The 262,923-nt window shown below is 51.0% G+C and overlaps 5 protein-coding genes and 1 pseudogene across 6 annotated transcripts; 3 read left to right on the forward strand and 3 right to left on the reverse strand.

Moving 5' to 3' along the window:
• Positions 1–20,616: 20,616 nt before the first annotated feature.
• On the forward strand, positions 20,617–23,693 carry Islr (immunoglobulin superfamily containing leucine rich repeat). The gene is made up of 2 exons (XM_071607338.1): positions 20,617–20,880; positions 21,692–23,693. Exon 2 carries the CDS (start codon positions 21,700–21,702, stop codon positions 22,984–22,986), a length of 1,287 nt encoding a protein of 428 aa, XP_071463439.1. The 5' UTR covers positions 20,617–20,880; positions 21,692–21,699; the 3' UTR covers positions 22,987–23,693.
• Positions 23,694–26,029: 2,336 nt separating this feature from the next.
• Positions 26,030–47,244, reverse strand: Stra6 (signaling receptor and transporter of retinol STRA6). 2 transcript variants are annotated; one of them, XM_027923472.2, is made up of 18 exons: positions 47,221–47,244; positions 46,972–47,099; positions 43,338–43,404; positions 42,945–43,030; positions 41,685–41,845; positions 41,010–41,173; positions 39,683–39,805; positions 37,823–37,890; positions 37,579–37,658; positions 37,254–37,315; positions 36,181–36,343; positions 31,580–31,655; positions 30,269–30,402; positions 29,025–29,142; positions 28,839–28,940; positions 28,027–28,190; positions 27,546–27,701; positions 26,030–26,949 (listed from the first exon to the last, which is right to left on the reverse strand). In XM_027923472.2, exons 2-18 carry the CDS (start codon positions 47,082–47,084, stop codon positions 26,780–26,782), a joined length of 2,007 nt encoding a protein of 668 aa, XP_027779273.2. In that variant the 5' UTR covers positions 47,085–47,099; positions 47,221–47,244; the 3' UTR covers positions 26,030–26,779. The 2 variants fall into 2 exon arrangements, with proteins under 2 accessions (XP_027779273.2, XP_071463440.1); XM_071607339.1 differs by lacking the exon at positions 47,221–47,244 and having other exon boundaries at positions 46,972–47,084.
• A 14,610-nt stretch (positions 47,245–61,854) lies between these two features.
• Positions 61,855–170,747, forward strand: Ccdc33 (coiled-coil domain containing 33). The gene is made up of 20 exons (XM_027923464.2): positions 61,855–62,164; positions 63,036–63,364; positions 87,196–87,350; positions 102,201–102,334; positions 106,201–106,310; positions 108,393–108,509; positions 115,692–115,783; positions 117,165–117,285; positions 123,134–123,263; positions 123,921–124,054; positions 124,929–125,000; positions 137,017–137,211; positions 166,270–166,432; positions 166,715–166,806; positions 166,994–167,125; positions 167,214–167,307; positions 167,964–168,130; positions 169,112–169,198; positions 169,556–169,669; positions 170,622–170,747. Exons 1-20 carry the CDS (start codon positions 61,855–61,857, stop codon positions 170,745–170,747), a joined length of 2,874 nt encoding a protein of 957 aa, XP_027779265.2.
• A 1,022-nt stretch (positions 170,748–171,769) lies between these two features.
• Cyp11a1 (cytochrome P450 family 11 subfamily A member 1) lies at positions 171,770–184,716 on the reverse strand. The gene is made up of 9 exons (XM_027923462.2): positions 184,451–184,716; positions 181,292–181,447; positions 178,314–178,513; positions 177,510–177,713; positions 176,622–176,779; positions 173,507–173,673; positions 173,081–173,159; positions 172,343–172,540; positions 171,770–171,901 (listed from the first exon to the last, which is right to left on the reverse strand). Exons 1-9 carry the CDS (start codon positions 184,714–184,716, stop codon positions 171,770–171,772), a joined length of 1,560 nt encoding a protein of 519 aa, XP_027779263.1.
• Positions 184,717–195,248: 10,532 nt separating this feature from the next.
• On the forward strand, positions 195,249–205,295 carry LOC114081989 (high mobility group nucleosome-binding domain-containing protein 3 pseudogene; annotated as a pseudogene).
• Positions 205,296–232,902: 27,607 nt separating this feature from the next.
• Sema7a (semaphorin 7A (JohnMiltonHagen blood group)) lies at positions 232,903–255,958 on the reverse strand. The gene is made up of 14 exons (XM_027926162.2): positions 255,761–255,958; positions 242,039–242,190; positions 241,533–241,574; positions 240,760–240,852; positions 240,466–240,550; positions 240,208–240,318; positions 239,530–239,669; positions 238,809–238,993; positions 237,876–237,984; positions 237,587–237,785; positions 234,852–234,979; positions 234,514–234,668; positions 234,256–234,317; positions 232,903–233,940 (listed from the first exon to the last, which is right to left on the reverse strand). The coding sequence occupies exons 1-14, from the start codon at positions 255,930–255,932 to the stop codon at positions 233,579–233,581; spliced, it is 1,995 nt and encodes a 664-aa protein (XP_027781963.1). The 5' UTR covers positions 255,933–255,958; the 3' UTR covers positions 232,903–233,578.
• Positions 255,959–262,923: the final 6,965 nt, after the last annotated feature.

The raw sequence follows: 262,923 nt of genomic DNA on the forward strand, positions 1-262,923 counted from the left end.
TAATTTTATTGATTGATTGATTGGTACTAGGGATTGAACCCAGAAGTGCTTAACCAAAACACAAAAGTGCTAACCACTAAGCAACATCTACAGCTCTTTTTTATTTTTTATTTTCAGAGAGGGCCTTGCTAAGTTGCTGAGGCTGGCTTTGAACTTGCGATTCTTCAGCCTCAGCCTCCAGAGCTGCTGGGATTACAGGTACATGCTCCCATGCCCAGCTCGCTTTGTTTATTTTTTAGGTCATGTCTGAAGGTGTATGCATCTTTTGTGAAGTGCAACACACAGAAAAATATTTCAAAAAGAGAAAACAACCATATAACCTGCACCTAGTTCAACAAAAAAAGAAAACCACCAGCACCCAAGCTGCCTCTCCATGTTTCCTGAGTTGCCTCTCCCTAACCATCCTGACTTCTAACATGATGTGTTAGTTTGCCTGTATTTGAACTTCATATAGTGGAATTACACAGTGTGTTCTCTTTGAGTCTAGCTTCTGTTCAACCTCATGTTTGTTTGAGATTAATCTATGTGATTAGAGAAATCATCCATTCTTGCTTTTGTGCCATTCCATTGTAGGAAGGTACCACACTTCCTGTGCTTATCCTATTGTTGATGGACATTTGTGCTGTTTCCAGTTTGGAGCTGTTACAATAATGCCATTGTAAATATTCCCCTATAGGTCTTTTGGGGATTGTTCGCATTTCTGTAGGCTTGTGCTCAGTGTATTTATGCTCAGGTTTGGTAAATACCGCCAAAGAATTCTTCAATATACACTAGTTTACACCTGCACAGTTGTGAGAGTCTCACCAACCCTTAGGGTCTTGATAAATTGCTGAGGCTGGCTCTGAGCACACAATCCTCCTGCTTCAGCCTCCCAAGCAGCTAGGATTACAGGCGTGTGCCATGGCACCAAGCTTTATTCATGGATTTTGGTCAAGGCTGTCTCAGAGGTATGAATGAATGCCTGTCATGCCTTCCGGGTGGACAGTACTGTCCATTCATACAGCACAGCCTCCTTGTTCTTCATGCATTTTGCCTTGAATTTTTTTTTCTGATGTTAACATTGCAACTCCTGCCTAATTTTTTTAGTATGTGACTAATATACCTTTTTTCTATTATTAAAACTTATTAAAAATCAAATAACTCTCTAAGATTTATAATTAAAAAAAAATACAGTCCTGTGCTTCACCTATTTCCAGTTCTCTAGGGCAACCCCTTCCAACTTTGTTTCTTCTGCTATTTCTCTCTCTCTCTCCATATATATATATATATATATATATATATATATATATATATATATATGTTTTCCTGTTATTTTTTTTTCAATTTTCTATATGATTTACTGACTTCCTATAGAGATTGAAGAATTAGCGCTCTCTCTCTCTCTCTCTCTCTCTCTCTCTCACACACACACACACACACACACATCTTCCTTCCATCCTTTCAGTATGGTTAAATTGCAATTTTTGCTTAAGTTGGTGTTCAATGTTTTTATTATGATAATTATACAAACACTATTCACAGCTGGTTCATGTAATGAATTATGCTCATATGTCTTTTCTTGTACAACCTTTTGTTCTCACTGGAGTTGATAATTACCTTGTTTTTCTCATTTGCTTATTTTCTTTATTTCCATTGCTGCAGCCCAAAACTTGCGGCAGAAAAACAAATTTCTTCACAATATATTTACATAATTAGATATTAGATTGGTTTCTTTTCTTCCTGTTGGGACACCTGGAGCACTGGGTCTCTCCTCCCACCAGGGCTGCTCGCTCTCTAGGCTGCATGGCTTTCAACCTGGGACTTCCCTGGCCAACACCCCTGTCTCCTGCAACCTTTATCTTCCTCTTCTTGATTTATTTCCTCTTTGAGATGAAGCACCATTTCTAGAGAAGCAGATGATGATCCCAATTTTGTGGGCCCTAAAATGCACACAGTTATAAGAAAATCATGAATGGAAAATTATGCATCCTGGAACATATTTCTTTAACATGAAAAAAAGAAATGACAACAAATTGCCGTTTTGGAAAATGGTGAAAATAAGCACACACCACAAATTCAAGGGAATTAACATTAAATTGCATTGCATACTTTATAATAATTTTCTCCTGAACTTTTTAGTTAGTGTTAGCCAAGGTTCAGCCAGAAGAAGATGCCACTAGAAGGACATATTTCTACTTTTCTCTCCAATCTATTTATCTATCTATCTATCTATCTATCTATCTATCTATCTATCATCTCTCTATGCCTTTGTTTCAGGGCTCTGACCTCACCTATCCAGCTGTGGAAGCCAGTAAAGGTGTCATGCTTTGTATAGCATTTCCTTTGCTGTCCACAGGGCAGGCCTGATGGAAAGAAAGATGTGTATTAAAAAGGAAGTGACCAAGGCTGGGGCTGGGGCTCAGTGGCAGAGTACTTGCCTCATATGTGTGAGGCACTGGGTTCATTTCTCAGCAGTGCATATAAATTAAAAAAAAATAGGGCTGGGGTTGTGGCTCAGTGGTACAGTCAGTGCTCACCTAGCATGCATGAGGCAGTGGGTTTGATCCTCAGCACCACATAAAAATAAAAGTAAAGTTTTTTGTGTCCACCTACAACTAATATATATATATATATATATATATATATATATATATATATATATATATATATATATAAAATAAATAAAGGTCCATTAACAACTAAAGGAAAAAAAAAAGACAGTGACCATGAACAAGCTGGAAACAAGAACATGAACTGATGGCCCATGAGGAGAGATCAGAACGCTCTCTGCCTTGATCATGTAGGTGTCCTTCAAGAGAAGTTGGTGCCTCCCTCAAAGAGCTAACTCTACACATGACCCAGTTTTCAGAGAAGTTGAAGGGGAAGGTGGAGTATTCATAGACCTGCAGATGTTCCACACCTCAGAGGTGAACAGCAGGTAATCAATGAATGGCTGCTGTTTTTCTTCCACCCTCCATGCTGTCTTCTAAAACATCTCTTGTGGTCTCTCCAACTGAAATTATTCCAGAAAGGGAGTTCTGAGAAACAGTTCAGCTTAGCCAAGTTAACATATTATGAAGCCACTGGGCTTTTCTTAGTGATAATGATTTCACAATATTTTCCTCAGAGAAAATAAAAAGATAATTCAGGCTTTTCTTTAGCATTTTTGATCAAAAAAAATTTTTTTTCCAGTGCTGAGAATCAAACTCAGGTCTTTGCACATGCTAGGCAAGCACTCTTCCACTGACTACATCCCAGCCCCCTAAATTTGTTTTTATTATTGTTAGTTGAGATTCATAAAACACCTGAATTCCCTTGGGTAGATTGAACTTCCTAATGCAGTTGCATTTTTTGTATTCTACCAACAGAGATTCTGATAAATTCTACTTCATGTGATTCCCACTCAAAAAGAAAGAAGAAGCCAATTGTGGCATACACCTGAATTCCTATGACATGGGAGTCTGAGGCAGGAGGATCCCACGTTCAAGGCTAGCCTTAGCAACTTAGCAAGATCCTGTTCCAAAATGAAAAATAAAAAAAGCGTTTTTTGTTTTGTTTTGTTTTATTTGGATACAGAGGATTGAATCCAGGGATGCTTTCCTACTCAGCTTCATCTCTAGCCCTATTTATTTTTTATTTTGAGACAGGGTCTTGCTAAGTTGTCCAGATTGATCTTCCTGCCTTGGTCTCCTGCGTACCTGAGATTACAGGTGTATGCCACTGCTCCTGGCTTCCCTTAATATTTTGAAGGTATACATCTATTTTGCAATACAGAATATATTCTTGACAGAGAGACTCTTGGCTTTGACTAAGCCTTAATAAGGACTGAATATTCTCCTTATAAATTTGTACATCTAATGATGGGAAGAATTTTCTTCAGACATGTTTTGCCTCTATATTTTTTTCCTTTCCTACCCACATACATCATTGCCAGATGCTGTAGAACAAATTCATATTATGATATAACATTTGGCCCTGTCCCTTCAAGTCACAGTGCTGGTGAGTGGGCCCAGTAGGTGGTAGGACTATTCCCAAATATCTTTTTTTTAATATTTATTTTTTTAGTTATAGGTGAACACAATATCTTTATTTTATTTTTATGTGGTACTGAGGATTGAACCCAGTGCCTCAAGCATGGTAGGCAAGCGCTCTGCCACTGAGCCACAACCCCAGCCCCCAAACATCTTTTTTTACAGTAAGATAACCACTAGCATATAAAGACAGCTGAGGTGCCCAGCCAATAGCAATTATCAACTGCCAGACATGTATGGAGGACATCTGGAACCCCCAGCCCTGCTTGAGTGGTCAGTTGACAGCAGCCACATCAGTAACCTCAGCAAGACCAAAAGAACTGCCTAAATCAGGATGAGTGTACACACTCTGAGAGGCTGGGAGTAGAGGCATGAACCCAAGTCATTGGGATTGCAAGTTTGAGGTCAGCTGCAGGAATTTAGCAAGACCCTGTCACAAAATAAAAATTACAAGGGGCTGGAGATGTGGCTCAGTGGTAAAGCACCCCTGAGTTCAGTCTCTAATACCAGGAAAAAAAAAAGAATAAAAAGGAAAGAAAAGAAAAGAAAAAAGAAAGACCTGCCCAGATCACTAACCACAGGATTGTGAGAAATGATGATAAATCATTTTTGTCTAAAACCACTAAGTTTTGGAGTGTTTGTTATGTAGCAATAGATAACAAAACACCAGAAGAAATACCTTTCTTTTAATGGGTGACAACTGATTCGCAATTTATTATATATACTTAATGATACATTTTGTCTTGGTTGGAAACATCTTATTTTGAGTTTTCTGTCCTCATGCTCCCCTCCCCTCCCCCATTACATTGTGTTTCATTAGCTAGGTCACATTTTGTTTATTGTATTTTTCCTCCCATTGTCTGGACATTACAAATCCTATTTGGATTCTTCTGGCCTTTCTTATTCAAGAAACAAAGGAATCTATCTAAACCCATTTCCTCATTTTTCCCTTAGCTATTGGGTGTGCTTCAGGTTTAATTAGGTTGAATTTTACCCATCAGAAGGGAGTTACAGTGAGTGGCCTAGAAAACTATGAAATACAGAGTAAAGCAATCAAAATCACCACAGGAAGGGAGTCCTGTGGGTCTGTCTGTATGGGACGTGTGAATGGATGCTTCTCAGAAAATGGTGGAGGAATGCAACCCATCACAGAAGCCTTTACTTACCAGCTACCCATCTGACAGCATCAGTTCCAGAGATTGACCAAGTGTCTGCTGTGGCTTGTTTCTTACCCTCTGCTTTGCCTTGATCAAGATTCTCTTTCCTAGAGACCTCTGAGCTCTGCATTGCTAGCACAAGGAAAAAAAAAAAAGTGGAACGTGACCCCCATATCAGCCTGTCCTGGGAGTTGCCTGATTGCAGCCAGCACTTCCTGTCAGACCCTACAGGGGATTTCCCCTTGCAGGTTCAGCTTTCCCTGGGAAGATTTTGCTTATTTCTGCTCACCGGTCCTTCACCCTAAAAAAGAAAACCATTTTTTGTTTGTTTGATTTTGAGATGCTTAACAGATTCCAGAGATGAGATTCTCCATATTGGAATCATGTTTGTTTGTTTCTTTTAAATATTTTTAATTGTAGATGGACACAATACCTTTATTTTATTTATTTATTTTTATGTGGTGCTGAGGATCCAACCCAGTGCTTCCCACGTGCTAGGGAAGTGCTGTGCCACTGAGCCCTAGCCCCAGCCCCAGCCCCAGCCCTTGTGTTTCTTTCTAATTAAAGACTCTCCCTATGGAAGTGTGGATTTTTTTAATTTGACAAATGATACATAGTCACCATTTCATGAGAACGAAAATGTGCATAACGTCAGAAACCTGCAGGGCCTACTCCTTACAGTTAGAAATACTGTTCACACAGGCTTCTTTCCTGGGACTTAGACAGTGCTTGGGGTTTGGTAGGTGCATTAATGTGTGTTTTACCAATGAAGGAATGAACAAATAGTTGCTAAACACAAGAGACAGAAAATGACCTGTTGTCTGGCCCCACCTTTGCCTAGGAGCTACATTCTCCTCATTCACAGCTGTAGCTGTCAGGATTTATGGAAACACATCTTGCTGCTATGGAAATGAAAGCAGTCACACGGAGGGTGGGGGGTGGGGGTGGCAGCAAACCGAAGTTACTTTTCTGAGAGAGTTAAGCCTCTTAGGAGCAAATCTCTAAAAAGTCTTGGCTTTTGCAAGAGTTGGTGACTGGGTGACAGTAATCAACTTCACATGGTTCATTGTGACAGTGTTACATGAAGCTAAAAGAACTGGTTGGAGACACAAAAATTATTGCCAGTTACTTGAGATCCCCACCAACCTTCGCCTTGCCTTGCCCATGTCTACCTTCTCTGGCTTCTTGCAACCAGATGTATACAAGCGTCCCAGCCACTGCCTGGCCCACCCTAGGCAGGAAGTCAATCTCTGAGCCTCAGCTGCTTTTAAGAAAGCTGAGTCAACTAAAATCTGTTCACTCTTCTCTCTGAATCTGCTGCTCAGGCTGCTCCCCACCCTCTGGCGGCTTTGCCAGGTCTTGTCATCACGCTCCACCGTCTCTGGACTATTTCTGGATCCATATCTGCCCTCTGACACACCCGGCGTCTTTGCCAGCTTCCTGATGTCTGTAACTCTAAGGAGCATGGAAAAATGACACTGTCCAACAGAACCAGTGTCCACTGTGCCAAAAAAACAGAATCACCAGAAATAATGTGGGCACATATGAATGTCCCTAGTAATGGAACACTCCCAGTCCCTGCTTTTCTCCATCTGGGTAATTTATTTTCCAAGGAAAAGTTTTGCAAACATTTATGCATCTTGAGACATTTTTATGATATGATTTTATAATTTTGATGGATTTTTTTCCCCCTTAGTTAAGAAATCATTAAAATCCGTTTTGGGCTGATTATTCCTCCTCTGTTTGTAACAGCAACAAGCTAAGACTGACTGAATTATCCAGTCATAAAAGGTACTTCCCCACCGCCCTGTGTGCTCTTTGGGGTTTGGGCTGAGAGCTACTGATCTCCTCCCGCTGGCCTTGTGGCTAACCTGTGGCTTGGTGGCCCAGCCCTCTCTTTTCCCAGAAATCTTTTTCAAAAAGCTGATCTCTGCTTGGCCCTTCCCAACCTGAAAGAGAGCCATCTTGTTCAGGGTGGGAAGAAGGGCTAATGGAACACAGTCCCACCCACGAATAACTGCTGACAAAACTGCATCCAATCCATGTCCCTATCCTGCTCACTGTTCCATGAAGGAGGCTGCATCTGCCCACCTCCTCCACCCCCTGCCCACCCACTTTCATGTTCCTGAAAGCCTCAGGTCACCCCCACTGCCCAACACTCCCCTCTTCTCTCAGTCACATGGAAGGCCCAGGAGCAGGCAGGATGATTACAGTGTCACCTCCCACCTTCCCAGCTACATGGTTGAATAGCTCAGCACATCAGTCTAGAAAAGTCACCCTAAAAAACAGTTCTAGTTTGGGGAGGTGATACATTCTTGCTTTATCTCACTGCTGTCATTGCAATGAGGGAAGTGTGTGTCCTGGGCTGAGTGCAGGAGGAAGCTGAGTCTCAGCAGTCTGGGATGAGACATGTACTTCAAAATCAATCAATCATTCAATATCAATCAATCAAGATTTTTCCACTTTCAAAAAAACACTAATGGCCAGTTGAAAATAGCAGCCACTGAATTAGCTTGGGTTTATCACACCAATAACTTGCATTATCACATTGCTTCTTTATTTTGTTAAAAAAAATTAAGTAAAGTTATGTTTCATGATTTGGAGGTTGCAACTAAAATATCCTGTGAGGGAATAAAAGGAGAAATTTTGATAAAAGATAGGACCCCCCTTTACAGTGTAGAGCTGATTCTGTGAGTTATTCCAACAAGCATGCTTTCTATATTATATCAAGCAAATATTGACAACAAAAACCTATTCTCCCTGTCTCTTGGGTATTTTGATTTGAAAAACAGAGTTTCAAGTTGTTTTCCTGATTTCTATAAAGATCGCAGTGATTTCTATAAAGATCTATAATGGTCTTAATGAAATTGCAGAAAATATAAAACCAAAGATTTTTGATATTTTGCCTAAATTCAAAGTAGACTTTGCTCATCTAGCTGCACTTCTGGCAAATGGAGTAAATGTAAATTTTGGAAAATTCCAGTTTATAAACTTTGTATCAAAGAAAATTTTTAAAACTTATCTCACTAAATGTCCTGAGCACCTTTTATATAACCATGCTAAAAAGATATGTGATTTGCTTCCCTGCCATATTGATGATTTCATAATGAAATTTGTGATCCCCTTTTCAGTTCCCTCAAAACATGCAGAAGCAAGCACTTTGTGAGCTTTCTGACTTATGGAAATGGAAGGAGATAGATTTCTTAGACATATGCCTACAAGACGTTGTGTAGAAAAGATGTTAAAATATAGGCCTATCATAAAATCACATTTTCAAAGTGTGAGATGAGAAAAAAAAATGTCCTTTCTGTAGTTGAAAATATACTGAGGATGAGAACAGAGAAGGTTATTGTAGATGGGAACATGTCTGCCATGTTCTTCAAAACTGCTTCAGGATCTTGAGGAGGCAGAGAAAAGGATGAACTTTTTACCTGACTTCTTCCATTTATATGTGGGTTGTGACAAAAAACTCATCTGGTGGAAAATGACTCATTTCTTAGTATAAGACTCTTTTGGAACTTGAAAAAAAAAATTGTTAGAAAAGGACAGCCAAGTTAAACAGGACTTTCTCAATGTCTTGCTAAAACTGTAACTTATTTAGAATCCAAATTCAATTTCACAAGTTTGAATTGCCTCTGCGCTTTACATCCATTTTCCAGAGAAAAGTGGCTTACCTTAGATGACATCCAATGTCCTTTGAAGTGTTTTAGGATGATGGAGTTTAGACATGGTTAGCTTGTCTGATGAATTTATGGATGCAAATACCTGACTGACATTTGTCTACTGAACAAGGCAGGTCTATAACCAGCCTTTAGCTACAAAAGGTAGACATTAATTCCTACAAGTCTAAAAATCTGCAGTTGCTAGTAAGTAAAACCTACATATTCCATGCCTAGACACTTTGTAGAAAGGATATTTAGCTTCATGTCATCACATCAATCTGACACAAGGAATTAGTGTACTGTGGGCTTGGGAAGAGCAGAGCTGGAGTAAATTTTACATTTGCCTCTAACTGATTTTACCACTACATAAGAGAAAAGATGGCTGGTCTGAATGCCACAGGCAATCATAGAAATATTATTAGAAAATTAACTTGGACGAGTAAAAAAATCTCCTGGGACAGAAGGAAATGTTTCATTGCTATCTTTTATTAAATATATGTAATATTTGTCTGGTTAATCCTATTGCATTTATGTTTTCCTTTTTGGAAGTCTTACATTTGTGTATCTTAAGAATACACTATAATTAATCTATAAATTTAAATATTCTATAAGGAAATTTAAAAAGTTGAATTGCTGTATCAGAGGATAGAAAAAGGAGCAAAATATATATTTCTCACACATTTTATTTAGTTAGTCCTATTAGTTACTGCTAATCACCACTATATAGTCCTATTATTTTGTTTGAAAAGAGCATATGTAAAAAAACAATACAGAATGATATTGTAAATAATACAGAATAATAATTCCAAATCACTACCTGTTTTTCATATTATATATAGTAATGCTTTAAAAAATAGTAGCATATATGTGTATAATTATTTATTATTACTATGGCTTTCTGGCGTGGCATGGCTGTGTCCTGAGCTGTCTTTCTAAGGGTTGGTGATCCTATCCATCACTCAGCACCATGCTTCTGAGATACCCCATGCTGTCATGCATGTCACTAGTTCAATTCTCTTTGTTACTAAGTAGTGTTCCTTCATATGACATACCTCTGGTGGGGTTTTTGTTTTGTTTTGTTTTTGAGATGGGCCTGCTACTCAGGCCAGCTTTAAACTTGCAATCCTCCTGCCTCAGTCCCCGGAGCATCTGGGATTACGGATATACACCACCTTGCCCAGTTTACCCCTGTTTTTTTCTGTTTTGTTTTACCTACTCACTAGCTGGTGAACATTTGTGTTGTTTCCAGTTTGGGGTGATCATGAATATACTATTATAAATATATGCATGCAGGCTTTTGTATGAACATGTTTTTGTTTCTCTTCGGTAATACCCAATGGCAGAATTCATGGATTGTATGGTAGTTGTATATTTTGCTTTGCAAGAAACCCTCAAATGCTTTTCCAAAATAGCTATACCATTTTGCATTCCTACCAGCAATGTATGAGCTGCTTTGCATTCTAGCTAGTACTTAGTAATTTCAGTGTTTAGATTTTTTTCCCTTCTTTAGTCATTCTAGTAGGTGTATTTCATTATCTTAAAATTTCACACCAGGCATTTTGATGGACATTCACAACTGCCTCCCATGGAACTGAGACAAAAAGAAAACAGAAAGAAAGAAAATTCCTCCTTGAAACTAAAGAATAGGAACAGGTGTGGCAAGGGTCTGGGAAATGTGCGAGACACAGACCATATCCTGGGTAAAGAATTAGCTTTGGCTGAGCTATGTGGGGGTGGTCAGCCAGACTCTCCCTCCCCTCAGGAGCTCCCTCCAGAGCTCTGATGTTCCCCTGTTTGCTGCTTCAAGAGGAAAGGAGTGGGGGAGGGGAGTAGAGCGCTCTTGCTCAGACCGCTCATTCATGTCACTGGCTGTGAGCTCCATGAAGGTAGCTGGCCATCACTTTGTGCCCTGCTTTGCCCTAGAACCTGGTTCATTGCCAGCCTCATAATAGGAGCCCTGGAGGTACTTGTGGGATAAATGAAGTGAGTAAGTATCTCTGGTCTGTTTGGCGAACCTCCCCTGCCCCCTTTTTACTGAACATCACCTGGAAGCAGTGCTCTCTCTGCCACTCTGAGAAAAGCCCCCTTTGCTCAGCTGACCCAATTCATGGCCCATCTAGTCATTTCTTACCCCTTCCACTGACTGTCCCTCTTCCTCCCCCTGCATCTCTGTGCCATTGACACAGCCTCCTTGCCACCCTCCCTGCCTGCAACAATTCCCTTGTCTCCCCCATTTTATGTTTGTTTACCTGTAGTAGATGCCTTAAAAAAAAACTCAGGGGTGCTTAACCAGAGACTCACATTTCAGCCTTTTTAAAATATTTTTAAATTTAGAGACAGGGTCTCACTGAGTTGGTCAGGGCCTCACTAAATTGTTGAGGTTGGCTTTGAACTCATGATCCTCCTACCTCAGCCTCCTGAGCCCCTGGGATTACAGGCATGTGCCACCACACCCAGCTAGATGCCAAATTTATAAATCCTAGTTCTTATTCTGAACTTCTCATATCCAAGCACCTATTCTAGCTCTCAGGTGCATGCAAGAGAAAAGCCATCAGAACACCTGGCCATGGCTCCTTCCCACATTCCAGCTCTCACTGGCCTCCCTGGAAGGCTCAGAACTTTGGTCACATCTTTAATCCTACCCTTATCCAAGACCAGACAAGATAGGGGCTTTCAGGGTGGTATGACCGTAGACAATGATGCCCTTTCCTGCTGAATCCCATCTTGTCCAGTCTATATGACCCCCCATCGGAATGGAGGAACCAGAGCTTAAGAATCGGAACCATGGGTTTGGACTCTGGTCATCTATTTCCTAACCAAGGAGATAACAACAATTCTTTAATGTCAATCTCAGTGTTCTTTTCTTGGGTCAACCGAAGTTTCTGTCTTATAGTGTGGTCGTAAGGAGTTGTTATATAAGAAGGGCCTTACTGGCATGTAATAAAGAGTAATAGATATGATTTTTGGTAATTCCTGCCTTAAATAATAATTTAAAAAGCTAAAAAGAGGGGTACAATTAATAAAATTTATCTAAACCTTTTCTGTCCAAAAAACAGAGAACACTTTCCTAAGGATGTTGATGGAACTGCCTGGGTGAAAATAGGGTTTTAAGCGTGGTGCTGCTGCCCCTGCCTAGTGAGCAGCACACCCTAAAGAGAATCTGGTCAATCAGGATGCTGCCCCCTACTCCTTTCTACCTTGGGCCACAGGCCTTATGGGTTAAGACCCAAGTGCACAGCAAGAGTGGAAGAACAGTCCATGAAGGAGAATGCTTCCACTCCCAACCACAGACATTGGGGACCACCCCGGGAGCAAGCATCATGAAGGAAAAAGAAAAAGACAAAAAAAACTGAAGGCAGCTCCCTGGCTCGGGGCTCTCTGAGAACACAGCCAAGTACCTAAGGATGGTTTGTATTGTGGTATCCTTTCCAAAGTTCATGTTGAAAATTAATTTCTAATACAACAGTATCAAGGGGTGTGGCCTTTAGGAGGTCATTCTTTTCCTTCCCGAATGAGATTAGGAAAGGGTTTGAAGGAGGGAATTCTCCCCTTCCATCCCTTCTGCCATGGGAGGACACCCTGTTCCTTCCCTCCAGAAGACATAGCAATAAGGTGCCATCTTGGAAGCAGTCCTCCTCAACCACCTGCTGGTGCCTTAATCTTAGATTTTTCAATCTCCAGAACTATAAGAAAATAAATTTCCTTTCTTTATAAATTCTCTAGTTCCAGGTATTTTGTTACAGTAGCACAAATGGTCTAAGACAAAGTTGTTCTAAGAAGAGGACACTGAAAACTTTTCCAAAGTGGATGGACCTTCTTGGAGTGAAAAGTTTCCCAGCATTGATAGGATTCTAGAAGGGACATGATAATCACATATCAGGGAAGAGAGTAAAGCTTCACATGGACTCTTTAATTAGATGCCTTCTGAAGTCCAGTCTCATTTTAGAGGTTACATTCTAGAAGACTTTGGGATCTCCAAGGGCTTCCAGCTGCTTGAAAATAAAAAATAAGTAGAAGCAGCTTGTACGTCAATGAGGCAAGTAATTAAGGAAAGTAGGTACTTTTAAAACCAAGGTAACATCAGCACAAGGAGATGTGCACAAAGCTGAGTTATTTTTAGTATTTGGTGAAGGCATATTATTCTTCTGACAATGAGCATAAAGAAAGCAATTAGAAACTTCAGAAAAACCAAAATCTGTACAAAAAAAAAAAAAATGCCAAAGTCCATCTATAAATCAAATGAAATGTGGTGTGCCTTTGAGCCACTGATGAAGCATAAGAAAATTGGATACATTCGACCTTGATGCTAAGAACCCCTTCTGAGTGGCCTGGGCATCATGACATTGAATCAGGAGGGAAGGAAATGTAATCCTTAGATATTCCTTGGCTCAGCAGTGGCAGTGAACTGCCCTCATATGGGCATGAGAATGTGATATTGGTTTATTGATCTTTTTCAACTTTTAGAATCAATCCATGGGCAAAATGCAACCAATGCAATTATGATTTCAGAACAATATCTAAATATTATCATATTTAAAATGTAAAAATAAGATGATGAAAGACGTAAAACCGAGAGGGAAAGGAGTAGAAGGGGAAGAGGAGAGGGAAGGAGCCATGTCTCTCATTTTATGTAGTGGGATATTATTAGATTTTATCTCCACTCTGTGAAGTAGAAAGTAAGGTGTATTATTTAAAGCTCCAATGTCACCAATAAAAGAACCAAGAATATTTTAACTAGCAAAATCCAAAAGAGTAGGGAGAGATGATGGGCCATCTAAGTGAACTGAAACCTTAGTTTTCATAGAACATATTTGTTTTCTGCGGCCGCCATGTTATGAACCAAAAGCTGGGTAACTTGGACAATAAAATTTCTCACCTCCCAGTTCCAGACACCAGGAGTGTGAAGTCAAGATGGTGACAGGGCTGGTTCCTTCTGAGGTCTTTGAGCAGCAATCTGTTCCCTGCCTCTCCCTGGGAATTTGCCCCTTTGCTAGCAACCTTTGGTATTTCTTGGTTTGTGGATGTGCCACTCCAAAAGCCTCCTTCTTCTCTATTTGGCATCCTCATTGTGACTTCACATTGTCTTTTTTCTTTGTCCGAATGTCCACTTTTTATAAGGACACAAAGAATTCTAAACTCCAACTTGGATTTCTTTTTTGAGGTAACTTTTATTTCAATCAATAACATATGTATGTATGTATGTATGTATGTATGTATGTATGTCCTGGATCAGGTGATAAATGTATTTCTTTAAATTTTTTTTTAAATTTTGATATAGTCTCATATTTTGAGAAAATTTACAAAAATACACAAAGAACCCTATGTAGCCCAGATGTTGGACTTGGCTTTCCAGATGGTCATGAAGGTATATTTGTCAAGGTGGGAGAATAGGACACACTAAACAACTTGTAGGATGTACACCTTTTAAATATTTAGACAGAGGCTGGGGTTGTGACTTAGTGGTAGAGCGCTTGCCTAGCACCATATGTGAGGCCCTGGGTTCAATCCTCAGCACCACATAAAAACAAATAAATTAAATAAAAGTATATATATATATATATATATATATATATATATATATATACACACACACACATTTTATATATATAATATATATTTATATACATTATATATAATATATATTTATATAATATATAAATATATATGTATATATTTATATATATTAAATATATATATTTAGAAATATGGTGTGTGAGCCTCTCACTGTACCTGTGTCCTGGACCCTGAAAATATTCCGGGCAGGCCTGAGGTGCATGACCACAACAGAAGTAAACACAGAAATCATCAGAAGCTGTCGCCTCTGGGCAGCAGCAAGGGGGGAAAGGAAGATAGGAGAAAGAGGATTGTAGAGTTTTGTTGTAAACTTCTCTATCAATTTGATTTTCTGTTTGACCATTTTCATGCTTTAATTTGGTGAAACTTAGGAAAATTATTCAAGTTCCCCCTTGCTCCCTGGAGTCTTCCTGATCCCCATCTCTCACCTCCCTCCTTTGACCTTCTATAACCTTCAGTGGCTCCATACCATGCTCTCCTTCCCCGGGCTGCCCTCCTAAAGGCTCTGCAATCAATGCCACCTCTGTAGGCCACCTACCTTCCCGCTAAGGTGTTTCTCTTGGATGAAGTCAGTGTGAGCTCTTTGCCCTGCCCTTCCTGTGGCCAGCAGCCTCAGCCAAAGTCTGTCCCCTCCCTCAGTGTCCAGCCAGAGCTACCACCTCCTGGTAGGCCCCATGGGTTGGGAGAAGCCGGGCCCTTTCTGCAGCCCGTGTCTAGGGGTTGGTGTTGGAGCAGCATCGCTTGGAAACAGCACCGCAGCCTGACCCGTTAATGAGAAGCAGGTGCCTGTAGCACCACATGGCTCTCTGCTGTCAGCAAGAGGCTGGCCTCCCTCCTGGCTGTGCTGGGCCTTTCTCACCACCATTCTCTTGTTTCTGTTTCCCCTCCCCTTTGCATTTGCTCCTCTCTCCCTGGTTTTCCTTGTTCTCTCTTGTACTTGATTCTTTCCCCATGGAGCAAATGGCCTGTTGCTACTCTCCTGTTCCAGACCCATTTTCACCCACAAAACTTGCATCCATACCTTTCACCCCTGACCCCTAACAAGACCCTTGGCCCATTCCTAGGCCCCTGCAACTTCATAGAGGGGCAGGATCCTAACCCTGGAACTCTGGACCCAGTCTGGAATCTTGATCTAAATCCTCTCATTCATATTCCTAAGAGCCTTTGGGAGTGGCGAAAAACTGGACATCTGCCCAGGGTGTGGCCAGGGGCAGCATTCCTGGAGACTGTAGGACCAGCTTGGAGGAGAACAAAAAGGATTCCTATGAAGTACACCCCAGTGAGCCCTGCTGCTGAGAAGTCCCCTGCCCCTGAGGACTGAGGGGAACTCAGGAGGGGGCAGTGAGAGGGAGGGCAGTGACACTCAGGGAACAGGACTCAGGAGCCTCTGGACACAGAGGAGGGCTGGCAAAGGCTTCCTGCTAGAGGCCGGAGGTCATTCTTCATTCAGTCACTCGACAACTATTTATTGAGCACCGCCCAAGTGGCAGACCCTTCACCAAGACCTGGGGGACAGCAATGAGCAGAAAGTCCCCCCCAATGTGGGCCTCACATTCATATTGAGGAGACAGACAAGAAACACTAAAAGATGTGTTGAATGACAAAGTCTGTCTGCATAAGGTGGCCCAGGAAGGCCTTTCTGAGGAGTGGCGTCTGAATGAATCTTAAATGACCCCAAGAAGTGAGGCCTGCAAATATGAGGACACTGTCCAAATTAAGTAAGGAGTAAGAACAATGGCCTCAAGGTGAGAGCAGGTGACATGTGGGACTGAACATAGTGAGCAAGGACAGAGACAGGGGGGTGATTCCAGAGAAGTAGCAGGGTGTTGATTGTCCACGAGGCTAGTCCTGGATTCCAAGGTCCTGGGAAAAGGAGAGAGTTCCCAAGAGGTAGAAGTGGTGTATGGAGAGTGGGGAGGAGACGGGAGTGCAGTTACCCCAAGTAAGGTCAAGGGCCTGGAATAGAGTCACCTGGGCACAGCAGGAGAGAAGGTGGGGCCTGAACCATTTCCCCACCCATGGCCCCAGGTGCACACACCAGCAAGCACAGGTGGAGAGGAAGCATAGGCTTGCCTTTCCCGTCCGCGCACAGAGAAACAAGGACACATGAACACGTGCACAGAACTCCTTATGTAAATGCAGACATTCATGAGAAATCCTAGCATGGCAAAATATCAAGGCTGGAGGACTTTAGAACAACTCCTACATATAACAGAGAAACTGAGGCCCAGAGAATGGAAACCTCATTTGGTGGTCTAGGCAGATCTCCATCTGTCCCCTCCATGTGTGCACAGGTACGCAGTACTCACACATACCAGCCCAGGGTTCCTTCTATAGTCCCATCTTCTCAAGGTTCCAGGCCAGCCAGTCCCTAGAGACCCACAGGCTTAATCAAGTCCCACCAGAAGTGAGCTGAGTTTCCTCTCAATTATGCCAACAAACTGTCAAGCATGTGGGCTAGGGACTGAGGCCAATGTGCCCCTCTGTCAGGATGACTCTAGTCCCACAACCATGGCTGAGCTCAAGGTACAGCAGCACCCCTCCATCTGTTCCAGGGTCTGTGGCCCTTTGTCTGTTTCTGGGCCTTGCCTCCTTTAAATCTTCCCTTCTCTGACCTGGATCTACCCTGACTGGCTGTGACTCCATCCCCTCCCACCCCCTTCCTTCCTCCAGGTCTCTTTCCCACTACTCCGTCTGTCTCTCTCCAGTTCTCTCTCTTTCTGCTGGGCTCCATCCCTCTCTCTCCATTTTCTTTCAGGATTTTTTTTTTTTTTTTTTTTTTTTTGCCATCTAGGAAAAGTTGACATGGTGCTATGCCACGGCAGCCCAGGGCCTCTCTGCGGTAGGAGTGTCCAGGCTAAGCAGTTGCTGCTGGGGTGGGACTGGCCACCTTGTTTGGAGATAGCAGGACCCAAGGGGAGAGGATGTGGGAGGAGCCAGAGAGAGGGCTGAGTCTCTGCAAAGCAGGAGAGGGAGGGAGTGGTGGAAAAAACATGGAGGAAGTCCCTGTGACAGTGACCAATTGTCTTGGTTTGCCTGAGAATGTCCAGATGTTAGCTCTGCAAATTGTGTGTCCCAGGAAACCCATCAGTTCCAGGAAAGTCAGAGCAGTTGGTTGGTCACTCTACACACTGTCTAAGAATCCCTGGAGCTGAGGCCTGGACTGGCAGTGAGGGCTCCCAAATCTGGGCCCTTGCTTCCCTCTTCAGGGACCTCAATTCTCTTTTTCTCTGCTGTAGGGTTGCTGAGACTCAGGATGGCCGAAGGATTTGAGAGGGTCTGAGAAGAGCTCTCCAGTCCTGAGCCTGGAATAAGGTCAGCTGGGTTGCCATCAGTGATCTGGGGACAGTCAAGGTGCCACATACCCACTGAGGGCCCCCCTACCTCCAGGCTTGAACCGTGGTGGCCCAGGTACATGCAGGGAGCTCCAGGCTGGGAAGCGGATGGGGAGCTGGGCTCCTGGCTGGCCTCCTAGTGCACTGTTATATCTTGTGGGGTGGGTTTTGCAGGAAGAACTTCAGCTTGGGACAGCAAGGAGGAGAGGGACAGCTCAGGAGGTTATAAGTACCCGATGAAAGGGCATACAATGGCTCCTTGAGCTCTGCCCAGGGTGGGCCTACATGTCCCATTGTGAAACACTGTGGAGAGTCAGATAGTCCTTAGGTAAAATCCGCTCAGCCCTGGTGGCCCTTGTCTGACTGTCTCCTTCCTTATGGTGGTGGGACAGACTGCACCCTGCTGGCAGCATTAGGACCTGGGTAGACCACTGACTGACACACACATTCTCACTTCTGCCTAAGTGGGCTGGTTCCTCTTGCTTTGGCCCTCAACCCCCCAGGGGGTTGTTCTGATGTGGGATTCTGAGAACAGCCTGGTGTTTGGCTACTGTCAAAGGCTTCAGTGATGGAGAGTTAGAGGGTCCAGAGTTCCCAGACCCCAGGAATGCTGATGACTCACTCACCCACCCAACTGACTATGGGTCTTCTATGCCATATACAATCTTCTCTGCATGATTTTAGGCACATCCTTTCCCTGGGTCTAGGCCTGGAGTCCCCATCTATGCCAGATGGAGGATGCACGAATGGATGAGCCCTAAAGCGCTTTCCTTTCTGGCATCCAATCATCTGACTCCCCCAATCTATTGAATCAAAAAATGTTAATTGAGCCTCTTCTCTGCACCAGGGATCGATAGCAACTGGGAAGACAAGGCATCTGCCCTCAAGAGACCCCCCCCCCAGCAGAGGGGTCACACTTTAAACATATACAAATAAGTTATTGCAATTTAGTGCATAAAGAAAAAGGGGAGGTTGTGAGAGCAATTAACAGAGACCTCCTTCAGACTAGGAGGACTCAGAAGGCTGCTCTGATAAGGTGGTGTTTAATGCATGTGCCAGAAGGAACTAGCCACACTGGGGGGACTAGGGCTTGGCAGATTGTGATGGTGGGGTTTCAGTCTAACCCTGATGTTTTAGAGGAGGGGAAAGACAAGGGGACTACAAGCTTCTTAGAGTCCCTGGATATGAGGATGGTGGCAAGTCCTTTGTGTAAGTGAGAGTGCAGAAGCCAGTGAAGCCCCCTCTAACAGGAAATCCTCCCTGACTGACACTGCGGTCCCTGGTTTTCCCCCTGCTTTATTGACCCCTGGATGTGTATGCTTCCTCTGCTTGACTCACCAATTCAGGACTTCCTCAGAAACTCTCCAGCACAGTAAGGATGGTGCAAGAGGGGGCTTCATCTGTGGGGGGTGGGGGATCTAAATTAGACCACAATCATATTCTCAGCGCCAGAATCTAGTGTTTGCAGGCAGCACACTGTGGACTTCTGCAGCCTTGCTTGGTGAGAGAGGGATGTGATGAGCTGGAATCGGGCTCCTCAGATGCTTCCAGCCAAAGATGGTTCCTGTTCGTCCCTGGTCCTGCCAAGAGGGTAAGTTCAGCCACAAGCAGAATTCAGCAAGTTAACAGACAAAAGAAACAGGCAGCTTGATCTAGTCTAGAAAGTTCTTTTCGGGCCTCCCTCATCTTTTGGTTTCTCCTCCAGCAACGTTGTTTTAGGCCTCTTTATGTCTCCATTTCTATTCCCCTGAGCCCTCCTGTTTGAGAAAAAAATGTCCAAGGTGTGTGTATACCCCTTCACACAGTTTGGGGACCGCGGGGCCCAGAGGGGACAAGCTGAGTGTATGGAGGTCCGGCACTGACAGTGGATTTCAAGCACTTTGAGGCCACAGAGAGAATCTGCCAGGAGTGAGACCCTCCACCTCAGGCCTGTGTGCCAGTGGGCCGTACTGGATGGAACCTCTCTAAGAGTCTGGGTGTCCCCGAATCCCAGCCAGGGACACTGATGCCCAACTGGTTCCTGTCCCCAGCTTTCTGTTACCAAGTTCTGAGCCAGGCTTTCTGTCGTCCCACCCCCCGCCTCCTGTCCCTCCCCACTCAGCTCGGGTGGGGCTGGGATTGGAGCCTTGGGAGCTCCCTGGGCACCACCCGTGGACGCTGCCTCGGCCAGCAGGATGTTTTCCTAAAAACACGCCTAACATTCTGGCCTCTTGCTGAGGGTTGGGACCTGGCAGCTGCTTCACACACTGTGACCTTCTCAGTTTCTCACTGCGACCCCCCCGGCCCCCCCGCCACATACACATCAGTACACACTCACTTCCACACACAAACTCACACACCAAGATAGACCCAGGGTGTCACACCCACAACGACACAGAGTCCCAGCACACAAAGACACAGCCGCTCCCCCCAAACCTTCCCAAACACAAATTCACACACACACAGAGTTTCACACTGGAATCTCCACTAACACCTACAAATCCATCTACATTCAGTAATACACAATCTCAACCCCCTAAATTTGTGCAGGCTCACACGTGCAAACACACACAAACACCCGGACAGCCGACTGGGAGAAAGGAGCCGCTCCTTTTTTTTTCCTGTTTGAAGTGAGGTTAGAAGTTTCCCACTTTCCATGATATCCAATTTCTCACCCTCCCCCCCACCCCATAAAAACTCTTCTGGCCTCATCTTGTCTTGGGTCCAGTCCAGACAGTGCTGTGTCTTTAAGGAAGTTGAAACTGCTAAAAGTGAGAGAGGAAAAGAGAGGGAGAGAGAGAAAACACAACCCAAAAAAATTTGGCCTCTTTCCCCCTCCCGTTTCTGGTGTCACTTATGAAACACGGGTCCCTGTTGTTGCAGCGCGGCAGTTGTTTTTCGGGAAGGAGGCAGCAAGTGGCTGCCCTGGCTCCTCCCTGCAGCCTCATCCCAGTGCACGGTTCCCAGGCACCCCATCCCGGCAGGGTGGCCACAGGCGTGCAAATTGAAGGTGGTGTGGGACCAGGCAGCCCCTTCCTCCAGCGTCCTCGTCCTCCCCTGGGCGCCCTGGCCTTGCTAACTCTCCGTGCTAACTTGGTCTTTTGTTGCTTTTTGGTTCCATCTTGGAAGAAGCTCTGCTGGACTAAGGAAGAGTAGTTTGAAGGTAAGTCAGGGAGTTGAAGGGTTCTCAGGGCCTGTGGGTGGAGGTGGGGGCCGGTTGGACCCAGGAGCTTGTTCCCTCTTGGCACATCCCTGTTGGATCCGGTGCTGGGGACAATCCTGTGCTTGGAGCCATCCAGGGAGCATCTTGCTCCTTCAACAACCAAGACCCCAGAAACCCCAGCCGTGTTTGGCTGGAGCCACAGGCCTTGCCCAAGTCAGCTGAGAGGTCCTGGCAGGGGTTTTCTTAGGCAGCTGCCTGGCGTAGTTTGAGCAGAACAGGCCATGGGTGTGATTCTGCAGAAAGGGCCTGGTGTCTGCTGTGGTCATGGTCAGAGCAGCAGGAGGGAGAGAGTGGGGTAAGGGGGTGGGTGCCCTGCACAAGGAGCCTTGTCTAGGCCAGGGCAAAGCTTACCTATGGGGGGGGCTCCAGTGGGAGGGACTGCAACCAGGATGTGGGAGGGCAGGAGGGCGGTTCTGTAAAGTGCTGGGGGAGGGGGCGGCTGGAAAACAGATTTCGAGTCATAAAGTCAGCTAGGGACAGGCCGAGGCAGGGAGAGCTCTCTGTTTGAAGAAGAAGCTGGGGTCCTCTTTTGTCCTATCTTCACCCTGCCTGGCTGCGTGACCTCGGGCAAGTCCCTGCCTTTCTCTGGGCCTCAGTTTCCCCCTCTGAAGAATGGGGGGCGGCGGGTTTTAGCTGGGTTATGTGGGGGTAGGGCCTTGGGATGGAGGTGAGTTTGGGCTGGGGTCCTGGGAGGGACGAGTCACTTGGGCAGGTCCTCGGGATCACCTGGGTGATGTGTCCTTTTCCGCAGGAGTTACCATGCAGGAGCTGCGCCTGCTCTGCTGGGCAGTTCTCCTGGGCCTGGTGCAGTCCTGTCCTGAGCCCTGTGATTGTGGGGAGAAGTACGGCTTCCAGATTGCCGACTGCGCCTACCGCGATCTGGAGGCTGTGCCACCTGGCTTCCCAGCCAATGTGACCACACTGAGCCTGTCAGCTAACCGGCTGCCGGGCTTGCCAGAGGGGGCCTTCAGGGAGGTGCCCCTGCTGCAGTCACTGTGGCTGGCGCACAATGAGATCCGCACAGTGGCTGCCGGTGCCCTGTCCCCGCTGGGACACCTTAAGAGCCTGGACCTCAGTCACAACCTCATCTCTGACTTTGCCTGGAGTGACCTGCACAACCTCAGTGCCCTCCAGTTGCTCAAGATGGACAGCAATGAGCTGACCTCCATCCCCCGCGATGCCTTCCGCAGCCTCAGTGCGCTGCGCTCGCTGCAGCTCAACCACAACCGCCTACACACGGTGGCTGAGGGCACCTTCACACCTCTCACAGCACTGTCCCACCTGCAGATCAACGACAACCCCTTTGACTGTACCTGTGGCATTGTGTGGCTCAAGACATGGGCCCTGGCCACGGCTGTGTCCATCCCGGAGCAGGACAACATTGCCTGCACTTCGCCCCACGTGCTCAAGGGCACTCCACTCAGCCGCCTGCCACCACTGCCTTGCTCCGCTCCCTCAGTGCAGCTCAGCTACCAGCCAAGCCAGGATGGTGCCGAGCTTCGGCCTGGCTTCGTGCTGGCACTCCACTGTGACGTGGACGGGCAGCCGGCCCCCCAGCTTCACTGGCACATCCAGACACCGGGCGGCACTGTGGAGATTGCCAGCCCCAACGTGGGCACTGATGGGCGTGCCCTGCCAGGCACCCCAGCAGCCAGCAGCCGGCCGCGCTTCCAGGCCTTTGCCAATGGCAGCCTGCTCATCCCCGACTTTGGCAAGCTGGAGGAGGGTACCTACAGCTGCCTGGCCACCAACGAACTGGGCAGCGCTGAGAGCTCAGTGAATGTGGCACTGGCCACACCGGGCGAAGGCGGGGAGGATGCACTGGGGCGCAGGTTCCATGGCAAAGCCGTGGAAGGCAAGGGCTGCTATACGGTTGACAACGAGGTGCAGCCATCTGGGCCTGAGGACAACGTGGTCATCATCTACCTCAGCCGCGCTGGGAGCCCTGAGACTGCAGCAGCAGGGGAAGGGGCCACTGGGCAGCAGCTCCCAGGCCTGTTCCTGCTGGGCCAGAGCCTCCTCATCTTCTTCCTTGCTTCCTTCTAGCCATGCCCTGACCCAGGCAGGGCTGGGACAACCCAGAGGCCTCCCTAACTTCTGTACCCAAGCTGCCCTTCTTCCTTATAAGTGCCGAGAGGTCTGGAGATGGGCAGCTTGAGGCCTGCTTGGGCAACTCCACATTTTCCTACCTCCCCTCCTAATATCTCTGGAACACCTACCACCCCAACTTCTAGACCTGCTCAGAGCTAGTGACAAGGAGGGACTCGATCCCAGCACTCACCGTCTGTGGTGCTAAATGCTGCTAATAGCATCGTCGAGCCTCCCTATCAGGGGTGGCAAGCTAGAGGCGCGATGCCCTAACCAGACTGGGAATTCCAGGCACTGTGACTGACAAGCTAGTGGGGGCTACCCGGGAGGTGGGGTGGGCATGGGGGTGTGGCTGAGAGGTGTCCTGGGGCAGGCAGCACAGGAGAGGGTGAAGGATGTGGGCGGTGGCCAGAGGCTCTGTGCCCTGCTGCAGCTCCTTCTGCCCCCAGGTGTTCTCTGACCTTGTGTGTGCGTGTGGGGGCGGGATATCAAGAGTATTTCTGCTCTCACTGCAACAGGATGGGGGATACAGGCTGGGCCTCCCTGTCCTCTCACCCTTCCTCTCAGCCTGAGCCCTCTGCCCAGACACCCACCCTTGTTTTTCCTCCAAGTACGCATCTATAGCCTGCCCCTCCTAAGAGGCCAGCCAGCCTGGGGGTGGCAGAGAAATAAATAGCATTTCTGATGCTCCCCTGTGTCTGCCTGGAGTTTTGTCTGGATCTAAGAGTCCCTCCTGGGGGTTAGGATCAGGAGTCACAGACTCAGGATAGCCACATTGATGTGCCCACATAGGACATGGGTCTATGGGACATAACATGAACTGCGTGGCAGGCAGCATGGTTAGGGGTGGCCCAGCGGTGAGAGGGGGCAGGGCCTTGGCTTGAGCTGGGTGCAGATGTTCCTTGTCTACAAACTAGCCCACAGGACAAATCAGGGTGGGAGCCTGACAATCATTAGAGAGACTTTCCTGGGGTCACTAATGACCCTGAGCAGTGCTTTACACCAGAAGTGAACTGAGGCATTTTGGAAAGAAACTAGACAATGGGAGGGCCTGGGTTGTGGCTCCACTTCCCTGTCCTGCTTTCTGGAAGAAAAATTAGAAGCAAAGTGGAAAGGGGGGACATGAGGGGCAAGAAGGAGGAGAGACAAGAAGGGAGGAGGCAGAGGACAAGAGGACAAGAGAGAGAGAAAACCCTAGAGAGACTGAGAACAGAACAGACTGGAAAGGGAGCCAGAGAAAATGAATGGGGCTTGCCTTCCCCCTTTCCAGGAAGAGGAGATAGCGTTCCCAGAGGTCTCTGTAGGAAATTCTCCCCTCCGAGTCGATGTGTCAGTAACTGACCTAGGGTGGGATGGGGGTGGGGACTAGTTACAACTGGTGGGGTCTCAGAATGGGGAAATGTGGGTGTGGACCCTGGACACTCAGCAGAACCTCATATCTGCACCAGGTCAGAGATGTCTCCCTATGGTCTCCATTCTGTCACTTTCAAGAATGAGGACACTGTGCACAGGGACAATGACCCAGAGGGGGAGGCTCTGCAGCCTCTGCTCAGAGCTCCCAGGACTGCTGAGCTCAGCAAAGTGGAGGAGGCCGAGGGGTCTGGGGTAGCAGCTGTAAGCCCTGGCAGTTGGCCAGCCCCTCCCCTGCCTCCTGGTCTACATTCGGGGCCACCCCCTCTTCCCTTGTCCTCCATTAGCTTGCAGCTCTGACTGAGCTGACGTCTCCAGCAGGCAGCCATGTCTGGTGGAAAGCAGCAGGATGGAGCCAGATCCGATGTGCAGTGCCACCTTGGGTAAGTCATTGCCCATCTCTGGGCTTCAGTTGCCTCAGAAATCAAATGACAGGTAGAACTGAAAGGGTAAAGCAGATACTGCTTCTGGGCTCAATGGACTAGTTATCTAAGGCTTGACCATCCTAACTGCACTTGGACCCTGCCATCTCTGATTCCTTTCATAGCTGAGTGGGCTTGGCTTCTTGAAACAGGAGGTGGATGTACATCCTGAGTCAGGGAAGCCTGGGAACAATTGTGCCAAGTGCTACTCCCCTGCTTTAAAGTCTTCCATGGCTCCCACTACCCTGGAGGAAGCCTGAATTACCAGCCTCTGCACCTTTACTTGTACTGTCGCCAGCCTGTGCACTGTTTCCCTGTTCTTCATTTGGCTAAGCCATACTTTAGGATGCAGCTTGGGCACCTCCAGGAAGCCTGCCAGGATGCCTCCTGTCCCCAGTGTGCAGTAGCCCCCTTCTTTGCTCACAGCCCCGGCTGATCACAGTCCATTGTGACTCTGTCTCCTCATTAAGAGCAAAGGCTAAATTTGAGTCCTTATCTCTGTGACTCTGTCCATGGCGAACAGAGGACCAGGAAGGCATTTTCCAGGGATCAGCACGTGCCCTCTTTGGCCTCTCTGGGCAGCCTGGAAAGTGGTTTGGAGCTCCCCAGCCCCACCTCAGCTTTGTGAGTTTGAAGCATGGTGGGGGCAGGAACAGGTGTGGGGTGGGAGGTTGCCAGTCTAATTGCACAGACCACAGACACTTGTTGAGGCCTGATGCCCCAGGTCTGTGCAGTGGCCATACTATCCCTGTAGCCCCCAGCCCATGGTGGACCACACCCAGGGCATCTCCCTTATTCAAGCATCCTCCATCTCACCAAGCCCCGGCAGGGAAGGGTCCCCAGTTGGTCTCGATACCCTTCTGCTCTGCATGCTTGGTCTACCCATCACCCCACAGCACGGCACCCCTGTCCCACCCCCATGCCCTTGTTCATCCTGCTTCTCCATCATTCTTGAAGCCCTTCCTGCCCCACAAACCCTCCCCATCCTTTAAGACTCAGAAGTTCAACATGTACTTGCTTGGGAGTGGCATCATAGGGTCCAGTCTTCATCCCCCAAAGGGATGAAGCTATGGGGTCTCTCTACCCCCACCCCCAGCCCAACCCTGCACATAGCCAGATACCTCAACTCATTAAAACCCCATAGACACACAGTGTGGATTGACTGACAATGTGGGCAGGGTTCCCCTGCGTCCCCTCTCCCATAAGGAGGGCTGTTTCTCAGGGACAAGTTTATTACCAGGAACACACTAACCTCTTTCATAATAGCTAAAGGCATAAAAACTACAAAAATATCTGGCTCTCAGGAGTGGGCAGCTCAGGGTGGGGCCAGAGCTGTGACTTCACCGCCAGTCAGGAGCCCTCATGGGCTTCCTTGCAGGCCCCACAGCTGGGGAACCTTCTAGTCACTCCCGGAGGAGAGGAGAGGGGGGAGCTGGGAGAGAGGGAGCGCTCTGGCAACCAGGGAGGGGTGAGGTGGGGCTGAGCTGGAATGCAGGGCTTTCCTGGCCCTGAATCACGGAGCCTGTTCAGAAGAGGCCTCAGTGAGGCCCTGCAAGGTTGGTGGCAGAGCCAGGGTGGGGAGGGGCTTGGATGTGGTCACCCTGCTCCACTGGCTCCTGGACCAACCCTAACCCTCACCCCCACCCCAGTTGCTTTCTCCAGAGTCCTCTCTGCAATTCCCAAGACCAAAGGGGCAGATGACAGTCCTTCCAAGGCTCATAGGAGGAACAAACCTTCATTCAACCTCAGTGACCCCAGGCCTCAGCTAGTCACTGGGACCTTGATCCCAAGAACCTGCTGGCTAAGCTGCTGCTAAGGGGAGGGGCTGCCATGGTTGGGGTGGTGTGCAGAGAACGGGGGAGGAGGGTAGATGGGCACGTGCCTCAACACACAGGGCAAGCGGGCTGCCTTCCTTGACCTCAGGCCTGAGCACCATTGGCCTGGGCACCTGAGAGAGCTGTCTTCCGGAAGGCCTGCAGGGCTGGGTTGTTCAGTAGCGTGTAGGCCAGACCCCAGCGGGCCCTGTTCCGGCTGGTTCTAGGCCCCGTTTCCTTGGCCATAGGGTCCTTTGTCTGGAGCAACTGCAACCCTGAGAGGGAGAGAAACCTTCTGTGAATAACTCCCTCAGCCAAGTGTCCCCAGGCCCCAGACTGCATATCCCAGAGAGTCTGCAAATCCTGTGTATAGTAAGGTGTTGAGCCTGGGGTTCCAGCTGCCAGCTCAGAGAGGGAAATCAGAAGAAGCTGGGCTTGGGGGAGGGTGAAGGTTCAGGATGTGCCTCCGCAGGTGGAGCTGAGGTCAGTGGAGGGACCAGAGGCAAGGCCAACACAAGGGCACAGAGCTGGCTTAGTGTTCCCTCCTATTACACACTTCCTGGGCAGTAGGGAAGGAAAGGCCTCACACTTTGGGGAGAGATAGGAGGTAATGGGGTGGGGCACAACAGAGTCCCTTAGCAAGGCAGCCATTTCCTTCTCTGTGTGCACAGAGAAGGGGTGTGTGTGTGTGTGTGTGTGTGTGTGTGTACATTTGTATCATGGGAAAAAATTATCATGAGACTGGACCAGGATGGGGGATCTCAGGCAGCCAAAAGAGAGGGGAGGTGACAATTTTCCTGGTGCTCACTATGCTGGCAGGGACATGCTGAGCTGGGCAGGCTGGGCTCCCATCCCCAGTGGGAGAGCGCACCTTCTTCTTCCTCCCCAGTTCTGAGATTTCCCTTGGGGTCCACTGGAGCCTGGAGGCGGGGACTTCGAGCTGCAAGGAGCAGTGCGCAGAAGGCCGTAGCAGCAGGATGCGACTGGCTGGCCTCCAGCTTCAGGAAGTTTCTGTATGTGCAATAGCCTGGGGTGGGGAGGGGGATGGCAGTGCTTGGCAGGAGGGGCCAGTGGCAGACTAGAGGCACCTAGACTCCCCTGACACACACAAGGACACACATGCGTCCAAGCCTGCAGACACACAGGGCCATGGCACATACGCTGCACACGGACACGTGTGGACCCATGGAACATGCCACAGGCGCTGCATACCCTCAGAGCCCCAGCAGTACACAGAATGCATGATGCTCATGGTCATGATCATCCTCCATGAACATATCTGCTGGAGGGAAGTGGGGGGCAAACCCCCTCCTGAACTGTGTAGGCCCCCAGCCCCTGCCCAACGATCTCACCAGGGTCCAGAGTGGCAGCTCGTGATGACAGCAGACTGAGGTCCATCTGACTGAGGTGGACGGTGTTATAGAGGGCGGAGAGGGACATTCGCCAGGTGGCCACCACCCCACCCATCAGCGTGTTGATGGGAAAGAGGAGAAAGGTGGCTGCGTAGAGTGCTCGCCTGGGGCAGGGAGGAGAAAGGCTGAGGCAGGCTTCCCAGAGCCCCCTCCCAGGACCAGTGTCACACCTAGAGGCCCAGAGCAGCTGTGTTTATTGAGCGCCTACTGTTTGTTAAGTATGCCTTCTGAGTGACATGTTCTATGCTGGGCCTTTCCTCTCAACCCACCACCCTAGAAGACAGGTGGTATCACCCTCTTCTTCAGGAGGGAAACTGAGGCCCAGAGAACCTGGTGACTTATTCAAGTCTATCTAGTTACTCGTTGGGCGGGCTGGGATTTTAGTCCATGTCTATCTGGGTCTTTCCATGAACCCAGTGCCTTCTGGTCTCCTCCTCTGATTCTCCTATCCACTAATTCAAATTCCCTTGTGGGGTCAAGGTTTCCCCACAACTCTGCCATTTGACACAGAACCTCTTTCCTGCAAAGTGAGAAGATGTAGGGTTTGCTGGGCAACGAGGATCCAGGGAGGAGTGTAGATCCCACAGACAAAAAGGGATCCTGGGGCTAATTTATGCCTCACGTGATATAGAGAAAGATATCTTGGAATGTCTCTGTAGGTAAGGCAAGTTCTTTCTTTTACCTACTGGGTAGGAGACACTGAAGAAGAGGCTGAGGGCCCTAGGGAACCACAAGCTCAGAGACCACCTTACCGGTTAGTCAGCTCTGGGTATCCATGGTGAGTCTTCAGGAAGACCCAGTGGGCTGCTATGTTCTGCAGGGTCACAGCTAGGATCAAAGTCAGCCAGAAGGGCCTGCAGGTGGATTAGGGAGGGTGGTTGCTGTTAACAGCCCTCTACAAAAGGGTTCCAGAGCCCTCCACTCCTTGCCTCACTCACCATGAGGACCCCAGGGATCGTAGGAACAAGAGGTTCCTGCCGTGCAACACAGGCACAAACACCAGGAAGGCAAGGACTGTAGTCCCCAGGAAGAAGACGATCTGCTGTACCAGGAGCCCTGCAGGGATCGGGAACAACAAGAGGACCGATACCAAGTTATCTGGGAACTGGCGCACCTCTGCTTCCTCGGGAATCCAAGAGCTTTGGATTCAAGGGCTGACCTGGTTTCAATCCCTGCTCTTCTACTGCCTAGCTGTGTTGCCCTGAGCAAGTTACATTACGTCTCTGAGCTGTGGTTTCTTCCTCTGCAAAATGGTGATCTTGGTCCCTACCTCAGAGGGCCATTGTGTGATCCAAAGAGACTGAATCAGTGGCAATTCTTTGAAACCAACGTGCTTTGCAAGCATCATTTTCCCCTACTTGCTCCTAAGTTCCTGGGGACAAGACCCCTCTGTAAATCAGGGGTTGCATTCCTACCAGCCAGAGCCTGGTGTATCGTAGGTACCCAAGAGTTGTCTGTGGAAACAACCAGACCAAGTGATCACATGATATAATGCATACAAAAGGGTTTGGCAAGCCAGGCATGGTGGCACTTGCCTGTAACCCCAGCTGCTCCAAAGGCTGAGGCAGGAGGGTCACAAGTTCAAGGCCAACCTGGACAACTTGCCTCAACTGTCTCAAAATAAAAAATAAAATAAAATAAAAAGAACTGTGATGTCTCTCAGTAGTAGAGCACCCTGGGGTTCAATCTTCAGTTGGAAAAAGGAAAAAAAAAAAAAGACTTGGCAGAAATCATGACTTTTCGTCCCAGTAATTCCTCTCCATTATCAACGTCTTTCTCCTCCCCCAAGGGTGGGGAGAACCAATGTAACCTTGGATTTACAGCTTTGGTCCCAGCCCCATAATTTCAGGATGCTTTACCAGCTGCAGGAACCCCTTTGCCATCCCCAACAGTATCCATGGAATCCTGCTTTCATCCTTGTGGTGACAGGCTCCCCTTACCTTCCAAGGCAGCCCAGTGCAGCACAACCCTCCCTTACAGGAGCCGCAATGTGCCACCTTGAACTTGCCACCTCCAGACCTGGGTATACACCTGCATGTAAACACCTGGTGGCACCCAGGGTTAGTCTTCATGCGAAGGGTACCCTTCTCCCAGTGCTCCTTGATGCCCTTACTCTGGAGCATGCTTCCCTTCACCACCACAGGGACCAAGGTCTGGGCTGGGGGAGGGGAAGGGGGCTCACCGAAGCAGGTAAAGGCAGTGTGGTAGGCGCTGAAGCTCATCCAACAGAATATGGCCTCGTGGGATGGTCGAGTGCTCTGGAGTGGGGGGCCCAGGTCCAAGGCAGCCCCTCTGTGCAAAGCTTGAAGGTTGGCCCTGGGGTGTGAGCAAGGGGGGCAGCACCCTCAGGGAGGAAGACACTCCCAGGTGCCCCTGGGCACTCTCTGGCCAAACCCCTAGCCTAATTAAAACCCTCAGCAAGGACCCTCAGAGCCCTGAGGCCACTAACTCAAGCTGGCAGGTCTTCCTGGAAGAGGTGACATCCTGGGAGCCTTACAGGGTGACTAAGGAGACAAAACCAGGCAGAGGTTCAACCTGAGCCATGTCGGGATAGTGGGAACCAACTTTGAGAATGGAGGTGACACGCAACTTGGCCACCAGGGCAGCATGCGGGCAAGCATTCTTGTGGAACCTTGAAAGCCAGGGTCAGAGGGGCCAATCCTGTGGGAAAGAGCCCTGGACAGGGTCTCTGAGGGCTGTCAAGTGCACAGAGCACGGGGGCCAGTTCTCTGCCATGGTGAGCTCCTGCCTCCCCTTCCCACAAGGCCTGTTCCCACCCAGAACTCAGAATGCCTCAAGCTCTTCAGCGCTCACCGCAAAAGGGCAAGCTAGGCAGCTTGGCATTCAAATTCCAGAACAATCCCTCCAGGCCCCTACCCGTGCCAGGCCACCCTTCATGCTGTCAGGTGCACCCACTTCTCTATTTACTTGGGGTGTGGGTACCAGAGATTGAACTCAGGGGCACTCGAGCACTGAGCCTATCCCCAGCCCTATTTTGTACTTTCTTTAGAGTCAGGGTCTCACTGAGTTAACTTAGCGCTCCCTGCTGCTGAGGCTGGCTTTGAACTTGTGATCCTCCTGCCTCAGCCTCCCCAAGCAGCTGGGATTGCAGGCATGCCCCACCATGCCCAGCTCTCATGCTCTCATGAGGTTCCTCTGGCCTGTAGCACTCTCTGTCCCTTGCCACCTACCTCTTCTTCCACTCTTAGGTAGAATGCCAGATGCCCAGATGGCCTCCCTATTGAATTCAGCTCTCCGGGGTGGCCCCTTCTCAGAGGTACCCCCTCCTTTCAGTCATGCCCCATTTCCCTTGTAGGTATTTCCCCAACCAGACAGTCGCTCAAGAAGGCAGTCCCAGGGCCCACCTCTCCACTCACTACCATGCAGTCTCCAGGGTCTTCCCTCCCTGCAGCCCCAGGGCTTCCACACACACCTGCTTGGGTCTCTGGCCCTTTCCCACTTCTGCACAGGGTTAGTCAGAGCTGCCACCAACCTGTGAGTTGTCAGCGAGCGGATCAGGAGCAGGAAGGTGAGTGTGCAAGATAGGACCAAGGCCGAGATGTAGCAAGCTGGAGGGGGAGAGGGGGCACAGTGGGAGGTTGGGTCCTGGGGGATCATTGGGGAGCCTCCGACCTCTGCCAGGATGGGACCCTGGCCCCCATCCCCCTCTGAATGGAGTCTTCTTGGTCCTGTCCCTATCTTTCAAGGGATTCCACCCAACCGGGCTCCTGCCTCCAGCCCCACCACTTCTTGGCTGTGGGAACTTCAGGGGGGTACCTCACCCTTGATCCTTGCTTTGCTCATTCGTGTGCACCTCCCAGGCACGCTGTTACTCCCGGGATAACTCAATGACCACAATCCCCGCCCCTGCCTGACCAATGGCTTTTGTTCAGGGCACAGAGGATGTGAGTCCATGGCAGTATGCCAAGTCTATAAGGACAAGGAAGGTGGCCCTGCCACCCATCTTGGGGGTGTGGCCCCACCTCTCAGCTCCTTCACCCCAACCCTGGCCATGCTCACAGGTAACGAGATTGCTGGAAAAAGAGCTGGGAAAGAGTGGAGGGTGTGTCGTGAACAAATACTGAAGACTATCAGGGTGCAGTCCTCCCACCCTCCATCCACAGACATCCTCACCCTGGATCCCCGAAGCAACCCCAGGAGGTCAGACACAGGAATTGTTCCCAGGAGGCCAAAGAGGAAAAAGGTCAGAGAGGGGGCTAAACACAGCCAACCCCACCGCCAGGTATGGTAAGTGCAGCCCTCCACTAGATCCAGAAGGACCCCAGTTGCCTGCACTCTGAGCTTGTAAGTCAGCCCAGAGAAGTGTCCCCAGTTCCTGTGTTTCCACCTGGAAAGGTGACAGCAAACACATGAGTAAGGCAAGCACCCGATCCATGTAGCCAGAGATGCGGGGGCAGTGGGTCTCAGCACTGGTAGCACATTGGGGTAACCTGGAGCTGCCCGAACTCCCCACTGCCTGGGCTGTCTCCAGACCAGTTAAATCAGAGTTTCTGTGGGGCAGACCCAGCGTTGGTGCTGGGAAAGCAACCAGGATTCCAGTGTGCAGCCAGGCCGAGCAGCACTGGTCTGCAGGTAGAGCCTTCAGGAGTTACTTCTGAGACAGGAAGGGAGATCTCCCTCAGGCAGATAGGATAAGGCCTTGGGAGAAGGACAGGAGGGGAGAGGGAAGGGTTACCCACCATGCCTTCTTCTGTGGTAGAATACTTGTCTCTGTCCCTCACAGCTATCACCACAACAGCCCTTCCTTAGTGACCCTTGCCCTTATCCCTAGCTATGACTGACCACGAGCAGACCCTACCCGAAATGCTTCCCCTTTCTAAAAGATGTGTCAGAATCACCGGTGAGACCTGTCTTCTTTAATAATGTAAATAAGGGATTGATTGGCTTATTAAACTCAGGGTTTAGAGAGTTTGATTGGTCCATGCTGCACCCCTGACCCCACCAATCACCTGTGCCGGGCCATTAGATATGCCTTTAAAAACCCCGAGACAACACACCCATTGGCATCCCTCTCTTGGGGACCCTCCCCTCTGGAAGCTCTGCTTTTTTCCTATTATTCTCCCTCCTCCTCCTCCTCCTCCTCCTCCTCCTCCTCCTCCTCCTCCTCCGGAATTGAACCCAGGGGCACTTAACCACTGAGCCACACCCCCAGCCCTTTTTGTATTTTATTTAGAGACAGGGCCTCACTTAGCTGCTTAAGGCCTTGCTAAATTCCTGAGGCTGGCTTTGAACTCGTGATCCTCCTGCCTCAGCCTCCGGAGTCACTGGGATTACAGGCATGTGCCACCACTCCTGGCCCTCTTTCTATTACTCTAATAAATCCTGTTACTTTACTCTCACCCTGGTGTCTGTGGATTTCATTCCTCAAATTCATGAGACATAGAACTCAACTGCTTGGATCCAGTGTGACACTTCCAGCAGCAATGAATTGGAACCAATCAACCAAGCAATACTTAATGGTGCCTTCTATGGTGGTTCTCAAACTTTTGCTTGTGTTAGAATTATTGGGCGGGGTGAATCATAGATGTTGGGCCCAACCTTCAGAGTCTCCAATTCAGTAGATCTGGGGTGGTGACTTCAAATCTGGGAAACTTTTTTTTTTACATTTATTTTGTTTATTTATTTTTATGTGGTGCTGAAGATCGAACCCAAGGCTTCATACGTGCTAGGCGAGCACTCTACCGCTGAGCCACAACCCCAGCCCCAAATCTGGGAAACTTTTTAAAAAGTTATCAAATATTCTCATATACAGCTAGGACTGAGAACAACTGTTACAAAAACAGGAGCCTCTTTGTCTGTCCCTGGCTTCCCCCTGTAATACCCTCAGGGATACTTTTCTGCAAAGTATGATTGAGAGATAATGCTGGGCATGCACAGCTCCAGCCTGCTGCATTGCCCCTTTTGGAGCCAACTGAGCACCAGGCAAGGGGCATCCTGGACCACTTGCTGCCAAGAGGAAGGAACCTGCCAGCCGAGCCTCATCAAGTGAATGAACAGGCTAACGGAGGGGAAGGGTTGGCAAAGCTGGGGTGGCCATTTATCTCCATCTGTCCACCTGCTGTTTCTCTCTCTCTCCCTCCAATGGCTCCAGACTTGGGGTTGCTCCAAACCCTGGCACCCAGAAAATCTTCCTTCTTTTTGCAGCTGCTGGGATCCTGCACCTGCCCCCTCTAGACATTCCTTGTGGACAGATCCATCTTTTTCAACCAATCAAGGGTCTCCTGGACAGGGGTGCCCTTTTAACCTCAGCATCCATATTGCAGGTAGGGAAGTCAAAGCCAGGAGAGGTGAAGCAGCTTGTCCAAGGTCCTACAGTTTGTAATCGATGGAACTGAGAGTATAATCTGGCCTGCCTGACCCAGGGTCTAAGCTTTCTGTCAACAATGCCAGAGTTATGGCCCAGGCACCAATGGGCAGCCCCAACACAAGAGCTCAGAAGACATTAGCTTCTTAGCTTAAGAACAGACCAAAGGATGCTGGGTGCAGTGGCATAAGCATGTAATCCCAGTGGATCAGGAGGCTGAGGCAGGAGGATCATGGGTTCAAAGCCAGCCTCAGCAACTTAGTGAGGCCCTGTCTCTAAATATAAAAAAGAGCTGGGGATGTGGCTCAGTGGTCGAGTGCACCTGGGTTCAATCCCTGGTACAAAAGAAAAACAGACCAAAGGCTCCAAGCCCAGCTCTAACCTCAGTTCCACAACTAGATTGCTAAATGGCTTTGGGCATATCTCTAATCCCTCCTGGGCCTCGGTTTTCCTTATCCTTAAACTAGGAGAGTAAATGCTGCTTTGTTTGGCCCCCACTTCCAAAAAGATCCAAAGTGAATATTTGAGCTTAGAAACTGGAACATACAACTGTAAATGCAAGGTGTGGTAAGAAGACTCACTGCCCTGGGCACTTTACTTCTTACCCGAGAGCCTCAGTTTCCTGTTCTATGAACCAGGATCACTCATGCGATCCAACAGGGCCACTGCAAGTAAAGATCAGAGCTTGGATGTGGGCATAGCTAGGCCATATCTGTACCTCCCTGTGACCCAGGTCACAGCCCTCTTCAAACCTGTCACCTGTCCAGCTTGTGGGCCTCGGCAGCAGTTCCCAGGCAGCCTCCAGTGTGGGAGCTGAGGCCTTTAAGCACGCGGTGGGAAGGGTGGGCAGGGAAGGAGGAGGTCACTGGGCACACCTCTGCCTCTTCCCCACTCTACGCCCCACTTCCTGCCATTTGGCATTGCCAGCTTGCCTTGGTCTGTGGGACAGGATGATGTTCATGGTCGGGAAAGCTGCAGAGCAGCCTACAATGCTGGCAGCCTCTGCTCCAACTACCACGGGTTACTCCCCAGAAGCAGGGTGCCCATTATTGGGGGCCCTCAAATGAGCCAAGGGTGTAGGCCCTAGGACTCTTGATCTCCAGACTTATCTCATGGTGATGGAAAGAGCCCCTGGGCTCCAGGCGACCTGCATTGCTCCCTGGCTCCACTCTGCCCCGCCGCACAGCCGTAGGCCAGCCTTTCTTCATGTGCCCAGTGGAGACTGTGTGGGGAAGCCTGGGAGGTGTGGGGAGGGCCTGGGAGGTGGGGTGGGGAGGTAACTGCAGGAATAGGACTCCAGGTGGCATCTACCATTCCCTGGCTTGGGGTCTCATTTCAGGGGAGGCAAGGAGAGGAGATGGCCTGAGCAGACAGGGACTGGGAGAGAAAACGGGTACCCTGCCCAACCCCATCCCCTGGCATGGGTTATCCCAGAAATCCTGGCCCACTGCCCCACATCACTGCCTCCTTTCCTCCCTCCCCTCCCTCAGCTCATACTTGCCACCCTTCTCTGTCACCACATCTGCAGAATGGGTCAAAGACCCAGGAGCTGGGGGCAGGGGCAGGGGGCTGCTGAGACAGGTCTCTTTAAGTATCAGAAACTTGGCACTGGAAACTTCAACTGCCCCCACTTGGAGACAAGGCAGTGGAGGCCCAGAGAGGGGAAGGAAGGTGACCAAGGACCCCCAGGATATCTGTGGCAGGCTGGGACCCTATTCTGGCTCCTGGCCCCTCTGTGGCTTCGGGGCTCCTGAGGAGGGGAGACTCACCTTCCAGAGCCCACAGATGGTGCTTCACTAGCTCCACCACCTCCTGCCTGTCCTCGGAGAGCACGATCCCAAAGCCGGCCAGCAAGTAGGAGACATCCGTGGTGATACCTGCCCTCACCTTCTGCATGGTAGGAACCACGCTCACCAGCAACAGCAGGGCCACCTGGGAAGGCCCCACAGTGAGGATGCCAAGGCCTGGCTGTGCCACACCAGGTATCCCACCCAGAAAGTGTTTCCTGTGCAAGCAAGGGGACTTCAGAGGGGACCGTGGCAGCAGACTAGCTACAGCACAGGCCTGGAGACCATCGGAGTATCCTATCCACACCTTAGAGCAGGGACTGCACCCCTCTACACAGTATGTTACGGACACCTCAGTGGCCTGGCAGGTCCCCCAGGAAGCATAATGCATCCCTACACCTCTGCCTGTCTATTACCTATCAATCTAGGGCCTTTATATTCTAAACTTTAGAATATAAAATTTCTAATTTTTCATGTTGGGCAAAGCAATGAGCATTGACATTTAATCTAGAAATACCCAGATTCAGATTTTAGCAACTCTAAGATAAATTACTTGTAGGAATTTGACCGAGTCAAAGTCTCTGAGCCTCAACTTCCCCTATCTACAAAATGGAGAGAAATCATACCTACCTTCCAGGATTTTGTTTTGGGTTTTTTTGGGGGGTGAGTGGGGCTGGTGGTGGTGGTAGTGAGGATTCATCAAATATATGGTCTCACTGAATTTTCTCAACTAACCAAAGAGAAAAATGATTCTATTTCTTCCATTTTATAGATGAAGTAACAGGCTCAGAGAGGTTGAATGGCTTGTTCAAGGTCACACAGGAAGCAAATAATGGAGGTAGGATTTAAATCCATTTTTATGTGACTCCAAAACTCATGCTCTGAGTTGCTATACGAGCCCAGCAAGGGCTGACACCCTGCCCTTCTGGGCCAGCATTACCAAGATGGCCAGAAGCAGCTGGACAGGACCATGGGTGGGCATTTGGAGAGCTGAGTTGGGCCTGAGCTATTCCAGGATTGGGGATTCAAGGGTCACTACAGGATGTAGGACATACCTGGTAAATGGCTGTCCCTGTCAAGGTGGCTGAGATCACTAACTTCAAGGGGAGGCGGAATCCTGCAGAATCCAAAAGAAGGGGTATGGTGAACAGCACCACTAAGGCTCCAGGGCCCCATCCCTCCCAAGGGGCCCAGGAAAAGGGACGGAGCTCATAAGACCCTGGGCCATCAAGGCCAGGCCAGGATCTTCCCCTTGTCCCAAGCTGGCAGTTGTCTTCTCCTGGTGACAAGGGAGCAGGGGAGCAGGAGCCAGCCCTCCACTGCTGCTTCTGGGCAAAGAGAAGTGAGGACACCTGTCACTCAGCGTCAGATGCTCGGTACCTGGCTGTGGAGTGTAGGTGTAGCGTTGGCAGCAGCTCCAGGCCCGGGACAGGAAGCCATGCTTGGAGGTAGGACAGGAGCTGCAAAGACCCAGGCAGGCAGGGGAGGCCCCAGGTAAAGCCCCAGCCCCAAGACCAAGCTGCAGAGCCTGGTCACTCCTCACCTCTGTCCCCACTGTGCACCAGCCTCCCAAACACGGCTGCCCAGCAGCCCTGCCCGCCATTCCGCTTGCCTGGGACCTCACCGGCTTTCCTGCTTCTTTTGGCAAAGAAGACTCCTCAGATACTCCTCAGAGCGGCTGCTCTGCAGCCCCTGTGGAGACAGGGAAGTGGGGAGCAGATGAGACCTGCCTTGAGCCATCCCGGGGGCCCTGGCTTAGGGCACCAGAGTGGACACCAAGTAGGTCCCCATAAATACCTGGCTGTGGTGGTGATAGTGGAGTGTGGAGACAGTGACCTGTGACCTTGGGGAATAAGGTCCATGACCTGCAAAAGTGTCCTCTTCCTGGCAAGGAATTCTCCCCTCAATGCTGTTCTTCCTACAATCTAACTCCAACTCTCTCCTGCTTTACTCACTGCTTCCCTTCCCCCACCCCAGCAACTGGGGTAAAGGAAAGCCTGTGTCCCTTGGGCCCATCTCTGCCCAGAACTCAGGATGAGGCCATTCCAGGGCAGATCCCTCAGGCTTCTCCTCCCACTCAAGGGACATCACAAGGGTGATCAGATTTGCCTAAGCCACATTCCAGGACTTAAGCTGCCTGCAAAGTGGCAGAAGCCCATGGGAGCATGAGGTTAGCCACTGCCCTGGATCACTGGGAGAAAACAGGCCACGGTCACCTGTTGCTATAGCAACCCCAGGACCTAGGGCTGCAGTGGGTCAGCTCAAAGCTTGACTGGGTCCTTTGTGGCTTAAATCTCTTTGACCAAAGTCCAAAGAGGATTTTATTTCTTTCAAGCTTTGGCAGAGAGGTTTCCATGGAGGGAGAGGAGAGAAGGGGCTCCCAACGGAGAGATGTTCCCCTGACATGCAGAAGCCCAACCAAGAGGCTGGGGCCATTGGGACCAGAGGGCTGCCCTGGCAAGCGGACCCACCTGGCCTCTCCTCACTCCCCATTCCTCCTCAGCCTTTCTATAATCTGCCTCTGCCCCTTTGAGGGCCTCTGGAGTGTTCGTTCCTTCTCCCATATATAAGCCACTTGACCCCGCCTGTGCCTGTGTTCCAACGGCAGCTGGAGGAGCCCCGTGCACATTTCACCCACACTGCACCCATCTCCCCCCATAGGGAGGCTCCTGGAGGCCCAGCAAGGATCAGTCAGCTCGGAGGCCCTAGCACTTAGCCCAAGGCCTGACATATAGAAGGTGTTTCTTAAGAAGATTGCAATAGCTTTCAAGAATTCTCTCTCACAAGATGTATCTATCCATCCATCCAAAAATTAAAAAATGTTAGCTGAGTATCTATTATGTGCTACAACCTGTTCCGTGCTTCCAGGGTAGACACAAACAAAATAGACACACACCCCTCAGTGCCCTTACTCATGCTCCTTCTCATGCCTGCTGTGCCCGCTCCTTAGTCTCCCCACTCCACACCCTCCTTGTCCTTCAGGCCTCTTGCTAAAATCCACCCCCTTCAAGAAGCCCTCCCAGACCTCTTCTGCATCTCACATCATCCAACAGTATCCAACATAGCATTGATCTGTAATGCAGTTCTGCTCTGGATACTTTGTGAGTCATTTCAGCATCCCAGAAGGCTCAAGTCTCCTGGCCCATCTCAGTTGAGGTGGGATCTGCCCTGGAATGGCCTCATCCTGAGTTCTGGGCAGAGATGGGCCCAGTTTCAAAGATGAAGCCAGAACTTCCTGTTTTCTGACCCAGTTATCCTTTGTTGAATTCCTGCTGTGCACACAGCCCAGTGCCCCAGGTACCCTGGGTGCTGATCAAAGGTGCAGCCACTAAGCAGTCACCCAGTGACTCAGAAAACATTTTCTGAGCACTTATTACATGCCTCATACCAAGCATGGCTATGTATGGGGGGACCACAGACATGGGAGAGACTGATGTATTGGGTGCTAAGTAGGAACCAGCCCAGCCCTGCCCTGTCCCTTCACCTTGGAGCCTGCTCCCGTCCTGTGGGTGAAGCTTCGCACCAGTTGCACCGGGTACCACAGGCTCAGGAATCCAAGGCCCAGCAGAAGAGGCAGGGAGGCCAGCAGCGAGTAGTATTTATAAATCTGGGCAGATACACAGACACTCAGATAGACCTACTTCTGCTTTCTTCCCCCACCAAGAACTAGAATCCGTTTCCCTCTCCGATGCTCTGGAGGGCCATGAGAAGGCTTCCGGTTCTATGGGCCCCCAACTTGGGCCACCCTTCACCAACATGCCCACTTCACCCTTTCAGGCCCTGTAAAGATGCTCCTGGGAGGAGCATCTGGCCTGGGAGGAGCCAAAGGGAGGTTAATGGCCCCTGGTCCATCCCCAGGGGCAGTGAGCCCTGAATGGAGGATACCCACTCTCTAGATTCCCATGTTCCAGGCATGTCAGGAAACAGGCCCCTGAAAACAGGACAAAGGCCTAATTTCTTCAGTATGTAGTTGGCCACCTGGGCATCAAGAAGCCCATGCTCTGCCTCCAGGGGCTGAGGCCTTTCTGGGTTGGGCTCCTCATGTATTCATTCATTTGTTGGTTAATTCAATGTCTTTTTATTGAGAACTTAGTGTGTGCCAGGCTCTAGGTAGTGAAAAAGACCCACCAAGTCCCTCCTCTCAAAGAAACCTCCTAATCTTCACCTATCCAAAGGATTGTGCTATCAACTCCATTTACAGGTGGGGAAACTGAGTCTCAGAGAGGTAACAGTTTCCTCAAGTCACCTGCTTATCTATTTATTGTGTCTCCTTCTAGAACAACAGCTCTTTGGAGTCCAGGGACTTGGCTTGTCTTGTTCATAGCTGTTCCAGTGCCTGGAGATGCCCCTGTCCAGAGTACGTGCTTCAGATATGTTTGTTGAATGAGGAAGACTGGGCAGCTTCACAGTCCTGACCAGCAGCCAGGGAACCAGTTTCTGAGGTTCTGGAATTCTCTCTAGCCCCTGAAACCATCCCCTGACTGGGCACTTGCCATCCTCCATCTCTCTTCACTTCTGTTCCCACTCCAGCCCAACCTAGGGATTGATGGGGCGTGGCTGGCTTTCTCTTCTTCCTCTGCCCCCTCCTGTCCTGGAAGCTGCTGAGGGCAGGGCCCTGCTGCCTTGTCCCCTGTCCCACCCCTGGAAAAGCCAGTCTGGCACAGGCACATGTTGAAAGGTCCAGAATCCCGTGCATAACAGAAGGAGGCAGAGAAGCCCAGTGTGTAAGCAGAGATGAAAGGAGCCTCGCAGGTCGAAGTAGGCTCCTCCCGTGTATCCCCTGCCCCAGGCAGTGGTGAGTCAGTGGTTACCTTGGGCTTCTGGGGACACTCTGCCCTCTGCCAGACCTGGATGCTAAAGTGAGCCCAGGACAGTGCGCTGCCAAGCAGGTATGCAACTCTGGGCCCGGCCACGGCACAGGCAGCCAAAGGGTAGTAGAGAACGGGATAATAGAGCAGGGCCAGAATCTTCCAGGACTCTGGAAGGTGAAAGAGGTGGAGAGACACGTGATGGGGGCAGACATGGGGCCTGAGTGGTGCCCACCCAGACCTTTCTCCCATCTCCATCTTCCAAGCCCTCAGCTGCTTCAGTGGGCAAGAGCTCGGAGCTCAAACCCAGGCTCTGACTAGGCATCAGCTGTGATCTGGGGCAAGTTACCTCTTGGAGTCTTGGCTTCCCCTCTGTGGAAAGAATCACAGTCTAGCAACAAAAAGGAGAAGATCTGTGCACAGTGCTTAGCCCAGCACCTGAGTAAGTTCTTGAGGAATTAAGGTTGAACTTTGTTGTTGCTTCTTTCTCTCACTCTCAGTTCCCTCCACTGCAAAATGGGGCTCATGTCCACACTTCGTGGGGTCTGCTGATCTAAAGAGGTCACGCCAAGGAGCAAAGGCTCCTCCCAATGACAACTGCTCTGGTTACCATCACCTCCTGAGCCAAGCTTAATACCCCTGGACCCCACCCTGCCCCATCCCATCAAGCCAGCCTCAGGCCACGGCTGCGCTGGGTACCTGAGTTGGGCAGTGAGGCAAGGGTCAGGAAGGGCAGCGGGTCCTCGTCAGAGAGCAGCAAACACAGGGAGCTGAAGAGGACCATGAAGACAGCAGCAGGCACTGTCTGGGGTCTGTCCCCAGCCAAGAAATCCACAGGGCTGACACAAAGACAGGGAAGAACAGGAGGGCTTGCTCAGCCCCTATACCCCCATTGCCTCCAACTGTGTTCCATAAATAATGTGGTAGAGTCAGTCCCATTTCCCAGACCGGAAAACTGAGGAATGAGGCTTGTTTATTATTCATTCATTCTATAAATGTCTATGAGTACCTCCTATCTACCAGTTCTGGGTGCTATGGCAGAGGGACGTACACCCAGTGGGAGCAAGCACCAAATACCTCCACATTAACTGATGTCTGCTGATGTCTGCTGGGAGGGCAGATCTTTGGAGAACACGGTGAATCACTGCATCCTTGTGGAACAGCCCCCACCCTGGCTGGGTGTGTCCCAGGGTACAGGGCAGACAGCAGGCCCAGATGTCCTAATTGTCAACCCTGTGGGCTCAGGGCAGGCCACCCAGACCTTCTGCTTCTCTATTCCACCTTGCCCTCATGAGGCTCATCCTCTCTGAGCCCTCTCCCAGACCAGGCAAGCTCTGTCCTGGGTCAGCCAGAGACCTTAAGTGGCTCACCACAAAGCCAGCACAGCAGTACCCATCTCGATGTGCAACCCAGGTCTAGGGTACAAAGCTGTCTACATCCGGGTTCCACCCGCCACTCCCCCAACGCGTTGGTGTCTCCTACACCAGTCTGCCCAGTCCCATCTCCTCAGTGTCATGCCTGACCCAGGCTCTGGGTTGCAGGGCTGAATGAGAAAGTTCCAGCTGGAGGCCAGACCCTCAGCAATGACCTCCAGCTCGAGGCCAGACTCTCAGGAGAAATGATGGTCAAGATAGCATTAGGTGGCTGTGACCAGTCCAGACCCTGGGGCCTATGTGAGAGGACTTGTGTTCCCTGGAGACTTTTACCCCAATTTTGGCACAGCAGAAGCAAAGGGAGCTGAATGAGTCCCTCCCCTCCCTCTGGGGTTCCTGATTAACCTAGGAGACCTGGGTGGGGGTGGAGAAAGCCCAGACAGAGAAGTGGGGGTATCTCTGAAGTCAGAGTTGGCTTTTAGATACCCAACCAGTCACCTCCTCACCCAGAGGGCCCTGTCAGTCAGGCCCCCTGAGTGGAGGGATCCAGGCCCCAGGAACCAACCTGGGCAGTCTGGGCCTGCCATGCCCACAGCCAGGCCAGAGGCAGTGGCGCCTCACCAGCACAGCCAGCAGCAGCAGCACGAGGATCTGAAAGGAGAGTTCAGAAGATGCTTGGGGTGCCCAGGCTGTCCCCAAGGGTCTGAGTCTGAGTTCAGTTAGTCCCAGAACACCTCCCACTTACCCAGTACACCCTCATGTAGCATCTTGGGGAGTGGCCAAGAGGTGACAGAAGTCTGACAGGTTGGACATGGCCTGAATCCTGGTTTGGACCCCTACCTGGGCGAAACTCCCAGACCCTTCCCATGACTCCCAGATCCCCCTGCATCTTCCCTAACAAGAGATACAAGTCCCTCTGCCAAGACTGGCAGCAGACTGCAAGCCAGATTGGACTCACCGACAGCGAGGCCAGGCAGGCATGGAACAGGCCAGGTGGCACACTGGGGTCACAGGAAGGCACAGCCCTACAGAGCAAAGGAAGGTGGGCTCAGGCCTGGCAAGACTCCATCAGTGTGCAGCTGGGCCTGGGGTTGGAGGCTGTCTACACTGAGGCTCCACCTAGAACTTTCCTCCACCTTCTGCTCCCCCCATGGTATGCTGGCCGGGTGCTAAGCTCTGGAGTGACAGAGCAAGAGTCAGGAGTCTCCCGGGAGGAAACAGCGGGCACCAGTTCAGCCAGAGCATCTTTCTTGCTCACCGGGATGCTTCCAATCCTTCAAGTCCCGCTTCCTCCCTCCTCCTCCAGGAAGACTCCATGACTGTTCCTGGCCCCACAGACCTCTTCTCAGAACAGAGATTGGGCCTGCTACGTGGATCAGACACTTCATCGTTATGATTTGCTCTCTACTTGGTAGTACCTCCAATTGACTGGAAGGATCTTTCCTGGTAACCCACTTTTCCTGTCAGCTGGCAGGTTGCTTGCTGCACAAGGTTGCTCAGCCACAGAATTGTGACAGGAAATCCAGGCCACACTGCCCCCCACTCCCTGAACCTACAGAGCTGAATACAGCTAAATGGGGGCCATTTATCTAACCATCACAAAGGCTCCCTCTGGTTTGGCAGAGGTCTTGCTCTCAGGGTAGCTGTGCACAGAGGGAAGCCTGTGGTGACAATAAAGAGATCAGTGAAGTCAGCAGAGAAAGCAGGTAGGGCAAGAGCTCTGAGCTAGAGTTGGAGCTGGAGCTGGATCCCTGGGTCAAGGTGGCCTCCAGGTAGCCCAGCTGGAGCCTGGGAGCCTGAGGGAGGACACCTGAGTGGATGCTCTAGGAGGACTGGTTACAAGGGCTGTCCCTGTTCAGAAAGCTCAGGTACCCTCCTGCTGCACAGAAAAGAGGATCAAGGCCTCCTCATCTCCTGGGGTGAGTGCAGAGCCCTGGGACCCTCTGAGGGGTGCCTTCTCTCTCCAGCTTGCTTTCTTTCAGGAAATTCCAGAGGGTAAGCAGTGGAAAAGAAACTGGTCCTTGGGCTTGTCCTTGGGGTGTGGGGACTGAAGAAGTCTGTTCTTTGCCACTTCTTGCCTAGGGCAGAGGTGGCATCTTCCCCAAACACGGGTTGAGGTGGGCCAGGTAGGGAATCAGGTTCTCATCACTGAGCTGGGCTTTGACCTCTCCTCTCCCACCTCTTCCTTGGCACACTCAGGTGTGGGGGTGGGCTTGGGCTCAGAGCTCAGGACTACCACTCAGCCCTTCTGTCTGCACTACCCCCCACCAGGTGGCCCGCTCCTGCCACACCCTGTTCTCCGAGGTCCAGCCAGGACAGAGACCGGGCACACTGTCCAGGAGCAGCATTGCCATTTTCCAGCAAACCCCGCCCCCAAATGAGAAGCCACCTCCGCCCTGGGAATCCCCTTCAGGGCACTGTCTGGGAGAACATCTGGCCCTTTCTCTGTCCTCTGTGGTCCCCCTGACCCCTCATTCAAATTCCAAGTGCCACACATGTGACAGGCAGCAGTCCCCATCACCTTAGCACACATTTGGGTGATGGCTCGAGGACTTGTGTTTTGTGTCATGGGAAGGCAGGATGACACAGACATCACACAGGAGTCACATGGGAGGTGGGAAGCTCCATGCATAGAGAGGCCACAGAAATGGGGTTGGATTTGAGTTTGAAATCTGGTTAACAGCTTTTTAGGCAAAGAAGGGAAAAGGAAGCTCTGTTGAAAGGACAACCTGAGGAAGCAGTGACAGGCAGAGAGGGTGTGACTGGCCCCAGGCTAGTCTTTCAGTTTGTTGGCAGCCCAGAAGGTGAGACCAGGTTAGAGCAGGCACAGGAGGCCCTGGGAAGCCATTGAGGGTGTCTGGAGCTTAGGATATTTCTGAGGCTGAGTCCATCTGGGCCACTGTCACCAGTGCCCACCAACCCCAACTCCAGCCTGTTGTGCTGGTCACAGTGAGGGCACAGGGGAGCTGCCATCAGAGCTCCTCATGGCTTTTGTGCACCATTTCCCTGGGGTGTGACTCACGCATGGAGAGGTGAATCCAAGTTCATCTCCATGGGTTTCCCCTGTGCCCAGCTTCCTGCTCCCAGCTTTCAGGGAAGGGGGATGGGGGTGGGGAAGGGAGATGGAAAATATCTAGACTTGCTTTTACTGCATAAGTAGATTCAAATACTCTTCTTTATTCTTATAGGTTCCATGTTTGACCATGGGAGAAGGGAGCTACAAATCCCAAGTGCCAAACATGTGACAGGCAGCAGTCGCCATCACCCAGTCCCTACCATGCCGGGACTTTATTCTGAGACTGTATCTAAATATGCCAAGCACCGTACTGGTTGCAGGCGCCTGGCCCTTCGCCAATGCCCAGGCCCTGGTGCTCCCAAGGAGGCAATGTCCTAGCATTCCTCTGATTAGTACCTAACCCCAGGCTCGATCTGAGTCCTCAAGGGTTTCCTAGCCCCTCCCCCAGCCCATGCATAAGAGCCCTGCACTCTCAATGGCAGTCAGGGAAGATGAGTGGGGCATACCCTTGCCCAGATCAGGGCTGTTTTCCAGGTGTCAGAACCCCGCTGGAGTCCTTCAAAGCATGGCTCCTTCCCCCAGGCCCAGGTGGGGACTCTGTCCCTGCTGAGTGACCCAAGCCTGGTCAGGGCACGGCCTCAGCCCCCCAGGGGAGGCACAAGAGCATGTTTCCTTCTCTAGTTTCAAATTTTAATGGAGAACAGATGTGCACACATCTGGTTCAGCACCCCACTCCCTTCACCTTTCCAGTTCCTGAAACCCTCAGACAGAGGAGGGAGGCAGGGGAAGGGCCAGGGCCAGGAACAACAAGGGCAGGGGGGCTGAGCTGGGGTCCCACAGAGGCAGCAGTTGGGGTCACAGAGAGGCCCAATTCCTCTGCCAGAGTGGGCAGACTAAACAAAGATAGAAAGGGTCTGGGCCAAGAGTCCTTGGGCCACCCCGGGGTGGGCTGGCTGCTCCCTCCCTCTGTTCGCACCCTCCCTGGCTTGGCTGGAGCACTCTTGCTACAGAAAACAGAGCCTCCTCATCCTCCCTCCTTAGACTAAGCCATCTAAGACAATGGGCCACAGGGTCCCTCCCTCAGTGACTTTCCCCTAGACTTTGGTTCCAGTTATCTGCCTCCCCCACTTCTCCCAGCCTGCTCCAAGAACCTGAGGCTTATAAACACCACACCCCAAGTCCTCACCACAGAGACCAGTAACCCCTCAATTGCTTCCCCATCCCAGATACAGGCCAGATCACCCAGGGAGCAGCCCAGACCTGCTAGAGCTGAACCTGCAAGGATGGGCGGGGAATCTGTCTTTTTAACACATCACACAGTGCTTTTCAGATTGACCAGGTCCTCCGACTTCAAGTATCTTAACAGCAGGCCAAGGGCTAGTGTTCTCAAGTATCAGATACAGAAACAAGCCCAGAGAGGCTATGACTTGCCTAAGGGTCACACAGTGAATGAGTGGCTGAACCAGTTCTTAGCAGCTCCTGCCCAGGTTCTGTCCCCCCACCACACACACACCAGTTGGTAACCTCTGCCACACCCAACTCTGATGGCTGACAGAGCCAGGGGTGGCACACTCACCCCTCTGGCTGGAGGTCCTTGTCCCCCTGGGGCTCATCGATGTACCAGCTGTTGTAGTAGTCATCTGTTGCCCCCAAGAATGAGGTCTGGTTCCCTGCCGCCTGGGACGACATTCTTGGGCCCTTCTCCTTTGACCCCCAGACAAGAGAAAAAAAAATCCTCTACAAATGTGAAAAGAAGCTTAAAGGGAAAAAAAGAAAATCCTAACAAAGAAACATTTCTTTTTAATCCTAAAGGTTACTTTCTTGCTTTTAGCTCTCTGGGAAAAGCCCTGGGACTGCAGGCTAGGAAGGCTGGCCCAGGAGGAGGGGAAGGGCCTCTCGTGTCCCCTCCTGTCCATTCCCGCCCCATCTTGCCCCACCCTGTAGTTATCTTAGTGTACCCCCTCAGGGTCCATGGGCTCTCACTGGAGGACCTATCTGGCTGCTGAACGGCCATCAGCTGACCTCAGCTCAAAGGACCGTTCTCAGAGATTTTCCCATTCAGCCCAAGCTGCCCATGGAGACCCCTTTCCTTCTCCTCCCAGCCCACCTAGACGGACCCACAGACAAGCAGAAGGGAGGACCAGGAGAAAGGAGTGCAGAGATGAAAGGCTGGGCGGGCTGCAGGAGGCTCCATTGGGTCAGGCCCTCCCAGCTGGGTTCCCACCCCTTCTGCTCTAGGGGTCCAGCCCAAGCCTCCCTCACTTTGCCCAGGCTCTCTGGAGACCATCCCCCAGCCCCAGCTTGGCCCTCTCTCACCACTTGTGCCTCAGTAATGGGGGTACACAGAATCCAGACAAAGCCCCCTCCTGGGAGGAGGTCCCAGCACCGTGGTCCCCTTGCCCTGGAGGGGTGCAGCCTGGAGGGCGGCACCTGGTTGTGCATGCACACGTACCTGCCTTCAGCGCCTGCCCCGGAGCCCCCACATTTTTGCCTGCCACATTCGCAGAGCCCAGCACTGTGGCAACCCACAGATGGGGCTGGCCAGCAGATTCAGGGAGAGGGCCCCGTCCATGCCTGCTGCTGGGATTTCCAATGAAGAAGGCCTCATGTGTTTCACTGATAAAACCTTTTTGTTCCTACAACTTGATTTCACAAGAAGATAACTCACCCGCATAGGCGGAAATGAGTCCTTTAAACACGAACCAGATCCAGGGACAGGCAAGGAGCGCCCCGCCTGCCTGCTGCTTCTCCAGGGCCCAGGGTGAGGGTTCCTCTGGTCCTCCTCCCCTGAGAAGCTGGACCTCTTGCTGCCTCCCCTCCTCTCCCTGGCCCAGCCCGCAAGGAGGGGCGAATTGCAGACAGGCAGAGAACTGTGCTCAGCCACTGCTCCTGGGTGGGGTTCGGGGCCCTGAAACTTAGAGGGTCCCTGTCTTTCCAAGGGGCTCAGGCCTTGCCTACCCAGCTAGGTATTCAGTAAAGAAGCTTAAAAAAAAAAAAAAAAAGACATTCATTTGTTGCAGGGCATGGTGCCATAAGCCTGTAATCTGTTGGCAACTAGGGAGGCTGAGGCAGAAGAGTCACAGGTTCAAGGCCAGCCTCAGCAATGTAGGGAGAACCCACCTCAAAATAAAATAAAAAGGGCTGGAGGTATAGTTCAATGGTAAAGTGCCCCTGAGTTTACTACCAGTAGACTCCCCCCCTCAAAAAAAGTGTGTTTATTCTTTCAATGTGCCAGCACTGTTCCCTGGGAACAGTATTTTGGGGGTAGAGGGCCCAGACCAGTATAAAATAGCCCTAGGCTAGGCACTGTGCTTGTAATCCCAGGGCTTGGCCCAGGAGGCTGAAACAGGAGAATTGTGAGTTCAAAGCCAGCCTCAGGAATGGTGAGGCACTAAGCAACTTAGTGAGACCCTGTCTCTAAATAAAATACAAAATAGGGCTGGGGATGTGGCTCAGTGGTTGAGTACCCCTGAGTTCAATCCCCTGAACCAAAAAAAAAAAAAATAGCCTTAGGAGCAGAGGGTTGCAGAGGGAAGGCACAGGTGCCCTGGTTATATCCTGGGAAAACCAATTTGGTTGGGGAATTGGGGGTGGGAAGGATTCCTGAAGAAAATCCTTTGGGTGAAGATCAGGAGTTAGGAAAGCCAGCTGGGCTGAGGAAGGGGTGGGGCAGTCAAAAGTGTGGTCCCTACGTGGGGAACAGCCTGAGTGAATCTCAGAGTAGAAGGCCTTGAAGTCCTCAGCGTCCTCACCCCCCCATGTTCCTGAGCCAGGCCCACAAGGCAGGATTAGGGCCTGAGCTCTGGTAGACTCATTCCTCCGCCTCCTTCCCAAACAGCCACTCTTCCAGGAAAGGGGCTCTGACCTCCCTTCCGTCCCACAGAGAGATCAGCTGACTTAGAACTGAACCTGAGCTTAATGCAGTACAGGAGCCATGATGGCCCTTGGCCCTCAGATCCCAGGTTCTCAGGTGAATCATGCCTCTTCAGCCTGGGAGTGGGCTCCCAGAGGGCAGAATCCCTGCCTCTTCTTCCCTTCCTGATGCACAATGCCTGGCTGTGGGGCTCAAGGGGCTTTAGAAATTGAGATTCGTGAAGCCATTGCTTGTTCTAGTGACCAACATTCAACCGTGGGCCTGTCCTGTTGTGCCCTGGGGTTCACCTGCTGGGCTTTCCAGAGGCCTCTGCTCAATATCAAAGCCCGACATGCCCTTCACCACTCAAAGATCTGAGCTTAGGGAGCAATCAGCTGCTGTCTGAATTTTTTTTTTTTTTTTGGTACCCAGGATCGAACTCAGGGACACTCAACTACTGAGCCACATCCAGCCCTATTTTGTATTTTGTTTAGAAACAGGGTCTCACTGAGTTGCTAAGCAGCTCACCATTGCTGAGGCTGGCTTTGAACTCGTGATCCTCCTGACTCAGCCTCCTGATCTGCTGGGATTATAGGTGTGCGCCATTGCGCCCAGTTCCTATCTGATCTTTAATCCCCCTCTTGATACCTCCAACAATTGGAGGTTAATTCCAGAGAGGGAACGCCCTCCCTGCCTGAGGCAGAGACGTGCAGTTGGCCAGAACCTTGTCCTGCCCTGGAGGGAGCCAGACTCTGTCTTCCAGGCTCATTTGTTCACTCAACAAATATGTGCCAGGTTGTATCCTTGGGGCTAATGATACAGCACAGGGCAAGTCCTGCCCCTCAAGGAACTTAACATATAATGGCAGGGGCAGGGGTGTGCTGAGAGGGAAAATAAGTCAGGGAAAGAGAAGAGAGGCAGAGAGAGAGGAGCTGGCTGTTCTGGATCAGGTGGTCAGGGAAGGCTTCACTGAGGAGATGGTATTTAGCTTGTACCTGAAGGGATGCAGGGACCCCATCAGGCTACCTGAAGGAGCCTCTGCTGAGCCTCTATCAGCATCAGGGGTGCACCAGGTTTGCCCCAGGAGAGCCCAGGCACTGTCCCTCTCCCACTTCCCTGGATCAAACCTGTTCCCCCTAAAGGACTACTGTGGACACTGCCCTTCCCTGTTCCACCTCCACAGCCCAGGTTCTATGATACCACCTTCGTCTTCACTGGGGAGACACAGAAGTCACCTTCAGGGAAGCCCTATGCAGAGGTGAGGAAAAGATGAGCTTTATCCTTCTGCCCTGATATGGGCCCAGCTGGCAGAGGACATCTTCATTGGTAGTATGGTACAACTACCATGGGCCAGGCTGAGCTGGAAATGGGAAGGAGCGTGGGAAGGTAGGTGGGGTAGGAAATGCCAGTTGGTAAGGTAGCCTACCTGAGTTTGAACCCTGGAGCTGGCCCTGAGGCTTTGAGTGAGTCCCTTCCCTTCTCAGGTCATGGCCCCACCTCTGTCTGCTCCAGCCTACAGACTCTTCTGTTGTGGGTTCTCCTCCCCAAGGCCCCCACCCCCTGCCCTCAGTGACTTCACGGCCCAAGAATGTGTATCCAGCACATCAGATACTGGTTATAGCAAGCAGATCAAAGCCACAGAGGCTGGCTGTGACTTCATAGCCTTTCGACCCACCTGGCCTCCAGCTCCCACACCCACTCTGGCAGGGGCATGGGATAGATCATGGGTACTGGGTGGCTACACAGCTTCAGCTTGATAAAGACCCCATTTCTTGAGCCCAAAGTAATTCTTCAGCCTGGGGGCAGAACAGCTTGGAGCTCGGGAATGCTTGGAGCTGCAAAGGAGAGGGCTGGCTGGCTCTGAGATGTTTGGAAAGAGGTCATCTGGCCAGACTACAGGAGAAGCACTGGGGACAGGAAAAGGGTAAGATGCACCACTGAAGGATTTCTCCAAAGGCCCGGGGAGCAGGCCTGCCCTCAGGGGTGGGTTGCACACGAACATTGATACCCAGGAGAATCCTAGGCCAGCCTTGCCATCAGGAGAGGAGAGGCTGCAGAGCAGAGGAACTCGGAAACAGAACTGTAGAGGCCCAGAGAGGGAGGAAGAGGGAGGAAGGTGACAGCCTACATGATCTTGGGGGCTTCCTGGAGGAAGGGCGTGGAGCAAAACCCTGAGGCCAGAGAGGGCCAGAAATGGTAGCAAGAATGAAGTCTGTCTTAGGAGAGCCAGAAGAGGCAGAGGAGAGGCCTGGAGAGAGCCCTTCAGAGGCAAGGGGAGGGCTGGCCTCCTGCTGAGACCAGCAATGGGCCCCTGTGGGCATACTCAGATGGAGCTGATGTCAATGTCCCAGGAGCAGCTGGGGCCAGCAGGACTCAGGGTGGACTTGGATGGGGGTGGTTAAGCCCTGCCCACTGTGGGAGGAAGTCCAAACTTCTGGACTATGAGCCCATGAAGGTCATCTGCCACCTTGGCCTGGCACAGAGCTGCCCTGCCCTTTGGGCTGGAGTTGGCCTGTGAAGGCCTTGGGACCGGGCTTCCTTCCTCTCCATGTTTTTGTTCAAGTTGATTAAACCTGAGGAATGTTTGTGTCAAGGAACAGAGGCCTGCGTGCCTGCCTTCAGCTGGCTGTGGTTATCAAAATCTTCAAAGGGCAAAATGCTAAGATTAGAAGGAGCTAAGAGTTGTGTGGAAGGAATAGAGAAGGCCAGTAGCATCCCCACAACCTCAGAAACACCCCCCCCCCCAAGAGCCCCAGGTCTCCAGGACACCTCCAGAATCTCATCAACATTCCCTGAATTTCAATAATGTCACCAGAACCCCAGAACCTTAATATTGCACCCAAGAGCTCTCAGAAGTCCCTAAACACAACAGAATACCTTAGGAACTCAAGCACACTCCAAGGACCTTCAGACACTGGCAAAGCAAGTGCAGGTTGATGTGAAATGGCCCAAACCACAGTAAGCAGCTGCAGGAAACAAGAGACCTCCCCCTATCCCTTGGCTCTGAGTCCAACAGCATACCCTAAAGTCCTATGACACCCAAGCCCCAGCAACATCCCAATCCCACAGCACAGCAGAGAGGGCCCAAAGGGTGCTTCAACCTAATAGGGGGGCATGGCCTGGGCCCGTCTGGGCAGCCTGGTGCCCTGAGGGCCCATGGGTGAACACTCAAGGCTGAGTCAAGCTCAGGAACTCAGGGACCTCAGAGCCACACTCTTATATGCATGCGCGTGTGTGCGCGTGTGCGCACGCACACACACACACAAAAAGGTATCCAGCACACATAGGGACTTAGCTAGCTTGGGATTTCCAGCAGTGGGCTGGAAAGCAGTGTTATTGACTGTCAAGCTCAAGAGAGGAAGAGTGCTGGGTGCCTGTGATCCCAGAGACTCGGATGGCTGAGGCAGGAAGACTGCAAGTTTGAGGCCAGCCTCAGCCACTTAGCAAGATCCTGTCTCTAAATAGATAAATAAATAAATAAATAGATAGATAGATAGATAAATAAAATGATTGGGGGTGTAGCTCAGTGGTAGAGCACCTGGGATCATTTCACACACACACACACACACACACACACACGTGTGTGTGTGTGTGTGTGTGTGTGTATGTGAGAGAGAGAGAGAGAGAAAGAAAGAGAGAGAGAGACAGGGAGGGAGGGAGGGAGAAGAGTGTGAGTGGCTCTGGACCTCCTCCCTCTCCTCTGCCATGCAAGAGAGGCAGAGCATCATGTGGTACATAAGCCCTTCCTGGGACTCCTGTTGCCCTCACCAGTCGCATCACCCTAACATGAGGGACTTAGGCCAGGCTTCTGTGGTGGGAGTGTAGACCTGGTGAGCACGGGGAAGAGGCAGCTGCTATTCTGGGGAGCAGCCCATTCTTCCCCTCCCAGAGGGCTGGGCTAGAACTAACTTGGAGGAGGGAATGCAGGGAGGCAGGTTTCAGCTCAGTTCAAACGTGGTTTTCTTACCCTCACAGAGTAGTGAGCCTCCCTTCAGGTCCTATGACCTGAAGCAATCACAGAAGCAATGGAGAAAAGGCTGAGCTGGGTGCAGGTGGTGTTCGCCTATAGGCCCAGCTGAGGCAGGAGCATCACCTAAGCCCAGGAGTTCAAGCCTGGACAACATAGCAAGACCCTGTCTCAAAACAACAATAACAACAACAACAAAGCGGCTGGCAACACCCAGGAGCTACAGAGGGTTTTCTGCCTTCAGAGGTAGACAGGCCAAAGGCCCTGAAGATTTCCCAGCTGTAAGAGGCCCAGATTCTCCTTTCCAGCATACCTTCCCTAGGGGGGGACCACCATGGTCTGGCCTTGAGGAGCAGGCTTCCTGTTGGACACTGCCCTCAGGGCGGGGCTCTCCATAAACCTCCTGCCCACAAGCAGTCAGGCTCTACTCAGATGTGACTTGTGCTATCCCCCTGCCCTATGGAGCCCCTACTGATTCCCCAGTGGTGCCTGAGGACAGCCATCCCCTGAGCCCTTAGAATGCCAGCCCTCCTGATCCTGCCCCTCCAGCCTTCAAGCCTCAGTTCATGCTCCATCCCAATGCCACCCCTTCTCCCTGCTCCCCCACCTGTCCCCATCCTACCTGGCCTTCCAGGCCTGCTCCAGCCCCACCTCTTCCAGTTGTGTCTTGACCTCTCCCTTCCGTTTCTCTTCTTCTTTTGCTGATCACTCTGGGGAGACTCCAGGGTGCTCCCTCAACAACTGGTACCTCCTCTGAGACCCTCTGGGACCCTGAGAGGATGGCTGGTTGTGTGGGCTCAGCAGTTGGCCCTGAGCAGGGTCCCCAGCACCTGCTTTAAAAGATGCTTGATCTCCTCCTCCCCCACCCGGAAGGCAGCCCCCTCCTTCCCAACATTGGCCCTGCCCCTCCTCCTGCCCCCCAGACCTCCAGCCTGCCATTCCAGGATCACAGAAGCCCACCCCACCCCCTTCTTTGGCTGCGAAGGGGCCCCACACAGCACACAGGGCAGCTTGTCTCCTGCAGTGGAGCCTCTCCGCCCCTCAACCATTTGCCCGAAACTTGATCTCTTTGGCCCTCAGAGTCACCTCAGTGGAGAAGCCTGCACAGAGCTTTGAAGGCTGAGTTTCCCCAGCTGTGGTGGATGGGCTCAGGAACCCCCTGCCTCCCCTCATTTGTCACCATCCATCACTCCCAGGGGGCCATCACCTGATGAATTGCACTGAGCCCAGCCACCAACTCAGCTTTTAATAACCGATCAGCATCCTGCTGATCCCCAGCTGGGCCAAGGGCCCTGACCAGAGTTGGGAGGGGGGCTGGGGGTGGTGGCATCACACTTTTAGGTGGCCTGGGGTTGGAATTCAGGTCTGATCCATCCCAGGGGGAAGCCAAAAAGGCCCCTCAGAGAGTTCTCTCCTCCAATCCTCATAGAGAGGCTCCAGCTCTGGAGTCCTGCTCATCATCCCCAGCACATTTCTGCAAACTCCAAAGTTGCGGGGACAGCCAAGCCTGACCCCTCAGCACATGAGCAGGATTCACAATGCTCCTCCCTCTTCCTCCTAGAGAGGGTGCCCGGCAGGGATGGCAAACAAGACTGGAAAAGGAAAACAGGAGCTCAAAGGGTATCAAAACCTGTGCTGTGGCAGGCGGGAGAGGAGGGATGGATAAAGGCCAGGACAAGAAGGGGGTTCTAAATTCTCAAGAGAAGGGAACTGGGGATCTCTTCCTCTTTGAGGATAAAGGCAATGCAGTCAATAAAAGTGTTGGGCAGTCCAGAGGCTCAGGCCTTGGGATGTGAGCCTGGCTTCCAATGCTGGTGAAGACCCAGGATGTGAGGGCACAGGGGCAAGAATGGTGCCAGGATGGGCAGCTGGCAGCAGGAGAGAGAGGCAGGGAGGAAAAGCACCCTCCCTGCAGCCCAAGCTAAGTTAGAGAAGTGGTGAGCCAGCTCTGGCCTGCCCTCCATCTTCCTCATGCTGAATTGCCATAGGAAGAAAGGATAAGACCCATGCAGAGAGCCAGGCATGATAGTGCACACTTGTAATTCCAGCAGCCCTTGGAGGCTGCGGCAGAAGGATATCGAGTTTGAGGCCAGCCTCAGCAACTTAGCGAGACCCTGTCTCAAAATTTAAATTTTTTTAAAAAGGACTGGAGATGTATGTAGCTCAGTGGTAAAGCACTCCTGGGTTTCATGCCTAGTGACACCCCTCTCCACCCAAAAATAAAGAACTGAAAAAGAAAGAAAGAAAAGACCCACACAAAGAGAGAAGTAACCTCTGGCTCGCTTTTAGGAATCCATTCCCAAGAACAGCTTACATAGATAGGCAATCAAGATGCTCAAGGCTAAATGTAATAGGAAAAAAAAAAATGACAATAAACCCATATTATTAATCAATAAAGCTTTTAAAGTTTTTTTGTTGTCATTGTTTTGTTTTGTTTGTTTGGTGTTTGAGCATGCTAGGCAAACACACATGCTCCTAGGCCCCATCCATCAGCTTAGATAAAGCTATATAGTGAAGAACTATTTCTTTGGGTTTTTGTTGTTGTTTGTTTATTGGTACCAGGGATTGATGCAGAGGTGCTTAACCATTGAGGCACATTCCCAGCTCTTTCTTTCTTTCTTTCTTTTTAATATTTTTTTTGGTTGTTAATGTGGACCTTTATTTTAATCATTTATTTATATGCAGTGCTGAGAATTGAACCCAGTGCCTCACACATGCAAGGGAAGTGCTCTACCATTGAGCCACAACCCCAGCCCCACCCCCACCCCCGACTCTTTTTTAAATTTTGAGACAGTCTTGCTAAATTGCTAAAGTTGTTTGTTGTTTTTGTTTTGATACCAGGATTAAACTCAGGGGCACTTAACCACTGAGCCACATCCTCAGTCCTTTTTTTTTTTTTTTAATTTTGAGACAGAATCTCACTAAATTGCTGAGGCTGGCTTTGAACCTACGATCCTCCTATCTTAGCTTCCTGAGTTGCTGGGGTTACAGGCATGAGCCACTGCGCCCAGTGTAAGGCTGGTTTTGAACTTTTGATCCTTCTGCTTTGGCCTCCTAAACTGCTAGGATTACAGGCCTGCACCACCAGCCAGCATGGAGTACTATTTCACTATTTAAAAAGAACAAGGTATTTCCTGATGGTGGAACTTCCAAGATATACTGCCAAGTAACAGTAACTAAGAAAGCTAGTTGTTGAACAATACATGAGTCGCAATCTCATTTTATGTTTCCACTGGGTAGACATTTGCGTGTGCATGTGTGTGTGAGTGTGTGTGTGTCTGTGTGTAGATATAAAAAGTGAATCTGGCAGACATGCAGCAAACTGTTGGCAGTGGTCACACTTGAGGGAGGGGTGAGTTTGACAGAGAGAAGGGGAGTTTCACTTGTTTGGAATGTGTATTTTAGAACATGCATTGCACATGTAATTTTTTTTTTAAATAAGTAAAAGGAAACTGTAAGTCTCTGTTGAAGGTTGATGTGAGGACAGATCTGTGAAAGCATCACTGAGCTGTGTAAATGGATTCCATCCCTAGCCTCCCTCAAAGTTAGATTCCACCCTAAGATACAGACTAAGCACTGGCCAATGGGATGGGAAAAGAAGTTTTAACCAGGCATGGTGTCATGCCTGTAATCCTAGCAGCTTGGGAGGCTGAGGCAGGAGGATCGTAGGTTCAAAGCCAGCCGTAGCAATTTAGTGAGACTCCAAGCAACCTAGTGAGACCCTGTCTCAAAATTAAGCAAAAAAAAAAAAAAAGGACTGGGGTTGTGGCTCAGTGGTTAAGTGCCCCTGGGTTTAATCCCTGGTATAAAAAAAAAAAAAAAAAAAGAAAGAAGGAAGGAAGGAAAGAAAAAGTTTTGAGCTTAATTCTTGGGATGTGTTCTTTAAAAGAGAGGTGCTTTCTTTACCCCTTCCTCCTTCAGGCTGGCTGAAATGTTGTTGCGATGGCTAGATCTCGAGAAGCCATATTGGACTATGATGCAAAGGTCCTAAGTTCAGTAGGATGGACAGTAAGTTAGCTGCAAAGACAGAGCCTGAGCTAAGGTCACATCATAAGGCCGCAGGAGACCTCAGAGTCTCCTACTGCACACAATATTCCATCACAGCCAAAGGAAACTTAAGCCCAGAGAGATCACATGATGTGCCAGGTCAGCGACTGAGCTAGAAGTTTTTCCAGAGATTGTCACCCCTACACCACCCCTACCCCACTCCCTTCACCCCTCGCTACTCTTTCCCCAGAAACCTCGCTTCCTAGAACTTGGACTATGTTCTGCTCTCTGGAAGCCCCCCGCCTCAGTTGGTTAATCTAAATGCAAGGCCTGGTGCACCTGTCAGCAGAACCTCACCCAGGGCACTCACTGTGGGTCTCTATGTCTATCTTTCCTATTTGGCTTCTTTTTGTCTCATTGTCCTTCTGTCTGCCTATCTGTCCCTGTCCATCAATCTTACTTTACATCCCTATTATTGTCACTCTGTCTCACCCTCTCTAACTCAGTCTGTCTCCTATCTTTCTGTCTCTCCTTCTCTCTTTGCCTCATTCTTTCCTAACTATGTCTCTCTCTCCCTAGCCCCCCCACCCTCACCCCTGTGGCTATAAAGTTTGTCTCTTTCCTCTAAAAGGTTTCAGGCAGTGCCTTTCCTAAGCGAGCTTCCGCCCTGCCTAAGTCTGAGCTTTTGCCTGACCAGGGCTGACCCTGCTGAGTCCTGCTCTATCTACCTCTTACCTGCTTTGTCTGTCCCGGGCACTATGGTGATCACGAGGGAGGACTGGTGTCTGTCTCCAGCCCCCAGAGGCTGCAGGACCCAGGCCAGTGGAACACCACCGTCTGGGGGTGAGTCCTGGGAGCCTGCTGTAGGAGGCGGACAGCTGGGCAAGCAGAGGCAAAGGCCAGTCCTGCTGGAGCTGCCAATGAGGCCACCCCCACCTCCTGCCACCCCTGGAACTTCAGGTGCTCTGAGGCAAGGCTGGCCAAGGGTGGGAGGTGTCGGGGCAAGCCCAGGGGTCACCCAGGGGGCCCTTGCTCCCCTCCTCCAGTTTCTGCTCAGCTAAAGCCAGGGCAGAGGGCTTTGGGGAGGCCTGGGCTGCTCCACAGAGCCTGTCGTAGAACACCAGGAGGGAGGGGCAGGGTGTGCAGCCTGAGTGGGCCTGAGGCATAGGGACAGGACCACAAATGCCATTTATGGGGGACAGTTTATAGGCCCTCTGTGGAGGGAGGAGACAAGGCTTCTAATTTTGTCTTTACCATTTACAATCTAAACGACAACCACAGTCGTTCCCTGCTCTGGATCTCAGTTTCCCCATCTGTGCAGTAGAGAGAGAAGGCTGCCATGCTCCACTATGCCAGCCTGAGTCTGTGATTCTGTCACCCCCACAAGCTTGGGTGCTTGGATCTGAAGGGAGTGGGACAGGACCTGCAAGGCGGGGGAGCTGCAGGAGCAGCCCGGGGGCTGCAGGCCCGCGTTCCACTGTGTGGAGCAGCGGTGACCGCCTCAGCCCATGGGCCTGAAGACCTGAGTCCACCCATCACCACCCACCTGTTCTCTCAAGACTCTCTTCTTCTGTGGCAGGGGATGATGGTCGCAGCCCCAAGTCCTGGTAGGATCCAGAGGACTCACAGATGTCCCTGCTTTACCGGGAAGACTCAGCTCTGAGCAGAGGCAGGGTGGGTGGGCAAGGACGGAGCTGGAGGTGGATGCTTGAGGATGGGTGTCCAAGAGCCCTAAGGACCCTGGGGAGTGTTGGGGGAGGGGTAGGCTGAAAGGAGCCATTGTGGGAAACAGGAAGAAGGACTCTGGGGTGGGCTAATTACAGGCCCAGGCTCTTCTAGACAAAGCCAGCGGCTTCTAAGTGGCCATTCTTTAGGGGAAAAAAGAAGAGTCCAAGGCCCCATTAAATCACTCATGCTGGGGCTGCAGAAGGTGGCTTGGAAGTCAGCCTTCCAGGGCTGCTCCCCCACCCACCCCACTCCCTCCCAACTCTTTGGGGTCGGGAGCAGCCAGGCCTTGCCACCCAGAGCAGCCTTGCCTGGAGTTTAAACCTTTGGAAAACTGCCAGAGGCAAAACCAAGGAGATATCTAGGAGTAGGAAGAATTCTGGGGTTAGGGACTAGGACTAGGGACGGGCTCTGCGCTGCTGGGCTCAGTTTCTTCAGCTGTAAAATGGGAGAGTCATCCAGCCCTGCCATGCTAAAATTCACTGAGCTTTCCAGACTTTCTCTGCAGAACTAAGGCCAGGTCTAGAGAAACCTTAGCACCAGAATCTCCGGCCTCCTCTGTTTACCCCCCTCTCTGCTTCCCTCCTTTCTGGGTACCAGCTTGCCTACGGAGGCCTCAAGATGCCTCTATCTGAAGCCAAGTTTGACTCAAAAGCCCAAATGTTTTTTGCTTCTCATGTATAAAATCCAAATAAAACAACCAAAACCAGAAGCTGAGTTGGGTTTTTTCATTCATTCATTCATTCATTCATTCCATAATGCTTTAACCATTCCCAGCCACCCATCTGTTGCCCAGACCTGTCCTGGGCACATGTATGTGATTCCTGAAGAGATGTTCAGTTGAGGGTGAACAGGTCAACATGCAAGACAGGAAAGGAAGAGGGTCAAGTTGCTCACCCGGGTGGTAGGTAGAAGTTTTACCAGTCTGCAAGGAGGAGGAAGTTGCTCCAAATAGAGCTGACAGTTTGGGCAGGGGAAACCACAGCAGCAAGGGAAGGAGGTGAGCAAGAGCAAAAGTCACTTCTCCAGGGCATGAAATAAGCCAGTCACAAAAGGACACATACCATATGGTTCCACCTATATAAGTACCTGGAGCAGTCATTCATAGCACAGAAAGTGGAAGGATGGTGGCCAGGGGCTAGGGCATAAGGAGGGGCATAGAGTTTCTGTTTTACAAGATGAAAAGAGTTCTGGAGGTGCTTGGCACAACAAGGCAAAATGTACTTAGAACTCTGAATATTTTAAAATGGTTAAGATGGTAATTTTGTGGGGTTTTTTGGTACCAGAGATTGAACCCAAGGGTGCTTAAGCACTGAGCCACATCCCTTCTACTCTTGCTTATCGACCACGTGATCTGAGATGAATTTCTTTTTTAAAAAAATAACTTTATCTGGGCCGGGGTTGTAACTCAGTGGTAGAGTGTTCACCTCGCATATATGAGGCCCTGAGTTCGATCCTCAGCACCACATAAAAATAAATAAATAAAAATAAAGATATTTGGCTGGGGAGATAGCTCAGGTGGCAGAGTGCTTGCCTCGCATGCACAAGGCCCTGGGTTCAATCCCCAGCACCACAAAAGTAAACAAACAAACAAATATATTGTGTCTATCTACAACTAAAAAAATTTTTTTAAAACTTTTTTATTTTTATGTGGTGCTGAGAATTGAACCCAGTGCCTCACACATGCTAGGTGAGCACTCTCCACTGAGCCACAATCCCAGCCCTGAGATGAATTTCTTAACGTTGTCTCAGCCTCAAATTCTTCATCTGTAAAACAGGAAATAGGATCTGGGGTTGTAGTGGTGGAATGCTTGCCTAACATGTGTGAGGCTCTGGGTTTGATCCTCAGCACCGTATAAATATAAATAAATAAATAAAGGAATTGTGTCCATCTACAATTGAAAAAAAATGTAGAACAAAACAACAAATAACTGTATCTATCTCAGAGAGCTATGCAGAGTGCCTAATATCTAGTAGCTGCTCAATGAAAAACATCATTAATGATAATGATATTGACGGTGGTGATGGTGGTGATAGTGGTGGTGGTGGTGGTGGTGGTGGTGGTAGTGATGGTGGTGGTGGTGGTGATGGAGATAGTGATGGTGTTCATGATGTGGTTGGTGGAGGTGGTGATGGTGGTGGTGGTAATAGTAGGTGTAGGTGTGGTTCTTACTGAGAGGTCTCCAGAATCTTCTGACTTCCATTGGGTATTAGCAAGACCCAGGATCAGGAACGATGGATTTCAGCTTGACTACTCTTCAGTGTGAAAGGCTCAGAGCTCTTTGTAAAGTGAAACTGTGCCCCATATTGTGTGTTTTGATTAAGTGGGTGAACTGATTTCAGAATCAGGTGCTAAGGGAGTAATCCCAGGGAATAGACAACATCCCCCTTCCCTTATCGCACTGTTCACAACTGAGTTAAGAATCTTTGGGGGCGAACAGACAGGCTCTTCCAGAAATGGAAAATTCTGAATACCATATATTCATGTACCTCTCAACTCTGGCCCTGCTCTATTTTTTTTTTCCATAGAACTTATTGTCTTCTAGCTTACATTATAATTTACTTATTTTCTATATATCATATTCATTTTTGTCTTCTTCCCTTTCCTGTTTCACTAGAAGACAAGCTTCAGGAGGGCAGGAATGTTTGGTTCACTGCTATACTTCAAATGCTTAAAATAGTGCCTCACATAGAGTATATGCTCAATAAATATTTGTCGAAGGAACAAATGCTAAAAGAGATTAATGGCTGCCTTGGTTCCCCAGGTCAGGCCCCATCTTCCTGGCTTGTTACCTGGTTTCTCAAACAAACGGAGAGAAGTGGGTGTGTCCCTGAACACCCAGCCTGTAGGCTTTCAGACAGGACACAGGCTGGGACTATGGGCAGGAGTGCAGTGCTTAGCCTGGGGTCAGGCCCTGAACGTGACCATGGCTTTTAGTGGGCCTGAACCCTGGCTCCCTGCATCCTTGATAAGCCAGAGGCTGAAGGCTGAAGAAAAGACACTGGACCTGGAGTTCGAGGTCTTGAGTGTGGGATTTAACGAGAAAGGCAGATATGCCCTGCGGCTGTCAGCTGAGAACCCACTGCTGGCAGGCTCTGGAGATGGGGTACAGTTGCAGGTGAATGATGGGGACCCCCTCCAAGCCTGCTCTGCTGTCACTGATGTCATTGAGCAGCAGGATCCTGGCCAAAGCCTCACCCTCCCCAGGAACAAATTTATCTTTACTTTGCCCAAAGGTACAATGTGGGAGTGGGAGGGGGAGTGGGAGGCAGAGGAGGTCCCTGGGCTTCTCCCCCAGCCCCTTCCAGGGACCCTAGGAAAGCTCAGGAGTGCTGGGAGGGGTGTGCAGATCCTCAGACTAAACTACAAATCTTGGCCCATGTGGCCTTGGGGATACTGGCCCTCTATGAGGCTCTGTCTCCTTCAGTATGACTCAGGATGCTGGTATTATTCCTATAGGGTAAGGTGAGGAGGAAACGGAGGGGCAGGTGTGAATTTAAAAGCACTAGCCCAAGGTAGGTTTGGACCCGGTCTTGGGTAGTGAACATTACAGCAAGTAACCCTAGAACCTCTGAGCATCACTTAGCTGTGGGTATGGCGGATGAACAGGGACAAGGAGACCCAGATCTTGCCTTCTAGAAGCTTCCAGACCAGGTAAAGAGAGGCAGGAATCTTAGAGAATGACTAAAAAAGCGAAAGGGAGAAAAAGATCCATGCCTAGGTTGTGAGGCCACCCAGGACAGCTTCTCAGTAGAAGAGAGACTTGAGGGAAGGAGAAAACCAAGTCCCAGACTTTAGGTGACCAGAATTGGGGACAGGTTGAACTCTTCCTTGGGGCAAGGTGGTTTCAGGGCCCACGATGGCCCCATAGGTGAAGAGCCCTCCCTTCCTCCCTCTAGGGGCCAGGTACCCAGCATGGGTAAAGGGAGGAGCTACAGGTAGGGACCTGAGAGGGGGCTCACCCCCCAGGGAAAACTTCACCAAGCCTGATGGGCTTTGACTCAACAGCTAGCCAGCCCAGGCTGCCCTGGGTCCCTGCTTGTCCTTCTCACCCACTGTAGAGAGAGACCCTAGAGACCACAGTCAAATCCCATATTTCCCACCCAGGGTTCTGCAAGAATGATGGGCACCATGATGCGCGGCTGCGTGTGGAGGCGCTGCGGCTGGAGGGGGCCTCAGGACAGGCAGTCCAGCGGGTGGGCCAGGCCATCTTCCCCATCTACCCACGGCCAGACCAACCCCGCATGAACCTGGAGGCGAGGGAGCACGAGGACCTGTACCGCTACCGTGGCAACCTGCCTCTGCTCCGGGCCAGTGAGGACCCCACTGTCCGCCACTGTGGAGGACTGGCCTACAGCGTGGCCTTCCATGTGCACCGGGCCCCTCAGCCTCCTGCTTCCAACTGTCCTCCGGCACACAGACAACCAGAACCCATGGCACCAAATCCAGAGCCCGGACTTCCCAGGCTGCAGGTGGGTGCTTTCTGGGTCCCAGATCATTGGGCAGAGCAGCAAAGCCTCCCAAGGCTGCCTCCTTCAGTTCTGGTGATCAGCAGTCTGAGGATGGACCAGGAGTCTCAGCTTAAAGGGACAGACCAAAAAAAAAAAATAGATGGAACCAAGGCCACACAAAGCAGGGACACAGCAGGGTGGGGATTCTTTTGCCTAGTGTGTTAGTGTTCCCTGAGACCTCGCCAGGGAACACTCACTTTAATCTCCTCTGTGGGCCCACCTTCAAGTTCCTCCAGCTCCCACTGTGACCAGGAGAGGCTCAGCCCTGAACCAGGACCCTGGCAGCCTCAGGCCCAGGCGAGGGTATCTAGTCCTTAACTGAGCACAGGAGGGTTTCCCACTTCCACAGACAGGCAGCATGTCTGGAAGGCCTCACAGCCAGCACTGAAAAACCAGTAGAGTAAATGGTAGCCCATTTCACAGGGCGAGGGACCAAGGCTCAAGGTTACTTGATTCCATTTAATGCCAACAACATTCCTGAGACCTTAGTACACAGTGATATATTGAACCCAAAGCTAGGTGGGTCCTTAAGGTGTGGGGGCTCTCCTGCATCACCTCTCTCCCCCACTGCCCTGGTATGGTGCTGAGCAGAGCCTGGGTAATGGACCAAGTCTGGCTGGAAGAGGGCTGGTAGATGGGATAAACTAGAGCAAATGGAGGGTAGTGGCAGAAGAGCAGAGGTGGAATTTGTCAATTTGGAAGGCAATGGGAAGCCACTGGAGGGTGTGTATAGAAAGACAAGAGGGGACTGTGGCTTTGGCAGAGTGAGCAGGAAGTGCAAACCAGGGACCCAGGGACCAACCTCTCTTGTCCAGGGCTCCAGGCTGTTAACACGGCCCACTCTGGCTCTGTCCCTTCATTCACCCTTTTGACTCCTCGCTGTACCCCCAGCTCTGTGCTGTGTGCTGAGCTTGTAAAATGAGATGGGTGTCACCTGGATTCCTAGGGAACTTTCTGTTCCCTCAGATTGTAAATTCCCTGACTTCACAGCCTGGGCCCTGGCCCTTCGGTCCTATGTTCTATCACAGGACTAGGCTTTTAGGAGACTCTGAGCTCTGGGACAGGCTGATCCCTGCTCACCAGGTCCCAGCATGGCTTGGTCACACCCAGCCCGGAGCCACAGGCCAGGCTGCTGTTTGAAATGCACGGTGAGGGAGGGTGGGGCTGCTGGGGGAAGGGGCTGGTCCGATGGCTGTGACAGACTCAGCAGCTCTAATTTCTGTTATTTAAAGCCATCATCTCTGCGCCACACTCCCTCTTAAAGTGTCAGATGTCTGCTTCTACCAAGACAAGAAAATGGTTTTCGAGGGAGAGGGAAATCGCCCCCTCCAGGGGGTCAGCAATCACAGGCCTAACAACAGCACAGAAGCCCACGGGAACAGACAATGGAGGGTCCTTTGAGAATAGAGGGCTGTGCTTTTAGTGAGGCAAACTCGGTCCAGCCCAGCCCTTGAGAGGGAGGAAGACAGGCATCTTTCTGGTGTTGCCTCTTGAAGGCTCAGACACAGTTGGAAAGGCGGCATCAAGACCAGGCTCAGTGGGACCCATGTTGTCCTTTGGACCTGTGCCACCTCCCTAGGGAAGTGGATGTGACCTGGAACCACAGGGGCCCACAAAACCTCACACTCTTCCCTGCATTCCCCAATTTGTGAATAAGGACAAGGAAGCCCAGGAGGGGAAGATTTCGCTCAGCTCTCTTTGGTTCTCAGTTGAAGAGAAATGGAGCCGGAATTGGGAGGGCAGGGACAACAGGAGGAAAGGCCTGAAGCAGGAAGGCTAGAGATGACAGGAGAAGATTGCATTCTTGGGATGTAGCCCAACCTCAGCAATGTTCAGGTCAAGTCTAGGAATGGATTTCTGGGCTCCAGATACAAAATCTAAATTCAAGGCCACCTCCTCCAGGAAGCTTTCCCAGAATTGGTTTCATCCCTTTCAGGCTACTCTCAGTCCTGTCTGCACTAGGCATCTCAACAGTTGACTCTATTTATTTGATTTAGGACTGTATTGTAGGCTCACAGGTTGTTCTCTAATTTGCATAGTGTTTGCCATTTTTTCAGCCAGAACTGATGATGGTCATGGTGCTGGGCAGTGGAGTGGGGGTAGAGGGAGGCATGAAGTGCAGGCGATTGGGAAAGCCATGATTAGGATGCTCAAGGATAAGTAGGGAACAGAGGCAGGGTTCAGTAGGTGACCAGGGCCTACTTCAAGGACTGACTGAAGCAGAATCACTTTGTTTTTCAGCCCCAACAGGTTACTGGGCCCTAAATAACCACAGGAATGTAGGGCTAAGAAGGACTATCCCCTTAAATATTTTCAGTGTGAAACAATCATATGCTAGGATGAAGATCACTCCTAGGACCCCTGACCCACCAGAGGGCACTAAGTGTTTGCTAGCAGGGGCTACCAAGGGTTCTCAGCATGGAAGGGCAACCACTCCAGGTTCCCTGCCAGCCATAGGCACATGGTGCTTCCTGAGTGGGTGGAGCCTCCACCCCAACCCTCCACACAGCCCACTCCCTGACACTGCCCACTGTCATCTCTTGGCAGCTTTGAGACTATCTGGCCACCCCATACCCTGCCCCTCCTTGTCCAATGGTAAGGGGGAGTTATCAGACCACAAGGAGGTGGCCTGCACTGGGCAGAGTGGGTGCTCCAGCCTCAGGAAACAGCAGGAAGATGCAGGGGAGGCTTGATCAAGGGGCCATCAGAGGTGACTCTGCTGAACTCCTGGGAGGGCAAATGACCTCTGTGGGAGGACCTGGGGAGGCCACAGCAGCTTTGAGCTTGGAACCATTAGGCTGACCCTCCAGAAACCTCACTCCCGTCTCCTAAGATCTCTGAAGTTTCAAGGACTACTTCCCTGGGGCAGAGCTGTTTAAGAGGGAAACTTTGGACTGGAAATTCCCAGGGATAAAATATCTGAAAACATGAATTTAAAAATTCCCTGTTCTTAGCTCTGGGAGCCTTCCTAGCGGCTCAATCAGTGTTGAACCTTGGAGGCCCCAAGCTTCCTCCCACATGGCTGGGAGCTCTAGATTCCAGGCTCAGAGGGAGGAGGAGAGCGAGGGCGTGGTGGGCTCCCTCCCCCAGCAGTTACCTCTTTCAAACAATTGCAGTTTTGTTTCATGGAAGCAATTGGGTTTTCCAAGAGCGTTTTAAATGGCACTTTCAAGGTTTTTTTTTTTTTCTTGCTTTCTTTTTACTCTTTCCATTTAAAACACCTTTCCCCAGCCCCCAGAGGGGAAAAATGAAAGAAAAAGCTAATAAAGCAATCACCAAATGCCAAGCACCTGGCTCTAAGCCTGTGAATTCTGATTGTGGATTTGGCGTCCACAGGCTGGGGCACTTTCATTAAGGAGAAATGGAGGGGAACGGAGAACAGCCACGGAGCTGTTAGTGGCTTGCCTAGAGTCCCCTCTGCCCTCGGTCCCTACACCTCGGTGTCGGTGTCGGATGTCCTCCCTTTGTTCCTCCCTGTCCCCATCCCCCATCCCGCCTGTCGGTCCCTGTCTAGATTCTGGCGGGAGCTCCAGGCCTGCACTTTCCCCACCCCAGGCACCCTCCCGCCTCCCGGCCAGAGCACTGCAGAGTCCTCACTCTCCAGTCTCTGCTCTGCTTTTAAATTCATTATGTCTTTTATTGCTCGCTATTGCCTAAGCTATTTCTATTGCCCTGGAGACTAAAATGGTTCAAGCCGGGAGGGGCGCACAATGCGGATTTCATTAACTTTACTCTTTACTGCCCGTTGAATCTCAGGGGACTGGCCTGGCTTGGGGAGACGGGCACCTCTTTGTTCGTGCCCCTTCACCCCGGTGCCAGCCCTTTTGTGGGCTGGCTTCCCGGGTCTTGAGCAGCCTCCCTTCAGCTGCTCCAGGCCCATTTCACAGGTCGGGAAACAGGCTCCCAAACACTGCTTGGGCAGCTAACCAACGAAGTGGCAGGAACTGAAGAAGGTGAAAGCCGCTTGGACCAGGACTGCCAGTCCCCTCTCGGGCTGATGCCCACCCCCCCAGCCCCTCATGCTGGGACCCCAAAGCCTCCCCTCCTCTGCTCTTCCTGCCTCCATTAAATATGAGGACCTGCAGCCCCGCGGCCCCTCCTTGCAAATGAGGCAGTTTTATAGGCTTTAGAAAAACACTCCAATTGTTCCCTCAATTACCCTGGAGCAGATTGAATATATTAATCTCTCTCTTAACTCGAGTTAGAGACTCGGCTGCCGCCCCTCCCCCCAGCCACCAGGACCCCTCCACTGGCATGTGCCAGGCATCATCCCAGCCCCCACCTTCCTTGGTCTTGAGCCCTAAGCAGGTCAGCATTCATCCAGGGTCTAGGGTGCATGTTCTGCTCAAGCTGTGCCCTCACAAGCAGGCACATGCGTGTGCACGCGCATGTTGCACTTGCGGGCACATGCACACACACACACACACATACACACATACACACACACATACACACAGCAGACAGCTGCTTTACATTTCTCTATCAATTTTCATTGATTTTCTCCTTTGCCACTCTTTGAAAGAGCCTTTTCCTTGAGTGAACGTGATTGTGGGGGCTCCCCCCTGAGAAGGGGGCGGCTGGGGGCTGCAGGCGGCTCCCCCTTCTGCTCCCGCGACAACTGCCTCCAGCTTGAACACACTCTGCCCCAGGCAGCTGAGCCCGTTAAAAGCTACCTGAGGTTTCCCTTTGTAGCTCGATTTTCTTTTATTTCAGAGGAACAAAGACACTGTCAAGGCGTTCTCAGAGAGTACTGTCACCCACGCAGGGAGGGGTGCAGACCTGTCACTGTGGTGGAAGGTTGACTGAGGCTGGCAGAAGGAGCAGAGCAGGCCAATACTAGCCCTGGGGAGCGTGGGCACTTCCAGTCACCCCAACCTCAGGAGGAGAGGCCAGGGGCCAAATGCTCCACATTACCCTGCTGGCCTCCTGCTGGCTCCTCTTCCTCCTCTGGGTGCACTAAACACTTTTCTGCCAAGGGAGTCCTCCAGAGACCCCAGGAGTCCTGGGTGTGTATCCTAGATGGGACTTAAAGGAGTCTCTTATTTATACCGTTGCTCAAGCCAGTTTATTTAGTAGGTGTTTTACCATATGCAAGTAGCAACTCCCTCACTTCCACATCTGTACAATGGGTGACAGCAATTCCTATTGTCCTCTATGACTGGGAAGATTTAATGAGTTAGAGTTAGCCCTGCCCTGCAGGATGTATTTAATGAATTTTTGCCTTTGCCACTCTAGTAATGAGGAAGTTGGGAGGTGTGTTGGGCAAGGCAGATGGGTTTGAGCCTCCTCAGTTTCTGCATCTAGAAAATAGGTTTGCTCCTTCTTGCCCAGGTGGAGAAGGGCGTCACAAATTTGTGAGATGCGCTATCTCTAGGCCAGATACCAGGCTCAGAGTAGAGAAGGCCAGCCTGGGTGCTAGTCTGGGAAGTGGCTCCTTTAGCAGATTGTTGTAAGGAACACACCAGATGGCCCTGCTCCCCCTCCCCCAGCTTTCCTTCCCTCTTCCCCCACCCCGGGGGGGGGGGGGGGGGGTGCTGACACTGGCTCCACCTGGAGGACTGTGTGTGTGTGTGTGTGTGTGTGTGTGTGTGTGTGTGAGAGAGAGAGAGAGAGAGAGAGAGATGTGTGCTTGGTGTGGTAGTGTGGGGAGAGATGCAGAGGAAGTGACTCCTGCCTCTATCCTCCCAGTGAGCCCAACCCCAATGAGCAAGCTCCAGGGGACAGAAGTGTAGAGGGGGGGCATCTTATCTCCAGAAGTCACCTTTACAGTGAAGGAAGAGGAACGAAGTGCAGGAGGACCCAGTTATGGTGACCTTTTCTGGTTCTTACATCCCTAGAAGATGGATATGTCCCTAACCCTGGAACACAGCCACCCTCACAGGTGCTTAGACATGCAACACATGTATGTGAGCACACACAGACCCGCCACATCCTAGACATGCAGAGACCCTCCTCTTCACAAAGATAGATTCCCACCAACGCACTGAAGAACACACATGGGCAGTACATATCCTCCCCCGCCCAGACCTGTGCATCCTGGAGACCCTCCTCACTTCATCTCTACACAACCCGCCCCCCTGCAGTCCTCCAAATGAGTAAGAGGTGTCAGGGACATGGCATTTGTGATGTATGAGGTGAGATTAAAACTCCATGAGAAACCCATCTTTAATACAACTCTGACAGCAGATGGGGGAGGGCAGCAGGGAAGGAAAACTGACAGCCCCTGTCTGCCACCCTGGCCCTGCTGAGGTTGGCCTGCTAGAGATCAGCCCAGCAGACCAAGCTGGTTCTGCAGAGTCCCAGAGTCAGGGGCAGCTGAGGCCAGCAGGGAGCAGCCCCCTCCTGGGATAGGGGAGGATACCTGTGGGATACCCTTTCCCATCTGGATCTGACAGCCGGCCCTGGGCCCCCATGGTTCATCCTCCCCTAGCAGAAGGGGACCTCCCTGCCTCCCTGCCTCTTTCCTTTCTTCATTCATTCACCTATTCACTCTCCCAAGCAGTAGATTAGGTTGCTGTATGCCCTGCCCTTGGGGAGCTGCCAGGCTGGACAGGGGAGGAAACCGGAGGAGGTGGAGAACAATGACTTTCAAGCCCACTGGGACAAGGTGGGTGGTCATCAAGGACACAGTCTGCTATAGGGAAACAGTCCTGCCTGGGAATCAGGAGGCTTTGGCTTAGAACCTCATTTCCCAGTTGCATCTGAGCACTGAGACTCGGCAAGTCACCCACCTCCCAGGGTCACAAATTCCTCATCCTTACAACGAATGAGCCAAGTAGTACCTCCTGAGAAGGAGGCAGTGAGGCTCAGGTGAGGAAGTGGGTAGGAAGTGACATGGTATATTAAAGCCCACCCCACACAAGTCAGGGAGACCGTTGAGCCCTGCCCTCAGGACAGTGGGATTCCAGCAGGATGGAGGGTTTCTAGTGCTGAGGACAATGTGGGCAAGTGGGTAGGGGCAGGAATACGGAGGGGTGCAGGGGACAAACAAGTAGGGGGAAAGCAGGAAGTAAACCGTATTTTCATGGGGTGGGGGAAGTTAGTAGGGATGCCAAGGAACTGGACAGTAAGTGCCATCTCTGAGGGCTCTGTGTTCTCTGTTATCGCCTTGACTGGGGAGGTTTCTCTGAGCCAGGCTGGCAAAGGCAGAACTCACTGAATGCCCACAAAGCCCACCTCAGTCTGGGAGGTGGACAGGGAAGCCGTTTGCTGGAACAGGAACTGAGCCACTAGAGGAGGTAAAAGACTTGCCCAAAGCGTCTCCTTGATTCCAGCAGGAAGGCCGGGCTGGAAACCAGGTCTCCGCGCATGTTTTGGTCTTTTTGATCTTGTAACCAGCACACAGGAGGGAATGATTTGCTGCATCCCTCCCCAGGGAAACTCACACCTTACAAGCAGTTCCTTAAGCCATTGGAATAAGTCACTGAACACTTTCTGGACTCTTTCTGGACAGGAGCATGAGGAAGCAGTTCACAGGAGCAGGTTTCTTCCTGGCCCCCAAATCACACTAAGACCAGCCAAAATAGGTTACTCCATGTCCACTGACCCCCACAATGAGTTCTCATTGCACTGGGTGGTCTGGGAGCAAGGCTGGGGTACTATCGATGGCTCAGGGTCCAGGGCACCCCACCCACTATAGCTGGCACTTAGAAAGAAGATTTCTATAAATGCCTCCCAGAAACAAACTCTTAGCCCCTATTGGAGGCATGACAGTGAGTCACAGCCACAAAGGTACAGTGGCCAAACTTTAGACCAGCTTGAATTGAGGCTCCTGCTCTGCCTTGAACTAGGTTTTTCTGCACTTGTCATTTTACTTCTCTGACCCACTGTATTCTCATCCATAGGAAGTGGGTAATGGGGTCTGCTTTGATACGTGGTTGTGAGACTTGGATAATGTACTAGCCTCACTGCAGTCCAGGAGGGCTTCTTGGAGGAGAGGGACAACTTCCTAACAATTTCCAGAACACAGACAGCCTCAAAAGCTCCCTGGGCTTAGCCTTGGAGACAGAAATGGCCATACATCCCTACCCCACTACAGGGAGCTATTATGGAATTCTTCCAGGAGTATGTTTGTTGGGCACTGAATCTGTGCCAGACCTGGCCTCTCAGAGCTCCCAAGAAGACAAGAGCATTATAGTGAGACCATGCAGTTGCTTGGGTATAGGACGGACCCAGCTGGACCCACCCTGTGGAGGCTAAAGTCACAGATGAGGGGGTGGCTAATACAGTTGCCCCTTAGACCCTGGGGGATTGGTTTCAGATACCAAAGTCCCTTATGTAAAATGTACAAAGTGCTCAAGTCCCTTATGTAAAATGGTGCAGTATTTGCATATAGTCTACACAATCCTCCCATACACTTTATTTATTTATTTACTTATTTAGAGACAGGGTCTCATGAAGTGACTGAAGCCGACTTTGGAATTGTGATTCCCTTGTCTCAGCTTCCCCTGTCTGGGATTACAGGTGTACACCACTAAGCTCAACTCTCCTGAATACTTTAAATCATCTCTAGGTTATTTATAATGCCTGGAACAATGTAAATGTTATGTAAATAGTTGTTGTACTGTATTCTTTAGGGAATAATGACAAGAAAAAAATGTCTGTAAAAATGTTCAGTACAAGCATGACTTTTTTTTCTTTATTTTTTTGCAAATACTGGGAATCAGACCCAGTGCCTCCTCATGCATGCTAAGCATGTGCTGTACCAATGAGCTATACTCCCCCAGCTTCAGACAGAATTTTTTTCCCAAATACATACATATATATATATATATACATATATATATATATATATATATATATATATATATATATATATATATATTAGGAATTGAACCCAGGGGCACTTTGCTACTGAGCCACATCTCTAGCCCCCCAGCCCTGCCCTTTTTAAAATTTTGAGATAGGGTCTCACTAAGTTACTTGGGGTCTTGTTAAATTGCTAAGACTGGCCTCATATTTGCAATCCTGTTGCCTCAGGCTCCTGAGTCACTGGGATTACAAGCACAGGCTGCCTTACTTGGCTTCCAAATATGTTTGATCCAGGGTTCCTTAAATCAGCAGATTTGGAACTCACAGATTTGGAGGGCCAGCTATATTTGAGTCAGGACAGGAAGGCAGGGAAGAGAGCAGTGAAAAAATCTAGTTTCTCTGTTTTGTCGCCTTCTAGCTCTGGAACTTACCCTCTCTGCACCTTCTTTTCTCATCTCTAGAGTGGGAGTAATAACAGCCCTCCCCTGATAGGAGTGTTGAATTGTATTTAAATAATAGAGCAAATGCTCAACAAAGGGGCTGGGCAGGTAAATGGCAGCTTGTCAGAGTCACAGGATTGAGGCTGCTCTAGGGAGGTGGACCGCCAGGCCAGGACTCAGGCTTGAGAAAACATGGCTTCTTTGGGGAACTTGAAGGAGGTGGTTTGCTGGAGCAGATGAAGGCCGAGTCATGGGGACCCCCATCCCTCACCCCAGCAGGAAGCTAGCCCTGAACCATCACTGGACCAAATGAAGCTGAGGCCCTCGGGTGGGCACGTGTTTGGGAGGGAGTAGACATTATTTTAATCCTCCTTTTAAAGCATAATTGCTTTTTGTCTGCGGGTGTTCCTGGAGATGCCTCCCTGCGAGATTGCTTTCCAGGCTCCTCTCTCTTCCAGGAGACAGGCAGGGCCAGGCCAGCTCCACGCTGCATTAATACGCTGCAAATGCGATTTCATGGCCTCAAATGAGATTAGGGCCAGAGGCTCTGCTCTATGGTAGAGACGGCGGTTCAGGCTAGGGTGGCCAAACTGAGCAGAGAATCTGAGAGAGGGATCCCAGGCCGAGTTGGCCTGAATAAGAAGTTTCCTGTAATTGGAGCCCTCCAGACCTACTGGTTCTCCTGGCTGCAGAGCCAGCCCTGGGGCCCCGTCCCGTGGGTGGGGTGCTAGGGCTGTCCGCCATTCAACCCCAAGCTCCCCACAAGCACTTCATTATGGAACAGCACTGTGATAAGGAACACAAGCCTGGTTCTAAAGCTGATCTCTTTTGCTCCTGGTTCTCAGTTTTCTTGTCTTTAAAGTGGGAACTATAGTAGTAACTATCTTGGGTCGTAGTTTCAAGGTCTAACACGAGTAGCATCTGCACCGACTAAGGGCTCACTAATTGTTAAATTATTAGCTGCTATCATGAGGTTCACATACACCAACTATTCACACCCTTGTAGGGGGAGAGGCACTGAAGGCTTGCACCCTAGAGAAGGGAAGGTATGGGGGTGCAGGCATCACTGTCCCTGGCTAGAGTAGCAGAGAGGAGAAATGCCAACTTGATGTTCCATTCATTCAACAAGTACCCCCTTGGTACCAGCCCTGTGCCAAGCCACATACTGAGTCCTAGAGACACAGCAACTCCCAGGTATGGTCTCTGTCCCCTAAGGAAAGAGACCCTGTCTGAGAAGTCCATAGTGGGTCATGGTCCAGGGGAGGCCCAGGGATTGTGGATCTGATGTCCTGGGGTGGGGGTGGGGGTGGAGGCAGTGTGGGGAGCTTTCAGGGAAGGTTTGCTGGAGGTTGTGCTCTTTGTGTCTGGAAGAAGAACCATCAATTATTCAGGCTGGCTGAGGGAGGACAGTGCAGGTACATGAAGGTATCTGAAGTCCCCAAACCTGGAGAGACCACCTTCCTCTTGGGGGGACCACAGGTGTGTCATGGGACTAAAGTGAGGGTGTAAGGCAGGGATGGGCAAGCCGACAGAGAGGTTCCCTGGGAGCAGACCAGAGGCCTGCAGGGGTCTCCCTAGAACTCAGGGCTCTGCTAAACTGTTAATTGAAGCAGAGGAAAGACTTGAACAGATTTGTGGTTTGGCAGAGTCGGGGTGAGGGGGACACAGATTTCCTGGAGACTGGTTGAGCCTTGCTGCCCTGAGTGGGCCCCCCAACCTTGGCAGGTACCACTTCTGCCCCATCCTGATGGTAGGGAATAGTGGGCAGCTTCATCGCTTACCCCTTTATTCAGCCCCTTGTTAACGAGTTATTGATTTTTTTAAAAGAAAAATGTCCAAAAGTCACGTTGCATCTTCAGCAAAGTGATTTATGAATTGATGGTGGGACCTGGGTGGCCTCAAACGAGAGCTCTGGTTACCAAACACTGAGAGGAATCCTTCAACAGGGCGATCAATAAACGTGCCTGATAAGCAGATGGAAACAGTGCTGACCAACAACGAGAACCCTGGGGCCTTTAACATCACCCCCAAGTCTCCTGTCACCAAAGCTCCCCAGCTGAGGGGGCTCCATGTTCGCTCCATTTTGCTGTGAGCGTGAGGGAAAGCCCTGGGGGCTGCCTGCTCTGCGCTGGGCTTCCTTCTCTCATCTAGTCCTTGATCCACTCTGCAGATCCACTTGGTAGGTGAGGAACTGGAGGATCCAAAGTGTCAAGTGTCAGCTCCCTGCAGTGAAGATTGGGTTCCAAGGTGTCCTGCTGTTTTTGCTGCCCAGATTTTTCCTGTCCAGGGGACTGGGACAGGAGTCATAAGACAAGGTCAGGACCACCATAGGGTCTGTGACAAAACGGGGACACACATGGATTTAGCCCAGTAGCAATTTTCTGTACCATAAGGAACTGGGGGAAGGGTGGGAAGCAGCTCCCAGGGCCCCCCAGAATCCCACCACAGTGCACACAGTCCACAGGCCCTAAGACAACAGCCTGCATCCAAGGGCTTGGCTAGAACTGGGAGTGAGCCACCATGAGTGCTTCCAGTCACAGCTGGGGTGTCCTGACATACCAGCCTTCAGGGTCCAAATGACCATTTGTGAGGGATACCCTGCTCCTGCCCTACTTACAGTGGCCTCCCCAGTTGAGGCTCTAAAACCTGCCTCCATGCTCTTCTCTACAATCAGTATCTGGGCTATATGATTATAGAGCCCTCTGTATGGCCTCATTCAAAAGGACAGGTAGAGCAAGGCACAGAGGCTCGTGCCTGTAATCCCAGTGGCACAGAAGACTGAAGCAGGAGGATTGCAAGTTCAAAAGCAGCCCCAGCAACTTAACAAGTCCCTAAGAAACTTGGAGAGACCCTGTCTCAAAATATAAAAAAGTAATGGGAACACAGCCACATTAATGCTTATAGCAGCTCAATTCACAATACTAAACTGTAGAAGCAAATTAGATGCCCTTCAATAAATGAATGGATAAAGAAACTGTGGTATATATACACAATGGGATATTACTCAGCATTAAAAGAGAATAAAATTATGGCATTTGTGGGTAAATGGATGGAGTTGGAGAACATCATGCTAAGCGAAGTAAGTCAATCTCAAAAAAACAAAGCCTGATGTTCTCTCTGATAAGTGAATGCTGATCCATAATCAGGGGAAGCATGGGAAAAATGGTGAAACTATGATTGGCAAAGGGGAGGGAGAGAAGGGAGTGGGTAGGCGGGCAGGAAAGATGGTGGAATGAGATGGATATCATTACCCTAGGTACATGTATGACTGCACATATGGTGTGACGCTACATCGGGTACAATCAGAGAAATAAAAAGTTGTGCTGCAATTGTGTACAATGAATCAAAATGCATTCTGCTGTCATATATACCTAATTAGAATAATTTTTTTTTTTTTTAAAAAAAGGGCTGGAGATGTGTGTCAGCGGTTAAGTGCTCCTGGGTTTAATCCCTGATACCAAAAGCAAACAAACAAACAGAAACAGGTGGGCTGGGAGCACAGCTCAGGAATGGAGCACCTGGCCATTTGTGCAAAGCTCTGGGTTTGATCCCCAGCACCAAAAAGAAAAGGAAGGAGCCAGGGAAGAAGGATAGGTGTTTTTGTCTCTGGACTTGACCTTGCCTGTGTTGCCCCATTGCCCCAGTTTCAGGAGAGAAAGACATGCAACTCCTTTTCCCAGCATGAAAGGAAAAGGTAGCATGGTCTGGTGGCCATGTTCACAGACTTCAGTCAGAAAGCCTGGATTCAATCTCAGACCTGCAGCTTCAAAGCTGGGTGACCCTAGGCAAGTCTCCTTCCTCCTAGCATCTGTATTCTCACTTGTAAAAGGCAGTAACAGCGATTACTCCCAGAAAGTGTATTAGATTGAGACAGTGTGGGTAGAGCTCTTGGCACAGAGCCTGGCACATAGTAAGTGATCACTAAATGTTGGGGTATGCAAAGGTACCTGTGGTGAGGATGACACTGGCAATACTGGAACATCAGGTGAGAGCTCAGGTCCACAGAAAGGGACTGTACAGTGGCCACCTCAGCTTCCTAGCAGGAAAAAGGCAGCACTGGAATCTGGAGATTTGGAGGAGGGTTAATAAGAACTATTTGCAAAGTTGAGGGTGAGGTTTATGTAGAACAAGAGAACCCTTCAGCCTGAAGGGGTAAGAGAAGAAAACATGACTACAGCCTGAAGGAGCAGTTTTCTTGGGAGAGCATCCTGTCAGGCAGGGTGGCCTTTGGCAGGAGGGACATTGCCAAACCACAGATGGGAGGGAGCTTCCGCTGACACCTCCCATAAACCTACCCAACCACAGCCCATTGAGGTAGTGGCTCTGCCTCAGCCTGCTGGGGCCCAGAGGAGGGTGGAGGAAAAACAGGAAGGGTATGAATGAGAGGTCCCAGCACTGTAGGTGACAATAGGAAGGGAGACTCAGACTGTACCAACAACGATGATCACCTGCTCAAAAATCAGAACTCTTGGTAGGGGAAGCAGACTATCTTGTTCTTTGGTGTGGGAAGAACTGGGGCCCCCAGGAATGAGCCAAATGCCCATCTTTCAGCTGGCCTCAGGAGCCCAATTGAAGCACAAGGAAAAGCCAGCCCCAAACCTCTCTGCAGAAACTTCTGAGCCTCCATTTCACTGCTGCTGTGAGCAGCCCCTGCAGGTCCTGGCCAGGCAGGCTATGGACCCATTGCTGAAGTCGTAGGAGGGGACCCTTACAGAAGTGCCCATGCTTTAGTTAACAAGTGAGCACCTGTTGTATATACTGCTGGGGCCTGGGGAAGTAGCTAAGGGGAAGTAGTGGCTGGACATAGAGACCCTCTGAGGGAATTGCCTCGGTTGACAACTGTCAAAACAAAAAAACTGAGGAAGGGGTAGGGACTTGCAGAGCTCCCATACTCCTGCCTTGTGACTATTAAATATCAGGAGTGATATCATGGCATATTAAGGGCTGTCACAAAGCAGCACTGGTGCAGTCAGGGGTTGCTGTGGACAGAGGACTGCATTTGCTCAGAGCAGGAGATGAAGGGGTCAGGGAAGACTCCTTGGATGAAGGGTCTTGAGGGAGACCCTACAGATAAATTGACTGGGGGAGATGTTTCTGGTAGGGAGTTGCCTGGAGAAAGTTATGGCCGTGGGAATGGCCCAGAAGCCGGGAGCACAGCAGGCTGGGATATCTGCGGTGGGTGTGAAGCCTTAAGCATTGGGTCGAGGCACACAGATGTCATCATCCCTGCAGACATTATTCACTCCTCAGGGTCCTGTCTGCTGGGGAGAACCAAGTCCCAAGTCTGAACTTGGTTCTCTGAGAAAAGAGCAAGCTGTCTATGGAGTACTTGACTGTCAGTGTCAAGTGCTTTACTGGGAGTCTCACTCGGCTCTTGGCCTCACTGTGTAAGAGAGGGAACTGATGTCCAGAGAAGGCTAATGTTTTGTCCACAGTCACACAGATATGAAAATCATTTGCTACAAAATCACACTGCCTATTTCCCACCTCAAACAACTAAGCTGTCAGTGAAAGGGGGAAAGAAATGGAGAGTCCTAGGGATGGGGGCAGGACAGGACTGATGGGAAGGGGAAGGGCAAGCTGGGGGTTCTGGGAGAGAGACACGCTTCACTGGGACTTGCTGCATGAGCAGTTAGGCCCAAAGGGCTGCCTCCTCAGAATCCAGGCCCTGGAACATGGCAAGAGGAGCCACATCTATGACTATGGATCTCACGTATCTACCAGACTCCTCTTGCTGCCAGCAAGCCTAGAGCAAAGCCAGAAGAGGAAGCAAGAGCCCTCCTTCCCCTCCAACCAGCCTCAGATTCAACCACAGGGCCTCGCTCCTGCCTGAGTGGTGGGCTCCCTAATGGCTGTGTTTAACCCCTGGCCACCTAATGATGCGTGCTCTCTCTTGGGGACCGCGTGGGATGGGGGAGTAGGATTACCCATTAGCTGTAAGATTAATCATTACCTGCTTCATCTCACTCTGGAATCACCCTGAGTCATCAAAGCTTGGGCCCTGGGCAGTACAGCAGAAGTTCCTCTGGACACTTGGGGAGCAGGGACGTTTCCCTGGGTTAGGGGAGGTGGAGCTCCCCTGACTGGGGAAGGGAAGAGAAAGGCGGGTAGCTGGGGTTCAGGTGGTCCTTAAGGCCTTCTCACTGGCCAGTGGGAGCAGAGCTGGGGAGGTTGGACAGGCACAGGAGCCAGTGTCCCAAGGCTCCTGGGTCCAGGGAGATGGACAATCATTGAAAGGCAGTGACAGGGCCCTCCTGCTGGTGGCTGCTGGGTGTGCAGGGCCTACTGGCGCTCTGGAGCCAAAGGCCTAAGTCCAGCACCCACTTGTATTTTGTTCTTCCCAGGCAAGAAAAGCACAGGGCTAGGCTCCAGTGGCAGAAGCTCAGAAGCTAGGTAGGGCAGCTGGGAAAGAGCCCAGAGCTTTGGGTGCTGGAGTGGCATAGCCACCCCATTCAGGTGAGGGGAGGTCCCCCGCCCTTGGCAACCCCGGAGAGGGAGAAAACTAGGAGTAGGATTCCTGACTTCCTTTGGGTGACCTCGGCTGGTTCTTTCTAATGCTAATCAAAGGCCAGGACTCAGTTTTTCTGTCTCTACACTGGGGAGAACCACCTCCTTCCTGCCTCTCTCTCTGGATGGGGGATAGAAGAGGAAGCCCCTGCCTTCTCACTGCCAGGCCAGTCCTGTTCTTGAGCCCTAAACCAAGGAAGATGGGAAGGTCTCCAACATGGGACCTCAAACAGCTGGCAGAATACTAAGGCAGGCCACAGAGGTCTCCCAAACAACTCGAAACCCCACCCAGCACCCCAAATCATCCTTCAAGGCAAAGTTTTCACCTCCCCTCTCTGTGAAGCAGCCTCCCCCCATCTATACTAGTCACTCATTTTTAAAAAAATTTTTTTTAGGTCTGTAGAACAGTAGAATCCATTTTGATATAATTATACAAGGATGGAATATAACTTATTCTAATTAGGAACTCATTCTTGTGGATGTACATGATGATAGGATTCAACTTGTCACTCTTTATTCTGCCATTTTGTCCTTCCAAAAGCATGTGGAAACCAGGTGTGATGGCACATTGCTATAATCCCAGCAACTTGCAAAACTGAGGCAGGAGGATCATAAGTTCAGGGTCAATCTCAGCAACTTAGTGAGACCTTCAGCAATTTAGTAAGAACCTGACTCAAAAAAAAAAAAAAGTGGGGTTTTGGGGATATAGCTTGGTAGTAGAATACCTGTGGGTCCAATCTCCAGTACAAAAAATAAAAACATGTAGAACCGGCATGCAGTCAGGGCTTAATAAAAAGCCTCGTTGTCTTTGTAATGATTTTTCTGTGTGGCTCTCAGTTTGATTCACCATAATCATAGTTACATATTTCAGTACCATTGTTGGTTCATACATGGCCCTCTTTGTTTAATTATAATTTATTTTTAATAATACAGTAGTTCCCCCATCTGTTATCCATGGGGATATGTTCCAAGACCCTCAGTGGATGCCTAAAACTATGGATTGTACCAAACCCTATATATACAGTGTTTTTTTCTATACGTATATGTTTATGATAAAATTGATTTTATAAATTAGGCCTAGTAAGCAATAAAAACAGTAATAACAAGATAAAACAATTATAACAATACACTACATTAAAATTTGTTTAAAATTCATGAATTGTTTCCTAGAATTTTTCATTTGGTCTCTTCAGACTGTGGTTGGCTACATCTAACTGAAATTATGAAAAAAGAAACTGTGGGAAGGTGAGACCACTGTACCCCTGACCGCTCAGTCTAAAAACATGATGTTACCAAGAACATATCTACTTATGCACCTTTCCCCATTCTCTTCTCTCTTCCCACCTGTCCTCCAAAATAAACCATCCTCTTGAATTTTGTTTATTATTATTAAACAAAAGGAAGATTATAGGTTCCCAAAGAGGCAGGTGGCTGCAGATTCTTTGACTGAAGTAGCCATTTTACCAAGTTGCAATTCCCTATGGGGCAGGGCCTAGCTCCCCTTTGCTGCAGGGTGCGGTACCCTGGGGTCCCAAGAGCAGGAAGGTGACAACTAGATGCCAGGAAGCAGAAAAGACAGCTCCAGAAAGATGAGATCCCACCCCACTGTACCTGCAAAGGGGCCTATATGACTTTGGCTCTGCCCTGTGATGTCATACAGTGTTGCCCTGCTGACCCAACTGGGTCTGGGCAGAGAGAGTGCCACCCACCCCTCTCTTCACCTTCCTGGGGGTGCTAAGAGTCAATTGCCCGTGCCCCTGACCAACTGGCCATGGCCCTGATCCCCCAAGGCTCCTCTACCCACAGAACCTCTTGGTACTGAGAAAGATCCAGACCCCTGCCCCACTGCCCACCCACCCGCATTCCCCAGTCCAAGCCTCAGAGCTGGTATATAGCAGCCCAGAGACAGCATTGACACCCCATACTCTTCACCACCCCCAAAGACTCTAAGGCACCCAGGCCAGCTGTCTGGGCAGGACTGTTCATCCCAGGTACCAAATCTCAAGATCACTACACAAAGACAAACACTCCTATCCTGAGAAGATGGTACGGAAAAAGTCAAAGGTGAGAACTGGGGGCAGAGGCCATGTACCTGAATATTCCCTTGTTTTGTTCATTTCCCTTCTCTGGGCCTCAGTTCTCACAACTGTGAAATGGGTGGGTAAGGCAGTCCCCACAGCTCTTCCGAGCTGACGTCCTATACTCTTAGGCCCTGTGGAGGTTGCAATGCAGTGTGCTCACAGCTATTATGGAGTCAGACTGCACTTACCTGCTTGCTTCTGTCCTCTTGTTGCTGGGGCCACACAGGCTCAAGGAGTCCACCAAGATGGCCCATCGTCTCTTGCAAGATCCCTGGCAGCACCAATGCCCTGTGGCTTCCACAACCCATCTTGCCCCTGCCCAGCCCTCCCTCCTGAGGCCCAGGCCCCCTGCAGGGCATGGCAGCTTGAACCCCTGAGAGAAGGGATTTGGGGTCTGCTTTGATTACTACTGTACCCGCCAAGCACTCAGAACAGTGTCTGACACATAGTAGGCATTCAATAAAGAGCTATGGCAAAGCAGCAGAGCCCTGCCAGGAGGGGACTAGAATCTCAGTGCGATGAACTCCAACAGCTCAGTGTAAGCTCCTGGATGCCACCCTCCCCTTTAAAACCCCTGGATTGTCACACACTGAGGACCAGGCACAAGGCTGGTCTGACTTTGGAGCCCTAAGTAGGCAGCTGGATTCCACCTGCCCTACTGAGCTGGAATGACCCAGGAAGTTTGGGAGCCCTGAGAGGGAGCCAGATGTTGTATTTGATTGGTAGCTTTCAGAAACATTTTATTTTTTAAAATCAATTTTTTAGTACCAGAGATTGAACCCAGGAGCACTTGCCCACTGGGCCACATCCCTAGCCCTCTTTTTATATTTTATTTTGAGATAAGGTCTCACTAAATTGCTTAGGGTCTCACTAAATTGTTAAGGCTGGCTTTGAACTCAAGATCCTCCTGCCTCAGCCTCCCAAGATGCTGGGATTACAGGCATGCACCACCACATTCAGCTCAGAAACACTTTAATAGCTGGGTAGAATCCTCCACAAGGATGTTCATGATGTATATAAAGCATTATATATTCATATTCCTTCTTTTGTGAATCCCCAGATCAGATCTTCTATTGTGATGATATTTATAGATTTCAGTGCTTTGTGTGTTAGATATTTTAATCCTTTTTATTTATTGCAACTTTCCCATTTGTCTTTTTTGGGGGGGCATTGTGGTAAATTTGGGGCCATTATAAAAAATTGGTATACTGGGCTGGGGATGTGGCTCATATCGCATTTGCCTGGCATGCGCAGGGCGCTGGGTTCAATCCTCAGCACCACATAAAAATAAAAAAAAAATAAAGATGTTGTGTCCACCAAAAACTAAAAAATAAATATTAAAAAAAATTGGTATGGATTTTAAAAAACATAACCAAACTTAATTCTTTATGATTTCTGACTTTTGTGTCATCTTCTTTTCTCCCCTGCTTGGAGCTGGGGATGGAACCCAGGGCCTCACACGTGCTCTGCCACTGAGCTATACCACCAGCTCTGCGTCATTTTTTTTGAAAGGCTTTCTTGCCCCAGATGTCACAACTTCTCCCTACTGTCAATGAGTACTCAGGTTACAGGGGTTACAGTCCAGAGAATGAGCCCCACATTCAAAGCAACGTGGTTTGGGCAGAGCAGAGGCCTCCAATCATGGGGACACACAGACCCTGGCTCCAGTTCCAGCTCTGCCCCCACTGGCTCAGCTTTGGTGCCTTGGTGGAGGGGTTTCACTCCCCAAGTAGGTTTTATTGCACTAACAGGATCTTCCTTCCCCTGGCCATGGTAACACCAGGCAAGTTCAGGTGCTGAAACAGAAAGAGCACAAATTTAATTCAAAGGTTTTAATTCAAAGGCCCATTGAAGTCTAGTAACTTGCCCAAATGACAGATGAGGGCAGCCAGACCCTCCCAGCCCAGGGACCCCTCTGAGGGCCCAGCAGAGCCTCTCCAGACACAGGAGCCTTCTGGAGGGGGAACCTGGGTTTCTGAGCTTCTAGTGACTTCCCAGATTCCTGGGAGGAGGGATGGCAGGGAGGAGGGAATGGGGATGGGGAATAGATCTCCTTCCTTCCCTCTCCCCTCCAGAACCAATTTAAGCTACCCACTCCTGGGAACTGAATTAAATGGGCCATTAACTCTTTCTTTGCTGGTCCTGTCCTCCTCCTCTCATCCCTCCCGCTCCCCGCCACACACATTCCAAACTGCCCTGAGTGATAGGCAGGTCTCCTAGGACAGCTGCTGGATAATCCTGGCTTATTAAGGACAAGTCTGCCTGTGTGGACTGCCAAGGCTCGGATCAAGTGGCTTTCGAGCCTGCCATGGATGGGCCCCACGGAGTAGTTGGGGGTCCACAGGCTTCCATACCGGGTACCCGCTTGCCATTTATAGGCTGTGTGACCTCGGAAGGAACTGAGGCAAACCCCTGCCTGGAAAAGTGGCCTTCTGATTTCTGCTTCTAGCAGTGTTGAGTGGGTGAGCTGAGGGTGAGCTTGAGAAGCCAAGAGGGAGCACCCAGTTTTGCTCCTAGGCTGCAGGAGACAATCAGAGGAAGTGAATTCCCTCCCAGGGGTCATCTCACTCCACAGATAGATCTGTGTGGTCTGAGACTTAGGGAGGTTCACCATCACCCACATCACTCCCCAATATGTGACCCAACACCTGATTTTTTTTTTTTTTTTTTTTTTTTGGTACCGGGGATTGAACCCAGAGGCACTCTACCACCAAGCTATACTCCCCAGTTCTTTTCTTTTATTTTTAAATAGTGTCTCCCTATGGGCCTCAAACTTGTGATCCTCTTGCCTCAGCCTCCCAAGTATCTGAGAGTATGGGAATTCTTCAGTACTGGTCAGAAATGGGGGACATGCAGGGGACATTGATTCTAACACAGAGACATCTCTGAGGGAAGGAAGTCTGCAGATTCCTATCCAGAGGTGGGAAGAAAAGAGGAAAAAGCAGAAGGTTGAGGCCCTGGCCCACCATTCTCACTGGAGTCCTCACCCTTGGCCCCAGGCCTCCCTGGCCCTGGGCCTAGCCTGACAATGGGCACATGCCCACAGGCCTCACCAGGAGGCGCCAGCCTGGCAGCTGGCCTCATGCCCAGAAGTGAAGCATGAGCAGTGCCTGCCAAATCCTCTGCAGGCTGTATTTCCTGGAAGGCTGTTCCTGAAGGGGAGGCATGGAGCGGATAGGGAAAGAGGCAACACAACTCCTGGGCCTGGTTAGAGGCCTACTTGGGCTCTGGGGCTGCCAGGGAGTCAGTGAGACATTGGACCACTGCTGTGCTTCTGGGCCTTCACTTCTGTGGCTCTAAGTTGCTTACAGCAGTCCCTGGCCCTCATAGCAACAAAGTTCAATCTAGGGGTGGGAGGAGCCTCACTGAAGGAAACTCAGGCACATCAACCACTAGGAGAGTGGCATTCCAGACATTCCCCTGAGGCTCAGAGAACTGGAGGCAAAGCTGGTTGGAAGCCAGCAGACCAAACCTGATGGGGATTAGGCTAGTTCTGATGATGGTGACACAGTGACACTCAGTGAGAATGGAACACTGGGAAGCAAGCAGTCTGGCCTAGGAGGGGAGGCAGTGGTCTGTGGCTACTTCCCCCACAGCCACTCCATCTAGTGGGGGTTCCCTCCCCTTCCTCCCTGGCCTGGCAGGGGAATAGGGGGTGGTTACTCTCATCAACACCTCTGCAGATGCTGGCAGGTCCCCTTGCTGGGGGGAGGGTACCCTCCTCAGTCAGAGGAAGGGGAGGGGTCTCTCCTGAGGCTGAAGCAGGGAGAGGGCTTATTCTCACCCTCTAATGAGTTCTCTTGTTAGGCAAGGACACAGCCTACACCAGGAAGGCCAAAGGAAACTCGGGAGCAAGGTACAGGATTGACAGCCCTGGGTAAAATCAGGATAGAGTAGCCCAACCAGGACAAAGGCTGGCAGGCAGGAGGAAGATTGGTGGATGTGAGAAACAGCTAGGAAGCCAGTGTGGCTGGAGAGAGTGAGTGGGGGACCCAGGCATAAGACAAGGCCATTGCAAGGCTCTAAGAGACAGGACTCTAGGGCAGGATTATGAGCCAAGGAGTGGTTTAAATTCGTAACGGCTCCCTCCGGCTGCAGTGTGAGATGGGAGGGAATGGGGGAGGGCCAGAAGGGAAAGAGCAACGAGGAGCCAGAGCAGACATCCGGTGTCTTGGGACCCAGTGCTCCACAGGGAGATGGTGGGAAGGGTTGGAAAGGGGCAATTCTAGGGATGGATTAAGGTAGGGCTGACAGGATGTGCTGGGGGACTGGGTGAGGGATGTGAGAGGAGGAGAGGAACCAAGGAGGACTCCAAGCTGTGGGGCTTGAGCAACTCCAAGAATGGAGCCCCCATTACCTGTGTCAGGGCAAAAACCAAATGAAGTCACATCACTAAAACTCCTCAGGGTTGAGCAGGGCCTCAAGCCTTGGTTCTTCCTTTTCCCTGTGCCTGAGGATAGCAATATGCCCAGGATCCCCAGCCCAAGGTGGCAGCAGGTCTACTCCCCGACAGACTAGGTTGGTCTCTCAATGTCCTGGTGGGGAGCTCCACTCTCAGAACGCAGCTGCCCTGCATCCCACAGCGGAAAGCCTCAGAATGAGGTAAACCCAACAGCCCCAGCAGCGCTCACCAGGAACCACCACAGTAAGCAGGTCCTCCCTCTTCTCTGGGCCTCAGTCTCCCTCAGTCTAACAGGACATTGTCCTCCACCCCCACCCCCAGGGCCTGCCCTAGAATGCAGGATCTGACAGGCTGAGCTTTCCAGGTAAGAACTCAGCCTCTCAGGGCTCCACCTCCAACCTGAAGAGCTCCATGGCTCCTCTCCCAGGGCCATGAAGGTCCCTCCATATGGCTATGGATCAGCAGAAGGGACTAAGGGAATGGGTGGCCTCCTGCCAGGTGAAGGCTAGCCAGAGTTAAACCGGGTCTATTGGGTCAACTCCAGGTACTGGAAATGGAGGTCAGGCGACCAGCCAGTACAGAGGGAGGATCAGGATATCCCCAAACCACAGGAGCCTCAAGTCCCCTTTCTTCTCCACCATGCGGTGTTCATTCACCACGGACATCCCCAGCTCTGCCACCTTCCCTGCCTTCCCACTGCTCTGTGGTCAAACAGCCTCCTCTGGCCTCAGAAACTTCCCTCCCCTTCCCACTTCACTGCCCCACCCCAGGCTGCAGCCTTCTGTCTTCTGACTCAAAATGACTTCACCTCTCGTGTTCTCCCGCCCCCCCCCCCCCCCCCCGCCCTTGAAGGCCTCTGTCCCACTGCCTTTCCTGACTGCCCCAGTTGCCACTGTTGTCCTACCTCCTCAGCAACTTTCATCACTGTGCTCCTCTGGGTCATGAATTCCTGCTATCCAGCCACTGAGCCCCTGCACCTGTCTGCTTGGGGCACCTGTCCTAGGAGGCCTGGGCGTTACATGGACAGTGCCTCTCCTCCCTCTCCATGTGCAGGGTTCCCTGGGGAGAAGTACATCCATTATCTCCACTAAAGCCATGATGACTTCACTGATGGGGATAAGCTTTGTAAACTGCAAAGTGCTGTTCACAGGAGGGACCTGAAGTGACAGGTGGCTGAGGTGAAGTAATAGAAAAGACTGGCCAATCTCTAGGACCTGGAGAGCAGGTGGGGTTGAGGAACCATAAGCAAACAAAGATAGCTGCAAAAGCAGAGGCTTAGAGGTAGGACTGCATATGAGAAGTGAGGTAGCCTGTCTTCTGCTGCAGGAAGGGACAATCCAGGGCTGGGGAAGAGGCAAGAGAGGCGCTGAAGGGCATGTGGAATATGTGACAGAGGTAGGGAGAAAACGATTTCAAGGACAACTGCCTTGTGCTTCTGGGCTAGGGGAAATGACAGGAAGACAGCCTCCAAAGGAGGACCTATAAGGAGGCTAGAGGTTATAGGGGGACAGTAAAGGGAGACGCCATATCAGAAGAGGCCACTCAGCCCTGACTCTCTCCCCACAGGTCACTGAGGGCCCAGAGGAGCCCCTGAACACCTCCCAAAGCACGAAACCTGACAACAGCCACCTGTCTCCCTCTAATATGGAGACCATCATGGTCACTCTTCATGGTGCTACCAACCTTCCCTCCTGCGAGGATGGCTCTGAACCATATCCCTATGTGGTAGTGTAAGTAGCTGGGTGAGGTGGGGCAGGGGTGGTGCTGGGCTGTGAGCAGAAATTATGGGAAGGATATTTGGATAATAAGGATAATATTTGGATAATAATAATAACCCCAGAGGGTTCAGAACTGGGGCAGTGATACCCAGAGAAGAAGTTGCACAAGGGCTCTGGGTTCTGCAAAATGAAGGCGTGGTGTGCTTCTTTGCAACGGCATACAAGGCTGGGAAGGAAGGACGCCAGCCCAGAGGATCACCTCTTGATTCCACAACCAGTCAGGCCAGGCTTGGCCACAGCTCCACCTCAGGCTGGCAGGACCCTTATTATGTTGAGGCCTAGGATGGACTCAGTTGGGGTGCTGATCAGAGAAGACTTAGGGTCTGCCTCTCCTGGCCTCTATCCCACCATGCCCTAGACATTGTGGTCTTCACAACCACCCTCCCCCTTGGCTCCTACTTCTCTCCAGCCATGTCTGTCATGGGGGGGGCTCCTCTTCCTCCTCCTCCTCCTCCCCCTCCCCCTCCTCCTCCTCTTCTTCTTCTTCTTTTGGTATTGGGGATTAAACCTAGGGGCACTTAACTACTGAGCCACATCCCCAGCCCTTTATTATATTTTATTTTTTAAATTCAGAGACAGAGTCTTGCTAAGTTGCTTAGGGCCTTGCTCAGTTGCTGATGCTGGCTTTGAACTCTCAATCCTCCTGTCTCAGCCTCCCAAGCTGTTGGGACTATAGGCATGTGCCACCATGCTTGGCTATCATGGGGCTTCTAATCCTTTAGTGCACCCCATAGCCCCAACCAGCAGTTGAAGATACACACTTCTCCCACCTGGTTTCTGAATCCCAGCATACCATATCTGTTACCCACCTCTCCTAGAAAGTCATCAAGCAACAGCACAGTGTCCAGTAGCCAGCTTTCCCTGTGGAGGTTGGACACTTGCTCGGTCTTTATCTTGGAGCATCATGCATTAACCTCTCCAAGGGTCTTGTCTTCCCTTGACCCCTTCTGTAGACACTGAGCAGCCATGGCCTCCCATCGAGGCGGCATCATTGAATTCCTGCCTACAGGCTTTTGCCTGCATTTCCTTGTGGGGAGTTTTGAGGAACTTATACAATTCAATAGTAAAAAAACAGCCTGATTTAAAAATGGCCAAAAAAAACCTGAATAGACATTTTTCCAAAGAAGACCTACAAAATGGCCAAGAAGCATGTGAAGAGGTTGTCAGCATCACTAATCATCAGGGAAACACAAATCAAAACCACCCATTCCTACTGAAATCTCACTTTCAATGCCTTGATCAAGATGCCTCCTCCAGGCAGCCAGCCACCAGAGTTGAGCTCTTGATCCTCTGGAGCCCCGCAGTAGTAACAACACTGGTCTGAAATACTTTATATAAATATGGTTTATGTGCTTCTCTTCTATCCCGCTAACTGAGGCTCCCTGAGGGTCCCAAGTTTCATTCTCCATTTCTGCAACAATGCACCCAACACAGGACTGAGCACAGACTGCTGGCTGGGGCTATGGGGTGCACTAAAGAATTAGAAGCCCCATGATAGCTTGTTATACCCACACCTGGGTATAACAAGCAGCCCCGCCTCCCACACACAGGGAAAGGGCGAGAGGTGCCATGCTGGAGACCAACAGGTGAAAAGCTGGCCTTGCTTGCCTCCAAAACCCATTTGCGCCAGCCCAGCTCCTCGGCCCTCCCTTCCCCCACCTCCATTTCCGTGGTGAGGGAAGGACAGGTGGCCGAGAGCGGGCTTGGCGGGGAGGCTGGTTTCTAGCAGGGAGCTCGCCTTCTCCTCTCAGCTATTTCCATAAACCAATTATCGCCGATCATCTCGGGAGATTGAGGCCGTGCTTGTCACCAATCCAGCCTGGGCGGCAGAGGGGCGGGTAGCTGGGTGGCCGCGTTGCTCCTCAGCAGGCACCGCAACCCCGCTCCATCACCCCGTTGCCATGGGAACGAGCGGGGGCGGGAGCCTAGGCGACTTGAGCCTGGGTGGGGGTGTGGAGAACTGGGCACACCTCGTCCGCCTGCGCCCTCCCAGTGGAAGCGGATTGTGGGAAGGAAAGGGGGAGGGGAGAGCCATCGCTACACCCCTCTGCACGCTGGGAGCAGGGCCTGGGCCAGGACGCAGCCGCTCCCAAAGCTCCAGGCAGAGCTGCCACCAGCTCCAAGTGGTGCTAATGAGATGCAAATGAAAGGAGAAGGGAGGGCTTCTGAGAACAAGGCCCAGCTGTCAGGACCTGGAGGTGGCTTTCAGTGCTAGCCTCCAGGGGAAGGCAAGAACCCCAGAGGGAGAGCCTGAACCTTTAGAGTCCCTAGACCTTGGAAAGAATTTGATGTCCTCCTGTGTCTAATCACAATACACATTAACAAAGCCTACGATAGGCGTAAGAAAGTCCCCCAGGTTCCATTTTTTCTTATGTGTATTTCAATGCTTTAAAGCAAAACTTTTTAATACTTAAATGTAAAATCTGAACTGTAAAACTTCTGGAGGAAAATAGGAGAGAAGCTTTTTACACGAGTCTTGGCGATTTTTCTTTTTTTAATTTGACACCAAAGTACAAGCAATTAAAGCAAAACTAAGCAGGACTACAACAAACTAAAAAGCTCTGCACAACAAAGGAAGCAATCAACAAAATGAAACAACCTATGGAATGGGAGAAAATATTTGCAAGCCATATGTCTAATAAGGAGTTATATCCACAATATATAAGGAACTTATACAACTCAATAGTAGAAAAACAGCCTGATTTAAAAATGGCCAAAAGAACCTGAATAGACATTTTTCCAAAGAAGACCTACAAAATGGCCAAGAAGCATGTGAAAATGTTCTCAGCATCACTAGTCATCAGGGAAACACAAATCAAAACCACAAGGAGATAGAGTGGCTGCCATCAAGAAGTAACAAGTGCTGGTGAAGATTGACGGAGGCGGGGTGGGGGGATCCTCATACATTGGTGCAACCATTATGGAAAACAGTATGGGGATTCCTCAAAAAATTAAAATAAAATTACTATAGGATCCATCAATCCCATTTCGGGATATGTATCCAAAGAGATACCTGCACTCCCATGTTTATTATCACTATTCACAATAGCCAAGATATGGTGTCGACCTAAATGTCCATCCATTGGTGAATGGATAAATAACGTGTGAGATACATTCAGTCATAAAAAGAAGGAAATTCTGCCACTTGTAACGACATGGTTGAACTTGGAAGACAGACATTATGTTAAGTGGAATAAACCAACCACAAAAAAGACATACTGTATGACCTCACTTAATGTGAAATTTCAGGTGAATCTACAAAAGCAGAGAGTGTAATAGTAATTGCTAGGGGCTGAGGATGGAGTCAAAGGGTACAAACTTCCCACTGTAAGATGGATAAGTTTTAGGAATGTAACATGCAGCATGATCACTATAGTTAGCAACACTATTATGTCCTTGAAATTTGATAAATCTTAAGTGTTCTCACTATACAGACATAAAAAGACTATACATATGAAGTGATGGATGCGTTATCAACTTGATTGTGTAGTATTCATTTTCAGTAGATATGTATATCAAATCAGCATGGTGTAAATTTTAGATAAAATTTTTATATGCCAATCATACCTCAAAAAATCTGGGGAATATGCCTATATACATAAACTTTCACATTCTTTCCAAACATTTTTCTCATCATTATTGTCCTGTTTTCTGGTGCCCTAAGTTTAGTTTCCTGGCTCGGTTTCCTGCTGTATACCATCCCATATTGTCCCTCCTCAGGGAGGACAGACTGGGGGTCCTGTCTCAGGCTCCTTCCATTTTTTCTGGCTTTGTTTCTTCTCCAGCAGGCAGGCCCATAGTTGGGGTGCTCTCTCCACGAGAGACACACAGGCCTGAAAGGGCCCCAAAGCCCTCCATGTGGCAAGCTGAAGAGTGTTTAGGCCTGAAGACGGGGACTTCTTTATTTGGGGCACAGTCACTTCACCCCTCTGCAGGACCCAGCCTGGAGCCAATCTAGCATTTGCATCCTCCAGTCTTAGCTAGTCCAGCCTGGCAGATCTACTTGGCTCATCTGTGGTTCTGCATCTCTTCACAGAAGCCATGTCTGCTTCCAATGTGACCCAGCTTCTGCACTGAAACTCCTTTCTCTAGAGTTCCTAGTGACCACCCTGCCTCACCAATGGTATCTCATCTTATGCAACCTTGCAGTGGCATTAGCCCCTGGTGACCACTATTTTTACAGACCTTTTTTTTCTCTTGGTTTCTAAGACACTGCACTCTCCTATTTCCCACTATGACCAGACCTCTTTGTCTCTTCTACCTGGCACAAAATGATGGCCAGTCTAAGGTTTCTACCTGAGGCTGCTTTCTCTGTACTCTCCTTCTCTATGAGATCTCATCCCCATCCCGTCCTCAGATAATGACTTAAAAAAAAAAAAAAAGAAAACCTCCCATCCAATCTATCAACAGAGTGTGTCAGGTGTCAGTGTCTATCTGTCTCTCCCTCTCTGTCTTTTTTTTTTTTTCTGGTACCAAAGATTGAACCCAGGGGTGCTTATCCACTGAGCCATCCCCAGCCCTTTTTATGTTGTATTTTGAGACCTGGCCTTGCTAAGTTGCTGAGGCTGGCTTTGAACTCTCAATCCTCCTGCTTCAGCCTCCCAAGTTGCTGGGATTACAGGCGTGCACCACTGTGCCCGGCTCAGTGTCTCGGTTATCTCTTGAATTTGGCTGCTTCTCTCCACCAGCTCCAACTGGCAGTAAATGTTAATGAATGAATGAATCTGGCCCTGTTTCTAGATAGTTGTGTGGGTTTGGGAAAGTTACCCCACTTTTTGATGCCTAACAGAAGAAAGCCATAGGGCAGTGGAAACAAGCCAGATTGGAATCAGGATGCCAAGTCTGGCCCACTAACCCAACTACCTGTGTGACCTCTGGCTAGTCCCTGTCCTCTCTGACCTCAGTCTGCCCATGCCCAGGATGTAAACTTCAGCCTCCATGCTGGTGCAGACTGGCTGGCCTAGGAAACCATCTCAGTTTGTTAGAGCCCCAGATGGGCCACTTGAGATAGATGCCACATCCAGGCCCAGGCCCAGAATATCTCCTGGCTGATCTGGGTCTGGCTAGAGGCCCTGGTTCCTGACCAGTGTCCATCACCTGTCTCCCAGCTTGACACAGAAAGACCTGCCAGTCAGAGCGCCGTAAGGAAAATAGTGACACTGACAGGTGGGAGTGCCCCAGTGGGCAGGATGGCTGTAGGGGAGGAACCAGCCAGGAAGCAGCCTGTGGATTCTAACCCCAGGCCAAAGGCTGGTGGAAGGGCTGCCAGTGTTGGCAGCTGCTGCTTTGGCTGCCCAGACCTAATGAGTGGTGACAGGGGCAGTGCTGAGAAGGGAGGGCACGGCTTCCTCTGTGCACATGGGCAGGCTCCGCTCAGTTGGGGCAGAGGGTGGGCAGAGGGCCCATCAGGGCCACATGCAAAAGAACTTGTGTTTTTATTGTACACCTGAGAGCCCTGACCTGGGCCCCATATTAAGTCTGTTCTAGTCACAGACTGAGCAGACTAATGGGCACCGAAAGGAGGACAATTGCTGGAGGTCTTGGTAAAAGACAGATGTTAAAGATGTGCCTCCCATATACTGGCAAATATGTCAGGGGAGTATGATTCATGTAACTAAATTGTCACCCAGTCCTGTGGACTAGGTATTTTATCCCCATTTTACTGGTAAGGCTCAGAGCATTTCCACAAATGAGCCAAGTTCACAGAGCTGGTGAATTCCTAAGTGAGGCTCCAGAATTCTCAACTCCAGAAGTTTCTTTCCCCTGCATTCCCTGCCTCGTCGTACAGCAGTTTCCCCTCTTGGAAGAAGACTGTTGGAATCAGGATCCTGACCCATGCTTCCGGAGAGAGACAGTGAACACTCTGGAGACCCCTCCTGGACTCTGGGCTCCCCTTTCTCCTGGTCATGGACTTTGACCAAGAGCTCCAGAGGACAGGGATCTGGATGGAGAGGGTGGAGACCTGGCATGACTCACAGGTGACCTTTGTCTCAGCAGCCAGATGGTTGGGTTCAGCAAAACTAACAACGGAATAAAGCAGCCCCCATTTGCAGATAATGTCCCACTGTAAGCTCACTGGGAACTCAGTTCTCTATACACTCTGGCTTTAACAGAGCTGCCCTAGAAGGCAGGCTCATAACCCCATGTGATAGCCAAGAGGCTGAGGCCCAGGGGCATGAAGAGATTGGTCTGAGGTCCTGCGGCTGGACAGCAGAGTGGAGCAAAGGAAGACAACTGTTACAATCTGACGACTCATCCTTTCCAAGCAGGATGCCCCTGGGGGAAAAGACAAGGTTAAGGAGCAGGCCTTGGGTGGAGCCTGGAAATCTATCCCCTCTGCTGGGCCCCAGCCCTGTGGCCTGTTTTCCTGCCCACACCTGCTCCTTATTACTTTGGTCCCTTGAGGCTCAGAACCTCAGAATTTTTGTTCAATAAGAACTTTCCTGTATCTCAAAGCTATAAACACAGCTGGTGTCAGTGGTTAAAGGAGGGCTGGACTGAGACACCCCCACCCCCAACCAGACTGAAATTACAAGGATTCTTTCCAGATGTTCCCCATCACCTCCGTTCAGGGCCCCTGAGGTCTTCTCATGCCTGAAACATGAATTCAGACCCGAAAAGCATGAGCTCTCCCCCAGGGTGCTGGATTCCTGCAGAGCAGCCCAAAGGGCAGTGCCGACTGGGAGAAAGTCCATGGAAATGTCAGGTGGTAGGCAGGCCAGGGGGCCTTTCCGGTGTCCTTATCACATTACACTTGGGCTATCTCCTGCTTATTCCTGAGCACATGCAGAGCAGCTTTCCTGGCTCCTCCCTCCACAGACACCATGAACAACCAGGGGCTTGATCCCCCTGTAGGCTTTGTCTGGCCTCCTTCCGCCCTGCCCCACCCACCATGGGCTTCAGGGGCAGAGGCCAATTGCTCTGGCACCTGGCAAAGAATGATGTGCCAGACTGGACAGGGGATGGGTTTCTGGGTTCCAGCTCAGCTTCTCCTGCCCTCTGTCCTCCCTGTTTATGTCACCTTCCATCCCTCCACACACCCAGTAAGCGTCCATCAGGAGAAGCCACACCAGGCATGCCAAAGTCAGTGCCTTCAGGGCCCAATCAGTTACATAAACCCTGGAGTCAGCTGGTGCATGATAAAATAGAGAATAGAAGAGACTGGCAACCCAGCCTCTAGTCTCCTCCCACTAATTCCTGACTTGGAGGAATGGGGGCATGGTTTGGTTTTTGGTTTTTGGAGAGAAGCAAGAAATCCAGATTTCTGTGCAAAAATTGGCCAGGTTTTTTCATGCAGGCCAAACAGCTCTGGTCAGTTAGAATCTTTGCAATGGCCCCTCATTGTCTTCCCCTCCTAAACCCTCAACCCATGTCAGACTCAACAGTCGCATCCAGATTCACTGACTAGTCTTCTCCAGGGCAATGACTTCCGGTACTAAGTGCCTCTACTTGTAGGAGTAGACATCTCCCCCTTATCTTCACTTCTAGAATGGTCCCATGACCTGATTCCTCCCCCGTCTCTGGTCACTGTACTGTGGGATCCTTTTTGTCCTATGACTGTAAATGTCAATGTCCCCTGCTCAGCCTCTCCTGGGCATCTCTGCTTTCCCTGGGATCTCCCTCAGGTCAGGTTCCCTGGCCATCCCCAGAACCCCTGTATCCAGCTCCAGTCTCTCTCCTCAGCTCCATGGACCCACTTGTCAATGTGCATGTCCACCTCAGACTCAGCCTTCCTAGTTGACCTCCTCACCCCTCCTCTAGGAGTCCACCAGGTACCTGGAATTTTGAGACACAGAGCACTGTCACCAGGGAGGAGCCGAGCTCAGGAGGTAGCATCCTGGTCTGCAGTGGTGGAGCCAGGAGCCGGAACTCACAGCCTGGCCTGTGAGCCCTAGTGCTAACCCACCTCTCCAGCCTTCAGCCTAGATGGCCTGGGAATGTTCTGGGTTCCATGATATTTATCTTTGGGAAGGGCAGACCATAGTCTCCCTACTCCCTGCTTCCACACAAAGATGGGAACCAGGAAGGCCTTCAGCTGTTAGATGTGACCCTCTCTTCTCCTGTTAGTCATTGTCTGACTTCCTAGGCAACTCTGGGCCTGAAGAAAGTGCTGGGTGTGTGTTAGGGGTGTTTTGTGTGTGTTGGAGAAGTAGGGGCCTGAGACCAGCCCAAGACTGTGGCTGGGGTCTCAGAATGGTTCATGTGGCCATCAGAACCAGAACCAAGATCCAGCCACAGGGTTCTAGTCTGGGATAGAGAGACCAAGATCCAGGCTGAACTAAGGCTCTCAGGGCCCAGGCCCCATAGCATGGCTCTGCTTCCTCCCTCCTCCTTGGAGATATGCTGTTGTGATAGCCACTGGAATCTGAGCACCCCTTCTAGCCAAGAGCCTCCTTCAGGGTGGGGCTAAGGAGCTGCCACAGGTCCCAGCACAGGCCCAGGGACTGCCAGGCAGAGCCACAGAGGACAAGCTGTCCTGTCTCCCTGTGCTTTACCACAATCCATCTCGCTTCCTATTCAACACTCACTGGGCCCCGTTGGGCCCAGGCCAGGATCTGGAAACTGAGCTCCTGTGGTGACCAGACAGGTCCCTGCCTCTGAGGTGCTCACAGTCTAGCAGTAGGTGCAATTACACAGGTAACACTGTCCCTACTTACTAGTCCTTTGCCCATAATCTCCCCAGAAGGCAAGTGAACAGGCTCTAGCCCCTAGCACTTGGGCACCATGGAGGCTGGTCTCTTTGGAGTGACAAAGGGACACCCAGACCTCAGAACTTGGACTGAATATTATCCTAATTAGGCCAGGAATAACAATCAGAATGAACCTCCTTCAGAGGTTGGGAAGTTCACCTTCATGTCTGGCCCAGGTTCCTCCTGCACAAAACTTCCTACACCAAAAAGGGGTTGCTCAGAAGAGGATGTGCAGAGCAGCTGATGAGTTGAGAGAACCCTAAATCATGGAGAGATCCTGGGAGTTGTCTCACCCAGGCCTACACCTTGCAGAGGGCACTGTAATTCCATCTCCATAGAGTCGTGGTGTTGACCGACAGTGGTCCCTTCCCCCTCCACTAAGAAGATGGTCCCCAGTGTCCCTCACCAGCTATGCCACAGGGTAGACCCCAGTGTGGAGCTCCAAAGGCTGGAAATAGTATAGACGGGGGACTCTTCTTGGTCCTGCACTGTCCCCAGCCTCAAACAGAAAAAATAAAATAAAAAAAAATCTGGAAAACTAGAAAATTCCCTTTCCAGGAAAGGGTTTAAGGTGTGACAATGTCCAACTTAGGAGGCCTGAATCTAACTTTGTACCAGTCACTGTGCAAAGTGGCCTACAGTTCTTTTGGGGGCCATACTAGGAGACTATTCCTACCTTGCCCACCTTCCTGAGTGCCATGGGTAGGGACCAGGGCTGCTTGTTGCCCACAATGCTCCCCAAGAACAGTTGGGGTCATTTCAGGTGAAGTGTGGGGAAGGATGGGGTAGAGGAGAGGCATTTAAGTTTTTTCAGAGAGATTTTTGCCTTTACCAGAGTTCCTTGGAATGTGCCCTTGCCTACTCCTCCCTGCAAGGGGAGGATCTAGGCCCAGGCAGATGGGGTGTCTTTGGTGTCCAATTCATACCTGCCTTGTGCCAGAGACCATTATTCTATAAATTGAGGCCCACCTGTAGTGTTGTAGCACCATCAGCAATTAGTGATGGTTCATTAGACTCCAATTAATAATGAAACCCAGGATGAGAGCCCATCATTTTGCTGAGAACCACCATGCTCATGTCTTAAGTGGAAGCTTCCAGAGAGCTCAGAGTCCACAAGGACCAGTTGCCTACCCTCAGTGTGGGGCTGGGGAGGGGTACGGTGAGTGGGGCACTGTTGGTGGCTGAGTCCAGACAAAATGAGGGAGGGTGAGAAGAGAGCTTCAGGCTGGATTCTCCCTTCTGGATTCAGTACGTCTGCTCTTTGAGCATCTCTGGGTACAACTTCCTACCCAGCATTCCCAGGGGAGCTTGGCAAAAAGCCCAAAGTGTGAGGACTTTCCCCTGCTGCCTGTCTGGCTTCAGAGGACACTGCAAAGGGGCATGGAAGGAAGAAGGCTTGAGAGAGAGCTCAGTCAGGGAGGCCCATAAGCTTCTCTCTTCTGATTACCTCAATCCGCCAAACCTGGATCAGCCAGACTGTCCCTCCTGTGACTTGTGCATGAAACCAGCTCCTGGCCTGCTCTGAGCCTTAGGCTCTTTCCTCCAGTTCAGAAGATTTTTTTCTCCATCTCTGTGCGTCTTGCCCCCTTTGTGGAACCTTCTTCCCTCACTGGTCCAGCCAGTTAGGCTCAGAAACAGGAATGCAGCCTTTGACCATCCTCTTCGGATGACCCTCTCTGTAGAGCCAACACCCCAACTCCTGTTCCTGTTGCACAAGGCTAGGTTTCTGGATCAGGAAAAGGTCATTGAGTTTTTTAGTGCCTTCCAGGGATGGAGGGACTGGCCTTGGACTCTGGCTATCTCTTGTACTTCTAGAAGATGGGAGAGGCTGGCCTCCCTGGCTCAGAGGCTGGCATGGAGGATTCAGGCAGAGGAAAATTTCCCTGTCTTCTCAGACAGAGGTTCAATTATGACATCCCAACTGCTGGCCTAAAGGACTCTCAGTCTGAACCTATCCTCCCATCTTCCTCTAAGTGTCTCAGGTGGGCCAGCAATAGGGCCATGGTGGACCCTGTCAAAGGGTCACAAGACCTCTTGTCCCACTGTCCATCCATCTAAAGATCTTCCCTTTGTCTATCCTTTTCTGTGCCTGCCTATTTCCTTCCCAGGGGGCATCTGAAAACATCCTGGGAGCTTGCCCAACCAGGACCCCAGCAGCCAGTATAATCCTGAATTTAGGCCCTTCTCTTTCCTTTGACCTCCTGGTGGCTGCCCTGTGATGGGCACTCGGGACAAACTGGCCTGCCTGTATCCCAGATTACCAAAGTCCTGCCCGGTAGGAAACCAGACCTTGACAGTTGTGCATGTTTTGATGTTTTGAGGGGAGTGAGAGGCCAAGAGGGCCAGGAGGACCAACAGGGCAGCTGGCAGAGGTGGCTCAGGTGTGAATAGGAGACCTTGAGGCAGTTTGAGTGTTGGCCAATAGGGTACTAAGAATGGATGACACTGAAGCACACAAACCTCTTTGGATTAATGGGGGCAGGGTAGAGGGCTGGGGGAGTTGCCCCCTGGGGGTGCCCAAGCTCCCTTTGTGTCTCCATCGATGTCCTGTGCTTTTCCACTGCTCACCTCCACTCGGTAGCAGACATGGGAACCAGACAACACATCTTCCCTTAGTCATGACCTTGCAGAAGGAAAGAAAATTTGTTCTCATTCCCTCCCACTCACAGCTGTGCTAAGGCCTGGCTCCTCACCTTCTGCTGGAGTGGGAGTGAGCCCCAGGGATCTCAGGCTCCGAGACTGGGGTTTGTCAGAGACGCTTCACACCACTCTGCACCCTGGTGGAGGGCTGGGCTGGATTTCTCTCAGCTTGGGGCCCAGAACTGCCCATCCTGCCCCTGATTCCAACCCCAGGCCCACCCTGCTAGAGCTGAATTAAGTCTGAGCTCCCAGACAGCAGGCCTCACTGTTGGTTCTTCCTGTCCCTGACTGCCTGGCGCCAGGCTGGAGGGGCAGGGCAGGGCTTTGGGGACAGGGGGGTGGAGTTTCTGTCCTTGCAGACAACCTACAGGGATGCAGGTCTTGGAGAGGCCCCAGTGGGCCCCGAGGTTGCACTGGGAGCCCTGAGGGAACTCAGGACCTGGAGACCTAGAACTCAGGAATGTGTTCAGCTGGGGGTGCAGAATGGGGGCAGGGAGTGGGGCATAAGCTGGTTCCCTGCTCCTATTCTGTAAGAAATCAGAGGCCCCCTCTTACTCTCCAGTTTCTAGAATCACATCAAGGCCCAGAGGAATCAGCTGTGCCAGGAAAAGCCATTACCCTGACAGCCTCCCTCCACCTGCTAAAAGCTTCCCTTCCCCGGGGGCCTCCCTTTCAAGATCCATCTCCCTTACCTAGCCCTGGCCACCTCTTTGGTGTGTATATTCAGGGGGGAAGGGAGACTTAACTCCTTCTAGGACTGAGGAGAGTCAGCCCTTGGCCCTGCCCCATAAATAGTCCCATCTCTTTCCACCTTGAATTCCTCCTGCCCACTTCCCGGGAGCTCCTATAAAGAAGGTGAGGGGAGCAAGGGGCCACAGAGATCAGGGGGTGGAAGACAGGCTGGCAAGTACAGCTCATGGATTCCAACCCAAATTCTGTCCCTGTACTGGTTGTGACTTGGCGCCTTTGGTTCTCTGGTGCATACAGGGCCACTTGAATATCCCTGGGGGATGATGAGCTAATGTCATTCTGTGACTTCTGGGGTGTATAAGGACCCCTTCCTTCCTCCTGACACAGGAATACTCCTGTGTGCTCTTCTATGCTCTGCCTCATTTAGGTCATTGCTGGGGGAGACCATGAGGCCTGATCCTGCATTCATGCTACAAGGGAGCAGGGGTGGGCAGGAGGAACCTAGGAGAGCTCTGAGATCTCTAACTTTGGGTATACTATCAGGATGGCATGAGAAGGGCCTTATATTGCACCCACCCCTCAGTTAGCCACAGAGAGGAAGGGGCCCAAGGAGTGAAGGAGGCAGGTGAGTTCCACTATCTGCCAGGCTCAATGCCTTGACCTCTCCAACCTGGCAGCCTTCCACATGCCCCAGGCCACAGCAGCCCTCTGTAATTGTAGGGAGCCCATTCTATCCCTCAGGGCCCACAGGACAGGTGGTGTCTGGACAGGTCTCCAGCTCTCTGGGAGTTGCATCCTTCCTATCCCAGTCCTCCCTCAGGGCTCACCTTCCTTCCCCCTCATGCTGGCCTCCATCAGGTCCCATTGAGAAAAGACAAGGTGGTTCTGTATCACAAATAAGAGAAGTGCATGAACTGGGGCCTCCTGTTTGCCAAGAGTGTAACATGCTTTCCTTCAGATACTCAACTACCCTCTGTGGCAGGCACTAGTTAGAAGAGCCAAGGCCCAGAGGGGAGCCAGCCACTGGGGAAAACACGGGCTTAGCCCAGGTCTCTGAGCTCCAAAGCCTGTGCTTATCCAAGGATTTCACAACTCAGCCAGGGCAGCCAGGGATCCCCAGGTGTAGAACCAGAATTGAGTCATCAGTTTTCAATTAATGAAAAGAAATCAGGCCAGAGCAAAGGGGCAGGCCCTGGGAGGGTCACTGAGGCTAGGACATTCAGTGCTATAGATTGATAATGAGGAATTATATTTTACTTATATACTAGTAATTAAAAGTAATAACAGGGCTGGGGCTTGTACCTCAGTGGTTAGGGTGCTTGCCTAGTTATGTGCAAGACCCTGAGTTCAATCCCCCCAAAAACAATAACAATAGCAAAAGCAACAATAATTACTAACAGTTTTATGATACTTAAAGATGTGCCAAGCACAGCATATTTAATTCCCTTCCTTCCCACAGCGACCCTACAGGTTGTTGATGAGTACATGATCATCCCCATTTTCCAGATGAAGGAAATAAAGCTCAAGGAAGCTATGTACCTTACCCAAAGTCCCACAATTAATGGTGGCACTGGAATTCGGAACCCAAGTGGTGTGGCTGCAGGATGCTGGTTAGAATCATTGTCACGCTGCCTCCCAGTCAAAGCAGAGCAGGAGTCCTCAGTTGACTCTTGGAGCCTCAAGATGTGACTCTCATAAGAATGGTTAGGAGCTAAGCCACAGAGTCTCCTAAGTCTAAAGGACAGAGGCAGTGGTAAAGACCAGAAAATTCCAAGCACTTCCTGGAGAAAAGGCACAGCTGGGCTGAGAAGGACCCCAGGCTGGTGTTGCTGATGCATGGAGCAGATTGGGTCTGAATTTCTGGGGTGACGGCCTGCCCCATATTCCCTTTGGGGCCTCTGAGGGTGGGCTTAGGGCTGGTGAGGACAAAACCCTTACATCCCACCTGGAGCGACCGGGACTATCTGTTCAGCTGCCTCCCCTGCTGGATGTATGCTATGGCTCCCTGAGGTAGGCTCTCTGGGAGGAGACCTCACGCCATGATTGCTGCAGCAGTCTTTTACAGCCCTGGCAGAATAACCAGAACAATGTCTTCGACACAAGGAGCATTAACTTTGGCATTGAGCTGTCTGATGGCTCTGGATCTCAGGGAAGCGTAACCCAGATATCTTTGGGCTGCACTGGGATGCAGATTCAGCTCCCATCTCACCAGGGCAGCCTGGTCCTGACAGTCTGTAAGTGCTTAAGGTTCCCAAAGCCCTCACTATCACCCCCATGCCCAGCTACAGGTGCCTGGTTATGGGTTCCCAGTCTGCAGCCTCGGGAATCTGGGTCAGAAGCATAGAGAAATGAAGACCAAGAGGCGTGGACATCTGGGAGGAGTACCACACCACCACACTGTTTAGAGACCCCCTCCCACTAAACAGAACCTAGAGAAGAGGGTCAGGTCAGGAGGAGGGTCACACACAGACTCCTACAGGGACCTTCCCTGAGAACAGTCAGGAAGTCAGACAGGCATGGTGTCTGGTGTCTGAGTCAAAGTGAAGGCCGCACAGTGGCAGCAGATGGTGTGTCCCCAGAGCAGGTGGGCGGGGGAGGGGAGGAAGCCTGGCGTCCACTGGGCTAGGGATGAGAGGGATGACATGAGTGTCTATGTACAGGGTTGGGGGGACCTCTCCATGTTCTGTCCACCTTTCACCCAGATTTATGGACAGTGAATTCCCTGAGCCGGCACTCGGCAGGCAAAGTGCCTCCCTGATTCGCCCTGCCCCTCTTTCCCCAGGGAAACCACTTCTAAAGAAGCTGACCACCGGGGCTCCAAAGCAGTCACCTCGGTGACCTCAGAGCCCACCAGATCCCCCATCTGGGGGGAAACAGTGAAAGTGGAGACACTCGCTGAGAATTCAGGGCAAGAAGGTGAGGCTGGGGGCTGGGTGGGCTGGTGTGTGCGGGAGGGGCTGTAACACACCCCCCCCCCAGCTGTGGAAGGCAGAAACAGGCTCCCCACTCAACACAGCTGGAGGCCACCTGAACCGCCTCCCTGGGCTCTGTTAAAAGCATTAAAAAAAAAAATCATAATACCGTCACGCCTCATCTCCCCAGCCTGCTGGAAAAATGAGTTGTTCCACATAAATGAATGCAAGCTTATCTTTTTTATGACCTTTGTTATTATTTTCATGGTTGTTATTACTGCTGTCTCCCACTGAAATGGCACATTACCGCTTCTTGGCATGTCCCCATGCATCGATCATTAGAGTCACCACCTCCCAGGAGGAGCCATGATGCTCCCATTGCTTAGAAGAGAACACTAAGGTTCAGGGAATTTAAATAACTGGCTCAAGCTCGAGTACTCAGCAGAGAGCCTAGGATTCAGTATTGGATTCAGCACTACATGTTCTCACTGGAGCTCCTAGGTTCTAGCTGCTGCCATTTGAGGTTTTTGTGTTGTTGTTTTGTTTTTGTTTATTTAGTACTGGAGATTGAACACAGGGGTGCTCTCCCACTGAGCTACATCCCCAAGCTCTTTTTATTTCAAGACAAGATCTCACTAAATTGGCCAGGCTGGCTTTGAACTTGCAATCTTCCTGCCTCCACCTCCCCAGCAGCTAGTATTACAGGCATACCCCACCACATCCAGCCAAGTTTTGGGTTTTATTAATGTCCCTAAAATGGACACTTATTCCTGCCTATTCCTCTCAGACTATTCCTGCCAGACTGAGCCTCCAGGTACCGGTGTATGTGCACACACATGCATACTTACATCTTCCATGCTGTGGGCCCATCTAAAATCTAGTTTGGGTAACAGCTTGGCTAGGCACACAGGAGCACTGGCTGGCTGGTGCAGGACTGCTGTGGCGCACTGGCCACACAGACTACAGGTACCCAGCTGCATCCCTGGTCTCATCCAATCAGAAGACCCTCAGGCTGGCTTCTTGTTGTGGCTCTCCCCAAGAGGACAGGCTTAACCTCTCTTCTCAAAATCTTGCCAGAGACTTAGAACTCCTTTTCACCTCACAGATGGCAAAAGGCCACTGCTAGAGACTGTGGGAGGGAGAGAGGGAATGGCAGGGGAACCTCAGTGAGAGGAGAGGAGACAAGTTTGAGGTCCAGCCAGAGAATTTTTTTCTGCTTGTAAAGGGATACATGAAACTGTGTGATGGTTTGAGATGACACAAAAGAGGAGGAAAATTGGCAAAGGATTTTATGCAGCTACACGTGTCTGCCTGGGTGTGCACGTCTCTGTGGATGCCTGCATGCTAGTTCATGTGTTCGTGTGAATAGTATTGTGTGTGAATACGCACTGTCTCTGTGCCTGTAGGCAGGCATGTCTATGAGTTTTGTATGTGTGTGTGTGCATGGGTGTGTCTGGCTGCAACAGTGTGATCTGTGTGCATCTGACAGTGCATGAGTGTGTGTGTGTGCACGCGCATGTGCACACACACATACATGCATGTACATGAGGAAGTTAGGGGTTGTGGTGTGTGGACCTGGGCTGGATCCTGTCCTGGGCTGTACACATCTGGGGTAAGAGAGGAAAGGGTGTGATGAGGTCAGTAGCCCTGGGGTCCATCTGTGCAGCAGAGAAGGGGCAGGATTAACTGCAGGAGGGATGGAGGAGGGTGGGGAGGAAGCACAGGCAGGCAGGGAATATTGGCAGGCACCTCTTTGCAGATTGAAGTAGCTTGTTGGAACCCGGTTGCTGTGGTGATGCAGGGGGTGGGGGTGGGGGAGATGGGGGCCAGGCCAAAAGGCGGGAGGAGGGTGGGAGGTAGCTCAAGGATGTGTTAATGAAAAGCAAAGGGGGAGCTGCAGACCCTGGGTCAGGGCCAAAGCAGGCGGGTGTCAGAAAGGGAAGGGCCTGTGGCTACACAAAGGGAGCAGCGGGAGGCCGGAAGGGCGCAATGCCCAGAAAGGAAGCTGATGAAGCGTGCTTGTAGCATGTGGACAGGAGCAGGGAGGAATGGCTGTCCACTCCCCCAAGTTACAGCTCATCTGACTAATAGAGCTCCAGAAATGGGGGTATGGGGGCACTCCTCTTCTGCTTGGCCTCAGCAAATCCCAAGCAGATCTGGGAACTCAGGTCCATCAGGAGTGAGCACGAGGGGCCGCCACCTCCATAGCTACTGTGGCCTTGATCCAGAGCACTGGAATCCCCCAGCTGAGCTCTGCCCAGGGCTGGGTGAGTATGTGGAGAGCTGCAGATGGTTAGCAAGCAGGAAAATAGTCATGAGGAGCATTTGCACAGAATTGTGTAGCTTAAAACACACTCTCCTCCCTCAGCTATCCCAGGGAAGGGACAGGACTTCTTTCTTCATTTCTTCCTTCTTTCCTTCCTTTCTTTCTCTCTTTTAAAGTATGAACATTTTGCAGAGCAGGTCCATGGAGCTCAGAGAGGTTAAGTGATTTGCTAAGGATCACAGAACAAGTCAGTGTCTTAGACTGGAACTTGCGTCTTCTGACTTTAAATCCCTCGCCTCAGTCAATCTCAAAGCCCTTTTCCTTTGAGCATGGATCCCATGCAGCCAGCTCTCAGCTGGTGTCTTTCCCTTTCTGTGTGTTCAGGGTAGCTATAGGGAAGAATGAAAAAGGAAGGACAGTTGGTAAAGCCTTTGGTTTCCTTCTCTACCCCCACATCCAAATGACCCATCCCACTCCAAGTGACCTGGCTGCTGAGTTTGGGTTTAGCACTGAGCTTCGCATTGGCTGAGCTGTCAAGGGCTGGCAGCTATCCTTGGTACTGAAACCTTCCCCTCCCGTGAAGAGAGGCTCCCAAGGGTCTCAGGCACATTACTCCACCTAATCCTCTCTTTCCTGTTTTTCTATAGATCTCTCTTTTATCTCCTCCCTCCTCCATATCTCTCATTCCTCCTCCATTCTTCTCTTCCTTTGCTCCTTTCTCTTATTTTCTTCCTCCTCAAATCAGACTTCCAAGAATGGCCAGATGCCTCAAGAGTCACCAAATCCAGATTTCTCATCATTCATTTTTCTAGCTGTGTGATGGTGGCTCAGTTATAGAACCCCTCTGTGCTTCATTTTATACATTTTTAAAGCAGAGTTGGCAATACCATGGTGGGAACTTGTTGAAATAATGGTTAAAGTGTGCACATTCAATGTCTGGTACACACAGGTACTCACTAAGTGGGACCACTGTAATCTCCAGGGCATCTGTGTTTATTCCTTAAAGTTCATCCTGAAGTTCATGTCACTTAATGAGAAAAATGTTATCTTATTTGAAAGTGTTTAATAAGTGGGGTGTTATTCTTAGTGTTGAGACTAATTTTTATTTACTTGGAGTAGACTTTTATTGATAGTTGCATAAAGGATTTCTGGAGCAGATCACTTTTTCCTTATTGAGTTTCCTCACCTGCAACATGTGGGGGTTGATTCTTCTCCATCCTAAGGAGCTGGTGGGAGTGTTTATGACCAGGGCCTTCTTGCTTGCTTGTGAATCTCTGTGTGCACTTGTGTGTCTGTTGCCATGGGGAACTAGGCTTAGTTTTGGGGGTCCATCCCTGGGATGGGAATTTCCTAGCCACAGGGGAAAATCACATTTTGGAGTCCTAAATGCACCTGGCATGGAACCTTGCCTTGCTCAGAGGCTCAGACAGTTCTTGTGGAGATATGTGCACATGTGTGTTCCACACATGTGTATGATTCCTCTGTGTGGCTTGTGCCCCTTGCTCTTAGCAATATCTCTCACCCCTCACTCTCTAACCACACTAGGAGGTAAGATGTTCTATCAAACCCTGTCCTAACCCCGTGCTTAATTTTTTTCTCTCCAGATGTGATCCTAAAGGTGATGGACTATAAAAATAAAGACAAGCTGTTGTCCTACAAAATCCCCATTAAATACCTGCGTGTCTTCCACCCCTATCACTTTCAGCTGGCAAATGTAAGTCACAGCCCTAGGCTCTGGGCATGCCCTCTGGCCAGAGCTGGTGGGAAGAACTTTGATGCCCTCAAATAATCTCTGAGAGCAAACTTAAGACATCCCATGCTCACTCCACAGTATGACTAGCCTAGGGACTCAGGAAACATCACTCACGGCAGGTAGATAGAAATAATGCCCACAGGAATTTGAAATTCTCACAGACCATGGGGTTGCACCCCTGTAATCCCAGCTACTCAGGAGGCTGAGGCAAGGGGATTGCAAGTTCAAAGCCAGCCTGGGCAACTTGGCAAGAGTATGTTTCAAAAAATAAAAAAGGAGCTGAGTATGGTGGCACACACCTGTAATTCCAGCAGCTCAGGAGGCTGAGGCAGGAGGATCGCAAGTTCAAAGCCAGCTTCAGCAAAAGTGAGGCACTAAGTAATTTAGGGCTGGGGATGTGGCTCAGTGGTTAAATGCCCCTGGGTTCAATCCCTGGTACCAATAAATAAATAAATAATAAAAAAAATCAAAAAGGAATGTATCTTAGTGGTATAGTTACTACTAGGTTCAATCCTAGTAAGGTGTGTGTATGGGGAGGGGGGTGGAATTCTTGTCCATGAAACAGCTCAATTTGCATAAAACAACTATCACATTACATGAATACACCAATGAAAGATTTCACATATTATAAAAGAAGGAGTAGATCAAGGAAATACAGTATTTACAGAGTACCTACCATGTTCCAAGTCCTGTGCTAGATGCTTCCCACATCATCTAATCCTCAAGGTGAATTACATTTTGCTTACATGAGACTGGAGCTCAGGGAAAGGAATCTTCTCATCCTCGGTCACAGAGAAAGCTGCAGAGTTGAGGTAGAGCCCAGGTCATGCAGTCTCCTAAGCCAGCTCTTTCTTTACCATCTCCACATGTGTTAAGACCCAGGAGGAAGGCCCAGGAGGGGTTGGGGCATGTGGCAGGTAAAGCATTCCCTGGAATGTGTCCCTCTAGGGGACAACGGAGCAGCAGCCTAGACCTCCCAGGTTAGCTTTCCTGCTCCCACCCAGTGCTGATTGGGGGAGGGGGAGAATTCACTCCTTCATTGCTCAAGTACTTATGGCACCTACTATTGCCAGACATTGGGCCACAATGAGAAGAAACATCAGTTTTCCCTACCCTTACATGCATTCAAGGTCTCTTTCGTGAGATAGAGTAAAGAACATGTGAAGCCAAATTGTCTCTGTTCCTGTCCCAAGTCTCCCATTTACTAGCTGGATGCCAATAGAAAGCTAGTTAACTCCAGGCCCCCATTCTCTGTCAGCATACCTCCTGGCATGGTCATCTGGAGGGTCCAGTGCAATGAAGGGCAAAGTCTCAGGCACATGAGATATAGTTCCAGTAGTCTCCCTCCTCTGACTTCCTTTTTTTTTGGTACTGGGGATTGAACCCAGGTGTGCTTAACAACTGCACCACATCTCCAGCCCATTTTTATATTTTATTTAGAGACAGGGTCTCCCTGAGTTGCTTACAGCCTGGCTTAGTTGCTAAGGCTGACCTTGAACTCACGATTCTCCTGCCTCAGTCTCCCAAGCCGATGGGATTACAGGAAACACGGGCTCCTCTCTCCTTCCAGGACCTTTCCAAGTAACCTTTCATCATGGCCCCAGAGGTCTTTATCTTCTGTAGGCCCCAAGAGGAACTCAACCCTAGGGCTTCACAATGAGGCACCAGGGTCAGCAGGGAAGCAAAGATACAGAGAGATGAGTGGCTCCCCCTGGAGACCCGGCACTTGAGCTCCAGTTTGGGAGTATTACCTGGCCCCTGGCCTTCCATCCACTTATAGCCCAGGCCTCGTTATCACATCTTTACCAAGAAAGCAGGCAGCAGGGTCTTTGTGAGGGCGATGAAATATCCAAATGGAAAGCAAAGATTTATTATATTGATCTCCTTGGAAGGGCTCACAGGGACCATGAGCTTTAATTATCAGCTTGGAGCCCCAGCGGAGCAATGCCAAGTGATTGTCTGCAGAGGGCTGGATTTATGGCCAGCCTTGGCCCCTTAGATAGTCTCCTTCTTGTGTGTCTTCTTCCCCCACCCTGTCTCCAGTCTACCCAGCCTTCGAAAGAAAGCAAAGAAACTGCTGAGCCCCAATTGTACGCCACCATCGTTCGGAAGAACAGTTTCCTCCCCCGCTACGTTGGCTGTGACCACACAGCTCTAGAGGTACCCAGCTGTGGCCTTCTGGGGTGGTGGGTGGGGCGGGAAGGGGCCGGGTTTAGAGCAGGCCTTGCCCTTGGCCATCTCTGACTGGCCTGAGAGAATGGAGCACAAGTGTCCAGGGAAAAAAATCAAGGAGAAAGCAACTGGATCTTTCCAAAATAGCCAGAGTAGTGAGTGTGAAGACAAAACTTGATCTGGGATAAAGGTGTCCTAGCCTGTCTTTCCTCATTGCCCTTGAAAGTGACAGAAATGGGGGCTGAGTGATGGCTATGCTTTTCATGTCCCCTCTTCCTGGCCACGCTACAGAAGGGACCAGAGTCTCCCATAGCCATGATTCCTTAATGTCATGGAAGTTGGGGAGAAGCACTGTGTTGCCACAGTCTGGCTGGGCACAGATGCCGCAGTCTGGCTGGGCACACAATCACGAGCCACCACACAGCTTGTAGATTCAAACAGCAACTCTTTATTCCCGAACTCACACCAGCCGTCTACAATCACGTTCTGGGGAAATCCACGTTCTCTGCCCAAATCCACGTTCTCTGCCCAAATCCACCTCCACTGGGCTTCTATCTCCAAAATATACTGTCTGAATCACGTGAGAACTCAAGGGGAACTCAGGCAGCAGGATACGCCCTATTCCCAGGAGGAATAATCTTAAACCTTAAACCTGGAACCTAAACTGGGAACGCCCTAAACACGATTTATCTTAAAACCGGGAACACCCTAATCTGCCTTGGTCCTTGAGCAAGGTCACCTACATTCAATGTCGCTGCAACATGTCAGCAACATGGGGTACGCTGGCAAGGAAATTGTCATACCTGCTTGGCTAATGGCTCCCAGCATCTCCCCCCTTCTGATTAATTAAACAACAAGCAATGTGGCTTAAGGACCGTGCCTGGTAGGTTGTCCAATTCAACATATGGTTCTTACCCGTCATCGGAAAACTGACCTTTAGGCGTCAGCCTCCTGTCTTAGGTTGATACCACTGCAATTGAATCATACCCGTCACTGACTACCGGTCCAGCATACAGCCATACTTGTGGATAGGTCTATGCACCAGTGGGGGGGGTGAGGTTCTTTGCCTCACCTCTGTTGGCCCCCAAATTTGGCCTTGGTGTCAGTGGGGGAGTGAGGTTAATGTGGCTTATGGACCGTGCCTGGTAGGTTGTCCAATTCAACATATGGTTCTTACCCGTCATCGGAAAACTGACCTTTAGGCGTCAGCCTCCTGTCTTAGGTTGATACCACTGCAATTGGATCATACCCGTCACTGACTACCGGTCCAGCATAAGCCATTGGCCCCCAAATTTTAGACCATCACTAGCAGAAGGGAGGAGGATACAGAAATGCCACGACACCAAGCCAATTGACGGCTCCTTGGGAAAAATTGCATCACTGGTGACACCATCAGCAAAGATATGCCAGCACTACCACTATTAACATGGGGTGCGCTGGCAAGGAAATAAAAATTATATCACTGGTTAATCACTGTTGCAGATGTAAGAATGGCCAAGCTGGAGCTCTGGATATCAGCTGTTATGGATTTGAGTCAAATCATCTTCTTTTCGATCTGTAGAGACTGTTTTAGTTAATCTCTCTGGAATCCAAATGGGCTGCTGTTCTCCCTGTGGAAAAACACAAACAGACCCCCGACTCCAGACAATCACTGGGTCAGGACCTTTCCATTGTCCTGTTAGAATATCTTTCCAAAGTACCTTAGGCTTATGTACATTTTTTGGATACATATGCCTTTCCGCAGCACTAAGTCCTGATGAATCTAAATTTTAAAAAGTTTAGGGTTAAAAGGGTTATTTTAAGTTTATCTTTGGGGGATATATACCCCTTTCCAATTCCCTCTTTTTGCTTTAATAAGTATATGTCTGTATCTAATAGTTGTCTTAGCTTTTTGTATTTTCTATCTGTGTAATACCTTACTTGACATTTTCAACCATTTTCTATCTTATTTCTATCTTCTAGTTTTTTATTTTTTTAAGGTTTGTATATTTACCCTTAGTTGCTTATTTTCCTCCTAGTTTTTTTTTTTTTCTTCCTATTTTGTGGGTTTAAAATTTTTGTCTTCCTACATTTTTTTATCTTTCTACATCTTTTCTATCTTTTTTTGTTTTTAACTTTCTATACTTCTGTCTTTAAAGTTTTTCACTTTAAATTTTTAATCTTCTTTATCTAAATCTTTTATCCTATTATCTTCCCATTTTTTTAAAGTAATGCCTTTAAGATTAACTAGGCTTCGAATGATGCAATAAAGCAATCTTTTTTCCGCCATGAAGGTATCTCGACCACCTTCAATTTAACCTTTTAAAGCCTTTTAATTATCATCTATACTGTACTTTTAAATGTACTTTTTCACCACCTACAGCTTCACTCTTTTAAACGAGGCTTAGATTTTGTTTAAATCGCTTCAATGTTAGTTTACATGGCTGCCCTTCAACCAAAGGCTTTTTTTTAACTCCATTGAGAAGCTTTGTCTCAATCTGCCATGTACAAATACCTTTTTCTTCTTTCTTTCTTTCTCAAGCTTTTAAATTAAGTCTAGTTTCCTCAAAATCTTTTTAAATGGCATTTTACAACTTTTTACTTTACCACACAGAGATTATCTCATCTAGAAACATTTCTTTTTTTTTTTTTAACCTACCATATTAAAATATATTTTCACATCTTCAATCTTTAAATATCTCTTTTGTAGCGGTTAACCCTTTTATTAAATTCACATTTTGAAACAACCCTTATAAAATTTCTGATTTAGACAAATTACTCCACTTTAATAAGATGAAAGACTTTCATGTTTTTTATGATACTATAATACTATAATTGAAACCCAACTGAAAATTTTTCTACTCTTTGTATATAAATTACACATGATAGAATCTTAACACTTAGTAACCTTGTTTTAGCAAAGACACAGACCAAAGCAATATTAAACATTTTTCCATTCACCAATTTATGAAAACACACATAATGTTTAAATATATTACCTTATGGAACTTAATAAGTAAAGAGTACTTGATTTCATATTTAGTGGTTGATATTTTAACACTTTAGCTTTGTAAATTAATCAGATGTCTGTAAAAACCAAATCTTAGACAAATGTAGTAAACAGAACTAGCCATCTCTTTCTTGAAGAAAAATCCTTCTATAGGATACCATGATGGTCCCATTGATATACTTAATAACTCGTCTTTAAAAAGCCATGGGCTACATTTTTGTATTGTATCAACATATGTCCTCACTGTTCTTGGTCTTACTGGGGTGCCTCCTTCCTCTAACAATTTATCTTGCTCGGAGGCGAACAACTTCAAACCTTGAGTCAACCATTTTTCCCAGTTTGCCTGAGAAAGTTCTAGGAACAGGCAACTTGAAATAAAAACAAAATAAATCAAAACAATAACACATTGTTTTTTGAATTGGTGACCCATTCTTTCTCTCTTCCTCAAGGGTGAGAAATTTCACTTACCTCTAAGCTTCAGAAGTTCCCCGCACGGGACGCCAAATGCCACAGTCTGGCTGGGCACAGATGCCGCAGTCTGGCTGGGCACACAATCACGAGCCACCACACAGCTTGTAGATTCAAACAGCAACTCTTTATTCCCGAACTCACACCAGCCGTCTACAATCACGTTCTGGGGAAATCCACGTTCTCTGCCCAAATCCACGTTCTCTGCCCAAATCCACCTCCACTGGGCTTCTATCTCCAAAATATACTGTCTGAATCACGTGAGAACTCAAGGGGAACTCAGGCAGCAGGATACGCCCTATTCCCAGGAGGAATAATCTTAAACCTTAAACCTGGAACCTAAACTGGGAACGCCCTAAACACGATTTATCTTAAAACCGGGAACACCCTAATCTGCCTTGGTCCTTGAGCAAGGTCACCTACATTCAATGTCGCTGCAACATGTCAGCAACATGGGGTACGCTGGCAAGGAAATTGTCATACCTGCTTGGCTAATGGCTCCCAGCACTGTGTGTCTTACCTTTTCCCATAGCCTCTGACTGTTTTCAGTCCTAATCTTCCCTCCTGGGGCAATGACCCTTGACCTAGGGCCTAGGTGCCTCAAACAAAAACTTAGGTCTCCCTGAGTCTTGCTGAAGTTTGGCTAGTCTGACAATTAGGTGTCAGGAGTTCATTCACTCATTAAGTCAGTCAACAACTGTTCACAGGGCCTCTTTCATTAGCCAGGCTAGGACTGGGTCTAGCTTGGCCTGGCTTCTGCCCCTTGAATCATCACCCTGTACCCCTTGGCCCTTCAGCAGCTTCAGGAGAAACAGCTGATACTCAAGGAAGACATAGTCCATAGGGATCTGTCCCCTCCATCCTCACTCACAGCCTTCAAACTGCCCCTGGGTGGCAGTTTCATATCCACTATAGTCTGGGTACTATTCACAAGACCCAAACTCTGGGCTTCCCATAACCCAGCATGGCTGACTTAATCTCCCCAACCCCCTATAGCACTGTGAGCCTGGCAGGGCAAGAACTATTCTTGAACCCTATTTCACAGCTGGGGACATTGAGACCCAAGGGTGTAATCTTGTATAGGAGCCCAGAGCTCCTGACCCACATCTCTGCTTCTCCACAGCCAACAGGCATCCCATCTCTCCTCTTTCTTATATTTGGCTATTTCCTGGGACAGTCAGCTGCCCACTCACACACAGAAATAAGGAAGAGTGGTCATACATGGCCTTGCTGTTCCCAGGCTGCACACCCACAGGAAGGGAGTCACATCCCCAAGATACAGGCAGAATCTTGGGCCTGCAGGAGGCGCTGTGGACCTGCCCCACCCCCAGTCCTTTGACTTGTGGGCCTCTCTGGCCCCCAACACCCCTGCTCCAGCACAGACCTCTCCCTGTGTGTATGACAGACACAGCCGCATGAGCAGATGTCGCTTCTAATGGCAGACTGGAGAGCACAGCAGGAAAAGAAATGGCTTCTGTTGCTCACCAGGCTGTCACTGGCAGGTGTGCCTGGGCAGCTATCTCATTCACACATGACCAGAGCCAGAGTAGAACAGGTGGAAATTACCCCCGGCCCTTCAACCACCCCCCTCAGCCCTTACACCTGTTGGAGTCCTGTAAGTGACAGGGTCTAACAGCTCTCCCATGAAACAACACCTTCAGAGATTCCCTGGAAGGCTTTGGTGAGAGCTGAAAGGTCCTCAGGACTATTTTGAGCCCTTATCAGCTGACACACCTGTGTGGAGTTAGCTAGCAACTGAGATGGGTCCTGGCAGAGGGGCCTTAGGGGACGGTGCTGAAGGAGAGGATTCCGAACAATCCTCTCTCTGGCCCTTAAAGGTCAGAGCTAGAAGGATCATGGAGATTATGGTCCAAACCCTCAGTGTACAAGTCAGGAAACTGAGGCCTAAAGTGGAACAAAGGCTGGCAAGGTGACCCAGCTGAAATAGGCATGGCGAAGGCCTCTTCCCATCCCAACGTATGCCTGAGGCATGGTCCCTCAGCTGTACCCAGAGCCCCTTCCCCTTCCTGCTTTTATTCCTTAGGATTCTACTGTCCTCTAAGACCAACTCAGCCCCAGACCTCCCTTGGGTCAACACCTGTCTCTTCCCCCCACTCCCAGGTGTCTGCATTTCTCTTTCACACTCAAACATAGAGGCAACCTCTCCTTTCTCTGTTCTCCCTCAATAATGTACTCACTTGTCCCACAAACATATATTGAGCTCCTGCGCTGTGCCAGGCACTATGTTAAAAGCTGGGAATGCAACAGTGACTGAGCCAGGCATGGTCCCTACCCATATGGAGCCTGGGCACTAGTCAAACAGACAGAAAATAAATAAGACATAAATTAGAATAAGCACAAACTATGATGCGTGCTGTGGAAGAGGAATGCAGAGATAGAGAGAGGGAAAGGTTGGGCTGCTTTAGCAAGAATGGCCAGAAGACTGCTCAGAGGTGGCACCATATAAATTAGAGGAGAAAAAGCAGCCATGATAAGTTGCGGGGGGTGGGGGGAGTGGCAAGCAGAGGGATCAGAACATGCAAAACCCCTGAGACAGAAACAGGCAGAACATGTTGGAAGAGTGACAGAAAGAGTCTGGAGCAAAAAGAGGGGGCTGGGAGCTAGCAGATGTGGGCAGAAGGGCCGACAGACCAACACATGCAGGCCTTGGCAATATGGTAAGAACCATGGTAGAAAGGCTGGGGGTGGAGCTCAGTGGTAGAGCGCTTGCCTAGCATGTATGAGGCTCTGGGTTTGATCCCCAGCATGGCAAAAAGCAAAATCTATGGAACACATTTAAGGAGGCCATTGCAGGATCTGAAGCAGGGGAGGGACATGATGATCCCATGCATTTCTAAGAAGACAGTTTTTACTACAGTGTGGTAAAGAGAAAGGGAAGATCCGGCATGAGAATGGAGGTGGAGTGTCTCCTGGAGACACTCCAATTTCTTCTCTGTTGCCTTCCACCACGAACGTGGAAAGTAGCACCAAGAGATGACAGAGGACAGGAGATCATCCTGGGAGGGCAATGGTGAGTGGGTGATAGCTGGAACCGGATGAAGACAGGAGCCCAGAGATGCTGATTTTAGGGATTCCCTTCCAAATCAACCCTGGCTAGGAAAGCCTTGGGGTGAGCCCCAACTGTTCCCAGGAGAATCCAAGGAAAACTGGCGGTGAGCTCTGACCTTGGGAAGCTCAGTGTAGTTGGAGAAACCAGACCTAGGGTCTGGTTTACAAGGTGTCCTCTCACAGCCAACCTAATCAGAGACTCTGCATAGCCCAGAACAAGCCTGGATAAGGGTTTTTTGTCCCCTTTGATGGACAGAAACTGAAAGGAGCCAGAACACCTAACTAACCCTAATTGTGCCCCAGAAGCCATCAGGGGAGCCAAGGGTAGAACCCAAATTCCCTGACTCCTCCCAGGCCCTGACTCTTGTCTCACACCTTGTCCCCAGTGGCCCCTGCTGTAAAACATTTCACTACTAAGTCCCAGCAGTGCCCTAAGGAAACTGGGGTCACTTGCCTTAGTCAGAGAAGGCTGCCTCCTGAAGCAAGGCAGCCGCGAGCAAAGCAGGAACCAAGTGAGGCGGGGAACCGAGAAGAGCAGATGGAGGGGGTGGACGATGGCTGGGGAAGGAAGAGCAGGCAGGATGGCGGGATCTGTGGGAGGGCTCAAGGCCACATGGGCTTCACCTGCCTCCTCTCTTCTCCAGGTCTTTCTCCGGGGAGTCAACGATCCACTGGTCAACAACCCCAACCCCATGGTGGTGATTGCCCGTGTGGTTCCCAACTATAAAGAGTTTAAGTAAGTGAAGCCCAGGGGGGCATGGGCAAAGAGCTGGGGGCAAAGGACAGAGGTTGGTGTCACTGCCACCACAGGCAGCTTCCAGGAGCTCCAGAAAGCTCCCCTCCCCCAAGACCCCCCAATCTCCCTCCCACACCCAGGTCTGAGGTCCCAGAGAGCTTCCTGCAGCAGAGACCTCAGACCCCTGGAAAGGGGCAGCTGGGACATCTCCTGAGAGCAAGCAGGGGAGGAGGATGAGACCTGCATGGAGCCTGAGGAGCTGGAAGGAGCCAGTGTGTGAGGATGAGAGGGGACCTTTACCCCCGCCCCCAACCTGCCTCCCCAGCTCAGACCCGCCATCCCGCAGTCCCCTTTCCCACTCTAGTTCAGGGACACGGTCTCCGCCTACCAAAGAGGCAGGCTAAGGCCATCTTGGAATTCTGTGACGTTAGCCCTACCTGGGAATCCTCTCAGCCTCCTGGAAGTCTCCCTGGTCTCCCAGCCCCAACTTGTTCCCAACTTCTCAAGACGTCCTTAATATACCGTCCTCAAGAGGGGATTCAGGCTAGTTTGGCCACTGGAGGTGGGGAAGTTTCCCCAGTGAACACGTGCTCTCTCCTGGGAGTTATATTTCTGCCCCCTTGTCACTTCCCCTGGCTCTGATGATCCAAGAGAACCCCTTAACTCATGTGCACCCCCTGTGGAGTGTTTATGACCTTCCTTCCTGCTTGTTGGAGGAATGAAGATGACTGCGCACTGATGTCCTGATACCCAACAAGCTCAGAGACACACACACATACACGGCTCTCCATGCCCCTTAAGCCTACACTGGGTTTCCATGATGGGATGGATGGTGGGAGTTATTTTGACAAGATCTTCCACAAATGAAGTGGGTAATACAAGGCCCATTTTTGTTTTGTTTTGTTTTGGGGTCTGCGGGTAGAATCCAGGAGTGTTTTACCAAGCTACATCCCCAGTCCTTTTACTTTTTACTAACAGGTCTTGCTAAGCTGCTGGGGGTCTCACTTCTGAGGCTGGCCTCATGCTTGCAATCCTTCTGCCTCCACCTCCAAGTCATTGAGATTACAGGTGTGCCGCACTGTGCCTTGGCTTACAAGGCCCATTTTAAAGATGGGAAAGTTGGCCAAGGCCACAGCAAGTAACAGACAAGGGGACCTGGGAGCTACAGCCCATCTCTTGACCAAGATGAGATTTTCCAAAGCTTAGGTCAGTTGTTGAAAGACCAGGGTCCACCAGACATGTCACAAGATTCCAACCTGAATGAGGCAGGCCGCCGTACTCTACCCCTCTCTCACATCAATCCAGACTCCAACTAGGAGCCCCAGCTGCCAGGCTGGGGACAGGGCCAAGAGTACCAACCCCTGTCTCTTTGCCTCCCCAGGGAAAATCAGGCCAGACAGAGTCCAGCCTCTATGGGGCTGCACATCACTCCTCTCTCCTTCCCTATCCAATCGATGATGAGTTTTGATGTGCCTCGGGTCAGCCAGAGTGGGTACCCTCAGGTATGGTTCCTTCCCTCATTTCGTCTTCTCACTGGTTCTTACTTCTGGTAACTCACCCACAAGTTTATTGCTTTGCTCAATCATCCAGCAGCACTTGACTATTGAAGGAGAGTTTGCTGCATACCCAGGGCAGGCCTTATCTGTCAGGGCATGCTTGCTCTGAAGAAGACAGGAATCGCACCCATGGAAATATTAGACATCAACGCAGAACATGAATCATCTAATATCAAACCAGAAAAGACAATCAGAACTGCAAAAATCAGAACAGACACAAAAGAACAGCTATCATATGATTCCACTTATTTGGGATTCCTAGAATCAGCACATTCACAGAGACAGAAAGTAGAACAGTGGTTACCAGGGGCTCGGGAGAAGGAAGAAGGGGGAGTTAAAGTTTATACTTGGGGTGATGACAGAGTTCTAGGAATAGATAGTGGTGATGGTTGCACAACAATATGAATGTATTCAACACAACTGAATTGCTTAAATTGGTAAATTTTATGTTGTGTATATTTTACTGCAGTAAAAACGTTTTAATTGATCAGAGGAGAGGGTTGTGAAGCCTAGGGGCATTCAAAAGGGCAATCATGACTTTTTGATATGGGGAAGGTTGGTACAGGGTGGTTGAGAACAGCAAGAACATGATGTGAGGCACAGATACCCAGGACATGGTACATGCCAGGGGTGGACAGGAGGGCTATGTGTCACATCACACTAAGCTGAGGATGGGGTATACTGATTATGGCTGGGTCCTGGGTAATGGCCCTGTTGTTCTCTTCCCCGAATGCACTTCAGTGGGAGCTTACTCTACACAATGGTTCTAACATGCCTAGAAGAACAAAGGGGTTCTTGGAAGTCCCTTTTCTTTTCCACCCATCAGCATTCATGTCTGGCACTGCAAAACTAGAACAAGACACTCCTTTGGAGCCCCAGCCTTCATTTAAAGGCAAAAACATTTGAAGAAGGCTCAGACACAGGCAAGAGTGATGGTGGCAGGAAGGAGTGGGATAAAGGGAAACCCTGGGGACCGAAGCTTCAAACCCAAACCAATCCTCAGCCTGATTTCCCCAGAGTCAACTCACACATGGCCCTGCATTTGCCCAGAAAATTATGAACCAATCAGCAGGCTGTCCCAAGGGGCGGGAGGCACTGACTGCTTTAATGAGTGAGCCCCCTCCCATCCCTGGGCCCTCTTGCTGCCTAACTAGCTGTGTGGGGGAGGTGCCCCTCACTATAGAGACTTCCCCCCAAGGCCTTTTCTATGTGTAAAAACTTGAGGTCAGGGGTCTAGGACACCAGCACCATGGCAGCTGGGCCCGTTGGGAACTCACTGGTAGCCCGCACAGAGATACCCAGGTGCTGGCAGTGAGTGAACAGGGCACGTTGCTACAAGGGGATGGAAGGTGGAGTGGTTAGAGACCTACCTGGAGGGGCACAGTCAGCAGGCCTGGACCCAGAGCTTACATCTCCTGCCCTGTCCCCTCTGAGCTTCAGTTCTATCATTTCCACAGTCAATGGGGTGGGGATTTGACTAGATGACTTCCAGGGCCTGTCCTTTCTGATATCTTGGGGTACAATAGTTTCTCACCAGCTGCCATCTTACCAAAGCACTATGGGCAGGGGCTGGAGGGTCCAGCAGACTTGGGTTTGATCCCAGCTCTGTGACTTAATAGCTATGTGACCTTTGCCAAAATGCTCAATTCCTCCAGACCTACAGATTCCTATTTTATCAGGCTATTAGGAGAACTTAAAGGATAATCAGGGTGAAACATCCAACCATAGGCCAGTTAAATGGATTCTGTCCCCTTACAATCGTATCTTCCCTAGTACCAAATGTTTCCTCTTAGGCCAGCCTCACGACTGTCCATGTTATATTTGACTTCAAGTAACAGAAAAGTTAACTCAAATGGACCAGAACATTTAGGATGTTTATTATCACACACACAGAAGTCTTGACATAGGATGCTGCCAGAATTGCTGTCCTCAAAAGATTTGAGATCTCTTTAGTACCCCAAAATTGCCTTCACCCAGCTAGCTAAAAGCTCATGTTTCAGGCATCCCATTCAGATATGAACAAAGGCCAGAGAAAAAGGGTAACTTCTTCTTAAGTGTCATTTTTATGAGAAACTTTTCTCTGTGTGAGACTCAAGTCCAGAGGCCCAGGACCCTCCCTGAAGCACGGCAGCTGGGCCAGGTTGAGAATTCACCAGCAGCCTCTGGGTTCCACCAATCCCTCAGGAGACCTCCCCTCTCCTCTTATTGGTCAGAATTGGATCATATGACTTCTCTTAGCCAATCAGTGAGGAGGGTGTGGCTCTGCCTTGCTGGTAGCCAATGTGCACACGTGTGGAGAAAGGACGCTTCTGGACAAGAGGGTGATCTGTTGTCTGTGAGGCAGGAAGGAGAATGGTGATGGGGTGGGTGGACCTGTGTCTGCTTTTCTGCTCTCAAGCCTAGTGAGTGCTGCAGAACTTGAACTTTGATGAGCTCAGGGATGGTGGGCTATTAGGTGCACCTAGGTTCCCCCACTGGACCCAGCAGGCTGCCCTCTTGCCTGGCGTCCTCTAGGCGCTAGGGCAGAACTCCCAGGAGCTGAAACACAAGCAGGGGTGAAAGATCCGTCTGTGCCTTACACCACAGGGGCCTTGTCCATTCCCTCAAACTCCTTTCTAGTGCTGGCCTTCTTTCCTGCTGGACCATTGCCGCATCCCCCCCTCCCCCCCCACTTCTATTCACCCTCTAAGAAGTAGGTTGGGCATCCCCTGCCTGGGGCTGGGTCCTTCCCTTTGCATCCCTTATGGCTATCACTGACAGAACAAAGCCCCCCTTAGCCAGGTCCACAAGTTCCTTGTCTCCTCCAGCCTCCTGGCTCATTGCCCCAAGTCACACAGGCATCTCCCAGTGCCCCAGGAGGACTTGCAGTTCTCTACATTGTTGCTCTCCTCCAGCCTTCACCTTTGCTGGACTCTCAGCCCAGGTTGCTCCTTCTTTCCTGCCCTCATCCCTCAGGCCTCCTTGCCCCAGGTCAGAAGGTGTGGCTTTCTCCTCAGTCATCCACAGTGCACTAAGGCCTCTACATGGATCCTAGGGGTGTGTGTGTGTACACCTGCATGTGTGCACATGTGTGCTTACTCATGCCCTGTCCTCTTGGAAGGTGGGGAACTCTGGATGGGGGTAGGGTCTGGCTCTAACTCCCCATTCCCTGCAGCACCCACATGTATGTCATGGGGAAGTCTCCCAGTCACATTTGCTGCATTCAGTTGAACTTTCACCTTAATAGCAAAATGTTGTTTCCTTCAACTTCACAATAGGCTTTCAAGGTGTCAATCATAAGGCTACTTCTGTACAATGAGAAAACCAGGGGAAGAGGTTTGAGAAAACCCAGAGAGTGGAAGGGGTTTGTTGATGGTCATACAGCAAGGTTGAGGCAGACCCAGGCCTACAGTCCAAAGGGCCTAGCTCCCTGGAGGCCCCACCCCAGCATTCTCCCAGGTTGGTCCCCACTATGCCTAGGCAGAGTAGGTAGCAGTAGGTGTGAGTGTGGGTGGGCCCAGGAGAAATCAGATGAGAGGCCATGAGCCATGGAATAAAGGCTCTGTCCCCAAGGAAGGTAAGTCTGCCTCAGTGGCCCGGAGGGGTTAATGGCTTTTCTGAAGATCACAGCTGAGGGTTAATCACATTCCTTAATTCCATAGCCCACTGTGGCCTTTCCCATTAGCATCTACAGGCAATGTCTACCCTCACCCTGCCCCCACCCAGCACATACATTAGCCACTAACACCTTCCCAGGACCCTGACATCAGACTCTGCAGGTTATATTTAACCTTGAGACACACACACACACACACACACACACACACAAGAGAGAGAGAGAGAGAGAGAGAGAGAGAGAATGAATATGAATATGAATATGAATATGAATCAGAGAGACAATGAGACTGACCCTCCCTCCCCAATTCAAGTCTGAGGAGATCTTTCCTGGGGGACTCACCCTGGGAAACATTCAGGGAAGTGGCTGTCCCTCATTAGGCACGCAGCCACTCACCACCTCTTGCTTTATAGACCCCATTTAGACACATTAATAGGTCCCAGAGCAGACAGTGAGCATCCATTAAATAACCCTCTTCCAGGGTGAGGGCAAGGAAAGGGGCAGCAGGGGGATGAGCCACAGGTCCTCCCTGAGTGACCTAATGCCTAGCAGCTGGGCCAGGCCATCTGGATGCCTCTCTGGCACCCGGGAGAATGGGTGTCTCTGGGAGGGACATGGTTTGGGGATCAGTCCTGAAAGATCACTCTCAAGCTCCACAGAACCCAGAACCAGCTTCTCTGGCTTAAGCATGGTGGCCACATGGCTCTCCCAACCTTCCATCATGAGTGTGTGAGGATTACTCCACTCTCATCACCCCAGTCACAATTCCCTGACCCTGCACTGGCCACAACCCATCTCGCGGGGGCCAGTGAAGGCACAGTAGAGGCTTGAGCTGGGCTTGGGAAAACTAGAGCCAGCCATCAGTGTGACAGGCATCAGGGTTGTACCACCATAGGGTGGGACAGAACCCATAATGATGCTCCTCCTTAATGCAGCAGCAACAGTCCATGGAGCATGCATGCTGACCTTTTTTTTTAAAGCAATGATGAATTTCCACAGGGGAGCAGGAGGTGGGAGAGGCTGCCCCTGTTTCTGACAGCTCCTGATGGGGGCAGAGGCAAGGCAGCCACTCAGAGAGCCTGTGCCAGTGACCGCAGCCCTCCCTACACTGAGGCCCTGCAGGGCTGCCTCCCATCTCCCTACCTTCTCCCTACCTAGGCCCAGCTGCTAGGCTTCTGCAGTTGCCAGGCCTCCCCCAGGGTCACTTTCCATTCTAGAAGTTCTCCACACTGCCATACTCAGTGCCGCATCCACATTCCATTGCTTGTGCCCCTTCCCATCCAGAAGATCTTTCTCCCTCCCTTTACCCTGTCCAGTCTCCCTTCAGAACTTCCTCTGATCCTTTGGCCTTCAAGGCAGTTTCTCTAATCACCCACAGAATGTCTCACGTAGCTCCTTATTTAGGTATTGGAGTTGTTTCATTGTCTAAATTGTCCCTGTGTGTATGTTCCAGCTGCTGGCTTAGTATGCCATCAAGTGCCCCAGCACCTGACAGCTCACATCACAAACACACCAAGGATCTGGAGTCTGGGGAACCTATAGGAGGCAGAGAAGGGCTAGTGACAAAAGTAGATGTCATGTCTAATTTTACACTTAATGATACCTCCAGCCACAGCACAGTTGTAACATTAATGCAATACTTCAGGAAAACAGTTCACCATTCAAGCACCTTAAAATATGCATGTCCTTTAACACAGCGATTGTTTTGTGTATTTGAATTTGAACCAAGGAAATAATTGGGAATATAGAGGTTCTTGGCAAAGAGCATTCAGTACAGCGTAATTGAAAAAAAAAAAAGATTGGGGGAGGGAGAAAATAGGCCACTTGGGCATGACAGGAAATAGTCATGGGTAAGAAGAGTTTCTTAATGACTCTGGATATGCCTAGGTTTTGATGGTAAATGAGAAAGGCAGAATACTGAATGACAATCACTGGTATATAAAAAATATGCCCAGAAAACAAAAACCAACAGTTTTATGAACAGTTTTCTGTAGTGTAGGAATATAGGGGATTTATGCTCCTTTTTATTTTACTTTCTTTTCTAAAATGTATTAAATAAGTATGTGCTGCTTTTATAATTGGGACAACCATTTGTGGTATATATATAGAGAAAGAGAGAGAGACACACACACACACAACCTGATGTCTTAACTTGGGAGAAGCTATTGCCCCACACCTGCTCCCACCCTCTCTTTCCAGCTGTCCAAGCCTGGGGGACCTCCAGAGCTACCCCAGTGGAATCAGTCCTTCCTCTTCCAAAGCCGAGATGGAGGCACCAATTTCTCCAAAAACGCAGCCTTGGTGCTGGAATACTACTCCTCTACTTCAGGTAAGTGTCCCTGGTCCCACACCAGGGCAACCCCACACCAGGAGACCTGCATATTTATGAAGGGGTTTTGGAGCTATCTTGCCTCTGCCCTCTGCAGAGACGGGTTAAGAGCCCCTCGGTGCCAAGACAGACTCACAGTACAGGCAGCCAAGGAGAGGAGGGCTTGGCTAGATTCCCTTTCCACATCAGTCGCAGCCATAGGGACAAGACCAGGACGCATGGGCCTATTCCCATACTAGCTCCCTGGCTTTTACTGCACCCATCAATTAGGAGGCAGGGGTGGAGCCCTGAGTTCATGGCTCCCAGAGTGCACAGGGTGGGTCCGGGTAGACAGGATTCAGAGACAAGCTGATCCACAGTCTTACTTCCACACTGGAATTGAAGTCCCCAAAGGACAGAGACAAGGGGAATCCAGAGAAATACCTAGAGGTGCAGACTCTGTTTAGAGTTGGCTTTGAATTCACAAACCCCTGAGGACAGAAGAGAAAGAGGATGTATGTGCAGAAGAAAACCAGTAGGCAGGAGAGCAGGTGGGTGGTGGGTGGGAGAACTAGATCTCCATATCAGAGGATGGGGTTCAGGTGGGGCCCACACGCTGGGATCTGAGAAGCCAGGTGGGGTCTTTGGTGGAAGCCCCAGCTGGTCTTTCCCCCACAGTGAAAGGCAGTGAACCATGGACCTTCGGCAAGCCCCTAGGTGTCTCCGTGTTGCCGCTTAAGAGTCGTTTATATCGCAAGATAATGACAGGGAAAGGCTTGAATGCGCTGCGCATCGAGCGGCTCCCCATTACCGTGAGTCCCCTGCCCTAGGGGGGTACCCCACCTGGTCCCAACTCCTCCCCAAATATGCTCCACCTTGACACAGCTTCCAGGAGATTTTGGTGAAGCTGAACCCTGGGGGAGCTCCCCAACACTAAAGACCAGTCTTGCCTCTGGAGCTGAAGAACCAAGCCAGAGAAACCACCCCTGGGGAAGAAGCACAGGGAGGCCTCCAGGGACAGTGACAAGAGCTCAGGTTCTCAGCCAGTTCTGGGTGTGAACCCTGTCTTGCCCCATCCTCTCCATGGAACCTGAGGCAAATTACTATGGGAGAACTAGATCTCTGGACCTTGGAGTCCTCATCTCTAAACTAGGAACAACATGCCCAGGTTCTAGAGCCAGACTCTGCCTGGGTACAAATTCTGGTTCCAACCTCTTACCAGCTTACACAACTGTGGGGAAATTGTTGAAAGTCTCCACACCTCAGTTTCCTGGTCTATAACTTGGGCATGTAATAATAGTACTTTTCTAATAGCATTGCTGTGAGATTTTGTCAGGAAATACGTAAAGCACTTAGAATGTGTTCTCAAATAAGAATGAATATCATTATGATCAACATTATCTATTTCTCTGCCACCTTTTTCCCTAAAATACTTCTGTCCATCCTGACATAGCACATATGAGGAAATGGGAACTTCCGCTCTGCCAGGAGATGAGCCTGGAGGTACTATTCAGGTCTCTAGAGGATTTGAGAGGGCAGTGTGGAGGTGGTGAGGGAGCAGAGGCCAAGGCCCCACCCCCCTACCCTGCAGACACCTTCTTAGGGAATGCAGAACAGTGGGCAGAGCAGAGGCCCGTAGCTAGTTGCCCTGGCCAGAGTGAGCTGACTTCCCCTTCTCCTCCCCAGGACACCAACCTGAAAACCATAAATGGTGATGCTCCCACAGTGGATCTCTCCTTCCAGCTTCTTTCCTCTGAGGTAAGGCTGTGCTCCAGGGGACACCAGGGTTGGCAGATGTATAACTCCTCAGTGAGTTCCAACCTCTTTCACAATTGTTGGCCTTGTTCTGGGACAAGGGGCCAGGGACTTCTGGGAGAAGGGCACTGCTAATTTGGGTGGGAATGTCTGAGGATGATTTGAAGCACCAGAAAACCAGAGAAAAAGCTGAGAGAAGAGGGCCACCTAGACCTAGGAATAGGTCTCTGATCCAGGCCAAGCCAAGCCTGTTTCACTGGGGTCAAGATTCTACAAAGGTAAACTAGGACCAGTTTGCTTTTGCTGTATCACAAAATTAGCAGCTTAAAACAACACCTATGTACTATCTGACACTTCTGGAAGTAGGTAGTTCCACACAGTGTGGCTGAAATCAAGATGCTGGAAGGATCATTTTTCTTTCCAGAGGTTCTGGGGAAGAATCTGATTCCAAGCTCATTTGGGTTGCTCAGGATCCTGCAGTGTTGGACTGACATCCCAGATTCCTTGCTGGCTGTCAGCCAGGGGCTCTCAGCTCCTGAAGATCACCCACATTCCTCCTCTCAGTGACCTTCTCCATCTTGATGCTAGCAGCCATATCCAATCCCCCTCACACTTCAAAATTCTGACTGCCTCTCTGTTGGCAGCCAGAGAAAATTCTGTGCTCTTAAGAGGTTCTGGAATGATAAAGTTGTGCCCGCTGACTGTGTCCCTTATCTTGGCATCAGCTGGGTCACATAATGTACCAAAATCAAAGGCAGCCATAGCTCACCATATTTCAGGTTGCAAGGATTATGACAAGGAATCTTGGAGCCCCCTATTGAGAATCCTGCCTACCGTAGCAGGGTTGGTCCAAATGGAAAGGCACCTGAGGCTGAGTCCTGCTGATGGATGGGCTGCTGTTCCTCTAGCTAGCTATGTTCGGGCTCTGAGTCCTGCTTGGATCCTGGTCATGGGGCTACAGTGCTCCTAATAGGCACCTGCTAGAATTCTCTCACTTTCCACTCTGTGATACTGGGATATGGGAGGTTTGACCATGAACCAAGGAAATGTTCAGGATGTCTAGGCTAACCCACTCCTACCAACTCCCCATGCCTGTAAAAGTAGCCACGAGCTCTGAAGACCTTGCCATGAAGAACAAGGGGAGGTCCATGGTACAGGATATGAGAGGCACATCTAGGAGGTACCAGCCCAAAAGGATCTCCCCACAAGTCTCTCCTTGCTGTGGGTGTTCCGCATTGTCATCTTGACAGTCCTCTATCACCTGGTAGGAGAGAGCTTGTTAGCTAGGGTCCCTGATGGCACCCCCTACTACCACCACCACTGAACCCGGTACAGGAACCAAAACAGAAGAAGCAATATCCAAGAAAAGGGACATGAAAATTGTCACAAATTTCCCAGATAGGAGCCCAGCCCTCCAGGGCTTTTCCCAGGGTCTGGAGTCTGCCAGTGGCCACCGCCAGCTCGTTCCTCGCATCCCTCTGCCTCCTGCTGTCTGCACTGGGCACATGCATCCTGGGACTAACGGGAGTGCCGGTGCCCTGGTCAGGGGACTGGCAGACCCAGGCAGGCAACAGGCAGGTGGGCAGGACACTTCCCCAATTGCCTAAGGGCTGGGCACAAAGGTCTCCAGTGATGAATTATTCACCGGAGCTGTGCTAAGTGCAGAATTAATCCCTTTCCTTCCAGCTGGCGGCCTCACTAAATTATCCCTCCAAGTCATGCGGGAAAACGCTGCCGAATTCATTTAGCTGCTGAGTGTTTTGATCTGGGCCTTGTGATTTTAGCTTCCCCTTCCCTGAGCCCCCACCCCCTGGAAGCGGGTAAAAAACCCTTTTAGTAATGGATTTCCAAGAAGAAAGGAAAAGAAAACATATCAAGATTGGGTGTGTACCAGGAAAATAGTACTAGCAGAAATTCCATTCCATCGGCCAAGAATTCATACACACAAATTCCACACATGCACACTCTCAGTCACATTTGAATGTCTACGTGGGGATAGGCACATACGCATAGATTTGCATACGTGCACACACACACACACCTCTGCAAGGTAGCACCCATTTAATGCATATGTACCTGCTCATACATGTGTGTAAACCAACAGATGTCTTCACACCCTATTGGCACATGCAGAAGCTAAATCTCCTTATAGCTTAACTGTTTCTTGGTGAATTTATCTGAGAACTGGACAATAAGGACTCGCTTTGACTCTAGAATGTTGAAGACCAATTTAGGGGACTGAGTATGAAGAGCTAGTGTGAGTGGGTCTCCCATAAGGTTCTGTGGCCATGGTACCCATTTATTCATTCTTTTATGCTGTGCATATTTGATGAGGAACCCCTAAATGCCAAGCACTGTGCAGGGCAAGAAGAATTTTGTCTGTCCCTGTGGACTGAAGTGGGAATAGAAGCCAGTGGTCATGGAGCCAGCTGCCTCAAGCTCACCTTCAGTGGCCTAGAACAAGGTTCTCCTCTTGTCTGAACCCTTTTGGTATATTCTCCCTAAGGGGAGGCGGGAGAGTGAGGATTGATGAAGGGGCCAGGTTGGTATTGCAGCTAAGTCTAGAGTCCCCCTCCATGCCTCCCTATCATCTTTGCTATAAACAATCATTGTCCTCCATGCAAACATGTAGGCATCTGGGTTTTAGAGATATTACTTGAACATACTCCGCCCCAAAAATCCCCCCTTTCATAAAGCTTGCATCCTTAGAGAGCAGGGAATATGGAGCTAACATCAAACAAGTAAATTCATAAGCAGATTCCAGTAATGATAAGTGGCCTGATGGAATTCAAAGTGACATGATAGGGAGTCCTTGGAGAGGTTATGAGCAAAGCTGCTATGACAAAGAGATCCCATTCATTTCAACCTGTTGTTCCACTAAGGTGTTGCCTGCAACTCCATGGGAGAGGGCACCTGGTTTCCATCTCTGCCTTGTAGTCTGTGGAAAGGCAAAAGCAGGGCTAAGGCCAGAATGGTCAATTCTTCCACCATTCAAACAAAACACTGCCTAAAGTTCCAGAAGCCACCACCTGGAACCTGGAGATGTTAGTCTTGTGGACACTCCAACTGCAGTGGAGCTTGTGAGAATGGGCCTCTTGGGGTCCCTGGTCCATGTGGCTACAGCTCTATCTTAGGGCAACTCGGCTCCTTGCACTCCTTGCCCAGGCTCAGATGGACCACAGACAGGAAGTGCTTCAGGAGAAATGGATGTGCATGCTCTATTTGCACATGGCCCCAGCCTGAGGACACATCTTTTTTCTTATGGGCCTCTGTGTCCAGGAAGTCCAGGCACAGGCTACTCTGCTTCTAATTTTGGTGAGCACAGCCTCAACACCCACCATTTCCACATCACCCTTTATTAGAGCTGTAAGAACAAGATCATGGTGGGATTTCCACATAGAGAGTGCAGAGGGCTCTTTCAACACTCCACCACACCCATCAGGGGGTCATTGCACCCTCTCCCTATGCTCTACCATGACAGGAAGCCCACTTCCTCTAGAAGCAGCCCATCCCATGGTTCATAAGTGAAAGTGCCTGATCAGAATGTTCCCCTCACAGGGAGTCCACCATGCCTCTCAGCACTCCTCTGCCCTGGCTCCTGGCTCTGCCCTCTGGGGCTGCAGTGCACCCAGCAGACCTCCTGCACAGATCATATCATCAGCCATCAAGCATGTTTGTGGGCAGACAAGCTAATAGAGCCTACAGGCTCAGTGCCTGGCAGCAGGAGGTGGTCTCTGGTTTGGGATTTTGTTTTTTGAAGGTGGTATATTGGTGATGGGTTGGGTTTTACCTCTAGTGGGATTTCTCCAGGCTATTCTGTTTAGAGTGATCTACCTTAAGCTGGAGTTGTATATGCAGGTAAGTACGTGAATAAATATACCCAGAGACATAAAAACTACAGTACGAATACCCGAATGTATGCAGAAAACCTCTCTTTATCACATAGTCGGGGTGTTAGCTTTAGAGGCCCTTTAGGCTCCAAGAATCCATGAGCCCATGGCCGCCCCACATACACATGCACAAATCAACCTTTGGTCTCCTGCTTTCCCCCTCTGATCTTGGCCTCTTCTCTTTGAAGAGTATGTGTGGTCCCCGGAGAGGCTGTACTTCTCCAGGCTAAGCAGCCTGGCTCTTTTTAATGAACTGGCTTCAAGATCCCACCAAATCCTGGGTGCCCTCCAGCCTGTAGCCAGCCTCTTTGAAGTACAGCAAACACTAGCCAGCTTCCCCGGGCACACAGTGGGTACTCATCAGGTCCGTCCTTGCCTCTGCTTAGAAATGTACCTCCCTGTGAGGTGGGGCAAGTATAGGTGGTCATCTGGGTGTTCATCACATGTCCTCTCTTGGGGCTGGGATTTGGGACTCAGCATCTTGTCCATGTGGACTGTGAGGGCATCAGGCATCAGGTAGAGGTAAGGATCCCCCCACCCTCAGTCTATAGCCCAAGAGAAACTAGAAACCTGAAAACCTCTATCTTCCTTGGATTTCTTTTCTTTCTTTTTTCTTTTTTCTTTTTTTTGGGGGGGGGTGTTTACTAGGGAATGAAGTCAGGGGCTCTAAACCACTGAGCCACATCCCCAGCCCTATTTTGTATTTTATTTAAAGACAGAGTCTCACTGAGTTGCTTAGTGCCTCACTGTTGCTGAGGTTGGCTTTGAACTTACAATCCTCCACCTCAGCCTCCTGAGCTGCTGGAGCTTCCTTGGATTTTGGCACAGGGGAGATGCATTTGAGGCGAGCAGGTGGTGGCCCCTGCTTCCCACCTGGGGGAAGCAGTGGCTACCTCAATCAGGTGTAATCCCCATCCCCTTCTTCCCCTCATTGGGAAAGGGTAGGGCAGTCCAATGCCATGAAAAGGGCTATTCTGATGCCTTGGTTACAAAACTCTCTCTGGAGACCAGCCCAGAGTGGGGAATAAGTGGCTATTTAGCAAATGTGGGAAGGGAGGAAAGGGGAGGGCAGAATCATGCTGCCTTCTGATTAATATTCATGAATTTTTTTTGAAAGCCACATATGATGACCTTAGGCTGGTCCTTAGAGAAATCCCAACATAAAACTGCCTCCACTTCCTCACCAAACACAAATACAGGTGCCCAAAGTCCAGCATTCATAACACAGTAGTGTCCTCAATTGGCTCTATTCTCTGGAAGGTTCTGTACTCACCCCCAAGATTCCAGTTCTGGAAACACCATCATAGGATGATGATGGATCCAGAGAAAGAGACCCTTCCCCTCTCACCATCTCCCTGTTTTATATTCCTTACACAAAGTCCCCTACTCTCTGTCTTTTCACTGTCCCAGGTCACATGGCAGAAGACAAAGTAAGGAAGTCAGCCCCACCCCACACCATTCACGCCCCACCCCACACCATTCACAGGTGCCCTTTCCTCACCAGCTCAGATTCTAAGTCCAGTTGGGAGGAATGAGAAATAACAGCCTGTGCTTTCCCAGGGTGGCCCTTGGGTCACGGACACATGGTGTGGAGGCAGGGTTCATCATCTTGCCATTGAAGGCTCCTACATGCTTTCACAATGGCTGAACCCCTTCCGTGGTGCTCTGTGCCTTGAAGACAGCTTCAGCCTCCACAGTCCCTTGGCTATCATGTCTCTCCTCCCAAGCTCACCGCCTCAGAGACAGGGAGTTCGATACTTCCATCCTCCCTCACAGGGAATCCCTCCCTCCCAGGAAGCCCTCTCCTGCTTCTGTCAGCTCCCTCATGATCCTCCTCCTTCTGTCCCTGTTTGGTTTCCTACCTGGGCCCACCTTCTTCTTCCTGAGGCCATCTCCAGGGAGTCAGCTCCCATGCCCATGTAAGCCCTGCTGATGTTTGCAAACTCTTTTTTAAATAGCAATTCTTTTTTATTCCTTTATTTCATCATTTATTTTTATGTGATGCTGAGGATGAAACCCAGTGCCTCACATGTGCTAGATAAGTGCTCTACTAAGCCCCAGCCCCAGTCCCTGCAAACTTCTTATATCCTCCCAGGTTGCACCAACCCTCCTCCCTGCAGCTGTCTTTCTTATACTTGGTTTCTGATTTTCATCCTCCTGATTATCTCCCCTTGACAACATTACTCTTAAAGTTTCCCCCAGAATGATGGGACCAAGTCAGCATGGCTGGGTAAACAGGACCATTACCCCTTCTCTAAACCAATTCTTCCCTTTGGTGTAGCCACAGTCTGTTGTTTATCTTCATTCTCACCAAGGCAGTGAGAGTCCATTTAAAGATGGGAGGAGTCCATCCACCTGGCACGTCTACTGCTGGACTTTGAACTTAAACATGGTTTCTCCTCCCTGTGGTATTTCACCTTTTTCACCTCAACCCACCTTCTAGGCTTGAGGTCACTCTGGACCCTGATTTTATCATACAACACATCCAGACGTTTCACTAGCATTCCACCCAAGCTCCAGGTCATCTGTGATGTGGTGGGGATGTTGTCAGTGCTGTACTGTGTGCATGCGCCCCCACAGACCTGGGCTTGGATCCCGCATCTTGGCCACTCTTCATTTCCTTATCCATAAAAGGGATGGTAATCCCAACCAGCCAGGAATTTGGTGAAAATGGAATTAGGAGGTCCATGCTCAGGACAGTGACCTGCAGCCACTTGGTAAAGGGAGCTTTTAGCACAGTTCACCCACATTGCTGACAAATATGATGAACTTATCAGGGATGAGGACAGTGCTCCTGGAGGAAGGGGGAATGTTGGAGCCCCACTAATCCATCACTCAGCACCTGCCCCCCATGACAGCTGCTCCACCAGCTTCATATCCATAAGGACATCGGGGGCCTTGTCAAGTGCTGAAGATTAACGTCACCATCACCACATTTGACTTTGCAGCAATTTTTCAGAGAATGAAGAAAGGGGAAAGAGACAGTTTCTCTCTAGAGGCCAGATTTGCAGAAGTTCCCAGTGCATCCTGGGGGCTGTGGAGGAGATGGAGAAATAAGCCCTGCTTCCCAGATCAGAGCAGGACAAAAAGAGCCACAGTGTTTCCAATCACTTGTAATTCAGGAGACCTGATACAGGTTCATCACACATTCATCACCAGCCACAGGACCTCGGTTGCCTTGGGAATGTGAATCTGCAAGTTCCTTTGAGAGATGGAGCATACTAAGTCAGGACGCAGGGATAGCTGAAAAGGTGGACATTTGGACTTTCCCCAGCTCTTCTCTACTTATAAGCCCGAGGGAGACAGGGCAGAGGCTTCCAGACCAACTTCTCAGAAAGTGCGGCTTGACCTTGGGATTCTCCCCTCTCAAAGTTGGACCACCTAGACCTCCCTTCAGCCAAACCAGATGTATCACAGACCCAGCTAAGGTCATTCGTGCATGAATTCATTAACCATTTATTAGATCCCTAACGCATGCCTTGCAATAAAGCACTCCAACAGATTATCACCACCATCTTGCTAAGAAGGGTCTAGTTGAAATAGATACATTGAACATACAAATAATAGGGGAAACATCACTAAGAGGTGTGGTTGGAGCACATCTCTGCCTCAGATAGTGGCTTAGAAATTGACAAGGCCAAAGTGCATCTAGGAAAAGGACCTACATGTACAAAGACATGGAGGCTTGACAGTGGCTAGAGCCCATGGGACATACAGGGTTATAATGGACAGTGAGACTGGAGATTAGGTGGAGCCTAAACTGTGGAGGGCCTGGGTAACAGAATACAGGATTTGAACTTTGTCAAAAAACATTATGGAGCTAAAGAAGGTCCTTGAGTCAGATGTGGTCTGACCTATGTGTTGTAAAAGTCTCTCTTGATGCGAATAGGGAGAACCCAAGAGAAAAGATTAAATACTAAAAGAGCAGGCTTCAGGCTAACGCATGAACTCACAGTCCATCTACTTGAGCTGTTGGCAGGGCTCCGTTTAATACTAAGACCCCTGACAGAATTTTAAAAAATCTTTATCAGTGGTTTCCCTCCCCTGACCCCTCAACTTGCTTTTGGATTAACACTCTGACACCATTTTCTGGGAAATAAATGATGGCCCCAGTGAAGATTAACACTGGGACCCTTATTGGCTGAAAGACAAACCCAGAGCCTGACTCCACCACAGCTGCAGGACCATGCAGGACACCATGAGGAGGCTTACGTGCAGGGCAGGCAGCAAGCCCTCTTGAAGGGGCCTGTTGTCTGAGCCTCGCCTACAGCTAAAGAGATAAGAACCTACAACTGTGGCCACAGGAAATGACAAAGCAATGGCTGATCGGGGAGTCGCAGCACAGGGCTCATTATGGCGCTTGCCAGCGGGCGAGACACCCTTATCAGGGAGAAAATTGCATCAGGCCTCCTGAATTACTAGCGATTGGAAGCAGATTTCTTGGGACGCACTTTGTTAGATACCTAATGAGCGGGATACAGGAGAACAGAGCCTAAAGCCGGCGGGGCGGGGGGACAAATGTCTTTGTTAAACAGAATTTGTCAGTTTCCGCTCCAGGCTCCCTGGGGAGGGTTCAGGGCCAGCTAATTGAATTAAGAGCATGTGCTCTCCAGCTAGAAGGCTCAGGGCGGGGAGAGAGGCAGGCAGGCAGGCTGGACGGAAGGCGGGCATTTTCAGCACCGAGGACAGCAGCTGCAGCTTGGCTACTCTGTAATTGCCAGGGCAGGCTGGAGCTGTTGCATTTTGCATGATCAGGGATCTAGGGGTTGAAGGGGTAGGAGGGAAGCAGAGGACGCTGGGTGGAGGAGGAGACAGATGACCTAAGAAACTGCAATCCTGGGATGCTATTGGCCTGCTCTGTCTCAACAGACCTGGCTCTGCTGGCAACAGTGAGGGCTAGAAGGCGTGAAGAGGGGGCATCTTCTCCCCACCACGGTGCTCACATGTGCTGTGGGCAGCTGCAGCAGTGTGTGCTGGGTGCAGAGTCTGAGCGAGGCATGGCCCGTGCATTGCTTTGAGCTTTCAAAGTCAGTCTCCAATTATATTGCTAATGAAGCAGGATGTGCTGTATCCATGCAGCTACAGAGCAAGGGGCCACTTGTCAGCCTCAAGCTGCCCCAGAAGGAGGGGCAGGAGCTGCCAACTAGAAGAGCAAATAAACAGGCTTGTGGGGGTGGGCCAGCAACCTGCTTGCAAGGCCAGACCTGAATAGGGAGGAATTTCATCTCTCAGCCATCATCCTCTCCCTACCCTCCAGCAGCCCTGTGGTCTCGGATAAGCTCCCTTTCAGGAGGAACAAGAATGTGAGGACACAATTCCCTCTCCAAAATATGGACAGCTCAGGAGTCAGGAGAGGCAGTGCTGGCCATAAACAAAGGAAACTATTAGGAAAATCTAGGCACAGTGGTCCTCTGGATACCCTGCACCTCACATGAAAGACCTCTGGCCTCCCCTGCTGGGCCTGTGTCTCTGGAGGTCTAAAGATGTTTCTATATGTCACCCACTCACTCTGCCAGAATGGATCCCGGCAAAGTTGAATGGGACCAAGGGTTGGAAGTGTGCACAGAAGACTTGCAGGTTGGGTGGTACCAGCAGGAAGCAGCTGTGTGGGCAGACAAGGTCCATGCCACCTGTGAGGGAGAGCAGAGCAGAGTGGAACCCTGGAGTCGGCAGAGACTTCAGGAAGGGCAACTGCGGGTGGAATGGGCAGAAGACATAAAACCCATGGACACTCTGCCTTCCCCTCACAACACCCCCTGCCCACCCAACTGATGGGGTGAAGGCACTGGCCTGGATTAAGGGGTTAGACTCATTTTGAATTTATCTTTGTGATGAAATTAAATGAACAATACATAGTAAACATCAGAATCCACATAAATATATCTGGTGAGTGCTAGGCTCTAATGGGGGCTCAGTACACATCAGCTCTGGGTCGCTGAGTTGACCCAGCTAGTGCTGGGGCCACACAGGGTGGACAGCAAGGAGACAAGCTGTGGGGGAGGGGACTTCCTCAGCAATTGTCCCTTGCTTTCAGTAATGATGGGGGCACCTCTGGAGACCTCTCTTGATTTCATTACTTCTACTTCCTCCCCTAACTGGATTAGATGACAGTCTATGAAATCCCAGGCATTGAAATTGGCTTTCTGCCTGGAAATGAGAAGAAATATCATTACAGGTCCTGAATCAGCATATCAAGTCCCAGGGGCTACCTGGTCAGTGGGGAGGTGGTCTTTGCCATGGTTAGTCATTCTTTCCTTCATTCTTCCATCCATCCAATATGTGTTTCATAGCTTCTCTCTGCAGCCAACTGGTATTCAGCAGTTCTGAATAGGAGAGAGGGTGCTTTTTTCTATTTAAAACACACAGACAACCAGAAAGTCCCAAATCATCCAACTCAGATGCTACCTTGGTTATATTCATGCGATAGTTTCTGAAGCAGGTGGGGGAGACAGCCGGGGCTGATGCTCATGGTCAAAACAGGCCCGGGAGTCCTCATTAGGACATGCAATAGGTCATGTGCCAAAGTCAGCCTCAGGGCCACCCAATGCCTCCCTCTTCCCATTCCAAGAGTCTTTATATAGCTGCTCTATCTTTGGGATTGTCTATTTTTTAAATCCATTTGTTAGGGAAGGAATTAGAGCCTGGAATGGACTGGATGAATGTGGACCTGTATGACTGTTCCTAACTCTACTGACCCAAATCCAAAAGGTTTCATGCAAATACATTTCTACACACCAAATTTTATAGCACATAAAGGAATCGTGTAAAGGATCTCAGTGGTCATGTAAAGAGTCCTTGTCCCAACTCATCTAGTCCCTATATGTGGACCTTTGTATAGAGTATCCACTTAAAGAGAGAGCCACCCCTCTCATTCTCACTCTAGTGTTCAGGGTCAAGCACTGGGGCTCCTCCCACCCTGAGCACCTGTGTCTTCGTTGGCATTGTGCCCATTTCTCTATTTGCTTCTAACACGACATTATATAATAGAACAATGTGTCTGCCATGTAACTGAGGATCCCAACAGCTGATGTGGGGTGGGACTAGGTTACCTTTGAGGCCGCTACAAACCTTAAGATTGCATGATTCTTAGAATAGGCAGAGTTTAGAACTAACCACAGATTTCAAACAAGCTTTACAGTAACTGATCCCCAAAGGGAGCACAGACATGTCCCTAAGCCTGAGGAACTTAAAGTTTCATTAGGAAAACAAAAATAGCAAGCAAGCCTGGAACTAGAGAGCAGGGTAAAAGTAGATAGCCAACTAGAAGAATGGGCTGGAAGAATCTAGAAAAACTAAGTGTGGGCAGAGGCATGAAGGCTTCCTGCAGGGGAGGGGCTGGAGTAGGGTCAGATTTGAAACTGGCAGAGATGAGAGCCATAGTCATGCCACAGGAAGAGGTGGGGAACAGGACATTAGAGAAGAGGCCCATGGGAGAGTCCAGAGAGAAGCGAGACTGTGGTGGTGAGAAATTGGATGATGATAAAGGAGATGAAATGGAAAATGTCTACACAGCAAAGGGGATCAAAAAAAGCATGGGGCTTTTAGAAGCTACTATTACTACACTGAGTAGGGGAGTCATGGGTGACATATTTGTTTATCGACCACCTACAATGAGCCAGGCACTGGGAATAAATAGTGTCCTTGTTTAAATGGAATTTATACCTTAGTGTGGGCACCAGGGGAGGGAGGCAGATAATTAAGAAGAAAGCCAATTTTGTGAAAGTTAATTTTCTGGCAGAGTAAACATTAAGAACAGAGTAAAGTGGGACACTGCATAGAGAGTATATTGGAAGTGGAATTGGAAGAGTAAGGGGGTCTATCTCAAAAGCTTTGCTGAGAATGTTACCTCTGGGCTGAGACTGGAATGATGAGCAGGGAAAGCTGTGGAAAGATCCATGAGAACCTCCAGGGAGAGAGAGCAGCAGGTGCAAAATTCCAGAGGCGGGAAGAGCTTGGCATGTAGGAAGAACAGTGGGACAGTGTGCTGGGACCCAGTGGGCAAGGGGCCCTGGCAGGCCGTCCATGGAGTCAGGCACACAAGGCCTCTGAGCCATGAGGACGGGAGGCTTGGGGGATCATACAAGACATAGAGAAAAAGCCTGTTCAGAGTTCTCTCTGTATCTTCTCAGAGACCAGAAAACTTCTTGACACCGCACAACAGCAAGGTTCTGCCCATCCTGGACCCCAAGATCCTAGATGAGAAACTGGGTACTATCCGTGAGTCCTGGTTCGATGCCAACATGAACTCCCCGATAGACTCCAGCCAGTCCACCTCTCAAGAATTTGAGGAAGAGCCTCAGATGCCAGAGATGTCCCGTGACACAGTAAGTGTCCCTCCCTTGGGCAGGGCAGGATGGCACAGCAGTGAAGGCCATGGGAAGGAGGCTTAAGTGCCACCTCTGGGACTGGTTCATCCCTCAGGCAGCAAGTAGCCCTCACTGTTAGGGACACTCTGTATGTGAACTTCCCCACAAGACAAGCTGATGGAAGGCGTGGATTCTTCTTAGACAGTTTCTTCATCTTCTGAAAGGAACTTTCATGTAGCTTCTTTTGAAACAAACCCCAGCAACACTTGTAAACCAGGGTTCCATTTATTCAAGTCACTATCAGCTGAAGGGCAAAGCCCCTCAGAGATTAGTTGTAACTTATAGAAAAAGAAGTTGGTGCTCAAAGACAAGAGCACACCATTTTTAGGCACAACATCTGTCCTTGATCATGGGATTTGGCATGGGGAGGGGTCACAGCAGAATCTCAGCCCCTTGGTGCAGAGAGCTAAAGAACAGGCCACCCAATGACAGTTCCATCAAAGTCCCCAGTGGAGGTAGTGCCCCAGTGACCATGGGTGACTTCATTTGTGGCTTCCTCCCTTCTTCCACAGCGGATCCCATGGGGAACGCTGCTCCGGAAGATCCAGAGGAAAGGCCCCAGAAAAGGCCATTGGCCCAATAGGAAACCCAGGTCCTCCTCCTCTCAGGACCCGCCCACCTCCATTGACAGCCTCCTCATCTACCCCTGGCACTTCTGCACCTTTCTGGAACTTGTGACATCAGACGAATAGGAAGGGTCGCTGCCTGCTTGGTGTGCCCTTCCCACCAGGAGCAGGACTGCTCTCAGGAGCAGTTCCCTCCTTTGTCCCTTAGGGAAAACATTCTCAGGAGCCATTTCCAGCATGGCATAAATTGCATTGAGAATAAAGATTCAGATCTTCTCCTTGGAGATTTGGAGCAGCATGAATAAACCAATTCCTGCTGCCATCCAGAGTCTTACCCTGGGACCCCCATACACACCCTCTTTTGCCTCTAGGCAGCAGTATTGGGGGGAGTAGCAAATACCAGGGAAGAAAGAAAAAGGGAAAGGAAGGTGTCACCCAAGGAGCAAGGCTAATAGGAAGGAAGGGGAAAGGTGATCACATTTGTCCCTGGCCACCACCCATGCAGAGAGCTCAGGGCAACTCTCCTGCCCTCACCCCACTCTCAGGGATGCGCCACCTGCCAAGCCTCAGCTCTCAGCCTGTTATATCTTCACCTCCACCCTGGAGGCAGGGCTCAGCCCCTGCATGTTGCTGGGAGCACAAGCATCAAGTGCCACCTGGCTGGACAAACCTCTCATGTCCTATGCCTGGGCACCACACCCTGTGTCACTAAGGAGGGAGCAGTCCTCAGCCCCTTTCCTCAAACTTTATACATGGGAGAGCTCTCTGGCTTAGAGTCCAATGGGCAAAGAGTGCACTGTCTGAGTTGAACAGCAGGCCTCGGGGCCTGGGGTAGGGAGAGGAGTTAGACACAGGTGAGGCTGTGGATTTGTTTGGGGGAAGTGAGGCATTGGAAGGGCTGGAAGGACTGGGTTGGCATCTCACTGTGCTTATGAAATGTGATGAGAATGACGTGAAGGCAAAGGCAGCAGAGGAGTAAAGGGCCTTTAAATACAGGACGGTCTGCTAGCTGGGCAATTGACACAATTATTCTTAAATATCTGAAATGATGTTATGATAACATGGGTAGTGGGCCCATTAGCCTTGATTTTCTTCAGGATTAGGGACTAGACCTGCAGCCGGAGAAGTCAAGATAAGCCATTAGGAGGAACTGTCTTTGAGCAAGAGTAACCACTGAGTGACAGAAAGGAGGAGGGAAGGGTGTGCACAAGGGGCACCAAGACAGGATTCTGGGAAGCTCAGGTGACAATGAGGGACTTGGGCTGCCCATGCTCGCAGACCGTTAGAGATGCTGTGAGTTTGGCCTAATGGTGGATAACTCAAGCATGTCCACCAGAGACAGCACCTCTGGCACTGCCATCCACAGACCATATACCCAGAGAGAAGGCCTCCCAATCCCTTCCCTCCCTCTTGCTGGATTCCTGGTGAGAATGATGGATGGCTGTTGGGCTGCCCACCATCTGGCCTTGAACTAAGTTAGTGCATACTGGCCTTGTTCCTGGGCTCTAGGGTTCTGCCAAGGCCTGGCCTGACACAGATGTTGGCAAATGCTTATTGGGACCCCTGGCTGGACATCAGAGCACTAGAAGGAACCTTAGAGAGTTGCTAGCCCATCCCTTCATTTTACCAAAGGTGGAAACTAGGTGGTCCAGGGGTGGAACGACACCTGCCCAAGGTTTCCTGATCTCACCCCTCCCCCATGCCACCTTGCATCTAGCCAGGGAAACACTGGATGGCCACAGGGGTCCACATGCTCAGCCAACCTGGCACTGTTGGGTCCCTCAGACACTCACAGAGTATTCAGGGCAGTAGCCTCATCCCCTCCCTTGCCCATACCCACCGTTCCAGGCCCCTCCTATGTCTTGGTTCTGTCCTTGACCTTCTCACCCTCCTCTTTTTCTTCCTCTTTCCCTTCCTCCTCCTCTCCTGCCCCTCACCCAGCCCCACCTTAATTACCAGGCTGGCTCTTCCCATCCCTAGTATATGCCCTAGCTGGTCCTAGACACCCAGCCCCAACTCCAGCTCCTACACACAGGTCAGAGCCCAAAAGAATCAAGGCAGGACCTAGACACACACATTCATGCAGCTGGTAAAACCTGGTCACAAGCCATAGAATGTGGGTGGGTAGCAACAGTGTACAGCTCCATGACAATCACAGGTGGCCCTGCAGAATGGGTCACTGTTCCATAGCAACCAAATAAAATTGCATAGCAATGGATGAACTCATGTGACCAAGAGGCACAGTGACAAGCAATAGAATGTGGCCATGGATCACAGGAGCATAGCTGCCTAGCAATAGACCCCAGTCACAGAATGATGTCATGTGGCACTGCATTGTGGGAAGATGCAATTGTGATCCAGCCATGAGCATAGAACCTGTGTGTAAGCCATAGACGTGATAATAAGGCAACAGAAGATCTTGAAGAGCCCTGGGACACACTCAGGTAGCAATGGCCCAGTTACAAGGCATGCGACTCCTTGTGTCCGGAAATGACCACCAGCAATAGAGCCTGTGAGTGAAGCAGTGGCTCCATGACACAGCAGCAATAATGTAGTGACCAAACAATGACCCGAGTAACCCCCTTGGCTCTCGGCTTAGCAGTCACCCTCCCCGCATCACCTGGCAGAATTCCCAGCGCCTTTGTCTAGGTCGAGTTTCAGTGCAGTCCCCAGAGCCCAGGAAACAATTTTGTCTGTGATTCCCTCCAGAGCCTACTTTGGCTTAATAGGAAATTGAACATTTTTCTGGAGAAAGGAGTACATTGGGAATGGAGGAGGGAGTGGGGGATGCTGTTATGCCCCTTGGGTCACTCCCTGTGCCCTCTGCCAGTCCCATACCCACAGCCCACTGGGCTGACTGGGGCTCCCCACCAAACGCAGCCATTATTTGCAATCTCCAGACTCCTGGGTTTAACACAGAAAGTTCAAGTGCCGATTTACCAATGTGGTGCCAAGCTGGTCCTGGGTGAGTGAGCCCACTGAGGTCGAGGGTAGGGCCCAAGGGCAGAGAGCGCTAAGGGAATGCCCTCACCTCCTCTGAGTGGGACAACTGTGGGACACCCATGAGCATGACTAAGTAAGTGAATGTCAAGGGCAAGGTGTTCAGGGCTAAACCCACGCAGCAACTCACTACACCCATCTTGGGAGCCCCTCCCCACCCTACCACAGACACCCCAGCCCACCCTGTGCTGAGCCAAATCAGGTCTCCCAATGCCAGGGCAACAGCAGGTGAGCTGAGGGGTTCTGTCCAGTCTCCAGTCTGCCGGTTCCACTCACAAAGGCTTAGGAAATACCTACCGAGGGTCTGGGCTCCCTGTTCCTCCAGTCAGTCAGAAAACCAGAACTCCCCACCTGCCAGCGCCCAGCCTCAGTGGGGCCAGAGCTCAGGGAAGGGAGGGCATGGAGGAGGGGCAGGCTGAGCCCCTGAGCACTGGAAGTTCCCCAGGAACTTCTGAGACATCTCCCCAGAACATTAGCCTCAGCCACACCAAGGAGAGGCCCAGGAAGTTATCTGATGAGCAGGCCAGGGCCTGACTGGGACAGTGTACCTTCTTAACAGCCACACATACCTAGCACTGCTGGGCCCACTAGTATGCCCTTAGTAAAGAAGAGGCAGAGAGACAGAGGAAAGCAAGGAGAGCTTCCTGGAGGAGGTGGGCATTGCTTTGGATCAGCAGAGGCAGAGGCTCAGTGGCTATTCAAGAAGTATGCACTTAGTGTCGTTTCCAGTCCAGAAACTCAAGCATGGGTTGCTCTCCTGTCTCCCGCCCCCCTCTCTCTTCCTCTCTCGCTCTCCGCCCACCCCCCAACACACACACTACTCCACCTGCTGTTTCTGTGTCTCTCTCCTTTCTCTGGTTGTCCCCATTTCTCTCTGAAATCCCCTCTCCTCGCTCTTTCCCTCCCTCCCACAGTCGTGCTCAGAGGAGATTTGTGGCAGACCAGAGGGCCCTCATACCAGGAGATGAATAATTGACAAGGGTTGTTTAAAGATTCAGTGGAGTTTTTCCAACCTCCCTACACTTGAATAACTCATTTCTTTCATTCTCTCTTTGAAAGCCCCCCTCCCCCACCTCCCTCTTCCCATCCCCCCATCCCCCCCATCCCCCCATCCCCCCATCCCTGTCCCCCTCTGAGCAAAGGCTTTTGTTTCCTTTCTGGAGTCTGTGGACCCTACAAGGATCCCTCCCTGGCTCCCCTGGACTCTTCAAGTGCACTTCCCCTGCTGCCCCCACCCCATTTAACCTGCCCCTGAAGGTAGTAGGTGGCTTTCAGCTCTCAGAGGACCCCATTTCATGGACACAGAGAAGACTAGAGAGCTGTGGCTTCTCCCACATCCCCCCAGCAGCAGAGGCAGGGCTTGGGCCCCAGGAGGGCAGGCCTGCCACCCAGGGCCCCTTCCCTCTCAGGCAGGCAGAGAGCTGCTGCTCTGTCCCAGGGTGCTTGGAGTGCTAAGTGTCCCTGCACCTTGATTTTTCCATCTGTGATACAGGAGAACCGCTCGCCCTGCCCTGTCTGCCCCTCAGGATCCATCAGGACAGGTGAGGGGCCTTCAAAGAGAAGCTGGCCTAGACCTCCGTATCTTCTTGGCATGGCCTTAGGGTGACCAACTATCTGTGTTTGCCCTTGGCAAACCCAGCAGGGGATCACCCACTGTGGCATGGAAAGCCCCCTGTGGCATTCAAGGCTGCCACCCATAGCACCCACAGCCACAGGGCACAAGCCTCTGCGGGACCCACACAGCTCCATGCTGTGCCCTGTACTCACAGGTTTCCATTTTCCTTGGAGTGACCTTGAACTCTCTTCCCCTCTTGGGGGATGCAGTTCCTGCCTCAGTCTGCAGAGGAGGTTGGAGCAGATGTGCCCAAGTCCCCTGAGGCTCCTGCGCTGTGACTGAGCCTTGGTCCTGCCCCCAGGCCCCCACCCAGGGTGAGGTCTGCAGACTCTGGAGGCTGACAGAGACCAGCCAGCCTCAGCAACCTGAGCACCACCTGGTGGTGACACATCCTGAGCAGGGGCCTTCAGCAGCAGTGGGCAGTACTCACTAGAGAGAGGACCAGCACTCCCCCGGCCAGTGTCCACATCAGCGGAAATGAGTAGCAGGAGCATCAGCCTGAGTGAGGACCTGAGAGCCCAGGCGGCCTGGGGCTGGCCACATGCCCGAGTGGGCGGGCCTCAGTGGGGCCAGAGCTCAGGCACTGAGCCCAGCCTGGAGGCAGGTCCCCCAGGGCTGGGAGCATGAGCCCACCAGGGACCCAGATTCTCCAGAACCACCAGAGGCAGAAAGTACGAAAGACAGAGAGAGAGATGGAGCAGAGCCATCTGGTGCCCTCCTCAGCAGCCTCCTGACAGATGGCCCTGACTCAGCATCCCCTTCAGGCCACCAACACAGCCACAGTCAGTCCCCAAACACCCCTCACCCACCCCTCCTGCCCCCACACCATCCTCGCCTCCCCTGCTCAGGCTTCATGGCCCCTGTTTGCCTGGCCCATCCGCCCTCAGTTGCCTGTACAAGCACCGGGTTCTGGTCACCCCAAGGCCCACCTATGGCACTGTATGCTCACAAAGACCAGCCCCATCCTCCACACTCCTGCCCCGCCAGGCCCAGCGCCTGCAGGCGGAAGGTGACCCCAGGGCTCCAGCGCCCCCTCCTCCCCTGCACTCCTGCTGCCCCTGAGCCAGGAGCCTGCAGGCTGATGCTGGGGGAGGGGATTCTAAAAATATATACGAGTGAGCCTTCACATCAGTCCCAAGCCAGCTGAGAGCCCTCACCAGCGCTCTTCCCCTTCCTGTCCCTCCCCCAGCTCTGTCCTTTTCCTCCTCCACTTCGACACACACAGAGTGCTTACCCAGCATTTAAGGAACGGAGAGGGAGGGGAGAAAGCTGGAAAGAAAGAGATGAGGTTCCCATTCTACACATGTTCCCCACACAGCCCCCTAGAGACACCTTCTCTCATACTTACAGCTCTATCAGCTTTGAGTCCCATTCCCAAAGTTCTGTGTGACCTCGGAGAAATCACTCTACCTCTCTGATCCTGCTCCTCCTCCTTAAGTGCAGGGAATACTATCTTCCTGCCTACCTCTTGAGGCCATAGGAAGAGTTAACAAGAGAGTGGATGGCAATGCTTTGGAAACTGTAAAGGGCAAGAGGCTTATTCATAGCTGCTGGTTTCCTGGGGCCCCTGGAGGCCAAGAATAAACAGAGAAAAACACAAACCCCCCAGGCCTGTCCCTCTGACCCTTTCTCCAAAAGGGCTCTTCCCAGACCCCTGACCCACTCACTCCTTCTCCTCCTCCTCACCCTCCCCCTGCGTCTCAGGCGGGCCATTCTCCTCCTCCATCCATCACCTGGGACTAAAGAGATTAATAAACGAGACTCATAACTCAGCTGCTGGGATGCAGCAGATATTTACGGCTCCGTTTCAATTTGCAGAGAGATTAAGTGTTTGTCGATTTATTGTCTCTCCATGTATCCGAGCGGCTAGCGAGCCCCCGCTGGCCAGCTCCCCTCCCCCCCACACTTGATAGGCCCACTCGCCTCCCACCCCTCGAGCTGGTGGGGAGCCCCATACTGCCCAGTCAGGAAAGCCACCAGCTGCTGAGACTTGGCCAGAGGGGCAAGTGGCCTTGAGCCAGGGCCAGAGCCTGGAGGCCCCGGAACAGGCATTAGACAGGAGTGGGCCGCAGGGTCATCCTCAGGCCCACCCAGAGGGCCACAGTGCCCTTCCTCCAGCTGCTCTCTGCCCTGCTGGCCAGGGCAAAGTGCCCCAGAGCCCAAGCCCCCGCTTCTAGACCATTCTCTGGGCACCTATGACCCCAGACTCTTCTGCCCTGATAGGCCTGATCCTGTGCTGACGAGGGCTTCGCAGGGTTCCACATGTGTCCCCTCCTGCCAGGGTCAGCTGCTCAGGTGCACCCTGAGGCCCAAGGATGGCTACCTGAGGAGGACAGGTGCAGGGAACCTACATTTATGCTCTTGCCCTGGGCCCTGGGGACAGAGGGGGTGACCCTGGAGAGGGAGGGGCACCCTTCCCTGGAGCAACCCACTGTTTACCTGGGGAGGAGCCTGCAGAGGCCTGGGGACATGAGACAGTCCAGGGAGGCTGGTGAGAAAGGGGCATCATCCCCAAGGGCCACGCGGGAGAGGACTTGAGCCAATATGAGCAATGCTCAATGGGCTAAGAAGAGCACAGATAAGCACAGGGAGCAGAAATGTCAAGACTTTTCACCTGCATGGACCCGCCCCCCCACAAAGTCTAGCATGTACACCCACTCATCCATTCGGCCACCTTTGTGAGCACCTTCTAAGTGCCAGGTCTCATTTCCTCACCCTATAGACCACCCCACCACACACACTCATTATGCGGCTTTAGCAGGTTGATGTCCTGTTTTCATCACTCACGAGCTGTGTGTCCTTAGAGAAATTACTCCACTGCTCGGATCCTATCTCCTCATTGTTAAGTGAAGGGAATGATCCCTCTTATTTCTCTTGAGGCTTTGCAAAAGAGAATCAGCGACAGTACACTGGAAACTTGAAGGGCTGTCCACATTTCAGGAGTCTTCTTCATAGTCAACATATTCATGAAGTCCTTCAAGACTGACGAGGATGAGGGGTGGCAGAACAACTCACCCTACCCTCTCTCTCTGACCCCCTCTCCAGAAGCTCATCCCCAAGATAAGTGATAATTACATAAAGATAATTCCATAAAAGAGTCCCTGTCCTCAAGGAGCCCAGGGTCAGCAGAAGAGAAACATAAGAAGTAAGAGGAGTCCGTGGTCAGGAGGGGGCACCCTGTGCACATGGGACTGTGAAAATGTAGCCGGGGTATACCTAATGCCACTCCCACCCAGTCTTGTCCTGGGGACTTTGCAGATGTCACTATGAAGAGGAGAGAGAGAGAGAGAGAGAGAAGCCAGCTGAACATTAACGTTAGTATGAAAATATGATAGACATTTGATTTTTTTAGTAGCGGGAAAATGTAGGTGAACTTGTTCCTGCAAAAGGAACCTGTTGATCAACTGAGCAGAAATTGTGTGTGCGTGTGTGTGTGTGCGTGTGTATGTGTGTGTACACATATCTCTTTCTTAGGCCTGGCCTGGGGTCTCACTAAAAGGCACCATAGTTCCTTCTAGACTTCAGTTTCTTTATCTATAAAATGGAGAGAATACCCCCTCCAGAGAGGAGCGAGAACATCTTAAAGGCAGAACTGAAGGGGCAGGTGGGGTAGTGAGTTGGCCAAATCAGGGCCTTGGCCCCACACTCTCTAAAGACATGGCTAAGAGAGGGGGGGTGGGGAGAGACCGGCGATAGGGCAGGGTAGAAAATTAATAGCTTGACCCTGGTCTGGGAGTCACCCGGCGGAACCTTCCCCTCTCTCTGAGCCTATGGCTGAGCTGCCGTCTGTGGGTGAGGGTACTGGCCTGATGGCTTCCTCCTCTAATCAGGAGAATCAGGCACACAGGGGTGGACAACCTCCTGGTGCTACCTCTTGTGGAGATGGCCAGCACAGCCTGGTCCCAGCCCTTGACTCACCAGCAGTGGCAGGAGTATGATGTCCTCAGTAAATAAGGCCCAAAGGGTGCGGTCATCAACTGCTGAGGGCTCAGGTCAGCTGGGGGAGAGATCACCATCCTAGGCAGTGGGGCTGGTCCCTTCTGCAACTTGTCCACCCACCCCATCCTGGGCCCTCCTAACTACTAAGTATAACTGTCCCTGTTTCTTTAGCTCTTGCTCTGCATCCCATAATTCTAGTCCCAATTTCATTTATTTATTTATTTATTTATACATACGTACATACATACATACCAGGGATTGAACTCAGGGGTACTCAGCCACTGAGCCACATCCCCAGCCCTATTTTGTATTTTATTTAGAGATGGGGTCTCACTGAGCTGCTTAGCACCTCGTTTTTTGCTGAAGCTGACTTTGAACTCAAGATCCTCCTGCCTCAGCCTCCCAAGCTGCTGGGATTACAGGCGTGTGCCACTGCACTCAGCCCAATTGCATTTAATTTTGGTGTCAACCTGATGAGGAGTGTATCATTACCAGCCCTGCTTTATAGGTGGGGAAGCTGCTGATGGCTGACTAAACCCCTGGGGCCACTGGCAAGCCTCAGGAACCCCAGGTTGGGGCAGCCTGGACCAAGCTGGGTGATTCACAAGTGGAGATTGGGGTTTGACTCATGTTCTCCCAACCCACCTGGGAAGAAGGGCAGCCTCAGTTTCCTAGTAAACACCAAGACACTCTGTGGCCCTCCCCGGCCCACCCAGAACATTAGAGAGTAAGCAGAAGGGCCCACACACCAGATGTCTAAACTCCAAATAATTTAAAGTTAACAAATCAGGTTGAAGCTATGAAATAGCTTCTATCCCTCTGCCCTTAAATGCACTGGATGAAAAAAAAAATCTCAAAAGGAATCTTCCATTTCACGCAGGACCCTGACAACATGGAGGGCAGCTCCCATCTCCAGGTAACTGTCCCTTCCTGTCCCCTTCTCATCCCAGCTCACATTCAGTCCCACAACCATGAGACTTTATGGGATCTTTCAAGTGCCTAAGAGTACATCGCCACCTTCAGGAGCACAGAAAGTGCAGCAGGAGGGAAGTCTTGGTCAGGTACCCAGGATGGGCTTGTTCTAAAGGGGTGCAGGCTCTGGGTGGGCACGCCCCCTTGGCCCCAACAACTCCTCACCCAGGGGAAATGTTGCATCCCTAGGAGGACCAGAGCAGGGCCCTCTAACACAGGGGCCCAGGGCTGGAGCCCCTCTTGTCTAGAGCTAAGAGCAAAACTAACCCCACTACACAGGGTTCCTCCCCCAGTTCTGAGACTCTATCAGGGTGCTGCTCCTGAGCTCAGATTAAATGCTTTTCAGTACAATCCAATTTCCTTTGACACACAGACTAGAAAAGCCCAGTGTGTCTGGGGGGCGGGGGACAGCTTCCCGAGTGAGTCCCCACCCCCATAAAGGAGAAGACAGAGGGAGGGACTTCACTTTGCCCCCCCCCCCCGCCCCTGCCACACCACACATACACATACACACACACACACACACACATACACACACACACACACACACGGCGCTAAATATCCAATCAAGTCCTCAGATAATAGAGAACGGCCAGTTCACTCCCAGTTTAATCAGATAAAATGCCCATTCATCGGCTCCTGCCAGCGCAGACATCCCGCCATCAGCCGCCAGGGCGAGCGAGGCGGCGGGGCGGGCGGCAGGAGGCGCCGGCGCAGTGGGCTGGGTCCGCGGGCTGCGCCTTTAAATCTTCCGGGAGGGGGGCGCCGCGGCCCCGGGGACTAATTATCCCTCCGCCCTCGGCTGGCGCTGCTCAAACAGACAAAGGGGGGCTCCGTCCCCACTGCGCTAAGCCTCGCAGCAGAATTTTTTTTGCTCTCAGATATGCAAATCCACCTCTGCACGCCGGACCTAAGGACCGGCTGAGCTGTGGCTGGGGCCTTGGAAGGGCCAAGCCGAGCAGGGCGACGGGGAACTGGTTTGGGAGACTAGGGGCAGCTCAGGCTTCTCCCGGGCTGGGTTGGGAGCCCGATCTGCGCCCTCGGGGTGGCAGGGGCCGTGGTGAGGGGCCACAGTGAAGCCCCTCCCTCTGTCTTCTCCTTTATGGGGGTGGGGACTCACTCGGGAAGCTGTTAGGCTACCCCCCTCAAGCCCTCCTCTCCCTAGGACAGAGCCACCTGGTGCTGCCACCTGCTCTGAACTCTTCCATGACTCTGTGTCCCTCAGCATGAGCCCCTCTGCCTGACACCTTAAACTCTGCACCCCAGTCCTCTCACTGAACCCAGAATATTCTACCCAGCCCCACCCCACCAGGCTCTCAGCGCCAGGGCTCAGCTCTCCGCCCCCTCCACCCTGTATCCCCTCCCTACCCCTGCCCTGTGCCTAGTATGTAGGGGAGACTACATAAGTGTGCACCCACTGAATATATCCCTTACCCCTTCTAAAGCAGCTGTCTGGACCAGGGTGGTCTGGGGCACAGAAGAAAAGCTTGTTTCCTACTCATCTCCCAGCCACTTCCTGTGGGAACCTCAGTGTTTTTAGCTGTGAAATGGGGATATGCTGATCTATACCCCACAGGCTCTATACCCCTAGCGCCTGGAGAGGGCTCTGTGGGTTATGAAGTCTCCTGTGTCTTACTTTTCACACAGGGGGAGAGAACAGCGTAGGAGAGTAGCTGGGTGGGCCTTGGTGGGTCTGGGGTCAGGTGCCACCTTTGTCACCCTCCATGACCCTCATATGAGACACCTATCAGCTGCTCCAGAATGTGTGGGTCCCTGCCTTGCTCATTTCAGACTCCCTCATGTTGTCCACCAGCCATCTCAGCAGGAGGGACCTACACCTGGAAAGGCAGAGGGGAGCTGGAGGGCAGCAAGGAGCAGGACTGGAGACCTGCTTGGTGCAGATGGTCCAACTAAGCAGAATTTGGATTCTGAGAGTGATCCTGGGCCTGGGTGGGTAGGGGCCATCCTAAGAGGCCCAGTGAGGAGGGTACCCCCAGGCAGGGAAGCCCCTTTCCTCATTGCCACCTGCATCTGTGAGGGTCTAGGCTCTGTATCTCCATTACTTAGGAAGAGCACGGGACACGGGTGTAGTGTTGAAGGAGGGCACAGTGACACTTCCTACAGGGGGGTGCTCAGGGATAGAGGAGGCGGGTCATGAGGCAGAAGAGTGGTCATATGAGGCTTGAGAGCAGGCCGGGTGAGGAGGGGACTCTGAAGGGGCCAAACTGCCTTGAGGCTCAAGCCTCAACAGGCAAAGACGACACAGGGATTTCTGGAAGCCTTGCCCAGAATTCTGAGAGCTGAAGCACTCTGTGAAGCCATGGGGCGACTCGGAGCCTGGTAGAAATTGAATGTTTTCCAGCAACACAGGGCTGGAGGGTTGGGGGGTGGGCAGTGGGGACTCTAACCAGGGCCAGAGGCAGGAAAGGCCATCTAGCCAGGGAGGACAGTTGGGCCAAGGAATAACAGACGCTAAGAGAATCCGGATGGGGCCTTGGAGGTAGCAACAAGGTAGTTGGGACATGCCCATTCCCAGGACAGGACTCCCCAGGCAGGAACTTAAAGACGCCCCAGCCACGCCACCTCCCCCGCCGCAGTCTGCTTCCTCTGGCTCACTGGCCTGGGCACTGGGAGCAGAGGACCCCTCCCTCTCCGCTGGGCTTTCCAAGGCAGGCTTTACAGGGGCTCAGAGGCCTCACTTTCTTTCCCCTTCCTCCATCTCCCCCATGATGGCTGAACTATCCTGTCACCCATCCCTCCTCACCACTCCTCCCAAGGTTCAAGATAATCTGATCCAGCAAGGGCTCCTTCTCCTGGGCAGAGACCTGGCAGGTGCCCCCAGGATCCTGCCCTTCCACAGCCCCTGCCTCAAGCTTTCGTTCTGTCCTGCAATGGAGGCGATGAATGGGAAACAGTGGAAATATAGGTTCACAAAATAATGCAATGAGGAGGGTGAAATAGTGTCCAAGTGTCCCATCCCTCTGGGACCACAGTTGCTGTCCCCTGGAGTCAGGTTGAGTGGTTGGAGTAGCAGGGAGGCCGCGCCCTGGGGAGCCGCGGTCATCGCAGGAGTGTATCTGGAAGGACTGTGGGGATTCTGGCTGGGAGCAGCTGATTTGGGGAGCCAGGATTTTGCTCTGGTTGGATGCTAATAGGAGGGAAAGGCAATTCTGTGAGTGGGTCTCCTGATAGAAGGCATTTCTAGAAGGCAGGGGTGATGACATGAGGCTAAAGCGGTCGCTGGTAAAGCAGCAGCAGTCACTCATGTTGATCAGAAACAGGAGAGGTTTGGTTATTTTTGTGGCTTGGACAATGCTCATGTTTTATCTGTGTGCGGACAGTGGTCAGAGAGTGGCCTTGCATGGTGTTGGGGAATTATGTCCAACAGGAGAGCACCAGGGACCCCCTGTGGCGAGCCAGCACCCACACTCACACTCCACATGGCAAGCGCCTTACTCAACACTAGAGACACTGCTTCTTTAATCATCTTACAACCGTCTCCCCATTGTCCAGATGAGGAAACTGAGGCAAAGAGAGGTAAAGTGCTCACTGAGGTCAGCAGTAACTGGCAAACCTGCAGCATAAACCCTGAGCTCTCTGATTCCAAAGTCCATTTTGCCCCCTGCCCTTGCCCTGGAGATTGAGCCTCTGTGGGATCTTCGGTGTACATGGCCCCAAATTGTGCTCCCCCTGGCAACCCAGTTGGGCATCTTTCACTGCAGGGACTCAATACTGCTATCATAGGCCAGTAGCAGTGTCAGCAGCCACCTCAGCCCAGGCTGGTCCTCTCCGCCTAGAGGTGTGAGGGGTAATGAGGCCCCGTAATTAAGGTTTCTGGAGACGCGACCAGGAGATTTATAGACAGGCTTTGTCAATAACTGTGCTCCTGGCTGCAGATCCAGCAAGACATCGATAAGCGCTCGTTACAGCGTCTCCCCGCTCCCTGTCCTGTCCCCACCAACCCCTCCCAAGCCTGTCAGCCGCCTGTTCACAGCGCCTGTGTACACAGGCTTCGCTCAATTAATTTGCACTTGTTGGCACCATCTGTTCTTTTCATGTGTCCTTATCAGGAGCGTGTGGGTCCTGCCTCCTCCTCAGACTCGCTCCAGAGCAGAGAGGGCAGCACTCCTCCTCCAGGCTCGGGCTCCCAGGCAAGGTCACATCTCAGACTGGGCTCCTTGGGTTGGGCACAGTCTGCCCACTCAGTCTAGGTGAGGCTTCGCCTCCCTCCGGAACCCCACGAGCCCTTTCCCTGGTTCTGGGAGGCAGGGCTGCCATTCAAGTTCCAGCTCTGCTCCCAAGCTTGAGGTTTGGCAGATCCCTGCTCCAAGAACAGTGACACCTTTGAGTTACAGGGTTGAGAAATGGCTGAGAAGTAACTTCCATGTCTCTTATTTCCCTTGAGAAGAATCAGTGGAGGGCTGGACAGGGGCTTAGATTGGACAGCTCCCTGGGTGGGTGAAATAGGGGCATGGCCTGGTGACTCCAGGATGCCAAGGCAGGTGGCACACCCAGAAAACTGAGACAAGGTGGCATCTCAAGGATGCCTTCCCCCCGCTCTCCCCAACTTATGGTTTTGGGCAGCCAGCCTCCCAACCTACTCTTCTCTGGGCTATTCTTTGCTCCGGAAGTCCTTTCAGCCTCTTCTGGCTCTGAGATTGCTTTCTGACCTCCACACAGGATTGTGACCCTGAAGGGCTGTGCATGCTGAGTCAGCTCTGCGACCAGTGTCGGGGGAGGCCAGGCAACCTCTTGCGCTCTCTGGCTCTGTTCTCCTGCACAGCACACTGTGTGTGCTTCCAGGGCCACTGGGCCTAATAACGGGAGAGCCTTATTCACAGTCATGCTTGGTGTCAGCATGTAGCTCCAGCCCAGCCCAACCTGACTGTAACAGGCTCCATGGCGACTGCCTTAGCCTGTCATTCAAGGCCTCGGTTATTAGACCCTGCAGCTGCTCCCGCCTCATCTCCCACCACCTGTCCTCAGCACACATGCTGACCGTCCACAACACTCCCCTGGCATGCCAGATGCGTCCCACCTTTACACAGTTGCTCCTGCTGCCTCAGGACAGTACCCCTTCCATACTCCTGAATCATCTGACACACTCCTCCTCATCCTTCAAAACCTACCTCCAGCACTGCGACATCCTCTAGCAGCACACCAAAAACCATGGTGTGAGCATTCAGGAGGACGGCCTCAGACTGTGCCAGCCTGACTCAGAGCCGTGGGGGTGTGGAAAGCACAGCACCCAGTGGGGCTCTGGGAGATAGGGTGTAGGGCTCAGTGGGAGCCATTGTGGGGGACCAAGGAGGCACCTGGACCTTCCTGCAAGACTGACTTCACGCTTGGGAGTGAGACCTCTCCCCCAGCCAGCTGAGCATGGTTACCAGCATCCTGCAGGCCTCACCCTGATTTCAGCTGAGCCTGGGACTGGCAGTGGGGCAGTCCAGTGAGGAATCTAGAAGCCTGAGACCTGACCCCGTGGACTGAGCACCAACCCAGGGTCTGAGGAAGTGGCTAAGAGTGCAGACTCTGGAACCAGCTCCCCTTCTCAGGCAAGTCCCCTAGCCTCCTTGTGCCTCGTGCTTCACCTCTGTAAAATGGGCATGCTGTAGCAACTTCCTTAAGCTGCTGGAAGGCTGAGGTCAGATTCATCTGTTGGAAGTGTAAAGAACGAGGCCCTGATGAGCACTTGTTATCTGCTGGGTTCAGGCTGGAGAATTGAGGAAAAAACAGCCCAGGAAGATGGGAGAGGCTTTGTCAGCAGAGAGTGAAGCACCTTATCCTGTTAGTGGAGGGACTGCATGGGGGAAGCCACAGAAGCAAGACCCAAGTGGAGCTCTTTATGTCCCCAGAGGTTCTGAGGCTGCGGGAAGTGGGTGGGCCTGGGACAGGAGCTGCGCTCGCTCTTGCTCTACCAGTGAGTTACATCCTCAGCCCTTATAATTTTTTATTCTGAGACAGGGTCTTCTGAGTTGTTGAGGCTGGCCTCAGATGTGTGATCCTCTTGCCTCAGCCTCCCAAGTCGCTGGGATTTCAGGCATTCTCCGCATATCCCTGCTTGGGTAGCTGTACTATGAGGCTGGAGATCATAGGGGACCTTGACAGCCAAGCAGGGCAAAGAAAGTGTGAATAAAGCCCCGATGCTTTGGGATCTCTGTCTTCCTTTGCTCTTCCTACTCTGCCCTGCTTTCTGGGACCCATCCTGAAGGACACTCCCCAGCCCCACAAAGAACCCTCATCTTCACATAGGAATTCTTTGGTGTGTCCCACCATGCTTTAAGAGTCAGGGAAAGGGCCAGGGAGCTCTTCAGCACCCATTTCATAGATGAAACTCCCGAGCTTAGGCTGATCTACCTGGGGCCCACCTGGGCTTCAAGGAATAGGCAGACGTGAGTCGTTCGAGGGTGCAGCTCCTCCTCCCTCTCAGCACCCCACACCTGTTCTATGTCCAGTGATGGACCCCTGGGGATCCGCACAGGTGCCCCTCCTGCCTCTTACTAGAGCAGGCTGGAAGGCAGCCATGTCTGAGGCCTGGCTGGCTCAGAGGATGCCTCCACGTGGTGCATTATTGATGGGGCCTCTAATTGTGCTTTTCCCAAAGTCTACAGGCCTTTGATGAAAAATTCATGGCACGCCCGAGGATGGGAGCAGATTCGATCGATTGGCAGCTCAGCGGGTGCAGGGCTGGGTCCCTCGGGGGGAGGGGTGGCTGAAAGCTGGACTGGAGGGGGCGTGGGTCTGGGTCAGTGTGGCCTTGCTCCCAGGCTCTGGCCCACATCACAGGAAGCAGCAGCCCATTTCTCTGACAGGGAGGGAGTTCCAGGGCAAGATCAGAAGGGTTAGGGTCCCTATCTGGTATACCATCTGGGCGACTGGCACCATCAGGGAGGGTGGCTCCATGTCAAGTGTTGTTCTCATCTCCCTGGAAGAGTGTTAGTCCCTCCAAAGCCTTCCACGAGCAGCACACAGAGCAGGGAGTGATGTTTGGGGAGTCATTTCCATGTGGCAGGTACTCTGCTCAGAGCTTTATACCCACAACCTCACATGGTCCCCCAACAGCTCCATGAGATGGGTGCAGAGAATGCTCCATTTTACAGAGGGGAAACTGAGGCTCAGAGATGTTAAGTGATCCATCCAAAGTCCCCAAACTAATGAATAGCAGAGCCCATGGTCTTTCTGCTTTGCCAGGCCAGCTCAAATCTGGGCTCCAGAGCAGGGTGGGTTTTTTTTTCAACGCCTCTGCCCATCCTTCTTACACTAAGAAACCTCGCTAAGAGGGGCTGGGATGGTAGCTCAGTGGTCAGGCACTTGTCCAGCATGTGTGAGGCACTGGGTTCGATCCTGAGCACCACAAAAAATAAACAAATAAAATAAAGGCATTCTGTCCATCTACAATTAAAAATATTTAAAAGAAAGAAACCTCACTCAGGAAAAGTGAATTAAGTGAAAAGTGAGGCCTGCAAATGAAGAGGCAAAACCCTCCAACACTGGCAAGACAGACGCCCCATTGCTGGAGATTCTGACACAGGTAGAGGACTCGGACTGTCCAGTCAGGTTCTGTAACTGTGCCACCATCAAGGCCCCAGAGAACCCTAAACATTCATTAAGCAAGTAACCAAATATTTATCAAGTTTCAGCTCCAGCCAGGCATCTGCTGGCTCCCCATCCTGAAAGGCTTGGGGCTGAGCTGGCTAGGATGGGCCAAGAGCCCCCACGCCCTCGGGAGGGGTCTCTGCAACCAGGCTGAGGCTGTTCTGCCTTCCTGACTACGCGTTTCTAGGTGGTGGGCTGGCTTGTTTGGGTTTGTTTTCCCTTTGCTTCCCAGAGAGATCCTTCTAAAAACACCCACCCATGTCTGCTGAACTAAAGAGAAAAGAATTTGTCTGGACCATCAGGAAGGCAGAGCCTGGGAGGCCCTAGGGGCCAGGCGTGGGACCCTGAATCCTACTGCGCAGCTGCAGAGAGGAAAGTGAGCCCAGCTTGAGCAGCTGCGGGAGGGAGGTGCCTGAGAACATGGGGGTGCAGAGAGAGGGAAAACTGAGAGGTAGAGGGTCAGGGATGGAGAGGGCGAGGCTGAGCGGGAAAGAAAAAAGCATGGGGAACCAAGGGCACAAGTGGAGAGGGAAGGGGGAGATGAGTAGGGAGGCTGAGGTGTAGCTAGAGGGCAGGCTGGGGGCAGTCAGAAGCCCGGGGTCCTAAAGGGCCGCCATAGCCCTCCCCAGGAATGAGCCTAGCCTGATTTCAGCCACCCACCCAGGTGCCCCCTCACTCTGGAACAAAGGGGAAGTGGCCCCATGGGCTGCCTGCTTCCAGCTCAGGGCTGGGCTCCATCACTAGGCAGGCACTTGTTGTAGCAACAGTCCCTGGGGACCCAACCCCGGGGAACAAGACTGCTAGCAGCAAAGATGGGGGAGCCAGGGGCCCCACCCCCTCTAGCCCCTAAAGCTGCTCTGGACCTGGTTGACAGCCGCTCTGTAAGTCTGCCCCCACACCCACTTTTCCTGGGAGATGAGTCTGTTCACCTAGCAGGCAGGTATGTAGGGGTGTGTTGCCAGGCAACCACTAGAGGTATTCCTGGAGCCTTGTACAAGTGAGAGGCAAGGAGGCAGGAGACCAAGGCACTGGCTTCTAGATGTCTACAGTCACAGGAACCTTCTGCAGAACGCCTAGCCCCAACCAGGGCCTCTTGAGCCCACAGCCAGAATCCAGAGAGGGAAGAGAGCAAGATTTCTGGGGAAATCACCTTAAGTGACCCTTGTTTCTTGCTAACTGAGCCCTGACTCTGGCATCTTGGAGGTCCAGCCCCAGATCCCCGTCTGGGCTAGCCTGGGAGGGTTTGCTGATAGCACAGACATGGTATAGGGCTGTGAGGAAGAGTGGAGGTGGCAGATGGAAGCATTCAAGAAGAAGCAGATTAGTCCCAGGCTGTGGGCTTGGGTGATAACAATCTTTTAAATTCAGGACCCCATTCCCAAAGTATTTCTTCTTCTACACCCAGTAGGTGTCATCTCCCTAGAGGCAGATGAGGGCCTACGGAGTGGCAAGGGCCTTTCTGAAGGTCATCCAACAGCTATGGGCAGAAGTGAGATTAGAACCCAGGTTCTGGACCCCTGCCCACACTCCCCCCCTTCGACACACACACCACAAGAAGCAAGCAATCAGAGGCATCCAGACTTTAACCAGGGGGTATTCTGGTAAGAGGTGACCAGGGGGAAGGGTTCTTTGTGGAAGACTGAACAGAGCCACTTTGGGGAGGAGTCTATTCCCTCCCAGCCCCCTGGATGAGCACCCAAATGTCCTTGGACTAGAAACAAGGGCCAGCCCCAAGTTTCTATCAGCAGAGGGAAGGCTCTGAGCCACATACCAGAGGAGGAGTTGATAGCTGAGCTTTGATAAAGGTTTGATAGTTGAGCTTTGAGGGGGGTTTTCCGGAGGAGATATTCCTAGAGGATTGGGGTCCAGAGTGGAGCCTTATAGATTAGGCAGGGTTGAGACAGGCCTAGGGAAATGGGAATGGGAAGCCAGTATCTTTCAGGAAGCCCCACCCCTATGATCACCCCAGCCTCAGCCCCATTGTCCAGGCCTGGTCCAATTAGCCTGCCTGGCTCCTGCAGGGGCCAATTAGACAGGGACTGGGGTCAGCTGCCGGCCAAGGCCCCGCTGCCCCTCACCCCTTGGAGCTTTACCAAGCCAAGCACAAAAGCTTTCTAGACACCATCTCTGCTGCTGCAGGAAGGGAAAGAAAGAACAGAAAAAAAGGGAAAATTCATTCCTTTTGTTTCTTTGCTGTAACCTTGGGCCAAACAAAGAGGCAACTGCCTCCCCGTCCCTGGGAGCGTGGCTTCCATAGAGCAGGGGAACCTGTTTTAAACAGCAAAGTGCACAGATTTATAGTGGCTGGGAGGCCCAGCTGATGTCCAAAGGAAATAATTTCAGAAGCAGGACTTGGGGTGAGGAGGGCCCTAGTTCTAGAACATTCTGTGACTCCTGACTGTTCTCTGTTCAGAAGCAGAGCTCCCAAGCCTGGCACTCCAGGTACCACTTCCCCAGCTGACCCCACAGGCGAAGCCTGCTCCAACTCTCTAGCCAGAGACATCTATGTGCTTTTCTGATCTACCCCCCAAAGTTCAGGCCTGTGCTGGCCTCCATATCTGTGCTCAAGCCATTTGCCCACCTCAAATACCACCCAGTCCAGTCAAATCTTACCTCTGCTTCAAAGACCTGGCTCCAGCCTCTCCCCTGCCCTTTGCCTCCTAGTTACACTTCCATGTGTCCTGTGGCGAGTCCCCACCTTCCTACTGGCAGCTCTCTGAGGACAAGTTCTCCCCTCTCCAACAGAGCTGAGCTTAGTGCAAACCCTGGCTGCCAGACCTTACTGGGGCAGAGGTGGAAGGGAGAATATAACAATACACAGCCCAGAATGGGCTTGGGGAGCTGGGACCACCTTGTGGTAGAAAGTAGAGCAAAGACCACCAGTGCCACGCTTCCCCCAGATTCTCACTCTCTGGCCAAGGTCCCATCCCAGAGACCGCCCTGGCCAAACTCTGCAGCCCTGCTCTCTGGAACAGGGTCTCTGCCGCAGGGCCACACCCTATGCCTGATCCAGCTTGGCCTCAGTGTCCCCCCCAACAGGGGCTCACAGACCTCCCTTGCCTGCCCTCTGGTGGTAATTAAGTTCAAAAGGGAATGGAGGGAAAGAAAGAGGCTTGCTCACTCCATTCTTTTGTCATATTGTCCCACACTGGGTAGAAGGAGAGCTTGGCTGGGTGGACAGGAGCCAAGGACAGAAGGGCCAAGGTTCAGGTGACATCATCCTGGAAGTTCCTCTGAGTAAGGGGACTGCTTAGCCACAGTGAGCTTCAACCCCTGGGACATAATGGTCTCATCTAATCTTCAGTCACAACCCCCATTGACTCCCAGGCTTTGCTGGGACAGACCATTGGGACTGGGCTTTTGCTCCCAGCTCCTTGATCTTGGGACAAGGGTGGGAGTGAGGTCAGCACCAATTTGTGTAAACTGAACATTTCCTTTGGGGACAGGGCAGAGATTGAACCCAGGGACACTTAAGCACTGCGCCTCATCCCCAGACCTTTTTAATTTTGAGACAGGGTCTTGCTAAGTTGCTGAGAGACTCATTAAGTTGCTGAAGTTGGTTTTGAACTTGCTATTCTCCTGCCTCAGCCTCTGGAGCCACTAGGACTGGAAGTATGCACCACTGCACTAGGCTCTGTTTTATTTTGAAGAAATATGGTTAATTTCCTTATTTTTTTCTCTTTTTTCATTTTTATTGGTGTATTACAATTGTACATATTTTAGGATTTGTTGGTACATATTCATAATGCACACAATATGGTAATATAATTTGGCCAATATCACTCCCCTGCACTCCCCTCTCCCTCCCCACGTCCTCCCCGCTGGTCCCTTCCCTCTATTGATCGCCCTTTGATTTTAAGGAGATACCCTCCCCCCATATCTTCCTTTTCCTTTTTCCTCTCTAGTTTCCACATATGAGAGAAAACATAACAACCCTTGACCTTCTGAGTTTGGCTTATTTTACTTAACATAATGATCTTTATTTCCATTCATTTTCCTGCAGATGACATAATTTCATTTTTCCTTATGGCTGAATAAAACTCCATTGTGTATATATACACCACATTTTCTCTAGTCATTCATCTGTTGATGGACAGATTCATTCCCTTTAAAGGTGTTGAAAAACTTAGTCTAGCAAAAGTGGCTTCTTTGACATCCTGAGGGCTGGACTGCCAGGAGCAGCACCTTGGCCAGTGCTTTGTCTGAGAAAGGCAGACAGGTAGACAGGTGCGCCCAGGAGCTGGAAGGAAGTTTGTAGCTGGTGTCCAGCAGATGGGAGATGCCAAGCTGGAGTGGCTCAGGGGTGGCTGCTGGTCAGAGGAGGTAAAGCTTCAAAGACAGAAAGGGGCCTAGGGAGCCTAGGCACAGGGCTCAGTTCTGAAAGGAGGTCTAATTGTGCTGTTCCTGATTCCTTGAAGTTCAAAGATGGAAATTTATTATGAAGGGCTTTGTCCAAGAGGCCAGGGAAAATGTTCTAGTATCTATTGCTACATAGTAAATCACCTCCAAAACTTGGTAACTTAATCATTTTTCCTTTTACCATTACATCTCACAGTGCTGTGGGTCAGGCACTAGTCAAGACACAGCAGGAAGGGCTCCTCTCTACTCCAAGTTGTCCAGGTTTTCAACCAGGGTGACTTACAGGGCAGGGCTAGAACAGATGGGGACCAGGTGCACATGCACATGGCTCTTTCCCACACGGTTAGTTGGGCTTCCTTATAGCATGGTGATCTTGGAGACACAGGACTTCTCCCCGGGGAAAGAACAGTATTCTGGGAGGGAAGGGGAAGCTGCAAGGCCAGTGATGAGGGAAGGGGGCTTAGACTCCACCTCTCAATGAGAAGGAGTAACAGCATTTTCCGCCATCTTCTGACCACCACAGAAGAAGGGCATGTTTTGAGGCAACACAAAGAAAATCCAACTGAAAAGGAAGGCAGAGAACTAGGAGGCCTACCTAAAGAAGGAGGCTGCAGAGAGAAGACTGGAGAGCCAGGAGGGTGGCAGGGGAAGTGCCCTCTCTGGGCAGAGGAAATACATGTAGAGAGGGTGGGTACACCACATGAGCTGGTTGATCAGGAGCAGAGGAATATCATGAGGAAGTAGAATTGCCTCTCTGCCTTGTTTAGTGTCAAGACCTGGCCAGGCCCAAGGGCGGGACTCTTTCTGACTCAGAAAAGTAGCCACCATAAATTCTAAGGGCACCTCATAGACCTGAGAGGATGGGATGGCTCATGGGCTGTATGGACATGCCTTCCCTCTCCAGTGGGCATCTTGCCTAGAAGTAACCTCAGTCCCTGGTGAAAGGAGAAAGTCAAGTGGCATCTTACCTATCACTTTGGACATGGTAGTTCTAGTCCCCCCAACACTGGGCTCCACAGGACACTCCCTCCACAAATGCCTAGAGACTAAGTCCAGGCACAGTTATGCCCCTCATGTATGAGGCAATGTTGACCAGACCACCTGGGCTTCCGGCCCCAGGGCCAGCTCCCTGCTCAGCAAAGTTGAGTGGAAATGCCTCTCTTTCAGACTCATTCCAATCACAGGGCAAAAACAAAACAAATAAACCATAGGGCCTGGTCGGTAAACAGACATTCAACAAAGGGTAGGTATGTCATTAAGGCACTCCAGGGCTTCCTACACAGAGAACATGTGCTAGGTAGATAGAATTTTGTCTGGTTTGCAAAGATTTAGGCTGTGCCTCAGGCACCTGCTGCTGCTCAGGCGGGAAGAGTTGGGGTAACTTCGAGATGGGTCTTATCCCAAACCCCTTCCTTCCACACTCATCCCTGGGGCTGGTACAAGGCATAGAACCCAGCTGAGGTTCAGGATGCACTGTGTGACCTCAGGCAAGTCACTGCACCTCTCTGGTGTTCATGGATGGTTCTTAACAGAAGGCATCCCTTAGAACCTCTAAATGGGAGTTCCAGGGCAGGAAGTCTGGGAAGGCCAGCTGCATCCCCTGGAGAGGGACGTATGTGCTGGGGGCTGGAGAGTGAGACCCTCCCCACCCCGTACACACATTAGGTTCCTCTGCAACCTTAACTGTGGGGCTTGCCTCAGGGGGCCTCAGTTTTGAGACTGAAGGCTGGAGCCCAGCATCCGTGGGAGGCTGCTGCCCTCTGCCGGCTGAAGAGGCTAATCACATACAAGTGACCTGAGCCTCCAGTGTGGATTTGGGGGCCCGGAGACACAGAGGTTGGCTGCCTAGGGAAGGGCAAAGAAGGGGAGAGGGTGTGTTCCCAGCCCAGAAAACCCAGCGGCCTGGCGCAGCCTCATGCCCACCCTCTGTGCCCACTCCAGCCTCCTTTAGGGAGCTCTCTGCACTCTGGCTTGGCCAGCCTGCTCCCGCCCCCTTTCCTCCTACCTCTCTGGCAATTGCCCCATCTTGAGGGCTCCTAACCCTCCTTCACCTCCCCCCCACCCCCACCCCGATTCTGAAGATCTGCTCCCTTCCCCAAGACTCCAATGTCACTTCCTGGGGGCTTGTCTTCCCACCTCTTAGCCCTCTACCCCTGCACACCCTCTGCTGTGCCCAGTCCTCATGGGCAGCCCCTTCCCCCATCTCCATGCCCAATGCCTCTGCCCAGTGAGGGTCCCTTTGTGTCTCACCCTGCACATTGCTCTTGGCCTTCGTCTCCCCTGTCTGTCCTTAGTTCTGGGCATCCAGAAGGGTCTTAGCCCACCCTGTCTGGCTTTGGCCTTTGGTCAGCCTGCAAGATGGAGACCTGCCCTCTTTGGCCTGTCCTGCTGCTTCTCCAGTCGCATCACCTCCCCTTCCCACACTCTGCCCTCCAGTAGCTCACCTGCTTTGTCCATCATCACACATTCCCACATCTTTGCCTTTGCCATGGTCTTTCCACCTGGGAGCCCTCAACCCCCACCCCCCACATAACACCTACTCATCCAAGAGCCAGCTCAGGTCATCGCCACCTCCAGGAAGCAGAGCCTCCTCTAACCCCCTCTGTTATAGATACTTCCTACCATCTCTCAGTGTAGAGAGAAGACGACTGCAGGCAGGGAAATTCTGGGCTCAACTGTGCTCCATGGCACAGACCTGGCACTCAGTGGCACTCTTTAAGTGTTGATCCTGTTTATTGTGCTGCTTCTGATGTAGGCACTATAACTTAATCTCTGAAACCTTGAGAATGCTATTACCAGTCTCAGTTTCCTCATCTGCACACTGAGGGCATACGGGTCCTTCTGCTCAACATGGTTGGTAGTGGCCACAGGTATATTTGAAAGCCCCCACTTGGTAATGGGCCTTAGATTCTGCCACAGAGCTTCTTATTTGGGAGGGAGGGAGTTAAGCATTGTCCTCTTCAGGCTCTTGTAAGAGATAATCCCTTCCCTTCAACCTCATTGGAAACTGGGCTTTGGAGCCTGTAAAATGGGTGTAATCCCATGAACATACTTTTTGTACCCAGTGCCCCAGGGCTATTATAAGAATAATTTTAAAAAAAAATCATTGATGGTGCACACCTGTAATCCCAGTGACTCTGGAAGCTGAGGCAGGAGGATCTCAAGTTCAAAGCCAGCCTCAGCAACTTAGCAAGGCCCTAAGCAACTCAGCAAGACCCTGTCTTTAAATAAAATATTTTAAAAGGCTGGGGATGTGGCTCAGTGGTTAAGTGCCACCGGGTTCAATCCCTGGTACAAAAAAAAAAAAAATCATTCAAAAGGGCTCATTCAAAAGGGAGGCACCTAGGAGCCAGCTCATCTCATGTCCCATCACTCTAGAGTAACCTTGAAGGAAGTGATTTTCCCATCCCACATGAGGACAGCAGGCTCAGAGGACAGCTGCCACCTTTTCAGAGCCAAAGAAGTGATATCAGTGTGGCAAAGGCTGCTAGCACTCAGTGGCTACTGACCAGCTTAAATTGGGGCCTCTGCCATTTCTCCTCTCAGCAAGCTCTGAGGGTTGGGGTCCTGGTCATGGGGGTGTCAGTGGGTAAGGTAGGTGCAGTGGGTGCTCCAGGATCAGGCATGATGGCTTTGGATTTTAGGGTCATTAACCCTGCCTCAGCCTCCCAAGCAGCTGGGATTACAGGTGTGTGCCACCGCTCCCAGCTCCCTCATGTTCGTTTCATTTCACAATGTGCCAGCCCAGAGAGAAGTCAGCCGCACCCCCAGCAGACTGACATCTGGGGAAGAAAGGGAGCAGACGGCTCAGTGGGCTGGACCACAGGGAGAATCTGGGACATGGTGTCCTGTGTGATCTCAAGGCTAAGCTGTGACGCAGAGCATGGCCCTGAAGGCCAACCTGGCTCCAGGCTGTAGGGAGAGGTCAGGGTTGCCCTGTGGGCTGTGGCCTCCCAACTCAGCTGGGTTGCCCAAGATCCTCTGTTCAGCTGAGGAGGATGGGCCAGGCAAAGTAGTGAGCCAAGGCCAAGGGGCCACTCTCCAGCAGGCTCCATCTGGCTGAGGGGGAGCTCCCCCCGCCAGAAGCCCAGCTCTTACTCTGTCACTTCCTTTCTTGCTCTGGGTCTCAACTTTCTTCATCTGTCAAAGGGGTGTTAATTATTACAGAGCTCTGCTTAACCAACCCCCCACCCCCACCCCAGACTGGAGTTGGAGAACAGTGGGCTCTTAGAGAGGACACTTCCCTGAATGAATCAGACTCAAGGGGTGGGCCAAGAGGCTGGCAGCCCTTCCTCCCGGGACTCTGCCATCCGTACACAACACACACACCAAGTTCTGGATGGGAGCATCTCAATTTCCTTCATGCTCATTTTTTTTTTTTTTTTTTTTTTTTTTTTTTGATACGGGGGATTGAATTCGGGGGCACTTAACCATTGAGGCATGTCCTCACTCCTTTTTTTTCATATTTATTTTTTAGTTGTAGTTGGACACAATACCTTTATTTTATTTATTTATTTTTATGTGGTGCTGAGGATCGAACCCAAGGCCTCACACGTGCGAGGTGAGCGCTCTACCGTTGAGCCACAGCCCCAGCACCCCAAAAAATACTTTTTGTATTTTATCTAGAGACAGGATCTCATTGAGTTGCTCAAGACCTCACTAGGTTGCTGAGGCGGGCTTTGAACTCAGTATCCTCCTGCCTCAGCCTCCCAAGCAGCTCGGATTATAGGTGTGTGCCACCGCTCCCAGCTCCCTCATGTTCTTTTCATTTCACAACAGAGAATAGCCATCTCTGTGTTGGCACAATTAATTTTAGGCCATTCTTTGTGATTACTGCCTATAGAATAGAAGCTAAGCAGACCTAAGCTGAACTGCAATGAGCATCCTTGAACAGCGTGTGTGTGTGTGTGTGTGTGTATGTGTGTGTGTGTGTGAAGGAGAAAACCCTAAAATCCAAGAAACCTATTTGGATGCTGTTGTAATTGTCCAGAGCAGACATGATAAGAGGTTGGACCAGACCTGGGAAAGAATGGAGGAGAGCGATTTCTTTTGCTGAAATGTGGTGGGCCTTCTCCAGCCAGTGTACTGGGCCTCCAAACCCCTGTCAGTCATGAGCTGCCATAAACTGAAGACTTAGATCTCAGCAGAGGAGTGGGCACAGGAGGATGGGGAGCAAGGGGGAAGCAAGGGTCTGACTAAACATCCATAAAACCAAAAGGGGATGGGATAAGAACAGTACCTCCAAATGAGAGATGGCTGGACAGGGACCAAGCCAGGGGCTTCGCACACCGACTCCAAGGCTCACAGCAAACCCAGGTATCTCTCATATGAGGACTCTCAAGCTCAGGAAGTTCTGAGCTACACAATCTGTCAGTAGCCATATTGGGCTTCCAATCTGGACCTGGCCACAAATTTTGTCTGTGTGCAGTCCCTGGGCTGAACATCCGGGTTAACATGCTGACTGGGGACACCAGATGGGCAGATCTAGAGAAGCCAAGACCTGGAATACAGCAGGAGCAGGTGCTAGGGAGATAGACCCAGCACTCATAACAGTTAGAGGGAGTCCAGCCAGAAAGCTAGACAGTAGCAGGTGACAAGTGGTGTCTGATGATCCCCTGTGTCTGAGGACTCCTCCCCCAGAAGACAGTGGCCTCCAGCAGCAGGTGGAAGGCAATGGCTGGGAAGCCAGGCCATATCCCCAAGCAGCAGGGGGCCCAGGTGGGAGTTGGGGAAAATCTGCTTGCTGGGGGTTTGGGAGCCTGCAGGCCCATAAGCTCCCACCCCATGGGCAAGGCCTCCTATAGCTTCAGGAAGCCCACAGGCCACCAGGGCTCAGCAAACTTCCCTTCCCAACCCAGTTCTACTTCCTCTATCTGGACACTTCTGATTTTATGCATTTAGATTTTGTGCTGCTTAGGTTTAAGAATCTCCATAGTTTTTAAAATAAATAATAGTAAGTAAGCAATTTCTGATTATAAAGCAAATATATACAAATATATCTTATTAATTTTTCATGTGCATATTTGGGCAGACATGAAAGTATTTCCAAATTGGGATCAGAAAAATAATTCTTGTTTATAGCTTGATTTTATCACTTCTCATTATAGCGGGAGGTATTCATGGGTGGGAGCCTCATGGCAGGGTTGCACAGTGCTTAAGAGCAGACTCAAGGGCCAACAGGCCTGGATTTCAGATGCTGGCTCAGCCATACATTCGTTTTATCACTGAGCAGGTTATTTACCTTTCTGAGCCTTGATTTTCTCACTGGTAACAGTATGCCTCATAGGCTTACATGAGGGAGGCCACATAAAACACTTAGAAGGAGACCTAGAACATAGTAGATGCTCAACAAACCTCAGATATGAGGGTTATTGTTATTTCTGACCTCTTAACTGTGTCTGCTTCCTGGCCTCACATCTTGTAGCTGGATTTTGACCTTGACCCTGACCTCATCTGAGTCTTCCAGTCCTGCCTTGTGTCCCTTCCTGAATGCTAGGCTAGTTGGGGAGCTGGTGTCAGGGTTAGTTCCGAAGTAGCACTTAGTGTGATTTCTAAGAGGCTCTTCCCTGGGGTCAGCAATATAAGGGGAAAGGAAGAGGGAGGAGGCAAAGGAGTGGTTATTATTTGGCCAGACTCTGGAAACATGACCCTGATCCTTTCAAGTCTGCTGCCCATTGGCTTTCTCATCTGGTGTCTGAGCCTTGGGTTTCCCCCTGAGCTGGCATCACAGGAATTGATGTGGCCCCTGGGAAAGCACATTAGTGCAGCATCCCTAATGCAGCCAGAAAGGATAGGGAGCAAGTCATAACCAGCCCCCAAGGGAGATGCTAAAAACTTGGAGTCACAGGTTGGGGCTCATGTGGCTCATGGGCCTTGAAATTGCCCCACTGACTCCCAAATAAAGGCATATATGTGGGGTGGAAGCTTCTGTGGGGCCGGAGACTCAGATCTAGACTCTGGCATCCACAGGAGATGAACAACTACCAGCGGGCCATGCAGAAGATGGCAGAGGACATCCTGTTACTGCGCAAACAGGCCAGCAACTTAGAGTGGGAGAACCGGAGGCTGAGAAGCCACCTGACCCAACAGGAAGTAGAAGAGGGGCAGACCAAAGATGAAGCCTCAGACCTGGGTGAGGATGTACAGGCCACTAAAGGCATCCAGAATCCTGTCTGGGCCAAGGCTCTGGATTGGAGATAGGGTGGTGGGAAGTTTTTCCCAGATACGCATGCAGCTGGACTTGAGCTAGCAAGACTGCCCTGCACACGCCACCCACAGACACTCAAAGGGTCCCTGCCCAGCTGGTCTTCTCGGGGGGTGGGAGATGGAGTATCCAGTCTGGTTGCAAGCCCCCAATTATGCTGATCTGAGCTAAGAGAGGCTCCACCCTGAGCCAGCTCCCTGCCCGTCCCAGCAATGTCTGTGAAGGAGAAGCTGCTGCTGAAGGAGCTGGACATGAGGAAGCTGAGGGACAAAGTGCAGCATCTGCAGAACGAGCTGATCCGGGTGAGCTTAGGCTTTCGGAGCAGAGCGGGAGGGAGTTGGGTGGCAGCATCAGGAGACGTGTCCTGAGCAGAAGATGCGTTGAGGGAAGAATGACCAGTCCACAGAGGATTCAGCAGGGGGCTGGGTGGACCCCCTCTGCCAAGAGTGACTCCCAGGTACCCGTTCTCCCCCTTCCCTCCCTACACAGAAAAATGATAGAGAGAAGGAGTTGCTCCTCCTGTGCCAGGCTCAGAATCTCCAGGACGCGAAGCTGAGGCGGTACCAGGACAAGCTGATAAAGATGAAGGCGCTGGAAGAGACTGTGAGGCACCAGGAGAAGGCAGGTGCAGGGGTTGCCAGCTGAGGGCCTTCAGATGGGAAAGTGTGGCACCCCCAGGCTAGCCCAGCCTCCGTGCTCTGCCTGCCAGGTGATCCAGAAGATGGAGCAGGTACTAGAGGACAGGCTACGGGACAGAAAAGAAACCCCACCACCCAACAAGCTGCAGAAGAAACCCAGCCCTGGTAGGTCTGCACCCCTAAGTGGATGTGAGTGAATTGACTCCCCAGATTTTGCCCCACCCCTGGAGCTCCTCCTTCAAAGTCCCCTGAGCTTAAGGAGAATCTGCAAAGAGAGACCATGCTCGGTTGTATCCATGGGCCTGAAATACCCAGGATGAAGTCCCCCCCCCCTGCTGCTCACTCAGGTACTGGGCACTTCCAGAATGCCCTGAGCTATCTCCTCCTGCCAGGGAGCCTCTTAGGGCAAGACAGGACACTGTGTGAGTCAGACCATCAATGGGAGAATCCTTGCTAACTAGGAGCACTAGGACTTCCCCCAAAGAGGGCTCCCTGGGACATCAGTTCCCAACTCCTTAACCTCAAAACCCTTTGAATTATTTCCCCATCTCTCCACATCCTCAAAGATTCTGCCTCTGCAAAGCAAATAAAAAGACTTTGAGAATCCATGATCTCTTTTCCCCACTGGTGCTAATCAGAGCCACAAATCAGAGATGGCTCTGATGAATAAGAAAGAATGAGGTGACTCCATATCAGACCTGTCCAAAGCAAGAGATTACCCCGTGCTGCCTCTGTAGTCTCCCAGGACAGAATGGAACAAAACGCTGGGACATGGAGGCAAGACAGCCCATCTCACGAACACCTGTGTCCCATGTTCACAGCCTTCCCTTTGCTCTCAGGTCCTGGCCTTCCCCTGAGTTCTACAAGAGAGAACCTGCCTATTGATGTTTACTCAGTGCTACTGTCAGAAAACACAAGGCTACGGGAAGAGCTGGAAAAGAACCGCCACCAGACGGGCCCCATCATTCTACAGCAGCAGGCCCTACCGGTAAGAGCCACCAGTACAGGCTTGGCCATGACCCATTTGCGCCAGTCACCAGGTGTCCGGTAGTCACCCACAGCACTGTCACAAGTTGATGATTAAGACCAGGAGGCTAGGCTTCCCACTTTGCGCATGATCCTGGCATATTCTGGAACGTGAGCTCTCAGGCCTTGCTCTTTTTTCTCCTGGGAATGCATGTATCTGAAAACTTCTACCATACCTACATCCTGGGAGAAAGCAAGCCCCTGACCGATCCCTAACTCCTTTTGCGACATGGCTTGCTTCCACTGATCCCAGTATTTCCTGGGATTGGTGCAACCTTGGAGAGTCCTTTTCCCCATCCCAGGTGGATCCTGGGGAGTTGGGAGCAGGTGGAAACTTGGCAGAGAGGCTGCGAGAGACAGATGGCCCAGGCCACTCCAAGTGCACAGAGACCTTGCCCGCACAGGTGGGTGTCCCAGGGCCTAGAGATGCCTAGTCCCCCTCCACTTCCCAGGTGGTTCCAGGTGTTCCCCACTGAAAATGGAATTATAGTCAGGGTGGGGTGCACACAGGAGAGTGATTCTCTTCATCCCAGGACTTGCAGGAGGTGAGTTCTATTTGGGAACCCTGATGCACAGACATTCAGGTAAAGTGTGGGGGTTGGGGAGCCCTCCCTTCACAGATGTTTTCCCCCTATCAAAAGATTCCCTGCTGAACTGTCTTCTGTGCATTCATGGGAGCCGCTTGATTCATTTCACACTTGAAAATTGATGCGTAATAACTTCAGATGCCCCAAATCATGGAAGAAATAGCTATGAAAAAAAGCATACACCCAGCCTATGCTGAACTTCAGGAGGAGGGTCGGGTCCAGGGGCCCACGTCTGAGGCTCTGTGTGGGGAGCTGGTTGGAACTCAAACCTGGCTGGATTCTCCTTCAGTGCCTTGCTGCTTCCTGAGCTCACCTCACAAGCTGGGGCCTTGATGAGTTTTCTGCTTTGCCCATAGGATCTTCTTGCCAGTAATTCAGATAAATTTAATCTCCTGGCTAAGCTGGAACGGGCTCAGAGCCGGATCTTGTCCCTGGAAAGCCAGGTGGGTGAGGTGCAGGGGTTGATGAGGCTACGCAGGCTCTCTGATCAGTGTGTGGCCAGGATGAGTGCTCAGTGTGTGGCCAGGATCTAGGGTCAGTATATGACCAGCATCAGAGCCCAGTGTGCAGCCATGGTCAGAGTGAAGGCCCAGTGTGAACCCCAAGTCAGGACTCACTCAGTATGTTGTTGGGATACAGAGAAGGTATCTGTCCCTCTCGCTGTCCCTTCTACCCCTGAAGTCTCTTTCCCAGAGCTTGGCTTTCTGCTCAGAGAAAATGCTCGGAGTCTGGCTGTCCTGGGTCTCAAGGATAGGCCCTACTGCCCACTGGTTCTCCAGCTGCCCTCTTCATGTCTGCAGTTAGAGGACTCAGCTCGACGCTGGGGGCGAGAAAAACAGGACTTGGCCACACGGCTACAGGAGCAAGAACACGGCTTTGGGCCCCCCTCAGAACCTATCATCGTAAACCAGCCTGTAAGTGACCCCTTCAGAGGAGCTCGTGGGGGCTCAAGTGTAGACCAGCTCCTGGGCTGAGCGTCAGAAGTCCTGGGCTAAAGTTCCTGCTCTGTTCCCAACAGAAGCCCTTGTGTGGCCTCAGTTTCCCCATCTGTCTAGGGGGATAGAAACCCCAGCCAAAACTACCCCTTCCCCAACAGATTGTTGTGAAATTCAAGGAGGAGATGACTAGGGATAAGGAGCAGCCCATGTGGGCATTTCTGCAATATCCTGGCACTGCCAGTACTCTAGGACTGTTTTGTTTTGTTTTTGTGGTACCAGGGATTTAGCCCAAGGGCACTTTATCACTGAACTACATTCTCAGCCCTTTTTAAAGTTTTATTTTGAGATGGGAGTCTCGCTAAGTTGCTGAGGCTGGCCTCAAACTTATGATCCTCCTGCTTCAGCCTCCTGAGTCACTGAGGTTACAGGCTGTGTCCCCATACCTGGTTGTCTAGGACTGGTTTTGCTCATGGACAGAGTACCTTGTACCCCTACACCCACCCAATTCCCAGTCCCAAGGTTCTTCCTCCCATCAGCCACCCTTTTGGAGTAATCATAATGCTGCTGTAGGCTCCCAAGGCCTACTCACAGATGTCCCTCAAGCTTAGCTCTAGGGACACTGGCCCCCAAAACCAAGATCCTGATTTCTTCTGCTCTTGAACCATATGTTCTTTGCTCCTGGCTGAGGCTCCACAGCTCCTGAGAAGGACCTGAGAATGGGACTGACAGGGAACACAGGGCCACCTTTGAAACTCACCTGAGCCCTGCAGACTTAGGTGTTCCATGCTGTGATCAAATGGGTCTAGAAATCTTTGGGAAGTCACAGCCCACTGGGTTTTGGATCCTTGCCTTATCAGGCAAGATGCCCTAGAACAGATTACCCCTGGGGATAGAAGTATACTTACTGGACGTGCTTTGCCTACCACAGAATGGCTCAACCAACTCCAGGGATCTCAGGCGGCCCTCTAAGCTGGAGACTGCACAGCCCAACCAAGACAAGCAGCTCAACAGGCCCTCGAACCACCAGAATATCTCCAACTCCCAGCAGGCCTGAGCCTTCCCGCATGCTGAGGAGTCTCACCCCACCCCTCAAAGATGACTTTATTAAATGTTGTACCTCAGTGAGCTTTCGCCTCTTTCCTGAAGCAAGGTAGCCTGGGGCCTCCACTTCTTCCTCCCAGACCCCACTCTGGCCCTAAGCCCTCCCTCTGCGGCAGCCATATAACCTCCAGCCTGATGTAGGAGCTGGCATCTTCAGAAAGCCAAAGGCCATAATGAACCCCGGAGGGTGGTGAGAAGAAACACCGGGGAGGTAGGACCCTCCTGAACTGCCAGAGGAAGTGAGGCCACTGGAAACCAGCTCTGTTTGCAGACAAGAGGAAGACAGGGACTTCCCACCTGCCCAAGTATCTATTCTGTCAGAAATCCTTTTTTTTTTTTTTTTTTTCTTTTTTTGAGTTTGGTTCATCAGATGCTTAGGGAAGGGGGAAAACTTGAAGTCCTCCTGTCAACTAGGGCGAGACTGAGCTGGCTAGATTATGTCCAAATGCAGCCAGAGATGGGAAAGCATACAGGACTCAGGAAGGAGTCCTCATAGAGTCAACAGGCCCAGGTTCTGGCCACAAGCATTTTGGATAATCTTGGATGACTTGAACCTCTCAGAACTTCAGTTTCTTCATCTATCTCAGGCAGATCTGGACATCTTTGGTGGTGAGGCCATTTCCAGCACTGACATTTTTATGAGTTAAATATGACTCCAGCCCAGAGAAGAGAAAGGAATCAGGAAGGAGACAAATAGCCAAGAGGGAAGAGGTGGGAAAGACAAAAAGACTATAAGTGTGGACCCAAAAGTACAGTTTATTGTCTACCTGAGGTGGGTCAAGAAGGGGAGGAGGTGGGGTAGAGAGGAGGGGCTCAACTGAGCAGGAGCAGTGGACCACTGGGACCCAAAGCCACCTGTCTGAAAGGAGCAGGGTGGGAACAGAGGACTAGAGATGCAGACACCCTGTACCCGCCACCGGGCCATCCCACTGCATGACTGCTGGCCTGGTTGGTGGGAGGGCAGTTCCACCTTGATCATCCCAGAACTGGGTTCTGTTTGAAGGGCAAGAAGGTGAATAAGATGGGCTTCTCAGGCATCAAGATGAGGTTGAACTTGGTACCCACATCGCTGAGATGTTGGATTTTAATTTTGAAGTTCTCCAGCACCTGAGAAAGGGAGCAGTGGGCTTAGGGGAAGGGGGGGGGGTTCTGTCTCCCCTGGGCCCAGCTTGTTCACCTGCCAGCAGGGCCTTTGAGTGTGATTGAGGCACTCTAAGAGTGGACAACCAGCTCCACATTTAACCCCGCACTGTGTCCAAAATGAACCACTGGTGCTGATCCCTGGATTTAGACCTTGACTAGTTGACAATATTCCCTCTCTTGTTCCCACCCCCATCACATCACCTGAGGGGAAATAGATGGCCAGGGGACACTGGTAGGTGATAAATGGGTTAGCTCAAAAGAGGAGGCCAAAGGGAATTGTGGGAAACAGATGTGCCCCAGCTGTATGATCTCTGGACTCTGTGCAGAGATGAGAAGAGTAGGGCTGGTGACTACCTGAGGGCCAGGGCTAGCCCAGGGACCCAGATGTCCTCAAGCTCAACTCACGTGAATGAGGAATATGGTCATCTCCAGCTCTGCAATCCGGCGGCCCAGACACTGCCGAATACCCCAGCCAAAGCCAAGGTACCGGAAGTAGGTGTTGTTCTTGTCATTGTCCAGCCATCGGTTTGGGTTGAAATTGCCAGGGTTGGTGAAGAAGCTGGATTCTTGGCCCATAGCATAATTGGCCACCTGAACCAGTGTCTGGGGATGAGGTGGTCGGAGGCCTGAGTGGGTCTCACCTTCCCACAGTCCTGAGCACAACACCCAGCTTCCCCAAGTCCCTGAGCTCCATCCTCTCCATCCCCCCTCTCAATCCCCGCAGGGCTTCCCAGCTCACCCAGGGCAGAAATTCTGCCCATGTGTATGACCTTAACCAAGGCCCAGCCCCTCCCTGAACTTCATCCACCAAATGAGGACAGCTAAAAACTCAAGGCTAAGATAACCCAGAGAATTTTCCTGCCCTTTCCCCAGCCCCAGTGCTTTCCACCGACCCAGGCAGACTGAGGTCTATCTCCTAACCCTGAACTCCAGAACATTTCAGTAATCATTCCCCACGGTGCCTAACACCTCTGTTCTTCATTCAAACTTGGACTGTTGCTGCTGAGAGCTCTGCAGGGCCCCAGGGCAAGGCAGAAAGGCAGGACAAAAGCCCCCAATCACTACTATCTGTCTGGAATTGCAGCCTGACCCCAGCCTCCTCTGTCTGACTAGCAGAGCCGGTAACTCCCTGGTTGTACCTACCTTGGCAGGAATTATGTAGCCACGAAGAACCAAGTCATTCTCAAGATATCTCTGCACAGTCACAGAGATGGGGTGGAGTCTGTGAGGAAGAGGACACTCAGAACGGATGGCCACAAAACCTGGACACAGGTCATCCCCACCCCGATTTCTGCATCAGCATGGCATCTCAGACCCAGATGCAGCTCCCAGGGCATCTGAGACAGGACTCAGGTCCTGTCAGGGCTGGTGACTACCTGAGGGCCAGGGATAGCCCAGGGTACCCAGATGTCCCCAAGCTCAACTCACATTATCTCCTCCCCATTCCCAGCCTCTCACCTCCTACTTCTAATTGCCTCTCCCACCCCATCCTTGGAAGCCTTTTCCCAAGCCCTGCTCCAGCCCTGCCCAGGAGTGGGGTGGGGGTGGTAGGAGTGGACATGGGCTTACCTCAGTGTCTCCTTGATACTGGCTTTGAGGAGTGGGACCAACTGCAGCATTGTGTTTATGTCTCCCTGGGCCTGGCGCCGGGCAGCCAGAACCTCTGCCCTCAGCATCTCCTGCACTTTTGGGGTGCGTGCCATCTCGTACATGTGCCACTGCAGGGTCATGGATGTCTGGCAGGGAATGTGGGGGTGCAGAAGACCAGAGGGCCTGTCACTCCAAGGCATCTCAAGGTGGAGGACCCAAGCTAAATTATCGTTTATAAGAACCTCTCCCCCGATAACTACCTCGTCCCAGTCTCCACGCCACCTGCAAAAGTGGAGGGCCACAAAAGTGGATGGCCCAACAATTTGAAAGGTAAATATCTAAGAAGGCCTTCTTGCCACCCAGGCAGGAATGTTTGGGGCAGCACTTGTCCTTGCCCTCATCCCTCATGTCACCCATCGTCTCCCCAGCCAGAAGAGTGTCAGCTGTACTACTGATGTCTTTCTGCACAGAAATCTGGGGGCCTCTAGAAGCCAAATCCTACCTCCAAAAGTGTTGTGCTCCCAAATGACTGCAATTCCTGTTCACATGCCCCGTGGCACAACCACCCCTCCCCAGCCTACAGCAGCAGAGTTTCAAGTAAGGCTCAAAGTCAGACCTCAGACCCACACTCAGAGTTGTAATTAGCATGTGGAACAAATGGAGATTAACCAGTTAATTTCAACATAAACTAGAGAAGAGTGAACATTGATCTTCAAACCCCACAGTCCCAGATTCCTCTATGATGACAAACTAAGCCCAGTTAGGATCCCAGCCTTGAACATCCTCCCTCCTGTGACTAGAACTTGGATTGTTGGTGTAGGATCTTACCAAGGATCAAGTTTCTGTCCACAAGGCTTGGAGACCTTTCTCTTCTCAGCAGGGACCACATTGGAAAAAGTGGCACTCAGTGCCTTCTCTGCCTTAAATCCTGGTATAGTTCCCTGGAGCCTCCAGGAGAAGTACAGAGGCTCCGGCCTGACCTACGTGGCCCCTTCAACACCTACCTGCTCTCCTCTAGCGCCACCACCACCACCCGGCTCTCATACACACCTGGCCCTCCAGCCACACAGAATTGCACACAGCTCCTGAAGCCCAGAAATCTCCCCCAAGCTAGTTCCTCTTACTGGAATTCCCTTCCCCACCCAAGAAGCAAGTGTCCACTCCTTCAAGACCCCAACCACACGTGTGGGGGGTTTGTCTCTGGACCTCCATGGCCTGCCACAGAGTGGGTGGGTACTTGGAAGATTCTTGGCTGATAAGGTAGTTAAATAAGTTAGTAGCTGTGTGACCTTGGTCAAGTTATTTAATCTCTCTATGCCCCAGTTTCCTCATCTAAAAAAGGAGGAGGAGAATAACATAGCTCATAGTGTCCCTTGCTAGTATTAAAGGAGGGAATGTGTGTAAAAGTTTGGGACACTGCCTGCCAGATAATATGTGCTTCATAAATGGTTCCTCATCTTTGGTGCAGATTTTCACCTTTTGGAGATTTCCTCTACATCACCCACAATGAACTATTTTTCAAATGCACGCCAAGTCTCCATCTACAGCCTGTCATAGGTACCAAAACTTCTCCACCGGAGTATCATATAAAAATAATAACTAAGAAAGAAAGTTATTAACCCATGGGACTTTGACACATGCCCCTTGCTAGTCCTGAAATGAAATTCCTTCTCTCTCTTCCTACAAGGGACTTCAAGATACAAGTTGAATTTTAGCTCCTCTCCCTGTCCTACAGGGATATGCCTCTGGCATCACGGCCCTGTAACATGGGTGACAGATATCTGATGGCATCTCTGCCTTTCTGCTATCAGCTGCACTGTGTGCCTCTAAAATTCACATTTCAGGACATGGTGGCTCCTGCATGTAATCCCAGAGACTCAGGAGGCTGAGCAAAAAGATCACAAGTTTGAGGCCAGTCTCATCAACTTAGGAAGACCTAGGCTCAAAATTTTTAAAAATTAAATTAAAAAATTAGGGATGTTGCTCAGTGGCAGAGCACCCGTGGGTTCAATCACCAGTACTGCAAAAAAATAAAATTCACATATCAATATCCTAACCTCTACACCATTGCACTTGAAGATAGGACCTTTAAAAAGGTAATAAGAATAGAAGATCATCCATGTGGGCCCTAGTCCATAATGTCTGGTGTCCTTCTAGGATGAGGAGGTTAGGACACAAACATGCACAAGAGGGAAGGTCAGGTGCAGACAGAGGGAAGAGACAGCCATCTTCGAGTCAAGGAGAAAGGCCAATGAATGGATCAATCCTACCTGCACCTTGATCTTGGACCTCCAGCCTCCAGAACTGAGAGAATCACCTTCCATTGAAATTATTGGGTTACAGTGTCCTGAGTAGATGAACATGGCCCTTACCTCAGCCATTTAAGAACCCTTGAGGGTGTGTTCATCTCTATAGTCTCAGTGCCTGTATCCCAATTAATAATCCATAACACCAAATCATTAACTCACTGTCCCATTAGCATAGGGGAGTTTAAGAAATTAGAAAAAGGGAAGGCGCACAGGACAGATAGGTTTTAACGTTGAGAAGAGAAGTTTCTAGCGTACTGTGCAGAAAGCAGGAGGGAGACCTCACAGTAGTTGCCTTTTAAGTATTGGGTGGTGGGGGGACCATGGGGTACTGAGGTGTGGAAGGGGAGGAGGGAAAACAACAAAGAGACCCTGGAGGGCAGAGCCCAGGGCAAATTCCTGTGCCCCTGCAAGCTTTCTGAGGTGTTTCCCTGGATCTAAGTGAGTTGTGTCCCCCATAGGCCTGGGCTTCCACAGAGCAGGACTCCAAATAAATCTTTTGCCTTTGAAGACTTATGCAGAAGCTGAGCCTTATCACCTACACCTGGTAATGCCTTCTCACAGGCACAGAAAAAAAGTGTCCAATCAGCATCAAACTCTGCCTGTGGGTAACCTGACTTTGACATCACCCTCCTAAGAAATGAGTGTTTAGAGATAGAGCCAGGAGAGGAAGGCATATCCCATATGCGGAGAACCCTTTGGGATAGCAGGACTTCAGACCACCACACCACTGGGAGGGAAGGTGCACATGGGCACAGGAACCAGGAGATGTGCCCACAGCCACTCACCGTGTCCACACCTCCTGCTAATAGCTCAGTAATGTTGGCTTGGATGTCCTGGAAGGGTAGCTTGTTACTTCCCAGGAGACTATACAGGATTCCAGGGTATTTGCTGAAGTTTCTTTTCTGTCTCGAGTCCCAGTAGAAGTTCTGTGTATATTTGTCAGCTGTGGAGCAGGGGAAAGAACCCAGATGGGGTGGGGAGGGTGATCTTCGGGAAAAGATAGAATCAAGGGCTGGGGATTCCGGATCCCAACAATCCACCTTTTGAAGGCTATTATTTTACTAAATACCTATACTAAGCTCTTTGTATCTGCTTGTTAATTTAATTCCTGGCCACAGCTCTATGGGGGATGAGACACCACCCCATTTTCACACAAAGAAATGGAGATTCAGAGAGGCAGTCACTTGTCCAAGATCGAGTGGGTGTAAGAGGCAGAGTTGGCGTTTAACTCCAGCCCACCCCAATCAGCCTTTTCTACCTGACCTTCTCCATTCTCTTCCACCCAAGTTCTGAATTCTTAAGACCCAGCACAGCTGGGACTCAGACACTGATCCTTAACCCTGCAGGGATCTTGAGCTCCTTTGAGGAAAACTATGAACATCTTTGCTTCTCTATCTCTAGAAAATTCTAATCTCCCCCAATAGCCAGCCTTGAGCCCACCATTTCCAGGGCTTCCAGGGCCTTCCTGATACCATGGCTACTCACCAGAGAATGGGTTTCCTACATGATAAGTGATGTCCATTGACAAAGCTCAGGACAAAGAAGCAACCCAAGGCCTGGGCCTTCCAACTGGATTGGTTTCTCCCAGCACTGAGCTCCCACCCCTTGAGGTAAACGAGGCTCTCCTGGCCCCCATGCCTGGATGTCCTGGGAATAGCCAAAGGAGCCCTCACCTTTATCAAAAATAGTGTCCCATGCGGCCGCATGGTCCCTCCAGGTCTTGGTTCTGAAGAGGCGAAACAGTTCTGGGGGTAGGCTGAGCATGGGCACACTGGTGTGGAACATCTGATAGATGGCATCGATGAACTTCTGGGCCTCGGGGTCCACAATCTCCTCCAGCATCCCCAGGCGCTCCCCAAATATGATGTTGGTGATGGCTGCCAGGAGAGGATGAGGCTGAGGGGCCTCTTCCAGCCCAGCCATCCGAGAGCCTCTGCCTCTGCCTCCACCACACACACACACAGGAGCCCTTGACTCAGCCTCAACTTCTCCATTCTCTTATAAAGGAACCCAGGCCTGAGCCCCAAAGGGATAAGAACACAGGATGGAAAAAAGCTGCCCTTCTGACAACTGCTCGGGTCCCTCAGAAGGGCATATGGAAACCCCTGAAAAGAGATGTCTAGATGGAAAGCAGGGTCTCCAGCTGTGCCAAGGAAGGCCCCATGCTGGGATGAACCTGCTCGGCCCACCCCTCCTCCAAGAGGGAGTTCTCATTGCAATTGATGACTTGGCTACATTCACAGGTCAGACAGGAGAATGGGGACATAAATCCCTGGGTAATCAGCCACCCAGAACCCAAGAGGCTACAACCACCTCAAGTTCTTCTCACCTACCAGGTAAGGAATTTGAATGTTGATTCTATACCAAGTTCATGATTGAAAGCTGATTTTATACCCAGATCTCCTGCAGTGACCCCATGATCTCCACATGCAAGTGTTGTCCCCTCTGCCACTGCCAACCAGGAGCAAGTCTCTTACACTCAAAGGCAAAGCGGAACAGGTCATCACTGATGTCTCCTGAGAAATTCCCAGATTTCTGCTGCTTGACACGCTTGTTCAGGACACCAATGAAGTCTTGAGCCACCGCCTCCAGCATGGGTACGAAGTTCTTGAGGACCTCTGGAGCCATCATCTCCTGGTTCAGGATCACCCGATTTTTCTTCCAGTCTTCTGACTTCCTGAGAAAACACAGGCCCCAAGCCCCATGGTCACAGTCCCCAAGCATGACAAACACAGAGGAGTCACTCGGCCTCCCCGGAGCTGAGCCAGAGTTGAGCATGTGGCACCCATGTGTCCTCACCTCCTCCCAACACCCTCGGCCTGTCACCTCCTCCCTGCTTTGCCTGGCCTAGGAGAGGAGAAAGGAAGGAAGAGGGTGATGGAGACCAAAACTCCAATCCCCTCCCACTCCCTCTGCAGCTGCCACTACAAGCCAAAAGTTCTTATCCTCAGCACCTTTTAAGCGATTTTCAAGCTGTCCAGTCCCTGTTACTGCAAGTCTGCCCATTCTACTGTACTGCCTCTCCTCTTGGCCCATGTTCACCTTCACTGTCAAGCCCATCCCCCATCACCTTTTCTTACTCCTATACAAATTGACCAAGCTCTCCCCTCTGTACCCAAAAAGTGGCTGCTATTCACTACAGTGGGGGGAATCTCAGGTACACAGAATTAATCAAAAACCTGAGTTCAGCAGGACACAGTGGGGAATACCTACAATCCAGCTACTCAGGAGGCTGAGACAGGAGGATCTAAGTGTGAGGCCAGCCTGGGCAATTTAATGAGATCCTGTCTCAAATTTTAGAAAGAGCTGGGGGTGGAACTCAGTGGTAAAGCACTTGCCAGCATGTGCAAAGCCTTGGGTTTGATCCCACAAAAAACAAACACACAGTTCCTGAAGTACTCTTAAAAATCAGTCCACATGTAGCCCCCTTTGTAATTTGGGAGACATATTGTTTGTTGGATATATTATTATAAACTCATCACCCAACATAAAAACTAGGAACTTGACCATGGCTTGCTTTCACCCTTCTAGTTCTCCCAATGCCCTTCCTCCCCACCCAGGGACCACCAACTTGGACCCCTTAATCTCTTTTGTGTATGGTTTTATTCCATCATTGTTTGTTTGTTTGTTTGTTTGTTTTGGTACCAGGAATTGAACTCAGGGGCACTCGACCACTGAGCCACATCCTAAGCCCTATTTTGTATTTTATTTAGAGACAGGGTCTCACTGAGTTGCTTAGTTCCTCGCTGTTGCTGAGGCTGGCTTTGAACTTGTGATCCTCCTGCCTCAGCCTCCTTAGCCTCTGGGATTACAGGCATGCACCACTGGGCCTGGCTCATCATTTGTTCTTAAAAGGTACTTTTTAAAAAATAATTTATTTCAATCAATCTTTTTTTATAGCTTTGTTTTTATTTATATATTTTTATGTGGTGCTGAGGATCGAACCCAGGCCTTGCACGTGCTAGGCGAGCACTCTACTGCTGAGCCACAACCCCAGCCCTTAAAAGGTACTTTTTAAAAATGTATACTTGTCTTCAAGTTCTTAAAAAAGCTATCATGCTTTCAGGGACTTGCTTTTTTCCACTGGAATGTGTGTGTGTGTGTATGTGTAATTTTTTTTTTTTTTTTTTGGTACCAGGGATTGAGCCCAGGGGTGCTTAACCACTGAGCCATATCCCCACCCCTTTTTGTATTTTATTTAGAGACAGGGTCTCGTTGAGGCTGGCTTTGAACTCACAATCCACCTGCCTCAGCCTCTGGAACTGTTGGAATTACAGGCATGCACCACCACACCTGCTGGATTCTATATTTCCAAACAGCATCTACACCATTGTGGGACAAAGAGTCCATTTATTCTGACCAGTATGTACCACCACTTGCATATCCACTTTTCTGTTGGACATCTAGGTGGCTTCCTGATATTTGCTATTATGAACAGCATCTAAGCAAACATTCTAGCCCATGTTCCCTGGGTACATGTGTTGGGAGTGTATCCCTAAAATCAGAACTGTTTCATCATTGGTATGTGAATAGTCAATTTCAGAACTATTGACAATTCTAAAGTAGAGGCACCAGTTTACAGTCTGCCCAGCTAAGGATGAGAGTTCCAGTTACTTCATTCATAATCTCGCTAACACTTGATACAGTCAAGTTTAAATTTTTTTTTTTTTTTTTTTTTTTTTGGTACCCAGGGTTTGGTATTAGGGATGCTGTATCACTAATCTACATCCCCAGCCCTTTTTAAAAATTTGAGACAGGGTCTTACTGAGTTGTCTAGGTAGGCCTCCAACTTGCAACCGTCAGCCTCTTCAGACACTAGGATTACAGGTGTGCACCATCATGACCAGCTACATCTTCATTTTTTTAAATATTTATTTTATAGTTGCAGTTGGACACTATACCTTTGTTTTATTTATTTATTTTTATGTAGTGCTGAGGATGGAACCCAGGGCCTTGCACATGCCAGGCAAGCACTCTACCTCTGAGCTACAACCCCAGCCCCTACATTTTCATTATTGATGATAATTTGATGATAACACAGTAGCCACTACATTCAATTCACTGACTTACTGCTTCTCATTGCCCCTTTAGACTGTGCGGGAGTCACTGTGGAAGGACCCTGCACTCCCTGTCACTGTTCCTCCAGCACCTGGCACAAGGTCTAGTGCATAGTGGATGCTCAGTAAGTTGGGATTTAATGATTAAAGCAATGAAGGAGAACTTCCCAGGGTCTTTAATTACTCATAAAGATCTTCAGCCTGGCATTTCCCTGGAGGTTGGCAGGGCAGTTCACTTTCTCTATCTTCACTGTCATGTATGTTATAAAGGCAAGAGGATGACAGGGTCTTGCCTAGAGGCCCTGCTTGGAAGGGCAGAGCAAACCTGATCCAGCCCGCCCGCTAGTATCTCCCTCCTCAGGGCTCCCCTATCACCCTGGAAATGGCTCAGGACTCACTTCAGTAGGACTCCCATGGGCCTCCGGTAATACTGATGATAGGCCACCCAGGGGGGGATAAGGAATCGTTCTGGGTTGGGACCCTCCGACTTAAAAATCAAGGCCGCATCTTCAGGGTCCATGATATAAACTGACTCCACGTTGCCGAGCTTCTCCCTGGAGGGGTGGGGAGAGGGGTGACATCAGGATCCAAGTAGAGCCATGGAGACCCTAAGCAATTAGGGCTCATTGCATGACTGCTGTAGGGTTCCACAGCTTTCTTACTGTGTGACCTGAGGCAAATCCCTTAACTTCTCTGAGTCTCAGTTTCCTTGTCTGTAAAGTGGAGACAGATATAGTACCTATCTCACAGAGTTCCTGAAGGACAAAATATGCAGGGTATTGATGTGACAGTTCACTGTGGTTACGCCTTCTATGAGAGATAGCTTCATGATCATGGTTGCTGTTGTCACATAGCACATCCCAGGACTAGCCCTGGCCCAACCTGGAGGCTTCCATGGATCAGCCAGTCTTCAGTCTTACACTTGTCCTTCCTGTGGCAACACCCTCAGCACCTCAGACTCTCAGAACCAAGGCACACTTTCATGTCCTTCTGGAAGGGCCTGCGACTCACTGTAGCCTGCCAGCCAGGCCAGAACCCATCGAGCCCGGTGACAAGAGAGGTCACAAAGCACTTTGCAGATAGACTCTACTAAAATGCAACCATTCCATGTGTTTGGCATCCTTATAAGAGGATGAAAAGGAGGACAGAGCTCAGAGGGACGACCATGTGAAGACAAGGGTAGAAGATGATGTCTAAAAGGCAAAGAGAGAGGCCCCCAGAGAAAGCAACCCTGCAGACACCTTGATCTCAAACTTCAGGCTCCAGAACTATGAGGCAGTAAAGTTCTTCTGTGTAAGAAAGAAAGGGAGAAAAAAGCCCTACTACAAAACAACAGAAAATCCCACTCCCTGCTTGCATCTGCCTTTGCCTAAGAAAGGCTACTTGAAGATACAAATTTAAGGCAAAAACCTCACAAAAACATGCAGTTGCAAGCCAGATGTGCTGTCACTCCCCTCTCTCCTCTCCCTCTGTGTCTCCTGCCCACCTTGGAGAATACCTTGTTCACCACTAAGCCAGAAGGCCTGGCCCCACTGTCCCGAGTCTCAGCCTTGGCTTGTTCATGGCCAGAGAATCCCCTTGGTGTTTTCTGGCTACCAAGTGTCTTTTTAAGTATTAGCTCCATATCCCAAACCCAGATCGCCAAGTCCTTGATCTGCTCTCAGTGTTATCAATCCCACTCCCGGGAAGCTCGCCAAGGCAATGACCTGACATCAGAAACAAGCCTGCTGGGTCCAAGAGCCAAAGCTGGGAGTGGGCTAAATTTTCACCTTCAAAGGCTGGCTTAAAAATATGGCCTATCCATACCGTGGACTACTGTGCTGCCCTTTAAAATTATTTAGAGAGAGAAGAGGAAAGAAACCTGGGATGCACCGTGGGGCACTGCCATACCCAGCACACTCATTCCTTGTGGTACCAGGATAAGACTGGATCTGATTTCCATCTTTCATTGGTGCATTTTCTCAACTGTTCCATAGAGAATAGGAACAGCCTTCACCGCATGGGGGAAAACCATGAAAGCTGTATTTCAAATTCCTCATGTTTATCAGGAATCTGTTACTTCCCGGCTATGAGCTGTAGCATCATCCTGACACACAGACCTGGATGTCATACCATTTGGGTTCCAGTCCTGATTTTGTCCTGATGAATTGTGTGACCTTAGTAAGACCCTCCTCCTCCCTGGGCCTCAGTTTCCCCATAAAATGGGGCTAATAGCACAACTTTGAAGACATGTTGCAAGGCTCAGATGAAAGCAGATCAGAAGAGGGCTAATGAAATAAGGTACTCTGAGGGAGAAGGGGAGGTCTGAGGAATGAAACTGACCACATTATATTGTTTTACTGTGTGCCTGTGCAAATATGTAATGAATTCCACTATTATGTATAATTATAATGCACTAATAAAAAAGAAAACAATTAAATAAGGCCTTCCTACTTGAGGAAGTAGATAGTGGGGAAAGAAAGAGAGAGAAGGAAGCAGAGATAACAGGGGGGTACATGAGGTAAGGTTGGGTTGCAGGAACAGACAGGCCCAGGACAGAGAGGAAGAGAGGAAACACAGGAAGGAGCCACTTTCTCCCAAACAGCTTTCTCTCCAAACAGCTGTAAGGTGGGGGGGGGGGGAAGCAATCTGGGCTTTGACAGGGTTGTGGGAGAGGGAGGTAGACAGCAGTAAGGTCCCAACACAAGCAAGCCCAACTCACACAGCCACCCCACCCCTCAAGCCCTCCAAGATGTCACATGTGCTCCTCCCCTGTTAGAATTCTTTGAGTTCAGGCTGGGGCTGGGGCTCAGTGGCACAGCGCTTGCCTGGCCTGTGTAAGGCTCTGGGTTCCATCCTCAGCACCACATAAAAATAAAACAAAGGTACTGTGTCCATCTACAATTAAAAAAAAATACTTTAAAAAATAAATAAAATACAAAATAGGCTGGAGATGTGAATCCATAGTCAAGTGCCCTTGAGTTTGATCCCCTGTACACCACCCACCCCACCACATCAACCAAAAAATACTTCCAGGAGTAGCTTGAATGTCACTAACCTTATCCATCAGTAAGCCAGGGACAAGCCATATCCCTGGGGTCTAAGGTCAAAGGGTCAAAGGGCCGAAGCAGAAACGAGGCTTTCTTTTCCTTTCCCTTTGAAAGGAAAGAGACAGAAACAGCTGCTCTAGAGCCACGCAGGGCTGCAGGGTGCAGTTAGCACCCCGGCAGGATGGAGATCTAACTAGTGACCGGGCACACTGAGCCTCAGTGTCCTCCTCTGACCATGAGGACAACAAACTTCCCTCACAAGGCATCCTGGGGATAATGGTTATGGGAAGCATTAGGGGCCTTTCTCTCTTACCACCCAGCGGCCACCGTGAAGTTTCAAAGGGGAAAGGAGAGGCCTTCCCCACCACCATGCCTAGCCTGGAAGAAATAAAATCAGAAGGTAGGCAGAAGTCTGTAACTAAAAACAGACCATTTGGGGAGAGGGGAGCACAGCCAAGCTGCCTACGCCCCTGTACCTCTCTATGCCCCTGTACCTCCCTATCCTGTCTGCTTCTGCCCTTTGCTTACCTGTAAATGGGGCCATACTTCTGGAAATTCTGGACATGGTGATAGTGGATCCTGTAAGCACCGTTCTCCCTCCAGAAATGGTACAGGTTTAGCCAGCCATTATCACCAGGGGAAGGGATCTCACTGAAGGGACGAGGACTGCGGGTGGAGATACCAGCTATTCCAGTGGGTGCTCTGGGATGTCCCACACCCTCCCTGGCAGCGCTCAGGAATGCCTGGCAACCTTTAACCAGGACTGAATGCTGGAGAAGTCCCTTGGCCAGCATTCTGTCCACACAACTGCCACTCCACTGACTCCACTACAAGAGAACTTGCTGGGATAACTGTCGCTGGACCCTGGGGGAAAGCTTATAACTACTAGCTCAAGGCTGAGAGAGAAGCTGATAAAGCCAAGGGCCTCCCTCCTCCTGCAGCCAGCACATCCCACAAATAATCAGCCCCTCCCAGGGTGAAGCCTCAATCTGGAATTTCTGCAGCCAGCAAGGCTACCGCAATACAAGGATATCCTCAGGTGTCTGTTCTCAGGCCAGCCCTAGCAGGCTCTCAAGATACGTGCCTCCACTTTCCCCAGGGCCGAGGCCTCCTGCCAGCCTGTGGTGGGTCCAGGTGCTAGCAGACACCCACAGCCTGGGATTGGGGGCAAGAGGAGCCCAACAGGAGACTGAGTCACCTTGCCAATTTGGGGGCCACATACATCTTCCTTGTGGCCCACTATTTATATGTCTGATTATAAACTGTATGGTTAGCTGATTTTTAAAGTTCTATTTTTTTCTGTTTGCCAACCTCCCTGCAAAATACCCTTCTTCGTTTCTGAAAGTGTTATGATTGGCAAATGTTGCTATCATTATTATGAATATTATTTAATTATTTATGTTACCAGGGATGGAACCCAAGAGTGCTTAACCACTGAGCAACATCACCAGCCCCTTTTATTTTTTATTTTGAAACAGGGTCTCACTGAATTGCTGAAGCTGGCCTTGAACTTGCCAGCTTGCAAGTTCCTGCATCAGCTTCCTGAGCTGCTGGGAGTACAGGTGTGTACCACTGTGCCCAGCACTATTATTATTTTTTAAATTACAGTCATATCTGTTCATGTAGAACTCTGAAGGAAAAGATAAACATGAAAATTAAGATATTATGAGTTGAACAAAAGAAGCCAGACACAAGAGTATTCGTTGTTGGATTCTGTTTTGACAAAGTTGAAGGATTAACAAAAATAATTTATGATATTAGAAGTGTGGGGTAATAATTCAGAGAGAGTGCAAGAGAACTTTCTGGAATTCTGGCATGTTCTTTTTTCAGCTGTATTCACATATGTCAAATTCACTAAGCCACACACTTGTGATTATTTCATTTTATTAAATATAAGTTATTTGATTAAAACAGTGAACAAGCCAGGCACAGTGATGCACGTCTGTAACCCCAACAACTTAGGAAGCTGAGGCAGAAGGATGGAAGGTTTAAGGTCAGCCTCAACAATATAATGAGACCCCCATCTCAAAATTAAGATAAAAGAGGATGGGGGTGTAGTTCAGTGGTTAAGCGCCCCTGGATTTAATCCTCAGTACATCCTTCCTCCCCACCAAAAAGAGAGAGAGAGAGAGAGAGAGAAGTGCGGGGAGGGAAGAGTGATTGCAAGGAATTGGCTTATGCAATTGTGGGTCTGACTTAGCTCTGAAACATAGTCTGGAACCCTCAGGCACACCTGAAGCTGCTATCCACAGGTGGAATCTTCTCCTTCAGTGAAGCTTCTTATCTGCCTTTCAACTGAATTAGGTCACTCAGCTCGCCCAGGGTGATTTCCCTCACTTCAAATCAGCTGATTATGGACTTTAATCATATCTACCTTCGAAGCAACACCTAGATTAAGGTTTGATCAAATTTCTGAGGACTATAGCCTAGGCACGTTGACACATATTCTATCAGTACCACTGACTGTACATAAAACACTACATTAAACTGACTAGTGGTTCTACTGAACTTAGAAGACAGCAATCCTCCCTAATCCTGATGCCACTTCCTGGAGGGGCAAGGAAATCTCTTCCCCCAGAATCAACCACTACAAGTCCCTATCCATTTTTATTTCACCTTGGAAGACTCTTCTGGACATTTGCTTTCCTAATCCACACCCCTATGCTTGGCCCTGCTGTAGTCAGCCAAGGACCCCCCACACTGCCGTTTCATTAGCATCTTAGAAATTTCCAGAGATATGAAAAATTGAGCTCTATATATGTAATAATAATTGTAATGCATTCTGCTGTTATACATAAATAAAAATAAAAAAATAAATAAGCCAAAAAAAAATTTCCTTTGTCTCACTCTGGTTTCTTGACCCATGTCTTTCCTGCCTGGTTGGAATGCATCCATCTTTCAGTACCTTCCTTAAAAACAGTGTAGGAAACGTACATTTTTGATTATTTGCTTACAAGTACAATGTCTTTTTTTAGTATTTATTTTTTAGTTGTACACAATACCTTTATTTTGTTTATTTATTTTTATGTGGTGCTGAGGATCAAACCCAGGGCCTCGCACGTGTTAGGCCTCGCACGTGTTAGGCCTCGCAGCTCTACCACTGAGCCACAACCCTAGTCCACATTACAATGTAACTTTATTCTGCCCTCACACTTAAGGTAAAGATTTTTGCTAGATATAGAATTGTAGGTTGCGCCTGGCATGGTGGCACACATATGTTATCCCAGGACTTGGGAGGCTGAGGCAGGAGGATTGCAATTTCAAAGCCAACCTCAGTAATTTAGCAAGACCCTAAGCAATTTAGCAAGATCCTGTCTCAAAATAAAAAGGGCTGGGGATGTGGCTCAGTGGTTAAACTCCCCTGGGTTCAATCCCTGGTATCAAAACAACAAGAACAATAACAAAAATGTAGGTTGGAAATAATTTCAATTTGTTAAAATTATTTTTGAAAGCATAACTCCATTGTCTTCTACTCTCTAGAACTACTATCTAGAAGTCCAAAGCTATTCCAATTCTTGAATCCTTGCATTTACCCCTTTTGTTCCCCACAGGTAAGCTCTTAGGATCTTCTTTTTCTTATTTTGGCTGCTCTAAAATTCACAGTGCCCTTGCCATATCAGTTCTTGGGCTGGACCTTCAGCAGGCTCTTTCAGTATGGAAATCTTGTATAATTTATTTCATCATTTCAGCACTCTATTTTCTCACTATTCCTGGAACTCCTATTCATACACAAACCTTCCTTTGTTTTCACCAAAATCCTTATAAGTATTTCCCTTAAATAAGGGGAAATTTGATGCTTCTGAACCATCTTATAGAAGTTGCATTGGTCTGTCCACTGAATGTGATGTATTCATTTAAATCCAAAATTCTGAGGTTCCACTATCAATTTGGATGGTTAGGCAGGGGCCAAACCATGTGAGGTAACAATCAAGTGTGGCCATCTGCAGCACTGGGCATCTCTATTCCAGGCACTGGGCTGGGTGAGCAAGACCCAGGGCACATGTGGGTCTTGCCCTGGGGGGCGTCACATTCTTGGAGGCAGCAGGAAAGCTGTAAGCAGGAGCCAGCCTCAAAAGGATTCCAGCATTCAGAGAGAGGGATGAGGGAGCATCCATGGGCTGAGGCTCAGTGTCCCCTACAGGTGGGCTTGGGAGATGAGGCTTGTAGAAAAAGGTCAAAGGAGACATGCTAAATCAGGCACAGTGGCACATGCCTATAATCCAAACAGTTTAGGAGGCTGAGGCAGGAGGATAGCAAGTCCAAAGCCAGCCTCAGCAATTTAGTGAGACTCTGGGGAGCTAGGGATGTGGCTCAGTCGTAAAGGGGCTCCTGAGTTCAATCCCTGGTACCAAACAAAGAAGAAGAAGTGCTCAGAGAAGGCAGACACAACAACCAAGAGAGGGCTGGGAGAGGACCAAATCCTAAAAGAGAGCAAATAATTCATCCAGCACAAGTGCGCAAGAGGCCAGGATCTGAGGTGGTATCTGCATTTTCCATTCCTGTAAGTTTTGGTGCTTTAAGAAGAGCTAAATTAGGATGGGCGTGTGTAAGTCAGGAACAGCCACCCACAGCCTGCTGGCTGCATGCCAAATTCCCACCCTCCACTGCAGCATTTGAAGGACCATTTCCAGAGAGGAATAGAAGGGAATGGGAGGACACAGAACGCCAGGGTCTTTACCACATCTCCTCACCAAACCCACACGGTCAGCCACTGTTCCGCCTCTTACCAGCTGATACCTTCAGACATGGGCATGGCTTCTCTAAGAGTGACTGTCCACCTCTGTCAAACAAGCTACCTGACAGGGTTCCCATTCACCAGAGGACGTCATTTGTGAGGCCCAGAACCCACCTTTTGAACCATGAATCCTTGCGTGGCTTTCCCTTTGAGGAATGTGGCCATAGAGAAGGAGCAGGGACCTGATCGAACCTGGGTGGGGAAGACAGGTCAGGTCAGGGTGATTGTCACTTTCCTTCTTTTGGGCAAAACAAGGGAAATGTAGGCAGGAAGAAAATAGCAAGAGATAGGAAGCAGGAAAAGAGGGAGCAGGTGAGGCAGGCCTGAAGCTGGGGGAGGAGGGAAGAGGGATAAGACCCATGGGAACAGCAAGGAGACCAGCTCCAGAGAAAGTTCTTTCCAGGTAACACTCACTATGCCTGGCAATGATGAGCAGGCATGAGGAAGGGAGTGACTCCCAGAGGACTGTGTCCCCACCTGGGCCCCTGCCCTCCCCTCACTAGGTCTCTGTAAGAGTGTGCAGGACATGGCCTTGTCTGGCTGCCTGTAGCATGTCCCACAAGCTCCCTGTACTGCTGTCCTACCTGACGTACTGACCTGTGGCCCTAGACTTTCTCCAAAGCCCCTGCAACATACTGCCCACAGGGAGCAAACAGACTAGCAATTCAGTAGAAGTAGGGAGGCCTGGCTTCAGGAACAGGGAAAAGATCCTATTCCCTGCTTCTGCCCTGAAGGAGGGGGAACCATGTGATAGAAAGAGCAAACAGCAAACTTGGCCTTGGGCAAGCCCCATGGCCTCATCTATGTCAGGGAAATATATTGAGCACCTAACATGCGCAGAGCACTTGACATGCATTTCTTCTTCCCATCCACCTTAGCAGGTGGGCTCTAGTACTTTTGCTAGTTTACAGATAAGGCCAGGCAACTCGGGAGGCTGAGGCAGGATATAACTGCAAGTTGAAGGCCACCTTGGGCAACTTAGTGAGACCTATCTTAAAATAAAAAATAAAAAGGTCTGGAGCTGTAACTCAGTGGTAGAGCACCTCTGGGTTCAACCTCAAGTACCACAAACAGATGAGGAAACTGAGGCTCAGACAGGATGGCTACTTGCCCCAAATCACAATGCTAATTAGCATCAGAGCTAAGAGCACAAATTTTATCTGGCCTCGGTCTGGGCTTGAGCCCCTCACTATGCTGCTGAGAGGTGGGCCTGGGGACACTAAGTAAGGATCATCAGCAGTGTGAGAGAACACTGCAAACTAGAGACGGCTGACCGGATTGACCTATGTCACAGGTTCAGACAGCTGAGGAGGCTGAGGATGTAATTTCTGTGAGCTCGCATTGTATACAGATAAGAAGACTAAAGTTTAAAGAGGAGCAGAGACCTACCCAGTGTCACTAGAGTGAAGCAGGGGTCAGAGCTATAGGGATGGCTCTTCTCCCAGCCTGTCCTCTATGAGGCCAGCCCCCCCCCACCCCCCCGCAAAAAAAATCACCTCAAATGCACCAATAAGAAAAATATGGAAAAAAGGTCACTAGAGATTGCAAGACAGTAGGTTCCTCACTGGCGGTGGAAGAAAGGCCAGAGATGGTGAGAAACCTTGGGAGGCCTTCTAAGAACTTGAAACAAAGGAATTTCACCTTGGAGCCTGACTCCCCATCATCCCTAGTCAGCCGACCCTGATCTGGGCAGTGACTCAGCATGGCTGGCTCACAAGGAGGTCTGGTTCATTGATCTCAGGTCTGTGGCTAGATGGCTTTGGATTCACTCCAAGACCTTGACAAATGTGGCCACCAGCAAACCCAGCATGTCAACTCTTCCCTGTCCACACACTGGATCTCTGTCACGTTTCTCAGATCCTTCTACTATACCAAACTCTCCAGACCCATCCTCCTAGCCCAGGTCAGCCCCCATACACATACCTTCTACACTCACTCCCCAAACAGCAAGGGCTAATCACCAAGAGACTTGCCAATCATCTCAACAAAGCTAAAGCACTCTCTTGCAAGCACATGCTCTCTCTCTCTCTATCTATCTCTCTCTCTCTTTTGTGGGGGGAGGGTACCAGGAATTAAACCCAGGGGTCTAATCTTAACCACTGAGCCACATCCCCAGGCCTTTTTATTTTTATTTTGAGACAGTGTTACTAAATTGCTTAAGACCTCACTGAATTGCTGAGGCTTCCTTTGAACTTGCCATTCTCCTGCCTCAGCCTCCCAAGCTACTGAGATTACAGGTTTGTGCCACAGCTTCTAGCTCTAAAGCTCTCTTGATAAAAATACATACATCAAAACACACACACACACACACACACACACACACACATTCTATGTAGAATAACTCATGATGACTATACTACACCTCATGTTTACATTGAAGAATTACTTCTCTCTCTCTCTTTTTTTTCCAAATCTTATCTCCTGATAAGTAGAGGTTAAATTTAAAACACACATAAGAGATGGAAAGTAGACTGGTAGTTGCTTAGGGATGGGAGCTTGGGGTATTTGGGTGATACATAAAGGGCATGGGGATTCTTTTTTTTTTTTTAATACTGGGGATTGAACCCAGGGGCACTTTACCACTGAGCCACATCCCCAGCCATATATATATATATATATATATATATATATATATATATATATATATATATTACAGATAAGGCCAGGCCAAAAAAAATATATATATATATATATACACACACACACACACACACACACACACACACATACACACATATACATATATATGTACATTTATTATTATTATTATTATTATTATTATTATTATTATTTTGAGACAGGTTCTCATTACTTAGAGCCTTGCTAAGTTGCTGAGGCTAGCTTTGAACTTGCAATCCTCCTGCCTCAGCCTCCCGAGCTGCTGGGATCATAGGCATGTGTCACCATGCCCAGCCAATATGGGGATTCTTACAGTGATGAAGATGAAAATGTTCTAAAATTCATTGTGGTGATGGTTGTAAAATTCTGGGAATATATAAAAACCATTGAATCATACACTTTAAATGGGCAAATTTTATGGTATCTCTATTTCAACAGAGCTGTTATCAAACATGCACTCACATCTATGGACACATCTGTGTCTCTCTGGCCCCTTCTCTTGTGTTTATCAGCCTATGAATCACCCCAAGAGCAAAAGTCATCCTGATACAACTTCTTGAACAGATTCCAATAGCATTGAATCACTTCCAAGAAATTTAGAGCACCAGTTTTTTAGCAGAAAAATAATAAGCACTTATCAAGAGCATCTGTCATTCATGCTAAAGGAGTGGAGGCTGCTCAATTAGACATGGACTTGCTGATAGAGACAGCCTGGAAAGAATCTGTTTTGCATCACTGATGGCCTCAAACCTGCAAGACCTTGTGATGATGGAACTGGAGGCAATAAGCCACCACAAAGAAAGTCATGTTTTTCCTCATAGGATCATAAAAGGAAGGTCAACTCCACCAGTTCCCCATGGAAGACTTTGTGGTCCTCTCCATAGTAATCGCCCCACCTTGGGCTCAGACTTGCATGCCTCCCTCTCAGCCATGTGCCATCACCTGGTCCTGCCCACTGGCCTCAGTCACATTGCTACCTGAGTCATAGGCCACAGGCATGACTCTAGGGATCCAATCAATTAGGTCCAGCCACTTGCCCCAAAATCCAAACAGAAAAGGTATTGGGGAAAAGCATAAAAGAAACTTTCATCGCTGGAGATCACAGGAAAGACAAAGTGACTCACTTCCTTAGCCCTATCTTCAAGGCACTGATGGTGACTTTGACATTTTGTAGAAAGAGGAATGAAAGCAAGTGTGTGGGTGGGGGGGTTGCAGAGCTGGAGGCTTTCAAAGCTGCCAAAGCAGGTGATACTGATCAAGTGTAGTCTGTCCATCATTACCTCAGGATTGGTCAGGCAGGGTCTTGTCCCAGATAAGAAAGTTCCTGTGGCTTGGGGTGTAGCTCTAGCTCAACAAAAGATGCTTATCAGATCAGACCTTGTTTTTGGAATCCATGGTGACTCAGAGCAAAGAAACTGGATGTAAAATGGAGGAAGAGGCCAAGCCTTTAATCCCACTATTAGCCACCCATTGCACATTTGCAGGTGAGTGAAGAGTTGAAGTCCTTGCTACAATGTCAGAGGAGAGGCCTGGAGTTAATGAGATGTGAGAAAAGGTTTGCTGGAGGATTCCAGAAAACGTGACGCCTCACTTCAGCTGGATGAGGCTGAATGTATTAGTGATTTATTGCTGCTTAACAAATTACCCCAAAACTTAGTGGCTTACAGCAACAAGTGCTATTACCACATGGCTTCTGTGGACTGGCCCCCAGGATCAGCTTGTGGGATAGCTCCCGCTCAAGGTTTCTCATGAGGAGCTGCTGTAACTAGAGGCTTGACAGTGGCTAGAGGATCAGCTTCCAATATCAGCTCAACTCTAAGACTTTTCAATGGCTGCTGGCAGGAGGCCTTGTTTCCTCTGACTGTTGGGAGGCTTCCATTTTTCACCTCCTGGGCTTCTTCAAGGGTTGCTTATGTGTCTCTCCAACATAGCAGCTGCCTTCCCCTGAACAAGAGGTCTGAGAGCAAGCAGAAAGCACCACTCTCTGACGTAACAGGACATCACTTCTACTTTTTTCTATTTGTTACAGCAACTCACTAAGTCTAGCCTACATATAAGCAGAGAGGAGTAGGGGTCTATCTTTGAAAGGAAGTGTCAAAGCATATTTAAGAGCCACACTGAGGAAGCCTGTATCCCCAGGCTTTTGTTGTTTTATTTTATAGTATTTGGGATTAAATAAATCCAAGGGTGCCCTACCATTGTGCTATATCCCAAGTCTTTTTTCTTTTCTTTTTCTTTTTCTTTTTTTTTTAGACAGGGTCTTGCTAAGTTGCCCACACTGGCCTCAAACATATGATCCTCCTGCTTCAACCTCCTGATTATCTGGGATGACAGGTGTGTGTTACCACACCTGACAAACCCCCAGAGATTTTTAGCAGTCATTTTTCATCTACAAAGAACTAGTTTGGGGAAAGATATAAAGAAACCCGGACTTTGATACCACTATAGACTAAATCACCCTAAAGAGGAAATAAAAGAAAATAAAGGATACATTTGACAGAACTTTGGGGGCAGGAGTAAATCAGGGCTGGGGAGGGAGAAGATAGTACTTAGAAGTTGTCAATTGATTCCAACTCAGAAACTGCAAAAGTAGCCTGTAATCTAGGACTGAGACAGGAAGATGGAAAGTTCAAGGTCAGCCTCAGCAACTTAGCAAGGTCTTAAGCAACTTAGTGAGATCCTGCCTCAAAACAAAAAATAAATTTAAAAAAATAATAAAAAGGGCTGGGGATGTAGCTCAGTGGTAAAGCACCCTGGATTAAATTTCCAGTATGAAAGAAAGAAAGAGGGGGGGGAGGGAGGGAAAAGAAAGAAACTGAAAAAGCAAAAGGATTTTATTGGGGTCTTAGGAATTGCAATTCATCAACACAGATTCATTGTAAATTAGTGTTCCAGAAAAGGCAGGGAAAATGGGAGCTTGTAAGGACAAACTGTGTTGATTTATTACAAAGCAGTAAAAATTATTTTGTGAGGCAACTTCTGTTGGAGTTGAAAACAAGTGCTACAGGACAGGGCTTATGAGACTACTAAAAAATAAAGAATAGAATGTGTACACTTAGTAAAAGTGTCTACAGAACAAGGGTCTGATAACCTCTTTTTTAAAAAATATATTTTTAGCTGTAGATAGACACAATACCTTTATTTTATTTATTTATTTTTATGTGGTGCTGAGGATCGAACCCAGTGCCTCACATGGGCTAGGCAAGTGCTCTGTCACTGAGCCACAGTCACAGCCCTCTGATAACCTCTTGATGTACATCCTGAGTCTCAGGGCCCAATGTGCTCATCTGTTCTACAGTCAGAATCTGTGACCAAAGTTCACACACCTCAGCTGGGATCCGGCATAAATCCTGCTTCCAAATCACCTCCCTACTCCACTTTGAAAAGTTCTTTAAGTATAGTTTTTGTCATGATTTTTTCCTTCTATTTCCATAAAACCAAGGGCCCAGAGCCTCAGCAAAGCAGCATTCCCAGCTGGGGGCCCCTGCAAAGGGCATTTCTGAGGATTGGCCAGGTGCTACCTGATGCTGCCCTCCTACGAGAACATACCCACATGGACTTCCTATGGGATGATCCCACACCATAGGGATCTTCACTCAGCTACCTGTGTAGCTAAAACCCAAGATTGCTAAGTCCAGAGGAACTCCCATACCCCAATTTAAGAGATGACTGAGCCGGCAGGGCATGGTAATCCCAGCAGTTTGGGAGGCTGAAGCAGGAGGATTGGGAATTCAAAAATTTAGCAAGGCCCTATGCAATTTAGAGACACCTTGTCTCTAAATATAATATTTTAAAAAGCTGGGAAGCAAGAGTGGAGAGCCCCCAGGAGGGAGCTGCTGAGGTGTAGGTCAGAGAGGCCAGGGCTATGCTGTGTCCTGTGTGTGAGCAGCTGCTGCAGCAGAGGCAGCATCTAACTGCAGTGCCAGCAGTTCCAGCCCATTGCTTTACTTTTTGCTGCACCAATATAGTCATATGCCGAAGAGAAAACCTGCAGAAAATAGAAGGCAAAGATGGATCCAAAGTATCCAAACAGGAGGCCACGAGACGGTCTGCCAGGTCGTCAGCAAACCTGCTCCACCAAAACCTGAAACTAAATCAAGAAAAGCACCTGCTAAGAAAGAACCTGGAACAAAGATTAGCAGAGGTACAGGGGGAAAAAAAGCAGGAAACTGGAAAGGAATTGCAATTCCTTTCCAGTAATTGCAACTACTGCACCATCTGGAAATGGTGAAACTAAAACTGAAGAGGCATAGAAAAACTGAATCTGCACATATTGAGAGAGAATGAATTATCATAAAAATTTGGGTTGATTTTATGCACCTCTTGAGATAGCTTCTTTTTTGTGGGGGCAGGTACCAGGAATCAAACTCAGGGGCACTTGCCCACTGAGCCACATCTCCAGTCCTTTTTTGTATTTTATTTAGAGACAGGGTCTCACTGAGTTGCTAGGTCTCACATGGGCTAGGGAAGTGCTCTGTCACTGAGCCACAGCCACAGCCTCTCATACTCCACACCCCTTATATACCCCTCGCTAAATTGCTGAGGCTGGTTTTGAACTCAAGATCCTCCTGCCTCAGCTTCCATAGCCACTGGGATTACAGGCGTGCACCATTGTGCCTGGCTTGAGATAACCTTTAAAAGCTATTTTACCAAGAATTGTGTAAATGCTAGGACCCTACTAGTTGGCATACAAAATATATAAGGATGAACATTTTACTTTTTGGAAATCTCCATCATCCTCAAATAAAATAATATCAATTTAATATTAGAAGCTATGTGTAAAATTGATTCAGCATTCCATATATCTGCCTTAAAAATTTGGTCCTGTACATACATGGTGTTTTTACTGTGCATATTTAAATTTTTCATGCAGTTTTTCCAGAGCAATAATCAGTGGTTTTATGTGATTTTAATGAAACATGGACATTGTGGCCACCTATTATTTGTGATTTAAAATAAAAGGTTTTCTTGTCTGAAAAAAAAAGGGGGGGCTTGGGATGTGATACTTAACTCACATCACTGAGCCACAGCCACAGTGCCCTTGGGTTCAATCCCTGATACCAAAAATAAATAAATAAACAAGAGAAAAAGAGATGACTGAACTGGTCTCAATGGTACACATCTATAATCCCAGCAATTTGGGAAACTGAGGCAGAAGGATCCCAAGTTCAATACCGCCTCAGTAACTTAACAAGAACTTGTCTCAAACTGAAAAGATTTTTAAAAGTGGGGGGGGGGGTTGCTGGAGATATAGCTCAGTGGTTAAGCACCCCTGAATTCAATCCCCAGTACCCTAAAAAAACCCAAGACTGAGTAGTCGGGTACATCTCTTTTTCCCCATCATTATCACTGTCTCCCCCCCATCTCCTGAGGCCTTCCTGTGCTCTGCCCCCACCCTAGCAGCCCCCACCAGGGCAGTTTAGGACCTCTGTAAGCTCTGGTATTTTTCTTTTTGACAGCTTCCCTCCACATCAGTACAAATATTAAAATATTAAAATTTTGTTCTAAAGTTTTTGAAAGGATTTGAAAGGAATGGTTTTCTCTTGAAATTTTTTGGCTATGAGTAACTGCTTTGAATCGCATTGGGGAATTCTTGAAAAAAAATGAGAAAAACCTAGCCCACGCATTCTTTCAAACATAATGAAATTTTTATAAATACGAAATTTAACATACTGTTACAGTTGGACATTTGATTAAGAATTTATTGATTTCCATTTGGCAGTGTTCTTATTTTAGAGCCAATAATTTTTTTTTCCAGCTGTGACCTTGGTGTAGGTCCCTGGGAGTCCCCAGGTAGTGGGCTCCTCAGTGGACTGAGTACATTAGCAACCTGGGCCAATAGGTATTGCCATCCTCTCATACTCCACACCCTTTATACACAAGTACAGATGGGAAGAACACTCATCTTGGCTGGACTGCACAGGCAGAGTTCAGCTCCAGATGCAAAAGAGGACAAGGCAAATTGAAAGGAAGGACATAGAAGCCAATTGTGCCACATTGTGTGGGAAAGGACTTACTGCAACCCGTGGCTGGAGCTACTAAAGGCACAGAGGCCTGAAGTAAGCTATTCTGGGGGACGAGTATGCATACGTCTTTCCTTCTGGGGAGGGTGGGTCCAGGGTAGAAGGGAAAGAGCCACCTGCCTTGGTCTTAACTGGTGACCACATAACATTGCTGCACTAATCTAGGGACTGCAGCCTCTGCATTGCAGGCAGATGGGCATCAGTCCAAACAGGAATTGAGAGGCTTTTGCTTGGCACCAGAGCAACATCCCACAGGACGACACAAAAAGTCCAATACTGAGAAACAGACAAGTGCACAGGCACTTCAGCCTCCCCTAGGAACGAGAGGGAAGGCTGAGTTGCGGCACTCGTCAGCCATGTCCGCGGCAGGGACTGAGGCAGAGAAATGCTACTTTTGCCTGTCTGTGACATTCAAGTCTCCAACTGCCCACCAGCGGTCTCCTTCCCTCTCATCCCGGTCTTCTCGGGTCTCCCTGAAATGAAACAATACGCCACTAGGTGGAGCCAAAGTCCACCGCAACTGCGTTGGGTTAGGATGCTCCGCCGCGATCCAAGAAAGTGGGTTCCGCAGGCAAAGAACTAAGGAACGCGGGGGCGGGGGGGGGGGCGGGGGCGGTTGTGGCTCAGTGATTTGACTAGCATGTGTGAGGCACTGGGTTCAATCCTTAGCACCCCATAAAAATAAACAGATAAAATAAAGGCATTCTGTGCATCTACAACTACAAAAAAATTTTTCAAAAACGAACTGAGGAAGCGGGGCTGAGTCAGGGACCTATCAAGGAAGAAGATGGGACAGCCGGCCCCGGCCCAGGGTGGGCTTATTTGGCCTACATTGTCTGCTTTGTCTGAATTAGCGGTAAAACCTAATAAATGGTCCCAGAGCGGACCCCGGCAGTCGCAAGTCCCCGTTTACCAGATGAAGCCTGAGGCCCTGAGAGGATGTCAAAGGAGTTAAGACAAAGCTGAGGCCGAGCGTCCGCATTCACAGTTCCATTCCCTGCCCTTGGGGAGGGCGCTGGTGGAGAAGATGCCACCTCCAGGAAGGGCGATCCTGAAGCGGGGACCAGTATTCTCTTGACCCAGGAGCGTACACCAGCACAGGCGACTGGGCCGCCGTCCACTCCAGCACTGTCCTGGGCGTGCCAGGACAGAGCGCGGTGGAGATGCGGGCTTCACCTAACAGAGTGAACCGAGCACCGAAGCATCAGAATGAGCTCATAGGCCCCGGCTGCAGGTGGAGGGGGCGGGGCTCAGGCCCGGAGTCTCCCGCATTGGACGAGGGGGTTGCTGGGGTGCTCGGGTTGGCTGGAGGGGAGGAGGCGGGACAAGGGCGGGGCTGAGGGGTTAGACGCTCTGGAGAGCGAAAGCACCGGGAAGGTGCAGAGACCTGGCGCAGGTGTTGTGGCTCCTGCTGGGCTGAGGTCTGAGCTGCACGGCTTATTTAGCATCTAGGGTGGGCATTGGCCGTGTTGTCTCTAAGCACATGGGCATATGGTCCCAAGTGTGCTGCGAGAAACCAAGCTCCAGGTTCCCTCGGGCAACAAGGTGTGCACCCTTCTGCGCAGCCTTATCTCTCCCAGAACTCACGTTTCCCAGTCAGAGACCACAGAACGTGAAACCAAGACTCCAGACGGCTCCTTCCTTAGCTCTCACCGACCTCCCACCAGCAGAACCAGGCCGACGTCCAGCTCTCCTCCAATCCTTCCATCTCATCCTCCACTCTCTTCTTTATCTTAAACAGCCTCTCTCTAGCTTCCAGGTCACAAAGCTTTGCATGACCAGTCCCTAGCAGTTTCCCACTCTCTGTGATTATCCTTACACCTCTAAGGTGGGAGGCGGGGTCGTGAACAGGAATATGGCCCCACCTGTTTATGAGAAGTGAATTATTTCATTTCATAGACTTGTCCTGAGTACCTATTATTATAGGCATACCCTGTGCTGAGCACCAGAGATAGAGCTGGGCTATGGTTTGAGTTGTCCCCCCGAGTTCAAGTGTTGAAAACATAATCTCCAATGCAACACTATTGGGAAGTGGAACCTTTAAGAGGTGATTAGTTTAGGAACGCTCTGTCCTCATGATGAACTACTGTCACTATCATGGAAATATGTTCATTATGGAAAGAGTAGATTTGTTATAAAAATAAGTTTTGTTGTAGGGACATATGAGGCAAGGCACCAAAGATAGCAGGAAACAGTTTTATTTGGCTGCAGCCAGGCTCAGAGGGCACAGCTTTTGCTGTAATCAATCAATCCCCTGAACCCCAAGTTCAGGTAGTTTCAGAGTTTTATACCCAGCATGTAAGGGGAGAGGCTCAGAAGTTCATAATAAAAGCAGCTTTTTCTTTCACTGTTTTGGGCAAGTTAACCCTTCAAGGACAACACCTGAGAAGGGGAGAGTTTCTTCTCCCCTTTTTTTCCTCCCCCTGCCAGCTGTTATCATGGAGCCCAATTGGTAACTTATCTTAAAAATGTAGACAACTCTGTGAAGCCCAGCTCAAGGCCAGAGGACTTGTTTGCTCATTTCTACAAACTACTATACTGGATATGTTTGTGAAAAACTAGTAAGGGGGTGTCCAGCACCTGGAGTGCTGGTATCTTCCGGGCGAGTGGCCAAGTAAAACAGGGTAACACAAAAATAGGAAGTTTATCTACATTGAACTCTTTTGTAGAGACTTTTTTGCTGACAGTCCTAAAATCAGCCATAGTGAAGATTTCTGGAGAAGCCCAGTTAAGACTTTTCTGTGAATAAAGGGGGTGCCACTTCAGTTTGGCCCCTCTTTCTCTCTCACACCAGCTCTCTTGCCCTTCCATCTTCCACATTGGATTATGCAGCTAGAAAACCATAACCAGATGCAGACCCCTCTAGAACTACAAGAAATAAAGCTCTTTTCTGTAACCAGTCTCAAATATGCTGTTAAGAGAACTAAGGCATCTATGAGCTCAATGACAAGGTCTTGGCATTATTATTACCCAGTTTTCACACAAAATTATAAGACAGAGAGCTTGAAGAAATTGACAGGTATCCCCCAAACTGAGGTGCATCTTAAGCTGTGGGATAAGGATGTTTGCAGAAATGGGTTGAGGTTACAGGTCATCACACCTATAAAAATTAAAAATAGGAGCTGGGACTGTGGCTCAGTGGTAGTGCATTTGCCTAGCATGTATGAGACACTGGGTTCAATTCTCAGCACCACATATAAATAAATAAAATAAAGATCTATCAACAGCTAAAAAAAATTTAAAAATTGAAAATATCCAGTTGTCAAAATTAAGAAGAAAGTTTGCTGGGCATGGTGGTGCACATCTGTAATCCCAATGACTCAGGAGACTGAGCTAATAGGATCACAAGTTCAAGGCCAGCCTGAGCCATTTAATGAGACCCTGTCTCAAAATAAAATAAAAAAGGGTTGGGAGGGAGAGCAAGGGAGGAAGATTACCTCTCCATAGGGAATAGGGGTGGGAGGGAAAGGGAGGGAGAAGGGGAATAGCATGGATGGTGGAAGGAGACCCTCATCATTATACAAAATACATGTATGAAGATGTGAATTTGGTGTCAACATACCTTATATATAATCAGAGATATGATAAATTATTGTATAATGGTGTATTAAAAATTGTAATGCAAAAAAATTAAATTAAATTAAAAAGGGATGTAACTCAATGGAACACCTGCCTGTGTGAGACCCTGAATTCAATCCCAAGTATGGGGTGGGGGATGAAGAGGAAGGAAGAGGAGGAAAAAGAAAGAATTGGTCCCTTGGCCCATGTTACAATAGCAGGTGTTACTTCACATTAATAAACAAATGCCTACCCACAGGTGAGTTATGTTTGGGAAGAAGAGGAAGAAATAATTGCTTGTGTCTATACAAGAATCAAGCTTAGGTTTCCTTAAGTGGCAAACTTTCTTTGAAATCTGAAAAAAGAGCCAGGCACAGTGGCATTAGGCCTTTAATCCTAGCAACTCCGAGGCTGAGTCAGGAAGATGGCAAGTTCAAAGCCAACCTCAGCAAGAACCTGTGTCAAAATAAAAAGGGTTGGGGTTATGGCTCAGTGGTAGAGCACCCCTGGGTTCAATCCCTAGTAAGGAGGTGAGGAGATCTTAAAACGGAAATTACCTCTCTGTACCCACCAGGTCCAAGTCCTCTCAGGACAGTACTGCTGGAATCCTCTAGAGGGCAGTAGAAAAATGGGAGAGGATGAAGTTCTCTGTTCCCAACATCCACAGATGTGAGGAGCCTGATTTAAAAAAAAAAAAGCCAACAATTCATACGTATTGAGTAGCTATTCTAAGCCAGCTATCCTTCAATTTTTAAAAAAAAAATAACTTTTTGACCTTCCCACCAAAACTATTGCTAGGTACAGTTGTATTAGCTCCAAGGACACATAGGCTCAGAGAGGTTGAATAACTTACCTAAGGCCACACAGACAGAAAAGAGTAAATCAAGGATCTGAATCTGGAGTAGAGCTGTAAATCCTGCATTCCTAACCCTATGCAGTTCTCCCTGTGAGGAAGGAGGGGCAGATGGAGACAGCGAAGGCAGCTGAGGTCCCCACAGACAGAATCCCAAAGGGTTCTTTAAGATCAGTTCTAGAAGTAGGCACCACACAAAGACTTCTAGCCAACCAAGTGGGTAAGGTCACAAAACCTGAGGTCCCCCACACATGCACCCCATGAACCTCCAGGGACCTGGCCCAGCAAACTCCATCAACCACCTGCAGCAGCCCTCCCATGCCCAGCCACCATGGTGTGCCCTTCCAAACACTGCAGCCTCTCTGTGTGAAGTTGGCTTTCCCCACGGCCTTCTACTTTGTCCCCCAACATTATCCTGGCTCAGGCCTTCTGTGGTAGTCAATAAGGGGACAGTCAGTCAGTAGCGATGACTGCTGCCAAGAGGCTGTGGTCCAGTGAAGAACAGGATGTTGAGGAGACTTGTCCAGGGCAAGCTTGGGAGGAATTTCAGGCCTGTCCCCCACCCCCCTTTCCTGGTTTGGGTTTTTGTTTCTCCAATTAACAAGCATTTACTGAGCAGCTGCTGTGTGCAGACAAAGTGCTCACCGCCCGGGGCTGCAAAGAGGTCTTGCTCGGTGACCTCTAAAAATGATTTACTCATCTTGCCCTCAGTTAGTTCCTTTCTGCACACTAATAGGCTGGAAAGACCAGGGGTACTTGGGGCAGAAGGGCACCCTGAAATTGCATATCTGTGTCCAAGTGCATCTTTCCAGAGCAGGACTTCTCAACCTCGGCACAACTGAATTTTGTGCCAGATAATTCTTTCTTGGGGGAGCCTGCCCCATGCACTGTAAGATACCTTCATCACATGCCCCTGCAGCTGGCCCAGTCCACAGCCCACAGCCCCATGCCCCTCCGGCTGTGGCCAGGTGGGAAGGGTGCCGGAAGGTGGCACCCTGCCCAGACCATTTGGGAGAGGAAGAGACAAGACCTTCTTGGGGCCCAGCTCTCTGTGATCCTTGCCAAGGCCGCCTACACCTGCTTGAATCTCTGGGGCCCCTAGGCCCTGGCCTAAGATCATGGCTCCCCCACCACCCCAGGGCCCTCAAATTCAGGCCTCTGGCATAGGCCTTGCCTGTGTCCCCACAAGAGCCTTAGATGAGGGCAGGAAAATGGAGCCAAGGCCTGAGTCAGCCCTGGTGGCAGATGAAAGCAGGTATCCCCACCTCCCAATGCAATACCTAAGCCTGTGTTCTCTCTCCTTCCAGCCCCTCATTGAGTTCCTGTGGGCAAGGAGGCCCTGCCAGAAGGGCCAGAGGTAGAGATGAGTTTGTGTAAGTTGAAAACTGTTCAATAGCAGCTCTCTGGGATGGGGCGAGGGAACCCAATTTGTCGACTTTGCCCATTTCTGTGGTGTAAATAGTCCTACTATGTGAAGTCACAGATGTAATGTGACAAAACACACCACTATAGTGTCTCCGCCACCAGATACAGTAGACAAAAAAAAAAACTGTGTGCAGAGATGACAGTAAAAAGTAGTGAATTAGAAAATGATGAGTTCCTAGTGTGTGTTTCCTTTTGAAATGGAACGTATTTAATTATAAGTTTATGTAATTTCATCATTAACAATGGCTGTGTTTAACAACTGGCTCACAGAATTCCTGAAAATTCCAGTATGAGTTGGCGTGTGGTGGGGGATTGAGGGTGCTTTCTGAGGGAGACGGGCCCACCCAGGGTCAGTGGGGAACAGAGGGACACACAGTGGCCACAGAGAACTCAAGGAAGCGCTGACCCTGCCCAGGCCTCAGGGAAGGCTTGCAGGAGGAGGTAGCCTCACAGACCTGAGGGAGGAGTGACAGCACCCCAGAAAGGGGGAAGGGGAGTGCTCCAGGCTGCAGGGGGTGCCGGGAAGAGACCAGGAGAGGAGCAGACACTTGGCATGGACCAGGAACTAAAATCAAGTAGCTCTGTCTGGCCTAGGGGATGACTGGGTCCAAGCCAGGTTCTGCTATTGATGCCTCTGTCATTTGGGCCAAGTCTCTTCCCTTCTCCAGGCTTTCCCCACTCTGTCAAATCGGGGCCTGAAGCAGATGGTCTCCAGGCCTGTTGGGGGAGGGTGTCTAGGGCCACAGAGCTCTGTGGCAGGGCCTCTTGGGGGTGGGTGAAACTCAGGGCGGGCAAACAGCCCACAGCAAGCCCTCCCGGCCACAAGCCCTCCCCCTCCCCCACTCCCCCAGGTGATCCCCAAAACTCCTGGATTGGCTGTTGGATTGTAACTATAATTACAGTCATTTTTAGAACACTTTGCTGCCTCTTCTAATTACCAAGCCATGCAATTCCAATTACGTCTTGTCTCAGGAAACATCTCAGGAGCCCCTTCCCCAGGGCCAGTTGACTGCAGCCCCTAGGCCAACGGGATGTTAGTGGGAGGGCTGGCACCCACCAGGTGCTGCTGGACACTCCCTCTGTGGATCTCTTCCAGGAAGGAAGCCCTGGACGGAGGCCTGCCCTGGGGTGGGCATGGACTGAGTGCTTGAGATCTGGGGTGGGGGTGGGGGGCTGCTTCCAGCTGTGCAGGAGACCTCTGTCTACATGGCCAGTGAGTCTTAGAGCACTGGGGTCTGTCAGGATTTCACAGCACAAGTCAGGGCTTGTACCCAAGGAAGGCAGCTATGTAAAGTTTAAGAAGCAATGTCCCTGTCCACCCCCCACCAAAAAGGAAGAAGAACAAGAACAAGAACAAGAAGCAGCAGCAATATCCCCAACTACATGCAGGATCTTTGGCCTCATTCCTGTCAACAGCTGCCACACAAAGATTCCCCCACCCTACAGAGAGGTCGTCAGCCCTGCCTCTCATACCACCTATGACTGGGAGCTTCATACCCTGAGAGGAAGCCTCTGTTATTTGGGGGGCTCCACATCAACACCATGCAATTCCTACCTACCAGCCCCACCTCAGCCTTCTGAGGTCACTCTTCACGCTGTCCCCTATGAGTCAATGGCCCTGCCCACCTGCTGGTCCTCTTTAGCAGGTGCCTGGAGCCCATATTCCCTCCTAGGACCCCAAGCTCATGGCTCCCTGGTGGCTCTATTGCTGGTCCCCTAACCCTTTTGCCATGGCCCAGCCATCCTGGGCAGCCCCCAGGCCCACATCCACACCATGGCCCAATCCAACCCACTGGCTTCCACTGCCCCTGCCCCCACAAAGGCCCCTTCACCCAGTCTTCAAAGCCTCAAACCCTGTACCTCCTGCTCCTTCTTCCAAGTATCCCATACCTCTGCTCCCAGATCCCCAGCTACCACCTCAGGTCACCATCCTCTGCCATCTAGACTACTGCAAAGCCCCCTATCTGGTCTCTCTGCCTGAGTCTGACTCCTCCCCCCCGCCACACACACCCAAGAGGCAGCAAAGAATGTGGCTCCAGTGGATTCCATTCCCTGCTCCTCCACTCACTAGCTGTGTGGCCTTGAACGGCTACCTAACCCCTCTGACCTTTGTTGTCTTACTAGTATCTATTTCCTACAGCTGCCTATGAACAGTTATGAGGGATTCAGAGTGGCCAGTAGGGGATGGGAGGAAGGGGATAAAATGAGACAGGGGCCAGGTCCTTAAGGGCTTCAATGTTCACCTAAAGCCTGTGAACTTTCTCTTGAGGTGAGTGGAGAGCCTTCAGGATGAAGTCTGGAGACTCTGGTCAATTTGGTGCCTTATAAAGTACCCAGGAGACATCCACAGAAGCTGAGAGCCATTCCATGCCAGAGGTGCTAAGAGGTCTGGCCCACATCCATATGGTACAAGTAAGTACCAGAGCCAGGCCAGACAGAGATCTTCCCCCTCACTAGATTCCAGGCCCAAGAGCAACCAGGACTGGACTTGGGGGCTCCCACCCCACTTCCAGCCCAGGATAGTGGGCATGGCAGCAGTGTGGCCCTAGTGCTGGGGAATAGGGCTCCAGGCCCTGGTGGTCCAGGCCCCTTCTGTTGGCCTCCAAGGCAGCCTCCCAGTGTTCCTCGCTGCCCTTCCACTGACACACATCCACCACCTGCAAAGCTCTTTCACAAACATATCATTAGTTTGTTTAATTCTCATAACAGCCCTGGGAGTTGGAAGTTATTATCCCATTTTACAGAGGGCAAACTGAATAATGTTAAGGGCCCATCATATACCCATTAGCAGCCTACTCACATTGGATAATGCTCTTGTGGGAGGATTGAGGACTGCTCCAAATGCAGCTCTCCCAGCCGCGCCCAGAGCCAATGGAGGACATGTGGAGTGCTGGGATCTCCCTGAGACAGCTGGTCCTAGGGAGGCAGGAGAGGCGGCCCAGAGAGATGGAGGGCAAGTAGGGGGTCCCAAAGCTGGGGTCTGCCAAACACCAAGGAGATACAGAGGTGGGGAGGAACCTTGAGGGTGGGGAGAATAGAATGGGGGCTGAGGGACAGGTGAAAAGTGACCTCTAAATCTGACATCTAAGACAGACCTCCAAGTCACCCTGCAAATTATGCAGAAAAGGGAAATTGAAGCCCAGCAGAAATTTGCCTAAGCCACTCAGCGTGCCAGAGAGCCAAGCCAGGACCTGCCCCAGGGCCCCCCAGCTGCAGAAAACCAAGGAAACAGCCCCAACAGGCCTAGCAGGGGTCACTGAGCTAACCAGTCAGGGACAGAATAAAACTGCTACCCCCAGGCCTGTCTGGATAGCCAGCAGGGGGCAGTGCTGCCCAGAAGTGGTGGCCCCCAGGCTCCTTCTAGGTGCCTCAGGTCCATCCTAAGCTCCTGGCCCAGAGTTGGGGCTGGGAGGACAGAAGGAGGGGTGGTTCTTAGGGTGGGAAGACTCCTGAGCCCATCTGGATGCCAGTCCCTTTTAACCTGAGCACAGAAGAAAATAAGCCCTTCTTTCTCTTGGCACATCCACCAGTTGAGAGAGCATTCTGGAAATGCACCCACTTTGATCCAGACTCTGCTCTCAGGAGGGCAGAAGAACTGGAAAAGAGAATGTTCCCCAGGCCACAGCCCTGCATGGAAAATTATCTTGTAAAGGAAACTAAACCTAAGGAGGAATTCCCAGAGATCCCCATACTGAGTGTCCCCCATGGGTTCCAGGGTTGTCCCTTACCACCATCATATTTTAGGGGTGATGATAAGATGACCCAAATGCTCTGGGGAGAGAGGAGGAGGTGTCTCCATTACTGTCTCAGGCCCTCCTTAGAGGAAGAGGAAAGAATTTTCCCCAGGACAGCCAGGGAAGGAGGTGGAAGGAGGGCTAAGGAGGTCCTCAGGGTAGATAGGAGCACACAGGTCCTCAAGAGCGACCTCCAGGTGCAGGGCCACTGGCCTACCCAGGAGAGGAGACTCCATGTCCCCCTTGTCAGCCCAATTCTCTTCCCAATAGCAAGGATTTGTATTCTATAACCAATCTTCCGGGATCTTGCCCAGTGGAAGCCCAAACTATGACAACACTCCCTCCAAATTCCACAGGTCCAGCTTCTTGGGGCAAAGGTCCCAGGACTGGAAATAATGTAAGATTGGTGGCATAGAGGATATTGGAGGCCTCCAGGCCAGAAAGACCCTCAAGACCCGCCTCTCTCAGAATTTAAAGTTCCTGGAGGCTCGGGGCTCCATGTGGCACTACTCTCCCAGGCTGTGGTCCTCAGCCCTTAACTTGGCCATTCCCTGCAGAGGAGGGACTGATGCCACCATACCTCCAAGTCCAGGCACTGTGTGTGGGAAAGCCCCCATTGCTGGCCAGTGGTCTCACAATTAACCCTTTGGTTCTCAGAAGCAAATTGACTCCACTGCCCAGAGAGCAGACAGGGCAGCCGGGGGCTGGGGGGGGGTGTGTCCCAGCAGAAATCCTGGGGAGGAAGAGACAAGGAAATCAGAAATGGGGACGCATGCAGAGGGCAAGGCAGCATCCTGGCAGGTGCTCAGCTTACACTATGAGGAGGGACTGGTGACTCAGAAGACCAACAAAGGGGCATTTCCTCCGAGAGACAGACAGGAGGGAGGTCATTTCAATGAATCACTGCAACCACTCCCACCACCTCACCATGACATGATGTCTGAGATGGGCCCATGTCATGGTGCTCTAACTCACCGCCTAAACACTCTACATCGATATCACCTCCCTGAGTCAACTGCCACCCCCTGACCTGGACCACACTAAGGGCTTCACATGGAAAACCCCTTCCCTTTCCAGGCTGTGTGAGGCGCTGATGGTAAAGGCCAGCCTTCTGGGCCCGCTCCAGCTGTCACCACACCAGCTTTCCAGCAGCACCTCTTCTCACCCCTCTGGACCACTTTACTCCTGGTTTTCCTTCTGCCTTGGGTCCCCTCCATCCTCTGTCTTCAGGTTTCAACCCCATGGAGCCTGCCCCGGCCTCCTGACTATATCCAATCCCCAGTGACATGTGCTCCTGGCACCATGCACCCCAATCTGCAGCCCTCACCAGTTTAGTGTGTGGTTAATGATGAGCATTTGCTTCCCGCCTCTAGATATTAAGTTCTAGGAGGGAAGAAACTGGACCTGATCTAGCTGGCCCCATTGTCTCCACAGCCTGTGGCACAGTGCCAGGCACATAATAGGTACTCAGTAAACATCACTGAATGAATGGATGGATTCCTCAACTGGTTAGATGTCCCGTGGTGACTCTGCAGCCCCTCTCCTCCCACCCTGTTCTATCCAGCCTGGGCTCCTCTTGGGCCCTTTTCACCTGCATCCCTCAGAGCCTTCTGGACCATCACACACCACAAGACCAAGTAAAAAACTGAGACTCCTGTAAATTCACCAGCAGATACTGGGATAGCCTCAATGACACCAATTCCTCTGACCCAGTGACTCAGAAGAAGCCAGTCCCTTAGAATCCAGCCCAAGATTGGAGAAGTTCTCCTCCTCAATTTTTCATCTGAATGCTATTTCTAAGACTCAGGGTCTATGGCCCTCAGAGATCATCCAACTTCCTCCTAGAAACCAGATGCTCAGAGAAGGTCAGGGCTCAGCCCAAAGTCACACAGCACAGCCATCACAGAGCTGTGCCAAGAATCCAGGGCGCCGACTCCTGCATAGGGTTCTCCCCATGCTAAAATAAACGTGGTATTTTTAGGCAGCTAATTAGCAAGTCAAATATGACTCCTGCTAATAATAATACCACCTTTATGCTTTTCAGAGTCTCTGCATCACCTTATATGCTCCTGAAACAAGGGAGTGGGCCAGGCAGTGAGACAGGTAGTGATCTTGTTCAAAAGTGTAGTCCCTAGAGAGGAGGTGACTGGTGCTCAGACAGTGAGCCCCGCTTCCTGCCCTTCAGCCTCATGCCTGGCTCCAGCCCCAGATCTGTCTTCTCAGTCCTTGGGCCTCAGGTGGCCTTGAGGTCTGGAATCCACTGGCTTTTTTTCCCCTCAGCATGTGCCAGGGGCGGCTCTGGGCAGCATAGCATTGGCAGCCAACTGTGTGGCCTGCGCTGCCCCTCAACTGGGGACTCAGAATAGAGGACAACTTCATCCCAAGAGGAGCCCGGATCAGGTGTAGCCCCTGATCCTTCAGCCCCATCTCTGCCTGCTCCCCCTTCCCGTCCAAAGGCTCCTCACATCTGACAACACCAAAAAGGGTCGGTGGATGCAAACATGAGGTCAGATCTCAAGCAAGCGTTTTCCAAGCCCTTCCAAGAGGAACAGCGCACTTCCTCCCTGGATGCATTCCGTCAGGGAAACCTGATGTGACAGAGCACTCATTTCTCAGATGGGCAACCGAGGCACAGGCCACAGGCCAGAGCACTGTGAGCCCCTTGTCCTCTGCAAGAGCCTGTGCTGAGCCCCGGGAGCATTACAGCTGAAGGAGTGGTGGGGTAAGAGGGTCCCTGGACCTGGACCTGGGAGCTTTGACTCAGAACAAGGATCTGTTGGGATGGGGCTTCACTCAGACACAGGCGAGGCAGCTCTGTGCAGCTGGGAGGGCTTCTCAAGGTGGTTGGTGTGGGGGTTCATGGCAACAAAGAGGGAAGAAGACACGGACACCCCAGCAGGGGCAATGCCGTGGAAAGCAGAGGGGCCATGGCATATGAGCACCTGCCCTGTGTCTACATCACCCGTAAGGCCAAGGAAAGAGTCTGGGCTTGTTGCCCACTAGGAGTTGGTATGATTGGGCCCCGTGTGTGGAAGTTGTCCCCCATGCTGGAGTCTCTCTGCTGACCAACGGGTCAGCCTGGTCTGTAGCGGGCCAGCAGGGAGGGAGGTTTGACAGGGGGGAGATAGACCTGGAATATGCTGATGAGAGAAGGGGAAGGGACCACTCAGAAGAGGCAGGGGTAAGCCTGTCACAGGGAAACCTACAGGGGCCAGCATACGTCCATTACCTGGCAGTGATACTGCTGGTTATCAGCCACAAGTTCTGCTCCCTCACATGTTGAATTATAACATTAGGGAACAAGTACGCAGAGGCAAGCACATAAAGCAGGGTTTATTTAAAAAGGGGTAACATAGACTTCTCCAGGGAGGGAGAAGGGGGCCACAGCTGGTATCCTGGTATCCCAGGAAGTGAGGTGTTCTGCCTTTTCACAGTCCTAGGCTTCCTTTGTTCTCCTGCTCTCTTCCCCTTATCTGTCTCCTTCCTGGTACTTGACTAGGCCCAGGAAATGCTCGGTGGGCTGGCCAAAAGGTGGGAAACAGGTGGGCTAGGGGGCCAGGGAGGAGTGATCCGGGCAGGAAGTGGGCCCTGGGCGGATTAATTAGCAGTTCCCCATCTGTTCAGAAGTCGCTTCATTAACAATTCTTTAGGATGGGCAGTTTAGGCTGGGCTTTGGGTACACTAACATTTTAATCTCCCAGCACACAGTTTCCAACCTTTGGACTCAAACCGGTTTGGTCTGTTTTCTTCACTCTGACCGATTTGCCTATCTACACTGACTACCTGGTTTTTAGTCCTGGCTTCAGCAGGATGAGGTGGACACCCTTTCTGCCTGGCCCCACTCACCCCAGCAGCATCCTCCCAGGAGAGCCGTGTTGGCTGCAGGACAACCACGCCTGGCAGGGGACGAAAATGGTGCTGACGCAGCAAAAGCAAGGCCATCAGTGGACAAAGAAAGATGGGAAGGGGCTGCATCGGCAGGAACCACTCCTGAGCTGGTGTCAGGCACTGTGGTCTGCATGGGCAATGGAGGAGGCCTGAGCCTGTTCTGTCCCCAAGAGCTCAGTCCAGCATATTCCTGACCAGACACTTGGGAGGCAGAACTGGGCCCTGCCTATGGGCACAGCTCAGGGCCTGCTGCATTCTACCCTGAAAATCCCTATCGCCCCTCCCCAGGGGGCCCAGGACCCTCCCAGTGGAAAGGCCTCTGAATTGCCTCCTCCCCCTGATGGTAGTGTCTGCTCGCCCCACTTCCCCTGCCCTCCCCAACATCCCTTGGAGGATGGAGCAGGAGAATATACCCTAACAGGGGAGCCCAGAAAGGGTCAAGCTGAGCCAAAGATAGAGCATGGTGGGAAGAAGGGGCTGCCAACGCCTAACAGCCTTGTGGCAAATGTTGTGCCCCATGGGGAAAGGTACCCAGGAGCAGGGCGGCAGGACAGGTGTGGGAGCCCTAATGTCAGCCTGTCACACAGCATCAGCGAGGGAACTGCCAGCACTGGGTGAGGGCTGGGAGCCTCAGGGAAGCTGTGGCTTTTCAGCTGAGTGAGCGAGAAACATTGTCTAAAGTGGAGTTGGTGCCCCACTTTCCAGACACGAACAAGGAAGGGCTGCCCACTGCCTGCAGGGCCAGAGTCAGGGTGGGAGGGCTCAGCGCTCAGAGCTCCACACAGCCAGCCTGGGCAATAGAGTCCCAGACAGGTGGGGGACAGGTGGCCGAAGCCCCCTCCCCATTCCACATGAGGAAAGAGAGGCATGCTGGGTAGGAAGGGAGGGCTGTTGGAGCACAGCCAGCTCCCTGGTTTGCGGGGTCAGCAAGGCACAGTGGCCTGCTCACCCTGGTTCAATGGGGCTCGAGGATGCCTCAAGGGCCAGGATGCAGACAGGAAAGGACAGAGCAGGTTCTGGAAGTTTTCAAAGAGCAGCATGCCTTAGACCCAAGCAAGAAGGGCCCCTGCCCAGGACTGTTGTCTAGAGGAACCCATCTGGCCTTTCTCTGGCCTTACTCCTTCAACAGGGGGCAAGAAGACATGCCCACATGAGATCCATTCTCTCTCCTCCAAAGGCAGGAACCCAGCATTCCCTGCCCACAAGGCTTCAAAGCCCACTCCACAGTCTATACAGGTCTCACTCCTGGGTGTAAGGGGTGGCCAGGGGGCAGCCTTTGCTTGGCACAAGGATAGCCCACAGGTGAATGGCTTAGTGTAGTCGTATGCATTGGCCATGGTGGGGCTTGGGATTAGCTCTCTCTCTATGCTGCTGTGTTCCAGGACTTGACTTCAAGAGTCCAAGAATTCTAAATGAAACCTGGCCTTCCCTGTTGTCACGAAGGTATATTCGCCAGTGTAGGAGGAGAGAACATATTCTATTTAGCAGTTTGTTGGCTAGATTTGTAACTTTTAAATATCTAGACATATGGTGTGTGGGGCTTCCATTTTTACTCCAGACCTGCAAAGGTTAGGGGTGGGAGCATCAGAGGACAAGCCCTCGTCCCCTAGCCCACCTCTCAGGTGGACCCCTGGGGAAAGAACTCAGAAGACCCCTCCTGGACAGCAGTGAACACAGCTAAAGCTGGTGTGGGCAGGGGTGCAGTGAACAACAGACCCCCGACACACCAGCTGGCCATGCCCTCAATGCTGGTGGTGGGTGCAGGGTCCCAGCAAGTGAGTTCTGATAGATGAGGAAAAAGGGGCACCCCAGAGAGCAGCTGTTCCCAGGGTTGGGCTTATTCTCAAAGCTGGGAGAGCCACAGAGAAGTTGAGTCTGTGGCCCTCAGTTACACAACCTAGATGGTGATGCTGTGCCCACCCCCAGAGATCATGCAGAGGATCTACCTATCTGCCTCCAAGGTCCTTCCAACTGCACATCCTGCTCCAGTGCCTTTTCCCCTTATTTGGACTCCTTCCTGTGGCCAAGGCTTTCCTCCTGCTGTTCCCCATGCCAGCACCTCTTGCCCGGGAGGACTTTGCCCAGTGACTCCCTCTTTCCTCCAGCCTCAGCCCCTCCTTCAAGGGCCCACTACAAATCATTCTGCTTCAGGATGATTATTCAGGATAATTTTTCAGGATGATGATCTTAGCACAGAGTGAGCTCTTCCCTCTGTCCATAAAGGAAGAGGTCCCAGAGGAGGCTGCGGCTGAGCTCAGGATGGGACAAGCCTACACCACCCCACCCCCACCTGCCTCCTCAGAGCCTCACGGCCCTGCCACCATTTAAATTCTCCACTATCACTTACTCCCTGGGTGATCACTCACAAGCTTCTCTGTGTTTCTGAGCTTTTTCATTTATGAAACGAAGATAATAAAATTTGCCTTGTAAAGTCGTTAGAGCAATTAGGTAAAATGCACGCATAGGCCTCTCTTGTGCCAGGAATGCCACAGGACTCCAGCCTTCAACCCAGCCCCTCACCCCTTCACGCTCCAGCAACAGACATTCCGAGCCCCTCTGTGAGCCCAGAATGGGGCTCGAGGACCAACTCAGGTCCTTCCCTCCAACCTATTGATGGAGACAGATGCCATCCCCAGGGACAAGCAGGTAGAGAGGGTCTCAGGAGAACAGAGGACCCAAGGGAAGGGGTAGTGTGACATTTGGAAGGTTCCAAGGTGCCATGTCCTGCATTAAGATGGCAGCTCCCAGGTTCTAAGAAGTGCCCAGCCCTTGGGTGATCCACCTGGCCCTGTTCCCATCACACCCTCTGACTGACCCTGCCTCATGGGCACCCCAGGATTTGAGCTCACACAGGTCCCAGAGACCTCTTTGGAAGACCGACAGAACAAGAAGAGATTTCCAGGTTTTTTCTTCTCCTGTGAGTGGCCTCCAGGGCTGATGCCCACAGCCAGTCCCTAGGTGCTGGGACTGAGTCAGTTCTGAAAGGAAACACGAAAGGCAGCTTAGGATTTGGCCCTGCCTTCAGGGAGCCAACAGTCCAGTGGAGGGATCCATGTTCGCTCCTGAGCCTTCTTCTAGAGGAAGCCCATGACCTTCAAAAACAAGAATGAGGAAGCACGTGATGGTGTGGGGCCCTACATGAAGTGCCTGTGACCAGAGATGTGACCATATATCCGTGACAGGAACCCCGAGCATCCAGGAAACCATCACCCGAGATAAGTGAGAAGCACAAGAATTTACATGACCACACCAGCATCTGGCCAGCCCTGTGCAGGGGACAGTTGGTACCACGCCTGTGATCTCCCTTGCCACCCAGTGGGGGCCCAAGTGGGTCACATTCCCCTGCTAAGTGGGAAGAATAGCCATGCTGGCTCCAGGAGGTCATTTGAGGGTCATCCAGGTGAATGATGACCCACTTCTTTGTGTACAGGAAAGGCCCATGAGCAAGGCTAGTTCCTTTTCCCTGAAATAGTTCTGACTTTCAGAGAAGAGGAAGTAGGTAGATTCTTAGGAAACCTTAGATCCATCCACCCCAGGCAAGGGTCTCCGTCTGCTGATTCAGTAGGTGAGAGCCAACCATGCCCAGAAAGGGCAACCAAAACCAAGTCCCCTTATCTGAATTCTCATCCACCCTCCATCTGTCCCCTCCTGGCATCCTGTAGGCCAGATTCTAGAAAGGTTGTGAGCCTCTGGAAGCAGACACAGGTAGAGCGAGCGTCTCCAGCCTGTAGGTGCACAGCCAAGACTCCAGCCACACCCAGATGTCCCTGCCTGTGGCCAGTCTCCATGGTCAGGCCCCAGACTCTCCCACCATCCTCCAGTCCTGCTTCCCAATTGCCCACAGGCTTCCTGTGTCCAAGACTTTGCTAAAACCATCTTTCCACCCTAGCCCCAACCCCAGATCTCTGTCGGCTGGGCTGCCCCAACCAGAAGGCTTTTCCTCTTTTCTGTGGGCTCACTACAGTAAAAAAAAAAAAACAAACCCAGCAGCTGTATAGCTGGGCACAATGGCACATATCTATAATCCCAGCATCTCAGAAGGCTGAGGCAGGAGGATCACAAATTCAAATCCAGCCTCAGCAAAAGTGAGGCACTAAGGAACTCAGTGAGACCCTATCTCACTCACTGAATGAGTGTCCCTGAGTTCAATCCCCAGTACCCCCCCCCCAAAAAAAAATCCACCAGCTCTGACTAGTGCCATGGAGTAACACACAGGGGCCACCTGGCCCTGGTGGGGCACGATGGGAAAGGCTCCCCTCCACTCCTGCCTCTGCCTCTCCTCAGATGACTACATTCTCCTTGGTCACCACCCCAGCTTCCCTTCTCCAACCTGCTCAGCACTCAGGAGACTGAGTGAGGCAAGAGGAGATCCCTTCTGTGATCCAGTGAGGCCCACCGTTCTGTTTGGTCTGGCCCATGCCACAACCTCCCCCCATGTCTTCTTGCTTCCTCTTGGCATCAAACCTGCTGCTTGAGTCTCTCCTATCCTGCTGGAGCCTGCCAGCCTCTGCCTCAGCCCTGAGATCGTGGCCCCCACTTGCTGCCTCCATGGCCCACAGCTCCCACCTGACTGCCATCCCAGCACCCCACCAAGGCCATGCAGACTCCCCGTTCTTCCTCCCACGTAGTTCTCTGCCCACACCTGTCTCGGCTACTCAGAAGTGCTGCAAACTGCTGGCCTCTCTCTCTTCCTAAAACATGCACCCACTCTCCAGGCGCCTTCCACCTCCCTAACCACCCCACCTACTGGGCCCTTCTTGGTTCTCCTTCCTCTTTCCAATGCTTCCCTCAAAGAAGCCTGACTCAGACTCTATCCTGGCCTTTCCCCTCTCACTCCTGGAGAGACAGACCTCTCCCACCCCAGTCTGCCCCTCCTCCTGCATCCTCAATGCCCCAGCCCTCTGACTCCAGACCAGATAATCCATGTGCCCACTGGACACCACCTCCAGGACGTCCCTTGGACAGTCACAACTAGTTTTACCCCCCAAAACATGGCCCATCTTCCCTCTCCTTCATCCTTAGCCTGGAGGCCAAAAGGGACATCCGCTGTCACTCCCTCCCTCCCCATCTCACCCCATCTAAAGGCATTAATGCTGTCCACTCCTAAACACATGCCTGGATGTTTCCTGTCCAGGCCTCTTTCAAGCTTCCCATGAGACACTACACTTTGATGTCTCCATGTTCCAGCTCCTGCTCCTCCCAGCACCCCAGCCCCTCCCCCGCTCTGACTCCCCAGCCCCAGCCTCCCAACTCTCTCCTTCCTGTTGCTCAGACCAAAAACCAAGGAGGCATCCCCTCTCTCTCTCCCTCTCCCTCTCCAGTCTATCAGCAAGTGTTGGGGTTCTTGTTTCAAAGAGTACCCAGCATCTGATTGCTGCCACCACCCTAGGCCAAGCCACCATCATTTTTCATCTGGATGATGGTAATGGCCTCCTAATTGATCCCCCTGCTCCTACCTTGACCACTCTTGCCCCAGCTATGCTCAGTTCCGTGACCAGATGGTCCTGTTCCTCTCTGTCACTGGGTCTCTTTCCTGCTTAAACTTCTCCCTTGGCTCTGTATTTCCCTCAGGGTAAAAGCCAGGGGCTTGCCCCCTTGTGTCCCTGACCACCTCTCTCTTCCTTTTGCCTGCCTCCCTCCAGCTACGCTGCAAAGGCCTCTCCTATTGCACCATCAGGTAGCAGCACCATGGCTCTGCTATGGTGCAGCGTGATCCAGGGATCCAAAGCCCCAGGCAGGCTTATTTCTCATCCATGTTCCCTGTCCATGGGGTTAGCAGAGAGCTTTACTCTGCATCACCCTGACTCAGGGACCACATCGGGGACATCTGGGACTTCACCTGCTAGTGAGCAGGGTGGGGAGGGAAATACAGAATCACTCACTGGCTCTTAGATGTTTTAGCCAGGAAGGCACACACACCTTTTCCACTCTTATCTCGCTGACCAGATTTTATTACAGACCGTGCCCAGACTCAGAGGGAAGATGTGTAGCCTCGCCCTGGGCCCAGAAGTCAAGGAGACTGGCACTGCTGGAGTGAGGCATGTACACCCTGCTGCTGCTTCTGGAACATGCCAGATGTATCCCTGCTCAGGGCCTTCACCCCGGCTGGTTCTTCTGCCTGGAATGCCTTTCCCAGATTTCTGCATGACTCCCTCACTTTCTTTGTGTCTATATTCAAATGGCCTTTAACAAGGCTCACGTTGCCTACCCCACTTAAAACTTCAGATGTCTCCTTGATGCCAATCATCTTTACCCATATTGCAGTTTTTCCACAGTTCTAACAGATTGCACATTTCTTGTTTAACTTACTGTGTCTCCACCACCTAGAATGGAAGCTCCTCAAGGGTAGGGCTGCTTGTCTGATTTGGTGACTGGAACCCCCTGGCGCCCAGTAAGGGTGCAATAATTTTGCTGCGTGAATGAAGGAATGGGTTCTGAGCTCCTCCCACCTCCAAAGCACCCATGCCCGACCCATCACCAGGTCTTACTGACCCCACCTCCTTAAAAGCTCTCAACTGTACACCTGAGTCCCTACCCCCAATGTCACTGCCCTCCCCAGGCCCTCAGTAAATCGTGTGTGTGTGTGTGTGTGTGTGTGTATGAGTGTGTGTGTGTGTGTGTGTGTGTGTGTGTCTGCGGAAGGAGCCAGGGCCTCTCTTGTCTGGGTCCTTGCCTTCTAGCTTTCTCATAACAGCTCCTGACCCTCCCTCACCTCCAGTTCCCTATTCCAGTCCAGCCACCACTCTGAAAGGTGGAACAAAAGTGATTTGGATGTGGTCTCAGGAGCCAGACTGTCAAGGGTTCTTTCTCTCTCTTGACTATATTCCAGCCATGTGGCTTTGAGCTGGTGCCCTAACCTCTCTGTGCTCCACCTCCACATTTGCAAAATGGGGATGATGATGATAATAGCACCTCTCTCGTGGGGTTTGGAGGGTTGAGAGGTATAAATGAGACAGTGCACATAAAGTGTATTATAAATGTGCGTTATTGTTTTGCAGTCACCTTATCTTGGTTCCAGACAAAACAGCTTCAAGTCTGCTGAAAACTGCCCCTTGGCTCCTGCTAGTTTTCAGTTTCTCCTTGGAGCCCAGGTGCCCTCCCCGGCTGGTCTGACTCTCACTGGCCTGACAGTGTCCCTTTGTTCCCATCACACTGAACTCCCCAGAGTCTTCTGAGCATGTCATGCTGCTCCCCACCCCAGTCATCAGAGGCTTTCTCTGCTCTTCACAGACTTGCACTTGCTTTTTCACTTAACAAAAATCCCAGAGCTGTTTTGCACACTCATATGTAGAAAACTTTCACATTCTTTTTTACAGCCACATAATATTCCAGCACGGGGCCATGTCATGGTTGCAGCCAGTCCCCGGTCATCGCTGTATGATGATGTATGCAGGGTGTTCCCAATCTTCTGCCATCACAGAGTGCTACTGTGGATTACCATGTCCCTATGTCACGTGAGAGTAGGTCTCTGGAAGACAAACTCCCAGAAGAGGGATTGCCGGGCCTGGAAGTAGGAGCCACCAACTCCCACTATCTTGCCAACCCAGGTGCTCCCCAACAGGGCCATAATCTGGACTCGGGGCTGAGGAGCCCAGGATTCATGTCGTCCTCTCTGTACCTTGTTACATTCTTCAAAAGTAGGGCCCAAGCTGTGTGAGGCTGAAGCCAGTTCTGCTTTCTGCTCAGTCAAGGTCAGTCCACTTGAGCCCATATGTGGGGGCATTGGTGGCCCAGCTGCAAGGCATGGTAGATAGCCAGGGAGGAAGGGCACCCCCTAGACCCTTCCAGAACACTTTGAGCTGCCTCCGCACAGATTGGGAGCAGGTGTGGACTCTTGCCCAGGTTCCCCCGACCTGGGTCTCTTCTCTCCTAGAGGCTGCCTCTGGCCTCCGCAGCACACACACCAGTATTTCTGTGATGCTTTCCTCAGAGACATGGCGAGGTTGGAGTGGTGGCCCAGGCCCCAGTTCCCAGCCAGCCTTGGCAGCCAGACCCCTCTAGAAGGGAACACAGAACGTCAGACAGTGTGGAGGGCAGCCCAGGAGAGCCAGCCCCAGGCCGAGCCGCGGCTCCTACCTCCGGCAGCCCACACGAGGAGGAGCTGAGTCAGCCGCCATCTGCACGGGGGACGGGGGCTGTGGGAGCCAGAGTGCCTCAGAGGCCCATGCCAACTCTGGCAAGAGGCGCCCCTGCGCAGATGTGCGCAGGGCTCCGGAGGTGCCAACTCTCTGCCCTCTGCCGGTTCAGGAGAGCTCTGCTTGCTCCTTGACTAAGCCCTCAAGGTCCTTGGGTTGTTCACCTGCCTCCTGTCCTCTGTCCTCCTGTCCCACAGCCCCTGGCACTGCAGTCGGTCCTGTGGAGAAAGGTCATTCTCAACCACGCACTTTTCCTCACCTCCTTTTTACCCAACTAAGTCCTACATTTCCACAAAGACAGAATTCCAGGATCATTTTGCCTAGCCTGTAGTACTGACAAACCAACAAAGAACCTTGTCATTTTTAAATGCCCCTTCCTGGGTCCCCCAGTACGCCACCCAGGTTCACTGTCAAAGCTCAGAGCTCCCCAACCTCCCCAGAGAATTTGTCCTAAACATGGACCCTGCACGTCCTGAGGTCTGTTCATAGAGCCACACCGGTCTGTCAGGGCCAGCACAGGGGCTTGTGCCTGCAGTCACTGAGCTGTCTGTGTGGTAAGGGGGTTTCAGCCATGACGAACCCCTGGTAGTGCTGAAATCCCCCACACCACGGTGCCCCAGCACAGGGCAGCCCCTAGGAAAAGCCAGGCCTCAGAGGCCTCTCGCTAAAGACCCAGAAACTGCCCGGAAGCCCCACAGGCTATGTGATGGGGAAGTGGGCCTTCCCAAGACTAGGTTAGAGGGAGGTACGTAGAGGACGTCATCTTCTGGGCTTCCCCCAATCACTTGAATTTCAGCATGGTGGCCCGCAGGACAGGCCTGGGAGCTGCCAAGGTGTAGACCAAAAGGTACCGCCAGCCTGAGTGGGTGGGCCCCAAGATGAGGAAATGAGGAAACATCCGTGAGCATGAGAACAGAAAAAGGTCTTGAGAGTCGTCCAGCTTCTTCCCAGTTCCCAGAGCCACTGCCGAGCCTTCTAGGCAAGGGAGGAGGGGGCAGAGAGAAAGTAGGTCCCCTCCTTAGCAGTCTGGATCTCATCTACCAGGGCCGAGAGCCCTTAAAGCATCCATGGGAAGACCTTAGCCAACCAAAGACACAGAAGCAGCCCCAGCCACCTCCCCCAAAGGGCCATAAAGGCCTGTGGGAAGCCCAATGTAGTTCAAGGCCTTGCTCGCACTGGGACAATCCCAGTCATGGTCTCTGACTGAGGGCGATGGAACGTGAGCCTTCTTCACGTTCTGGCAGGACCTGAACTCAGGTCTGGCTAGGCCAATGGGTCAGCACCCTCATTGGTACCAGCCCTATCTTTGCCAGTGCCCTGGGCCTGCCAGAAGTCAGATAGGCCTGTCCACTGCCAAGAGAACAGGGTGCTGTAGGACATATGTCCCCACACACTATGACCAGCGATTCGCCCTGGGACCCTGTGAGTCAGTGAGGGCGTATGAGCATGGTGGTGAGGGCTTTCAATTTAGTTCTGTGAGGTATGAGCTCATTGAGCAAACATTTCCCAAGCCTTGCTTTTGGGGCCAGGTACCACCCAGTGGAGGCTCCCAGCTATGAGATATGAAAGCAGGAGAGGCCATTGATATAGCTAGACAGCAGACTCTGCTCTACCCATGCCAAGGATGGACCCAGCCAGGTCTCCGGACTCCACCTCAGACTCACCCCCAACTCCTAGGTATCAAGATGAGCTTGGCTAAGAGTTGCCTCACCCCCACCCCAAGCCCAGGGTCTCAGGGGACAAGGAAGGCAGAACTGAAACTGAGCAGAGGAGAAACCGGTCTGGGCAGGCCCTAGGGGCCTTTGTCTCTCACCCCTCACCCACCCACACCTGACCAGAGCCTGGGAAATTCAAAGCTTGGCTTTCTCTCACCTGGGCTCTCAGCTTCCTGCTGCCTCCTCCACCAGCCTCACCTGCCCAGGCCTTGCCCAGTCAGAGCTGAGTGTCCATATATCAGGGCTCCATGCTCCCAGTGGCCACTGGCTTCTGGGGTAAGCTTTGGCAAGTTGTTCCCACCTCTGAGCTTCTGTGCCCTCATGTGGCTTGGGCTACTGGCATGTGGTCTGGAGATGAGGCCTCAACACAAAGGAATAGGCTCTGGAGAGTGGATTTCAGGCCAAGATGAGACTCTCCAGGTCAAGACACCAAGGCCCTGGGCACCTTGACCACCACTCCTCCCAGAGATGTGGTGCTGAGGAAGGCCCCAGGCAGCAAGGGCCAAGACCTGCCCACAGCATACATGTTGCCCCCTCTGACACCTGTCCTGCTCATCCCATCCAGGTAGGGGCTCCTGTCACTCAATGTCTTCCCTCACTCTGCTCAGTGCCAGCCTCCACTGCTTTCTATGTCCCCTAACCTCTGCAAGAGTAGCCTGGTTCCTACACCCACTACCCTGAGCCCTGCCTGTGCAGGTGCTCAACAAAATATGTGTTGAAAGAATAAAGACACAGAAAATAACAAGAGTTGGCAAGGACATGGAGTAATTGGAACCCTCACACATCGCCGGTGGGAATGCAAATGGTATTACCTCTGTGGAAAGCAGCTTGGCAGTTCCCCAAAACGTTAAACAGCTACCATATGATTCCGTAATTCCACTCCCGGTTAAATAGATACTCCAAAGAACTGAAAACATATGATCACATAAAAACTTGTACACAAATATTCATACAGCATTATTCACGATAGCCAAAAGTGGGAGCAACCCAAATGTCCACCAACCGATGACTAAAGAAACAAAATATGGCATAGTCATACGCTGGAGTATTATTCAGCGATAAAAAGATGTGAAATATTTGCTTCAACATGGAAGACCCTTGAAAGCATTAAGCTAAGTGCAAGAAATCAGACGCAAAAGGTCACATATTGTATGAATCCATTTATATGAAATGTCCGAAACAGAAAAATCCATAGAGACAGAGGACAAATTAGTGGGAGAACAAGGGAAAGAGGGGTGACTGCTGATAGGTATAGGGTTTCTTCTGGCTATGGAAGGTTCTAGAATTACTTCATGGTAGGGGTCACACTGCATGAATATACTAAAAACCACAGGATCAAACACTTTAAAATGGAGATTTTTGTTATGTAAATTTTTTTCTCAATTTAAAAAAAAAAAACAAGGCAAAAAATAAAATAAAATAAAAAACAAGGCAAACAATCTCCCCAGGGGCATGACTGGAAAGCCAAACCAATGTGGCTATGCTGGTGTGTTTATTTATTTGTGTCTGTACAAAAACATCTGCACACACAAGCCATTCTCTGCACAGGGAAGCTCCCACCCCTGCGCTCAGATTCAGCCTCGGGGAGTAGGTGGGAGAGGACTGACTCGGGGAGTCCCCGTGGGCCCTGCAGTACAGTGGAGCCCTCCCTGTGTTCCCAGCTTCAGGGCCACTGCCTCCATAAGGAAGATCCTTGAGGTCCAGAGGTTGTCCCAGCCGGGGACCTATTCTCATCAGCAGTTACCTCTTTCTGAGGGCAGGATGTGGTATGCCAGAACCTCAGATGAGGGTACCCTCCCAAAAGGCCCCTTTTGGCATATGTTCCAACCACATGTGGACCAGCAGTTGGGAAGTTCTTCCTTTGCTCTGACCACAGTATTCCATTTGGAGACAGCAGTGGGCAGAGGTTTCCACTGAGTCAGTCTGATTCAGCCTTCACTCAGTCTCAGGCCTCCATGAGGGTCCCAGATGATCACCTCACCGTAATGGGGCAGGATGTGGGTTTCCTCTGACCCCCTCAACAGCTGCTCCCTGACAGGTTTCTGGTGGGAGCCAACTGAAGAGGAAGGCAGATCACCCACTGCCTGCACTGTGAGGGCTTCCCGCCAGAGTGGAGCCCCGCCTCCAGCCCCTGCCAAGTCCCTCAAAGGGCAGATTGGTGGAGCATCTCAGCCTCCATGGGTCTTGGAACCAGTGGTTCCAAGCCTTAGGTCCTAAGGACCTATATGTGAGGAGCCCTGGTCCACCGGGGCTGGCTCTGCCTCAGGCCTGACTTCCCAGAGTGACCTGCCTGTCCCCGTCTCTGCTCTGTATGTTCTCTAACCATGAGCCCAGCAAGGAAAGGGAGCTCAACAGACAACTGCTCAATGAGTGAACGAGATTGGGGAAGACGTCTCAAACCTATTTCTCTCTCTCTCTCTCTCTCTCTCTTTTTTTTTTTTTTTTTTTTGTACCACTGATTGAACCCAGAGGCACTTAACCACTGAGCCACATCCCCAGTCCTTTTTATTTTATTTTATTTTTTTTATTTTTATTTTTATTTTGAGTTAGGGCCTCACCAAGTTGCTGAGGCTGGCTTTGAACTCTCAATCCTCCTGCCTCAATCTCCCAGGCTGCTGAAATTACAGGCGTGTGCAACCACGCCTGGCTCAAATCTCTGTTTCTTAAGGACAAAGATCAGATGCATCCAATGCTGTGATATTTTAGTAAACAACTTTCATACTATAAAATGAAGACAATAGCCGGACATGGTGGCAAATGCCTGTAATCCCAGCAACTCAGGAGGCTGGGGCAGAAGGATCTCAAATTTGAGGCCAGCCTCAGCAACTTAGTGAGACCCTACCTCAAAATTAAAAAAATTAAAAAGCACTGTAGATCTGGCTCTGTGGTTAAGAATCCCTGGGTTCAATCCCCAGTACAAAAATAAATAAATAAATAAAACAATGACAATAACAGTATAAATCTCAAAGAGTTGGTGAGAAAAATCAAGATGATCCATGTAAAGTTTTGAGGAGCCTCCCAGGCGGGTGTTCAATAGCCCTATATGTTCATTATTGTTAACAGTAGCTGTTCTATTAAAGCCAGGATGGTTGGCTGGTCAGGAAGGTGGAAGTAAAGGACAGATTTCAGAGCTCTCTGGGCTCTGTCAGTTCATCCCCAGTCCCCAGAATAGGTCTACAGGGACTTCAGCTCCTACACCCCAACAGGGAGAGGTGCCCCCTCCCTGGAGCCAGGCCTGACTCTGTCTGCCCCTTGCAAGCCTCCTCCCCCAGAGCCTGCATGGAAGGGGTGCTCAGTAGAGGGCTCCTCTGAACAGGCAGCAGGCCCTGGGCTGATGGTGGTAGAGGGAGACAGGCTCTGGGGACGTGCTGGGCCCAGACACCAGGGCAAGACATGTCCTTGGTGAACTCAAGGGCTTCCTGCTGCTCCCCCTTTGCGGGAGCACGTCCAGCCTGGGATACCAGAAAGGTTGGGCCTTCCAGGAAAGCACTGATCCGCCCAGGAAACCCAAGCACCTGGAAGGGCCTCATCCGGTCCATTGTCCTGAAAGCACAGGAACAGAGGCCTAGTCACCATGACCACGCACCCTAGGGACATAAAGTTCCCAGCTCTCCATGGTTGGAGCACATGAGCAATCAGGCTTTCTCCCTGCAGTCACCTTACTCTGGGGTTTTCTGTGGTTCAGTCACCTCCTGTCTCCAGCCCTCAGGTGGGTCCTACAGCATCTCAGCAGGACCCTAGGGAAGGGGCACCCAGGGGAGCACCATAAACTCTGAATCTCATCTTTCTTTCCCATCCTCCTCCTGTGCTCACCTCCAGGGACCCCCTCACCCTCTGTCCCTCTCTGTCTTTGCTGAGAGGTCATCATGGCCCGGTGATCCCCACTAGAATCCCAGATATCAGTGAGGATCCCATCCTAGGTCTCCAAGCTCCCAGTTGCCAGTGCCAGGGAAGCAGGGAAATCGGATGTGGGTTTGCCCTGAGCCTGTGCACACGCGAGGAGAACTTAACCAGTGCCCGCTTCTCTGAGTGCATGTATGGAACCCAAAGAGGGAGGATTCTGTGTGTGGATGCCCATGTACCCAGATGACACATGTGTACCAGGGAGCGGGCCAGGAGTGTGGTGATTGTTTTATATGAGTGAATACAGAGAACAAGCCAGAGAGACTCAGGAGGGATGCAGAGAGACACACAGAGAATGAGAGTGAGGCCAACAGAACAACAGAAGGTCAGAGTGAAAGAACATTCAAGCCCATCTTCCCTGGAAGGGCAGAGGGCTCTCCTCTCATGTTATTGATGTTCTTCCTGTATTTATTACCCATGCCTGGGGTTGGTCTCCAGTTAGGAGGTGAGTAGACAGAATGTGGAGTTCAGGAGAGGTTGTATCAGACTAGGAGGCCGACAGGCCCCACACCTCCTCACTCACAGAACCAGTTTGGAACCTCTCCAAGGGCTGCAGTTTCCTCAGGCTGAGAAATGGGACTGGTATCCCTAACCATCCAGTTTGCAGAAGAACTCCAGCTGGCTCTGGGCTCTCGAGGTAGCTGGGGAAAGGGGAACATCCAGAGCCAGGGGTAAAAGTTCTTAGACTCTGATACCTCAGGAGCGGCCCATGTGCATGTTAAGGAGAACTCAGGTCCGTTGAGAAGTGAGGGGAGGGGTGGAGGTGAGAAAACCCCAGGAGTTGGAAACCTTCCCTTACACCTTCGCCTTGGCCAAGAAACATCTAGATTCTACCCACCCCTGCTTCTTTGGGGCATGGTGTGGTGTGTAGGTGGGAAGGGGCAGGAGACCTGCATTCTAGGCCAAGCTCTGACAGCTAGGTAGCTCTGGGCAAGAAGCTCCCTCTCTCTGGCCTCATTCCTTTGTCTAACACTGGTCAATAATCTTCACACCACCGGTGCCCTACCTCCAAGGATTAGGAGATGTCAGGACAAGAAGGGGCTTTGCTTATAGGATTCTGGCACCAGCTGTGAGAACTGCCCCATGAGCTCAGCATTTCCTCTCAGCTTCCCCTAAAGTCGCCCCCCAAGAGAGAAAGGTGACTGCGGCTTCCACTGCCCCCACTTCCTGCAACAGGGACCTTGCTCAGCCTAGAGTGTGGAAACCATCATGGGCCCACAGTGTCATTTGCACAGTCATTATTGCCACCAGGAAAGAGGTCCACACCTCAGCCTCAGTGCAAGATGCCCCAGCAGGGGTCCCCCAGCCTCCAGGTAAGGGGTGAGTCCAGGCTGGGCATCAGGATCTGCAGGGTTTGGCCACAGCCTGCCACTGAAGTACTGGTGGTCTTGAGGACTTCTCTTGGGAGGCTCAGCAAGGGGTCCAGCCTGTCCTCCTGGGGTGCTGAGCAGGCCGGAGCTGCAGAAACCCTGAGCTGGAAGGATAGAGAAATAAAGACAGGCAGAAAAGAGGCATGTGAGATAACATGAGTGGCCACGATTTAAAGTCCACTTTCATATTTGATTAAAAGTCCAGATTTAAGTCACTTACTAACAGATAAAAATATATTTTAAAAAGTCACACATTGGCTGAGTGCAGTGGCACATGCCTGTAATCCCAGTGGCCTCGGAGGCTGAGACAGGAGGATCATGAGTTCAAACCAGCCTCAGCAAAAGTGAGGCACTAAGCAACTCAGTGAGACCCTGTCTCTAAATAAAATTCAAAATAGGGCTGGGGATGTGGCTCAGTGGTTGAGTGCCCCTGAGTCCAATCCCTGGTACCAAAAAAAAAAAAAAAAAAAAAGTCACACATACTTGATCACAAACAACACTATTAAACCAATTCATAGACCTTACCCACAGATACATCAATATAAATACTGTGTTCACAAAGCAGAACACATCAAAAACAAAGAGGAAAAGTTAATGACCCGTCCGGTAACAGTCAACATGTCACAGTAAATGACACCCCACCCCCATACCGGTAATGGTCAGCATATTCAGTGACCAACACAAAGGAGAACTAAAAGCACATCTTAGATCACATCCCTCTACTGTAGGTTTTACGTGTCTAAATACACCCAGCTAAGATAGGGCTGGCTCGCCCTCTCCACCGCGCACTCCTCCCTCTCTCTCTCTCAGACTGTGTACTTCTTTCTTTCTCTCAATAAAATCAATCTGTGCCTCACTTAGACCTGACCTTAAATTCCTTTCTGGAACCTCATGTCCTGAATCAAGGCCCAACTCCCATTTACGGGTCCTCCTCAGACCCTTGCACTGGTGACACCACAAATAATAGGTACAGAAGACCCAACACAGGAAGAAAGGCCCCTGGCACCCAAGAGCTCCTCCTGGGAACTATGCGAGGTATGGGTGACAGCAGCCTTGCTGCAGGCTGTCAGATCTGAGAGGCACAGCCCTGCTCCCTGTGGGGCAGGACAGACACGCCACCACACACTGGGAGATACATGCCTAAGAGCAGGGCCGACAGACCTGCCCTACCTGCACTGGCCCTACGCTGCCTGTTCCACCAGCCTTGCCGGTGGCTCACGCTTCACTCCCACGCTGCACTCTCCCACTCACACTGCTTGGCTTTGCACTTCAGGGTCCACTGCCTGGAACACCTTCACCCCACATCTGCGAGACTGGCCTTGAGCTCAGGGTGTATAGAGCTTGAGGTCAGGAGGTCTCAGGGATCAGGACCCAGACTGAGGACAGAGTGGGAGGCAGATCAATGCAGGCCTAGCAGCAGGGAGTGCTGACTCAGGGTCCCCAGAGCCTAGGGCAGGACTGAGGCCTTGGAGATGGGGGTCGGTGGCGGGGGCAGATTGTGCAGACAGTTTGGATTGTGGAGGAGCTGGCGGCGCAGGGCCCGGTTTGGCGCGGGTGGTTGTGGGGGAGGCTGGAACTGCAGACTATTTTTAGGCTCCTGTTCGATTTGAGAGACAAGGGATGCTCCAGGCTACGAGCCCTCCTTTGTTGGGGAAAGACTAAGGTGGTCCCAGTTCCTCCTCAAACCACCCTTTCCTACCAGCTCAAGGCCTCCAGAGCTTCCTCTTTTGTCCCCAGGGACCAGGGACTGGCCCAGAAAGTAGACTGGAAGCATCTCCAGCACCTCAGGTATGCAAACGTCCTGGACAGGTGATTTCCATACTATTTTCACACTGCCCCACTTCCTGATCCGAAGGAACTGAAAGTCCTCTTTCAGGGGACTCTCAGCGAGCAGTGCATTCACCCGAGACCCCCTTGAGCTGCCCTCCTGGGTGTCAGGAGAGGGTGATGCAGCTCTAAAATCAGAAAACACAAAGCGAGGGTGAGGGGGTCACGTGAGCAGTGGTGGCGCCTTGACGTGGGCTCGGAGTAACAAATATGATCCCTCCCTGAAGAGCAGAGTTGATGGGTTTCATTCACTTATTCCACGAATAACTTATTGAGCACCTACTATGTGTCAGGCACTATTCTAGATGCTGGAGATTCAGTTGTGAAACAACAAAATGAAATTCCTTGCCTTTACGGAGTGGACGTTCTATAGCAGTGCTGACCAGTAGAGATGTAATATGAGCACATAAATAATTGTAAATTTTTTAGTAAGCCTCCTTAAATAAAAGTTAAAGAAATAGATGCAATTGATTTTATTATATAATTTACTTAGGCAAATGTATCCAAACTATTACAATTTCGATGTGTTGTTCATTTAACAATATGAGATAAATCCTTCCCTTTCACATTATGTTACTGAAACCCAGAGTGTCTTTCAGACAGCTCAATTCAGATGAGTCACATTTCAAGGGCTCAGTAGCCCTTAGAGAATGCAGTCCTGGAGGAAATGGCTCATCTAAACGCAAGAGAAAGGAATGCCACAATTGATTAGTGATGTCTGTATGGGCTGGGGCAAAGGTGGATGAATTGCAGGTCCTGAGTTTACCCTCCTCCACCTCTTCCTCTGTGCTGTAGGACCAACCCCAAGCATATGTTTACCTTTACCCACACCCCCATCACCATCAGTCCATCCATTTGGCCTGCCCTGAAATAGCTGCCAATTTGAGTTCTGAGCCCTGGACCCTGCAGGGGCCCAGCAATTCTGGCACGGGCACCATTCTGCAAAGAGGTTCTAACATGCTAACAAGGCAAGTGCCTCCTGGGTGTGGTCCTGGGCTCTTTACTCTGTGGAGTTGGCTCATGGCCACTGGTGACCCTGAGAATGTGGGTTTTGTTTTGTTTGTTTCCCAAGGTCTCTTCTTCCTGAATCTAACCAGTACCAACATAAAAAGGCTTCCTGAGCCTGATTTAGCCACTCTAGCCCCACTACACAGGCCCCCACCCACAGACCTCCTGTCATCCTGGCACCCTCACCGGGGTCACCCACCCTAACTGAGATCATTCCACATTCTTTCCCACATAATGAGAGGCTAAGATAAGGCTACAGAAGGAGCTAGAAATAACCAAAGATGGGAATGGGCTGTTTGGGTTAAGACAGATAGGAATGGGGTACAACAAGAACTAGATCTCAGGCCTCAATTGTTCTTACCATCATTATCATCACCATCTCCTCAACCCCTGCTCAAAATCCTTCAGTGTCTCCCTAGTACCTACCTGCAAGATAAAGATCTAGGGCCTTCGTTCCCAGGATTTGACATTGACAGAACCATCTGCTCTCACCTCCACTCTCCCTTCTTTTATCTTATTCATACATTCAACAGATTCTATGGAGCACCATGATGGGCCAGGTGTTGGTGTGGTATGAACAAAACTGATCAGGAGTCCTGGCTTCATGGAGCTCACTGCATTCTAGCCAGGCCCTAGTCATCCCATGGTATTGTTGTAGGAAACAGACTGGTGGAGAAGCAGCCAGGAGACCTCGGGAGGAGGAGAACTCCAAACTTTATTTTACACCAGTGGGCCCAGAGGAGAACAAACTCCAAATTCTGAATCCTGATCCACAGTTTCCTCACAACATGTATAGATTATTTGGCATCTTTTTAGATCCATCCTATCATTGCGCTTCTTCCCTCTTGCAAAAAAAAAAAAAAAAAAAAAAAAAAAATCCTAATCTATGTGACTGAAGGCCTTGTGCAAGGTCTCTTAACATAAGGCATGCTTACAGAAACAGATAAGAAGAAAGGGCTCTTTTCACAGGCATCTGTTAAATCTCTAGCCTTGAAAGCCTGGCACAGGGGTGTTTACATTTCAAGAGGGAGTAGTCAGGCTCCTAGAGAGAGTTATTTACAACCCAAAAAGGTAGAGACCCATGGATAATTAGTGTTCCTGAAGAAAGGCTGACAGAGGCAGAAAAACTGACCCTTTCCCCAGGCGTTGGTTTCTTACCATAATGTTTTTCACCCAGGTCTGGATTTGCCATCACATTCCCTCTCCTTATAGATGATTTCTGTGCATTTTCCAAGCCCTTGCTCAAAGCCTTCCCTGAGCAACGCCAGGTGGATTAGGTGCCCCCCTCTGATCTCCCACCTCCAGCCTAGAATCATCCTGTGGATGTCATCATTCAGCCCCATGTTTCCCTCCCCTACCAGTGTCTTAAGAGCAGGGACAGTGCCTTTTCTTCTGGGACCCCAGGGTCTACTTTTAGATGCACCTCTAAAGAATTCTTCTTCCCCACAGCTCTGGGGTGAGCAGGCTAAGGCATGGGGTGGTGGGGGGCAGGACTCCTATGGAGATTTCCAGGCCATTCTGAAACCTCCACATGGGAGCATCCTCCTCTTGCATTCCAAAGGAGCAAATTAGGGGTGAAGCTGTAAACAGGTTCCAGCAAAGGCAGGGCATGAATGGAGACAGGACCTGCTGGCCTTTAAGTGGAGAGAGCAATTAAAAGGTTTTAGGTAGCAGAGAGACAAGACAGCCATGGCCTCTCTCAGGGGAGAGTTGATGGCAGGATGTGTGGAGAGAAGGTAGACCTGAGTGGCCAGCCCTGCACCATCTCCCAGGAGGGCTGAATACTGGGCATTCACAGCCTCATCCCTTCTCTGCCTCCCAAAGAGGATGCACAAAACAGAGGGCAGGATAGGCTTGGCTTCTGTCCCTAGTCAACGTTGGCACTGTGGGTATCTCTGCCGATCCTCCTACCACCAAGCCCAGCCTAACAGTCCTACCCACCCACTGCCAGCCAGAGGCCCCTGGAGCTGCATGCCCATCAGAGCAAACAGACAGGAGCCTTGTGCCCGGCAGCCCCCTCCCTGATGGCTCATTTACATGGGATTTACATGGGCTCATTTCATGCCTCGATGCGCATGGCTTCCCGCCTAACCCAGCCTCTCCCAGTGCCTCTGTGGAGACAAAGGAGTGTGCTCCATCCCTCAAGTCCCTTCCACAGGCCCATCCAGACATCAAGAGCATCCCTGAAGGAAAGAAAGAGACTCTGAGATCCAGAGTGGGCAGGGACCACCCTGGAGGTCTCCCAGCAATCGGAGGGACAGGGCTTGACCCACACTTTCTTCACTAGCTACTCTGCTCTCTTGGGGCTGGACCCAGTCCTCCCACCATTTGCTTTGCCTCCAGCTGAGGGCTCACTGAGGGGGAAGATGTGAAGCCCCTCTGCTGCTGTTGCTTGGCTGTGAGCTGGGAAACAAGCCAACCGCCAAGACCAGATGAGCACATGAAGGAAATGAGGCTCAGAGAAGGCAAGGGCCTGCCCACGACCACCAAGGGGAACAGCAGCCAAGGCCTCTTGCCCCAGCACAGGGCTCGTCTAGATTCTTCAAATTCCCAAAGATTCCTGGTCCAGAGCACCTGCTGCCACCTTGGTCACTCTGGGAAGGCTGGGTGTGGAAGGAACTGGGAAGAATTCTCAGTCCTGGGTTGACCCAGAAGAGTCCAGAAGAGAACGAAGTGGAGAGGGAATGCTGTGAGTGGGGCCATTCCAGTCCTGTGGGGTCTGCCAGAAGCTGGGCTGACTCAGAGTGGGGAACTGTCCCGAGGCTGCCATGCACCCCCAGCCCCCACCAGCTATTACTTCTCAGGAAAAGCTCCCAACAAATTTCCAAAGGTTCCCCACTATACCACGGGCAGGGGCAGGCAACAAAGAGAAGGGAGCAAAACCAAGCAAAGAGAGGGAGGGAAGGTCTCTGAGGGATAGCTGGGCTCCTCTCTGCAGCCCCCCTCCCACTGTCTCCACCCTCCATCCCAGAACCATTGCCCTTGTCCTGGCCTCCATCCATGGAACAGCTCCCAATCCCCTCCTCCACTCTGCCCCCTCTCTGGCCCTGTGTCCTCTGCACACAGCCCTTGCCCAGACCCCTACCTTGCCTGGCAGCCCAGCCTGGAGTGAACATGCATTCCTTCCCCCAGCTGAGGCCACCAGCCTTCAGTGCACGCATTTCTATGAAGGTATCTCAGGGGGCCCTATTTGATCAGTTATTCCTCCCAGAACCGCTCCTTGAAGGCAGGGAGGCCTGAGGCTGTTTCTAGCCTGGCCCGGGCCTGGCCTCCCAGGGGAAGCAGTCTAGGTGGAAGCTGGGAAGACAGAAAGAGGTGCAGGAAACATTGGGGCTTCAAGGTTAAGGCTTGGGGGAGCAGCACACTGCAGGAAGTTGTATGTTAAGATCCTCATCCCTGCCTCTCACTAGCTGGGGCTCTCTGAGCCAGCTCCCAGGGTCTATTAAGGAAATGTGAGGACATGTGTGGTGCTCACACAGGGAGGAGATACCAGTAGCAAACAGGAGTCCTCACTCGCCCCCACCCCGTCAGGACAGCTTTGCAGGCAGGGAACAGGCACAGGTAAATAAATAGCTCGTTTATTAGTAATATGTTACATTATTAAAGTGCATTGAGAAGAGATACAGGGCGGAAGCTAGAAGGCCACCAGCCCCAGGCCCTGCCCCAGACACAGCTGGAGAAGGGCCCAGCTCTTTGCTGAAATCCATGGACTGGGGGTATGGCCGTCCACTTGGAGAGCTTGGCCCAGGCCATCCCCACTGGAATTTTCACAGTTTAGCCTAAGTTATAACATGTCCTGAGCTGAAGGTGGGAGGCTAGGAGCATGGAAGCACAGCCCCTGGGGAAGGGGGCTGAGAGGAAGGGAGGATGCTCCCTGCCCCCCAACCCCCAATGCCAAGGGCAGAGTCCTGGAACCTCCCCCAAGGACCCGGCTCCTCCTTCTAAATGAATGTGGCGAACCTAGGGCTCAGTTTTCTCCTTCATTCTCCCCTGTCTCCCTCACCCTCACCCCCAGGACCCCCCCACACCAGGGGCTCGCGCCCTCAGGCTGGGCTCCTGGGGCAGAGCCAGCTCATGCCACTCTCCTAGAACCCATGCCTGTCCCTGGACTCTTATCCCAACCCCAGGAGCCTCAGACTGGGACCAGCGCCCACCCCACCCTTCCCTGCCCCTCCCTCTCCCCCCCCCCAGCATGTAGTTTTGGTATTTTCATACAGATGCAGTCAGAAGTAGCTATACATGAAATAAGCCTAACATAAAAATAGAGCTTTTTCCGTCCTTCCGTCCGGAAAGCAAACATCCTTCAATAAACATGCAAGGCGACTGTTCAGTGGGACCCAGACTGTGACGGAGCTGCAGAGGGCGGGGCCTGGCAGGGCAGCCCTAGGTATGTAGGGACCCTAGCCATCCAGACATGGAGGAAGGAGGTGAGGAAGACTGCAATTGGGTACAGAGTCCAGAAGGACTCAGGCCTCAGCCCCAAGGTCCAGAGGTGGGGATCCAGGTCCTTTCCCAAACCCATATCCCGGCCCAAAGGCTCTCAAGCCAGGAGCATCGCTGCATTTAGTCAAGTGTGAGGAGTTTTTGAAAAATATTCTCCAGAAGATAAAGTCTTGGGTCACTGCCACCCCACTTCACAGTTAGTGCCTTCATTCTCTGGCCCCCCTCCACCCCCATCCCACTTGGGGCCCAGCAGCCGCCTGCGGCTGGACATCTCCAGGCCTTTGGTCCCCTATTGGGTTATTCAGTCCCCCTGGAAGAAACAGCAGGCAAGGAGCTTCCGGGCCAGCCGGCTCTGAGTGCGAGACCTTTCCAGTGTCCCTGGGCTGCAGAAGCCTGGGACATTTCTAGCCCCTGGAGGTACTAGTGAACCAGGAGGCTAAGAACAAGCGTGGGCAGGATCCCCAGCCAAATGGAGGCGGCCAGGGCACGGGCACGGCCCATCAGTTGCTCGGCCAGGGCACGGTCCTCAGGCAGCAGCTCCCAGTGCTGAGCCTCACGGAGGTAGGAGCCCTCCTGGGCCTCGCAGCGGTAATGGCCATACTGGCGGGCCGTGAGGTTCTCAATGAACAAGATGCAGTTGGGACTCTGGTGGCCAGGCTCACAGCTCTGTTCCACGTTCTCCTCATGGCGCCATGAGTAGGTGGCATGGCGGGACTCCATGGGGCAGCTCAGGTAGTAGCGAGAGTTCCGGGCCAGAGAAACCTTCTGCAGCGGGGCCTCATCTGGGGAGACAGTGGAGAAGCTGTAAGGAGGGGTTGAGGGATCCTAAGGGAGGCTGTGTCCTCCCATGAAGACTGAGCTTCTAGGGCAAGGCTTCTGAGTGAACATAGGACCCAGTTCCTAGATTTCTCTTCTGTTCTCCCACAATCCTCATTCCATCCCTCTCAAAAGCAGCATAGGGCTCCCTTGGCCAGACTGTCCTGCCCCATCTGCCTGGAGCCTGCAGGTCACACTCATGTCTCCCTCAGACCAAAGCTACCAGGGGCACAGATGTACTTCACTCATGGAACTGTGGCCTGTGGGGCTAGATCAGGTACCTGGTTTTGGGTTGGGACACTCTTTGTGTGGCTCCATTGGATTCATGGATTGCAGCACTGACCTGGAGTTGGAAGAAGAGAGGCTCAGATGGGAGGCTGCAGCCAGGCCTCTGGCTTGACCTCACTCCTTACACAGTATTGGCAAAGAGAAGAGTCTGGCCAAAATGGCCCCACAACAACACCTCCTGCAGCCCTTCAACACCACCCCCACTCCCATGTCCACCTTCTCCCAGGGCCAAGAAACCCCAAGCAATATACCGTTGGGAGCTGTAGATGGACACGCAGTGATCCTGGTCCCAGCCGCAGTAGGGGTCTCGGGACATGAGGCATCCATGGCAGCCCCCACCGTAGACCTCACACAGGTCCAGGGGCACTTGGCTCACCTCCCACTGGGAACTCACATATAGCTTCCGCTGGAAAGAAAACAAGACCGGGTCAGGACAGGGCCACTATGCTGAATCCTAAGCTCCCAGACAAGGGGTCCTGTGGCCGGGCAGGCCCTAAGGATCAAAGGATCTTAGAATGACATGCAAAACACATGCACACTGGCTGTCGGGATAGCCCCACAGAACCAAAGCAGGGGTGGGGAGGCTCACCCGGTCAGCATCCAGAGACATGGCCTGGATAGCAGCCGCACGGCGGAAGGGCTGGATCTCCATGATGTTGAAGACGAGGTTGTGCTCCCGCTCCCCTGACTCCACCACCTTGTGGATGGTGCCCCTGTCTGTGGACAGTGGGCAGAGGGTCAGCAGGCAAGGGCCCTACATCAGAGCTGGGCAGCCTCCCTCGAGGCTGGGTACTGGGAAAGACGGGATGGGGAGGGGTAGGAAGTTGTGACTCAGGCAAGGGTCACAGGACTGGGGTGGAGTGGGGTGAGGAGAGTGTGACTGGGAAGGAACGCAAAGCCCAAGGGCAGCCGGGAAGTTTCCAAGGCTAGTCCTGAGCAGCCATTCCAGGAGGCCTAGCGCTCTTCCAAGAGGAGCCCCAATGTGCCCGAGGCTGCAGCGTGAAGGGCAAACCAGGAGTCCCACGCTCATGCATTACCTCTGTCACCCCTCCACAACCCTTCCAGATGGACATTCTCTTCCCACTTCACAGATAAGGGAAAGAAACTCAGAAAAGTAACCAACTATTTCAGGGTCACATGGCTGGTGATCAGAAGAGAACAAGCTGGAACCTTGACCTGTCAGAACCCCACCCCTCAGCTTCTTCCAAGACTCCCCTGACTCCTGGACTCTTAGAAGATATATTTTCTTTAAATAATTTTTTTTTATTTTGTAACAATGCTAGATTTCCAGAAAAGTTGCAAAGATAGTACAGAGAGTTCCTGTCTAGCCTTCCCCCAGTTTCCCCTAATGTGACTGCCTTACATAACAATGGCACATTTGTCACAACTAAGCAATTGACATTGGTGCATTACTATTCTCTAAACTGCAGACTTCATTTGGATTTCACGGGTTTTTCCACTAATGTCCTTCTTTTGTTCCAGGATCCAATCCAGTACTCCACAATGCATTTAGTCTTAGGGGATATTTTAATTTTTTCAAAATCTTAGATCTGAAAAGAACCTTAGATTCCTTATAAGGACTCCCCAAGGTCACATAAGCAGGCTGCTCGCTACACCAATACTCTCTCCAATCTCCATTGGCACCTGTTGGGAACTAATGGGCACCCTGACCCCTGTTCTTCCTAATCCCACCTCACCTGCTGTCCCAGTTTCTAGAATAGCCTCCTTCCCTCCCCATTTCCCAGGGCATCACCTGCCCCCAAAAAAGCAGTCAGATGATTGCCTGCCTGGGACAGTTTCTCTCTAGGTCTCTGTGATTCTCATCTGAAGACTCTAAGTTCTGGCCAGAGGCTCCTTGGACCTAATAAACCCCCAGCCCAGTCACTATCTCTTTCTCTCTTTCTCTTTCTCTCTTTCCCTCTCTCTCTCTCTCTCATGCACACGCACACACACACACACAAAGCCCTCCTTCTGCCTACTTCTAAACAGGTCCAGGAACACCTCCTTGGTAAACTTCTCAGGAACAGAGTCAATAATTTCTCCCAGTAACCTCCCTCCATTCAAAAAGTTCTAGCCCCAATATTTCCAAATGCTGCAGGCTCCAAAATAGTACCTCTCACATGGCCCTCAAGGAGAACCAGACACCTCCCCTAATCCCTGAGTGTGCTGGCAGCCCAGGTGTGCAGGAAGTCCACTTAAGTCTGGCCTTTCCTGTCCTGATTCCTGCTCCCAATCCTGTATTGTGACTTCTTCAGCCCTACTCCCAGTGCCCTGCCATCCCCTGGCTAACCACAACAGCTAGGCCATGTACTGTGAAGGCAAAGCAAGGACAAAGAGCCTGTGAAGCCAGAATAAATGGAAGGATAAAGGGATGGAATCCCAGGACCCAGAGCTCAGGTCCTGCCCCACGGGAAATTCTTCTCCTTGAGGCTTCCAGAAGCCAAACAATGGCCCTGGACTTTCGCTTCCAATCAGGCCACCACAGCCCAGATAGCCCCAAGGTGAAACAGCAGCAGAAAGTCACATGGGGGATTGTGAATCATTGAGGGTGGGTGTCTGGGACCTAAATGGGTGGCCCCAGAGGTGCTAGGGTCCTTTCTAGTCTGAGGAAAGCCTGCAGCCCTGGCCCACACTGGCCTCCAAGCCCACTCCCAGGATCCATCCTGGCCCACAGTCTGAGACCAGGAAGCTGCCAGAAACCCAGTTCAGGGCTGATTCCTCCATGCCCAGCAGCTTTCCAGAATGCAGAACCATCTCCCAGGGCATTCCACCCAACTTCTCCCAGGAAGGCCTCCAGGGAAGAGGAGAGGTTACTCCAGTCCTCTGTGAGGCTTTGTCATGGCTCTCCCGTCTAGAACTCCTTCCTCATGTTCTCGAATGTATTGTCTCATCCACACAATCCCCAAGTCAGGGAAAGGGTCTGTGGTCCTCATCCTACCCGGCAGGGACTCTCAGGAAGCTCAGTTCCCAGGCCCCTCCTCCTGACTTTCCACATCTCTTTTCACCATCTTATTCCCTGAGACAAACATCTGAACCAAAGCTATACTGGGCTTCATTCAGACTTGTCACATTTCTACCCAAATTCTGTGTGCTCTTCTCTCATCCTAGATGTCTCCTACTTTTCCCTCTGCCTTGCCTCTTCTAGGAAGCCGTCCGCACTTTCCTGATCTTCCCCAACCCCATGCACTAATCTCTGAAAGCTACAGCCAATCAATTCTTCCTTCCACATATGAAGATCCATCCAAATGTTACCTATGTTCTTCTTTATACCATTCACATCCATTTTTACAAAGCAAACCAGGGGGTCCCAGGGTAGCCCCTCACCTGTGGTTAAGTAAAGCACATGGAAGGTCTCCCCATGGCTGGCTTGCATGCGGTGGACAGCCACTTTCTGGTAGTGGTACTTAGAGTGGAATAGTGGTGTCTTCAGTGGCCCCATGGGCTCCACCCTCTGCGCCACTTCAGGGTGACTGTCAGCCACCTGGAAGGTCTCTGTGGGTATCGGCTGCTGGTCTGGGAGGCACTAAGGAAAGCAAGCCTGGGTCAGTCAGATGGCTGGGAGGGGACTTAGGAGAGGGCTGGGACCTGGGTCACAGCTGGTATTACGGCTCACCTTGCCAGGCCGAGGGTTGGGAAGGCCCATGTGGTAGCCCTTAAGTGAGGAAGTGCGGAAGACCTTGTCAATGTCACCGAGGGAATACACACAAACAGCAGAGTAGTTCCTGCAGGGACACAGAGACCACCTCAATAGGGGGCCCAGGACCCACCCAACCCCACTCATCCAGACCAGCCACATTCGAAGGTGGGCCATATCCACAGTTCCCTGGTCTGTGAGCCAGGACTATCTTTGGAGCCAAACTCACAGCATCACCAAACACCAATGGAGAAAGGCAGGAGGGAGAGAAGTTCAACCTAATTTTTCTCCCCTGACATCTAAAACCACAACCTTATGCTCTGCGCTACAGTATCACTGAATTCAGAGGCCACCTCTACCCAATGTCAAGGCAGGAGGAATCCCAACATGAGCTGGGTGACTCTCTTCTCTAGACTCCCTGGGCACAGGATGCAGAGTGTTGATGTTCCAGGAAGCAAGACCCCTATCCCTCCCCAGTTGGTGGCTCCACCACACAGGGAACCACAGAGCAGGGTCTTAGCTCCCCAGCACTTTTGTCTGCCTTGTTTTCCATCAATGAGAGCGATTAAGAAGTGTGAATTATCAGGCGCAGGCGATGCATGAGCAGGTGTGATAGCACCCAGCACCCAGCACCCCAGGAGAGGCCTCAGCAGCCTTTCCCAGGGCTCTGAGCATACACATGGTAAGACACACAGGCATGAGTGTGCATATGATGCATGACCACACACCATGTGTACATGATCACGACCAACAGTACACACGTTTACACTGCCTACTCCTACCCCACACCCAGCAGTAGCCCTGTCATTGAGCTTGTGATCCCTGCTCAGGCCACATCAGCAGGGCCCAACACTAAGATCCCTATTGGACATATCTAATGCCAGCCTCAGTCCCAGGATGAAGGTCTCTTACCAGGGATTGGAGAAAACTCCATAGACTCTGGTGTCCCTCCACTGGCCACTGGGGTCAGGGAGAAGGAAGACATCTTGCAATCGGTTAAAGTTCTTGTTGGTGGCAGCATCGCTGCACACAAGCATGGCTTTCAGGAAGGTATTCCACTTGGAGACTGACAGTGAACTTTCACCACCTTGGTCTCCCTAGAAGGACAGAGGAAAGAGGTGATTTCTCAGAATTTGCCTGGCTGCCCCACACACCCGAGGCATCTGCTATGAGGAATGTCAGCCTTAGGGCTATGGAGGAGAAGGACAAGCTGTAAAGGGGTCAGAATTTTCCAGGGAGAGCATAGGCAGGTTTTCAGGTCAGGCTCCAGTCATAGGCCTGGTTGACCAAAGGCACAGGGCACACAGTGAGGTCCTGATGCTGAGAGTGCTCGGTCCCCACACAACACACAGGCTCAGACACACATCTGACCCCCCCACACACACACAGGGCACAGCTTATTCATATAAGCAAAACACACTCATCAACACACTGTCACTCACATACTCGGGCACATCACATATGCACATGAGCTCAACCATCTTTACCCACTCAGACGCATGATGATCTGTGCACCCACATTTGCCCCCACAGCCCCACACACAGACTCACGCAAGCGCGCACATCCTCACTCACTCCTATTTGTGTGTAGACACATACTCACCTACTCATCCCCCCTCACACACCCACTCACCCTGCACAGCTGGGCTACACGGGATACGTTAAGAGGTGCCTCGGGATTCTTGTCAGGATTGTCTTCCCGGAAGAAGTAGTAGATCTTGTCATCGTAGGCTTGGTCTTGGTGCACGATGGTAGCCTTGATGAATTGCGGGTCTGCCAGGGACACAGGTGAACAGGTGTGAGGCTGGGGAGCCTGCATGAGGGACCCACACCAACCCTGCCACACTTTCCCAGGGTCTACACAAGCCCAGGGCAAATTATACCTGGAATAAACTCAGAACACAAAGTCCAACACCCCAAGAGGCCCTAGACTCTGCAGCACCACTCCACACCTGTTTTGCCCTCCTCCTACAATAAGATGTCATCGGCCCAGGAGGAATGACTTCATGCCTGGGGACTGGGGGAAAGTCCCTGGGGACTCCCAGGTCACTTCTGCCTAATTGGCAGAGCCTTAATAAGGAGAGGGGTGGCCCCCCTAGGAGCTCAGTAGAGGGATGAACTTTGGTCTGGGCTTCCTCTGTGTTTGCTCCCAGGGTGTGTAGGCCCACCCTGCCTCTGCTTTCACAGCCCAAACTCCTTGGCACGGGCTGCGCAGGCCTCCGCCAAGACCCTGCTTTTCTGAATGGCCCATTGGGAGATCTGGGCATACACATCCCCTGGTCCAGCATGGCCCAGCTGCAGTCCCACTCACTTTGCATGACGGTATCACTGGTATATAGTTCACTCTCGCCCCGGATGCGACGAAAGCGAGGGATCTTCCCGTTGTATTCCTGCTTCCGAATTGTGGAGTACACCTCGTCCCCTAGGGACAGTGGTGGGGGGTGTTGGTAAGGGCACCTCCTTACGTCCTTCCCCTAGGGCCCAGGCCAATGGACAAGGAGCTGACCATCCCTCCCCTGGCCTGGTGTAGCAGCATCCTCCAAGGGCCCCCGCAGCAGCGCTGCCTCACCTTCAAACAGTACAAGGGAGTTCTCATCCGGGCTGAAGGGGGCATAGCCTCTCATCTCACCAAGTGGCACCACAGTGCCATTCACCTGGGGTACACCAAGGGGGTTAGATGGCTGCATGATCTCATAGCCATTACCCCCCATGAGGTCTTGATTCTTGACCAGAAGGCTCTCCCTCACGGGGACTCCACTCTTGGGTAAGCCCAACCTCAAGGTTCCCCATCTCCTTCCTGCCATAAGGGGCTAAAGCCCACCCAGAAAGAGGGAGCTCAGGCATGGTGGACAGAGGTTCTCACCAGGTTCCAGCAGCTGGGGCGGCGGGCATTGGTGCCGCAGACCAGCAACCCTTCACTCCGCCTCTCCAGGAGCGTGATATAGTTGTCACAGTCCTATTCCAGGAAGAAAGACAGGAAAAGAAGTTGGGTTGGTGGAAGGCCCTGGCAGTAGGACCCTCAGTCTTGGAAAGAAGACATTAGAAGTGGCTCAGCGAAGGTGGCAGCCTCCCAGGACAGTCCAGCTGACTCCACTCCCACTGCCTCCACCAAGAACAGAGGCCTCCAGAGAGGGATAATGTCTCCTGCTCAGACTGGGGCCCCTAGGATAGTCCCACACCTCCCCCTTCAGCCTGGGGAGAATCATGCTTCCTTCCTCAGAACCTCTTCTTTTTTTCTTCTTTCATGTTTGTGCATGGGGCGGGGGCTACTAGGGGATTAACCCAGAGGCACTTTACCACTGAGCTATAGCTCCCTAGGCATTTTTATTTTGAATATATATTTGTGATTTGTTTGTTGTGTTTTTGTTTTTTTATACCAGAGACTGAGCTCAGAGTCACTTAACCACTGAACTATATCCCCAGCCCCAAATTTTTATTTTGAGACAGGGTCTTGCTAAATTGCTTAGAGCCTTGCTAAACTGCTGAAGCTGGTTCCTGAGTCACTGGGATTACGGGCATATACTACCACTCCTGGCCTGCCTCAGATTCTCAAGGTTTCCTCCCTTATCTCCAAGGGGGCTGGCCACCCAAGTGCCACACACACACACACACACACACACACACACACACACTCACCTGCCTGTCCAGGCAGGAGCCTTTTGTGGAGCCGATGTTCACCTGGGGAAGGGAAGAAGCATTAGCCCACTCTGCCAGTGGTAACATGCCCTGAAATACTATCCTGCAGCCTCAGGACAAGCCCTAGACGAAGTGACCACTATTCTCATCTTCTAGATAAGACGCACAACCCAGGCTTGGAGAGGGTAAGTAGATTTCCCAAGATTACACAGCTGTTTAGTCTGATACTAGGAGCCCAAAGCCAAGACCTCAGGAGATGGGTCATGGGTTCTGGAGCCTAACTTCCTGTCCCAGCCTTCCGGATCAGTGCTACCCACATGGCAAGTTATGTTAGTTCCCTACACCAAACTGGACCAACTTTAGGGAGCCTCTCCCAGAAACCATTTGTGGATATGGAAGTGAAAGATCCAAGCTTTCATTCCCTGAGGCTCCTCACCAGGGTCAGAGGGAGAGAAGAGGTAGTATGGGAGGGAAAAGGAAAGGAAAAGAGCGGGGTCCAGGCTCACCATTTGTACAGAGGCGTTCTTGCCCTCGGGGAAGTCAAAGAGGTAGACCTTGCCTCGACCACCGACCCACACGGAGGAGCTGCCTGGCTCATGAAAAAGCACGGTGTGGGGCTCAGTCTGGCCAAACTCCACTCGGTCCTGCCCTGCACGGCCTGAGAAGGAGGCAATGGATAGAAACATTAAGGCTGGGCTTTAGCAAAAGGACCCCGACCTGCCCCTGGCACACCAGCACTTTGTGGCAACTGATGTCTGGTGCTCAAGGCACTTGAGGCCTCAGAGACAAGGTCTGGGATGGGGTAGCACAGGAACTCAGAGAGCCATGAACAGGAGAAATAATGAGTCCCTTAGTAGGGTCCAGCAACTGGCTGTCCTCCCCCAGAGCCATAGCCACTCCCCTAGGAGGACAGCTTCTCTCTCCACTTTATATGTGACCTCAGAGTGGGGGAGGGCTTGGGGAATGTCTGGGGAGAACAGACCCCATCCCCCAAATACATGCGCACTCCTGAGGGGCTGGGCTGGGGCAGGAGGACCAGTGCTCATCAGCTCTGCTGCCACAAGACAGAACAAACAGCAGGGACTCTAAGCATACCCCTTAGAGTTCATATTTTCCCAGAATCCCTTTGTTCAGAACCCTAAGCTCTCCTTGAGGAAGTTCTGTCCAACCCCGTCCAGCCGCCCCTTAGTGGACACTAGATCAGAACTGAAGGGAATCATAACATCCACCCCTTAGTGGACACTAGATCAGAACTAAAGGGAATCATAACACCCACTCCCTTCCATTTCGAGGCTGGGTAAACAGAGGTCAAGGGACGGGCAGCCCCCTTGGGGCTGATGAGTAGCAGCCTCTGAACCAGGGCCTGTGCTTCTGTCCCCTGCACCATTCTGTAGCACCACCCACTGGAGCCTGGCTTCACCTACTGAGATGCCAGATCTCCTGGGGATAAGGATCAGTTCTCCCTCTCCAGCAACTCTGGGACAGGAGGACCTTCACAGAGAATAGGCTGGGCTTTCAATAGAAGAGCTGACCAGGACAATTTTGCCCAAAAAAAAAAAGCTGCAGCCGCCGCCTCTAGGGAGAGGCTGTCTCATCTCCGGTGACATTGCTGAGGTTGTCCTGTTTGCAAGACTAAATTACAGGGATGGGATAGTCTGTGGCTGTGCCCTCAGCAATCATATACTGCCAGCATCTTCCCACCTCTGCTCAGCCTCGGGCCTCACCCAGGAACTTGGTCTGACCACTGTTTTTTCAGCTGCAACCAACTCTGGGACAGCCAGTTTGGCAGTGACACCCAAGTAGGACAAGCTGCAGCCCAGACAGAGAAAAACTGCCATTTCCTCAAGTCTGCCCCCAATCCCTCTTGCTGCCATTTGGGCCATTCCTACTGATCCTCCATTCAACAGGGGCAAGAAGCAGCTGGACCTCACACTTGAACGACCTATACCTTCATTTTCTTTCCTTAGAAATACGTATCACTGTGTGGCCAAGTCATCCATGGAAGTGGATGTTTTCTTATTTGGTACCTTTGCTGTGGCTTGGCTCACTGTACAAGGGAGGAAACTGAGATACAAGCCCTGGGGTATAAGCCTCGCCAAGATCACGCTAGCAAGCTGAACAGATTGGTTCACCCAGACAGTAACAGTTCTCAGGAGCATTCAAGGGAATGTCAGCATGGTTGGCCACAGAGATGTGCCAAATTCATTGCTCTCTGGTTGGCCTGGCCCTCCTGGGGCACTCCACCAATAGCTTGACCCAAAAGCTCAGAGGAATCAGCACTCTCGGACCCCAACGCTACCCCCATCAGCCCCAGATGCGTAAGGCAGGGGCTGAGAGCCCAGCTCTGTGCTGCTGGCTTGGAGTGAGCATAGGATGTTGGCAGATCTCGGCTCTGCCCGGCTCTGCCCTGCTCTGACTTAATTCTAGCTGGGGTAAAATTGGAATTCTGGGGTCGGCGGCCCACAGGCACGTGGCCTTCCTGAGTCAGATCCACAGCTCCCCTTTCACCTGCAGCCTGAGCTAGCTGCCAGAGTCCCCATGGGCCAGCCAGCCCGGGATTCAGACAGTCTGCAGCCCCACCTCCCTTCCCGCTGCCTCCACAGCCAGCCCGGCAGCCAGGAAAACATACATACTGCATCTGGAGATGTTGGGTTGGGGTCTGAGAAATAGCACTGTGGGACAAGGGAAAGAAGTCTTAGTCCTCAGGCTGCACTGGCCAACTCCACCAGTCCCTTAGTCCCACACAAGCCCCAGGGCCATAGCCCCAGATCTTGGAGGGACAGGCAAGGCCAATGTACAACCATAGCTCTACTCATATGGGAAGAGACACCAGAGGGGACCCTGGTGAGAGCCCTTGTCTGAGGGTTTCAAGGTTATCAAAGGGAGGAGAGCAGTCCTGAGCCTGCTCTGGGGAGTCAAGCCTGATAAGTGAGGCACGGCCTGGAGGGCAGGACTGAAGGGGAGAATTGGCCCTGCTCTGGGAATCCAGGCTGAGGGTGAGACAGCTGTACAACAGGAAGCTTCTACAGCTTCTGAGGCTGTTTGGCCCTCTAAGCCAAACAGCCTCAGAAGAGAGTCCAGGGCTGCTCATGAAGTATATGCTGACGACATCAAGGGAGGGAGAAGGCTGCCGGCTGCTGGGTGAGGGTGATGGTGGTGGGACCAGGACTGTCCTGTGTGGGTCTGCAAGCCTATTCCCCTCAAACGCTGGCTGTAATGGCTACAGTAAGGGAAGACAAGGTCTGTTCATCCCATTTTGCAGAAGAACAAACTGGACCCCAGGATCATTGCCTCCTGTGACCCCCAGGTTCCTGCCTCTCCTGGCTCTGTGCCTGGTGATGTGTATGGAATGGGGTGGGGGGATGGCACCAGCTCGGCCCCAGGACAAGACCTTGGCCCAATCTCCACCACAGCTCCAGCCCCGGCTCCTGCACTGCCCGAGGCCCTCAAAGGGCCTGATTGTGCTGAGGAAGTGTCAGAGCGGCAGCTCAATGAATACATGAAAGGAAGCTTTGTTCAGGTCGGCAGGAGAGGGGGCTGGGGGCTCAGGGGCAGGAGGGCTGCCTGGAAGTGAAGGCAGCACCAAGCCATCATGGCCAGGATCTGTGGCCCGGCTGGATCAACACGAGAGAGCTTGGCCAGGGGAGGGGACAGACTTCAGGTTTCTGCCCAGGCAGGGTCTGAGCAAGGCTGGGGACTGCCTTAAATAGGCCCAGGCCAAGGGAGGAAGTATCACATCATTAAAGAATTTATTTTTTGCTGGCTTATGAACCCAAAGGGATGGGGAGGCAAATAAAAGCTAGATGGGCCAGAAAGCAGGGTGCTACAGCCTAGCAGAGTTCTAATGAGAGAAGAATCGGGAAGGTGGGCCCTGTGTGATGGGGGAGGGGAGAAGCAGACAGCCCAAGGACACACTGACCCACTGTCCATCAGTCTCCCCTGCTGCCTTCTCCTGAGGAGCAGGGCCAGGAGTGGGAATGCCTCCCCTTCCTCTGGCATCCCCCCACCTCCTGGCTCCCCCTGCTTCCCATCCTGTGTCTAAAAGGAGCACCGTCTGGCACCGTGTCTCCCCCCTCACTCCCCGGCCTGACGCATTAGTGGCTGACTAAGTGGTAGCTAAAAGCTCCCAGAATAACCAGGGGTTCAGGCAGAGGAGGGGGCTAGGGGCACATGGGGAGGACATGGCCCAAAGGCAGGCTGGGCACAAGAAAACCAACCCCCACTCCATGTGATTCCGAGCCAATCCTTGCTCTGCTAGACTAATAAAGAGGACACTCAGGATGCCCTAAACCTAGCCAGGCCCCATGTCTCCTGAGTCCGCACCACCTCAAAATGGCAGGGCCTACAAGGCCCAGCTCCAGCTCCGGACAGATATAATAAGGGTCAAGTGGGAGGTGGTCTTACATAGATACAGCCCCCAGGTGGAGGGCTCTGATCCCGCTGAAAAGAATTGGGCCGGGCAAGGCACCATGGTGCACACCTATAACCTCAGCAGCTCAGGAGGATCATAGGTTCAAGGCCAGCCTCGGCAACTTAGTTAGACCATATCTCAAAAAATAAAAAGGGCTGGGGATGTAGCTCTAGGGGTAGAGTATCCCTGGGTTCAATGCCCAGTCACACACACACACACACACACACACACACACACACAAACAAACAATCAGCCCTGATTCCTCTTACCACACCCCACTGTCTCAGTAATGGACTGACTAGCAAATTGGCTGCAGACCCCGCAGGGTGGGGACAAAACAGGTCTGCCTGGAGGGACATCATTCTTTGTATTCACCCTGGTCCCCACTGTCCTCATTGCTTGTAAAACAGGAAGGCATCCTAAGAGGAGGGCAGAGAGGGGTTGCTGTCCACAAAAGAGGCATCAAGGGCTGGTCTAGTCTGGCAGGGAGAGTCTTCCAACACGACCCACCAACCCAGTGAACCTTGAATGCTCACCTCAAGAAGCCCTTTAAAAGTGGGCAGAGAGAATGGCAGGAATGTGGGCATCCCAGCAGGAAACACTTGAGTCAGACAACCAAGGAGCAGGAGCCAGGCCACTTCAGGTCGGGAACCCAGCCACCCACCCACAGTTTTTCCATCTTGCATTGCTGGGCCCTCTTACACCCTGGCGTGGCCAGAGAGAAGAGTTATGGGCCACATGGATCCCAGGAATTAGTCTGCAGCTTCTCCACCCTCAGGAATACCACACCCTTCAGGTCAAGGTGGAAAGGAGGGAATCCAAACAGTCACTGAGCTGAGGGGGCTCCAGAGGCCAGAGAGGCTCTGCCACTGGCCCAACAACACACAGCAAGGGAGACTGAGGATTCTGGAATCATTACCTCGCTGTATCTCTCCAGTCACACGTCCTAGACTTCTTGAGAGCCTCTGATTTTCAAAAAAAGCTGTCTTACTCAGTCTCTTTCTCTCTACTTCCCTGCGTCATCCCTCTCCCTACCCTTCTCTTCCTTGTTCACTAGGCGCCAAGTCACTAACCTGACAACTAAAGGGAATCACCCGCCCACCCACCTTCCAGGTGGGGCCCTGATCTCCCAGGGGGTCTTTAGCAATCAAAGTCTTAAACCCAAAGGCATGACTAATGGTGGAACTGCAGGTGCTGTGTCAGGGGGTGAAGAAAAACCCTTCTGCTGGCAGCGGGTGCACAGGAACAAATATTCCATGACGCTACCTCTTCCAATATGGCCAGGAAAGAAGGAGTGAGAAGCCTTGTTTTCCAGGGTGGTGCTGGCCTGGTGCTAAGCAAAGGTCATGGTCGTTATTAGGGTCCTGGCAACACTGAGGCAGAGTCAGGTTCCAACAGATGCCTGGTAAGGACAGAACATCTGTGCTGGTGGCAAGGCCTCGAGGTGGTACTCAGTTCCCAGAGGAAGGAGGGGTCCACCCGTCTTTATCAGCAGGGGAACATCGAGCTATGTGCTGGGCTGCAGTGGGAGCATCCACCGTCCACCAAGGTCAGTGGTGGGTGGGAGGGGAGTGCACTTGACCTGTGGCTCAGCCTTGGCTCCAAAAAGACTCATATTCACTTCAGCATCTGGGTGGCTGTGACTATGAGCAGGGGCTGGCCTTCCTCAGTTGGGTCCCTTTTGTGGATGGGGGTTGGGGGAGTTGACCTTGTTAAGATCTGAGTTTTATGACCCACGATGATTTTTGGAACAAATCACGAAACAGGGTGAAGTTCATGGGTCATTTTGGGAAACCCGGCCTGTGAAAGCTAGAGAAGTCAGAGTGCACTTTGTGGAAGTGGAGACAGTAGCTAATGACTTCACCTGCCTCAATAACTAGCCCACCAAATCCCCCAACCACCCAGCAAAGAAGACAGGACAATGGTTTGCATCCCCATTTTACAGACAGGAAAACCAAGATCCCTCCAAGTCTCTAAGGGCTGGTGCTCTCTGCATTGCATCCCTGTGCTCAGAGGACCAGGCTTGGCTACTGGGAGTCTAGGTGGGGCAAAATCTTGGGAATAATGGGCCATGTGAAAAGGAAGCTTTAGGGGAGACAACTGAAAGGGAGTGAAGTCACTGAGCTCCGCTGGAGTAGGAGGCTCTGAGCTCAAGCCCAGGGAAAGCAGGAAGCCCAGGACAAACACCATGTCCTGTCTAACTTCCACCTGTTCTTTAGCCCAGCAGGTTCCAAAAGCCCCAGTGAAGCCAAGGTCAGCTGGTGGCTCCTTCAAAGCAGAGGAACAGGCAGAGGTGCAGGGCCTGCCCTTGGGCCCAGAGACAGGGCAGGGGTCAGGCAGAGGGTAGAAGAAGAAAATAGCACCCCAAGTAAAGGGAGGTAGGCAGGTGGAGACTGTTGTGAAACAGAAGGTTCCTCAGCCCTGGCCGGGGCCTGGACCAGCAGGGGAGACAGTACAAGGGCAGACAGCCAGCACAGCCCATGACGGGGAGCTACAGGGGCCTGACTGCCAGGACTGCATTCCACCAGAAACCAAAGACACCAGAGGGAAAGAGGATGTTGATTTTGATGATGATAGCAAAGACACCCCTGCCCCAACTCCTTCAAAGCATTTATTATGTGCCAGGCACTACTCCAAGTGATTTTTAGATGTATTAATTCTTTTAATCATTCATTGTATGAGGTATGTCTGTTATTATCCTCATTTGAGAGATAAGGACAGTGAGGCACAGAGAAGTTGAGTAATTTACCCAGGACCACACAGCTAATAAGTGGGGGAACAGAGGTCGACATTCAGGCAGACTGACTGTAGAATCAGTGCTTGTAACACTGTACTCCAGGAACAGGGCCTTCCAGAGGTTACTTGGCTACATGACCTCCACCTATGACATCCCGGAGTATGTATAAGCAAGCATGAGTATGCAAGCCCACAGAGAACAGGAATCTGGGGGTGCAGCATGGGTTCTAGCCCTGAGTACTGACCAAAATGAATAATTGGGAAGATAAGCCTCCTGAGATCTTTGCTCCCAACAGAAAAATATAGTTTGGTCTGGAGATGAGCATGGTGAAGGGCAGGGCGTGCTGACCAGTCCTTATTTACTGCATGCCTACACAGGTTTCCACCCCGCCAGCGCTGGCCAAAACATTAGCCTCCACCCCCAGCTCCTCAGCTCAAGAATCCACCAGGGCTCCCACTGTGCTTCCCAATAGGGACTGACTCCTCAGGGCAGGGCCATCAAAGCCACCTCACCTCTGTGCACCTCTGCCACGGCTCATTCCCATCTGCACACTGCTCGTGCTTGCCCTTGTCCCTTCACTCCTGCACATGGATCTCACCTGTCCTGGAAGCTCCACCTTAAATCCCTGTGTTCCAGGAAGTGTTCCAGACTGCTCCAGCCTTTACTGCTCCTGACCTTGCACCATCCACCATCTGGCATGCACTGTCTTCTCTCAGATCACTCTATCTGGTGGGATTTTCACCTGGACCACAGGGTCCTAGAGCAAGTGAGGACTAGGCCTCCTGTGGCTCCATCGTCATCCATTTCTAGGGCTTGGCAAGAAGGGGCAGCTGGGACAGTAGGGAAAGGCCTCACTGGAGTGGGCCAGGCCCCATGGCAGAGGAGTAGGCATCTCAGGAAGGGTTTCTAGCTGCTGATAGGGTGGTGCTCACTGTCCATTGTCGACCTTCCTTCCTCAATAGGCTGGGCCAGAGGCCTGGGCTAGAACGCAAACACCACTACAAATGGCTCCCTCCGACTCCCATGTCCCCTGTGTCCCTGTCCTTCACTGTAACCTGTCTCCTTCCCCTCCCCCAGGAAACCTTCCCTGATAGTACCAGTCTACACCAACCTTTCCGGTTCTCACCTCTTGTCAAGGTCCTAGGCTATACCTCTGGGTTAGTCATTACCTCCCAGGGGTCCTCACTAAGTCACAGGCAGCTCTAAGCACCTAGGGGCTCCCCAAGGGCAACCCCAGGGCTTCTCCTGCTTCTCCCCCAGAGGAGCTGAACATAGATGCAGGCATTGGGGTAGAAGCTGGCTGCCCTCCACAATCAGGGGTCCCCCAGGGTGCTGGCACAAAGCCCATGGCCCTGATTAGAAGCAGGGGGTACAGGAGGCACAGCAGGATCAGCCTAATCCCACACTGCCCTGATGGTTAAACCCAGATTAGCCCAAGCAGTGACAGGGATCAACCTGCCCTGGAGACCTGAGCCTAGCCATCCCAAGGAAAGGCCAGAAGAGGTGCATCTAACTGTTCCAAATCTAAGGTCCTGGGGAGATGACATTCCTGGCTGATGTGGCTCCTGCGTGAGGACAGCTCTGAGGTAGCAAGAGTCTGAACTCAGCTGTGCTGGCTGAGGAGGAGATGGGCACAGGGAGATCCAATCCTGACAGGGCAGGAGGGCAGATAGACAACTGGGTAAAAGCCAAGAACTGGGGCCAGCGCAGGCTCAGGGCAGAGGACTCAGTCCTGCCTGGTCCCAGCTCTGTCTATTTTGCCGGGTGTCCTTGGGCCAGTCCCTGTCATCTCTGGGCTTCAATTTCCTAATTTGAGAACTGTGTGGTTGACCCAGCTGATCTGACATTTCTTTTCTGACGTCCTAAGCTTTGTACTATCAGGTTGTGTGGGCTAAGGTCATCCAAGAAGGTTCCTCAGAGGAACTGAAAAAGAACTGACTCAATTCTGAAGGACAGAAAGGAGGAAAAGGATGAATGGAATGCAGAGGGGGGCACCCCTGAGGTAGGAGTGAAGCGGGGAGTGGCGAGGAAAGAATCATGGAGTTGAGATAGGAGTGGCTAGGCCACTATCTGGCACTGAGGAAAGTGGCAGCCCTGTGGCTGTGTGTTCTATGTAGAATGGTGACACAGAGGTACAGAGGAGACTTGAGGAGAGCAGGGCACTGTCCTAGAGAGATGTCAGAGTCAGGGCCAAGGCCTGGTTGATGAAAGGGGATGGAGAATCATCCTGTATAAGGTTGGTGCCTTATGGCCTGGACCTAGCTGGACTGACTAGGGAAGAGCAAGCCTCTGAAGAGGCAGGGCCAGGTCCTCCACCTCTGGCTTTCTCCTTGGCCTGCCTGGTTCACTGAGGACAGGCGAGCTGGTAAGGCCAGGGGTCAAAGGCCCCCTTCTCCCCACATCTGAAAGAAGGAAGGCTTCTGGGGCAGTCAGGCCTGGCCAAAAAAGGAAAGCAAGAGAAACGGAAACCTTTCAGCCCCCGAGCTGCCAGAAAAATTGAGGAAGTATGCTCAGCCTCTTGTGACAAAACCAGTCATCTTGCATGGGGTGAAATGAGGGATGTGGATCTGAAGATGGAGACCAGATATCAGCTGAGGCCCTCTGCAAGCTGTCAGATCCTGTCCCCTGGGCTGTGCCTTCCTCAAAGAGAGATGCTCAGCTTGCCCTGTTCCCTCCAAGTGCTCAGGACCCACCCCCAACTCAAAATGATCTATTCCCACTAAAGGGATCAAAATTCCTAAGCCAGAGGGTAGAGGACGATGCCCCTGCTTGCCCTTCCCTAGTCAATCCAGGCCATAAGGCACCGACCTTTGTTACATTTCCCTTTACAGGAAGGGTGTCTGCTCACCCCACCCCCCCAACAGGACCTGGCTGGTGGGTGGGAAGCTCCTCTGGCATGGACAGTCTCTACAAAGGAAGAGTGGAAAGAGACAAAAGCTGAGGGACAGGCCTCCTCACCTGGAGAATCCCCTGCGGCCAGGAGTCAATGGGGAAAGCCCTGGTGTCCCTGCACCCAGCCCCAGCTTCCCACCAGGAAGCCACCATGGGCCACAGCGTTGCCAGCACTGGAGAGGCAGGTACTTCTTGAAATGATATAGCCTTCTTCCCCAGTGCTGGGCTGGCCATGGAATGACAAGCGGCCCAGCTCAGAGGACCCCTCCTGTAAGTAACCTTCCTGGTCCCCAGGTCCCACCACAGGCTGATTCCACACCTCCATTTGGGAGGCTCTCATATGACTATCTCTGTGGTCCTAGATGCAAATTTTGGGGTCTGAAATCTTCCTGTCCCTTTTCTCCCCCAGCTAACTCCTACTAGTGCCATCTCAGCTTGCCACTTTGTCCAGGATGTCCTCTTATTAGGCAAATTGGGTGAAGCATCTCCTCAGCCCCCATAGCTGCCCACCATTACAGGCCCTGCTACATTCCATCTCACTACAGATCTATCTGCCTAGTCTCCCCCTTTACAAGGGCACCGATTCATCAAGTTTCTCATTGCTAGGTCCCCAAGTCCAGCCCTCAGACCAGCAGAAAGTTCACCCCAGAAAATATATGCTGAATGAATATATCTACCCTTGAGGCCACAAGGCAAGAAGTTACTTCCTCCAACTGATCCTCAGCTTTCAGCCCATGAGAGAAAAAGAGAATAAAACAAAAAACTCAAGGATTTCCCTTGAGGTTTCTATCACTCAAAATTTTAAAAAAATGTGACTAGGCCACCAGACTCTGCCCAGCCCTTCCCACCTCAGAGAATCAGGAATCCTGAGGCATATGGCTCAGAAACTAACAAGCTCCTACCCCCAACCTCTTCAGCCATTTGGGGAAACTGAGACTCAGAAACAGGCAATGATCTGCCCAGAGTCACAAAGCAATTACGGCCAGAGCTAGGCTGGGACCAGAACAAGGTTCCTGCCCTCCTACCTCTCCCCTCTGCCCATGCCAGGGTCATCTTGGGCCTGTGCCAGTGTCTATCCCCCCACCCCCTGCTCTCATATTCTTCACTATCCAGGACACAGAGATCATAGAGTTTAGTAAACAGTGACATCACCAAGCATTTTTCCCAGCTTAGGAAACTCCCCCTTTGCCTTGGGAATTGCACCCCCCCCCCCCCCCGCAGTTCTGCAGGGGGAGTTCACCTTGAAGGTGATGAATACACCCAAGTCCCTGAGGAGGTAAGGATTTCCACTGGAAATGCTGATGCTTGGGGAGCCCCAGGTGTGACCTCATCCCCTAGAGAAGGTGACAACAACCCCTTGCCCTGGGGAGTGGATTCATAATGACTCCCCAGCAGCCACCGAGTCAACAATAACATCCTGTTGTTTAATTGGACCAGAGAGAGGGCAGAACCAGCTGGGTAGGTAGAGATGAGATGGGCTGTTTCCCCCGCTGTGGAATGGCTCACCTCTGACCCTGGAAGTCAACACCTTCCTGAGTTTTTCCTCCTCCTTCAACCATTGGTGGACTAGGGACAGGTGCACAGCTTATACACATTTGTCAACTCTGCCAATCCCTTGCCCTCACCTGCAATCCACTCTTCCTGCCCCTGCTTGAGAAAGGTCAGGACCACACATTCACACCCTAGACTGAACTGTGTCAGTGACACCCTGGAAGGACAATCCCCCAAACCCATCTTGCCCTAGTAAGCTCTGAGGGTCAAAGATAGATGCAGAACTCAAGGACACCACATTGGCACATCTCTTCTCCTGGCCCAAGCTGCTCTGCGCCAGGTCTTCACTGGGCTGAAGAAGCAGCAAACTTTCCAACAGGTGCAGGCTGGGACCCCTCCAGAGCCCCCTGCTCCAACCTTTCCCTAGGAGTTCAAACAGTAGAAAATAAAGACCTTTCCATACCTGTCCCTACACCTGTCATGGTTCAAAACTAAAATCCCAATCTATGTCTTCTAGAGATATGGCTCTGGAACCACTGCTGTCCCTGATCTAGTCATTCCTGGTGCCATACCCCACCCACTGGTGGACAGGGCTCTAGCTTTACAGCAAGCCTTCAAGGGCCCCCTCTCACTCCAGTCCTGGATTTGCCTGACCCAAACTCAATTCTGTCCGACTGCCATGTGTCACCCCACAGGAGACAGGAGGCAGCTGTCAGCCGGGCATACTATCACCAGCTGGTGGCCCTGGTGAGCAGGTGAATGGCAGGGCCTGTTTGGCCAGTGGGGTACCTGGCACTGGTGAAGGAGACCACAGGCTGTCCTTGGACTAGATTGGTAACTGGCTGGTGAGCCCCAACCAGTTGGGGTCAATGGTGCATTACCAAGCAGAGGACATGGCCCGTGTGGTCACAGCAGTGAGCTGTGGGCAGGGGAAGGGGGGCATAGAGCTAGGCTGGGAGCTTGGAAAAGTGGGTAAGAGGTCTGAAAGCAGCTTTAAATAGCCTCAGGGTGGAACCTAAGTGCCCAGGATGAGGAGATATGCATTAAGTGCTAAGAAGTGGGTGTACTTTAAGTGTGTGGAGGGGGACATCAAGGGAAGATTTTGGGGGGGCGGGGAGCAGAGCCAAATGTAAGGGGTTTGATGCAGGGGGAGATTCCAGAACACTTAGTCAAGGCCATTTGTCCCCTCCAGTCACAGTTCATGTGCTGTGGTATCCAAGACAGTCAAGGGGACTGAGGCAAGGCAAAGATCCTGGGGAACACAGGAAGCCCCTGCTGGAGCAAAGGGTGTGCAAATGTTCACCACAGAGGGTTGCCAGAGTTCCAGCCAAACTGCTCCACTCACACCAGGCACACCTCTGGCTGGATAGCAGCGCTGGAGACCACAGGCATCTCATTTATGGTTGAAGAACCACTTAAATCCGTCTCCCCTCCCTAATGCAAAATCGGGACTGGTCCTGCACCTGATCACAGCCCCCACCTGCACCGTGAGCTCAAGCCGCCCAGTGACCTTGGGGGAGTCACATTCCTTCAGCTGCTGCGGCAGTTCAGGACACTCATTTTGTGTGTGGTTCCCCCCCCCCCCCCCCTTCTGCTAAGAATACCTGCCCCAGATAATGCTCAGACTCTGGCAATCCCTGCAAACTGCCAAAGACATCAAAGGGTTCCCGATGGGGACAGACCCAAACAGCCCCAGCTGTGAGTCCCACCACCACAACCACAGGGGAGATGCAGAGACGCCAAATTTGGGGACAGAGCTAGTCCGCTTGGGGGCGGGGAGGAATTTATATGCAATGCAGGGGAGGGGAGCTTAGTCCCTAGCGGCAGAAAGCCTCAAACCCCCACCTAGCCAGCTTTCCGTCCCATTGTACAGGGGTCTAAACTGAGGTGCCCTGGAGGAGACTCTCGTCCCCCAGGTTCTCATATCCACTGTGGCCTAAAGGCTACCTGCCCCATATCTGCTGGCCGGCCAGGGGTCCCAATGGCCTCGCCCCACCCCGTGGGCACTGCCCCCCACGCTAGCGCCGATTCCTGGTGACAACTGCCACGTGCGGGCAAGGGGGGAGCGGCCGGTCCCGGCATAGCAGAGATAGCTCCCAGGTGCCCCAAGCCCCCGCACCACACCTCGTCCCGGCTCGCCGAAGGGTGCCCACCCCCTTGCCTGGCCCGCGCTCCGGGCCGGGGCGGGGGCGGGGGCAGGCGGCGGGGTCTTTGTTCCCGCAGCCGGAGCGCAGCGGCGGCAGCAACGGGTCCGCGCCCCCTTCACCGGCCCAGCCAGAGCCTTGCGCGCCTGCAGAGCCCGCAGCTCAGAAGGAGGGGGTCTAGGTGGGGAGCCGGGACAGAAAAAGGGTCCTGCGGAGAAGACCCCGCTCTAAAAGACCGAAAGCGGCTGGGGGCCGAGAGAGGGCCCGCACCCTCCCCCCGCGTCCGGGCGCTGCGGCTCCCGGCTGCCTACGGACTTGGAGCGACTTAGCTGGGGCTCTGGCCCCAGCCGCTCGCACGCTGCAGCGTTACAGCCTGCTCCGGCGTGACACCACGCACACTCACACACACTCACCCAGACCCACACGCTCTCTGCGGGGACAGCCCGGGACCCGCAGAGCCGCGCGCACGCACTCCCTCCTGGTGCTGCACACTCCGTACCCGCCCCGCGCAGCGTCCGATCCCGCGCCCCGCCGGCCGCGCGGCGCCGCCTACCTTTCCAGACGGCGGAGATGCGGGGTCCGCTCCTCGGGTGGCCTTGGGCGGAGGCGGCGGCCGCCCAGAGCGGCAGCAGCAGCCGCAGCAGGAGCCCGGACCGAGCCGGCGGGCTGAGGACGCGGGTGCGCGGTGCGCTGGGGGCGGCACGTCCGGGAGGAGGAGGCGTCATCCCGCAGCCCCGGAGCGACAGCGGCAAGCAGCCGAGACTGAGCCAGCGCCCGGCCGCAGGCTGAACCTAGCGCCAGGAGGCGGAGTCAAACGCCTGACCCCACCCCGCCCCTCCCCCGCCCCTCCCCCGCCCCTCAGCCTTTTCTCGGCTCCCTTGCTGCCCCAATCCTGAGCCGTGAGGGCAGCCAGGGGATTCTTCGCCACGGGCTTCGGAGCAACTCCACCGGGAGAACCCGGCTGCAAACAACAGACTTGTGGCGTTCTGTCTTCCGCGGCAGGCCCCATCCCCTCTCTGAGCCTCAGTTCCACTCCTCCTACCCCATGAAAGGATTGGCCTAGAAGTCGTGGAGGACGGAGTCTCTGCGAGCGCAGACTGTCTAACACTAGACACCCTCACTCTGGCCAGCACTTAGGTTTGGAGCCTGAAAGTCAGGTTCTCACAGGATGGGTTTGCCTGAGCCTATTAGCAGGAGCATGATGCTTTTTTCCTTGGGGCGGGAGGGCGATTGATGATGTGTGGGGAGCATGCAGCGCCCCATTATTGCTCTGCCTGTAAGAACACTGGGAATTTTTCATCTTGGCCTGGCTCCCTCCCCTCCCTCTCCTTTCTCCTCCCTTCCCCAGCCAGCAGCCTTCTGGGCTGCCTCCCCCCAGCCAGCTGGTGTACGCTCAGAAAATCCAAACTCATTTCCATGTGAGCAGAGGGGGATATAATTAGGAAGGCCCCTTCCCCAAGTGAAAAGAGGGGAACATCCTGCATGCCCAAGACTCACTGTCAGGGAGGCAGGGTAGGACCAACTTGAGGGATCTCTACCCATAAGGTGCCTAGGGCTCAGCTATCACAGGCAACCTGATGACCCAATGATAGTGCCTTTGGAAGGTCCAGGCACACTCCCTCTGCAGTCACCTGAGCAGCCCAGGCAGCTCTGCCATTAGTTCATCTTCTCAGAGCCACCTGCCTGCCCTTTGTAAAAAGGATCTCCCCGCCCTCAGGTCAGAAAGGATTTGAACCAACAAGCTCTACCTGAGCCCCAAGGAACCACAAATAGGAAACCCACCCAGCTTTGTAAGTCCTTATCTAGTGCATGCTGGAGATCTAGCCCAAGGTGTACTGCACTGACAGGAAACAGGGTGAGGAGGCAGCAGCAGAGGCAAATGAAGATGTGACCTTCAGAACTCATAGACTTAATTCATGCACTGCAGACACCAGCAAAGACGCTGGGCAGGATGCCCTGGCCCCAGCCCCAGCCCCAGCCCTCTGCTCTGCTCCATGGCCAGGAAAGTATTGCTACCAGGAAGTTTAGCTTTGCCATTCTACATTTTGCTTCTAACTGCCTCTTCCTCCTTACCTGAGAGCCCCAAGGAATCCTAGCAAGCCAAGAAGGGGGAATCAAGATGCCTTCAGAGATAACACAGGGGCTGCCAGCTTCAAAAGACCCAGGTTCACACTGCTCCAGAGGGAAGCTGGCGTGGAGAGTCTAAGATGTGTGACCTGCTCTGAGACCTGCACCCTGCCCAGAAGCCAGCAGGATGGCCTGGCCTAGGCTATCCTCTGAGACTGACACTTGGTGTCCAGCCCAGGGCCTCCTCTGTCAGATAGACAGCCCCTAGTATTGTCTTTCTCTGTAAAAAGGAAAGGGCTGGGGACGCGGCTCAGTGGTAGAGCACTTGCCTGGCATGTATAAGGCACAGGGTTTGATTCTCAGCATCACATATAAATAAATAAATATCCATTGACAACTAAAAAATATTTTTAAAAAAAGTTAAGGCAAATTAATAAATCACCCATCCCTGCATTTAAGAACTAAGAATTCAAACAGATTCAAAATAAAAACATTACCCATGTGCATAGCAACTTGCAAAGTGCAACCCACTTCCACCTACATCATTCCTGCCAGTCCTGCATTCTTTTCCTCACTAAGGGAGAAAGCATAACTCCATTCTAGAGAAGAAAATGAGGCAAAGAGAGGGACAGGGACCTGACCAAGGTCAATTGGTAAATGATGGAATCAAGATGGGAACCCAGGTTTTCAGATTCCAATAACAATTGCTAACATTGCAGTTACTGAGTGTGGTGCACATTTCATAGCCCATTTTAACTTCTGCAATCCTAGGGTATGGAATTAGATAGGTGCTAATATTCATCTCCTTTATAAACAAGGAAATTAAGGCATGGAAAGGAAATGTACTGTGCTCAGGAGCACTTGCTGGTTAAAGGTAGGGCAAGGATTGAAACTCAGGTATTCTCTCTAGGGTCCTTAACTTCCCCCAGAGTGACATGCCCTGCTATTGCTGCCTCCTATATGAGGCTGGAGCCTAGGTACAAATGATCCTCAGAAAGACACAGACAGGGCCAGGTGCTAGCCAGAAGGGCAAGCCAGGGACTAGGCTCAACCTTCCAAACAACAGGTCAGCAGATGAAAACTAGGTAAATGCCCAGGTATTTTTTTTAAGACTGAAGTTGGGATGAGAGGGAGTAGTACTGAAGACCATCATCACCCCAAGCCAGCCAACCTGGGGATAAAGGGCCAGGACCAAATGGTAGCCCACTTCTAGGCAGGCAACTAGGGGAAGTAAGAACTGAGTCTGTGATTGAAGCAACAGCTCTATAAAGGGAAAGGCAAGTAGTTGATGGAGCAATAGCACCAGTATTTGGGCACAGACTTTACTGCCCTCAGCAGCACAGGGAAATCAATTCAGAATGGCATAGATTATGACAAGGGCCTGCATGCTTCTTTGGAGGCCAAGGATGACTCTTGGGCCTGATATGAGGAAGGGGCACAACTCCCATTCACAGTCAATGATGGGAGATGGACCAGCAGAGTAAGAACAGATGTGGATCTGACAATCTGAAGGGGAGGCATATTCCTGTCCTTTCCTTCCCATGACTCTAAAATCCAGGCAGGCGAAGAAGAGACTGAGAAAAGATGTAGAAGAAAAACACTTAGAAGTTGTTTCCTGAGTCCTGAGGGCAGCAGAAGCACAGCCAAATACAAGAAGTGACCTTGGACAAGGAAATGGACATAGACCTGAGCTTCATGACCCCAAAGCAGCAGAGGCCCTGGGAGTCTAGTCCAACATTCCAGCCAAAGCCTCTCACCGTTCATGGCCAAACTTGGTTTATCTCTCCATTCTCTGAGCTTCCTCTGACCCCTTCTCAAATTTAATTCCATGGCTAAACACAGCCTTTGAAGGAGTGGCCCACCCTGAACAAGCTATTGGGAGGTGTAAGGATACAGTGAGATAACACAGGCATATGTGTGGTCACTCACAAACTGCTCACCTTCTTTCATGGATTCAGTGATCCAAGAGTCCCAATTCCTGGGATTATTTATAGCTCTCAGAAGGCATTCAACCTGATGAAGTTCTCTAAATGCTGTATCCCATCCTGCTGTGAGGCTTCAGAGCTTAGTGGCCATCCAGGCCTCTACTAGCGACAGCAACAATCACTATTGCCCACCATGACCCTTCCCCAATTGCAGGGGGACAAAGAAACCAGGCAGGTCATGAGAATGAATGAAGCCAATGGGCTGGGACCTCGGGAACTGTGAATATGGGGTAGTTTCTATTCAACTCCATGTCATAGGAACCAAGAAGTATACCCAGAAGTGACAGGTGATCTGATTTTTCAAGAGAAGCTGAAAATTCAATCTTTATTGAAACTATCAGTTTTAAAATACTGACAAATAATTCAAAAGGTAAAGAGGATACCAATGCCCCTGGCAAAGCTTTTGGAAGATTGCATCGGGGTTTAGAATAGGCCCAGCAAGGAAAGTGGAGAAACCCTCTTCAGAACAGATATGGATTTGACAAATCTGAAGGGGAGGCATATTCCTGTCCTTTCCTTCCCATGACTCTATATAATATGGCCCTGGGTCCATACTTCGCTCCAAGAGCTCTGCCCACCTGCAAACCTCTGCCAATGTGTTCCGTTTAGTACCTGCCTCCTTTTCCTAAGCCAGCACAGAGCCTATCACCTCTCAGGCATTTACTCAGCCCCCATGAAAAGAGAGCTTCTCACAATTTCCACCAGCTTGCTTAGCCCCAAGGGTCTACACTTCCCAGGGGCATCCCATTCCTTCATCTATGTTCTCTGTCCTAGTCATTTTCTAGGTACATTTTAATTTGATTGCCCCTACTCTAAATTGCTAAGATCTGGGTCAGGCCAGCCAGGTTAAATGAGAGGGAAAACAAGTAAAAATCCACAAAGGGATATTCAGTGAGGACAGGGGGTTGGCAGACAAAAGACAGACTCTTCTCTTTCCATTAGAACATTCAGCTTACCTAAAACATGACAGGTTGGGGATAGCTCAGTATCCTTAGCCAAAACTCAGCCAATACTGATGGCACTTGGCTTGTGGTGGGAGCGCCACCTGGTGTCCACTCTGGAACAGCCAAGTATTGGAGATGTAGATACTCCCAAACTTCCTAAGACAAACTCCTCCCTCCACCTCATTCCCACGCCCCAAATTCATCTCTAAGCCTCTATTCTCAGTGTCTGAGGCCTGAGGGCAGAGAAGAATCCCATGAAAGTCATGTGGAATCCAAACAACATCTCCTGACTAGATGGGGCTGGGAGGCCAAAGGTCAAGTCCTGGCTTGGCCACCAATTCCAGTTAGGTAATTTCCTGCCCCAGGCCAGGCCTCAGTTTGCTTACAAGATGAGAAAGAGGATCTAAAACAGCAGTTCTCCTGGTCTATCACCTCTCTAAACCACACACAAAGTTTTCTCATTCTACCTTCTGTACTTTCTTCTCTTGTATGATGAATTCAGTATGTTTCAAAGTGATCTCCATGGGTTAATGATCCAGTGTCCAGCTCTGATGGATCCTTAGGCCTACTAGGGCCACTTCACTGAGGAGGTAGACATGCAGACTGGTGCTTTCTCACAGAGTTCACTTTTTCTCATGAACGCAATGATCCAAGAATCTCAATTCTTGGAATTGGAAGTAATTCTCAGAGGCATCCAGTCCAACCTGGGAGCCCCTCACCATAGCCCTTCTCTGGCAGTCATGCAGCTTCTGCCTACCTGCTTCCAGTGATGGTGTGCTTCCTCACCAAGCAGCCCTGCCCATCTTCTTTAGCTCTGACCCAAAGTTTTCTTTCCCAATATAAGACTCCAAACAGTGGTCCTAACTCTGCCCAATAAAACTACACAATGTCTAATCCCTCTTTCTGGCATACAGCCCTTTGAGGATTTAGAAGTCATATCCTTTTAAATCTGCTTTTTCAGGGTATATAACCCCACTTCCAAATAAGTCTCTCATGGGACTTTCCTTGGGAGTCTCTCTAATCCTGGTTGATTCCTAGGACATGATTAGTCATTTAACAAATTGCCACTAAGCAGTCCAGTTTGTGTCCTTTCCTTCCAAAAATCAGGCCTAAGGTCATACACAACACCTATGACAGAGGCTGAAAAGGCAGACTTCTTACTCCAGATTCCAGCACCTAGGAAGCCTCTGTCTGATTAGGTTTAGACACCATGGTGCTAACTCCTGTTCCTGTAAACCTAGGGTCATCTTTGGTCCAATTCTCCAATTTTCTAGGATGCTGAGTTAAAGATTCTGAGTTTGAATCTGAACCCAGAAGAAGAAATGAGACCCCTTCTTGCATAAAAGCAATTTTTCTGAACTTTCCCTGCTGCTGTCTCTCTAGTTAGGGTTGCCTTGCTGTCTGGATCCTGATTCCACCTAGAATATTCCCCAGCCCAGTTCTGAGCACTTGGCATCTCTGATGTACACAGGGTCAATATTCACTTACATAAATTGAGGGGAAATGTCAAATAGGACAAAACTCAGGTTCAGAGGATCCAAGAAGTCAAGTCAATCTGTGGAAAAGTGACCTGAAGTTTAGTCATTCTAAGAAGCCTAATTCCCTTCCAAGATCTGAGCTGCCACTTCAGAATGAATGGTGAGCAGACCCTTCAGCCCTCTGAGTGACTTTCTGGCCTGCCAGACAAGCACAAGGCCCCAGGTGGATACCTTGATGAAATCATGGCTGACACACTCATCAAAACCCTGGAAAGACATTTCCCGTCAGTGACATCTTCTAACAAAAAGCACTCATCTGCACAGGGGTGTAATAACATATCCTTTTGAAGGTGGTTATGAGGATCAACTGAGATGGCACATGTAAGTGCCTATTTCAATGCGTGGCGCAAAGGATGTGTGATAAATGAGCACTATTGTACTGCATTGCTGTTAGCTAGTTTTGCCAAGGTAGGGGAGGCAAGTGCCCAGGGTACTGCAAAGCCATTTCAAGCATGGAGGAAGCTGAGTTGTCACCAGTAACTGCAGGGCCTATGGGAATAAGACTGGGCAGGGCCCAAGGGAACCAGGGGCACAGCTGAGCTGAACTGAACCCTGGCCCAGGGCCAGAGGGGGTCCAAAATGTTGGTAAAGTCTGGGGAAGCAGAGGGAGGCCTGAATGAATTCCTAACATCCTCACTAACAGTTCACTGCCAAGGCCTGGGGCAGAGGAAACCAGAAGCCACCTCAGGGTAGGAATCTGAGATTGCTTGGTTTGTGGCCCAGGCCAGATGGGGCTAAGGCGAGGAGCAGAACCTGGGCCCATGTGCCCAGCAAGCTGTGCCAGCCCAGCCCATGTCAGCCCAGCCAAATTTGAGTTATATCAGGAGAAGGGATCTGTTCAGAAAATTTACCCATCTCTGCATATTTGCATATTCTATTTTGGGGTCTCTCTTCCTTTTTTTTCCCCTCAGCTTCCTATAAAAGTTCTTGCGATCAATTCCAACTTCACCTCTGTTGAACTGCAATGCTTACTCAATCCCATCTCCCCCTTCAGCTATGGCCCTGTCCCTAACCAACAAGATCCTCCAGATTTCTCTGCCCTTTGCCTCTACTGCCCCCCCAGTGTATCCAGTCCTCAACCCTCCAATCTGGCTCTGGTCTACTGTGTCATCTCCTCAAGGTCACCATGGAATAAGTTGGTAAGTCCAAGGTCAGCCTTTTGGCTACAGTGAGGACCATGCC

The sequence above is a fragment of the Marmota flaviventris genome, chromosome 2, assembly GCF_047511675.1.
Source record: "Marmota flaviventris isolate mMarFla1 chromosome 2, mMarFla1.hap1, whole genome shotgun sequence".
Taxonomy (NCBI): Eukaryota; Metazoa; Chordata; class Mammalia; order Rodentia; family Sciuridae; genus Marmota; species Marmota flaviventris.

Excerpts from the sequence above, each read along its gene's own strand:
- Sema7a (XM_027926162.2), bottom strand. The coding sequence starts at position 255,932 with ATGACGCCTCCTCCTCCCGGACGTGCCGCCCCCAGCGCACCGCGCACC. Across the intron at positions 242,191-255,760 it reads CATCTCCGCCGTCTGGAAAG|GCCGTGCAGGGCAGGACCGA; the intron begins GTAGGCGGCGCC and ends CCTCCTTCTCAG. Across the intron at positions 238,994-239,529 it reads GTGTAGCCCAGCTGTGCAGG|GGAGACCAAGGTGGTGAAAG; the intron begins GTGAGTGGGTGT and ends CTGTCCTTCTAG.
- Islr (XM_071607338.1), top strand. The coding sequence starts at position 21,700 with ATGCAGGAGCTGCGCCTGCTCTGCTGGGCAGTTCTCCTGGGCCTGGTG.
- Cyp11a1 (XM_027923462.2), bottom strand. The coding sequence starts at position 184,716 with ATGCTGGCCAAGGGACTTCTCCAGCATTCAGTCCTGGTTAAAGGTTGC. Across the intron at positions 176,780-177,509 it reads GGACACTATTTTTGATAAAG|CTGACAAATATACACAGAAC; the intron begins GTGAGGGCTCCT and ends CCTGCTCCACAG. Across the intron at positions 173,160-173,506 it reads AGTATCAAGGAGACACTGAG|ACTCCACCCCATCTCTGTGA; the intron begins GTAAGCCCATGT and ends TCTTCCTCACAG.
- Stra6 (XM_027923472.2), bottom strand. The coding sequence starts at position 47,084 with ATGTCGTCCCAGGCGGCAGGGAACCAGACCTCATTCTTGGGGGCAACA. Across the intron at positions 36,344-37,253 it reads CAGGGACAGCCATTTACCAG|GTGGCCCTGCTGTTGCTGGT; the intron begins GTATGTCCTACA and ends GGGCCTTCCCAG. Across the intron at positions 31,656-36,180 it reads CCATCTGTGGGCTCTGGAAG|CTTGCTACATCTCGGCCTTG; the intron begins GTGAGTCTCCCC and ends CTCCCCCTCCAG.
- Ccdc33 (XM_027923464.2), top strand. The coding sequence starts at position 61,855 with ATGGCTTTTAGTGGGCCTGAACCCTGGCTCCCTGCATCCTTGATAAGC. Across the intron at positions 124,055-124,928 it reads TCGAGCGGCTCCCCATTACC|GACACCAACCTGAAAACCAT; the intron begins GTGAGTCCCCTG and ends TCTCCTCCCCAG. Across the intron at positions 125,001-137,016 it reads TCCAGCTTCTTTCCTCTGAG|AGACCAGAAAACTTCTTGAC; the intron begins GTAAGGCTGTGC and ends GTATCTTCTCAG.